Source organism: Vulpes vulpes, unplaced genomic scaffold, assembly GCF_048418805.1.
Source record: "Vulpes vulpes isolate BD-2025 unplaced genomic scaffold, VulVul3 Bu000000642, whole genome shotgun sequence".
Classification (NCBI taxonomy): Eukaryota; Metazoa; Chordata; class Mammalia; order Carnivora; family Canidae; genus Vulpes; species Vulpes vulpes.
Window position 1 is genome coordinate 948,610 of NW_027325668.1, and position 288,358 is coordinate 1,236,967.

Genomic DNA, 288,358 nt, shown 5'->3' on the forward strand with positions numbered 1-288,358 from the left:
AAATCATTAAAAATAGTCTAGTCCATGTAAAGCAGTTCTGAATCACTTTTCATCAATCTGAGTACTAATTCCTTAGTCAACCTTAATAAATCTTTCAAAGATGAATTTTTATTGACCAGAACTATATATAAAGAAAGCCCTAATAAACTACTCATGATTAATAAAAAAATTATAGCCCCCCCCATTAATTATCAAAATACATCTGGTACAGAAATTAATGAATGCGGAAGTAAACCATTTTTTCAGGCTTCAGAAAATTAAAAAAAACAAAAAACAAAAAACAAAAAACAAAACTAGCGTAGTATCTCAAAACCCTGGGAATGATTTTAACTTTAAAATAATATTTTATTTTAACCTAAGTTATTTGGCTAAGTACCTGTTTTCAGCTCCCCATAAGTTACAGAACTCATAAATGTCCAAAATAAGTTTTTTAAGCAATAACATACTGATTTTATCCTACTATTATTAAAGACCCATACAATTTCCTCAGGCAAGATATGCAAGAATATAGAGAGTTTAGGAGAATGGCTAGCACATATGCAATAAAAAATCATTTGACAGAGATAGAAATTTCAAGACAACTAGCTTTCAACCTTTGGAGTATTTTTTGTGCTCCAATTCACATATTCATTTATTGATTTATTGTATAAAAATGAACAAAACTGCAGAATGCTTTACTTTAAGGAGGGTTCATCTAAAACAATTTTTGACATTGACAAAAAAAATTTTTAAAGATTGAAACTGGGTGCCTGGTTAATCCTCCAACCCTTGATTTTGGTCAGGTCATGATCTCAGCGTTATGAAATTGAGACCCACATCAGTCTCTGCGCTGGATGTGGGGCCTGCTTGAGTCTCTTTCTCCTTCCCTCTCTGCCTCTACCTCTCTTCCCACACTCCCCCAACATCTCTAAAAAAATAATAAAAAAATATAAAAAAGATTGAAACTGAAGCAAACCAAGTATGACTAAGTTTCATAAACAAAAATCATCTAAACAGTGAGGTATAGCTAAATTAAATTATATGTAACTAATTGTTTTAGTCCCCTTGTTGAAGTATATGTCTCAAATTATCTTCTACTTTTTAGTGTCCTACTGGCATATAGATGAGATGGATAGATGTACAGAGTTTAAGTATCTTTTGATGCTTATAAATAATGTTATAGCATACCTGAAGGCACTGTTTACACTCTGTCAAGCATTCTACATAAAGAGGGTTTGTTCATTTTTGATAATGGCTATACTATTAGAAGTCAACGTGTGTTGCTGAGTGAAGATGACTGACTTCCCCCTAAAAGAGTGCATGTTTCATTTTTCCAATTGAGTTGATAAATTTGGAAATGTACGTCTATACTCTCTATCTTGTTTGTCCATATGACCAGTGACCTATGTGTCAGACTTCCTTATGGAAGTTAGAAAGGAGATACATGGCAATGGCAAAGAGCCAAACTAACCAGCCCATGAGGAGATCAAACCTGGGGTCTGGGCCTCATTAGCACCATGCTCAAAGCAAGCAAGTTAATCATTCACAGACTAATTGGGCCCAGATCATGTTAGTTCTCTTGTTTTTAAGTTTCTCCTAGCTTAGTATCATATACAAATAAGCAATTAATAAATGTTTTCCTATTACAAAGTGTTTAAATGCAATATTTAATATTAAATGTTTATAATTGTTGCTCTCAAACGTGTGTTTTTAACTTTGTACATGTTAGTAGACTAAAAATTATTTTAAATATTTAAATATAGACGTTTTTATTGTTTGCAAACTCCTGGACATGAAGGGTTTAAAGAAATTTACTATTAGTTTCATCAACAGATGTAGGGATAAATGACCATTACTATGAAGAATTGACAAAACATCATTCCCTACCCCATGGTATACCATTTCCCACTGGAAGTATTTTCAGGGCACACACAGGCCCCAAATCCTACACTAGCACTAGGAAGTTAGGAAACCTACACTATCACTAAGTATCTCACTTTATGATGGGAAAACTAACACGATTTAACAAAGAAGAAAGTTCATTTGGGGGAAGAAAAAGACTTTATGTGTTTAAATATATATGTAAGTATCTATTTTCAGGAAAATAATGAGAAAATCCATGAGGTGAGAAATGAAGAGTCTTAAAGGAAAGAATTAGAATAAGGCTCAAAATTTGTTATAAGTGTACAAGAGTTCTGGGTAAGGAAAGGTGATCTAGCAGGTTGGGAAGAGTATAGAGTAAGGATGGAAAAATTGTGTGAGGACTTTTTAACAGCAGGATAGTATAATATTAAATTTTAAACCAATGGTTTTCTGGTGTAATAATGCAAGTTCCAGTGAACCGAAGTTCAGAAAAAAAAAATAATAAAAAGCTTCAGCCCAGCACCTTGGAACCTCAGCAGGTAATACATAGACACAGGCACTGCTCAAAACTTCTTCATGGTTGCATGGCAGCAGGGCCATCCATTAACCAGCAGCTCTGATTTGTTACTTTACTTCTTTTCTTGGCTCTTGATACTTGGTTCTCAAGACTACCCATAGATCCAGATATTCTGTACACTAATAGCCACCTAACAAATTCATTTTCTCCTTTGGTTATTTGACTAATACAGATTTGTCAAAAATATATGAAAAGCCACAAAAGAGCATAGGAAGCAGTAATTGTGCAACATTAGAAATTTGGAGCTGACTATCAAAATGTGAGCCCTTGGGAACTCAAAGATACTTCAAGACGACCAATGCTGACACACCACCTGGTGTGGTATAACTCTGGTATGGTCCTGCCGGTCATTTGGGCCAGGACCATTGTGATTGGCTGTACCACACTGTGGTTTTTCAGTGCCTAGGCCATATCACTTGTTGGATACTTTACATATAACTGCTGAATAAGACATTAGATTTTTTTTTAGCATGTGGGACAGAACTATCCTAAATGACAGAGTGTCTTGAACTACTTTATAGATTACCTGCATAAGGTAAGAAATTGGACTTATTTCATTCCATTCATCTAAGAAGAACATTTAATAGCATTTATATTTAAAACGAAATGATGCAATAGTACAGATGAACATGGCCTCACGTCAGTGACTATTAATAATTACAATTCAAATCTTCATATCTTCAATTATATATGGGTTTGTTTACATCAACTTGATGACCTCTTAAGAGCATTATATACCTTCATTACTGTCTCTTGTATATTTGCTCTGAGTCAGACTGAAGAAACAGAAAGCTTTAGGAATAGTAGCTATCCTCAATCACTCTACCCAACTGTCCTTATATTACTAAAAACAGTCATATTTGATTATTGATAGCAACAAGGAGAATGCCAGGCTGGCAGTGTCTGGGAAGAGGCTTCACAAATGTGAAACTAAGAATTCCTCACATATGTGAAACTAAGAATTCCTCTATTTTTTCTCCCCAAAGGTGTGCTTCCAGGGCAGAAAACTGCATCTAAAACTGGAATCAGCTGTGCTTGTCTTCACTTAGTTACTGGTTCATGAGTTCCTTGAGGCACTCCTTCTCCTTGGTACAATTGTTTGACAACTACAGAAAATAGTATGCTTTTGCCATACGTTTGCCTGCAAACATCGCATTCTCATAATTTCAAAAAATTCTGTAAAGTGAAAACATTTTCTTTCATTCAGAGCAGTTTTGTTTGGAGAGATCTATTAATATCCCTTTCAAAACTTTTCTCCTCAGTTTGAGAACATTATTTGGTAGTGAAGACCTTTTTTGCTTCTTCACTTTGAACTGGAAGTTTTGTTCTCTGATGATACTTGTTGGCTCGCAAAACCTGAAGAAAATCACAGGGAATCAAATAAAGCCCTCTTCCTTTGATGTCTACCCAAGAGCATGGAAAAACTATCACTTCTTTCACCTAAAATTCCTTTAATTTAGTCGCTCAACTGCTGAGAGATGACAAAGCATTCAGGCTCTAGAATAGAACCAAAAGTATAATAAAAAACCAAAAGAAGCATTTAGAGAAATAGTTTTTAAGATTTCACCACATTTATGAAATTAAAATTAAGTTTGTGTCTCAAAAACATAGTGCAATAAAGAACAGATATATATAGATGATGATAGATGATAGATAGATAGATAGATGATAGATAGATAGATAGATAGATAGATAGATGATAGATAGATGATAGATGATAGATAGATAGATAGATAGATAGATAGATAGATAGATAATTCAGGCCAAAATACTTGGTATATTTTAACTTCTCCTGATAATTTCTGATTATAGTTTTACTTTTGTGTCATAAAATTAGAAATACAGTAATTTCCAACTTGTTTCAGTATATACATTCCATTTCTCCCGTAAGGACAAACATTCTTAATTCTTCCAAGTTTAAAGTATCTTAATTTAAATAATGATCAGGCCACTGGGTGGCTCAGTTGGTTGAGCATCCAACTCTTGGTTTTGGCTCAGGTTATGAGATCAAGTCCCAAATTGGGCTCCTTGCTCAGTGTGAAGTTGGCTTGCAATTCTCGCTCCCTCTCCTTCTGCCCCTCCCCTGCTTGAACTCTTTCTCTCTCTCTCTCTCCTTCTCTCTCTGTCTCTCTCTCAAATAAATATATAAATAATCAAAATGGTACTATAATAATTCATGTTTGTCTAGGTGGAGAGAGATTATATAATTTGTAATGCCAGAAATAAAGTGTACCAAATGATAACATCACCTCCTATGAATCCCATTTCTCATTTTCCTTTTGCAATAAGCCATTTTGCTTATGAATAAAAATAGTATTCACAAAATATTGTTTATGGTTATATGTGGCTCCCTTATTAATAATCAGGGCACTTAAATACAATGTTTTTTGAAACATCCTAGAGGAATCATGTTAAATTTGTAAAATATAGAGAAATATATTAATTTGTTGGGCTCTATGGTAGACACACCACTACTGTGTTCTACTATTATGCTTTTGCACCTGAGATTCTAGAATTTTTGAATAGGAAATCATTTTTTTCCTTCGAAATGGTTATTGAAAAGGACAAATAAACCAATGGTTGTAAAATTTTTGGCTAAGACATATTTCTTTATATAGTGTTATATTTAGTTAATTATTGTCCTTTCCATTACTAAAATGTAGATTTTATTGAAAGCAAATGAATTTTAAGGTTACATTAAATAACATATGTATGTTTGTGGACATTTTCCTTGCCATCATTGTAGAATGTTTTGGGTAGCACCATAACTAGCATGTACCTCAATGTTTCTCAAATTGTGATCCTTCCAACATGCCCATCTGACATACACAGACTTCCTTATACGTCAACAGTGTGGTATACATAGGATGTATATTTTTAGAAAGCGTTTTCAGACCTTGGAAAATGAAGAGTTTGTGAGCATTTGTCCTTAAATCCTCCTGCACTTAACAAATCTTTCTCAAAATACTGTTTACTTAATAACAACCAGAAATGGAATGGTAAAACTGTCTTTAAAGGCAATGTCTAATGTGGACCTTTTATATAGTCCAACAAAATTTTTATTTGGTTACACATACATATGTATGCACATTTTTGTTAATAACCAAATCAAAGCATTTATATGAACTAAAATTATTTTGATATTAAACATTGACTGATTATATGTTATAAAATATGTATTATAAGGAAAAAATATTCTTTCAGTATAATTACACTTAATGCATAAACATATTTATAATAATCTTGGTTATTTTGGGCTTTGAAAAATAAAAAATAAGGTTTTTGTTGTTGTTATGAGTCAATGATGAATAGATTGAGTCTGTTATATAATGTTCCTGCTTTGACTGAATAAAGCACATACTGTAGAGTTTCCAGGTTCACTTCAGACAGAGTGATCATATACCAGCATATCCTTCCTACTGATTTCAACTAAAAACACTGGACAACAGAATATATAAAGCAACTATCACCAGACACTGAAAAGTAATTACAACAGAACCTCTCATAGGAAAATCAAAACTCAGAGAATGAGAATGAGATCTTCTGTAAATCTGCTATTTAACATAAACAATCAAAAGGCCAGGGGATCCCTGGGTGGCTCAGTGGTTTAGTGCCTGCCTTTGGTCCAGGGCATGATCCTGGAGTCCCAGGATTGAGTCCCACATCAGGCTCCCTGCATGGAGCCTGCTTCTCCCTCTGCCTCTCTCTCTCTCTCTCTCATAAATAAATAAAATCTTAAAAAACAACAACAACAACAACAACAAAAAAACTCAAAATGCTGACCATATTTCAAAATTTACTTTTTCAAAACTCTGGGTATTGAATGAATTTGGGGGGAAAAAAAAGAACAACAGAGGATCATTTACTCAAGAAAAGCTGCTTAACTTCAGGGCAAACAGCAGATTGCAGCCTTTTTTAAAAAGGTTTATTTATTTTAAAAAGAGAGAGAGCACCTGTGTGTGAGTGAGAGTGGGGACAGGGGAGGGGCAGAGAGAGAAGGAGAGAATCCTCAAGTGGACTCCTCCTCACTGAGTATGGAGCCTGATGCAGAGCTTGACATGGGACTTGACTTGGAGCTCCATCTCAAGACCCTGAGATCATGACCTGAGCCGAAATCAAGAGTCAGCTACTTAAACAACTAGGCCACCCAGGTTCCCAGAATTTGGGGCTTTTTAACTTTGCTTGTTCTCATCCTTCTTTCCCCAGCTTCATAGACTCTTCAGAGCCAGCAGTCTCATCACCATGGTAGCTGTTAATACAGCCTGGCCACCACCAAAAGAGAGAGTAAGAGACTGGAGATCTTAAAAATTCCCATCCTCAGAACTGTGTCACTAGTCAATAGGTCTTGCAGATCTCTGGAAAGGTGATCTTGCTGAATAGGAAAAACCATATCCCAAGAATTTGCTCCCCCCCAAATCACTTGTTTAATGCAGCCTCTTCTTGAGGTTTAGACTAGTTGGGGTAAACAAGAGTCTGACCAAAACTGTAGAAAGAAGATCTCTGGAATGAGATATCCATAAAGTACTTTGAAAGCTCCTATGTACACCTGGAAGACAAGACAGTTACAGGCATATGCAGGACTGTGGATAAGCCCACAAAAGAAGAAGACTCTAGTCTCTCATCCCTGGGTGACCTTGTAGCCCTGCCCAAATAAGAAGTTAAGAGTATGACAGAGTTGTAAACTTCCTGAACCCTGAGCTTTATATTCAACACACACACACACACACACACACACACAAACACACACACACACACACACACACACACACACACACACCACAGACTCTCAGGAAAGTTTGGAAGACTTACAGTTTCAAGGAATTTAAGGAAATCTCTGTACATGTATTAACTGACCAGAGTAAACTATGTAGATACTTCAGTGGATGCTGAATCATTCTTTTTGTTTACCCTATGGGCAGTTGTCTCTACAATTGAGATCATCCAATGGGTGGGTAAGTAAAAAATTTTGCCTCACTTTCTCTGCACTGATCTGTGATACTATCTTGGCCCCCAAAGGCCTTAGATCTATATTAACTCACTGACTAGGGTTTCTTATGAGAAAAATGTCCTAGTCTTCCTCCTTATGGTTCCAGGCAGAAGCTGTATGTTCTTCTATACCTGAAATAATGTCTCAGACCAAGTGAAAGTCCATACAGAAACTTCTGAAAAAAGGCCTGACCCTTTGCTTAACTGGTTAGATCCAGGATGTTAGAGGGTATAGTTGAGGTTATTAGTGTGGATAAGCTCCATTGTGCTCTTTGGATTCCTGTTGATATAAAACTTAACTAAAAAAAAAAAAAAAAAAAAAAAAAAAACAAAAACAAAAAAACTTAACTAAATACTATACAAGGAAAATTGAACAAATTTGGTCCTGGACCCTGTGAGTAAAATTAATCAGAGTGGCTGACAGGGGTGCACTCATGGGAAAATGCTTCTGGAGCCAAGAAAATATGGGAACCATGGATGAATATTGTTGCTAGATGATTCATCATAGGTCTCTCTTGTTCTGTATATCACACAAGAAGAAACACTAATAATCTTTATTCCAGATTATCTTTTCAATGATGTTTCGTAACAAATGGTCTTACAAGGTGGAGCTAGTAACTTCTGCTGGAGCAAAGAGAAAGTTTATATGCTGCTCAGCATAATAAGGATAATTCATCCATCTGGGTTGAAGGAGAGTCAGGTTCACCCCATACCATAAAAGATTTGGGTTCTGTAGCTGAGATTCAGTGTGTCATCTGCCTAGGCCCTCTCCATCACGTGTTTAGGAGAAAGGGAACCAACACAATACAATTCTCATGGGCCTTGCTGGACCATAGTGATAAAATCCTTTGTTTCTGACTCAGAAATCTATCCTCTATCAGCATCCATGAAATATATGAAGTAATTTTTTAGCTTGTAAATAAAGTAAAATATGACTTTCAAAGGTTCTTGGCAAAGAGATGAAACCTAGGAAATTAGTAAATTATTTTGATAAAATATTTAGCACATTTTCAAGAAAGATATACATTCATAATAAATTCAAACTAAAATCATCTAATTGAAACACAACAGAAAACTAGAAAGATGGCAGGCACCACTTACCCACTTAATCAATATTAACACAACCAATAATAAGTTCTGTTGATATTTTATTCCTCTTGATATGATTCAATGAAAAACACTCACCTCTTGGGTATTATTCCCCCAAAACCATAATCCCCAGTCTAATCCTCAGAAAACAGTCAAGTTGAGGGCCTTTCTACAAAACACATATCCATTCCTCCTCAAAATTTCCCATCATGATTGGAAAGACCAAGAAACTTTCACAGATTGGAGGAGACTAATGCATGGCTGCTAAATGCAACATGACATTCTGGATTGAATCCTGGAACAGAAAAAGGATGTGAGAGCTAAAACTGGTGAACTCTGAGTAAAGTCTACAATTTATTTATTTATTTTTAAAGGTTTTATTTATTTATTTATGAGAGACACAGAGGAAGAAGCAGAGATATATGCAGAGGGAGAAGCAGGCTCCCTGCGGGGAGTTTGATGTGAGACTCTATCCCAGGAACCCACGATCGCGAACTCAGCCAAAAGCAGACGCTCAACCACTGAGCTACCCAGGCGTCCCATCACCATAGCTTTGTCATAAGATGTTCCCAGTAGGGAAAAAACCGAGCAATTTCTGGAGATACTTTGAGTTGTTATAACTGAGGGTTGCTACTGTTGGAGGCCAAAGACACTGCTAAAATCCTACAATGCACAGAAGCAGCCAACAAGAAAGAATTATCTGAACTGAATTGGTGATATTGCTAAGTTTGGTAAATTCTCATGCAATGATGTTTTATTTATTCTGTACCTCTTAATGAAGACCATTGGAAATGGCTCTCTTTATGCTGACAAGGCCAGTGATATACCTTCACTCTCTTACCCAGAATTTCCAAAATTCTACATTCCTTTGTCATTATCTATCAAGAATAGTTCCACTCTATCCCATAGGACAACACATTGGATTATTGCATTAGTGATAATTTGATCATTGAACTAGGTGATGAGAAAGTAGCAAATGCTTTTGACATGTTATTAAGACAGGTGCAAATCAAAGGGTTGGTAGGAAACAAATTCCACAAGACCTCAGGAAGCTGTTATTTTAGTGAACCATTAGGAGTTCAGTGATCTAGGGCAAGTTGAGATATCCTTTGAAAATGAAGGATTACATCTTTCCTACTATGAACAGAGAAAAACAATGGCTAGTAGGCTTGTTTGGATTTTGAAGGAGACATATACCTTATTTGAACATTCAGTCCAATCCTCTTACTAAGTAACCCCCAAACCTACTGGTTTTGAGTGGTGTCTTGAATAAGAGAAAGATATGCAGCATATCCAGGCTGCCATGTGGTTTGCTCAGATATCTGGGTCATGTGAATCACAGCTCTCATGATGCTTCAGGTATATATGGGAGGTGGTGGCGTGTGGAGTCATTAGCAGACCTCCATGGGAATCATAGCAAAGAAGCTGAGGATTTCTGAATAATGCTCTGCCATCTTTTATAAATAACTCTTCTAATTTTGAAAAGTAGCTCAGATGCTACTAGGCCTTATTAAAGACTGAACACTTAACCGTGAGCCACCAGGTTCCCATGTGATCTGAGTTTCTCATAAGGAACTGAGTGATACCTGATTATAGAGCTTAACCACTTCTACCTTGAAAGGGATTGCATTTTGTTCTCACTGGAATAAGTATTTATTCTGTGTATGGAATTGCCTTCTCTGCCCACAATGAGTGGGCAATTGACTTACAAATGCTTTATACGCCATCATGTTTTTCCACACAGCATTGCTCGTGAATAAAGAACTTACCAAATAACAAATGAAGTGAGGCTTTTTAAAAATTCTGTAAATAATTTTGTAGTTCTGTAATACATTTTGTAATATAAATTGCAATCAGCCCTATATTTATGCAATTACTAAAACTTTTAAAAATATAAGCTAAAATGTACCTATTGTAAGCCCTCAAATGAGCTTTAACTTGATAATATACAAGGCTATTTGGCTATATATTTCTAACTTATACCAGGACCCAGAAATATAGATAAATCATAACCCCTGCTGCAAAGAAACTAATAGAAAAATGTATAGAAATTCCAGGAATTAAAAAAAAATATATGCAAAGTACTGAAAATAATAGCTTTCACAAAACATTTTACAGTTAATACTCTTCTATTATATGATTATGCCTTAAATGTCAAATACTATTTTAGGCACTTTAATGTATATTAGCTAGAAGAAAGAGCCTTCTGTCAATAAAACAACTTCAGACTGTCACATGAAACTAACTGCTTGGTCTCCAGAGCTAATATTATTGATCTCTGGATCTAATTTTATTATGTGATTTATAAACACTTACATATGGCTTATTATTTGCCAAGCACTGACTTCAGCTCCTTACAAATATTTACATTGATTTAATATAATTGTTAATTTGAATTATATCAAATTATCCTGATGATTCAGCTCATTAAATAACATAGGGACAACAACACTGTAGGATGGTGGGAAAAATGTGTACTAATTTAGCCTTTGGGGAGGGTCTCTGGTACATCATCAAATCATCCATCTTAGAGGTTGCCTCATACCTGTGTCCTATTAACTTCATTCACATCTTCCATTCCTTCTCCATTTCTTTGAAACACAAACATCAGGGACATATATATGGTGGTCTTTCCATTTTGAAAATTGGCACCTGAGATTTCTGAAGACAATTTTATATATCAAACTCTACTTTATTGATTCCCACCAGCATGATTCAATATAGGAGAAATACATAATTTGGAAATTCCTATTAAATACACATTTCAAAGATTATTTATTTGAGAAAGACAGAGCAGAGTGAATGAGAGGACACAAGTGGAGGGGAGGTATAGAGGGATAGGGAGAGGCAGGCTCCCCACTGAGTAAGGGAGCCCGATGGGAGGCTGGATCCAGGACCTTGGGGTCATGACCTGAGCCAAAGGCAGATGCTTAACTGACTGAGCTACCCAGGAGCCCCAGTGTCCTGATTTTGAAATGGGAATAATGAATTTCCTGCATGTTCATGGGGTCTTTCAAACTCCTATCCCCAAAAGGAGTTTTGATGTAAAAGTAGAAAAGATTTTAAAAGGCTTAGCGAAAGCTTCCATACATTATACCAGAAAAGAATGCAGAGTACACAGGAAGTAAATTTGTACACAGGTGCACATGCACACATACTTCCAAATTGTATTTTGATGGATAAGCCACTAAGAAATTGAACAATTATAAATATAAGCATAATTCTTGATGTATTTTATCTTTGCAATGTTTTCTCACTGTACTGTGTATTCTTACCATCCAGGAAAATCTTATTAATCAAGTAAAACTGTGTATATTGAGGGGCTCAGATCATGATCCCGAGGTCCTGGGATCAAGTCTCCTGCTGGTCTCCTTGCTCAGCGGGCAGTCGGCTCCTCCCTCTCCCTCTGCCCCTCTCCTTCACTCATGTGTCCTCTCTCTTTCTCGAAATAAATAAAATCTTAAAAAATAAAAATAAATAAAAATCAAGACACTTAGTTGACTTCAAAAAGAAATTAAAACTCATGGTGGAGGAATGGTATCAATCTTGAATGAATTAGTGTGACTGAGGGGACCATGAGACAGACTGGAAATGTTTCTCTTCTCTGTTCACAGAGAATGTTCACAGAATCATTTGTTCTATGGCCAGCACTGAACTTGCAGAAACAAAACAAAACAAAACAAAAAGAAAGTAAAATTGCAAAGTTCAGAGAATCTCAAGAACACCAAATTAAAATTCAAATGAGCGGATCCTAAAAGTTTGCTTTTTTTCCTCTGTATTTTTAAGATGAAACAAAACCCATATTTCTATCTAGTTCCCTTCCCTAGGGTGGCTTCTCCCTTTTCTTCAGAGGGTATTCATATCTATTACTGCCAGGTGCTGATAAAGTTTTGATTTTTCAAAAATTGAGATCTTTCATTCAGCAAATGGCATTGAACCTTACGAAGACCCTAGCAATAACCACTGTTGCTGCATGTTTTTTTTTTTTTTAAGTTCTTAGGTTTTTATACCTTACTCATGAGCACAACACATGATATACTTCCTCCAGGTAAATCTGGATAAAAGAATAAATGTTTGATGTAAGAATTGAATTCAGTGTAAGCAGACACCAAGCAATTACATTACAGAAGAAGATAAGTATGGAAAAGTAAAAGCAGTATACACATAAAGCTAAAGTGATTTTACAAGGTAAATTAAATATATATTTGCATCACATTGACCTACATTACCCTTCCCTACAATCTGAAAGTCTAGTTTTTTAGTCAGGTGATATGGAAAAAATGACAAATGTTTTCCTGTTTTCAAAACCATCTAAATATTACACTAAAATTCCCTAATCACTATTCATTTTTCAAAAATACTAACAGTAAGAAGGTAAAAAAAAACTGTTCCATAAAAATGACAGGAAAATTGAGTTGATTTCATGTAATTGAGTAATTAGAAGATACAATTTTCTGAACAAGAAATTCACAATCATTATAGTAATCTGCTGATGGTTCTTCCTCTTTTCTCATTCTTAAGTTTTGGGTGATTAGAAAATCTAAAGTAAGACAAAGGAAAATGATATTTTGAATACTCCAAACCAGATTTAAAGTTTGCATTCCAGGTACTAAATTTCTTGGATTTTGTCCTGCATTGAATTGCTTATTTCTGTCAAATTCAACATTAGAAGACAGAAATCCTGAAATCAGGGATCCCTGGGTGGCCCAGCGGTTTGGCGCCTGCCTTTAGCCCAGGGCGCGATCCTGAAGACCCGGGATCAAGTCCCACGTCGGGCTCCCGGTGCATGGAGCCTGCTTCTCCCTCTGCCTGTGTCACTGCTTCTCTCTCTCTCTCTCTCTCTCTCTCTCTGTGACTATCATAAATTAAAAAAAAAAAAAAAAGAAAGAAATCCTGAAATCACCACTCCTACCAATTCTCTCCAACTGTTTCTAAGATTGCAAGAAAAAAATTTAGAATCCTTGGGGATGGAGAAAATGACAGGATTTGCTGATAGTAAAAGCACATAGCATGCAGCACACTTACACAAGAGTCTTGTTATAGTTTGAAATAGTCACAAATCTAAAATCTAAATATTAATTGAAGATAAAATGACATCATATACTTTAGGATATTTGTGCAGGGAAATATTGTAGATCAGTGAAGTTTTATAAATTTACCAGCTACATGAATTTATGACTAAACTCCAAAATGTGATGCTAGAAAAATAAGAGTTGGGGCACCTGGGTGACTCATTTGGTTAAGCATCTGCTTTGGGCTCAAATCACGATCCTGGAATCCAGGGATCAAGCCCAACATTGGGCTCCCTGCTCCTCTTTTCCCTCACCCTCTTGGTTGTACTCTATCTCTCTCTCTCACTCTTTCTCTTAAATAAATAAGTAAATAAAATCTTTATTTTACTTAATTTTTTTTTAAAAATATTTATTTATCTGAGAGAGAGAGCATGAGCAGGGAGGAGGGGCAGAGGGAACAGCAGACTCCTCACTGAGCAGGGATCCTGATGAGGGGCTCCATCCAGGACCCTGGATCATGACATGAGTCCAAGGCATACACTTAACTGACTGAGCCACTCAAGTGCCCATTAAATAAATAAACAAAAATATTTTTTAAAAGAGAAAGAAAACTAAAAGTTGCAGAAGTATACATACAGCATCAGAGTATTTTTATGAAATTCAAAGCCATGCAAATCAAAACTACATGCCTATTAATAATAATACATATAGAATAAAGTTAGCTTATGTAAATAGCCCAGATTCACAATAGTGATTACTAGAAAGATATGCAAAGGAATTGGGGAGAGGTATATGAAATGTTTCAGTTGCATTTGCGATTATTCTTTCTTTGGTTAGATTGGAGATATTATCATTTGTTATATATTTTTCATACAATAAAATAATGATTTTTTAAAAAATAGAAAATACAACAAAATTAGGTAAATTAAACATCTAAGAATGGGCAAACATATGCTAGGATGTGTCATGCCACTAACTTCTGGATCTTGACTAATGATGGACATGGACAAATGAAGGGTTCTTTTATATGGTAATTGAATATGAGAATCATGACAGCCAGCCAATATGACATTTTATACTTGTTACCATTCTTTAAACTACATTTTGTCTTTTATATTGTCTTACTTTAATTACCCACTGAATTGATTAGTCTCAGCCTCATTTATCAAAAAATATAAAGTAATATACAATATTCTTCCCTCATGGAAAATAAATTCACTAGCTTCTTGAAATCACAAAGTTTCACTATCCTTACAGCACTAAACTCTAATACCTTGAGGGGAGAGTCGTCCTCTTCATGGTCCAAGATGGTGGTTGTAATACAAATAATCACAACATATACTAGTACAAAGAGGGAAGAAGGGGAGTTGTTTTAAGGATATTTTCTAGAGTGTGCAAGCAGTGTTTCTACTTGTATAAGAAACTTGTCACTTGACGACTAGATCTTCAATGGAGCCTGGGAATTATTGTCCTTAAACCAGGCATATGGCACAGCACATTTGGGATCCATATATTAAAGGTAAGGTGAGAATGGGATATATAGTTGCATTCTCAGACATGAAAAAACATACATCCATATCTTCTGGTTATTTATTGCTCTATAATAATCTATTTCAAAATTACTGGATTAAAGCAACAATTCTTTATATTCAAGATCTATGAGGCAAGAGATTGAGTAGGGCTCATCTGAGTGATTTTTCTACTCCAGGAATCAACTGGAGTCACTCGGTGTACTCAGCTGGCCCCTAGGCTAGTCTGAAGAGTTCACAAAGGCTTTATTCATTTCTGAGCCTTGGGGAGCATGATCTGAAGATTGGGCTGAGTTGGTCCACTTCCCTTCTTCATGAAGCCTCATGATTTCTTTACATTATCTCTCCAGTGGGTAGGTGCTCTCTTACATGGTAGCTTAGACTACAAGAGTGAGTATTCTATGAGAAAGGAAGTAGAAGCTGCCAGACTCTTAATAATTAGGCCTTGAAGCTGGCACAACATCCCATCAGATGCAAGAGGGGAGATATGGGGTATTGATGCTATCTTAAATTAGAGGGATTATCAAAGAATGGGTGACCATCTAAAATCTGCAACTTCATCTAACAAAATTTTCAGTTTTCAGGGTTGTTTTATTTACCCGTAAAATCTGTATCATTTTTGGTTGAATTGGAAAAAAATCAGGTTTAAGAAATACCCTGGGAAGGCTTTTCTAGATACAGGTTACTGATAAAGAACCAAGTTATGGTTGTAACTACACTGTAGATTTTTCTTTTTTACAATTTAAATTGAAGTTCTGGAAGAAATTACCAACTTTTAATACTATATTTACAGTGTTAAAGTGGTTTTTTAAGTAATAATAATTTAGTCTCTTCCTTTGAGTTTGAGTGAAACATTCTAGCTTCATACCTTTCACAATATTTTCTGAACACTGCACAACTGCATGTTTGGGGTATATGTGTGTGTTTTCTATTTTAGGAAGAGATTAGGGTAAAGGAACAGGTAAGTGAGCCCACATTTGCTTGTTATTAATTAGAAAGAATTTGATATTTTCTTTTCTTCTAGAATGAAAATAAAATTTTAGACTTCTAATTTGGTGTCATACAAAAAAAAAATAGAGAAGACTTACCAGTGTCAACCAAAACCATTATAGCTCCATGGATACTTCATAAAGTATATATACTTATTACTTTATAAGTAATAAAATAAGAAAGAGGCCTTTTCTGGAAATTTTATTTGGATATCTTGAATTTATCTTTAAACTTTCAAATTTTTATTGGAGATCATATGTGCTTATAAAGGCTATTAGTCCCTTTTTCAAAAAACTTCATTTTGAAGTAATTTCAAACTTACCAAAAGGTTAAAAATATTACAAATAACTTCCATATCCTTTACCCAGTTTCTCCAAATACTAATGTCTTTATAAAACCATATTACAGTTATCAAGACCCAGGCAATTAACAATAATAAGATATTAACTAATCTATATGCCCTATTCAGATTTATTTTTTGTCCTATTTATGTCCTTTCTGTGGTCCAGGAGTCCATCAGGATCATATATTTTATTTAGTTGTCACCTCTCCTGAAAGTCCTCCAAATCTGTGGACAGTTTCTAGCCTTCTTGTCTTTCATGATTTCATGTCTTTCATGACTTTGATGCTTTGGAAGAATATTCACCAGTCATTTCGTGTATTGTCCCTCATTTGGGTTTGTCTGATATCTTCTCATGTTTATATTTAAGTTGCATTGTTTTGCGAAAGTGCCAAGTAGTTCTGTGCCTCTCCATTGCATGACATTAAGAGGTACATGGTATTTATAAGTCTCGTTATAAGGGGCACCTGGGTGGCTCAGTGATTTAGCATCTGCCTTTTGCTCAGATTGTGATCCCAGGGTCCTGGGATCAAGTCCCATATCCAGCTCCCTGCATGGAGCCTGCTTCTCCCTCTGCCTATGTCTCTGCCTCTCTGTGTTTCTCATGAATAAACAAAAATAGGATCTTTAAAAAAATGTATCTTGATATCATATACTAGTACAATAATTACTATTAGTTTATTATAATTATTTTCTCTTTATAATTAAAAAGCATTTTGTAGGGAAGCACTTCGATAGTGAAGCAGAAGAGTGAAGTTCTTGTCTCACTGAGGTAAAGACTGAATCTCGCAAAGGAGATGAGCAAAGAGACAGAGATTTACTAAGCGAGAATACAGAAAAAGCTCTCAGGAATGAGAGGGTTTCAACTAGGTTGCCGATGAGGGCTCTTCGCTCTTCATCTCTGGCCGTTTATTAGGACTTTACCAGGAAACTTGTTGGTGGAACTGGACATGGTGCTTATACATTGTGTGAGAGTTTTCATTTCTGTGACATCTATGATCTATAGATATGGGTTGCTAGGTCTGGTTAATCTTTATAGTGAAATTTCCTTTGAGGCTTGATTAGTTTTTGTGGTTATTTTTATTTTCTGTGGCTACAATGTAATTATCAGGAAAAACATTTTAACCCTACTAACTGGGATAGGTGGTCTAAATTTTCCTTATCTCTGTTTTTGTCCGATCTTCCTACCTGAAATTCCCTCAGAGTCTGGTTGAGGCCTCTATTCTTTCCCTGCCTAAAGTTTCATCCTTTCTCTATTCAATAGTATGCAGATACCCTGTTTCTCATTATACTTTTGCTCACAAATGTTGGCATTCATCAATAATTCTGCAAAAGTTATCCTATGGTAATGCCAAAATATGATTTTTATTTCCATTATTCTTTATATATGTATTAATTGGAAATACTACCAGTTAATCCTGGATTTTATTTTCCACTCTACTGTGGCTTTGTGAAAGCAGTTATTAACATTATTTAGAAAATAATCCTAAAGTTTCCATTTTTTCCCCACTCTGCTTTGGTTAGCTATTGTTAGCATTATTCTTATCTATGTGTTATTAAGGCCATTTTGTAGAGGAGTTTGTTTGTTTTTTTTTTTTGTTTGTTTGTTTTTGTTTTTTGTTTTGTTTTGTTTTACTTTCTTCTTTTTTTTTATAAGTTTGGTTTTTGTTGTTTTTTTTTTGTAGGGAAGTATTGAGAATATCCCCTCCCCCTTCTCCCTATCTGCCTATTCTTCTTCTCTAAAACTTTTTATTTTTCATAAACATCCTTTTTATTTTTCTACCTATTGCCCATTACTGTATCACCTCCGTTATGGTGAAGATATTAACTATAATATAAGGGCTTGGATATGAAACTATTTGAAGAAAAATAAACTAATTAACAGAACAGAAGAAAATAATATTTTACTTTGGTTTTATTTCCTGAGCTAGAAAATTGACACATTAAGGAAATGAGAGAAAGCTGCTTGAGCCAACAGAAACTATTAACAAACGCTGTTCTCTTTTGGTTCTATGGCCCCCAGAAAAACAGGTTGGAAGCAAAATTCAAACCAACGAGGAGACTAGTAGGAAAGGAATTAAGTAAACAAGTTCCACAGAGTAACTGTTCCCTAAAGGGTTTTTAAAACAGAAGAATTTTAACTGGATCTTGAAATAAATGTTCCTGACATTGTTTGAACAAAAGGAGAAGTGGCCCTCTGGCCACAGATCCAGTGATCTGAGGAGACTGGGATGTGTCACTTAGGAATTCCACAAACAAAAGCAAAGTGAGGCTGGGAAGGTTGTAAAGAGGAATGGCTGGGGTGATTGCTGAGGATCAAAGGATGGGGTAGTTGAAAAATGATTTCAATTCGAAAATTTAAAAAGACTTGTAAATTAAGTTTATTTTCATCTGAAGGATGGTCATGAAGTATATTACATGAGAGAATTGCCAGAGTCAAGCTCATCTCAAGAGAGAAAACAAATTTTTTTTTTTTGAAAACAAAATATTTTTAGAACTAATCCTTCTGGGTCTCCTGTTACCATAGATAGATGATAGGAACAATTTATTTTGTAATCTCTCTGATAAAGTTAAGTAGCTCAATAAACTGAGTCACAACTAAACCTTGGCCCTGTCCTTAACCTTTACATACCTCTAGTCCTTCATCTGCACAATCTAAATAACAAATGATTTGCACATTAACTAGTCCACGTCTGCAAAGTGCTCCAGACTCCAAAATAAAGCTGCCGTCTAATCCCAGAGATGGTGGCATGTGGGAAGTAACAACTGATGTCATCTATGGCTCAAGTGCCTTTGATCCTGTACAACTTGGTGGACCAGCTTGATCCCAACCTATGCAGGAGACCAAGGAGGAATAAAAGGAGGCTTTCTTGCTTTTAAACCATTGTGCACTCTAAATCAATTTTTCAGAACACTATATCCCACTCCTTAAGTATTTCATCATGCACTCCTTTAAAGTAATTCTCAAATTGTTCCTCCCTGAACATGTTGAGACGTCTTATCCAAAGAAAACAGTTTTGTGATTAAGAGTATTAGTAAGCCCTGAGCAAACTAATTTACATTTCTAAAAAGACTCAGATTTGTGACTTTGGTCATCAAACCTAACAAAAGCTATCTCACATACTCTTTTTTTTGTTTTTGTTTTTAATCTTGCATTTGGTAGGTATAATAGTGATTCCATTTTCATGGAAAATAAAAGTGAGGCACAGAAGCTAAGCAATTTGCCCCAGGTCATGCATGTAGAGAGTATAAAGGCCAGGATATGGATCCACAGGTATAATATAATCTAATTAATCCAATTAAGTTACAGCAGTTTTCTTTCGATATTTTTCATTTATACGTTAGATATTTTCTCTGCCATTTATGAAAGAAAAACACGTTTGTTTAACTCATTTCCCTTAAATATTTATCACTTGATCAAATGTGAATTCATAGTAAATTAACTTTGTAAAATCCAGGCTAAAATTGTTTCTCAATGGAAAAAGTAAAATGCTGCTTAATAAGTGGTTAAGCCTGAGCAATCTGGGAGGAGGGCCAGGACTGAGTGAGGAGAGAGGACAAAGGGGACAGGCATGCCATACCTGCTACCCAGAGAGAGCATAGCAGTAGTGTGAAAAGATATGGTTTGGGAGGGGATAGCTACAACGGCAATGAGCTGGAGTGATAAATGCCTGTACTTGCGATGTGATGTTTTCTTCACTTTTGACTCATGAATTATTCTATGCAGGATATTATTCTAAAATGCTTTTTCTGTAATTCTATTGAAACTGTATGTTCCATGGAAATCATGTGAAATCACACATTCACACACAAGCAAGGTATGTCAACCATCATCTCATCATGTAGAGGTAACCTCTATTAATGGTTTTGCCAACAAGCAATAAGAAAGGTTAATATACTGATTGGTGTCTACAACTTAGGAAATTCTCTAGGGCACGTGATAATATTCGCAAATATCATGGCAAATGTTAGTGGTAAAGTACAGAAAGACAAAGCAACAAGACCAATACTGACACAGGAACTTGAGAACTTAAAGTTTGGATCACCTAATAGTCTCTTATCAATGATACATTTACTAATTTTGATAATTGTGCCAAGAGAATGTCCTTGTTCATAGAAAGTGTCTGCTAAAATACTTAGTGGTAAAGGGGCATAAAGCCTCTAGCTTAATTCTTGAATAGTTCAGGAAAATGTATTATGTATATATACAAATATAGAGAGATGGTGAAAAAATAAGTGAGATAAAAATGTCAATAATTAGTGAACCTGGATAAAAGATATATGGGAGTTTTTGTACTATTCTTGTAACTTCTCTGTAAATTTGCATTATATCAAAATAAAAGATCAAAAAAAAAATTTTTGGACCACCTGACCAGGTAATGAGATTTAGATCACTTCACTAAATAAGACACTGACTGACCCTAAAGTATGCGCAAGATGGCTGATGGAAAACGGATGTTGTAAATACCAACAACAACTATGTGACCAGCTACAGAAATGAGAACAAAGGAAGATGCATGCCCCTCTTTTACTTTGACAAGTATTTATTTGTATCTCTTTACCAATTTGTTCTCTCTCCTTGCCATTCCTATACTCTCTAATATAAGATGTGTGATTAGTGTTAAATTCGGTAATTCAGTATTACAGTTACACAGTACCAAATGGGGATTGGAACTAAAAAATAAGTAAAGCACCATCACTCAGAGTAAGAAAAATAATACATGGAACTACCGACAAACTGAAAAACTTAATAAACCTATAATCAAGTCATACTTTGTAAAGAATTGTGAGGTTACTGACTGAAATCAAATAGATTAAGATCCAATTCAGGTTTTGAGATGGTACCACCATCAAAAGAACCACTTGGCTGAACCAAGAGACTAACCTTCCTCCATCCTGTCCAAGACTTAAGACAGCTTTTGAGATGCCCCTACTTCGAAACTTCTGTTAACAGGAGGCAGGTTAAAAGATCTCTGCATTCTTCCAAAATAGCATATTTTCCAATGTCTTCTCATCTATGATTAAAAGAAATAATATCTTTCAGATGATGGAGTCAAAAGCCATAGAGAACCATGGATTTGGGAGTTAGTCCCAGGGAGCAGAACTGGAGTTTAACCAAGGAACGTTGCCCATCCTTAGGGTAGGGCTCTCATATTTTCAAAATGGGACTCTACAGAATTACTGTGTACTAGGGATGGCCCTGTGCCTCTGCTGTTCTTTCTGTAAAGGAGTCTTTATTGTGGTTTTCTGTATTTGTTCAACCCTTGTTTTTATGAGTGTGTGTGAAGGGAAATAGAAAAATTGTCTTTATACTTAATGAGTCTACAGATAAAGAGGATCCACATAGAGAGAATGTTATGATTATCACTATATCCTAAAACTGGGACCTTTGAGTTGGGTTAACCTTTGGGAAGGGGTTGAGTATATTTTATGTGTGTGGGAAGTAAAGCAAATATGTTTAATTAAGAGGGCAGCTGTAATAGATCGTATTAGTGTCAAAGTATCACCTCTCCTACTGAGCCTATCCTTACAGGATGTCAGGCTTAGCCAAGTAGCAGTTTGGGGCCAAGAAATACTAGTAAAAATGATGTGTATTATTTCTGGGAAGTTTTATAAAATGTCAAGTGGATCTGTCATTGCTCTTTCCATTGTGCCAAGACTATCCTAGATAGTGGCTATTCATCTAGCCTGGGTCCTTAAGTGGAGAGAAGTAGAGTAGAATGACAGGCAGTTGTTAGCCAATATGTAACAGCCATGAGAAGCAAACCTATATTGGTGTCTGCCACTGAGATTCTCGTAGAGTTTATTACTACTATGTAACTTAGCAAAATCTAACCACCACACTGAAAAATTACTGAGAGATAATCAATTTCTATTATAACAGGGAGTAAAGCTAGTACTCATGGTGATAATCATTGAGCTTGAAAGCAGATATGCTATTTGTCCACTAATTTAACAAACATTTATTGGAAATACAACCATGTTCTGGAAACTGTGTTATTAGCACTGTTTTTGGTGCCCAGGAATGCATGTGATCAAGCTTTACTTATTGTGAAATGTTGAAAATTAAAGATCTGGGACAAAAAGAAAAATAGTTTTGGAGGAATTATATACAAAAAATTATTGCTTACTTTTGGTCACCATATGCCTGTGTGAACCAAGTATGAAAGTATGTAAAGTATTCAAGAACAGAATTAAAAATCTGTCATTAAATCTGGTAGTTATTGGGGAGAAACATTCAAGATAAGGAGTTTACAGAACATCTGACGGAGAATACAAGAGTTTTTTTCTTCTAGTCTTTGAAATTCCATGGATCACATGAATATACTTGAGTTTAGTAAGTCCCAAGGAAACAGAGCCATGAATTTCCATCATCTAGCAAGCATTTTGGCTGCAGGTAAACCCAATGGCATCTCTAATTCTTGCACTAACAACCCTTTGAAAGAGGCAATAAGCAGAGAGGGCCCAAATGTGATGTAAGACACCTCACATGTGTAGAAATAATGACGGCAAATGCCTTAAGGAATGTGAGATAAGTGGACATCACAGCACAGATACCAGTTATTTTATTAAATTTAGTGAATCCTGAAGAGGAATATGTATATGGCCCAAATTCCATGTACTTGTATTAGTTCATTTACCTAGGAAAGTGATTTAAATGGCTAAAATATAAACTTACATAAGGCAACAAACCAAAATCTTTTGATTTTGGAAAAAGAATTGTTAAGAAAATAGGATTTTATAATAGGGATGATACTAAGGAAATTGTAGACAAAGCTACTAGGTAAGTTGCTGGGACTTCAATATAAACTGCAGAGACAAATTTTCTGTGTGGATTGAGATAGAGAACTGAGGGATTCTAGAAGAGAGGAGCCAATCTAATTGACTTAGAAAAACACTCATGTTTTTCAGAACAAAGAACTCTCTGAGAGGAATTTTACAAATTCCATTACTGTAAACAAAGTAGCATCAAGAAAAGAAATTCTCAAATTTAAAAAAAAAAAATTGATAATTTATTCAATAATGTAGTTTGAGGAGTGTTTTTGAAGTTTTTTTCTATTTCAACTTTTCATTTTAAACTAATTTTAGACTTAAAGAAAAGTTACAGAAATTGGGAGTTGTCATATACCTCTTCCCCAGTTTCTCCTCAAGTGAACATCTTGCATTGTCATAGTCTAATTATGAAAACCAGGAAATTAGGGTCACCTGGATGGCTCAGTGGTTGAGCATCTGCCTTCAACTCAGGTCATGATTCCAAGTTCCCTGGATGGAGTCCTGCCTCGGGCTCCCTGAATGGAGCCTGCTTCTCCCTCTGTCTGTGTCCTGGCCTCTCTCTGTGTATCTCTCATGAATAAATAAGTAAAATCTTCAAAAAAAAAAAAAAAAAACAACCATGTAATTAATACTGATATATTACCATCAACTAAAGTATGGAGTTTATTTTATGTTTATTTATTGTGAACCTATTTCCCCACTGATGTACTTCTTCTGCTCTAGAATTATGCTCTAGAATCATCTGCAGGATCTGATATTTTGTTTTGCTGCTATTTGCCCTTCATGTCCCCCAGTCTGCAAAGTTACACACTTTTCCCTTTGTTTAAGGACCTTCACATTTTAAAGAATGAGGTGAATTATTTTGTAGAATTTCCCTCCGTTTGGGTTTTTCTGATGCTTCCTCATGACAGAAGTTAATGTATGTATTATTTGGTAAAACTAGAATAAACATGATACTATGTGCCTCTCAGGCCATCATGTAATAGAAGTCATAATGTTACTGTTTCTCAGTACTGGTGATATTAATTTTGCTGATTTGGCTAAAGTGTTGACTGCAGGGTTTCTCCTCTAAAAAGCTACTATTTCTTTTTCCATGTAAACACTTTCTGGTGGCACCAGGGTGGCTCAGTGGTTGAGCAGCTGCCTTCGGCCCAGGGCATGATTCCAGGGTCTTGGGATCAAGTCCCACGTCGGGCACCCCATGGGGAACCTGCTTTCCCTCTGCCTTTGTCTCTGCCTCTCTCTCTGTGTGTCTCTCAAGAAATAATAAATAAATAAATAAATAAATAAATAAATAAATAAATAAATAAATAAAATCTTAAAAAAAAAAAAACCTTCTGGAGAGATGTCCTTGGCACTATGTAAGGATACTGCTTCTCTTCAAATTTTTACCCTACACTTTTAGCATCAATAGACTGGTTTGCCACAGTCGTTGTGGTGTTTGTCTAATGGTGATTTTCTATTTTCTTCTCACCTCCTGCATTTATTAATTGAAATTCTTCTGTAAGGAAAAAATATTTCTTGTCCTCTATCTAATTATTCAATTAGTTGCTCATGTCAAAATAAACTCTTGGATATTTATTTTATTATGTGGGTTAAAAACCAATATAATTATCTTTTTTTTCTTCTCAAATTATTTCAGTTTTGGCCCTTCAAACTCCTTCCAGATGGCTCCTACATTTGTTTTAAACAAGCTCACATCTTTCATTAAGTACTTCCAAGATCTGGGTTGTAGGTGTGTTCACTGCTTGTGGGTGTCATTAATTATAGTGCTTTTGGCCACAACCAATAGAGGTAGGAATATATGTGTACACTGACATCTGTATTTCTAGATCTATCTATTTGTATAACTGTTAAAACAATGAGTTTATACTGATATCTGATTCCAGTCGAACATCTCAGTGTTTATTTAGCTTTTCCCCTTTCCTTATATTTAATATCTTTTTCCAAAGATGAGAATTCCAGCTCTCATTGCATGCAATCAATATATTTCCTTTTCATTTTTTTCTTTTAGTTCTAGTACACATGTTATATCATTACATAGTTTTGAAATTGTTAACCTATAACCTATAAAAAACACATTTACTAATTAGATAGGATCATTTGTGTAGTGCTCTTTTTTGCCTTTTTTGCCTTATGGTAAGCAATCAAAGTTACAATTATAAGTTATCAGGTTAGCTGTTTTTTCTGTACTATTTCAATATGATTATTTTATTCATTTGTAATTCAGTTTGGTTCACTTGTACATGTTTCCATGTGACATAAGTTTTCCTCACATAGTTTTTTGGGCTAAGTTTTGAGGAGATGAGATATCTATGAAGCATTACTGTACATCTAAGAATCAGAAATATACAAAAAGATATATTCAGGGTAGAGTTACTCTGTCCTTATCCCTGCTCACACTCCCTTCTCCTTTACAACCACTTCTCATCCACTTTCTAGAAATAAACCATGTCTTTACTTTTTGGTAAAAAAAGTATCATTTTTTATGTTTATTTCACACAAATGAGCAAGTATGTGTATATTTTCTCATATCCCCACATTTCTTATATGAAAGATAGTACACTATAGTTTCTTTTCTAATTTGGTTTTCTCATTTAAGAATATATCCTACAAATCACTCCATATTAATTCATACAAATCTTCCTTATTCTTTTGTGCATAGTCCTCCATTGTTTAGACCATATTTTATCTAATCTCTTTCCTGTATATGAGTATTAGTTATTTCCAATAGTTTGAAATTACAAATAATGCTGTAACGAATAACATTGTACACAAATGTATTCTTACTACTGGGGGTGTATCTTTAGTGTATGTTTTTAAATGTTTCTGGATTGAAGAGTAAGTGTGTAGGTAGTTTTGTTAAGTATTACCAGATTTTATCAAAAATGTATTTTACTAATTTTCTTTCCCATTAGCAAAATATGAGAGTTTGTTTCCCCACAGCCTCACTGAAAATTTCAATATTACGTAGTTAATTTTTGTACATTAGATACATGATAAGTAGGATCTCGGCATTTTTAAACTATTATTTCTCTAATTATGATAGAATATTTTAAGAACATTTTTTTCTATTTTTTTGTGATTCTTTTAGTTATTTCTTTTTTTTTTTCTCAGTTTCTATCAGGGTTTTGATCCTTTGTCTCTTTATTTTAAAAAGGACACTTTCCTTTGGTCGGTTTTAAATGTTGCAATTTTTCTCTACAAGTTAAGTCAGTTATATTTTTAAATACTGTTTTTTTTCAACCATTTTTATTTTATGTTGTCAAATGCAACAGTCTTTTCAATTAATGCCTTTGAATTTTATATCACACTCACTATGCCTTCCCTATGCAGAAACTAAAGAGAAATTCATGAATGTTTCTTTGTAGTAGATCCATGGCTTCATTCTTTACATTTAGATACCTAATCCATCCGTAGTAATCTCTTATATGATATGAGACAAATTTAATTTTAGCTTTTTCCATATGGCTACCTAGTTGTCTTATCACTATTTATTAACGAGTCAATCTTTACCCTGGTAAACTGATTTGCCAGTTTATCATATATTAAATTTCTATATGTATTTGCATCTAGTTTTGGACTTTCTATTTTATCTATTCTATCTATTCATCTCTATTTAGTTTTAAATTTTTTTCCTCATGCTGATCTTACACATTTCTTGTGAAATTTATGTCTTTATATTTAGTCTTCTTTGTTGCAATCTTAAATGTATATATGAAGACTGTTGACTTTATATGATAATTTTATATCCTGGTCAACTTACTCAATTCATTAATAGTTGAATTAGTTTTAGTATCGATTCTCTGGCGTTTCTATGTATTTTATCATATTAACTGAACATAGAGATCATTTTACTCCTTAAATTGCCCGTTTTTACAACTCTAACTGATTTCTCTTATTTAATTGTCCTGGCTAAGAATATTTCTACTACATTGCCAAATCATAGAGATATATATGAGATATTTAGTAGAGAAATATAATCATATTAAAAGAATATCTCTCCAGTCCCATTTTCTTTATCATTTTCATCATGAATGTATATTGAATCTGTCTAGAACTTTCTCAGTATTTAAGGAGATAATCATGTGATATTGAATTGAGCTAAGATGAAGGAAGCAATGAATGTAGATTAGTGAAAAGATAGGTTATAGAGGAAAATGGAGGGAAGATTGACAAATAGAAAGTCTGATAGAAACCAGTAAACCTGTGCATTATGTAAGTATGAAATGGTTTGTATCAGCACAAAGGACCCATTCTTAATACAGATAAATCTATAAGTTTTTTTTAAATGAGGATTATTTTTCTTCTGTGAATTTCTGTAAGCATAATGAAACAATATTTTATGATGAACTAAGAACCAGTGAAGCAGAGACATTTTTATTCCTCCTGTTGCCATAGAAACAATGAATACTTAGGAATACTTAGGAACAATTACACATGATAACCAACCTGTCATATAGTTTGTGTGACATTTTAGAAGACTCACAGATGCTATAGATTCTTTACTTTCTAAAATAATATCCTACATATTGTATTATTACAAAAAGAGATGATAAATATGTTGATGTTCAGGTAATTCAAGATCTATCTAGTTTTATCTACCAAAATCTATTAATCTAATTAAATGTTAGAATAAAATGGAATTTGGTTTTAAGTACTACCTTAGGTTTTAGGAAGTTTTTTTTTTTTTCATTTTTGTTTAACATGTTTGATAGTCTCATTTCTTATTAATCAAAAACTTCATAATCAAGGAGAAGCATTTTAGTCTACTTTTGAGCATGTTCCTTCTAGCTGCAGGATTTAATTTTAATTTCTGCTAAATTTGTCCAATAAACCCCTTTCAAAACAGAAATATATATACTTTCAAGAATTCTAATCTAGATATGACTTTTAATAATCCAAAATAAATTAAGATGTAAAATAGCTAAGAACTAGCTCTCATTAAACTAAAATGTCTATGTTTATCTAATATTTAGTCTTGGGAGTTAAATAGTATCTTATGATAAAATCATTATTCCAGTTTAATAGATTCTGTGAAATGTCATGTATGCCTTTGGATTATAAAAAATATAAGTTCTGAAAAGTTTCTAATAGAATGCCTCAATATAGGAAACTAGAATACAAATACGAAGTAAATTTTTCAAATGGGCTGGTTTAGACCTTCAGTAATAAATCAGTTAATAGTAGTGAAGTCATGAAATATTTAAAATACACACAGGTATTGGTTAATAAGCAGGTAGACTGTAAAATGTGGAATCAAAAATGTGAAATTAAAGTTCCCTTAAAAGGCTAGCCTTCAGATACTGTAATTTTGTTTCTCCAAGAATCATAAATATTAACAACCTTGGAAATAGTATTCAGGACTATTAAAAATAATACAATAACAACCAAAAGAATAAAATGTTACTTTCCTTACCAAATAAGAGTGGTATAAATTAGCTAAAAATTTTTAATCAGCTAAAATTTTGATTAAAATATAAAAAAAATTATAAGATCAATGACAAATCACAGACTTCAAATACTTTTCTCTTTTTTTCTTAAAGATTGTATTTATTTGAGAGAGAGAGAGAGAGAGACAGAGCACAAGCAGAGGGAGCAGGAGACAAAGGCAGAGAGAGAAGTAGGCTCCCCACAGAGCAGGAAGCACAATGTGGGGCTCAATTCTAGGACCCTGAAATCACAATCCGAACCTAAGGCAGACTTAGGTTCTGAGTGCCCCTTGAATAATTTTCTATTATCTCCAACATTTTCTACTTTTGAGAGCTGTAATTTCAAATTTTTAACTTCAACTCTTGGTATTATTATTATTATGTCACCAGGTCAAGATGCTGATAAATGACTAATGCCTTCTGCTGCACATGAAAAGTAATATAATGCAATGACATATCAAAGTAATTTTTTATTCCAAGCTAGAAATTTACAGTAAAAATTAAAGTTAACAATACATTAAAATGTCCAGTTCATTAGAATATATCACAGCCTCCGAATTATCTTTCTATAAAAATGTTTCAAAAAGGTACTATTACCAACCTTGTATCTTTATCTGAAATTTTAATAAAAACAACAAGAAGAAAGACAGGAGGGAAGAAAGGAAAGGAGAAGGAAGAGAAGAGACAGAGAGGAAGGAAAAGGAGAGACAGAAGGAAGGAAGGGAGGAAGGAAGGAAGGAAGGAAAGAAGGAAGGAAGGAATCTAAAGAAAGAAAGAAAAGAATGAAAGAAAGAAAGAATGAAAGAAAGAAAGAAAGAGAAAGAAAGAAAGGAAGAAAGAAGAAAGAAAGAAAGAAAGAAAGAAAGAAAGAAAGAAAGAAAGAAAGAAAGAAAAAGAAAAAGAGAAATTGTGTACTTTGACCACAAATAACTAGACCAGATGTCAGCCAGAAGTTGCTGTATCTTCAAATAAACCTAAACATTTGGATCACTTTCACAGCTGATGCAGGGTAAATTCCAGGAAACAGGCATACATCCAAAAGAGTGCTTCCCTCTACATCACACCTCATATAACATTTCAGATATCCCAAACATGGAACTATGGTAGTGGCTAACAATGCTAGAATACTTGGGTAGGAACATTTTTCACCATGATTACCATTTTTTTAGGTAGATGATTCTAAGGTAGATTATTTAGATTAGTATTTCTACTTTCTTTAACATATTCCCATGGGGAAATTAAAAAAACAATGATTCTGGTAATATGTTCACAAATACCTCTATCAGGATGTAGTTACTCTATAATTTTAAATTTTCCAAAATAAATTATGGGAGAGAAATTTCCCCGTGTCATTTCTGGCACAATAATGCATGGGAAATAATTCTGAACCTGTGACAACAGAATTTAAATCTGTGATTAATTTTGTTAATTTAAATAAGTAATAGGTAAACATAAAGTTAAGAATATTTCCATTCTTTTTTTTTCCCAGACTTTTCAATAAGTCTTCCTCTTTGGGTATCCTAAAAGAAGAAATTCAGATGTTTGCTCATTTTTTTTATTCAGAACAAACTTAGTTGGGAAATGTAAAATGTGTCTTAGCATTACAAACCAATTTGGTCACTGATTCCTCTTGAAGAGAGGGTAGGTAGTAGTGATTAAGAATGTGAGCACTGGAATGAGGATGTCTTAACTACTAGCTTGACTCTGCTTGACTCTTAATGAAGTTCATCAAACATCTATTTGAATAGTTCCCCTATTTCTATGATTGGATTATTGGTGTCCAAGGACTACAATGGGTGTAAGATCTGGAATCAGACTGTCCAGCTCTACACTGACCAGTTGTGTAACTTTGAGCAGTCTATGTGTTACATCCTTCATCAGTTAAAAAAAAAAAAAAAAAAAAAAAAAAAGGAAAGAGAAAGAGAAAGAAGGAGAAAAAAAGAAAAGAAAGAAAGAAAGAAAGAAAGAAAGAAAGAAAGAAAGAAAGAAAGAAAGAAAAAAAATGTGTTTTATGTATGTACCTATCTTATAGGACTATTATGAAGACTGAATGAGATAATGTATGTAAATTTAGCACAGTACCTGGCATACTACAGGTATTTGCAACAAATAATTAATTTTATTACTGTTTGTCAAACTGACAATGAAAGATAGCTTTAATAGAAAGCCAAGTTAAGCTGTTAAAGTACTTTATGTAAGGTTGAAATTTAAAACTGCTCACAGAGAAGCTCTAGAAACTTTGGAAAACTCACAAAATAAAGAACCATCTTTATGATCCAGCCTATTTTGATTGAATTATTATTCCCATTGGAAGCCACTAATATCCACCAATGTCTTTGCAAAGTAGAGTAGCAATGGACAATAGTATATGGGCATCTGGCATTGCTCACCCACAGTCTCTAAGGTGGAAAACATTATGAAAAACTGAACTACTACAATAGGTACCTGCTCTGTTATGTGCTTACATTCTTTCTCATCACCACACCTGTATGGCTCTAACTCTATGGAATGGAAAGTTGTTGCCACCAGCATGAACCTTGAGCAGGGTTTTATGTTGCCACCTGACAGCTCCTGGAAATTCATGGGTGAAACTTGCCTTGGGTGAGAGCTTGTATGGTCTTATTAGGATTGTTTCTTTCTTTCTTTCTTTTCTTTTCTTTTTTTTTTTTTTTTTTAGATTTTATTTATTTATGCATGAGAGACACAGAAAGAGAGGCAGAGACCCAGGCAGAGAGAGAAGCAGGCTCCGATGTAGGACTTGTGTAGGACTTGATCCCCAGTCTCCAGGATCAGGCCTGGAGCCTAACGCAGACGCTCAACTGCTGAGCCACCCAGGTGTCCCAAGGATTATGTTTCTTTACAGACAGTCAAAACAAATTCTGCCTTTGTAAGCTATTCATTGTGTCTGCTCCCCTTTGTCTACTGATTTGGTTGTTTTTCTATTATATATGTGAATGATGCATATATTTTAAGAAGGTATGTTTTTGTGTATTTGATACATGTTTTTTCAAATCTTTTCTTTGATGCCTTCTAATTATTTTTTTTGTTTTCAACCTCTCATTTTAATATATTCCTCATGATTATTATGATAATTAAAAGAAATAATATATATTATAAATGTAGGAATTATCACATAGAGAGAACTGTCATGTAGGTTGTAATTTTTACAAGAAAAATGAATATACTTGAATATATTAAAATTGCTAACTTATATGTAATTATCAAGTATTTTTATTTGACTAGTGATTATTTGATTATTAGGAATTCTTTGTATATTTAAAAATAGAGGCACATTTATATGCATACGTATTTATGTAGTTAAAGACATAAATTTGGTATATACAAATCTTTGTGTGTATATAAATATTCAAGTTCTCATGTACAGATATATTTTTCATTTTTATATTAGTAATTTTTCACATTCTTTAAAAAAAATTTAAGAGATTTACTTATTTATTTTAGAGAGGAGAGGAAGAGAGACCATGAGCAGGGGGAGGAGCTGAGGGAGAAAGAGAGAGAAAATCCACAAGCAGACTTCCCACTGAGTGTACAGTCCAACACAGGGCTTTATTCCAAGATCCTAAAGTCATGACCTATAGCTGAAATCAGGAGTGAACCACTTAACTGACTGAGCCACTTAACTGAGCCACTTAGGCACCCTGATTTTTCACATGCTTTCTACTGAAGAATAGAAATTTAGAAGTAAAATTTAATATCATGTGTATTTAATCAAGAACCAATATCATATCTATTTAATCAAATTATCCAAATTTGGATACTTTGTTCCTGCTAAATGTTCATATTTAAGTAAAAATGTCTATTAACAGATCATTTCTTCAAAGCAATTATTTCCAACAATAAGTTGTTTTTACCCAAACATGTTCAATATAAATGGAGAAATGTAAGAAAGTAATATATGAAGTTTTAGAAACAGAAGCCCATTGACGTTTAATACCATTGCAAAACATTTAAATCCATTATTTAAAGTACTCAAATGTTTTCAGGACTTTAGTGTATTTAGAGAATGAAGGTAAGAATTTTCCCATTGTAACAAGACAATATTATCCCTGTTAAATCATAATAATATATAATTCTGTAAACACCACTAATGAATCAAATATATCAGACAAATAATTTTAATTAATGCATATAAAAAAGCCAGCAACGTTATATACCAACAACCCTAATTCATGTATCTAATCACTTTCATATTGCATTATTAAACCACTACCTATCACATAATGTTTAAGAAGCCAAGTAATATCAATAATTGATTATAACTTTTAAATTACTCTGCTTTTAAAATTATCCATAGAATGGAGGTCAAGTTGAAATTGCTCTTATCCATCACTGGGTGTTGATGGATGCAAAATCTCCATTATATGTAAATTGAACCTAATGGGGCTAGAAGCAAACCTTTGGGTTCTGTTATATCTTGTGCAGGTAGAAATACAGTTGAACTACTTCAAAAAAATCTTAATTTCCTTTAGAGGATGAAATAGAAAACATTTCAAATTTTTTCTGGACAATTATTTCAAAGGGTTTTTAAGTATATATTCTCCCTTGAATATTTTTTCTTTATTTTTTAAAATAGTTTTAGGTTTAAAATAAAATTGGGAAGGAAGTACAGAGATTTCTGTACAGTCTCTGCCCCACATATTCAGAGCTTCCCTGATAGATCATCCCCACTCACAAGAATGGTCCATTTTAACCAACAATGAGCCTACACTAACACATCATAATCATCCAAAGTCCGTGGCTTACCTTAAAGTTCACTCTTAATATATATTCAATGGGTTTGGAAAGATATATAATGACATTTTTCCATCATTGCAATCACTGCCATAAAAATTCTCTCTGCCCTGCTTATTCATCTCTCCCCCAAACACACACCTTGGGCAACCACTAATCTTTTTGTTTCCATAATGTCACCTTTTCCAAAATGTCACATAGTTGGAATCATACAGCATGTAGCCATGACAGATTGGCTTTTCTCACTTAGTAATATACACTTAAGGTTCTCCATGTCTTTTATGCCTTGATAGCTCATTTCTTTTTAGCACTCAGTAATATCACACTGTTGGAATGCACCAGCTTATTTATTCAGTCATCTGCATTTTGGTTGCTTTCAAATTTTGAAAATTACAGATAAAAATGCTATAAACATCCATGTGCAGATATTTTTATGGACAAAATTTTCAACTTTTCTGGGTAAATACCAAGGAGCAAGATTACAGGGTCATATAGTAAGTTCAAACAAGAAATCATCACACTGTTTTCCAAGGTGGCTATATTATTAACATCCCCACCAGTAATTTATGAGAATTCTTGATTCTCCACATCCTCGCCAGTGTTGTCAGTGTTCTGGATTTTGGCCATTCAAATAGATGTGTAATAGTATCTCAGTGTTTTTTTTTTTCTTTAATTTGCAATTCCCTAATAACACACGATATGAAGCATTTTTCCAGATACTTACTTGCCATTACTACTTTTTGTTGTTGCTGTTGTTGCTAAAGTGTCTGTTAAAGTCTTAGGCCATTTTTTAATTGGAATACTTGCTTTCTTATTGTGAGTTTTAAGTGCTTTTCATATATTTTGGGCAATAATTCTTTATTGCATGTGTCTTTTGCAAATATTTTCTCCCAGTCTGTGGTTTGTCTTCTCATTCTCTTGACATTGTCTTTAGCAGATCAGAGGTTTTGATTTAAATAAGTCAAGCTTATCTATTATTTTTTTCATGAACTGTGCCCTTGTTATTATCCACAAAAAGTCATTACCATACCCAATGTCATTTAAGTTTTCTCCTGTGTTATATTTTGGTAGCCTTATAGTTTTACATTTCATATTTCAGTGTGTGATACGTTTTGATTTAACATTTGTGAAGGATGCATGGTATGCAGGTAGATTATTATTATTATTTTGCATCTGGATGTCCAGTTTTCCAGTACTACTATTAAGAAAACTGTCTTTGTTCTATTTTATGACCCTTGCTCCTTTGTCAAAGATTAGTTGACTACATGTACATGGATATACTTCTGGGCTCCCTGTTGTGTTCCATTCACCTTTTTATCTGTTTTTTTTTTTTTTTCTCACCAGTACAGTACTGTTTTGATTACTGTGGCTTTATAGTAAATTTTGAAGTCAACTAACATCAGTTCTCCAATTTTGTTCTTGTCTTTCAATATTGTATTGACTCTTCTGGGTCTGAATATTTTTCATAATAATTTCTCACTGTCACTATCTTCCCTGTAAAGTTCTTCACATTTTAAAGTCCTCCTTTTCCTTATTCACTTTCAGGTAAAAGAATAATTGATTTTTAAATATTCTACAGAATCTACCCATGATTCACATTCTAGTTATAAATTAAAATCAATTCTGACAAATAGCTCTGCAAGATCTCATTTCTCCTTGATTTATTTTGAAATGTCAGAGGTTTAATTGATCGACATATTCTACAACACTTTAAGGCTATAATTGTTAACTTTTCATAAGTTATTGTTCTTTTAAAAACTAAACTTTAAGACACCCCAAAAAAGTATACATGTTGACTAATGTCCTGAGAAGAAGCATAATAGAGTTTACAAAACTGAGACATAAGAATTGTTCCTTACTGTATAACAGTTTCTGGCTGGTATTAGTTTCACATACTAAGTAGCACATGACTGAAGTATGTAAGTACAAACATCATTTATAAGACTATATTAATTTCCAGGGCCCCTGTGTTTCAGTTGGTTAAAAGTCCAACCCTTGGTTTCAGCTTAGGTCTTGATCTTGGGTCCTGCGATTGAGCCCCTGTGATGGGCTCTGCACTCAGCATGGAGCCTGCTTGTCCCTCTCCCACTGTTCTCCCTATGTTTTCTCTCTCTCTCAACTAAATAAAGTAATTAAGTTTTTACACACAAAAAAAGGTCTATATTAGTTTCCTGTTGCTTCAGTAACAAATTACCACAAGCCTAGTGGCTTGAAACAACACAAGGAAGTCCAAAATGTGTCTCACTGAGCTAAAATCAAGGTATTGGCAGGATTGTGTTCCTTGTGAGACTTCAAAGAAACTTTACCTCATTGCCTTTTCCCAGCTTCTAAAGGCCCTCCATACTCCTTGGCTCAGGTCCCTTCCTTCATCTTCAAAGTACTCCACTCCAAGCTTTGCCTCTGTCATCCCATCATCTGTCTCTGATTTTGACACCTTTGCCTTCCTTATATCAGGAATCATGATTACAATGGGCACACCGGATAACCCAGAATGATCTCCCTTTCTCAAAATCCTTAACTTAGTCACAAATGTAAACTCTTTTTTTTTTTTTTTTGTCAAAATAAGGCAATATATTCATAAGTTTTGGGAATTCCTATCTTTTTTTTTTTTTTTTTTTTTGTCTTCACAGTGACCATGGGATATATGTACTTGGAGCTAAAAAAATAAAATCTAGGGTTGTTAACACTTTGAAGTTCTTAGTCTGTATGGTCAATCATTAAAGCTATCTTGATGGAGACATAGGGTGAGAAGTAGGGGGAATTTCAGCTTATAAGGTCTGGCAGAGGAGGAAGATCTGATGGAAGACCCAGTCAAAAGACTAGAATAGCATGATCTCAAAAGTCAACCAGATTTCTGGTTTTCCAACAGCCCCACGTGAGACACTGGGCAAGGTACTTAACCTTTCCAGTCATGAATTTCCTCATTCACGTCTTCTCCACAGAGTTGTTGTGAAGACTTCGATGGTATAATGCTGTAGAGCCTTTAGCTCAGTTCCTCAGTGCCTGCTGTCATGGTCATGGTCATTGTCACCACCTCCACGGTCATCCTTAGGGATAAAGTAGGATGCAGTCTTGGAAGTGTGGTTGCAGCACTCAGATCTCTGGCTTTCTTGTGAGGGGAAGAAATTCTCTTTTGCTGCCCAGGCCGTTTGCCCCCCCCCCCCCCCCCCCCGTGTCCTTCCTTAGATTACAGGAACTTCTTGTGGGGGAATGATCGGGTATCCTGATTCCAGCTCAGCACCGTATTTATCAGTGACAAAGAGTACGAGAAAACTTCTTGCAATATGTACAAACTCAAAGCTACTTAAATAGCCATGTGGCCAAGTCAAGACTACTGTGTACACAATAATATAAAGATAAGAGATCTGCTCGATATAATTTTTAAACTTTATCTTCCTGTACTTTCCATATGAGTTTCTACTCCAAAAATAATGAGATATAGGGAATGTCCAGTACCAAATAAAAAGATTATGAAGACCACAGAGATGTATTTACCTTCCCTTTTATATGTAACTAATCCATTCAATTGTATGCTTTGAAAGGAGTAAACTGCCTAAAACAATTTATGTCAAAACCAATTTGGATGAAACAACATAAAAACAGAGGCAAATTTTTTCTTTAAAGGTCAGAATGTTTCTGTATTCCTATTCATAAGTATCCTTGATTTGTTGCTAAAAAACCAAAAATTGATAAATGTAGTGATGTAAGATGGATGTATCTTTCTTATGCAAGAAAGATAATAGCAAAGAGGCCAACAAATCAAGCCCTTGACTGAACCAACAGAGGCAAGTTAGCATACATATACACACTTCAATTTTATGAAAAATTATGAAAAAAATGTGCTTTCTACTTTAATTAGATTTTTAAATTAACCGATGACTTTTCTAGCCTGATCTTGTCAAATAATTTGGTCTCTAGGACTCATTACTGGCAAAACTGTAGTGAGGCAGGCAGGCTCATATACTAGTGAGAGAGTATAAACTGAGGAAAGATTTGTAGAAAACAAATTAACCTTTAAAATGTCAGTACATTTTAAACACTTCTAGGAATCTCTTCTAAGGAAATAATTCATTAAAATTTTGGGGAAAAATCTTTATGTAATAATGTTTAAAACTAATATTTTATATATAAAATACTGGAATAAATGATTATGGTGGAGGTCACACACACACACACAATTATACAGCCACATGACAAAATTTTATGCACCTGTTGAATGTGTAATGGAATAGAAAAAAACTGTCTCAAACAATGTTAAAATGATAGAATAGATCACAACTCTGTATGTACAAAATTATTTCAATAGTGCTTGCTTCTCATGTGTCTGGGTGGCTCAGTCAGGTGTCAAACTCTTGGTTTCAGCTCAGGTCATGATCTCAGGGTCATAAGATTAAGCCCCACGTTGGGCTCTGTGCTCAGAGAGAGATTCTCTCTCCCTCTCCCTCCTTGTCAGCCCCTCCCCTCGTTCATGCTCTCTCTCTCTCTCTCTCAAATAAATAAATAAAATCTTTAATAGTGCTCACTTTAGCAACACATAGTAAAATTGGAACAATACAAAGGAGATTAGCATAAACTCTGTGCAAGAATGACGCCCAAATTCATGAAGCATTCCAATTAAAAAAAAAAAGAAAAGAAAATTATTTCAACAAACATAAGAATAAATAGGAAAAACTGCATCAAAATGTAGTATTGGATATCTGATTATTTTCTCCTACTTCTCTTCATAAGTTTTTTGTCTTTTGCAACTTTTATATGTATATATCTTTGAATTAGAAAAGAATTAAAATTTAACAATTGTTTCATAATAAAAAACTGAAAAACATTTATATCTTTATTGAAATGAATAATTAGATATTTTCCTTTTTTTTTCTTTTGAGACAGAGAGAGAACATAACACACAAGGAGAGAAGGGACAGAGTGTGGGAGAGAGAAAATCTTAAGCATACTCCACGCCTAGTGTGGAGCCCAAAGCAGGGCTCTATCTCAGGATCCTGAGGTCATAACCTGAGCTGAAATCATGAGTCAGAAAATTAACCAGCTGAGCCACCCAGCTGCCCCTAATCAGCTATTTCTCTAAATTATAATTTTACATTGAGAAGTTTGGGAGGGAGGCAGAGTTTCTGAAAAGTTATTCTGATTCTCTGTGGGACCTTGTCTTTATAAGCACAGTTAACATGTTCTAGAACAAAAAGAATGTATGTCAAAATATTGTGCCAAGGACAAGTAGTAAAAGTTAAGAACAGAAAAGTAGAATTAAGAGATATTCTAAGAGTTATACTTTCAATAATGAATACCTCAGTGTTCTCTTTTGTAAGATTAGAGATTTTGACTGATTAACCTCTGTGTTCTTTCAGTACCAACAGATTATGCTTTTATAATTTTCTCTCCAAAAATAATAATTTGCATCCAGATTTACCTTTGCACAAATATATCTCCCTTTATTGCTGGGGAGGATGTAAAATTTATATATATATGCATATATATTATATATATAAAGTATATATATATAAAATGATGATCTAATGAACTAATGGATGGATAATATATATATATATACAGGATATATATCCTAATGGATTATATATATATATATATATATATATATATATATATATTCTCAGGACCATAACCTATTGCCCTGCCATCCACAGTTTGCTTGCAGATTTCTTGTTCTCAGCTTTCACAGGTTCTCAGTTTTATGGAAAGTGGAATTATTCTTTACAAATCACTTGTTTAGGCTTTGAAAACTTATCCTCTTGACTTCAAACCACATAATCTTATTCTTGCTGTTTTATTTTGTTTTGTTTTCTCTTAGACACTGGAGCATGTTTCCCTCCTTGTTTAAATTGCTTTGCATTAGGGTCATTAATTGGTGAATGTTGAGGGCTCAACATATGCTTCCCATAAAGTTGCCAGCTTCCTCCGGTGTTATATGACAGCCTTCTTGAAAGTTGAAGGACAAGGTGCTTGCATTTCATCTAAAAAAAAGACATAATTTGAACTAATGTAAATTTATAGTAGCCGAGATTACATTATAATAGAGAAGTCTGCAATGGTGGATGTAGGAAGAGTCATAAAGGACAAGTTGCAAGGGTGAAATATATTAATGTCGGTAACAGGATGTGAGAGCACACCATGTATACATCTGGGAAGCTTCAGAAGCCAGGGAGGGAAACCATCAGGAAACAGAGGCTGGTTAAATATCACATTGGTCTCAATAGGCAAATCAGATTAAAAACAATCTTGAAGTTTTGAGTAAAGTAAATAAAATCACACTCTGTAAAGCAAGAAGTGATTTTGTAACTGAGAGAAGCTTCCTGTAACTGCAAGTTTTATGTGAGGTCCCTCAATACTCTTTAGACAATTTTTTTTTCTGGACTTTTTATCAAGGTCTTTTCGGTTTTTGTTTTGTTTTGTTGTGTTTGTTTTGTTTTTTGTTGTTGTTGCTGTTGTTTTAGTAAGCACATGAACCCCAAAGATAGGATTCACAGGGAAGGTTGCAAACAGAAGCGAGGTTTTTTTGTTTTGTTTTGTTTTTTGGGGGTTTATTTATTTATTTATTTATTCATGAGAGCCTCAGAGAGGGGGCAGAGATATACACAGAGAGAGAAGCAGGCTTCATGTAGGGATCTCAATGTGGGACTTGATTCTAGGACCCCAGGGTCACACCCTGGGGCTAAGGCAGACTTTCAACCGCTGAGCCATCCAGGCATCCCAGAAGAGAGGTTTAAAATAAAAGTTACATATACTTAAAAATGAAGTGCCTTTACCTCCTTTCCTTGTTTCTATTAAAACAAAATTTTTCAATGAAAGAATGAAAGCTTGGAAGAGAAAGAAAATAGAACTGCATATGGGCAGGAAGAGATAAATCAAAGATGAAAAGTTAAAGAAGACATCAGGATAAAGAGATGGATATTCCATAGTAAAAGAAATCTGAGGGCTCATCTGGGAAATAATAAAGGGTCCCTGACTACACATAATAATGTTGCTGATTTTTTTCTACTAAATCCAAGAGAGTAGTAGCATAAATATCTATAAAAATAATTTCCATTGCCTAGCTTGTTCAAAAACTTTCATTTCCAAAGAAAAAGAAACAATTTATAGAGTTTGAATATAAGACATAATGAGCTTTTGCAATATATATTTATGTTTTTGTGTTGATGAAGATGATGAAGATATAGTCTTGCAACCCTGTATTAACATACACTACACATATAGGAAGAGTTAAGAACTACACTTTCTGATGGCATCATACAGGATGTTTGTTCAATGTAACAGTTATACTTGAGTAAATTTCAAAGCAAATTAATGATATCACATTTTTAAGCATCATGCAGGAACAATGGTCATTAATAATAAACAATCAAGTGCAAATACAAAATTAACAAATATTCTCCAATGAGGTCAGAAGAACCCACTATTGCATTTGGAAATTAAAATATAATGGGCTTGCCAGTCATAAAGTTCTAGGTTTGGTGAGGAGAGAAAAGTTCTCTTACTAATGAGCTATATGATTTCACAATGGAATATCAGGCAGTAGCTTGGATATGTGGCTAGGTATAGATAAATAGAATTTCCACATTTTTCTTGAGTAACTTGTAAAACTTTCAAAATAGTTGATATTGGCTTTTAGGTGAAAGGCCATTTTATTGATAGATGGTCTGATAATACTGGCAATTAAAATATTTGGGAACTACATAAAAATCCTTTACAAACATCTTTTGGCAACACAAACTACCTTACATATAGCTCTCAAAAATGAAAATGTTCCAATCCAAGGAGAAGATAATTTAAAAAGTCTGGAATACTGAGAAAATGTAAGTTATTGTAACTTTCTTTGTTTTAAAAGATTTTATTTATTTATTCATGAGGACACAGAGAGAGAGGCAGAGACACAGGCAGAGGGAGAAGCAGGCTCCATGCAGGGAGCCCAATGTGGGACTCGATCCCAGGCCTCCAGGATCATGCCCTGAGCTGATGGCAGACTCTCAACCTCTGAGCCACCCAGGAGTCCCAATAAATTACTGTAATTTTCCATCTCAAGTTCCTACTAAGAGATTTATGTAATATAAAGCTTTTTTTGGTTCTTTCTTTAATTATAACAATTGCATATCAGTCACATCATTTTATTTGTGATTTGGCAATACGTGCTACTTTTATTTGCCATGTTATGGCTTTACAAATTTCTTGCAAAATTTTATCTCATTTACTAGAGAAAATGAATCATGGTGTGGAGTAAAGATACCCAATTCATTTGTTAATGAATGAATGAATGGTGAATACATTCATTTTAAAAAATCAAGGAAGAAAAGAAAAGAGGAAGAAAGAAACAGAGAAATGGAGGAAGAAAGAAAGGGATGGGGAAAGGAAGTAAGGAAGGGAGGAAGAGAAAAGAAGAGTTGGCAAACAGAAAGAACAATAAAGAGCAAAGACTGAAGATTCCTGAAGAAGAATTTCTCCTTAAGACTGCAACATTACCTAAATTTCCAGCTTGTTGGCCTGCCCAGATTTTGGATTGTCAGAACCCATATCACATAAGTCAGTTCCTTAAAACAAATCTTTGTCTCTGCATGTGTAAGTGATAATAGATGATAGATAGATATAAAGGTAAGAAAAAAGAAGAGATAACAAATAGATATATAGATATGAATAAATAGAAATAAAAAGAAAGAAGAAAGATGATAGATGATAGATCAATTGATTGATCTCCCATTGATTCTATTATTCTTGAGATCTTGACAATACATATTTTATATTTAAAATAATAATTTAATAGTTTCCATTGAACTGCATATTATAAACTCAAAACTCTTAGAGGAGTCTTAAACCAATCAAGGTTGTTCTGATAACATTGGCCTTTTAATCCTGTTTTAGTGGGTTATACAGACGAACTCCCACCACCAAAATGTTTATTTCTAGGGATCTTCAGGTACCATAAAACTATAAGGATTGTGTGGGTAGAAAGAATGATCAAGTTAATCAGCTATAAGTAAGAAAAAATCAGAAAAACATAGGAGAATATAGAAGAATATCTTTTTATTATAAGTAATCAAATTAGTTTCCTCATTTGTAGCTAACAATCTCAGAGATCTTTGTAAAGAAGGATCTGTTTTAAAATAAGAACTATGGACAAGGTTAGCACCCTTTCAAAATGATCTTGTCTAAGAAAGAAATTTCTTTTATTAGTGTAATTATACCTAGCGAAAAAAGTCTTCTTAATTCCTTAATATTACATCATTGTAATCCTACAAGAGCCTTATAAGTCCTAAAATCTCTCATGAATTTTCCACACCAGTAATTTTTAATATTGGCAATGGCATGTTCCTCATCATAAATTCCCCTGTAGATTAGCTAAAATATTAGAAAATTATTCTTGTTGTAAGGTAATGTTAAAATATGTTTATATCAGAAACAATATAATGGTAATTTGCACATTAAGTGAAAAGTTTGTGTATAGGCATTTAAGTTTCCTGGAAGTCTCATCCTGAAGATCACTGAACTCTTCTATAACCACTAAATGAGCAATGTTCAAATATTTATAGCTATAATCCTAACTTCAGTACCCCAAACAATAGAAAACTAGACTAATCTAAACTCACAGGACTGCCACTGTCTAGTATGGGAAGGATTTTGAATTGGAAGAATGAAAACTTTTGAATCAACTCTATGATTTTGAGTTACCGTCCCAAACTAGCTTTTTCAGCAATGAACATGAAGAGGGCATCTGTGGTTTGAATATTTCCCCCAGGTAATCTGTGATCCAATATATTTGTGAACCGCTAGACTTGAAGCAGAAAGAGTACTCAGAAATATTGCAATAGTCTAAATGAAAAGTGCGAGGCTGAAATAAGTCCTATGGCAACAGGAATATACAAAAATTAGACATGATGGACAATAAAGCTAAGAGAGTGAGGGATACAAGATAGTAAATAATTAAATTTGGAGACAGAGAAATGGGAGGCATCTGGATGATTGTAGAAAGATTAACAAAAATAGGGAAAACAGAAGGTGGAGAAAGTAAACATGGAAAGGTAGTATATTCAGCTTTTATTGCTCATCAAGGAATCTGTGAATGATTAGAGTAAGCTGTATATTAAAGCAGCCAGAAAGATAGGTTAGGAATGCAGAAGAGAGATCTAAACCTGAAATACAGATGAGGGTTACCATTCTAAAGGTAGTGGAAGGAGGAGGAGGAGGAGGAGGAAGAAGTAGCAATAAAGGGAACTTGTAGAAAATATGTAGTCTTGTTTTCAATGGGTATGTTTATTTTTATATAAATATTATTATAATAAATTTATTAGTATGCAATCTGGTCTTTTTCCACTCAGCAAAAGGTTTTGGAGATTGTTCCATGTTGGTACATATATACTGACTTCAACATGAGTAAATATTTAAATGATAATGAAATTTCCAGAAGGATATACAACAAACTGAAAATGATGATTACCTCTAGGTAAGGGAGGTGATTAAGATTACGCATTGCGGTCAAAGAGACATTTAAATATTCTTGTAAATTTTATTTATTTAATATGGAGACTGAATTTGTGTATTGCCAATAAAATCAAGAATTCAGTTTTTTTTTTAAGTGAGGTTAGACTATTTCATTCAGATTTGTCATTCTCTGCTTGCATAATTCGTTGAATTCTCATGATGCTTTGGAAAATTAAATTATGTGCTGAAGTCTCTTGGAAGTCCAAGAAAATGCCAATGTTTTGTCCTAAAATAGCAATTTAATAAGATACATTTATTTCTACTGAATTGGTACTGAAACTGCTAGTGCATATGTATCAAAACCTTAAGTAAGTAATGCAGCTGCAAATGTCTACATTTGTAGATCATCTATCATCTTTATCAGGATATTTCTATCAGTCATTCTGACAAAAACAGCGTGCATTTTTAAAATAGCAAATCATTTAAAATATGTGAAAGTGCTTTCTCGAAATTCACTATCAGAGTACTTGTGAATTCTCTCAACAAAGTGAAAAAAATGAAACGATTATGATACATTTTCCTCCTTTTATCTTGAAGATTGACTCGTTTGTTCTCTACATTTTCCTTTTGGTAATATCCAGACAAACTCCCTCCAACATGTCAGAAGCCCTTTTCTCTCCTTTGTCCATATAACACTTGCAGAGAATTAACTCATTCCCATGACATTAACTTCTTTCCATTAAATGAATGCCACTCAGGTGTGATATCTCAAGTACAAGTGCAGCTGTCATCTCTCTCTCATACTTGACACATTGTAACCTCCCATAAACACCCCAAACACATTTCTTTATCTTTCCTTCCTCCCCCATCTTGCAAATCAGGGTCACTTCCAAAAGGACTTTCTCTTTGGCATCCTTATTTATTGATAGTTCCCCAAGGTCATTAAAGGTAGGAATGTTGAAGCAGAAGCTCCAAATTCAAATATCTGCCATAGCTAGACAGGAAACAGGAAGAAGACTGGATTCAGGCAACATAGAGTGATATTGACCAGTTATTTAAGGGTACACAGCCCAGTAGAGGCAGGAGCCTCTTCTTAAACTAGCATAGCCTATTGCCAACTTAGGGTTACAAATACCTAGTCCTGCCAATTAAAAAAAAATGGGCTCCTGGATGGCTCAGCCTGACTTTTGATTTTTGCTCAAATCATGATCTCAGGGTCCTGAGATTGAGCCCTGCTTCTGGATCTGTAATGGGTGTGAAGCCTGCTTAAGATTCTGTCTCTCCAAAAAAAAAAAAAAAAAAAAAAAAAAAAAAGATTCTGTCTCTCCCTCTCTTTCTGTCCCTCCCCCATTCTCACAGGTGCGCACCCATGCTCTCTCTCTCTCAAATAAATATGTCTTTAAAAATCTTATATTAAATGCTGGTAACAAATTTTATACTAAAACGACGGCAAAATAACAACAACAGTAATAAATCCAGAACAGTTGACAGCCTTTTATTATAGAGGATTTTGTCTGATATCTAAGGAAGCAAAGCTGTGCTTCCATTCTTATTAATTGGCTTCTGAGAGCCAGGAATTAGAGCACACACACACACACACACACACACACGAACAAACAAAAGAACAAAAAACAGGTTCTATCTTGCTTTAGTCTCTGAAGCAAGTGAAATCTTGAAGATTACCTGTAAGTCACTGATTCCCTAAAAACAAACAACTCTATCACTGATTTTTACAGTACTGATATCTGAAAATATATCAAAGCCTTTTTGATACCTGAAAGGTCATCTGAGAAAATTGCTGTTTTCCCACCTAGAATAGAAAAACTGTAAGGTCAGTAATTCTGGTAATTGGGTATGCGAGAGTGTGTGTGTGTGTGTGTGTGTGTGTGTGTGTGTGTTGTATTTTTTATCTGATAACCCCGTGCTGCTAACACTTGGACTCCTTTATAAATGTTCTATCTGGGACACCCAGGTGGCTCAGTGGTTAAGCATCTGCCTTTAGCTCAGGTTGTAATCCAGGGGTCCTGGGATTAAGTCCTACATCAGGCTCCCAGCGTGGAGCCTGCTTCTCCCTCTGCCTGTGTCTCTGCTTCTCTCTCTCTGTGTTTCTCATGAATAAATAAATAAAGTTCTGAGTAAACTTTACTCTTTTCTAAGTGGCATTATTTCCAACCTAACCTTAACACTTAAGTCGCTATTCCTGCATCTACAATTTGATGTTTCTTCCCTCAAATTGTTTCTTGAACCAGTTTCAATCTTTAATTGTGGCAACTATTTTTACAACTCAGGCTTTAAGCCTCTTGCACTGCATGCACAGTTTCTAATGTTGGGCAAATCCTTTCAACACATCATACATGCAAAGTATAATCAAGTTATAATCAAGTTTATTTCCCTAATAAATTCCTTTCAATAAATCCCACACCAAAAAAAATCAGTTTCAAATTCCTTAGATGGATATTCAGAGATTTCTAAAAACAGGTATCTCTTTACTATCTCAAGTGGAGTAGTTTACAACACAGACTACCTTTTTAAGCCCAACCAGCTCTTCTTTCTCCTTCTCCACAGCAAAAAGTTCTCTCTCAGCTCCTTTGCTCATACTCCTTAGTTTCTTGAATAAGCTTTGCTCTGCACTCCCTTCCTCTGTGCCTTTGCATTTTTAATAAATTATAATTTTTGTTTTCAAATAGTATATATTGGCATGGGAAAAAGCACATGGCATATTGTCAAGTAAAAAATTATGAAGCATTATAAATAATTGGATATTATTTCTTAATGACAGAAGATGGCAAGAGAACAAGAGCACAGGGAGACTGTTTTTCAGATCCTCAAATATTTAGGCAAATTACATTTTATTTTCATTGTTCTTTTTTATTTATTGTAATTTTTGCTTTTTACATTAGTTATTTTATACCCAGAAAAAATAACCATATGCGCTTATATATGGTACCCAACCTTTAGGACCCAGCTCTAATAAATACTTTGCTTTGTCATCTCAGAATTCATCCATCCTCAGAGATTTCTCTTGGAATTCTTCATAGCATTTTCCATAAGAAACATTGATTCATCTTGTTGATAATGCATTAAAACTCAATTTTTTCAGTTCTTTGACCACTAAATTCCAATCCTCCTCCTCCAACTCACCTTTATTTGGACCCAGGATTAAGCGTTCCTTACCCAGAAAAGACTAGGGTATCTTACCCATATCTAATTTAAAATGAACATAATTAATAATAAAACAAAATTTCCAAGCAAATTAGGATTTTATTAGTCTTTTGAAATAAATATTTAAAATATAAAATTATTTCAAATTTAATTATTTGTTAGCTTGCACATTCTTGCCCATAAGTGAATAAGTGGTTGCATGTGGTGTACATATACACATGCTAAGCATGTTTTTAAACTATTGGATAATTCAGTACCAGCTTCCAGCACATATTCTCTTGGTCAGATCCATGACATTGTTATAGCCGTGATTCCTCAGCCACCATCCCAATTTCAAGCATATTTCTCATCCACCATTACTTTAGTTTTTCAATTTAAGTATTCTATCATCCCCACATCAACAATTCTTCAACCAAATTGAGCACTCCAAGCTATTATCCTTATAGTGTTTTCACTAGCCATCACCTACTTCACCACTTTTATTCCTTAACCAGTGCAAATTCCATGGTGTCTCAGGAAGTAGGAAGGCCCGAGGACAGGAACAGAGATGAAGGAACAGCCAGTCAGTGGAGGAGTCAGAACACACACCACATTTATTGATTCAGTTTGTTGTCTTATAAGGGCGTGTTTTATGGTGCGCTAAAACAGTTACAGTAGTGACAACAATGGTTACTGATCACACATTATGATAAGAAGCATTACAATAGTGAAAATACTTGAGATGCTGCAAGAATTACCTAAACTTGACATAAAGACACGAGGTCAGCAAATACTGTTGGAAAAATGGCACCAATAGACCTGCTCAACAGGAGTTGCCACAAATCTTCAATATATAAAAAATTGCAGTACGTGGGAAGCACAATAAAGCAAAGCACCATAACATGAGGTATACCCGTAATCCAGTGCCAGGAATGGATGAGAAAATAAATAGTAACCAAGTAAAATACTAATGTTTCCTATTACTTTGTTTTATTCTTTCAGTTACACGCATGTATAGCTTATCACTTTAGGGGATTTCTTCTTCTCATTAATTTATTCATTCATTCAACAAATATTTAGTAAGAACATATTTTTGTCTCAGAATGTCATTGGATTTTTGTAATACAAAGACAATTAAAACAATTTCTTTGCTCAGTGAACTAATGTAAACTACCCTAAATTTACTAGTGGATTTAATGAAGCCTTGTATACATGGCTGCATATCCAATAATATTTATATTAATTATTCAATTAAAAAGTGAAGAAAATCTTTCATAAGCCTCTAAGTAGATAATTGCGTATGGGGACGTCAGGCGCACGTCACGCACGCACGTCACGCACGCTGGCCGCACGCAGCGCCCCTCCTCGGCGGTGTCCTAGACGTGAGCCGCCGCCTGTCCTGGGTCTCGTCCACACACGAGACGCTCCTGGCGGTCCGGGGGAGAGCGCCCGGGTCTGGGCCGTGGGCCGAAGACGCCAGATCTGGCGGGTCCTCGCGGCGTGTGTGTTCTCCTCAGGGAGGCCGCGCTGCTTGCGTGGGGAGGCCTGGGCAGGCAGAGCACATGCACCTGCCGGCCGGCTCCATGGCACAGGATGACGGGGCGGGTCCTGGATGTGGGGAGCCTCCTCCAGGGCTTCCAGCCAGATCTCCAGGGGCACCTCCCTGCCGTGACAGGACCGGCTCCCTCCATTGTCCAGGGATGCGCTGCACTGTGGGGTGACTGGGCCCCTAGTCAGACCCTCGACCAGTTGGGGCTGCCTGCCCAGATGCTTGGCCTCCACGACACGTTGGACAACTGACGCCCCGTCGAGCTTCCTCAGCTGGGGATGGGAGTGCTCCAAGGCGGCCGTCTTCACCGGGAACTAGTCAGCTCCCTCCAGGCCTACTACGTTTCTGCAAGGTACGTTCTCAAAGGATCATCATAAGGATGATTCCCGGGCTTGCTTCAGGGGCAGGTTCTCTTCCTTGGCAGGAGTGTGGTCAGGAGTCTGCATCATGATCATTTCATGATATATACAAATATTGAATCATTATGTGTGCACCTGAAAGCAACATGACGTTACATGTCATGGATACCTAAACAAAAAGTGATTTTTTACAAACAAACAAAAAAACCCCCACAAAACAGAGAGAAGGATACAGTAAGGTTTATTACTCACATAATGAAGCCTTCTTAAAAAAAAAAAAACTGTTATCTCACGAGCAGGTCCAAAAGCAGAGCCTGGAGATAACAGATAAAAGAGACCAGTTAGGCTTTTCTTGAAATTAGGGGATCTGCTTGAGTGAATGTTCCCTTGAATGTTCCTGGGATTTGCATGGTTGGAGTTTCCTACTCCTGCCAAAGGAGGGAGCACCCAGCCTTTCTTATCAGCTTAGCCAGTTGTGGGGCAGAAGACACAGGGCTTGAAAACTTTCAGCAGTTAAATGTCAAAGATGAAGTCAGAGTTTGTTAAGATGCCAGAAGACAATGGCCCTTAAGGGCCTTTGCAACCACTGCTTTCTCTCCGATGAATCATCTTTGATCCAGTGTAACAAAATGTGGGTGGTTTCTTGTATTCTGGACTTATGGTGTAAGCTGACGGGACCTTGTTTTAAGTACTTAACATTCTAAATTCAGAGAACCACCGGAAATTGGAATTGTTGAGAGGTGCCGGTTAGAGAAAGGACACACGTTAACCCTGCTCATTCATCCCTACCAATTACTATAGAATGAACATTGGAAAATAATACTATGGTTGACATGTTGCAGAGATTGCTGTTCATGGAAAGCCTCCCCACTTTGGGGACATGGAAGGGGGCTCTATGAATTTTATTTTGAAAGTTTGGTAAAGGCTTCAAGAAGAGGAAACAGTTTTCATTCTTTGTTTATACATGTGCTTGGAACAAGGATTGCTGAAATTCTCCTGTGCTAAATGAACAGAAGGAAGGAGAATTGGAAAGAGAAATGAAGAGAGGGGGGAGAGAATGTGTGTATCTGTGCGTATGGGTAAGCTGCAGACACGAGAAGGAGCAGAAACACCTTCTCCAAGGATACAGGGGAAGCATTCTGCAGGGTCCCACGGGACCTCGAAGGGCAAATACAATTGGGGGATATAGCCTTGCCATGACACCTATAGATTTGAGGAGTGAAGGGGCAAAAGGGACATTAAACATTAAAGGAATTCATCAGCTAAGGGTCAGCTGAGAGATGGGGCCAAACCCACAAATGTAAAAATGCCTAGGGGAGCTACACACAAATACTTTGTCATGGTTTGTTGGAGCTCATAGACAAGGGATATAATAATTATATCAAGCAAAGAAAAGACTACAATCCCACGCTAGTGAGTAAGAAAATATTGGAGTTCCCTTTCTTAACTCATGCCTCAGTACACAAAAGGAGGGAAGGGAAGTTTGGGAAAGACAGACCATAATTTTCTCTGCTTAACTCCATCTTTCATTAGCTCAAGGTAAGACTAATCTGTGCTACACAGTTGGGAAGGTGAGAGAGGAAATGTTACTGTTGAGTTTGAGAGTAAACTTTTAAATTGTAGCAAGTCAGCCTTAAATGGGAAAGTGAGGTCCTTCCAGAAACCAAGGGAGATCAGAGAAGCTTTTGAATCTGGTTTCTCATTTTGTTTTGTTTTGTTTTAATGAACCTTTAGCAGGAAATTTTATCAACATAGTACCACATGAAGATAGTTACTAAAAAATAGAACTTCAAGAAATTATTCCAGATACAGTCACATAACTGAATCATTCTGGAGCTTTCGACCTCAGTATAGGTGTTCTATCCCTGTGGGGCTACCTCTGACCATCATTGGTATGTGTTTTGTACCCTTCACTGTGGATGGTTGAGAAAGTACAGTAAACAAGTGGAATTTGAAGGTCACTGTCCTCTGTTGTGTATGTGTGTGCATGTCATTCACATACAGAATTATCCAAATATGTTTATTATGGGAAATATGATCACCCTCCACCATGGGGTGGTTTATACTAAGAATAGTAGGCTATAGAATAAAAATTAAGAACATCAATATTTGTTAAAGAACTGTTCACACAGAAGTGAGAGGAAGCACATTTAAAAGTCGCAGGTGTGACCAGAATAACATGGAGACAAACTCAGAGGAGAAAGGGAAGAGTAAAGAGTGTAAAACCTACCAAAAAAGATTACCCTAAGATAAATACTAAGATGTTGCACTGATGGTAGCATTTCAGATATCCGAGTGTCTTAAGCTATTTCTGTGACATTTATGGAGAAGGAGTTTGAATAATAAATGGCTGTGGAGAAAAGCTGTTGAACACTAGCCATAGGAAAATGGAAATCCCTATATATATATATATATATATATATATATATATATATATATCCTTTGCAATTGTCTTATAAACATTAACAGAAAACTAAACAAGTGGAAAATATTTCATCTACCTAATTTTAAAAATTATCTCAGCCGAAAAAATGTAAAAAAAAAATGGCTATCTATATAAAAGATAGTTCCTACCTGTTTTGCAATTTATGACATCATTTCATTATGACAACTGTGAGAGCAATAATGCAATGCTGTCGGAGCCATTTTCCAGATTTGGGACCTGGGTGACTGACTGTACAACCTATGGAAGACATTTCTCTTTTCTAGATCTTAGTTTATGAATCTAGTCAATTTTGACTAAAGCTCTAGACTTTACACATTTTTATTTTACTCACATGTCCACAAATAATTTCTATTCACACGCAGTGTAGGAAAAATAAACCACCTGTGTTTCCAACACTCTTGTCCCACGTAAAAGCTGTGTAACTTTGGACAATTGACATATGCTCTCAGTGTCTCAGTTTCCTTGTTAAGTAAGTCAAAGGAATAATAATAGTCACTCTGTAATGTAATGAGGACAAATAAGATATTATATACAAAAACTTTCACAGAGTGTCTGGTAAAAGGTGATTTCTTAGTAAATGCTATCTATTATTATAATTGCTTGTAATTCTAAAATGGCCTATGTTACATTTGTGTAAATGTATGTCTATATGAGTTTATATGTGATAGGCATATAGTGTATAAAGAGAGATAAATATATCTATAGTCCTTTTTTAGAGTGTAGGAGCATATATTTCTTTTAATATATTTAACAACTTTGAACTTTATAAAATCATTTCCACAAAATCCATATGCGTAGGGATGAAACTTAAAACATAGAATTTCTAGCTCTCGAGGATTCCCACAAGAGGGGAAAAAGATTCTCTTCGTGACTGGAAAAATAGAAGCACTTTGAGACAAACATGTGCTTCAGACTATAATCCACTTTCCTTTCCTACCATGGCACAGACAGCATTATGAACCAGAAAATTGTTTGAGCAGCCACAGATAAGGAATTACAAATCTGGAGGTTCAAGAGTTGTATAAAGCAGATGTAAGGTTAATTTGCATGGTTTAGTTCCCTCCCAGATTTTTTTCAATATATTTCAATGGCTTAAAACTCTGAAAAACTGATAGGAAATAAAAAGGTTTCTATAGGCTCTCTGATTTCTTGCTGACTCAGCTGTCTGAAGGCAAAGCCAATTACTATGGCTTGCATTTTCTTGTGCAGAAACCAGAACATACTCATAGTTAAATAGAGTCATTAAATATTTAGGGGAGGGAGAAAAGTTTTATGAATTGAGATGATGACAACAAAAAACTATGTATGGGTATTTTCCTCTTAAACAACAAGAAAACACTTTTCTGAGAGTAACTTGAAAATCTCAAGCATGAAATATGATTTGATTTAATATCCATTTAATGATTTTTTTATATTTTATTTTTTTATTTTATTTTATTTTATTTTTAATTTTTTTAATTTTTATTTATTTATGATAGTCACAGAGAGAGAGAGAGAGAGAGAGAGGCAGAGACACAGGCAGAGGGAGAAGCAGGCTCCATGCACTGGGAGCCTGATGTGGGATTCGATCCCGGGTCTCCAGGATTGCGCCCTGGGCCAAAGGCAGGCACCAAACCACTGCGCCACGCAGGGATCCCCATTTAATGACTTTTTTAAATGTTGATTTTTTGGTTGGCATGTAAGAAGAAATATCCTCTGATATAAAGCTAAATTTTATCCTTGGCGTAATAAAAAAACCAATATGGTCTTCTGAACAAAGAACTAGCTGAACAATTGGGATTCTATTATTGGCCTCACCAGTGACTTACTTGCTCAGTGACCTCGGACATATCGCTTAAATGGCTTTGTGCCTCAAGGTTCCCAGCTGTAATATAGAGATTATAATGCCTGCACCTACTTCATGGGACTGTAGAACTATTTCAGTTGAGTTTGTTTAAAACCCCAAAGGTTTTTGAAACTATCAGAAATAACAGTTAAATTCAAACAAGGTTGTATTTCATTAATTTCTTTTTACTGTTTGATTTGGCTTTCTTGTAGTCTTATATAATCCTTTTTGTACTAAAATAAGTCACTAGGATGAAATTAATAGGTAAAGATTTTCATGGGATATTAAGGAACAATTTTAACAGTGAAGGGAAATTAAGAATACACTTCTGAGATCCACTGATATAACTTCTACTCCTTGGCATATTTAACTCATGATTCAAAAGAGAATTGTAATATGATCATGTAACTTGGAACTTCTCACTAAATCTATAATTGGCAATTTTCTTTTTTTTAATATTTTATTTATTTATTCATGAGAGACACAGAGAGAGAGAGAGAGAGGCAGAGACACAGGCAGAGGGAGAAGCAGGCTCCCTGCAGGGAGCCCAAGGTGGGACTCGATCCCGGGACTCCAGGATCACGCCCTGGGCCAAAGGCAGGTCCTAAACCAATGAGCCACCCAGGGATCCCCTCAATCGAGATTTTCTCATACTGTCTCTATAAATGCACTGATAATGCATCTTCATTTCTCCAAATCCAGAAGACCTATTAAAGCCCTGTTCAAATGCCATGTCCTTCTAGATTCCTTCCCTCTTTGTAACACTATGTGTCATCCAATAAGGAGTTCTGAATAGTAGGAGGACTTGAGTAAGAGAGATAGCTCATTTTTTATATTCCTGACGTTTCATGATTTCTTACAATTATAAATACATTTGCATACAAATATATATGTATACGTTTATTATTTATTCAAAATTATTCTTGAAAAGAACTTTGAAAAGTTCTTCTCGAACTCCAAACTAGAACTCACTACTCCAACCACAGAAATATCTTATTTGCTCTGTTCTCACAACACTTCTTAGAGTCTTAGACTTTTGCATTTTTACGAAAACTTAGAATCAAGGTACGGTCGACATTTCTCACCTGTAAGTGAAATAGTCTCAACTTAATAATCCTTCCTCCTGCCATATCCCTTAGTCTATTTGGTGTCATACTTTGGTTTTTATTCTTTGTTTTGTTTTTACATATTTAAGCTTTTTATCGTTGATTTAGCTTCTTTTGGTCTCCAATATCATGCTGAAGTGCTGTCTAGTGTTCCTATGTGCAAAAGTGTACAATGTGTCTTACAAAGAAAATACATGTGGTAAGCTGCATTCAGACAAGAGTTATAGTGCTATTTGCCATTAATTCAAAGTTAATCAATCAACAATATATATTAAAGAAAGTATTTTTAAAGAGAAACATAAAACAAAGTTATATATTGATCAGTTGATAAAGATGTTGTGATCAGTTCTCAGGAATATATCCCTGCATTATCCTTAGGAAAAGTGGTTCTGTATTTGCTATTTTGGCATGTGTGGTCACTTTATAGAATATAACTACCCACCAATAATAAGAAATGGCTGTGCCTATTTTGTTTGTGTACAAACACTGCCTTCAGCAATATTTTAAAATCTCCCTTCTAATTCCACAGTAGTGCCTGTCTTGTGCACATTTCCAATTTTATGGTCATTTCAATTATAAACAAAAATTTGGCCAACTTTAAAGCTTCAGTTTCATATTCGTTTTAATGCTTGCCTCCTTCTTTCCCACAAAACTAGCCAGATAGCTATCCCAAGAATGAAACTGAGGCATACATCTTTTACTTTTTGTTATCTTGATATTCTGAGCCGCCTTCCGTGCCAAAATGGAATAGGACATGTAGTTACTCATATGAATATTGCTGTAGTTTTCTTTTCTTCACCCTGCTGCTCTTGTTAAGACTAACTGGTCATTGATACTGTTTCTGTGCAGCATGCAAATGCTGGCTCTCTTTTCACATCCAATATTGCACTCTGCACTCTGCATGTGATTATATCATTGTACACCAAAACAAATAGCCACATGTCTTTCTTCCTCAAATCATGTCATTCTTTAGATCTGGTATATGTGATATTCTATTATTTCTTCTTTTAATAGCTACCGTAGTAATCATTAATGTTATTGTAGATTTTTGCTTTCCCTCTTTTTGGGAAAATGATAGTATTATTCTTTGCCACTCCACACATTATATGAAGTCATGTGCTTCTTAGAGTAGAAACCTCTAAGAAGTAGGACATAATTTGCAATGTCCCCTTTCACTACCACAGCAATCTACATCTCACTGCAGACAGTAGAATCGTCACCAAATTATATTCTTGATGGAGTATAATGTTGAGACAAACCTCCCAGTTGATAGTATCAAAAGTAAAGTGGTGCCTTAAAAAATAAAGTATGTGGCATTGGCTTATAAATTCTCCAGATTGTAAAAGACAACGTTAATCAGAAGTTAAAGACTGCATTGGTGAAATATTTGATAAAATTGTTTTTTGAAGTAATTTACAAGGAAGACTGGATAACTAAGAAATGTTTAGATCTAAAGATTGGCATTGGTAGTATGTTTCAGTTTGGGGTGATTTCTTTAAGAAACGTATTTTGAAAAAAAGAGGCAAACTGAAAAAAAGTGGCCAGTTTGCAAGTAGGAATAAAAAATAAAATAGAGATTTCAGAAACTCAGTGATTTCAAATGTTGAAAAAATTTACCGAATTAAGACCCCAATACAAAGAGATAACACTGAGAAAACATTTTGACTCAGAAAGGCAGATCAGTGTTCAGCCTTGGTAATTTTGGTCTAGCAACGACGATGTGATTTAGCTGAATGTGAAGTTCGTAAAAGATACACATGATTGGCTCCTCCAAGTCAATAAGAGCTGGCTCTAGCATCCCCCCTGTCTCTCATCTTCCAATAAGCTATCTTTGGCTTTCTCTCATAGTCATAGAAGGAGTTCCAGAAAATAGGCAGAAGTATTCAATAACACTTGAGGCCTAAATGCATAACTGATCCACTGTGATTTCCCTTATATTTTATTGCGCAGAGCGCATCACAAGGATGTGAAAAATCATGAATGTGGAAAATGATTCCAAATCATAAATGTGGAAAGTGATTCCAAACCATGATATGAGTTTCCATAAAGTCCTATTACAATGCATACACATTTGCTAAATCTAATAAATGTTACTTAAGGCTACTAATAGGAGAGAGAATTAAGAAAGAAATATTAAATGGTAATAGTTCTAGTTTTTATTTTTTGTGATATTTCAATTACAACAATATATATTCCATCTAAGCTGTGAAAGATGAAGAAATTTACAAAATTTCATTTTACCCATTAATCATCTGCCAACCATTAAACTTAGTCTTGTAAAAGTTGTTACATTTTTATTTTTAAAGACTGTTTTTAGATAGATTTGCTTTGGTAACAAATAGCTCCCAAACTTCAGTGGCATAAAACATTACTTTTAGTAATTTTAAGCACATTTACTTTTAGTCAGGAGCTATATGTTTGTATGCTTTATATGCCTTTCCATTACGGACTGTGATTAAAGGAACAATCTCTGCTTGGGACATCTCTGTTGGCAAAAAGACAAAGCAAGATAGCTGGTAGAAACTTAGAGTTACCTTTTCTACTCAAGTGTGTTAAGTCATATCTGCTCCCGATTAAATTGACAGCTTGTTCTTGAAAATAGTAACAGTGACAATAATAATACAATAAAAAATGAACTTATTTCCTTAAACTAAAATATTATGGTGAATTTATATCAGATAGTCATAATAAGTAAGTATTTTAGGGAAGAGTAAGAGTGATAAGCTTATAGCAGACAATGGCTCATAGAAATCCTGAAATATTTCTGGAAAACATAAGGGAGGGAATCAATATTGGGGTAGGCCATTTTTTCCTCCTTAGAAATAGCTCTCAGATCTTTTCTTCTTTATCCTTGTCTCCAGTCTCTCGAAAGTCCTTCTTTTTGTACAGTAACCCTTGACGTATCTTAAAAGGACAACAGAAAGCAAGGACCCCGAGTTTACATCCACATAAACCTAAAACTCTTCATACATTTTTCAAACACCATGACACTATATAATCTCACATTACCTAAACTTCATCACTAGGAAATAAGGATTCCATTAATTTGCTATTCTAATTTGTGAAAGAAACATATTCCAATAGGTCTACAACTGAAGTTCCAAATTCAGCTGCAACCTTATGCATCTAAAGACTAAGGGGAGTTTTATTAGTTTCTTAGGGCCACTGTAACAAACTACTAAAAATTGGGTAGCTTAAAACAACAAAAATTTATTTTCTCCTAATTCAGAAGATTGGAAGTTCAAATTAAAGTGTTGACAAGATTGGTGGTGACCGGAGGTTCTCTCCTTGTTCCTGGTGGTTGCTGGCCATTCTTGAAATTACTTGACTTGTAGATATATCACTCCACTCTCTGCCTTTGTCTTTACATGGTGCTCTCCTTTTGGATTTGTTTATGAATCTCTTTCTTCTTATGAGAACACCAGTCATATTGGATTTAAGCTCCACCTTAATCCACTATGTTTTCATCTTAACTTGATTGTATCTACAAAGACACCACTTTCAAATAAAGTCACCTGCATGGGTTCTGAGTGGATATATATTTTGGGAGATTACTATTCAAGCCAGTATAGGAGGCTCAACCAAATCTATTCAGGATAAACTCAAAGACCCACATCAAGACCCATTTTAATCAAACTGCCAAAAGCCAAAACCAGAGAATCTTGTAGGTAACAAAAGAAAAATGACTTATCATATATAAGGGATCTTCACTAAAATTATAAGCAGATTTCTCACCAGAAATTTTGGAGGCCATAAGAAAGTGAGCTGATATATTCCAAGTTCTAAAAGAAGAAAAAGTATAAACCAAGAATAATATATCCAGCAAAATTGTACTTCAAAAATATCATAAATTAAGATTTTTGTCTTATAAAAATCTGAGGGAATTTGTTACCACTACACATGCTCTGCAAGAAATACTAGAGTCTTGAATGTCAAAAGGAAAATATAATAGATGGTAACTGAAAGATGTATGAAGAAACAAGGATTTCAGGAAATATAAATATATAAGCAATTACAAAAGCTATTATTACTGTAACAATAGTTGGTAACTTTACTTTCTGTTTTTTGTAGGAATAAGAAATGAAAACTTTTTAAAATACTATTATTAGTCTAAAAGTATCATTGGAAGTTTGGTTTGTAATTCCACATTTTGTTTTCTACATAATTTAAAAAAACTGGTGAATTAAAAAAATATCAACTTACGGTTTTGGATATACAGCATATAAAGATGTAATTTTGTGACATCAGCACCTGAAAGGAATAGGGATAGAGCTATAAAGGAGCAGAGCTTTCATATAGTATTGACAAATTCAAATTAGCATATTATTATAGTTTCAGGTATAATTTTAAATATAATCCTCATAGTATTCACAAAGAAAATAGCTTTAGAATACACACAAGAGGGGGTTAGACAGGACTTTAAATGTTTCACTAAAAGAATCAACTAAACATGAAAGAATATGGTAATGCAAGAAATTAGGGACAAAAAAGCTATAAGACATATTTGATGTAAATCAAATAGCAAAATGACAGAAGTCTTTATCAGTAATTACATTAAATATAAATTGATTAAATTCTCCAATCCAAACATAGAGAATGGCTGAATGGGTTAAAACATGGTTAAACTATCTGCTGTCTATAAGAGACTCACTTTAGATCCAAGACACGAACGTGTGGAAAGTGAAAAGATGGAAAAAACCCTTGCAAATAGTAACCAAAAGAGGAGAGGGTGGCTATAGTAACACTAGAAAAAATAAACTTTAAATGAAAAAAAGGTAATAAAAGTTAAGGGACATTATATATTAATGTTCATACGGCATGATACAAAATTATAAACATTTATATACCTAATAACAATCAAAATATATAAAGCAAGGTTGTCTTCCCTTGGTAATCTAATCTTTCTTCTTGGAAGAAGCCTTAAAGAAATAGTTTTGCAATAATAGTTTGATGCTTTAATACTTCACTCTCAATAATGATTAGAAAAATCAGAAGAGATTTCTCTGGAGAGGGAAGAAGGAAATAGAGGACTTGAACCACACAACTAAACCAGTTACATCTAACAAACATATATATAGAGTTCTCTACCCAACAACAATCATTCTTTTCAACTGTACATGGGATATTTTCCAGGAAATTGGAACCCTTGTGCACTGTTGATCAGAATGCAAATTTGCACAGCCATTGTAGATAAACAGGGAGGTGTGTATGTGTGTGTGTTTTAAGATTTTATTTATTTATTCATGACAGACACACAGAGAGAGAGAGTGAGAGAGAGAGAGGCAGAGACACAGGCAGAGGGAGACGCAGGCTCCTTGCAGGGAGCCCGATGCAGGACTTGATCCCAGGACTCCGAGATCTTGCCCTGGACCGAAGGCAGGTACTAAACCACTGAGACACCCAGGGATCCCCTCAAGATGGTCAATTTTAATATATCATGTATATTTTACCACAATTTTAAACTGGAAAAAATGATTATTTACCGTTAAAGCAAAAATAATAACAATGTGGTGTGGAGTTTATAACATATGGGGAAATAAATGTGTGACAACAATAACAAATGGCCATGAGGATAGAAATGGAAGTATACTATTATAAGGTTCTCACACTTTACATGAAATGGTTTAATATTACTTGAAGTGTTGAAACGTTAAACATATATACCATCAACCTGCAATCACTAAAATAAGTATTTATAGTTAATTGGTGAACAAAAGTGATATGTGAATTCATAAAAATATCCAATTAGTATAAATTAAAGAGAAGAAAAAGGCAACAAAGAACACATGGAAAAATGGAAACAAAAATAGTAAGATTTAAACCTTGAATGGTTAAACATAACACTACTGTGTTATCTGAGACATATACCTGAGAGGAAAAAAAAAGCAATACCTATACAAAGATTTATATGCAAATTGTTTGTAGTTTTATTCATAATATTCATAATATTATTATTCATAATATCTTAAAACTGAGGGGCACTTGGGTAGCTCAGCGGTTGAGCATCTGTCTTTGGGTGAGGTCATGATCCTGGGTTCTTGGGATCAAGTCCCACATCAGGGTCCCCCCAGGGAATCTGCTTCTCCCTCTGCTCATGTCTCTGCCTCTCTCTCTCTGTGTGTGTCTCTCATGAATAAATAAAATCTTAAAAAAAATAAGACACACACAAAAAAGCATATACTATAGGATCTAACTAAAGAAAATTTTAGAAAATTCAAACCAATAAAAGATGTCAGAAATAAAATCAGTTATTGCCTAGGAAAGGTTGGAGGTAGCTTGGTTGGGAACTGTGATTACCAAGGGAAGACACAAATTTTTGTAGGTTATGGAGATGGGTTCAATATCCTGATTGTATTAATTGTTTCACAGGTTTATATATTGTCACAACTTACCAAATTCTAACTATAAATTAGACTTTATTGTAGTTAATTACATCTCAAAAAATAAAACTAGCATAAAGGCTGAAACAGAGACATTAGCAATCCCATTTTAAACAACAAATATAAAGATTAAAAAATTACCTTTTATTATAAGACATAGTTTACATATGTTTTCTCTAACTAGAATTCCTATATGCAACATTCCAGAGAAGCTGTGTTAAAAGACACTGTGTTAAGAAGTAATGTCTAAAAATTTGTCAGTCTATACCATCTGTACCCATTGTATAAACATCTTTCTGTTAGATAACTTGAAGATTTATTATGGAAGCAGCAAATATAGTGCATGTTCACCAAAAATGTATCACATACTGTAGGAGAAGACACAGGCCATTGTATATCAACTAATTGGTCATGGAAAAACTATATATATTAAAAACAAAAAACTTCAACACATTAAGTCAATCATACTTTTGGAACAAGACACATTATTGGTTTCATTTTAAAATTTAGGAGATCCGTGGGTGTAAAATTCATACAATAGTGTTTCTTGTGATTCCTTTTAAAAATGCAAATATCTCCTAGGCCTGCAAATTTCCTGAAATTCAACACCTTCTGCTCTGTTGAAATACACAGATATGTTCATCTTTAATTAATAGCTCACTACAGACTGAAATTTAGTACCCTTCAATTATTATGGTTTGATTTAGAGAAACAATACTTAATTTTTTTTTTTATAGTCAAACTTATGGGCACCTGGGTAGCTCAGTCAGTTAAGCGACCTACTTTTGATCTCAGTTTAGGTTTTGATCTCAGGGTTGTGAGTTCCAGCCCTGTGTTGGGCTCCATGCTGGGTGTGGAGCCTACTTAAAAAGAAATAAAATAAAACAAAAATCAATCAATCAATAAACAGTCAAATGTATTATATTAGTGGTATATGTTATTAAAACTACCTCTCAGAATGCATGGGTTGGAAAGATAATGAAAATGTTTCCCAGTTTGGGAATTACCTCCTTGTCATACGTCAAAAAGTTATTAGAATTAATTATTAATATTAATATTAATCAATTAATATTTACTTCCATCACTTTGTTCATATCTGCATAAGTCCCTATATTGCAGATACCTTATGTAGCCTTAATCTATATCTATACCTGTATGTAACCAAGTGTGCTGGAAATCTGAGACAAAAGAATAGCTTAAAATGGATGAGCATATTTTAGTCTATATGAAATTTACTATCAATTGAGACGATAGGTCTTAATTGATTTTAGTTATGTGTGTATGGGGGAGAGTGTAGGTAAAGGAAACATTAATTGTATCTTTGCCTCAAATTCTGACTCAATAGAAACTTGAATTTTTCATTTTAAATGTTATTTGTTTAACTATGTTAAGTTTATTTTTACCTGAGAAACTTAGGAATCACAGAGACACAAAGATAGTAGTGATCCCATTCTAAATAGTGTGGATATAAAATCTTTTCCTTATGGTGCTAGTTTGTACAGCTCATTTCCATGCCCTGTTACTCACTAATGCTATTATAGTTAAATTGGAATCTTTCTAGTGACAATCACACTACATGAAATGTTTCCTTGTAATTATATTAGAAGAAGATATGTTGTGAAAACTGTTAGCTTGACTAGTTAAAACTTGTAAAATGTATGTTATTCTTGCACTTAGCTACATATTTTTGGAAGAAAAAAAAGTATATACAGTGTTCCTTGGCACCTGTGCGTATGTGTGCTCTCTCTAAAACAAACAAACAAACAAATAAATAAATAAATTATTTTTAAAAAAGAATCTCTGATTTGTAGCCAATTCCAGCAAAAATGTGGGTAACCTGGGGACCCACTACTTGTGATTGGTGTTTGAGGTGGGACAGTCTGAAGCTTTAATCATTGGGGTCTGCATACTGATCCTGGGTAGTTAGTAACGGAATTAAAATAAATTGTAGGACATGTAATTGGTATCTGCAGAAAATTGGAGAATTTCTTGGTGTAGAAAATCTACATATTTGGTGTCTAAAGTGTTGCCAAGAGAGAAACAATTTTCTTTTAAAGTCAAAATATACTCCCATAAACCTGGAATTCCCCAGAAAATACATTGTCTCTATAAGGATGAAATAGGAATTATGCCTCCCCTGCCCCACTATGGAAATGAAAAATGTCTGGATTCTTTATCATTGAGTGAGGGCAGAAAATAATTCTAAAATAAGCAGAATGCACTGTATTTATAACCAAGTGCCATTTTACATATATGCAAGTTTGTTTTGGACATAGATATTATTCTTTTTTCATGATGCCATAATGAGGTCATACATTATGGTTGCATATTTGTTTAAAAAGGTTGTAAGCTTCCAGAAGGTGGGGATAGTAGCGTTGAATTTCTCTCATTATCTTCCTGCTGCTGGGTCCAGAGCAAATGTGCAATAAATGACTTGGGTGAAGAACATGGATTATTTGTGCCAGAAGGAGCAGTAGTGTTTGGGGGAAAGGTCATGGCCGAATGCCCTTATGGATTTTGCTTATCTTGGGCAAGGGATGTTAGAATAATTGTAAAATATGGAGAAATTCCTTTTCACTCTGGAAATTTGGGTTATTTTGTGTGCAGAGACCGATATCCAGATGGCTGAGTTATAACTAGAAGAAAAACACTGAATGTGGTTGGGGACAGCCATTTCTCTTTCTTTTATGGGAAGAAATTATGGTTATTACCTGAGATTTCATAGCCATGAATAGAGTACTGATAGAAAGATTCTGAAGTATCTCAGATTTTTCTAGGTATTGTTCTAATCCAAAGAATCAAGGGTTCATAGGTAGTATGAATTAGGAAGCATACAGTTATAATGTTAAGGATTAAACAAACACAAAGACAATGACTCTGAATCCAGACTGCCTAGATTCATATACCAACTCAGCATTTTTTAAAGACTTTATTTATTTATTTATTTAATTATTTGACAGAGAGAGAGAGAGAGAGAGAGCACAAGCAGGAGGAGTGGTAGGCAGAGGCAGAAGGAGAGAGAGAGGGAGAAGCAGACTCCCTGCTGGACAAGGAGACTAATGCAGGGTTCCATCCCAAGACCCTGAGATCATGACCTGGGCTGAAGGCAGACGCTTAACCAACTGAGCCACTCAGGCACCCCTAGACACTCAGTTGCCCCCCAACTCAGCTTTAACTAGCTGTATAACTTGGAGATACTATTTCTTTGTCTGTACAATGGGGACACCCACAAATTTCACCTCATACAATCATTGACAATATAAGTGAGTTAATTTAGATAAAGTGTGTTTAGGTCATATCTTGACACAATATTACCATATTAATATTATCTCTCTGCTTTCTTACCTGGACACCAGTAAGCTGAGGGGAAGGGAATATACTATTCAACTCTACCTGTTCCACAGCTCTAAAGGCTGCAACATAATAATAACAATAAAAATGATAATAAAATTTATTAACATCTTGTATATCAGTCGCTGTAATTTTATATTTATTTCTTTCCCTTATTACAATGAGGATAGTAACATCAATATGTCCATCTTACAAAGAAACTTATCATTAAAGAAACTTATTACCTTGCTTAAAAACAAACAAATAATAAGCAATGATGTTAAATTCCGGCTTAGTCTAACTTCTGAGTACTCTTTTAAAACCAGTTATGCCATCTTAAAAGGAGAAGAATTTGATAAAACATGCATTGGATAGATGAAAGAACAAATGAATTTCAAAAAAAAACCCCATCATCTCTTTTCACAATAAATTTACTTTATGGATATGTTTAGTAATGATAATGACTTCACATTCATTTCAGCACTGGTAAATGTGTTTTTTTTCAGTATCTTTTAAAGGTACTACAGCAAAGTGGTCTCCATAAGGCAAAATAAAATGTGGTGCCCTGGTATCTGTTTCTTTAATTGAGCTTTTAAAATATATATCATTTGAATGAAATTATAATGATTTCATTAACCTATTTTGCCCTTTCTCAAATATAATGACTATAAATGTGATAGGAAATTACAACTGCCCATTGCTGGAAGAAAGCAATCAAGCTAGATTGACCAATATGATTATTACATGCCTGTCTGACAACTTTTTCCCCCTAGATACTGAAGCTGAAGTTGGCAGACCATATAAATATCTATTTGTCTATTTATGAAAAAATTAAATCAGGAAAACTCAGGATCAAAATTTTAATTAATCAGTTTTACAGAAGGAAATCTCAAATTTTTAGTTCTTAGGGATTTCCATTTTAATAGTAATTATAAAACATTCTGGCTTAGTTTGTTATACAGAGGTGATGGATATACATTCAGTGATTTTCAACGGGAAGCTTAAAATGCATTCCCAAATACCAAAATGTTTTACTGTGAAATAATTTTAAAATTTAGGAGAAAAAGAGACTATTAAGCTCTTAAAGGTGTTTAGGTTCATTTGCTAGATACCATATAAGCCAGATGCTATATGAGATATAAGGACTTGCGGATTTAGTAATTTTCTCATCTTTCAAATGTGAAGAAGTGTTGTTAGATATGCCGACATATAGATACCCAGAGGAAAAAAAGAAACAAAAAGCGATGTGGTACTGGAGAGGAGGAAAATAAAATAGCAGTCAAATAAAGAACAAAGATGCACTGCATTGTATAGGGGAATGCAACAAAATATTTTCTCTTTCTCCTTCCACCCCTTCTCACCTCACTCTCTCTCTCTCTCTCTCTCTTTCTCTATCTCTGTTTCTGTCTCTGTCATCTCTCTCTCTCTCTCTCTCTCTCTCTCTCTCTCTCTCTCACACACACACACACACACACACACATTCACACTTACACTCTGGATTGTGACCTGTAGTTTAAAAAAAAAAAAAAAAAGAAATCTAAAGTGTTTGGCTGCTGGCACAGTAGCCCCATTTATAGGTGTAGTCTTTTAGGAATAGAGATTACAGAGAATCATACATCAGAAAATGAAAAATTTTCTTTCCAAAAAATCATTGATCATTTTATTATATATATATAACTATTTAATTCACCCTACAGGCCATTTTTTCAAATAATTGCTACTTTTGCCCTTGCTTTCCAACATTATTTACTCATTTTATCCATTTGAGAAAAATCCTCCCCTTAATGAAATATATCTCAAAACAGCTAGCATAAAAGACAAAAGAGTAGTTAGAATATTTAGATTGGCTTATTTTTGTGGGTTGAAAGGATTTTCAACCCACAAAAAAGGGCTTGTTTTCAAATAGGTAGTCTCTACATACATACCTGTGAACAGGATCTAAATACCTCCTATTTAAATAATTTATTATTTGGTTAATGACTGAAAAAGAAATTACTTGTCTTCGTCCAGTAAAAAGTTATGCTCTGAATTAGTATGATGTCTTCTTGTTCAAACCACACATAAATACACAGAGACCTTGATTTTTGCTGAAGATGTGTCCTGAGATTTGATGTATAAACCCATAGTTTGCCCCCCTTTTGGTCTTTCCTGGCACTTGGAGTCCCCATCATATTTTAATATGCTTTATGTTCCAATTAGCAGTCCGCTTAAAAATCAGGTTGAAAATTTCTTGTTTATGGGAAGGGACTTTTGTTTTCTCTGTAACACCATTAAGAATTAGAACTGCTGTTTGAAATAGCAGGAATAGACAAAAAAATCCATTGATATAATATTGGACGACGTCTTTCCATAGAATGCTTATTACAAATGATAGAGAAACAGGCCTTACCAGGAAGTCCAGGTCATTTAACTTTCTCAAATTATAATTATAATTACCTGTATTTTGAGTGACAGGACCAGGTATCTAGAACCTCAGAGAAGATGCTGTTTTCTCTCTCTCTCTCTTTTTTTTCCCCATACCAACAAATTTAGGGGCAGTTTTGAAATAAGACATGTTAATTCTGGAAACGACAATATCACTCTCCAATTTTCTTACAATGCTGGTGCTTTCCTTCCCAGTGTCCAGTAAATTTCCTCAGATCCCTACACTGGGAATAATTAGAATACATATCTCTGTAATCCACATTCCAAGAAGCAAACTCAGAGCAAATCACAATTTTTCTTTTTGCAGAGTAACTTAGTTTATGTTTGTGAGGGAAAAAAAACAATAAGCATAAACTTACCTGTATCAACACATGATTGATTAATAACCTCAAACCCTTTCTGTTTATTTGTATTGGAAAATTGGGTATACGCTAACCATAATAATTTTTTTCTTGGTGAAATTCCAAACACTACTTTGAGTTATAAATAATTTTATGCAAGCAGATGTAGAACTTTTTTTCTTTCTTTCTTTAGTTAACTCTGAGTCTGGGGAGTTCTGCTCAGGAGTGAATTAGCAATTTTGCTTCCATCAGAACCACTTCTCTGCAGAGGTTTATTCTCCAAATAAACCTTTTTTTCCACTTAAAGTCTCCCTAGCAGCCACAAACCCTGTGGCTTCCAAATTTTGCACCTTCTAAGATTTTTCCACCAGCCTTCCTTTCCACTCTCATCTTCATCCCACACCTTTCTTTCATGAAATACCTTCCACTTAATTCACCAGACAATTGTAGAAAATTTTGGTGACCCGGAGTCACTGAAAGCCCAGAAACCAATATGTGGAACACAGGAACCTATATATATGCCTAGGACTTCAGAGTAAGGAGCTTAGGTGGTTCATCAATGAGGAATAGTTATATAAGAATACATATTAAATATACAGAGACAAAGATAAAAATAGAGGGCAGCCTGGGTGGCTCAGCGGTTTAGTGCCTCCTTCAGCCCAGGGTGTGATCCTGGAGACCCAGGAGGGAGTCGATGTCAGGCTCCCTGCCTGGAGCCTGCTTCTCCCTCTGCCTGTGTCTCTGCCTCTCTCTCTCTGTGTGTGTGTCTCATAAATACATAAATAAAATATTTAAAAGAGAGAGAGAGAGAATAGAGATATACTATAGAGATTTATGTACTATATATAAAGAAAAAGATATATGTGCCAGTAGGAATTTGTTTGAAAAGTGTAAATGGAAAAAAAAAAAAAAAAGAAAAGTGTAAATGGGCAAACTCTCCCTTAGTTTTTAAATTTTGTTTTGTTGTTGTTTAAAACAGTTTTAATTGTGCCCATTGTTCACAAGAGCGTGAAGAAATTGACACTCATGTTTAACAGCTGGTTTGAAAAAAAGTTCAAATTTTTCTGTAGTGTGATTTAGGAATATAAATACCAATGTATATTATAAATCAGAAAACTGTGCAAAATATCATATGTAACAATTAGACTTCTAGGCACTCCTCACAAGAAGAATTTACAGATATGTTCATGTTCACCTCAAGTATGCTTAATACAACATTTTTATAGTAGTGAAATGTTGACAGTGATGTAAATACCCAACACAGAGAAATTATTAAATTAATAGTACACATGTACACATATACACACATGTACTGGAAAAATATATAGCTATTAAAATGGCATTATAGAAGACTACTAAATGATTAAGAAACTGTTCATGATCTATAAGATGACAAAGGGTCCTTAAATTATATATATATATAACAAGATATACACACGTGTGCATATGCATATATGTATATATACAAAATTAAACCTGGAATGAAGCCCACAAAAATGTTAATAATTTATCCCTGAGGTATGATAGTTTTGTTTTGTTTTGTTTTTGGTGAGAATATTTAAATTCTAATGTCTTAGCAATTTTCAATTATGTAACAGTGTTGTTGTCTATAGTTACCATGTTTCACATTAGATGCTCAGACTTCTTTTATCTTGTAGCTGAAAGTTTGTACCCTTTAACTAAGTTCTCCCTCTTTTCCCTCTTACCAGAGATGGATCCATCTCTGGCAACTGCTTTTCTACTATCTGTTTCTATGAGTTTTGTGTTTCTGTGTTTTGGATTTTTTGTTTGTTTTTCTTTTTAGATTTCACACATACATAATATCATGCAGTATTTGTTTTTTTCTGTCTGGCTTATTTCAGTTAGCATAAGCCCTCAAGATCCATATTGTCTTCAATGCCAGAATTTCCTTCTTTCCCATGGCAGAATAATATTTCATCATGTGTTTATATATATGTATCACATCTTTTTTTAATCCATTTGTCCATTAAGTGACACATATTATTTCCATATCTTGCCTGTTGTAAATAATGCTATTTTCATTTCCTTTGGATATGTACCCCAAAGTAGGATTGCAGGATCATATGATAGTTCTATTTTTAACTTATTATGGAAAGTCCATACTGGTTTCCTTAGTGGCTATAGATAATTATATAGATAAATATATAAATTCTTTGTTGAGTGAATGAATGAATACAAAACTAATGGAATAATTTAATGAAAAGTAAATGTTCAGGGTTAATTATAGTTATATTGCCTGATCTGTGCATACCACCCTCTCCCCTTTATTCACTCCTGAATACAAAATTCTTCTATCACTCCATGTCTCTCATAGTGTTTAACACAATGCCAGAATGGTGTAAGGTGGAAAATCGAAGCCTATTTATAAGGTGGGATTCCCTCTATGTTAAGAAGTTCTGTGTATATGATACCTATGTGTTTTACACCAACAAACATGTTAAAAAGTAACATCTATTATCATAAATTGAATTCACTCCAGTTTTTACCACTTTTCCCTTAATACTCTTCTAATTATTATTTTTTATTTTTATGTTATAATTTCTCTGGTTAGCCCTTCTAGTGAATGATTTTGTCTTCTAGCACAGTATTTTTCTACCTAGTGGTGGTAAAGAAAGTTTTATTTCCTGATTTATCTTCAAATGCAGACCAATAATTACATAAAATACAATAAGAATTTTTAGAAAGAAATGTTAAAAAAAGACATGCCAAATAAAAACCCAAGCTTTTATATTTCATTCTAAATATGGGAATCCACTTCCATAAATAAGGAGTCCATAGGCAAAAGTGATGATAAGGGAGATTAATAACTATTTTTTCATGGAAATCTTGATAGATCTCTTTGAAACTCAGTGTTTTCACCTGCAACATGGGAATTAAGATAACTAGACTGAAGGATTATTAAAAACATCAAACAACTCACGTAAAATATCATGTAAGCAGGTTATCATGTATGCATGTTTGTGTATGTGACATCATTACGATTATTTATTTTCATTACTTGAGCCGTCTGATTCTCAAGCACTTCATAGTGTGTGTTCCCTGGTCTCCTCCACTCCTGGTTCCCTCAGGCAGAACATTATATATATTTTAACCAGAAGTTTCTTTTCCTTCCAAAAAGACCACTTTATTTTGACTCTGTTCTACTACTTCCCTTAGATGTTTGAAAACTGTTTTTAATATCTTCATCCTCAAGCTCATCAATTTCTGTTTTATACAGAGAGATTTCCTTTGTTATTTCTAAGTAGGATACTTTCTTGGTTTTGCTTTTTTAAGTGGCTTTTTATACTCCTATGCTGTCATATACTGTACTTCACCATATCCTTTTCAAGATTTCCCTTTTTCTTCCTTCAAAAATTTATCTTCCGGAAAGCATTCCTATCTGCTCATGCTTTCACATGAGTTAGTGAAATGTGAAATTTGTTCCCCAAAGTAATGTTCCAGTTCACTTTGACACAGGAAAATACAACAATAAACTGTAATTGTTCTCCTGTAAACAGGTACGTAACCCTCCGTTAAGCTGCTCCTGTGTGTGCAATGGAACTTGAAGTAGCGTGAGTAACCTGCTTGTGAGGAGACCACATAGAACTAAGACACACACACAAAAATGATCCCTGGAAGCTCTTTGTTCAGCCTTGCTCTACTTTCTAATAGTGGATTTTGCCTTCATTTCATTTGCTTTTCTTCTCCACGTTTTGTTTTGTACCACAGTCCTCTCTAAAGAGTGCAAGCCAGTAGTTCTCCTTGAGTCAGTCTCTCTGCATGGTCACATTCCACAGTGCCACTTTTGCATCTGGTAGCACATTTATGGTTTTGCTACTTTGATCTGTTTAATTGTACTTCCTACTGTTCTCTAGAGAACTCTCTTCGTATCTGTCTACAACCTGTGCTCCTCCTGTAAAAAGCAATGTCAGCTGCATTAAATAAAATTCATTTTTGAGTGTATATTAGAGTCCCAGTTTCACTTGTGTATTTTACTTTCCTGGAAGTACCTGAGAATCTCCTTGTAAAAAAGTCTCCAGGCCATATATACAGACAGAAGCTATAAAAGCAGGCTTGTCTCATTTCTCTGGCACCTTGCACTATACACCCTTCACACACAATCCCCCACCACTGCGTATGGGCTGCTGATGGGGTTGCTGGGAAATGTCTTCACATATTTCATCAGTGTTCAGACAGATGGTCTTAAACAGAAACTGTTTGTGTTGTTGTTTTCCTAATCAAACATTTGCTTCATAGAAATAAAATTAATATTCTTCCCACTTTCCTCTTAAAGCATGGTATCTCTTCAAATTCCTCAACCCAATAGCTTTTCTCCTTGCTACCGTTGTGCCTATCATATGTTTTATGCTATGCTTAGAAAATTCTTGAAATCAAGGTCCAGTTTCATTGTCTACAACTTTTAGTCTTTCAATTTTCAAAAATTACCAAGGCGAGATTCTGTTTGCAATTACTATTTTTAAATAGTGTAGTAAATCATATGTAAGATGTGCTTAAATATGTAAAACATTTCTTTAGAGTACTTACTTCCTTGAACTTAGTTCTTGAGCTGATCATTTCCAATAAATAAGCAAGTGCTTATTATTTTGTTGCCACCTTGCATCAGCTCAGACTCCTTCTTTCCTATTTCTGAAGTTCCTTTATAAATATTGCTACCATCATTTAGGGAGCACAAGTATCACCATTGTTTTTCTTTAGTGCCAACTTAAACTGCAACTTTTTTTTTCCTTTTACTCTCCATACTCTATCTCTGCACAACCTCAGATGTCTGTAGGAAGTGTCTTTGTTCTTGTCTGTTTTTCTCTTCTCTCACCATCCTATCTTTACAGACCTGTTATTTCCATTTGGATTACTGCTTCCATGTCCTCACCCTGACTTTCTCAGTCTATGTACTCCTTTAAAGATTTCTGCAGCTATTTTACTCTTTAAAGCTGTTGGCTTGATTCCTTCCCTGGGGAATTTTCTTTATATCATTTTTAAAAATATGAGCCACCACTTTGTGACAGCTGGAAAGGTGAACAGGAATTCTCTATTCTTGATTATTCCTCTTATATTTTTAAAAATTTCTTCTTCTCATAGGGACATTCTCAGCCTCCAAATACCTCTGCCAAATTTCTCAGCTGTTGAGAGATTAATTTCAGCTATTACCATAGCAGGATCAGAAAAACTAACATCTTTCACATTGCATTATAGAACCTCTATTTTCCCTTGTGTGTGTGTATGTATATGTATATGTATATATGTGTGTGTGTATATATATATATATATACATATATATATATATATTTAAAAAAATCTATCAGCTCCTATCATTTTTCCAGGGATCTTTTTGGTAATACAACTATAAATGTGTGTATGTAAGTTAGCATCATTTGATCTCATATTGAAGATTGGCTTACACTTTGATTTTATTGCCAAGTATCTTGGAGTCAGAAAAACCTCAAACACTAGCCCCAGAGGGAAGGGTGGAAGTAAGCTCTGGTGGCAGTTTAATGAATGTTTACCCTTTTGAATCAAAGAGTAGTAATCCTTCCCCCCATTGATATTATCACTTACTATAGATAAGCATTTCCATTCTGTGTCTCTAATTTTCCTGCCCTCAGTCTTACCCACTGATTTATAGAATACATTATTTGCTACAATTATCATCCCATACAATGTTGCTTCTGACCAAGGCATTCACTTTACAACAAAAGAGTAAAGCAAAGGACTCATACCCAAGGGAATCACTCACCTTGTTGGGTGCCTCATTACCCAGAAGCAGTTGGTCCAGTTATATAGTGGAATGGCTTATAGAAAATACCTGGTAGAATTGAAGAAATGTTCTAAATTTTTTTTTATTTATGACCACAAATGTTTTTTTCTGTCTTAGAAAACAGATTGGAAACTCAATGGTTGAAAGTGAGAATGACTCCTTTCATTATAATCCCTCAGAACACCCTCAAAAATGATTTTGTCTCCCCTCCCTATAATTTACTGCTTTGATGGTTTACAGGTGTTCGTTTCCAAAGGCGGAATTGTTTTACAAGGGCACAGTGATGGTTTCAATGAACTCGAAATTAAAAACAAAACAAAACAAAAAAAACCTTACTCTTACTGAGTTTCTAATGCAACCAAATTAATAGGTAAAGGCCAACTGTTTGTAGTTACAATCTTAATAGTAAGGTGCAATATAATTTCTGCTACACAGTAGAAGCAGAGAGGATTATGTTTGTCCAACTCATGGGTTCTCAAGGCCACAGCAATCAAATATCAAACATAGCATGATATTTAAGGAGTCAAAGTTTGAATCACCTTACTAAGCAGAGTATCACAAACTTTTGAGGCACTGACTGAGTATAAATGGAACGTAGCGTGGAAAGTGAAAGAAACAAGTTTTAAATAGCAACTAAATACCAGTTGTTAAACAAAGACTAGACAAATAATCATATTGTCTTCATTGTTCTGTATCTTATCAGTTGCCTTTTTTAAAGCTTTTCTTTTCTCAGCACGCCATGACTACATTGGTCAGTAGAACTTGCGATTCTTGATCTCAGGATTGTGAGTTCAAGCTCCATACTGGGTATGGAGTATACAATAAATAAATAAACAAGTAAATAATATGAATTTAAAAAGTGAAGACTTTCTTTTTTTCTGCACAATTTTTATAAAGGGTTGAGGGAATGACTTATTAATCAGTCTTTACAGGTTATAGAAGGGGGTTTGTGATTACACTAGAAAAGAAATAAAGACTATCTAATGCTATATATAGTATAACATATGATGAGGATTTCAGGAAAAGAGCAAACACATTGTCACTTGCACATCATCTTTGTCAGTCACATGATCTTGTTGCCATTGTTTGGGAGATAAGCTTGAATAGAAGGCTGTGTACTGGCACTGAGGAAAAGGATTGTTGGTACTCAGAACCATTCTCACCACCTTCCGTGCTCTCTCCTATAGCTTAGAAGCATGTCTAGAAAACAAATTTCCCAGGGTGCTTTGTGGCAGGGCTTTGGTTTAGATTATAATAATATGAGTGACTGTTAGATCTGGAAGGCAGAAGTGAAACAGTTCTATTCTTCCTTTTGCATCAGAAAGCAAAAGCATGGATATGGTGAATGTGAGAATTTTTAGTGTCTGCTGGCCATTAAGAATCATTCTCTTCAGTGTTACAGCCTGCCCTGCAGCAACCAACAGCAGTGACTTCCCGTACCTTTTGAGCAGGGTTGGAAATAGGAACTTCATAATTCCCCCAAAGCTATCAACAAACCTGAGATCTATTGGTGGTATGCCCTGACCTTTTACTTCTCAGTCCTTTCAACAGATTTGTAAGCACTTAATTTGCTGTGCTAAACTCTAAATTGCTTGCAATATTTAAAGAGGTTTATGTTATCCTAATAGAACCATCAATGACAAAAGGTTATACATAAAGTGAATGAGGATTTATAAAGATTTATAAAATAATACTACATGGACTTCTATGCTCATTTAAATAACACTATGCATGTAACAAAATAATTTCTAGTAAATAAAGGGCTCTTAATATCAGTAATCAAATAATATCAATAAATAAAAGGCAAACATCTACAGAGAAATTAGACAAAAGTTGTTAAGAACCAGTACTTAAGAATGCGGTCATTGCTATCCCCTGCTAATTTCTTCTCTGAAAATCCAACTCAACAAAAATAGGCCAAAAAGCAAACCAAAAAAAAAAAAAAAAAAAACCTCACAGAAAGAAACAACAACAAAACCAACAAAGGGGAATAGATAAAGCATCCATATAATGTTACTTTAAGAAAAGGGGTAATAAAAAAAAAAAAGAAAAGGGGTAATAGGAAAACTTCCCAACAGAGAAAAAACATGGAAGAAAACCGAGACATTAAAGCAGATAAAATTTGAATCCAACACTCCCAACATTAACACAAAAATATTAAATATGTAATCACAACTTTTACAAAAAAAAAAAAAAAAAAAACACTAAGCACACAGGAAAGAATGGCCAGTAAAGAGGAAGATAAATAGGAAGAAAAGAAACAGAACAGTAGGATACATAGAAAAGTGAAATGAGAAAAATTAACAAAAGGAAACTAAATTCAAATAAGTAGTGAACAAGTAGTAAAGAAAAGACAGGAACCAAATATATAACATGTGCAAAACTGAATATGTGAAGGAGAAAATGAAATAAACAAATGTTCCGTTGAGTTTATTAGGAAAGATCCATTTGGCTTCTTGGTGAAAAAGAGTATGTCACTTATAAAGGAAAGGAAACAAGACAGATAAATTGAAAATGAAGGTCCAGGTAATCACTTTGGCTGCAATATTCATTGATAGAAGATCAACACTTGCAAAGAGACTCAAGGAAAGAAAATATGATACAAGGATCTTATATCCAGCAAAGTCATCTTCCAAGTATAAAGTATATAGACAAAACAGTTTTTACCGTAAAATAGCAGGATACATTTTTCATACAAGCCTTTCTGGAAGAAAGGCTATAGTTAGGTAAGAAGTGAATGGAAAGATCCTGGCAAAAGACTATTAGGGAGAATTTATTTATTTACTTATTTTTAGAGATTTTATTTATTTATTTATTCATGAGAGACACAGAGAGAGAGACAGAGGGAGAAGCAGGCTCCGTGCAGGGAGCCTGATAAGGAACTGCAGGATAGTGCCCTGGGCGGAAGGCAGGCGCTAAACCGCTGAGTCACCCAGGGATCCTCCAGTGGAATGAATTTAATATATTCAACTAAAAATTGAAACCATAAAAACCAAGGCAGGAATAGGAATAATAGGATAGAATATAAATATTGGATATTCTGATAATATCAAATGAATAAAGGAAAACAAAATAATTTGGATATTAAAATAATTCTCCTTATTACCTTATGCACAATAGCTTGCAGCCAAAGGACATCTTTTAAAACGACAAATTCGGGCAGCCCCGATGGCACAGCGGTTTAGTGCAGCCTGCAGCTCGGAGTGTGATCCTGGAGACCTGGAATCGAGTCCCACGTCTGGCTCCCTGCGTGGAGCCTGCTTCTTCCTCTGCCTGTGTCTGTGCCTCTCTCTCTCTCTCTGTGTCCCTATGAATAAATAAATTTAAAAAATAAAATGATAAATTCAGGGACAAAAGCATAGATTTCATACAAAGATAAACACAAAAGGAAGATAATATTAAGTGACGGAGCAGAGGAAGGTATGAGGGAGGAAGAGAATGCAAGATTTTTTTCTCATAATGAATACAAAGGGGAGCCTAAATATTTTATTCAAAAGTCTCATTATAAAAATAATCACTTAAAAACTTACTAAATATTAGAGTAGTCATAATATATATGTATAATGTAGCTATATATGTAGATTATATATGTATAATATATCAGAAGATATATATTTATACTCAAACATAAGCACAAATATATACAAAATCTGATATAGCACATCACTTTAGAGTCACGGGAAAGAAGGAGGGAAAGGAGGAGGAGGAAAAAAGGGGGAAGAAGGAGGAAAGGGAGAGGAGAAAAATGGGGAAGAAGAGGAGAAAGAAAACAGATTAATTCCATAAATATTTTTTTTTTTATAATTGAGCTTTAATGAATAGTAGGAAACAATTCAGCATTGCTTCCACTCTCCAAGGGTAGGTTTTCTTTGTTATAAATATTGTTAAATGTTTCCCCAGGCAAGTGAAATATTTTAATGTAGAACTATAGACAAAATATAAATGAATATTGGAGGATATGTATCAATGATGAGTTTGAGAACTTGAAAATCTTTTACCTTAATATTGTCTCTCCGAATTAATTATTTAATGAATATTTTATTATTATCATAAAGAAAAAGAACTGTGTTGGAAAGGGACAGGGAAGGCAATTAGCTGTATGTGATTATTTAAAAAAGAGCAAGTGGTAGGAACATGTGAAGGTATCTTTTTATTTTGATTATTTTCACATATCTGGTTACAGAAACTATCATCTTTTCAGTGCTTCAAAATGCACTAGAATATTAGTTACTGTATACAGGCAGGATTATTTTTTTACTTGTTTGTCTTGTTTTTACAGTTTGCTGCCTTATTCCTAGCACCTAACACCATACCTGATCTGATATATGGTAGATGCTCATTGATAGTTGTTGAATGAGAGATCATTTTTGGAGAAGTGTTCTTGTATTAATTCTTGTTCGCAAAGCTAATGGAAAAGAAACTATCAGGTTAAAAACTGTTTGCTCCTAATAATTATTTTCATCAAATGAAAACACTTCCAGTCATGAGATCAACACAAGAAAGCATTTCATAGAATAAAACATGCAGCCATAAATATATGGAAAAGTTATAGTCATTGTTTATACACATACTAAAAAAATAACTCTATATTGAGTAGTATGTAACCTAAAATTAGAGAAAATAGCTGACATTTTGCTCAACGAATTATTACTTGCAATAGCCCCAATTGGGGAAACATCTATATTTTCTCATATTCTTAGGGCTTTTGACGTGTGTTGCTAAGTTGCCTATTCACCTATTGATATGTCTACAAGCACCTTACCACATATATTCCCAGAACAACTGTAAATTATTGTGCATTAAAAAATCATTTTCAGTTATGACAGCCTAGTGAACGATATCTGGTTATCAGTTGATCACAATTAACATTGGACTACATAAATGCAATTATTGATTACTTGTATTTCCTCCTTTGAAAGTTTCTAGGCATAACAGCTTTTTTCAGTTTCTCTATTACTATTTTTTCAAATGACCATTTTATCTCTTTTTTGTTTAAGGATATCAGATTTTTATTTCACTATTTTTTGGAAAATTATATTCTCTCACATTTTTTTTGCCTAAGTCTTTTGTTTTGAAATTTTATGATTTTTGACATGCAGAAATCTTATATTTATTTAAGCTAATCTTTATATATGGATATATATACACATATATATTCACACCCTTCAAAAATAATTTGTGCATATTATAATTCTTCAAAATATATCTTTGAGTAATATCTTATTTTAAAATATATTTTGAGACACATACATTATCTACATTTTGCAGTAGGAATTTAATCTCTCCAGCATCATTATTGAAACAAATTGATCCTCTACCTACAGGTGTCAACAGCTGAATATTTGCTTCACTTGCATTTCTTCTGAGGCCTTCTTTGGTGTTCCATTGATTCATTTTTTTGAGAATGTATAGTGCATTGCTCTTACTCATTTTTATTTTTCTGATGTTAGAGATAAAAATATTCAATTGTCATTTGTTAAATAAATCATTACATTCAATGGTTCAAAAATGTTTCAAACTAATTGAGAAGCTGTACATTTAGAATTGTTACTTCCACCCAATCCTCACTCATCTTGAGACCACTACATTACTATGTTTTTGTTATTATATTACTTTTTCTTCACACAAATAAAGCAAACAGGAATATGTACTTATATTTCTTCCTCTTACAAAAAGTTGACAATCCATAGAGAGTGTTCTTCAGGTAACGTAGCATTATAGCCTGCAATTTTTCTGTATCTGTGTGTTTAAACCGCAGTTTATTTAACTTGTTTTTATTTGTGGAAGCTTTAATAGTTTCTAGTCTTCTGCTGTTACAAATGATGTAACAGAGAAACACTTTACAAATGGACTTTATTATTGTGCAGATGTATCTTTACTATAAAACATGCAAGGTAGTACTCATATGTCAAAATTTTCATTACTTAGTCTAACGTATTCATGGTTTTACGTCAGAAAATTTGGAGAGCTGGTATTGGGAGGGCAAGTCTTCTTTATCCTGAGAAAATCTGGCCTTAGCTGCGGCTAAGTTAGAGGAAAATAAAGCATGGAGAATTTACTACAGTTCTGAACTGCCTCTGCTTACAAATGATACATGGCACCTCTTATTATAATCTGTTGGCTGGAATCAAGAACATGCCCACCAACCCAACACTAAAGAAGTAGGTTGAGAAACATTTCAAAGTACATGGAAAATGCAAAATTACTTTCTGTACAATGGTTAAACCAAATAGAACCAAATAGTCCTTTGCTTATTTCTTCCCACACATTCTGCCAAACAGAAGCAAATCTCTATCCAGTAATTGTACCCAATGAGAATCTCATGTATTTTTCAAACTACTAGCATAAAACAGGCACACTCAAGAGGTAACTGGAAAAAGTCTAATGAGAGAGAGTTACACAAGGTGGTATTTATACAGGAGTTGGGATGATTAAGGGAAATGTAAAGAACGGTGAAGCGCCTGCCCTGAACATGAAGCAGCAGCAAGCAATCAATGCGTCTTTTACCCCTTAGACGTGAAGGGATAAAGAAGGGAACGGCTATCAGAACGCTCTTAGAAGTACAGTTGTGTAATGCATGACCAGAAGCTGTGGACAGTAGTAGAGAAATACACATGTTTAAAAACAAAACAATACAAAAACACCACCACCAACAATAAAAAACACACAAACCCTCAAACGAGCAGAGAGAAACACAGAGAAATAAGAAACCTGATATGTATCTCTCTTTCATCTTCCTCTAGCGTCCGATGTGTGCATTCCATGGGCTGATCACAACTAGCAGCAGAGGCAAGACAACCAGATTGATGAAGTCCATGGAGGTCAGCCTCTGCGACACAGCAGGATTGGGATGGGGGGAAGGTAAGTCTGGGATGAGCAAATAGGGAATATCCAGTTCATCACAAACCCTCAGGTAATGTCACATAGTTTCTTCATATGTTCAAATGTGGTTCCTTTGAGTCCGGAGCTCAATGGTCTAAAATGACAGGGCATCAGCTTTCATCTCTCCATAAATTCATGCAGAAAATGCATGGTAGATCAAAGGCAGGATTACTACATTCACTAACAGGCAAATATATCAAGCACTTGTCCACAGAAATTTTGGAATTCCTGCTGGGAAGACAGAGTGAAGCTGTTCTATCCTGGGGAGTTCTCCTTTGTCTCTAGCAAGAGTGCGAGGAGATACATAAAACAAGCAAATGTGATAATGTAGATTCTCTGTGTAATATAAGTGCCTGACATGAAGCTTTTTGTTGTTGATGGTGGTGTTGTATGAGCGGTTGACATTAGGTTTTTTTTATGGCCAGGAAATTTTTATTAAAAGACAGTCATCTTGAATAAATATATTATTAGTTCTGTGACCCAACTACTAGCAAAACAACCAGGCATGGAATTAGGCCACCCCCGCCATGAAGTTTCCTTTCGCAAAAAAGCCTTAGTTAACTGAGATACTTGACAGCTTGAGGGACCCTGCTTTTACATCCCCAACCCTAATTCCTGCTCTTATGCTTTAAATTAGCTGGTGAAAAGTGAACGCATGAAACTCTAAACACTCCACACTTGAACCCTAATAAAGGCAGAACCCCAAGTTCAGGGTTGTCTGTCTCTCTGTCCGTCCCTTTCTCTCTCCATCTTCTATGTCTCTCACCCCCTTCTCTCTACCTTGCCTTTACTCTGTGCCTTTGACATGCCATATTCCCTCCAGGACGTGTGAGTTATAAATCTTGTTCTTCGAAGTTCCTTGATGATTTCTTGCCGAAATGTGTCCTATAACCAAAATAAAAATCATATGAGCCAGTGCAGCCACAGTATTAGCAATCTTGAAGATTCACTACAAATCCAGAATAGGCAAAGGTATAGAAACATAAAATAAATGACTGATTGCTTATGGCTTGGAAGGTAGCTGGGATCATAAGGTGGTGAAAGCTAAAGGGTACTGGATTTTTTTTTAAGGTTTTACTATTTTAGAGTAGCTTAGGTTGCCAACAAGACTGAGAGGGAGGGAGAGATCCCATCTCTCCCCCTATATCCCACACACATTATCCCATTATCAACAATCAGCCTACTTTTTTTTTTTCTACCAAAACGGTAAGCTACTTTGACACATCATAATCACCTAAAGTCTATAGTTCACCTTAGGGTTCACTCTTGGTGTTATTCATCCTATGGGTTTGAATGAATATATAATGACATACATACATCATTATTATATCATACAGAGTATTTTCGCTGTTCTAAAAATCCTCTGTGCTCTACCTATTCATTTTTCCAACCACCCCGACCCCAGCTGACTACAGATACTTTTATTGTCTCCAGAGTTTTATCTTTTCCAGAATGTCACATATTTGGAATCATGTAGCCTTCTCTATTTGTTTCTATTTCTTACTAAAATGTTAATATATATGCTAATATACTAGTACTGAAAGTTCTTCATTGTCTTTTTGTGGCTTGATAGCTCATTTATTTTTAGTGCTAGATAAATATTTATTCATTCATTCATTCATCCATTCACTCATTCACTCTTCTACTCAAGGCCATGTTGGTTTTTTCCAACTTTTGGCAAATTAAACTGAAGCTGCTATAAACATACATGTGCCAGTTTTTGTGTGGGCACGATTTTCTATTTATTTGAGTAAATACCAAGGAGAATGTGGCTAGATTATATATTAAGAGTATGTTTAGTTTTGCGAGAAACTTTGAAATTGTCTTCCAAGTGCCTGTTCCACTTTTGATCCTCACCAATAGTGTGTGAAATTTCCTCTTGCTTCCTATCCTTACTAGGACCTGGTGTTGTCAGTGTTCTGGATTTTGGCCATTCTAGTAAGTGTGTGCAGGTATCTCCCTGTTATTTTCATTTTCACTTACCTGATAACATATATTGTGAAGCATTTTTTAATACGTGTATCTGCCATTTGTGTATTATCTTTGGTAAAGTATCAGTTAAGGTCTTTGGCTTATTTTTATTTATTATTATCATTATTTTTAAAGATTTATTTATTTTTATTTTACATAAAGAGAATGTGCAAGCAGGGGGAGGGACAAAGAAAGAGGGAGAGTGAGAATCCTTAAGCAGATTCCCCACTGTGCATGGAGCCAAATGGGAGGCTTGATTCCAGGACCCCAGATTATGACCCACGCCAAAATCAAGAGTCAGATGCTTAACCAACTGAGTCACCCAAGTGCCCCTAACCTATCTTTGGCTTATTTTAAAATCGAGCTGTTTGTTTTCCTATTATTGAGTTTTAAGACTTCTTGGCATATTTAAGGGGCCCCTGAATGCTCAGTCGATTAAGTGACCAATTCTTGGTTTGGCTCAAGTCATAATCACATAGGTAGTGAGGTAGAATGGGAGCCTGGCGTTCCTTCCCCACACTGAGCCCCACCTCAGGGTCTGAGCTCAGCAAGGAGTCTTCTTGAGGATTCTCTTCCTTTGCTCCTACCCCCACTCATGCTTCCCATGCATCTTCTTTCACTCTCTTTCTTTCTAAAATAAATAAATAAATCTTGTAAATAAAAAAGAGTTCTTTGTATATTTTGGATAATGGTTTTTTATCAGGTGCATTTTTTGGAAAAAAATATTACCCATTCTGTGGCTTATCTTCTAATTCTCTGGATATTGATTTTCATTGAGCAAAAGCTTTTAAATTTAATGAAATTCAGCTTATCTTTTTTTTTTTCATGGATCTTGCCTTTGGTGGTGTGGTAAAAAGACCTTATGATAGCCAAGGTAATCTAGGTTTTCTCATATACTCTCTTCATGGAGTTTTATACTGTTCTTTTTCACATGTAGGTGAGTTATTTTTTGTAAAGGGTACAAGATTTGTGTCTAGGCCCATGTTTTTGCAGATGATTGCCCAATTTTTCAGCATCATTTTTTGCAGAGACTATCTTTATTGTATTACCTTTTCTCCTTTGTCAAAGATCAGTTGACTGTATTTATGGAGATCTATTTCTGGGATCTCTGTTTTGGCCCATTACTCTATTTGTCTGTTCTTTTGTCAATGCCACACTGCCTTGATTACTATAGCTGAGTAGTAAGTCTTAAAACCAAGTAGCATCTGCCCTCCAACTCTGTTGTTCTCCCTCAATAGTGTGTTGGCTATTCTAGATATTTTGTCTCTCCATATAAATTTTAGAATTAATTTTTGATACATATAAAATAACCTGATGGGATTTTAATTGGTATTACATTGATAGCTCCCTCTATCCCCCCTTTATATATATATATATATATATATATATTTTACATTTTCATAATATTGAATCATCTTGTCCATAAAAATAGAATATATCTCCATTTATTTAGTTTTTGTTTGTTTTTTTGTTCATCTAAGTATTTCATTTTTTTACTTATTTGTTTATTTATTCAGAGAAAGAGAGAGAGAGAGAGAGAGAGAGGCAGAGACACAGGTAGAGGGAGAATCAGGCTCCATGCAGGGAGCCTGATGTGGCACTCGATGTCGGGTCTCCAGGATCAGGCCCTGGGCCGAAGGTGGTGCTAAACCACTGAGCCACCTGGGCTGCCCTAAGTATTTCAATTTTGAGACTGTTAATGTAAATGTTATTGTGGGTCTTTTTTTTCCAATTTTTTATGTAAATTACAGTTAACCATTCAATATTAGTTTCAGGTTCAGAACCTAGTGATTCATCACTTACATACAATACCCCATGCTCATCAAAAGTGGTCTCCTTAATACCCATCCCCCATGTAATGCATCCCCTGCTCACCTGGGAAGAGTGATCATCAGTTCCTTCTATGTAGCTAAGTGTCTTTTTCCTGGTTTGCCTCTCTTTTACCCCCTGTTCATCTGTTCTGCTTCTTAAGTTCCATATATGAGTGCAATCATAAGGCATTTATCTTACTTGACTGACTTACTTTGCTTAGCATAATACTCCATAGCTCCATCCACGTTGTTGCAAATGGAAAGATTTCATTCTTTTTATGGCTGAGTAATATCCCATTTATTTATATATACACATTTGCTTATCTATTCATCAGTCGATGGCATTTGGGCTCTTTCCATAATTTGGCTATTGTTGATAGTGTTGCTATAAACACTGGGGTGAATGTATCCCTTCGAATTAGTATTTTTATATCCTTTGGGTTAATACACAGTAGTGCAATTCCTTGATCATAAGGTAGTTCTATTTTTAACTTTTTCAGGAAATTCTGTACTATTTTTCAGAGTGGCTATACCGGTTTTCATTTCCACCAACAGTGTGAGAGGTTTCCCCTTAAAATACAACATCCATTCATAATAAAAACCCTCAGCAAAGTAGGGATAGAGGGAATCTATATCAATATCACAAAGGTCATATGTGAAAAACCCGCAGCTAATATCATTGTCTGTGGGGAAAACAGAGCTTTTCCTCTATGGTTAAAAACAAGACAGTGTGGTCCACTCTCACCCATTGTTATTTAACATAGCAGTGGAAGTCCTACCCTCAACAGTCAGACAGCAAAAAGAAATAAAACACATCCAAATTGGCAAGGGAGAAATCAAACTTTCACTATTTACAGATGACATCATACTCTATACGGAAAACCTAAAAGACTCTACCAAAAAGTTGCTAGAACTGGCACGCAAGTTCGGTACAGTCACAGGGTAGAAAATCAATATACAGATATCTGTTGCATTTCTATACATCAATAGTGAAACAGCAGAAAGAGGAATTAAAGAATTGATTCATTTACAGTTGCACTCAAATCCATAAGATATTTGGAGTAAACTCAACGAAAGAGGTGAAAGTCCTGTATTCTGAAAACTATAATATACTGATGAAAGAAACTAAAGAGGATGCAAAGAAATGGAAAAACATTCCATGCTCATGGATCAAAAGAACATATATTGTTAACATATCTATACTACTGAAAGCAATCTACATATTTAATACAATTCCTATCAAAATACCACCAGGATTTTTCACAGTGCTAGAACACACAATCCTAAAATTTGTATGGAACTAGAAGAGACCTTGAATAGCGAAAGCAATCTTGAAAAAGAAAAACAAAGCTGCAGGCATCACAATTCTGGACTTCAAGCTGTATTACAGAGCTGTAGTGATTAAGACAGTGTGGTACTGGCACAAAAACAGACCAAAATCAGTGGAACAGAGTAGAGAACCCGGAAATGGATTCTGACAACTATATGGTCAGCTGATCAACAAAGCAGGAAAGAATACCCACTGGAAAAAAAGTCACTTTAACAAAAAATAGTGCTGGGAAAACTGGACAGCAACATGCAGAAGAATGAAACTGGACCACTTTCTTACGTTCAAATGGATTAAAGATCTAAATGTGAGATCTGAAACCATCAAAATCCAAGAGGAGAACACAGGCAGCAACCTTTTTGACACCAATTGTAGCAACTTCTTATTACATATGTCTCCTGAAGGGAAAGAAAAACAAAAATAGACTATTGGGATTCATCAATGTAAAAAGCTTTTGCACAGTGAAGGAAACAATCAACAAAACTAAAAGGCAACCTTGTAGAATAGGAGAAGATATTTGTTAATGACATATCTGATAAAGGGTTAGTATCCAAAATCTATAAAGAACTTATCAAACTCAACACCCAAAAAATGAATCATCCAGTTAAGAAATGAGGAGAAGACATGAATGGACATTTTTCCAAAGAAGACATAGAGATGGCTAACAGACTCAACATCAATGAAAACATGCTCAACATCAATCATCAGGGAATTACAAATCAAAAGTACAAAAGATCTCATTTCACACCTGTCAGAATGGCTAAAATTAACAACATAGGAGACAAGTGTTGGCTAGGCATTGTGTTTTTAATTTCAAATTCCACTTGTTCATTGCTGGCATGTAGGAAATCAGTTGACCTTTGTATATTAACCTGTCATTCTGTAGCCTCGCTATACTCATTTAATAGTTCCAGAAATATTTTTGTTGAATTTTCAGACTTCTACATAGATAGGTGTGGAGTGAAGAGAAATTAAGAAAAATGGAGTGCTTTGGCATGTTTCAAAATGGTTTCTCTTCCCCTTCCCTGCTGTAAGCCCCAGGGAATTTTTTTAATAGTATTTATTGTGGGAATCTGATGGAGCTCCTAGAAGTGAGTCTAACAGTATTGTGGGAGTTTCTTCTATGACTAGATCCCCTTGGAGTTTTTAATCCCCAGAGTTGCTTGCTCTGAGACTCCAGAAATTCAAGTTTTCAAGTACAAGCACAGTTCAAATTTTCATCTCAGGCCTGGTTCCTACAGGTGTTTCCGCTTGTGAGTGTCTGCTCCAGGTAAGCTATGACTCCCTCCTGTTATTCATTCACCTTTCTATATATCCAATCTTGGGATCAGTGATTTTTCCTGTGTCTTCCCCCTCTTAAAGATCTGAGAAGAGTTGATTTTTAAGTCTATTCAGCTTGTTTACTTGTTGTTAGGACAGAGAGTTGACTTCTCAGCTTCCTATGTGCAGAACTGTAAATCACAGTTCCAGTAATGAAAATGTTCTAAAATCGTGGAGATGGTTGTACATATCTCTGAATAGGAAAAGACCAATGAATTGTACATTTTAAATGGGTGAATAGTGTGGTATGTGAGATATGGCTCAACAAAGTTGTTAAAAAATATTTGGATTCTAAACAATATAAATGTTTTGTATGCCTGTGTCCCTGAGGTGTTATACCAGTCTTTCTAGAGAATATGTGCAAACGTTGTGATTTATGGTGAACACCTGTTCTCCTGGGTTTCTGGAGCCTCAGAAACTGGTCTTGTAGGCAATGGCTATATACCTACGTGGTGGACCACCAATAAAAGCCTTGGTGTTGTAGGCTCAGGTGACCTCACTGGTAGACAATACTTCAAACAGGTTTCCTCATCTTGTTGCTAGGGAAATTAACCATGTCCTCTACTGAGGGAGAACTTTCGGGAGCTTACATCTGGATTCCTTCAGACTTTGCCCCATGTACTATTTTCCTTTAATCATTTTGCTTTATAAAAAATCACTTTGCTTTTTGTCCATTTGCTGTAATAAGCCATAATTATGTGTACAAGAACTTCTGAGCCCTGTGGGTTCTAGCAAATCACTGAATCTGGTGATAGTCTTGGAAACCTCTGACATAGCTGCTTCGGGAAAGTCTTATGTAGAGATCAGCAGCCCTCTTCCTTATCTGGAACACGTAGGAGCAAAGATTGTAAAGATGTGAAAAGGGAGTGTGTAGAAAACTCATGCCTATCTTTAATCCTCACTTGAAAGTGACACAGAGATTGGGAATTATAGGGTTCCTCACTGCTGGACAGGGCATCTTGGCAACGTAAGGTAAAATATGAACTCTGGTGAGTGATGCTGCAGGCAGGCAGGTGCGCCGCTCCCTACACTTAGCCTCCCCCCGCCCCCTGCCCTCTCTCCCTTTGCTGCTGAGAGCGTTGGAGAATGTGCTGCAGCTGGTGCGTGGGCAGGTGCAGCCACCATCTGCTCTCGGAGTCCGCATGCGCACAAGCACCTCGCACCCAGGATCTGGCCCAGGCCCCACGGATCCCAGAACCTGCCGGGGACGTGGCTAACCCCGCCCCCTCGCGGTGGCGATTGGCTGAACCGTTCCTGAGGGCGAGGCGCGGTCAAGGCGGGCGAGGGTCTCCCCTGTGAAGTCGGGGCGAGACGTGTCCAAGGAGGTGAGACCGTGGGAGGGGTGTGGGCGGGGGTCGGGTCCTCCCTGCCCCAAGGGTCCTTGAGAAGCCAGTTGGTTTCTCCCGGCGCTTGTCTCCTCCCACCGCCTCCTCTCATTGGCCAGGCCCGGGAGGCGGGTGCGCTCCCATTGGCCGGGGGCTGTGTCTGTCCCTGCCAGGGTGGGGGCGGGGTCTCCGCCGCGCTGAGCTTGCCCTTGGGTCTGGCGCTGGGTAGAGCTGCTGCCGCCGCCGCCGCCGCCGCCGCCGCCGGTGCCTCTGCTGCTGCTGCAGCTCGAGCATCCGGGAGCCGCCGCCGCCGGTGCCTCTGCTGCTGCTGCTGCTGCAGCTCGAGCATCCGGGAGCCGCCGCCGCCAGCGCTGCGTCCACCGCCGCCGCCTCCCCTGCCAGGACCCCGAGACACCCCGAGCGCGAGCGGCGGCTGCTGCTTGCCTGCGCCCCCTCTGCCCCCCCTCCCTTCCGTGACCTGCCCACCCCTGCAGCCCTCGCCTGCACCTTCTCCAACACCCCGGATTCCTGCACCACCTGCTCGGGCAGCCCCGGCGGGCTCTGGGACTTGCGGTGCGAGCCGAGGGGAAGGCGAGCTCCGACCCGGTGCCTGCCTGACGGGCTGTCGCGGCTGCACCACCACCAGCAGCAGCAGCAGCAGCAGGAGACACTCTTCCGCCCACCGCAACCCCATTCTGCGGGTGCGTCGCAGCTGCCGCTTCTGCTGCCTCCAGTCCGGGTCCGAGGGTTCGAGCACCGCAGCGGGGACCGAGGGTCCAGCCAGGAGGACGCCGGCGGCCCCTGCACTCTGGGGCCCCCGTCACCAGCATCTTCTCGCCCCCTCGTTCCTTCCCAGCCCCTTAGAGAAGGGACCGTGACCTGGAGACGCGGCGCCGTCCTCCGCTTCTACAGCGTCTGCGGGCTCCTCTACCAGGTCATCCCCGCCCCGCCGAGGGAGCATCAGCTTCACGCCCTTCCCCATCACGCCCACTGCACCCCGCATTTCCACTCTGCCCCTTCCAGTCCCCTAGTCCCCGGCGATGTGCACCCCCCCCCCCTACTCCCCGGTGCGGCAGGGGCGGCGGCAGTTGGCTCCAGCCCTCGGGTCTCCGGCCCTGGCTCAGCCTTGCGCTCCCAGCAGGCAGCCCCGTGCGCGGCCCCTTCCGCCTCTTCACCCACCTGAGCTGCCTCCATACCTCACTCAGTCCCCGCCAGCAGCACCCCCCACCCCTCCCGCCTTCCGGCGGGCACTTGGCGCCTTCTCTGAACATCACACCCTCCCACCCACCCCCACCGGCCACCTCCCACATCACGCTCCTGACCCGCCCTCTCCACCCTCCTCCTCGCTCTCACCTCCCCCTTTCCGGGTCGCCTTGCTCTTTTCTCTGCTTCCCACCATCACATCCGTGTGTCTTTGAAAAGTGAGTGAGAGCCTGGGAGCGAGCTACGGAGACGGCGAGAACAGCAGCAGCGGCAGCGCCATGTGCACTGCAGTGACATCCCCGGGGGCAGGTGTGTCGTGAGACGTGTCATGCACCTCCGAAAGGAGAGGAGACTGTCTGGGATGTAAAAGAGCGAGAGAAAGGAAGAAGGAAAAGAAAAAGAAAAAGGGGGTAAGGAGAGAGAGAATAAATCAAGAAATAAACAAGGGAAAGGGGAAGGGAAAAGTTAAAAGACTCAAAGCTACTTTATCAACAAGCCTGTTTTTTAAAATTAATCAGCCTGTCTGGTTTTCTTTTCCTCTCTGTTCTTTTTTTTTTTGTTTTCCTTTTTTCTTTAAGCAAAGAAATCTACGCACCTAAGCAGTTACTTTACTGCGAAGGGATTTCCCCTCGGATTCCCGACCTCTCTATGGCTCTGCTCCTGCCGCTTCTTTCCGTCATTAATATTGTCCTTTCACGTGCAATGTACGAACCCCTGCGACCGCGGTGGGGGGAACCGCACAAAACGCTGTTATGATGCAAATCACTGGGTTTGGATGCAGAGCGGCTGGGGAACCGGGGTGCACTTTTCCTCAGATCCTCCCTCTTGCAGGAGGAGGAGGGGGCCCTGTGGAAGGGGAGGAGGACGCGGGTGATGAAGTGAATGGCCATGTGCGGAGTAGGAGGGCGTGGGGAGAGCGCACTTGGGGGGTGGTGAGGCGGAGGCGGCAGGCCAGGGCTGGGGGGGCCGGGCCGGGGGGAGGAAAGTTGTTGCTTTGAAGAGAGGAGTCATACAGGGATGCGGGAGTGAGATACAGGAAGGATGGATGGGAAATGATGGACTATAGGATTTTCAAAGCTAGGTGACTCTTGATTTCTTGCTAAATCTTTGCCCACCTCTAACCCCTCTGTCGTCATTTCTGTAGTTGTGGGAAGGATAAGTTGATCAAATGTATTTGTCCCTTGGTAAAATGAATCTGGAAGTAAGACACAAGTAGACCGCAGGCGTGCAAAACCCAATTGGCCTTTGGAGGATTTAAATGAGGTCAATGAACCGTCTTTCAGCAAGTCCTTGGAATGCATCCTGCCTCCTATCTTGCAGGATATGGACTGGGATGGATTTTATTTATGCATATTTATGATGTGAAGGAAAACAGAGTGGACAGAGTTTTTCTGAATTAACTAACTGACCTTGCGGAGGTATTTCTTACCATCTTTTTTGTGTTTTATGTTAAATGTAAATTCCAGATATGAAATGTGCCAGCATCCCCGAGAAAGCCGGCAGCCTTCTCCCTGCTTACGCTGCCTCCTCCCATTTCCCACCATTCGCACTCCCACCTTCTCACAAGTACCCCGGGAGGCTGACACATCACTTGGGTCTCTAATCCATGCTGAAACGTGTTCCTAGATGCCCTATTTCACCTCTCAGTAACTTGCATTTCTCAACTCTGCGTGTGTGTGTGTGTGTGTGTGTGCGCGCGCGCGCGCGCGCGCGCGCTCTCTACGCAGGGTAGTGGGAGTGTGATGTGGGGAAATCAGTTAATTCGGTGATTGCGATGAAAACTCGACACCGCTGGATGTGTTTTCCCTGCCAATCTGTGCGTGCTGGCCCCGGCACGTCATTGCACACACTGCTGGGCTGGTGTGAGATTATTTATTATAGAGCATGTGGGCAAAGGACTGCACTTGGGGGTCGCCTCCTCTGCCTTCAACATTTCCCATGAATTGTGGATTCACTGCAGTGCAAAATAACTGTCTGCTGGTGTCTCATTCTCTCAGCCTGGAGGAGGATTTTCTCTCTCTCTACCCGGAGAGATTCCATCAGCTGCATTCTCTTTTATTAAAAACATGGGTCTCTTGTATTAAGTATGTAAGCCAATTATTTAAAAAGTGCTGCTTTTCACAGCAGATTAGAGGTGGTGGTGCAAGGGGTGTGGGCATGCCAGAGAAAATGCACCACTGCAACCCACAGCAGCACCAGCATCAGGTCCAAGTATATAAATAAATAAGCGTCCTCTACAGCAACCAGGGAGAAAGCACCAGCCCAACAGGGTCTGTGTACTTATGAGCATCTTAGATCAGGCCATGTTAAGACACCAAAGGACAGAAGAGGATTTAAAAGGAAAAAAAAAAAAAAAACTAGAGGGGGAGGGGGTGCAAAGCACCATTGGATTGTAGTCTCATGTTTATGGCTGCCTCACATTGATCAAACACTGCTCCACAGACACATCGCACTTTGTTGATATTGTCAGTTCCTGCTCAAACAAATTGCTCAGGCCTTCCTTGTTTTACTCTTGGCCAAAAACATTGCTTCAGGGTTGAGGTTGTTTCTCCCAGCATCCTACACTTTTATTAGGACTTGGTTAGGTTGTAAAATGAAAAGCTTTATTTCCTGGACACAGATTAAACACTTAGCAGGTCTTTCCTTTCCATGTGCAGAGAAAGAAGGGTGGCGGCGGAACTAGTGAGCAACTAACTGATTTTGGCTAGAGGGAGTCTGTTCTGCCTGCTGGTAGTTATGACTAGGCAAATGCTATAGGCAGCCTATAGCTTCTTATTTTTAGCTTTATCGGAACTATGGTGGTATCTGTGACTTAAGTAATACTGATCAATTAATTTAGCATTTCTATTATTATCCCCTTTCTTGCACTATGCCTTATTTTAGACAAGAAGACTCATTTGAACGTATCTTCTCTGTGTTTTATATTGTCACCAATATTTTACTCTTTCTGGGAAGCAAAATCAACCTTTTGGCTTGTTAATATGTAAAGTTAATGAGCCAGTGGTGAGAATCAAGTCAATGATAAAATAAGTTAAAAAAAATAGTACTATTCTAAAAATCTACCATTTTGTCTTCAGTGGATTCTTAGGAAATGAAAATGAATCATTAGAAGGAAATAAATATGTTTCTGACCAAAGCACAACTCGCAATGTATAGACTAGATAGACTAGACTAGATAACAAAAATTTGCTTCTGTGTTAGTTTATGGGGCATCCTTGTTTATTTTCCTCCATCACAGGTAGGGGAAAAATCTGGAATGAGGGTACAGAACAGTTTAGAGAAATGAATTTCTTTAGAAGGAGGCGTGCAAAAGCTTGCCACCTGGAACTAAAACCTCTCTTGGTTACAGAGCAGATCCAGTTCAATTGCTAACCCTGGCTGAAGCTGTGTCCCCTTTCCATGCCTGAGGGGGCACTGCAAAGATGGAGACTGTCTTGTTTAGCACAAGAAAACGGTCCTAGAAAGGGCAAAGAAGAAAGGACAAAATACAACCAGAAAATAGACATACATAGAGATTTTGTTGAGAACTTTGTTTCCTTTTTAGATTTAGTCTTACAGAAAAACACATCCAACACAAATACTGGGATTTTAGTGTTTGGTTTTGTCTTGTTTTATTTTCCATGAGATATTTTGATGAATGATCTGTTATTTTAGAAAGACTTTCAAATTGAAGGTCAATTGGACATGCATAGTACTTGCCTTAGTGAATACACTGAACATAAACTTCCCCTTACATTTTTAGAAAGTGTATTATAAAGTACAAACACACCTACATACACTTAATAAAATACTGATAACTTAATGCTTCTCAAAAGCCTCTCTCTCCCATTCATTTCCTTCTATTTGTAATAGCCTTAGTCTTGTTGAGCTCATTTCTTATGTTGAATGCAAGAACCCTATTCCTCCCTTTCTTGATTAACAACTGAAACTTTAAAGAGTAGAATCTGTACATAAGAGCCAAAGACTATGATTTAAATGGTCAAACCCCAAACACTTAGTAATTAGGAAAATCTCCCTGCAAATATGGGGAGTCTCTGGGCAGATTTTCTATCAAGATATGGAAACTTACTTCATTGTCTTCACCATTTCTACAACTATTAGAACTGTGGGAGCATAACATGACCAAAGTAAGCATTGATTGAGAGGCCTCTTTCTGCTTTCTCCCCTGAAAGATCAGATACTTGAGAACTATTTGCCCCACGTTGAAATAGTGAGATGCCATTTTTTTTTTAATGAAAAAAATTACTTGAATTACTTAAGGAGCAAATGGAAGTACAAAAATGCTGGAAGAAATGTGAGTCATGCATTTTAAAGTGACGTAAAATCAATATCAAATAATATTAATTTTCTTTTTAAAATGAGAAATCTATGGGGTATCAGATGGTTGAGACAAGTAAGGTTTATTTATTATGAAGGATTTGGGGTACATTCATAATATAAATAGACCTATCGTATTGATGTTTTATTTGATAACACTGATGTGCGTTCCACGAGATTTATTGAGAAGGCGTCCTCATTTTAATAGGCTCATTGAATAACCTTGGCAAAACCACCCAATGTGTAACAGCTGGCTTAGTAGGCTGAGGAAGTGGTGAGAAATCACAAACTGAGGAAGCCAAACTCAAAAGCTGAAGTTAGAGTTCTTTGTGGAATTGGCAGGTATTGGTTTTTTGGTCCTCCTAGAACAGCTCTAGTGCCCAATGACTACTAAACTTAAGCTTCCTGAGGGCAAGCCCTGAGCCTTTGTCATCTGTGCAATCTTCTTATTCTCAATTTAGTAGATACATAATAAATAGTGTTGGCATGAATAGGTATGTCCTAATGGACTTAAGTAGCTGCATCTCTTCATAATATGTCAGCACTTAAACTTTTTTAAGTTGTTGGACCCTGGCTCACGGGTGCCAACGTGTCCAGGTGACTCTGACCCCAGACAGGCAGATGCAATTAGCAAGAGGGTTTATTGAACGTTTGTGCAAATGGGCTCTCTGCCTCCCAGGAGGAAGAGAGCCCAATTAGCAATTACAGGCATCTTTTAAAGGTAAAAGAAAAAAAAAAAAAACCTCTTAAAGACAAAAGAACCTTGGCAGTAGCATAGCATTCAGGTTATCGATTTCTCAGGTCAACATGAACCTATTCAGGGACATTCCAATCAGGGAGTGGGGGGAAATGGTTTTCTTATCACAAACAGAATGCTTTTTGTTGCTAAAACTTCAGGAAGGCACCTGGATGGGCTGCCTCTGGATTAGGGCTGGTACTACTTAAAGGGGGGGGGGGGGGGGTTCTTCAGTATCTTTATAATTTGGGAGCTGTCAGGGATGGGATGTGATGTGAGGAAAAGGCAAGAGTTTGTTTTCTTTGCACTCAGTTATTTTCTCTTACCCTTTTTATGAGGGTTAAAAAGTATATTTTTGAATAAATTTTCTTAGGCTTTAACAATGATTAACGTTTCCCCTTAAAAACACACAAGCAAGATATACATTTCTGAATTTGTGATAGAGCTGAGCATCTATTCTGAATCTTCTTTTGTGCTTATGAAACTAAGTAATGAGACCCTTCCACTACACGAATAGACACAGGGCTGAAGTTGTAAAGGGATCTGCCTTAGAGAGGGCTGGCTACTAATTATTTACATTCTATTTTAGAGGTCTTTGAAGTAAATATTAAGACAGTCATTATTCAACATTTGATATAACTCTAAGTCAACAAATAGTTTTTACTTGAATCTTTAAATTATCTTTCAGCCACTTGAATGCTGAACAGGAAGCTCCAATTTAGCGATAAACAGTCATTCTGGGGGCTAGATGCAGAGGTCATTAGAGATTAGAAAATAAAAATATTTATTTTTAAATAAAATAAATATTTTATCCCATTGTTATTTTGTTTATTTTTAAATAAAATAAATATTTTATCCCACTGTTATTTTGTTTATTTTTAAATAAAATAAATATTTTATCCCACTGTTATTTTGTTTATTTTGTATTATTTTGTATTTTGCTTTGAGAAATAAAAAAATCTCAGAGCTAAGTATGATCAAGTAGTGCAAATCACTTCACATTAAGAAAGCAACAGTTCTTATTGGTCAAATTGATCCCCTAACAATTTTATGTTTTTGATGATGGCTTATTTACAGTAACGGCGCACTCATTGTTTATCTAAAGTCATCTTTGGGAATAGAGCAAGAAAGCACCTTTCCTGACAAGCATGTGCTGCCAACTGTTAAGTGTATAGCTGTTATATTGATTCAGTATGATTTATAAAAAACAATTAATTTGTTCTTATAGAGAAATATTTTTGGCTTCTTTGTTAAAAGTGTTTGCCTTTCAAAATGCAAGTGACTCCCTTAAGGTTTACTTAAACATCCAAACTCAAATTTATGGTGTGTAAAATACATTTTTACTCTCTTAATGAATTCATATTTGATGTTAGCTTGTCCTCTATCCCCTCTGGGGGAAAATGCCCATGACACCTACGTATCTTCCATTCATTCTCATACCTTATATGCCCCCTACTTTCCAATCTTAAGTAGTAGATTTAGGTTGAAATGAGAGATGGTTAGAATATTTGTGTTAAAAAGCAAACAAAAAATATACAATAAGCTTGTCTAATTGTCACTCCTTTGCTGCTCTCTATTTTCTCTTTTTTTTAATTTTTTATTTACTTATGATAGTCACAGAGAGAGAGAGAGAGAGAGAGAGAGAGAGAGAGGCAGAGACACAGGCAGAGGGAGAAGCAGGCTCCATGCACCGGGAGCCTGATGTGGGATTCGATCCCGGGTCTCCAGGATCGTGCCCTGGGCCAAAGGCAGGCGCCAAACCGCTGCGCCACCCAGGGATCCCTGCTCTCTATTTTCTATTTTGAAGTCTGAGTAACACAGTAACTCAGCTTCCTTTGCACTGTCCAGGAATATAATATCCCCCCAGTCCCGACCATACTCCTAACCTGAAAGACCTATTAAAAGTAATTAATGAGGAATGAAGAGTGGTTCAAGAAAGGGAGATTTGCTAAAGCCTATGTGCTGAATACGTACAGTTTGGGTGATTTTCCTTTTGACCTCCACAATGCATACCCCAATGTTTTAGCAAGGATAAAACTCCTATAATGTGCTTTTGCTTGTTTTTGTTATTGCTATTATTGCGTTTTGTGAGAGTTCAAACTCCTTACTTTCATAATGAAATGGCAAAAAGGAGAGGCAAGGAAGGTGAGTCAGCCAGCCAAACACACAGAAACACCTGGCAAAGCTGACTAAATTAGCATATGCTAGGGTGAGTATTTCCCTCTGTTGTTACATAATCCCTTTCTAATAGGAAATCTGTTCTCATACTTAACCCTTTCAGGAGGGTTGACATTCTCCCACTGTTATTTTGTTTATTTTGTATTATTTATTTTCTCATGAATTGTGTAAACCATCTATTGAGGGGCTTTTATGTCAAATTCTTCCCCCCCCCCCTTCAGTGTTTCTGTATACAAATGTTCCATTCTGTGCCCAACTTCAGGATTCAAGAATCAACTTTTCTATAGCTTTCACTGAGAGGATCTAATTAGCATTTTGGGCCCTCTTTACTCATGTGCAGCTTCCTTTAGAAAATGTATTAGTTCTATGAGGTTCCCCTAAGGATTCATAATACTCTAGCTTGTTACATGTACTGTGGTATTCAGTGTGCCTTAATTATGCACGTGGCCTCATTTCAAAGCCTTTTCAAGGATCATGTGGGATAGAACAGGAGTGTGGCTGTAAGTTCACCGTCATGTATTAATGTGTAGGTGGTATTCAGAGAAGGATGTTTCTGAAGGCAATTATATACCCATGACTCCAGTATAGCAAGCAGCTACATTCTACACTTACTAGTTACCCTGCCAAGGCAGAATGAAATTCACCATTGTGATACATAATACAGTATCTGTTATTTCTAAGTAGTTCTTTGGCCTGGGAATGAAATAAAATAATGAGTGAAAATGTGTATCCCTTATCTTGAATAGGGATTGTCCCTTTCACTCTCTCAAAACAAGAATCAAAAATTGTTCCTAAATCAATACTCTATTCCATAACTAGTCCGTTAACACATTTGCTGTGGTGGGATCTTCAAGTTACGCTGGTTATTATTTGAGGCTATAGATTTTTAGATAGTATTAATTGCCTTCAACTGCATGGGCTGCCAAATGTCAGTGCACTGTCAAATCTGAGACATGATTTTTTCGATTTTTGTTTTGGATGCAATTTGAACAACTGTGAAACTATATAGGGACATTGAACCCAACAGAGGAAGAGGAGAGAAAGAGAAAGAAAGACAGATGTTTTTTAAATAGGGACTTCATTTGTGGAGGGATGGTTATAAGAATTGGCTCATTTAGTACATGTCACCACTTATATGGAGGATATTTTCCTGCATTGCACGAGTTTGAAGGCATACTTATCTTAATTGTACCTTTTGACTTGCATTGGCCTATGTGTCATATCATCAGAAAACTTCAGTTTGACTTGTAAGTACACTTTTTTCTTTTATTTATGACTACTGCAATCAAAAGCATTTTGTATATACTAACTAACTTTGATATATACTAACAATTTTAACCAATTTTTGTTTTGAAGACGCGCAGAAATGGCACCTCGTAAGGGGAAGGAAAAGAAGGAAGAACAGGTCATCAGCCTTGGACCTCAAGTTGCTGAAGGAGAAAATGTGTTTGGTGTCTGCCACATATTTGCATCCTTCAATGACACTTTTGTCCATGTCACTGATCTTTCTGGCAAGGAAACCATCTGTCGTGTAACTGGTGGGATGAAGGTGAAGGCTGACCGAGATGAGTCTTCTCCCTACGCTGCCATGTTGGCTGCCCAGGATGTAGCCCAGAGGTGCAAGGAGCTGGGTATCACTGCTCTCCACATCAAACTCCGAGCCACAGGAGGAAATAGAACCAAGACCCCTGGACCTGGGGCCCAGTCAGCCCTCAGAGCCCTTGCCCGCTCAGGAATGAAGATTGGGCGGATTGAGGATGTCACCCCCATCCCCTCCGATAGCACCCGCAGGAAGGGGGGTCGCCGTGGTCGCCGTCTGTGAACAGGATTCTTCAAACTGAAAATAGTTTGAAAATAGTTTGAAAATAGTTTGAAAATAGTTTAACAGAAAATTGTTAATAAATTGCCTTTGTGTAAGCTAAAAAAAAAAAAAAAAAAACTTTGAAACTTTGTAAGCACATTATTTGAGCCACATTATTATTTGAAAGCCACATTATTATTAATGATAGTTTAAAAAAATACTGGTCTCCAGTAACTCACTGGAGTTTTTTATTAAGAAAAATTTTGGCCAACATCTGATGTGTTTAAGTAGACAAAAGAATGCCATCTGCCCTTGATATTTGAAACATTTTATTTTGTCTATGCTGTGATCTATATAACCCCTTTGTGTATTTTTATTATAGTATTTTGAATGTTTGGTATTTATCTGTCTGTTTGTTCTACTGGATTATAAACCCATAAAGTACAGGGTCTTATTCTTCATTTTATTTCAAGTGCTTAATCTAAGGTCTGGTCTGTGTCTTTTTTTTTTTTTTTTTTTTAATGTTTTCATTCTACTGATTGATTAGTTCTCTTCCAATCCATTTAATCCTGACACATCTCTTTACTTGGATCCAAATAATATTTAAGTATTTATGTTATAACTGCCAAAGTGCCAATACACTATTCTGAATAGAATAAATATTTGCAATGAATGTTTATTCGTATTTAAGGTACAGAGAGAGTACAAAAAAATGGCTACTAAGAAACACAAACAATTCTGAATAATGACATCCTTCACAAAACTATGAGACCATTGCTTTCAATTAGGGCAAGCAATTCGAATTTGCACTGAAAACATTCATCTCATAGCTTTGAATCTCCCTGATTTCTCCGGGCATCATAACCCCTTGTCTTTTTTTTTTTTTTTTTTCTTTACTTATTAAAGATTTCTATCTGTAGCCCTCCAAATATTCCTGATGATGGCTTTAGGTAAACATGAAACCAAATCATCTTACTGTTCTACTTAGAGTAACCAGTATTTCCGGATAAATGTATGAACAAAGAGGAATTACAAACTGACCTTGATCTGCCAGATTATCAGTGGGGACTGACCTGCTTTTGTTATTGCCAAAGCTGTGGAGTAGATGTTCTGGGAATCTTCTCTGAAGTATGGATTCAGGGTGCACTTCACTTAATTTGACTTGGGAAGATTACATCCATTTTATTTGAAAGGCCTTTTAAAGAAAATCCTAAATGTTTTGGGGTTTTTCTTGATACTTAGTCATACTTCTGCAATTGAAGACACATGTTTGCTGTGGTTGAATTTGATTTATTTCCCTTTTAGCATTTTGAAAGACCGTGGGTGGTAGGATGGGAATATTAACTGCTTTTTGAAGAGAATTTAAATATACTTACTGGGAGCTGAACACCAAGGGAAAAAAGACTTTCTACAATTCGTAGTGACTTTAATGCCACATAAAGTGTTTTAAGAATGCTTTTTCTTAAAAGTCCCAGGGAAATATAGCTTTTCTTTAAAGCCATAGAATTTTTCTTCAAATTTAGAAAATCAATTTCTTGATATCTTTTGGATTTTTAACTGTTTCATGACTTTGGGCATCTGAAAAGGTATTATTGACTAGGCTAACGTAAGATTTACCTGATGGGGGATCCCTGGGTGGCGCAGCAGTTTGGCGCCTGCCTTTGGCCCAGGGCGCGATCCTGGAGACCTGGGATCGAATCCCACATCGGGCTCCCGGGGCATGGAGCCTGCTTCTCCCTCTGCCTATGTCTCTGCCTCTCTCTCTCTCTCTCTGTGACTATCATAAATAAATAAAAAATTTAAAAAAAAAAGATTTACCTGATGGAAGGTGCTGAAATCACTCTATCGTCATTGTGTAGAAATGCACATTCAGTAAATAAAAATATCCCAAGCAGATTAAACTAGTTCAATTTATTAAATGTTGTTACCACTTTATGGAGTTGATATTAAGAATTATATTCACCCATAGCTGCTGTACTTAGAATCTTCTTTATGTTAAACTGTGACTGTCAATGTGATGCAACAGCTGCAGAATAACCTTCTAATGTGGCTTCGGTTCGGCCCTTACTGACTGACTTTACAGAGCCTAGGGAATAAACAGGAAGGTAGATTCAGAAGCAGTTTTTGTTGACTGTTTCCCTGTTATGGTGAAAAAAATATTATAATATGTTACTGAATTTTTATTATATAGAGAATATTCTTGTAAATCCATTTATAGAAGTGACATGATTTTTTAATGTGTAACCACTTAATATCAGAAACACTGGAAATGTGAGGAAGAGTTATACCTGTTTATTTCTCAAGAGTTTTAGTCATAATGACCCACTCAGAAAATGAATTTTTTTAATTTGATAGAAGGAAAGCATTTCAGGCCAAAGTTTTTGTCCAGAGTCACCAAATTAAAAACAATATCCGTTATATTCTTCAAAAGAATACTGAACAATGTCTTTATGGAAAGACCTGATGCTAACTAGCATGAAAATGAAGTGTGTTCAGTAAAAATTATATATTTTTAATATATAAAGTTATATATCTAGTTTTAATATAAAAAACATATCTTTAAAAGGCCAAGTAAAATTTACATATGATAGTTTCATGCCCATTGGCCTGCATTTTTTTCTTTAAACATAAAAATGCTATGGGTGAGGTAAGACTAATCGTATTCTGAAACTTCAATCCTCCCTATCCTTTCACTTCCGTGGAATAGCTAAGATGAAAGTATTTATACAGTGATAAGTTCATAGTTTTTTAGAGATCTAGTAGAGTTCAGTAAGGTCAGATTTATTTTAAACCTTCACTTCGCTTTACCGAATTTTATTGGCTCCACAAGTACAGACGACCAACAAAGCAGAACATCAAGTTATCCTTGAAGGACAGGACAGCCTGAAAGTGTATTTTGTAATACCACAACTTTGTTTGATGGATGGGTGTGGACAAGTTGGGAAGACAGTCTTCCTATCATTTAATGATGGTCTTATCACAAGCCAGTAGTAAACTTGATCAGGTGTTAGAGATAATTTCCTCTGAAAACTTTCATATCATCTTGGGGGACTGAACAGAGAATGGGAGTAACTTGTGACAGGGGAGGAGGCATGAATCACAGCCCTGATCCTTCAGGAGAACATACGCAGCAGCCATGCCAAACTACTGCTAGCGTGGAGGCACAGTAAAGACTCTGGCCTCGTGGTGGTAGGTTCCATATTCTGTACAGCGAGGAGATATCGCTGGACTAACTCAAACTCTGAATTTTGGAAGTGCCCTGCAGCAGCAAGACATAATGGTAGGAATGAAAAGGCCTCAGTTCTCATCTACACCATGCCACTATTTTAGAGACCTTGGGCGAGTTACTTTCTTTTGCTTTCTTCTTTTCTGTGTGAGGGGGAGGGAGAGGGAGAGAGGAAATCTTAAGTAGGCTCCATCTCCAGCGTTAGCCCAATGGGGGGCTTGATCTCACAACCCTGAAATCATGACCCCAGTCAAAATCGAGAGTCAGATGCTTAACTGACCGAGACACCCAGTAACCAAGCAAGTTACTTCTGCAGTTTCTTCTGTAGACTGAGAAACTGGAATCACACTCATTCTTTGGTCATGGGTTGTAGAAGAATATTATGGATGATTGAAGACTACAGAAATGGCATATCTCTTTTCACTTTCCACCTAAAAATAGTTTGTAACACAGTGTAACATTCACTGTGTAGTCTTAAAAAATACCTTTTACTAAAATTTAATTTTTGATATCTACCCGTGCATTATTCAGTTAAGATTTTACACTGTAAAGAGATTTTTATTCTGATACATATGTCTACATAAATTTCAGAGCTTTCTGTCTCTGTCAATGAGTTTTATGAATTAGTTTTGTAGTCATCAGCCTGAGCTTGGGTCATACATGCCTTTCTCATGAAATTACATCCGTAGATATCAACTTCAAAAATTAGTAAATTTTTGCTGTTAGTCCTTTATTTTATTTTTTTTCTCTTTAAATTTTTTACTTAAATTATAGGTAGTAATACAGCACAACATTGGTTTCAGAAGCAGAATTCAGTGATTCATCACTTTCATACAACACCAGCTCTCATTCCATTAGCCATTTTTATTATAAGAAAATAGACTGTTTCAATTTTAAATTGAATTTTGCTTTTGTGCATTATTCAATGTGTGCATGTGTAAATTTCTATAATCATTTTATTCTTCATAGGCTTTGGTTTTCTTAAGCATAACTTACTCATTCACTGTTTAATTTTTTTAAACCAATATCTACTTGCAGGCACTGTTTTAAATGTTAGATATACACAGTAACAAGGTGGAAAACGGTTTCCACCCTCATGGGGTTAATAGTCTAGTAGCTGAGACACTAGTTACACAAAAATATGTAACACCCTAGCTTATTTTCTAAAATAAAAAATCCATTTTTATAGTAATATGTTTTCAATAGTTACCTAATGTGGATGTATCAATGAAAATATGAAATCACTGATTTAAGAGCATTACTATAAGCCTCACTGAGCTTTTAACATTTTTTTTTTATTTAAGTTTGGCCTAAAGAGCTCTCATTTCCTCCAGTTGTTTATCCTGAAAACATTCTCAGTATGATTCCAGTTTCTTTCTTTTTTTTTTATTAATACAACTTGAAAGAAGCTGACAAGTGAACAAGAAATATTCAAGCATGGTCTATTCTAACTGATTTGTTCAAGAGGATGATTCATTTAATTTCATAAAGGCTCAGTGGGCCAGAACAGTAGATGACCAGGTCAGCAGAGGGAATGTAGGGGAGAAGAGGTCTGTGAGAAGAATCTATGTAACAAGCAACAATATTTAGTTTTTTTAGAGCTGAAGTTCTGCTTGAGCAATTCTGATGTTACCAGTGACAGTCATTTAAAGAGCTGCTGATGCCTCAGGGAAAACATTTTTAAGGTGTCCTATCCAGAAACAATGCTCCTTATACTGTGTCATATATATTAAAACTCTGTCCCTTGCTTATATTACAATACTACATTGTGCCTGATTAAAACCTGTGCTACTAGTATATGGCTTCTCGAGACTGCCGATGAAATGTTGTTCTTGAAATATTTCCTCCTGCTCAAGCTGCCCTGAATATGGCTGAAATAAGAATCACCTGATAAATAAAGCTGGAGAATAGATGAGAATACCACTTAAAAACTTTAAAAATAAAATGAATTGTATATACAGTTGTGTGAAATGTTGGAATATGTAAAATAATGAGTGGGATACAAATATTCTCGATATCTTTATATTATTTCTTTTAGTATTTAACTTTGATTGATGACCTCAACATGCACATGAGGTCATATTCCTAACAGGTCATATGGTGTTTTTATATTATTATTTATTGTCCATCGGTGTCCCCGGGGTAGATGATATATATATCTTGTAGTAGATAGAATAAAAAAAAAAAAGATATATACTTTTGGAAATCATAATGGTGGTGGTCAAGCATGTACAGTTAGTCTACTTAGAGATTTACTTATCTGGATTACAGAATGCAGTGCCTTGCACAACTAAAAAACCTCAGCTTAACTGTTATCTTTAATTTTGCTTTTTCTTTTAAATGAAACGTTAAAATCAAAGCAATTGAAGTAAATGCTCTGTTGCAGGTAATAATTTGCAAGCATATAGTTTTATATTAAATGACTTATTTTTGAGAGTATATTCAGTTCTCTGAAGTAAGTCAGAGATGCATACATATTTTAAACTTTTATATAGAGAACTAGGTGGTGCTGTTCTGTCATCTTTGTGTCTCAGTGACTTCTTAAAACACTTTCATTCAATAAGTGCATTAGGTAAGATACAGTATTCTAGTAGCATTACTTTTTATTAACCAGCTAAGTTTATAGTGATCTTACATGTTTGTTTTCAGCAGTATTTTCATACAGCAGAAAAAACTTTCTTCTAAGCAGTTAACTTTTATCATACTGTACAACTTCCCTTTTTTTAACATTTAAGATAATATGAAATCTTTATGTTACTATGTGCTTTAAAAGGCTCTGTACCTGGCTTTTTCATTTTCCAAAATTCTTACTATTATTGAGTCAGAATTTAAAGTGGTAAAATTTTGTACAATTTGAGTTGATGTCATATCAAAAAGTCATAAAATACAGAAGCTCAAGGAAAACATTTTAATTATTTGAAATGCTAAAAATTGGGATCCCTGGGTGGCGCAGCGGTTTGGCGCCTGCCTTTGGCCCAGGGCGCGATCCTGGAGACCCGGGATCGAATCCCACATCAGGCTCCCGGTGCATGGGGCCTGCTTCTCCTTCCGCCTGTGTCTCTGCCTCTCTCTCTCTCTCTGTGACTATCATAAATTAAAAAAAAAAAAAAAATTAAAAAAAAAAAAAAAGAAATGCTAAAAATTGAATTAAGCTTTAACACAAAAGAAATAAGATAGATTTCCTTGAAAAGAAATTGTTTGCTTAATACACTTCTCTGTAAGAAAACTGACATAGGTAGGCTGTCAGTTAGTGTTTTCATGTTTCAGGATATCATTAACGAAAATAATCGAATCGAATCAAAAACAATCGAGTTGAAACGAAAATAATTGAGTTGAAACAAAAATAATCCAATCGAAATGAAAATCGAATCAAAACGAAAATAATCGAATGGAATAAAAAGAATACAATCAAAAGAAAAATAATCAAATCGAAATGAAAAAAATGGAATGGAATCGAATCGAATTGAAGAAAATCAAATCGCATCAAATCGATAAATATCGAATGGAATGGAATTGAATCGAAACGAAAATAATCGAATCAAAACGAAGATAATCGAATCGAATAAAAACATAATCGAAACGAAAATAAGCGAATCGAAACGAAAAAAATCGCATCAAAACGAAAATAATCGAATCGAAACCAAAATAATCAATCAAAATGAAAATAATCGAATTGAATCGAAAATAATCACATCGAAACGAAAATAATCAGATAGAATCAAAAGTAATCAAATTGAAACCAAAATAATCGAATCAAATCAACAATAATCGAGTCGAATCGAAAATAATCGAATCGAAATGAAAATAATCGAATCGAATCGAAAATAATTGAATCGAAATGTAAATAATCAAATCGAAGTGAAAATAAACGAATCGATTTAAAAATTCGAATTGAAACGAAAATAATCGAATCGAATCAAAAACAATCGAGTTGAAACGAAAATAATTGAGTTGAAACAAAAATAATCCAATCGAAATGAAAATCGAATCAAAACGAAAATAATCGAATGGAATAAAAAGAATACAGTCAAAAGAAAAATAATCAAATCGAAATGAAAAAAATGGAATGGAATCGAATCGAATTGAAGAAAATCAAATCGCATCGAATTGATAAATATCGAATGGAATGGAACTGAATCGAAACGAAAATAATCGAATCAAAACGAAGATAATCGAATCGAATAAAAACATAATCGAAACGAAAATAATCAATCGAAATGAAAATCAAATCGAAGCCAAAATAATCAAATCCACATGAAAAAAATCAAATCGAATCGAAAATAATCAAATCGAAACTAAAATCATATCGACATGAAAAAAATCAAATCGAATTGAAAATAATCAAATCGAAACTAAAATCAAATTGACATGAAAAAAATCAAATCGAATCAAAAATAATCAAATCGAAACAAAAATAATCAAATTGAATCAAAAATAATCAAATCGAATCGAAAATAATCAATCGAAACGAAAATAATAGAAACGAAACCAAAATAATCAAATCGACATGAAAATAATGGAATCGAATCGAAAGTAATCAAATAGTAACTAAAATAATCGAATAGAATAGAAAATGATGAAATCGAAACGAAAATAATCAATCGAAATGAAAATCAAATCGAAAACAAAATAATCAAATCGACATGAAAAAAATCAAATCGAATAGAAAATAATCGAATCAAAACAAAAATAATGGGAGGGAGGGGCAAGATGGCGGCAGAGTAGGGTCCCCAAGTCACTTGTCCTCAACAAATTACCTAGAAAACATTCAAATCATCCTGAAAATCTACGAATTCGGCCTGAGATTTAAAGAGAGACCAGCTGGAACGCTACAGTGAGAAGAGTTCGCGCTTCTATCAAGGTAGGAAGACGGGAAAAAGAAATAAAGGAACAAAAGGCCTCCAAGGGGGAGGGGCCCGCGTGGAGCCGGGCTGGGGCCGGGGCGAGTGTCCCCAGGACAGGAGAGCCCCGTCCCGGAGGAGCAGGAGCTGCACCGACCTTCCCGGGGGAAAGGCCTCCCGGGAAGGTTGTCTTTTGCCTTTAGCAAAGTTTTAACATTGAAACAGTTGAGTCCCTGGAGGAATGTTGGTCTGCCTTTTTCATGGACTTGTCAGTGTGCTGTAGATGGTAAGGAAGTTTAATAATTTTTCTTCTGCCTTTGTTTCCCACATCATTCAAATTGGGATGAGTGTCTGTTTCAGTGAAGGTATTCCTGAAGAAGAGACATTAAATTAAAACTTGAAGAATGAACAGTTTTTAGGCAAATAAAAAGTAAAGAGTATGTGTGACAATCTGAAGGCGGGAATAATCAGAGCATGTTTAACAGAGTGAATGCCAGTGTAGCTAAATGACAATGAATGTAGTTGAGATGTCTTGAAAGGAGTTTAGAGAGGTAGGTAGCAACTAGATTATACAGGATGATGAAGGTTGTGTATTGAATTTCTTTAATGTAAGCCTTTACTCACACTCTATTAGCTGAAATGATTTTTTTCTTAGCTCCTCTGTGCTAATTCTTCTCATCCTCCCAAGTTCCACTACCTGGAACCTAATCATGATGGCTAAAATTTATGAAGTCTTTGTCATTTGTCAACTGCAATAGAAAATGCTTCAAGGACAGCACCTATTTATTTCCTAACTTTGTTATACATAGTGACTCTGTCATCCTCCTTTTCGAGATGTGATATGTGGAGAGATTGCATAAATTGTCCAGGATTATATGTGGCAGATCACATTACAAAGTCAGGCTGTCTGATCTAAAGATTGTTTAACCACTAAGCACTCTTGGCTCTTTTAAAAGAAATTTAATTCTATTCACTGTGTTCTAACTCTTGACAATGCAACTGATATTCTGGGGTTCTTAGTCTTTAAGGTACTTTATTGGTATATATGATCCTAGTGCCACCCACAACTTGGCATTAATTTCTGCCACTGAGACATTATGAAAATAACACGCAGGAGCGCCTGAGTGGCTCAGTTGGTTAAGCATCTGACTTTGGCTCATGTTTTGATCTCAAGGTCTGGGTATTGAGCCACACATCGGGATCCCTGCTCAGTGGGAGTCTGCTTGTCCCTCTCCCTTTGCCCCTCCCGCTGCTCCCACTCTCTCTAAAATAAATAAATTCTTAAAAAAGAAAAGATTCCCCAGTGACGCCTGGGTGGCTCAGCAGATGACCATTTGCCTTTGGCTCAGTGCATGATCCCCAGCCCTGGGATCGAATCCCACATTGGGCTCCTTGCGAGGTGTCTGCTTCTCCCTCTGCCTGTGTCTCTACCTCTCTCTCTCTCGTGAATAACTAAAATATATTTTTTAAAAAAAGGTAAAGAAAAGATTCTTTGGAAAAGAATACTCAAACCAACCAACTTTGCCTACGATGGAGCTAGATCCACAGAAGGCTTCCAATTAATATTTTGGAGTAGATGCCTCAGTGACCAAATTTCAGATTAATTTGTGGTTTGGCCTTGATATGACCATTCAGAGGCACAGTCTCCCTGAATCATTTTATTTTATTTTTTTTAATTTATTTTTTTTTATTTTTTATTTTTTATTTATGATAGTCACAGAGAGATAGAGAGAGAGGCAGAGACACAGGCAGAGGGAGAAGCAGGCTCCATGCACCGGGAGCCCGACGTGAGATTCGATCCCTGGTCTCCAGGATCGCGCCCTGGGCCAAAGGCAGGCGCCAAACCGCTGTGCCACCCAGGGATCCCTCCCTGAATCATTTTAAACCAGGCTGGGACACAAAGAAGATAGCCATTGTTTCTTCCAAAGGTTGTGAAATCCAGTTTTGCCCCAAGAACCCTTCAGCACCTCCTAGTGAAGGAAACAGAGGCCTGAGAATGAGGCTCTTCATTTCAAACAATATTCAATGAGCTCAATTTTCCACCTATAAAATGTAATACATTTAGGAATCAGTGGAACTCAGAATTCTAATAACCTGGATCTTTCTGGCATAACAAAATGCACAGTATTAATGACAATTAATTATATATCCATTTAAGAATTGGGATAATACTATTGAGTCCAAGCTTGCCTGTGTGGTGTGTGAGTGTGTATTATGTAGTATATATATAATACATTTTCATATTAGTATATATATATAGCACAGTGTTATGTTAGTTTCATTTTATATATGTATAATAAGGCAAAATTAAATAAATATAAATATATAAATGCAAAATTATCAGTGCCCTAGTTGGGGTACCAGTTTCAAAGGAGAATCTATTGTGTATGTTAACCATTTCTTAAAAGAGCTCTTGCAAATTAAAATCATATTTATTAAAGTAATAGAAATGATTTAACCATGAGTTAATATCTGGAGACTTTTGAATTGAGATTTCTCTCCAATTCTTGAAATGGCTTACAAGCAAGGGAGCTTAATTAACAGGGACACATGGCATAAATTTTCCTGTCTGCTATCATTGGTATTCTGTGAACATAAGGAGGAAAATCCATAGTTTGTTCAAAATCACAGTTTTCTGAACTAAAATGGTGGTAGTTTATATCAGGTGAGGAATAGTTAAGATGTTTTAACATTCTATGTCCCAAGAATAGTTCTTCCATTAAATATAAATGTTCTTAGAACTAGGTTTATCCATTGATACATCATTAAATTTAGTTGCTTTATTTTTTAAATGCATATTTGTGGTTGATATTCTGCGTCTATTGAATTTATTTCACCTTTTTTATTAGAATATTTACTTGCTCACTTTCCCTCTTAAAATTCCCATAATGAACATTCTTTAAATATCAGGGTAATAATATCATAATCTTCTTACATGAAGAAAAATAAAAAACACTTTGCTATAAGAACTTATTAAGAAAAGGTTGTAAGAATTTGTGATAGCATTTATTAGTAACACAATATATAAATATATATAGAGAGAATACACTATAGAAAGGTTCTTATTTTTTATTTGTATATATGTATATTTAGAAATGTTTACCACAATAAGTTTAGCTAACATCCGTCTTCTTACACAGTTGCAATCTTTTTTCTTATGCTGAGAATTTTTAACAGATATCTTTGCAATTTTCAATCATGTAATACCTTATTAACCAAAGTCATCATATTATGTGAATATACATTTCCTTATTTTATTTCAATTCCAGGATAGTTCACATAAAGTGTTATATTAGTTTCAAGTGTACAATACAGTGATTCAACAATTCTATGCATCACTCTTCATCACAAGTGTATTCCTTAATCCCCATCTGCTGTTTCCCCATTGCCCCAGCCACCTCCACTCTGGTAGCTATCAATTTGTCTATTTAGTTAAAAATCTGTTCCTTAGTTTCTGCCACTCTCTTTTTTTTTTTCCTTTGCTCATTTGTTTTGTTTCTTAAATTCCCCTGATGAGTGAAATCATGTGTTATCTATATGGTATTTGTCTTTGACTGACTTAATTCACTTACCATTTTTCTCTCTAGATCTATCCATATCGTTGCAAAAAACATGATTTCATTCTTTTTTATGGGTGAATAATATTCCATTACACACAGTGTGTGCCCGTGCAAGCATGCACACACACTACTTTTTTATCTATTCATTATTAGTGGGCACTGGGCTGCTTTCATAGTTTGGCTATTGTAAATAATGCTCCCACACACATTGGGGTGCCTGTATCCCTTTGAATTAGTGTTTTTGTATTTTGAGGGGTAAAAATCCAGTAGAGTGATTACTGGATCATAGGGCAGTTCTATTTTAAAGTTTTGAGGAAACTCCTTACTGTTTTCCACAGTGGCTGCACCAGTTTGCATTCCCATGAACAGTACATGAGTGTTGCTTTTTCTCCACATCCTAACCAACACCTGTTGTTTCTTGTGTTTTTTATTTTTGCCATTCTGATAGGTTATGGGGTGGAATCTCATTTTGGTTTTGATTTGCATTTCCCTGATGATCAGTGATGCTGAGCATCGTTTTATATGTCTGTTGACCATCTGGTTGTTTTCTTTGGAGAAATGTCCATTCAAGTGATTTGCCCATTTTTAATTGGATTATTCATTTTTGGGGTGTTGAGTTGTGAAAGTATATATTCTGAATACTAACCCTTTATTGGACATGTTATTTGCAAAATATCTTCTCACATTCAGTAGGTTACCTTTTAGTTTTGTTGATTCTTTCCTTTGCCATGCAGAAGCTTTTTATTTTGATGTAGTATCAATAGTTTATTTTTGATTTTGTTTCTCTTGCCTCAGGATACATATCTAGAAAAATGTTGTTACAGTCAGTGTCAGAAACATTATTGCCTGTGCTCTCCTCTAGGATTTTGATGGTTTCAGGACTCACAATTAGGTCTTTAATCTATTTGGAGTTTACTTTTATGTATGGTAAAAGAGAGTGATGCAGTTTCATAGTTTTGCATGCTGCTGTCCAGTTTTCCCAACACCATTCCTTGAAGAGATATTCTTTTTTACCATTTGATATTCTTTCCTACTCTGTCAAAGATTAATTGACCATATAATTGTGGTTTTATTTTTGGTCTTTCTATCCTATTAATCTATGTGTCTATTTTTGTGTGACTATCATATTGTTTTGATTATTATAGCTCTGCAATATAACCTGAAGCCTGGGATTGTGAGGCCTTCAGCTTTTTTTTCTTTTCTTTTTAAGATTTTATTTATTTATTCATGAGAGACACACAGAGAGAGGCAGAGACATAGGCAGAGGGAGAAGCAGGCGGTGAGCCTGATGTAGAACTCAATCCCAGGACCCAGGGATCAGGTCCTGGGTCAAAGTTAGATGTTCAACCACTGAGCCACCTAGGCATCCCAGCTTTGCTTTTCTTTTTTCAAAATTGCTCTGGCTATTAAGAGTCTTTTGTGATTCTATGTAAATTTTATGATGTTTTTGTTCTAGCTCTGTGAAAAATGCTGTTGGTGTTTTGATAGGCATTGCATTAACTATGTAGATTGTTTTGGGTAATATAGACATTTTTTTTTTATTTATTTTTTATTTTTTTTTATTATTATTATTTTTTTAAATTAATTTTTATTGGTGTTCAATTTACCAACATACAGAAAAACACCCAGTGCTCATCCTGTCAAGTGTCCACCTCAGTGCCCGTCACCCATTCCCCTCCAACACCCGCCCTCCTCCCCCCTTCCACCACCCCTAGTTCGTTTCCCCGAGTTAGGAGTCTTTATGTTCTGTCTCCCTTCCTGATATTTCCCAACATTTCTTCTCCCTTCCTTTATATTCCCTTTCACTATTATTTATATTCCCCAAATGAATGAGAACATACACTGTTTGTCCTTCTCCGATTGACTTATTTCACTCAGCATAATACCCTCCAGTTCCATCCACGTTGAAGCAAATGGTGGGTATTTGTCGTTTCTAATCGCTGAGTAATATTCCATTGTATACATAAACCACATCTTCTTTATCCATTCATCTTTCGATGGACACCGAGGCTCCTTCCACAGTTTGGCTATTGTGGCCATTGCTGATAGAAACATCGGGGTGCAGGTGTCCCGACGTTTCGTTGCATCTGAATCTTTGGGGTAAATCCCCAACAGTGCAATTGCTGGGTCGTAGGGCAGGTCTATTTTTAACTCTTTGAGGAACCTCCACACAGTTTTCCAGAGTGGCTGCACCAGTTCACAGTCCCACCAACAGTGTAAGAGGGTTCCCTTTTCTCCGCATCCTCTCCAACATTTGTTGTTTCCTGCCTTGTTAATTTTCCCCATTCTCACTGGTGTGAGGTGGTATCTCATTGTGGTTTTGATTTGTATTTCCCTGATGGCAAGTGAAGCAGAGCACTTTCTCATGTGCATGTTGGCCATGTCCATGTCTTCCTCTGTGAGATTTCTCTTCATGTCTTTTGCCCATTTCATGATTGGATTGTTTGTTTCTTTGGTGTTGAGTTTAATAAGTTCTTTATAGATTTTGGAAACTAGCCCTTTATCTGATATGTCGTTTGCAAATATCCTCTCCCATTCTGTAGGTTGTCTTTTAGTTTTTTTGACTGTATCCTTTGCTGTGCAAAAGCTTCTTATCTTGATGAAGTCCCAATAGTTCATTTTTGCTTTTGTTTCTTTTGCCTTTGTGGATGTATCTTGCAAGAAGTTACTGTGGCCGAGTTCAAAAAGGGTGTTGCCTGTGTTCTCCTCTAGGATTTTGATGGACTCTTGTCTCACATTTAGATCTCTCATCCATTTTGAGTTTATCTTTGTGTATGGTGAAAGAGAGTGGTCCAGTTTCATTCTTCTGCATGTGGATGTCCAATTTTCCCAACACCATTTATTGAAGAGACTGTCTTTCTTCCAATGGATAGTCTTTCCTCCTTTATCGAATATTAGATGACCATACATTTCAGGGTCCACTTCTGGGTTCTCTATTCTGTTCCATTGATCTATGTGTCTATTTTTGTGCCAGTACCACACTGTCTTGATGACCACAGCTTTGTAGTACAACCTGAAATCTGGCATTGTGATGCCCCCAGCTATGGTTTTCTTTTTTAAAATTCCCCTGGCTATTCGGGGTCTTTTCTGATTCCACACAAATCTTAAAATAATTTGTTCTAACTCTCTGAAGAAAGTCCATGGTATTTTGATAGGGATTGCATTAAACGTGTAAATTGCCCTGGGTAACATTGACATTTTCACAATATTAATTCTGCCAATCCATGAGCATGGAATATTTTTCCATCTCTTTGTGTCTTCCTCAATTTCTTTCAGAAGTGTTCTATAGTTTTTAGGGTATAGATCCTTCACCTCCTTGGTAAGGTTTATTCCTAGGTATCTTATGCTTTTGGGTGCAATTGTAAATGGGATTGACTCCTTAATTTCTCTTTCTTCAGTCTCATTGTTAGTGTATAGAAATGCCATTGATTTCTGGGCATTGATTTTGTATCCTGCCACGCTACCAAATTGCTGTATGAGTTCTAGCAATCTTGGGGTGGAGGCTTTTGGGTTTTCTATGTAGAGTATCATGTCATCGGCGAAGAGGGAGAGTTTGACTTCTTCTTTGCCAATTTGAATGCCTTTAATGTCTTTTTGTTGTCTGATTGCTGAGGCGAGGACTTCCAGAACTATGTTGAACAGCAGTGGTGAGAGTGGACATCCCTGTCTTGTTCCTGATCTTAGGGGAAAGGCTCCCAGTGCTTCCCCATTGAGAATGATATTTGCTGTGGGCTTTTCGTAAATGGCTTTTAAGATGTCGAGGAAAGTTCCCTCTATCCCAACACTCTGAAGTGTTTTGATCAGGAATGGATGCTGTATTTTGTCAAATGCTTTCTCTGCATCCAATGAGAGGATCATATGGTTCTTGGTTTTTCTCTTGCTGATATGATGAATCACATTGATGGTTTTACGAGTGTTGAACCAGCCTTGTGTCCCAGGGATAAATCCTACTTGGTCATGGTGAATAATTTTCTTAATGTGTTGTTGGATCCTATTGGCTAGTATCTTGTTGAGAATTTTTGCATCCATGTTCATCAGGGATATTGGTCTGTAATTCTCCTTTTTGGTGGGGTCTTTGTCTGGTTTCGGAATTAAGGTGATGCTGGCCTCATAGAACGAATTTGGCAGTACTCCATCTCTTTCTATCTTTCCAAACAGCTTTAGTAGAATAGGTATGATTTCTTCTTTAAACGTTTGATAGAATTCCCCTGGGAAGCCATCTGGCCCTGGAGTCTTGTGTCTCGGGAGGTTTTTGATGACTGCTTCAATTTCCTCCCTGGTTATTGGCCTGTTCAGGTTTTCTATTTCTTCCTGCTCCAGTTTTGGTAGTTTGTGGCTTTCCAGGAATGCATCCATTTCTTCTAGATTTCCTAATTTATTGGCATACAGCTGTTCATAATATGTTTTTAGAATCGTTTGTATTTCCTTGGTGTTGGTAGTGATCTCTCCTTTCTCATTCATGATTTTATTAATTTGAGTCTTCTCTCTCTTCTTTTTAATAAGGTTCGCTAATGGTTTATCTATCTTATTAATTCTTTCAAAGAACCAACTCCTGGTTCTGTTGATCTGTTCCACAGTTCTTTTGGTCTCGATATCATTTAGTTCTGCTCGAATTTTAATTAACTGTCTTCTTCTGCTGGGGGTGGGGTCCATTTGTTGCTTTTTCTCTAGTTCCTTTATGTGTAAGGTGAGCTTTTGAATTTGAGTTCTTTCCAGTTTTTGAATGGATGCTTGTATTGCGATGTATTTCCCCCTCAGGACTGCTTTTGCTGCGTCCCAAAGATTTTGAACGGTTGTATCTTCATTCTCATTAGTTTCCATGAATCTTCTCAATTCTTCCTTAATTTCCTGGTTGACCTTTTCATCTTTTAGCAGGATGGTCCTTAACCTCCATGTGTTTGTGGTCCTTCCAAACTTCTTGTTGTGATTAAGTTCTAATTTCAAGGCATTATGGTCTGAGAATATACAGGGGACTATCCCGATCTTTTGGTATCGGTTCAGACCCGATTTGTGACCCAGTATGTGGTCTATTCTGGAGAAAGTTCCATGTGCACTTGAGAAGAATGTGTATTCAGTTGAGTTTGGATGTAAAGTTCTGTAGATATCTGTGAAATCCATCTGGTCCAGTGTATCATTTAAAGCTCTCGTTTCTTTGGATATGTTGTGCTTAGAAGACCTATCTAGTATAGAAAGAGCTAGATTGAAATCACCAAGTATAAGTGTATTATTATCAAAGTATTTCTTCAGTTTGGTTATTAATTGGTTTAAATATTTGGCAGCTCCCACATTTGGGGCATATATATTGAGAATTGTTAAGTCTTCTTGTTGGATAGATCCTTTGAGTATGAGATAGTGTCCCTCTTCATCTCTCACTATAGTCTTCAGGGTAAATTTTAATTTATCTGATATAAGGATGGCTACCCCTGCTTTCTTTTGAGGACCATTTGAATGGTAAATGGTTCTCCAACCTTTTATTTTCAGGTTGTAGGTGTCCTTCTGTCTAAAATGAGTCTCTTGTAGACAGCAAATAGATGGGTCCTGCTTTTTAATCCAGTCTGAAACCCTGCGCCTTTTGATGGGGTCATTAAGCCCATTCACGTTCAGAGTTACTATTGATAGATATGAGTTTAGTGTCATCATATCTATTCAGTCCTTGTTTTTGTGGATTGTTCCACTGAACTTCTTCTTAAAGGGGAATTTTAAGAGTCCCCCTTAAAATTTCTTGCAGAGCTGGTTTGGAGGTTACATATTCTTTTAGTTCCTGCCTGTCTTGGAAGCTCTTTATCTCTCCTTCCATTTTGAATGACAGCCTTGCTGGATAGAGTATTCTTGGTTGCATGTTCTTTTCATTTAGGACCCTGAATATATCCTGCCAGCCCTTTCTGGCCTGCCAGGTCTCTGTGGAGAGGTCTGCTGTTACCCTAATATTCCTCCCCATAAAAGTCAGGGACTTTTTTTCTCTTGCTGCTTTAAGGATCTTCTCCTTATCTTTGGAATTTGCAAGCTTCACTATTAAATGTCGAGGTGTTGATCGGGTTTTGTTGATTTTAGGGGGGGATCTCTCTATTTCCTGGATCTGAATGCCTCTTTCCCTTCCCAGATTCGGAAAGTTTTCAGCTAGGATTTGTTCAAATACATATTCTGGCCCTCTGTCCCTTTCGGCGCCCTCGGGAACCCCAATTAAACGTAGGTTTTTCTTCCTAAGGCTGTCATTTATTTCCCTTAATCTATCCTCATGGTCTTTTAATTGCCTGTCTCTTTTTTCCTCAGTTTCTGTTTTGGGTAATATAGACATTTTAATAATATTTGTTCTTTCAATCCATGAGCATGGGATGTCTTTCCATTTCTTTGTGGTCTCTTCAGTTTCTTTCATCAATATTTTATAGTTTTCAAAGTACAGGTCTTTCACTTCTTTGGTTAGGGTTATTCCTGGGTAAGTTACCATTCTGGTGCAATCGTAAATGGCATTTTTTACTAATTTCTCTTCTGCTTCATCATTAGTGCATGGAAATGTAACATATTTCCACCCATTGATTTTGTAGACTCCAACTTTACTGAATTTGTGTATTAGTTCTAGTAGTTTTTGGTGGAGTTTTTCAGGTTTTCTATGTATAGTCTCGTGTCATTGGCAAATAGAGGGAGTTTTTCTTCTTCCTTACCAATTTTGATGCCTTGCTTTTCTTTTTGTTGTCTCATTGCTGTGCCTGGGACTTCCAGTACTATGTTAAATAACTGTGGTGAGAGTGGACATCTTTGTCTTTTTCCTGACCTCAGGGGGAAAGCTCTCAGTTTTTCCCAGTTGAGATGATTTATGCTGTAGGTTTTTCATATATGGCCTTTATTATGTTGAGGTGTGTTCCATCTAAACCGACTTGGTTAAGGGCTTTTATCATAACTAGTTGTTTCACTTTGTCAAATACTTCATGTCTCATGAAATGATCCTATGGTTTCTATCCTTTTTCATATTGATGTGACATATCATGTTGATTGATTTGTGAATATTTGAACCACCCTTTCAGCCTGGGAATAAATCCTACCTGATCATGTTGAATGATTTTTTAAATGTGTTTCTGGATTCTGTTAGTATTTTGTTGAAGACTTTTACATCTATATTCATCAGAGATATTGTCCTGTAGTTCTTTTTTTCTGTGTGTCTTTATCTGGTTTTAGTATCAGGATGATAGTGGCCTCATGGAATGAATTTGGAAGTTTTCTTTTTCTGTTTTTTTGGGGATAGTTTTAGAAGAATAGATAATTAACTCTTTAAAAGTTTGATAGAATTCGCCTGTGAAGCTGTTTGGTCCTGGACTTTTGTTCGTTGGGAGATTTTTGATTACAGATTCCATCTCCCTGCTGGTAATTGACCCATTCAAAATTTCTATTTCTTCCTGCTTTGGTAGGTTTTGTTTCTAGGCATTCATCTATGTCTTCTAGGTTGTCAAATTTGTTGGCATACAGTTTTTCATAATATTCTCTTACAGTTGTTTTCATTTTTGTGGTGTTGGTGGTTATTTCTCCTATTTGTGATTTTGTTTATTTGAGGCCTTCCCCCCTCAATGAGTCTGGCAAGACTCATTAATTTTGTTGATCTTTTTGGAGAACCAGCTCCTGGTTTCATCAATCTGTTCTATTGTTTCTTGGTTTCTATATCCTTTGTTTCTGCTCTAATGTCTATTATTTCCTTCCTCCTACTGGTTTTGGGGTTTCTCTTATTCTTTTTCTAGCTCATTTAGGTGTAAGGTTAGATTGTTTACTTGAGAATGTTCTTGCTTCTTGAGGTAGCTATCAGCTGTCACCTTGGGAATGCTTTTGCTGCATCCCAAATGTTTTGGACCATTGTGTTTCATTTTCATTTGTTTCCATGTCCTTTTGAATTATTTGTTTGGTTTCTTGGTTGACCCATTCATTGTTTGGTAGCATGTTCTTTAACATAGAGTATTTGTGGTTTTTCTAATTTTTTTCTTGTAGTTGACTTCTGGTTTCATAGTTTAAGGTCAGAAAAGATGCATGGTATGACTTTGATTTTTTTGAACTTGTTGAAGGTTTATTTATGGCCTACTCTCCGATCTGTTCTGGAGAATGTTCTGTGTGTACTTGAAAAGAATGTATACTCTGCTGTTTCAGTATGGAATGATCCAGTGTGTCATTCAAACTCACTATTTCCTTATGGATTTTCTGTTTGGATTATCTGTCCATTGATGTACGTACACTGTTAAAGTCTCCCACTATTTTGTATCACTATCAGTTAGTTCCTTTATGTTTGTTATTACTGTTTTATGTATGTGGGTGTTTCCATATTGGGTGCATTCATATTTATAATTATTATATCTTCTTATTGGAATGTCCCCTTTATTATTATATAGTGTTCTTCTTGATCCCTTTTTACACACTCTATTTTATTTATTTTTTTTTTAAAAGATTTTATTTATTTATTCATGATAGTCAGAGAGAGAGAGAGAGAGAGGCAGAGACACAGGCAGAGGGAGAAGCAGGCTCCATGCACCGGGAGCCTGACGTGGGATTCGATCCCGGGTCTCCAGGATCGCGCCCTGGGCCAAAGGCAGGCGCCAAACCGCTGCGCCACCCAGGGATCCCACACACTCTATTTTAAAGTCTATTTTGTCCAATATAAATATTGTTACTCTAGCTTTCTTTGGACATCTTTTCACATGGTAGATATTTCTCTATCCCCTCACTTTTAATCTGCAGGTGTCGTTAGATCTGAAATGAGTCTCTTTTAGGTATCATATGGATGAGTCTTATTTTTTATCCACTTTGTCACCCTATGTCTGTTTTTTCATTCTTTGTCTTTTGATTAGGGTGTTTCATCCATTTACTTTCCAAGTAATTATTGATAGACGTGTATTTATTTGCCATTTTGTTATTTGTCTGTGGTCGTTTCTGTTTGTAGTTTTTCTCTGATCCTTTCCTCTCTTTCTCTCTTTCATGGGTTGCTCTTTCTTTAGTGATATATTCAGATTTCTTACTCTTTTAATTTTTTTTTTGATTTGTTGTTGCCATTTGGTTTATATATGACATCCTGCATATAACAGTCTTTATTAAGCTGATTGTTGCTTAATTTTGAACTCATTTTTACTCCGATCCACATTTCAGATAGTTGGTATCATATTTTACATCCTTTTATCTTGTGCTTTTATTTGTATTTTTACATAACAGTTTTGCTTTCTTTTTCTTTCGAGCTTCTGTTTCTCTTAGTCTTACTTACAGTTTTGTTTTTCACTCACAGAGTCCCCCATAACATTTCGTGGAGGACTAGTTTAATGGTTATGAATTCTTTTAATTTTTATTTGTCTGGAAAACTCTTTATCTCTCCTTCTATTGTGAATGACAGTTTTGCCAGTAAGACTATTCCTGGCTGCAGATTTTTCCCTTTCAGCGCTTTGGCTATATCAGGCCACTTTCTTCTGGCCTACCAGGTTTCTGATGAAATATCAGCTGATGGCCTTATAGGGTTTCCTTTATATGCAACTGTCTTCTTTTCTCTTGCAACCTTTAACATTCTTTATCACTTTTATTTCCACTTTAGTTACTGTGTCTTGGTGTGGACATCCTTACATTGAATTTGTTGGGGATCTCTGTACCTCCTGAATCTGTATCTCTGTTTCCTTCCCCAGCTTTGGAAAGTTTCCAGCAGTTATTTCTTCAAACACATTTTCTGCCTCCCTTTCTCTCTCTTCTTCTGGAATCCCTATAAAATGGATGTTAATACACTTGATGGAGTCACTAAGTTCTCTACATCTATTCTCATTATGCAGTATTTGTTTGTTGCTCACGTGGTCAGCTTGATGCTTTGCATTACTTTATCATCCAGGTCACTGATACATTTCTCCATTTCCTGTATCCTACTATTTATTTCATCTAATGTATTTTTAGTTTCATTTATGGAGTTCTTCATCTTTGATATGTTATTTTTTATCTCTTTCTCAAGGGTCCCATGGATGCTGTCTATGGTTTTCTGAAGTCTAGTGAGTATCTTTATCATCATTGCTTTAAATTTTCTATATGGCATATTAATTCTGTTTTGCTTAGATCTCCTGCTGTGATTTTGTCCTGTTCTTTCATGTGGGTCATATTTCTTTGTATCCTCATTTTTCTACCTCTCTGTGTCTCTTTCTCTGTGTGAGGAAAGTCAGTTATATCTTCTGCTCTTGAAAGTAGTGGCTTTATGAAGAAGAGGTCCTGCAGTGCCCTGCAGTCCAGTGTCTTCTGTTCACCTGAAACTGGCACTTTAGCGGAGTCTTCTATGTTGTTTTCTTGCATCCTTGTGCTGTATCTTAGTCATTTTTCCTTTCAGTCCAGAGGTCTTTACTGATTCTCTGCCTGTTGTGAGCTATGCTTGCTCTCTGTGATGTTAGTGAGACACAGGTAGGCCAGTTCAGGGGGGGCATGACTGAAGAATTGCAGGGAGTGAGTTGGTAGTGTTAGCAAAATTGTAGTGAGCACTAGTCTTATGTGAGATCCCCCCACCCCCGTAGGCCAGTGGTCACTCAGGGCACAGCACACTGTGGTGGTAGTGGTGGCTGAGGATGCCCTGTCTGTATACAAGGTGAATGGGCAAGATGCCTGTGTGGGATTAGCAAAGTTTGCTCTGAGCCACTATTTCTGGGTTGGAGATCTGAAGTGTGGTGGCTGAAGTGTGGTACCAAGCACTGGGGTGGTGATTGGGCAGGGTGCACACAGTATTAACAAAATTTGCCCAGAGTCGAAGGTTGAAGCCAGAAGGCTTGGAGTGGGTGCATCTTCAGGAGAATTCGTGGGTGCGGTACACTGCTAGTAGGTTAGGTAGCAACTGTCTGTGCTGCAGCACCTCCTGCAGGTGGCTCTGTGTTTATGTTGGTTAGAGGAGGAGCAAAATGGCGCCTACCAATTCCTTTGTTCTTGGAGAAGTCCTCCAATACACTCTGAAATGAGTATAAACAGATCTCCCTCCCCTTTGCCCCTGGTTTGTGCAAACTGTTGCTTATATGTTGCCTGTCTGTGGCTTGTTCTCTCTTTAAGGGTAGGAACTCATTATTACTTGTCTTCCCAGCTTTCTCAGTCCTGAGTCAGCTAATTTTTAAAGAACCAGGCCCCCTGGTTATACAAACTCAAAGATTTGGCCCCTCTGGTTTTCAAAGCCAGACATTACGGGGATTCATTTTCCCCTGGTAGGCTCCCTGGCATTTTCCCTTTTCAGTGCCCACAGGTCCCTCCCTCCTGCAGGCAGCTCCTGATCACCATTTCTACCCTTCCTAACCTCTCCAATGTGGCTTCTCTACACTAGTTGAGAAGTTTGTTATGCCAGTCTTAGCATCACTCTCTGGTTCATTTACTCAGCTAGTTGTAAACATGGGATGAGGTGAGCTTAGAGTCCTACTACTCAACTGTCTTCCCAAGCCTTTTCCTCTCATGTATTCTTTCTTGGAAAGTTGCATTTATATATAAATTTTCTAAATCTAGCTTACTTTCTTATTTCTTCTGTCCTCCCTGTGTTGTACTTTTTCACCTCTATCTATAGAAACAATGTCAAGGCATGTTCTCAGGTGCCTGTTCATTAACAGCTCTGCAGGTGATGCTCCTAGAGAGGTCTTATGTGTTGTGATGTTCTCACACAAACTATGTTAAGTTTTGATCAGTGATTATGAGGTTTTTTTTAATTTTTATTTCTTTACGATAGTCACAGAGAGAGAGAGAGAGGCAGAGACACAGGCAGAGGGAGAAGCAGGCTCCACGCACTGGGATCCCGACGTGGGATTCGATCCCGGGTCTCCGGGATTGTGCCCTGGGCCAAAGGCAGGCTTCAAACTGTTGCTCCACCCAGGGATTCCAGTGATTATGAGTTTTAATTGCGTTTAGGTAACTGGAGGTTTGGTAAATAGGCCTCACTTTGAAATGCTAAATTGGAGCAGGGAATCTTAAAACCAAGGAATCCCCTAACTTCTTGTGCTTTATTTTTGCATGTTAATTCCTGAAGAAGAAAAACTGGTAGGTCGATAAGATGTTTATACAAGCCTGAAAATGTGAATATGACTATTACTTTAATTTTTTATGAGCATGATATTTACTGATGTGTGTGTGTGTGTGTGTGTTGCCTTGCAAACTTAATCTTTAACAAATAGTCCCAGGAGCATGGAGACAGAGGGGAAGGCGTATTTATATTTTGGTCAAGTTTGCTTAGCTAGTATGATTCAGAATTTGGATTCAAATACGGGCAGTCTGACTCCTATGCAGTCTCAAGTAGGACTGATTTGGAAATTCTGGGTCTTCTGTTATATATAAATATAGGCCCTTGCCATAGAAATAAACATAATTTGTTTCTTTTAACTTAAGTATTTTCATTTTTTTCAACATTTAGACTTCTTCACATCAAGGTTCTTAGTGACTGCTTGGCACTCATTTTATAGTATATTTTATAATTTCTTACTGTTTCCCTTGCTAGTAACTGTCTCTCTGCCTTTGCAGACAGATTACTCAGGACAAAGCACCTCTTTTTGCCTCGTCAAACTCTCTCACTGTAGTTTTCTTTTTCATGTATGTTGGAAGAAGAGAAAAGAACAGATATTGCTTTTCCTTGAGATAAAATTATGCCTCTTTCTTTCTTCATTTCTTCCGTACTCCTTCTTATTGACTTTCTTAGGAAGAATTGCTGAGTCCATTGATAAGTTATTTTTGTTTTAGCATTCAGTACCCTATTGCTATTTGAGATGGTTTGAGAATAGTGACTTAAGGTAGTCAAGAAAATTTATTTAATACAACTTTCTGTAATTTATTTTTAAATAAAGTATTATTTCTGTCTCTGAAGTTGGTTTTGACTACTTAAAAATGCTAATGCAGTTGCCCCTTGAATCATATTGAAGTTAGGGACACCAATCTCCTGCACAGTTAGAAGCTCACAACTTTTGACTATCCAAAAACTTAACTGTTGATTAGAAGCCTTACTGATAACATAAACAGTCAATTACATATATTTTATGTGTTACATGTATTCTGTACTGTATAATAAATAGCTAAATTAGTTTAAAGGAATGGGTCAGAAGGTCAGAACCTGACAAGATGTTAATTTGTCCAAATTTTACCAAGCAGGTTTCCAATATTCAAGTTCATTTGTCAGGACTGAGAAGGACTCTTTTGGGCTACAATGTAAAATACTTGCATATGTGAATTATGTAAAGATTCTAAAAAGTTTGGCTTCTGATCTTATATTTCCAGAATTTGAATAGATTTTAGGGAATGATATTGGTAAAAAAAAAAATTTAGTGTTTTTATTTTTTTTTAATTTATTTATTTATGATAGACAAAGAGAGAGAGAGAGAGGCAGAGACATTGGCAGAGGGAGAAGCAGGCTCCATGCACCGGGGGCCCGACATGGGATTCGATCCCAGGTCTCCAGGATTGGGCCCTGGACCAAAGGCAGGTGCTAAACCGCTGCACCACCCAGGGATCCCAATTAGTGTTTTTAGATTAGAAGTAGGGTGTAAGGGATTTTGCTGTTGCACTTAGAAAAGTTTAACTGGATGGTAAAAAACTGAAATATTCATAAACATCATATTTCAGGAGCTATCTTCCCCTTAAAAGGCATACTCTGTTAAGGTCAGTTAGTAGTTCTTACTACCTCTGTTGTTACCTAAATTTGATGTACCCTGATGGCCCCAGGCTTTCACTTGATGATCAGGTGTGGATTGACCTTTAGAAACCACAGCTTTATGCAATGATTTGGTTTCTTATAGATCAATATTAGTTTCTGTTTCTATATAACTTTGAGGTAGCTCTTTGAGGGATCCCAGGACTAGGTGAGGCTTCATGTATGATGACAAGGCAGTCTAATTAGGGTACTCTTATATTACCTAAAGTTACAAATTTAGGTTGTAATTGTAGGGACTGCTATGAAAAAAAAAAAAGAAAGAAAGAAAAGAAAAGAAAAGAAAACAAGCAAACAAAATCCTTGAGGAAACTGAGATTCTAGCTTTCTAGCTTGTAAAAATACTATTTCAATATTTCTGTGCATATCCGTTCTAAAAATAAACTCAAGTCAGCATAGTAAGGCCCTGTCATTCACAAGCATGGTAAATTGAAGAGATACAAAAGAGAAAAGGCATAGTTCTTTACCTCAAGTTTTCAAAAATTTGGGTTTTTCTTTGTTCTTGGTAGCTCCTTGATTGGATTTCGACACTAAGTTTCTGGCCTTGTTTAAAAACAAAGCAAAAAGACAAAAAAAAAAGTGGAGAAAAAAGGGAAAGAAAGAAAAGCGGAAGAAGAAAAGAAAAGGAGAGAGGGAGGAAGAAAGGGAAGGAAATAGAAGAAAGGAAAAGATTAAAAACAAGTAAGAGGTGTATTCACATATACCTGAAAGTTGGTTGTGCTTGCAGAAAAGACAGGTATAAAATATACTCCAATTACATCTGCTTAATTTTGAGCACAGCATAAAGAATAGACTTCTCTAGTTATTTAGTGATGAGCTTAATAAGAAAATGCATTGTTTACTTGCACAATAAAGTTTTAATAACTTAGGAGAGTGTACTGGTAATTTAGAGAAAAAGCAAATCTCATTAAAATCTGTTTTTAATAGAATTATCATGTACTTAAAATTAGATGATAGATTATCATCTTCACTAGTTTTGTTTTAAGTAAGAATTGTATACAACCAAAATATCAGTGAAATTTATTCTCGGAGACCATAGGAAAACCAAGTCAATATCTCCATAGCTACATCATATTGATCATTCATTTGATTTAGGGAGAAAGAAGACAAATATGTTAGTGAAAGAGAGACAAATGAGTAGTATGCCTGGCTAATTCCTGACTCATTTACAAGGGAAGCTAATGCAACTCTCTTACTTATTTATGGGAAATGTGATAGATCTGCTTGTATAATTTATGCCTTCTCTTAGACTTTATGTACCCCACTAATTGTCTCCCTTTCTTTTCTACACTTTTTGCTTAGGTATTTGGTACGATTGCACTTTTGGAAATTTGTTTGTTTTTGATTTGTTTTGTTTTAGGATGTTACTATCAATCTTTCACATATATCTAAACAGCATGCCTATGAATAAAACCTCATTTTTAGTCTTAATATTTGAAAATTACTTGAGAGGTAATATAAGGAAAAAGTTAAATATTCACCCATATATGTCACTATGGTTTCAACATTTTACTTAAAATTGCATAATCGAAGCCTATCACTATATTTTGCTCCAAAGTGTTAAAAATAGCAAATTGATTGCTTTAAATGGATTTTTCTTTATCTTGGAACTTTGGTGCAATAAATTATTTTATGTAATGTTAATTTGGACTGGAATTGTAAATCACAGTTTTCTGAGTTAAATACATTTTAAAACTTTAGTTTTAAATTTCAGGATGCATGAATAATATTCTAAAGTTTCTGGTATTAACATACACACACACAACTCTTGAAACTTTATAGACATCAAAAGTATGCTTTAAAAAATTTAAATGTAAATAAGTTCAAAATATATAGATTGAATTCCTTTGAAATACATTTGTGTTTAAAATTTAATATGAGTAATACGTAGTTTGAATGTGTCTTGGGTTTGCCTAGTACAAACATTTGAATTATCTTATTGAACTGAACTTAGCGCTTGTAACTAGGAAAGAATATGAAAATATAACTTCTAAATCCATTGAAATAAATGCACAGTTAGCACAAATTTCTAAGAAATTCACATGAAATATAATTTATATTTTTGGTGAAAGTTACCTACACCAGTGCTTCTCAAACTTTATTGTACATATATGATTTGCCTGGAGAATTTGATAAAAACAGAATCTAATTTAGAATGTGTGAGATAGGACCTGATAGTCTGCATTTCTAAGGTGCCTCCTAGGTCTTGATGCCACTGATGTTCCATAAACCATGCTTAGGGTGGCAAGAATATTGTTCAGAGACCACAGTAGAGAGGTATTTTTTATTCTTTGTCTTAAAACTTCAAGAAAAATGTTTCTTTTGCATGATCTGATATGTGGAGTATATATTCTGAATCCTTCCTTCTAGACTTCAATTCAGAAAGTTTTAGAGATGGCATCCTTTGAAAGTCTAGAAGCAATGTACATGCACGGAGAAAATGCCCATGTCTATACTTTTCAAGACCAAAAACAAGATAACAAAGTAGAGGCAAAAAGTGTAGAGTTAATCTGATGATAGATTTTGAATTTAGGAGGCAATTGACCAGCATAATTAAAATAGCTGTCAGACATGGGCACAGGTTTCAACTTCAAGTATATTTAAGCAAAGTGTAAACATTAAGAGAGTCATGGTAGTGGTTCCAGCCATATTAGAAATAAATTTTAACAGTACCTCAGCAGAACTAAACTTGACAGGGAGACAGAACAGGCTTTGAAATTTTATGTTTTTGGTTATTCACAATCATAATTATTCTTAGGTCACACAATCATTTTAATAGGTATGTTAAGTATGAAGTGATTGTCGGATATTGTTACATCTTATTAAGATATAAGATTTTTGCATTTTTTGCTTTGTCATTTGATTTAATGAAGATACTAAATATAGAAAGATCTTAATACAAAGATTCTTGTTAAGAATGATGAGAATTTTCCACTTATGATACCTAACCAAAAATAATGCGTTCAATAAATTTAACTGAATTATAGTTCTATATTTACATTTATTGATTGGTCAAGTTAACCAAGACATACTGGGCCCTTTTGCCTATGGTCAGTTGACTGTATCAGTTAATAGAGATTCACTGGCAGTAGAGCTTAAGTAGAGGATGATTTTTAAAAAAAGAAAAATAATTGATTTTGCACATAAGAAATCTGGCAGTAAGTGAACATCAGTAACCAAGGTAGCAAGATGGGTGACCTTGGAAGATGGCTAGCTGGCCAGTTCTTAGTGATAGCAAACAACAGAAACAACAACAAGAATAACAATAACATTGGCAGTACCATTTTTAGATCTATTAGATATAGCAATATACAAGCATTTTAATATTCTATTATATAATTCCCACCAGGAACATATGAGTTAAGTATTATTATTTACTGTGAAAAAGAAAAAGAAGAAGAAAGAAAGAAAGAAAGAAAGAAAGAAAGAAAGAAAGAAAGAAAGAAAGAGAAAGGAAAGAAAGGAAAGAAAGAAAGGAAAGAAGAGGGATCCCTGGGTGGCGCAGGGGCTTAGCGCCTACCTTTGGCCCAGGGTGCGATCCTGGAGACCCGGGATCAAATCCCACGTCGGGGGAAGCAGAGCCTGCTTCTCCCTCTGCCTGTGTCTCTGCCTTCTCTCTTTCTCTCTGTGTGTGACTATCATGAATAAATAAATAAAATATTTAAAAAAAGAAAGAAAGAAGAAAGAGAAAAGGGAAAGAAAAGAAAGAAAAAGAAGAAAAGAGAAAAAGGCATCAAGTAGAATTAGTGATCTTGCCAAGTCAAGGGAATCCTAGTCAGTTGGAATACATAGCAGATCTGGGATTTGAACTCAGCTGAGTAAGATTCCAAAGCCTTTTTCTATTTATTTGTTTTACATCGTGGACTCCAGTGTCTTAAAAGCCAGAGCATAGTAAGTCTTTTATCATTTTATTTTAGACATACATTTGAACCAAAGCTGATGTACTATTTTTTTTTTTACAAAACAAAACAAAACAAAACAAAACAACAAAGCCTAGGAATAGAAACTCTCAGACTAACAATTACATCTGAAACACTAATATGAAAAAATAAGACCATAAAAGGTAACAGAAAAATGCTATAGGATGTCAAAAAAAAAAAAAAAAAAACAACCTAAGAAATACAGTTTGAAAGAATACTTAATGAGGCATTTTCAATATTTTTAAGATTCCCTATCCTGTTCATTAGATTTCAAACTAAAATTAGATTGACACAATTAAACATTACTGAGTAATTATAATGAGGAAGTGTCTTTGGACTATTGATACTTCCACATCATCATATAAAAATATGGTTTCTGGGATCCCTGGGTGGCGCAGCGGTTTGGCGCCTGCCTTTGGCCCAGGGCGCGATCCTGGAGACCCGCGATCGAATCCCACGTCAGGCTCCCGGTGCATGGAGCCTGCTTCTGCCTCTGCCTGTGTCTCTGCCTCTCTCTCTCTCTCTCTCTGTATGACTATCATAAATAAATAATAAAAATAAAAAAATAAAAATATGGTTTCTTAGGATGGGTAGAGTATTGCAGCATTGAGGAACACAGGCTCTGGATTTTGTTTGCTCAGGTACAACTTAGGGCTTTGCAAACAAGCAAATGAATTTATCTATCCCTCAGTTTTTCCTCTTAATGAATAGAAGATTCACAGTACCCAGCTCAAAGGATGTTTTAAAAATTAAGTAGGGGCAACCCGGGTGGCTCAGTGGTTTAGCGCTGCCTTCAGCCCAGGGCGTGGTCCTGGAGACCCGGGCTTGAGTCCCATGTCAGGCTGCCTACATGGAGCCTGCTTCTCCTCTGCCTGTGTCTCTGCCTTTCTCTCTCTCTCTCTCCTCTCATGAATAAATAAATAAATAAATAAATAAATAAATAAATAAATAAATAAATACTTAAAAAAAATAGGACAGGTACTTGCTCATCCAGTTGGCCCATAGTAAATGCACAATGAAATTATTTAGTTGTTTTTGTAATTGCATTTTAACTTGCTTATACAATAAAGCTCAGACTGCTTACCATGACACACAACTCCTGTATTGATCTCTACTTACAACATAATCTTCAAGGCGCCTGGGTGGTGCAATGGGTTAAGCATGCAACTCTTGGTTTCCACTTAGATCTTGATTTCAGTGTCCTTTTCTCCGGGTTGTGAGATCTAGCCCCACCGCAGGCATGCTCAGCATGGAGTTTACATGAGATTGTCTGTCTCCCTCTCCCTCTGCCCCTCCTGCTAGTGTTCTCTCTCTCTCTCTCAAAATCAGTCTTTTTAAAAAACCGACATAATATTCTGCCCTTATGAGTTATTTTGCATTTTTATGTTCCTTTGCAACAATACCCTCTCACGTCTTTTCTTTCTATTTGGGATGGCCTTTCTTTCTTTTTTCACTCTACAGACATCTACTCATTCTTTACCAGACTTAGATGCAACTTCTTAGTAATACTTCTGCATATTGTCTATAACTGCTTGAATTTTAATTTCTTCTCCTCTGTACCCACAGTATTGTATTTATCTCAATTATGATAGCTATTTAGAAAACTAAAATTTTGTCATGTTGGAAAAATAACATGGCAAGGATTTCCTTTTTTTTTTTTTTTTTCAATTAATTTAAGGCCAATGATAAAGTCGCCAACCTATTTTTCATAGTCCTTTACAATAGATAAATTCAGGTCACCAAAAGAGTAGATACATTGAGGATATAGAGGATATAAAGGATTTTTTCTGAGCTTTATTTAGTTCTTGATTTATTCTTATACAAGGCCTACCATATCTAAATTGGAAAGATTTTTTTCCAAAAGTCTCTGTGAAATCTAAAGTATACCTACTAAATATGTCTTAATTGCATGTTGTCTGTATTCTGTAGAAAGAGTAGAAAACTAGCATAAAATAGGTCAAGTTGATGTCTTTTAGCAGAATTCTTTAAAGAAAAAACTACACTTACAGCCAAATTTTCCATAGTATATGAGTTCATTTACTATGTAGATGAAAACCCACAAAAAAGCTCTGTACCATGTTTTTGTTGTTGTTAAATCCTCTTTGTGGTATTATATTTTTATAAGAGGTTGTGCCACATAAAGAGTAATGTTCTCCTTCAAAATGCCATAAAATGTAATGTTTGTAAGGCACATAAATACTAAAATAGAGTCAAAACAAAAGGACACTTTAATTAGGGTGGTGGTGATAGAAATTACTGTATAGAATTAGAAGTTTCTTATCACACATAAATTGACATAATTTATTATTTATTATTGGCTTGAAGGGAAAAATGTGATTTTTTGTTTTCTTAGTGAATGAAGAGAGAGGAAAGTCTCAGTACTTCTTCTAATAGGTTTTCTAGACTCAAATTGCAAAATGCAGTCTTGAGATGAATGATAGATCACTGGAATAGGTGTCTTGTTATACTGCAAACTAACCGTTTGACATTAATAATGAAATGTTGAAGATGCTATTTAACCTGGTTTCTATACACCATAGTGTTAACTGATACACAAGAAGTTGTGCTAATTTGCAGAATTATTTTAATGATGTTTTTGTATTTTGGATGCCCAGTTCACCATCTAACTATCATTTTTACTTTTCATCTGGCTGGAAAATAAAGGAAAATTTCAGTGAAATTATGTAGCATTTATTGACGCATCTCTAATTTACATGTCAATATTGGGAATGTGGACTTGCTTACTGATGTATGTAAGTTTACCACATATGGTTTAAAATTGTTGAAACTAGATTAAATTCACAAAATTTTGAATTATAAGTTTTTTATTTTTAATACCACATGTCCTCTCGAATTTCTTATTTCCTTGAGATTTGCTATTTTTTCAAGATTTTATGCTTTTGTCCCTGAAGAAAACCAAGTTATTTATAATGTCAAAGTCTCTCCTGTTGGGGGAAAAATATGCAACAAATATGCATGTTCTTTAGGCTCATTGCTACTACTCTTTCACCCTCTCTTCCACTGGCCTATGTCATTGCAAAAGAGATTTTGGTCTCTTATGTCTCCATCTCCTATTTCCCTAACAGTAGTATTTCATCTCCAGGTAGAAAATATGACTATGACTCCATTGTAGTATATTTTCAAAAGTAGATAATATGTAAGTAGTTTTCTCTAACATTTTCTGTTTCTTCTATTTTTTTATTTCTTTATTTTTTTTGTTTTTTTTTGTTTCTTCTATTTTTTGCGCAATAATTTTTATTCCTATTTCCATCTCATTTTTTCACTAAAATTACGTTTGTTATTGATGTTTTTTTTTAATTAACTTTTATTGGTGTTCAATTTACCAACATACAGAAAAACACCCAGTGCTCATCCCGTCAAGTGTCCACCTCAGTGCCCGTCACCCATTCCCCTCCAACACCCGCCCTCCTCCCCTTCCACCACCCCTAGTTCGTTTCCCCGAGTTAGGAGTCTTTATGTTCTGTCTCCCTTCCCGATATTTCCCAACATTTCTTTTCCCTTCCTTTATATTCCCTTTCACTATTATTCATATTCCCCAAATGAATGAGAACATACACTGTTTGTCCTTCTCCGATTGACTTATTTCACTCAGCATAATACCCTCCAGTTCCATCCACGTTGAAGCAAATGGTGGGTATTTGTCGTTTCTAATTGCTGAGTAATATTCCATTGTATACATAAACCACATCTTCTTTATCCATTCATCTTTCGATGGACACCGAGGCTCCTTCCACAGTTTGGCTATTGTGGCCATTGCTGATAGAAACATCGGGGTGCAGGTGTCCTGACGTTTCATTGCATCTGAATCTTTGGGGTAAATCCCCAACAGTGCAATTGCTGGGTTGTAGGGCAGGTCTATTTTTAACTCTTTGAGGAACCTCCACACAGTTTTCCAGAGTGGCTGCACCAGTTCACATTCCCACCAACAGTGTAAGAGGGTTCCCTTTTCTCCGCATCCTCTCCAACATTTGTTGTTTCCTGCCTTGTTAATTTTCCCCATTCTCACTGGTGTGAGGTGGTATCTCATTGTGGTTTTGATTTGTATTTCCCTGATGGCAAGTGATGCAGAGCATTTTCTCATGTGCTTGTTGGCCATGTCCATGTCTTCCTCTGTGAGATTTCTCTTCATGTCTTTTGCCCATTTCATGATTGGATTGTTTGTTTCTTTGGTGTTGAGTTTAATAAGTTCTTTATAGATTTTGGAAACTAGCCCTTTATCTGATATGTCATTTGCAAATATCTTCTCCCATTCTGTAGGTTGTCTTTTAGTTTTGTTGACTGTATCCTTTGCTGTGCAAAAGCTTCTTATCTTGATGAAGTCCCAATAGTTCATTTTTGCTTTTGTTTCTTTTGCCTTTGTGGATGTATCTTGCAAGAAGTTACTGTGGCCAAGTTCAAAAAGGGTGTTGCCTGTGTTCTCCTCTAGGATTTTGATGGACTCTTGTCTCACATTTAGATCTCTCATCCATTTTGAGTTGATCTTTGTGTATGGTGAAAGAGAGTGGTCCAGTTTCATTCTTCTGCATGTGGATGTCCAATTTTCCCAGCACCATTTATTGAAGAGACTGTCTTTCTTCCAATGGATAGTCTTTCCTCCTTTATCGAATATTAGATGACCGTACATTTCAGGGTCCACTTCTGGGTTCTCTATTCTGTTCCATTGATCTATGTGTCTGTTTTTGTGCCAGTACCACACTGTCTTGATGACCACAGCTTTGTAGTACAACCTGAAATCTGGCATTGTGATGCCCCCAGCTATGGTTTTCTTTTTTAAAATTCCCCTGGCTATTCGGGGTCTTTTCTGATTCCACACAAATCTTAAAATAATTTGTTCTAACTCTCTGAAGAAAGTCCATGGTATTTTGATAGGGATTGCATTAAACGTATAAATTGCCCTGGGTAACATTGACATTTTTACAATATTAATTCTGCCAATCCATGAGCATGGAATATTTTTCCATCTCTTTGTGTCTTCCTCAATTTCTTTCAGAAGTGTTCTATAGTTTTTAGGGTATAGATCTTTTACCTCTTTGGTTAGGTTTATTCCTAGGTATCTTATGCTTTTGGGTGCAATTGTAAATGGGATTGACTCCTTAATTTCTCTTTCTTCAGTCTCATTGTTAGTGTATAGAAATGCCATTGATTTCTGGGCATTGATTTTGTATCCTGCCACGCTACCAAATTGCTGTATGAGTTCTAGCAATCTTGTGTTATTGATGTTGATATCAGATGATACATATTAGAAGATGATGAATGTTGGAGTTTTTTCAGTGGATATTTTATTAATGTACATATTAATTGAGTATTAAGTTATTCATAATTTTCTGTGTAAATTTTCTACATGCAGTATGACCCACATGAGGAAAAGGTAAGTTTAATTTTTTGACACTATCTATGGAAATTTTCAAAATGGCCAAGTCTTTAATACTAACTTGAGGAATTTATATTTTAATGATTGTCCTTCCTTTTATATTTTACTCTACCTCATATCTTTGCTTTGTGTTTTTATGTTTTACAAATAGAGTATGGTATTTATTAATCAGTCTTGTTTTGTTTAAGAGAGAGTGTATAATGGGGGAGAGGGACAAAGAGAGAGAGTGAGAGAGAGACAAGGAGAGAATTCTAAGCAGTCTCCACACCCATAATGGAGCCTGATATGGAGCTTGATTTCATGACTCTGAGATCATGACCTGAGCTGAAACCAAGAGTTGGAGGCTTAAATGACTGAGCCACCCAGATGCCCCGGTTTGTCAGTTTTTATTCATAAACTCTACCATCTCCTCCGGTGTTACTTCTATCTTTATCTCATAAGTTATGTACTCTTATAGTCAACCAATTACAAAGACCATGATTCTCATTTTAAAGTGCTAAATACCGTGCTTCCATAACTAAAATGTCAAAACCTTGTTGTTTTCCCATGTGCTCTAATTCATCTTTTTTAAGTTTTCCTGATTCTATTCAAATGCAATATAAAATGTGACTTTATTAGACTATCTCATATATTGAGTATATCTTTGCTAAAGTTTAGTTATGCTAACTTCTCTCTCCATTACTATGTATTCGTAAAGCAGGATATAATTTTAGTTTTCAATAAAATGTTTAGGGAAATAAACCAAAACTTAAGGAATTTGTGTGTACATTAAAATCTTGCATATTAAACTTTTTGATTAGATTATTTTAGCTAGTTTTGCAATAGTATTCTGGATGCCCCTTATAAAACTTTCCTTAAGTTGGTGTTTTTATATTATACAAATAAAACCATTATAGAAAAAAGTGTTTTTAATTTCCTATATATTAAGATGGAAGAGATATTATTAAATGCGGATGAGAAGATGGGAGATAAGGCAAAAAGAGTTATTCAAAAAGTAGAGGTCCAACTTTGCAATATTTACCATTTAAATGAGAAAGTTTGTAATACGAGTCACCAGACACAGTGTTGACTGGCATTGCTTATTACTAAGTAATAATTCCAGTCAACAATACATAGTTTCTATGGCCTTTTCCAGGTGCTATTCTCTTGAGTGTTACGCTGGGCCCTGCAGGCAGCCATACTGAGATGGTTGGCAGTTAGGACAGCTCCATTAATGATGTGAAAGAGGGACGCCTGGTGGCTCAGTGGTTGAGCATCTGCCTTCAGCTCAGGGAGTGATCCCAGGTCTGGGAATCAACTCCCACATCAAGCTTGCTGCATGGAACCTGCTTCTCCCTCTTCCTATGTCTCTGCCTCTCTCTCTCTGTCTCTCATGTATAAATAAATAAAATCGTTAAAAAATAAAAATAAGAAAAATAACAATGTGAGATAGAAAGGAAAGAATATTTTGAAAAATAAGAGAAATAACAATGTGAGAGAGAAAGGAAAGAATATTTTGGCACACTGCCCAAGTTTCTTAGGAATGACTATTTAAATATTAAATTATTGTTTACATCAATTTATTTTTGTCTTTCTGGTACCAAGGGGATATTTCTTAGCAAAGTGTCCCCAGTTACAAATACCAGTTCCCCCTCTCATGATATAGTTTCAATTTTTTTTCCATTTTCCACATCTGTAAGCAAAACCACTATTTTTCCCAATCCCTATGTTTACAGATGAGACCTGGCAAGTGATTTCTGCCCAGAGGAATGTTGGTGAAAATGCTTTGTGCCACATGCATGCTCCACCATATAATCCCTCACCCTCTCTCAGGTGTTCTCTTACCCACACTCCTAGACATGAAGGACTGAGAAAAAAGTTGTGTGAGGGAAAGAGCCTAGATTCTAAGGGCACTGTGTAGAATAAGCTTGCCTACCATACACCTGATCAAAAATATCTGCAATGGATTTGCTTGAAAGAAATAAAATTCATGTATTACACTAAGACATTTGGGATTGGTTTATTTTATTAAAACAATATCTAACACCATGTCTCAGGAGGTGGTAGCAGTGAAAACTAGGCCTTCTACTCTGTTTGACCTGTGTCGGAGAGTGGTGTCCCACCCCCACCCACCCCACCCCCCTGCCCATGTCACAAGCCCAGTACATCAAGGCATCTTACCTTGGCTCAGTATGTATTACGTTGAGAAGACTGAGGAAATAGACTTCAAGAAAGGCCACTCTGCTTAGGCTATTTGATGCTCACTCTGATATGAGCTGATAAAGATTAGGCCTTCAGTTTGGTTATAACACAAATCAGAGAAGGGCAGAAATCACAGTGAATGATAGAATCAAGATTCATAGAAGTCTTGTCATAGCTGGAGCAATGGAAAACTCTAACAAGAGGAATTTAATAGAGATAAACCAACTCTTCACACATGCCCTCTACATAGCAGGTGAAGGGTCTTGCCTTAGTAGCAGATTGTTTGAAAAGACTTAGGAGATTTAGTTCACAATATGCTGAAGCAATCTCACAGTGACTGTGACATAAACTTGTGAACTAGGGATGCCTGCTGGCTCAGCGGGTTTAGCACCTGCCTTCGGCCCGGGGCATGATCCTGGAGACCCAGGATCGAGTCCCACGTTGGGCTCCCTGTGTGGAGCCTGCTTCTCCCTCTGCCTGTGTCTCTGCCTCTCTCTCTCTCTCTCTTTCTCTCTCTCTCTCGTCTCTCATGAATAAACAAATAAAATCTTTAAAAAAATAAACTTGTGAACTGTAAAATATAAGATGAAGGACAGGGAGAAGGGGGTGGGAGGTTGATGGTATAGCATAATTCTGTGGTGGTCAGCCTACCTCTGAAGAATGGAGACAGAAGTTGGAACCATACTGGTCAGTCAAATTTGGAAGACTTGGAATATTTTTTTCTGAAATAAAAAGATACTATATCTTGAAATATTTGAATGGTTGTGATATGAAAGAGCTATCAGTAGACTTGCTTTGGGTGGAAGTTAAAGGAGAGTAGGCTTTTGCTGACCTGAAAGTAGAACTTTAAAGCTTTAAAAGTTTTATAAGTTTAAAACTCTGAGCCTACTGGTAATGAAATAAGCTAATTCCAGAAGGTATATGCTGCTCATCATTAAGTGTTCAAATAGAATGTAATGCGTAAATTCACGCATTAGAAGAGGTGTTGTACGAGATGACTTTTAGGCCTGCTTGTGGCCCTGCAAGTCCATGATTCTTTGATTCAGATATAATTTACTGGGACCTTCATTTAAACAAAATTTCCTTTGCTGCTCCATTATTAGGTGACAGAACTAATTTAATTCAATAAACATGAACTAAAACTTATAGTGTATAAACCCATAATACTTAGTAACATAATATTAGTGGAATTAAGCCACTCTCTAGTAGTATTTTGCACTTGGAGGATGTTGGATACAGTAAACAATTGAGTATTTTCACTGTGTTCAGCTCAGTATTTTAGGTGTAGTATGCTCTAAGAGATCTGTGGGGTTGTAGTACACCTCCGTGGGGTAAATGTAAACCCTTGTACATTTATGAAGAAACCATGATCCACATTAAGTAACTACTTCCTTTGTCGAAATAACCATTATCTTCCGTGTTTCTGTTCTCAGTCATTACTCCTGTGTTTCTAGGACTTTTTGCTCTAGCATACCCTCTAGTCCTTTTATTCCACTACACCTTCAAATATTCTTGCTGACTTAATCATAGCTCTTTTGTGCTACAATCAACTTTATCAAGAACTTTCTTCTCTAGGAAATTTACAAAAATAATATTTTTGCTCATAGTCTTGGGGCATATATTGCTTAATTAATAAGCTGTTTCCATATTTTAGTAACATGTTTGAATTTCACCAGGAATCCTTAAATCATCAACTTCAGGGAATTTTTATCAAGGGATATTCAGGCAACATATCCAGTATTTAAAAGATATTACTTTGGGCATGTGTTCTGTTTACAGCCCTAATATCCTTTAATCATGTTCTATTGTTGTCATGTGTGAAGTTGATTCTATTAAATGTTTTATTTTTCTTTTGACTTGTCATTGGATTATAATGTTAAATCATTTTCTATTTTCTTGTCCTTATACTTGTGAATAATATATGTTTACTTTTTGTGTTTGAAGCTGACTTTCATGTTTTCGCTTTTCCCTTTTTCGTAATTGAACTTCTTTACACTGCTCCAGAACCAGAATTTCAAACAAAATGTAACCACATAAACACACATACACAAAGACCCTTATCAAAAAGCAAAAAAAAAAAAAACAAAAAACAAAAAACAAATTTAACTTTGATCTTGATCTTGTGCAGCTATGGTTTCCTTAGATCTATACTAAGAAAAATTTCACAAATCTTGTTCTTAATTTTTGAAGAGCACCTAAACACTCACACACAGCCTGCAGAGTGCAACACATCGGTTAATTGAAAAGACTTATAGAGTCACCATAAAGCATATTAATGCAAATCTTTTAATAAGGGCAAAAGATACTATAGAGCAGAAAAAAAGAGTTCAGGCAAGATTTAGGGGCCCCAAAACTTCCAGAAGCACCTGCCTTAAGCATTACTATGAACACAAGGATGTATTTTGTTTCTAGATTGAATTACCAAAATTTGTAAAACAAATACTAATTTGGGGAGAGCAACTGGAAAGTTTCCAGTGAGGTCTTTCATGACCCTGTTTACATAATTAATTCAGGCTAACTGGTTACACAAGGTGTAAGCTATCAATAAACCAACTGGGCCTAAGAGCCACAAGGGAGTTTCAGGTATTAAATAGCACATGATAAATCATTAGTAAATGCCTAAAGGTAAATGCCTTTATCTTGGCTGAAAGACAGTGCCGGATTTCCAGGCATCCACACAATAAGCACAGAGCTGTGTGACTAGAGCTGAAAATAACTCTATACTAAATGATAATTGCATGTTCATTATTATAGGGCCTTTATAAAAATAATAAAAATATCAAAATTCAAACAAATTGCCTTTTTAGAAATATTAAGTATGCTTGTATAATAAGATAGCTTTGGCTATATGAAAAATCATCCCAAAGATTTAATGGTTTAAAACAACAATCTTTTATTTAGCTCCTGATTCTGCTATTTAGCAATTTGGGCTGGGCTCAGCTAGGCTCTTCTTCTAGTTTAAAATGCGTCTATGTGTGTACAGTGAGCTGCTGGGTTGATTGGTTTCTTGTTGCTTTGGAAGACCTCTGATATGGTTCATTGCTGTTTTATTGGCCTCTCATGACATGTTGATAGGATGCCTTGGTAGGATTCCCAGAGTGAAAGTCTACAAGATTTTTTGAAGTCTAGTCTCAGAGCTGGTACAGTGGCCACATTTTATTGGCTAGAACAAGCATCATAGAAGCAGATACTGTGATGGTAGTTGGGGTGTAAGTTATTTATTATGAACTAACATCTATAAAAGAAAAAGAGAGGAAATAGGATTGGGTGGAGGAAGAAGTTGATCTGCATGTAGATCCAACAGTCTCAGCCAATGTGGAAAGCTTCAGAGTAAGGCTTATCTGTCAGAGTATCCTGCATTACGCCACAAAGACTAGATTCTTATTCTCCTGTCTTGCTCAGGCACTGAAATTAGGAAAAAGAATGACTTTAGGTAATAATGGTTCTTTCTAACTGAGGCAGAATGATCACAGTAAGCTCTCTAATGACTATATCTCATAGCTAGTCAGTAAGTATTCCCTTGAAGGGGAATCTGGGCAACCCAGATTCAAGGAGAGAGAAAATAGATTTGGCAACCTAAGGCCAACTGACACAGGTGATGCCAACTGTGACCATGTTTACCTACTTTCATGACATTCAAGGGTACCTTGAACACAATTTGTACTTAATACAAATTTATCTAATTGAATGAACTGCTAAAAAGCAAATAAGTACATGGAAGGTTATCAAGTAGGTACATTGCATGGTAAGTAGGTATAGTAAGCACATCTACTTTCTTGTTTCTAGATGAAATTATATGATCTCTGCTCTTAGGGATGACTATTGTCAACTATACATTCAGCATCCTAAATAAAATTCTTGAGTTGCTAAGTGGTTTCACTTTATAATTAATGGTCTTATCCTTTTCCCATTCTAGACAGGCCAGGAACTTTGATATCATTTCACTATCTGAAATATGATTTGATTTTTCACTCATCTACTAAAATTTGATAGCCTGGTCTGCCAAAAAGAAAAACTTAGACAAGAGTCCAAGAGGACTGAGATGTAACCCAACATATTCACCTAAATTTTGTATTAATTCTGGGCAGAACATTCTCATTTGTGGCCTTATCAGTAGTAAAATAGAAATTCCTAAGTACTTTGCCCTCTTTATCTTTTACCATTTTTTTAAAGCACAGGTTTTGTGACTTATCTTTTCAAAGTATTTTTCATTTGGAACTCTTTCCATCTAGTAAATGCTTCCTGTTAAGTCCTTAATTACAGACTTCATTTATCCACTTTTATTTTATTTCACATTGATTTTTCTCAGGGTGTCTTTCATGAATCTGCATCTTGGTATCAGCTCCCTTCTCATTTTGCAGAGGTGAGCTATCAGATGGCAGCTGGTTCATAGATCGGTCGACTTGTCATATGCTTTTCAAGTTAGCAAAACTAATTGTGGATGAGTAAAGGAAAGCCTGGCATTCTTTTTGAAGCAACAACAAGACACTTGAAGGATTTGTTCTTTACATTGGGTAATTCTCGGTAAGTGGTGGCTTAATGTAGAACAACTGTAACTATGTAGCCTTCAGGGAGATGTTCTCTATTCCTAGCAATGGGTCTCAGCTGTCAGTGTGAGAGTCACTTTTCAGAAAATCCCCAAATTTTGCAGTCTGAATCTAAGCACTGTGTCACCAACATCAGTGACTCTGCCCTGGACATGACAAATAGTAATAAGAGAAAAATATTTTACAGCTATCCAGACAAATTCATTGCTGTAATACCAACATATAATGTAATAATAGTATAAGATTTCTGTATGTGTGATAACACTGTTGCCAACATGTTCTATAGGTAAAAATGTGTCTCACTGGATTGGAAAGAAAAACACAAAATTATGGGACACCTGGTGACTCAACAGTTGAGCGTCTGCCTTTGGCTTAAGGCATGATCCCCAAATCCTGGTATTGATTACCACATTGGGCTTCCTGCATCTCCATCTGCTTATGTCTCTGCCTCTCTCTCTCTCTCTGTCTCTCATGAATAAATAAATAATAAAAATTTAAAAAAACACACAAAATTCTGACTAAACACTTCATCAGTAAAGAATGTGCTAGCATAATTGAGAACTATTTGGATATGATATTTATTAATATTATTATATTGGAAAACAGCAAGCAAAAACTAACAGAGAAGTGTGAGGTGAGTAACAGAAACAACAAAACTCAGATGTAGTAAATGTGGGCCATTCTTTGAGTTGACACTCTATTCATGATTATAAATAAAACCTATTGTTAGTGTTATAAATGAGACTTATATTTAATATTTCCAGGTAGGTCCAAATGTTTTCTAAAACAGCAATTAAAAAACAGTGTCTGTCCTTGGCTGAATTTTAAGTAATTCATCTAAAGGGAAATGCTTTCAAGCTATATATATATATATATATATATATATATATATATATATAGCAATATATATACAAATATATACAAATATATACAAATATATATATATATTTGTCCGAAAGTGGTTTCTTTTTTGTTTCTTTGCTTCAGAAGGCAAGAAAGGTTGTTAAAAATAGGCCGGGTTAGAATATACCATATTGGCAAACAATTTACTCAGGAAATCTACTATGGGGAATTTACTGTGGGTATTTACTCCCCCAATTTACTATGGGAAATGTGAAAAGTTGTAAAAAAAATGACAAGAGATTATTACCTCGCTTTTTTCATTGAACAATTCAATTCTAGTTGAATTTCTATAACATTGATTAATTTAGAACACCAAGATGCAGAAACATCAACTCATGGTTGTGTAGGGATCCCCTGATTCAGTTGAAGTAAATGTATCACTCGATACATTTCCTTTTGTCAAAAGTTTTGTATTATATGACTTAAATTATTCTGTATATAACATTTTGAAATTTAGCATTTAGAGGAAACTTCATATATAAGTGCTAGGTAACTCAAGCTACCAAATTTCAAAGCTATTTTTGTCCCCAATTGAGTTAATTCTCTATTTTCCATAAACTCTTAAACACTTCACTTGGAAATAGAAGACATGTTTCACCAACTGCCTGTTTAAATTTAAAATTCCACAGCTATAGGATCAAGTAGGCAGTAACGTGGCAAGTGTATTTTTTCTAGGGTTTAAGGTAAAGAAGCTAAAATGAAACATGAAATAGTTAAGATCATTAATTGCATATATATAGAATCTTGAATTTTATCTGGGTTGTAAATCTTTCGTTCAGTTAAGTCAGCTGAATTCAAATTTCCTTTTTATTTATGGTCTTTTCTTAGATTCTTGAAATGGATAAAGCAAAATCAAGAGAAGATATTCATCAACACACATTTTTTTTTTTTTTTTTTTTTTAATTTTTTTTTTTATTTATTTATGATAGTCACAGAGAGAGAGAGAGAGAGAGAGGCAGAGACATAGGGAGAAGCAGGCTCCATGCACCGGGAGCCCGACGTGGGATTCGATCCTGGGTCTCCAGGATCGCGCCCTGGGCCAAAGGCAAGCGCCAAACCACTGCGCCACCCAGGGATCCCTCATCAACACACATTGTTGTGACTTATAAAGGTCATGTTACTCCTTATCAGAACTAAGCCACAGTTGACTACTCACTCCCCCTGACATTGAGTCACTGCCATATTCTCCATCAGCTCCAAAATAAAGTAGCAGATTTTTAAGGGTGGAATAAGAAAAGCACAGGTGGTACCACCTACTGTAAATGCTTTAGTTCTTCTTAGATCAGTAACAGCTGTTGGTCTTCTCAGTGTTAAAAAGCAAAACAAGGCGTAGAATGTGGGCTATTGACGTTGTGCAGCAATACAATTTGTTTGCTCAGATCATGATAACCAATAGCAACTTGAGAAGTGTTTCCTTTTTGGGCTTTTGATAAAAAATCTTCAGGCCTGACTGCCTACCTTGCAAATAGTGCTGTTGATCTATTGATTAATTCTGGACACATTATAAATTATATAACTACCATGTGTTTTAATCTCACTAATCTGAGAGTGTACATTATATAGTTTAAAGGGATTTTAAGAATTAATGAGCATCTGTTTCATCCTGTCTAGGCATATGGGGGAGAGAGGTGAAAAGAAAAGGGGACAAACTGTTTTGAGGTTTGTGATAAGGTTACCTTAAATGCCCCCTCTCATTGAGGATACGACTACCCTCTCTCATCTTTTACAAGAAGCCAGGCTTTCCACTCATTGAGGGTACAGCAAGAAGTAAAATTGCATATTTGTGATTAGGACTGGGCCACCGAAGAAGAGTCTTAGGTATAGGGCTGGTCATTTGTTGGAAGAAAAGGAGTCTTAATTAGAATAATTAAAGGGAGGTAGCACATGTGGGCATGATTTAGGCTATCTTCAAGATGCTGTGTGGTTCACCTTGATGGATAAAGTGTGTAATAGGATATTCTAGATCACAGCATCAGTCAGGCAAGAGTGTGTTTCCATTTGGTCTATTTTGAAACAGGATCCTAAGTAAGGCATAAATAGGAGAAAGCAGTCAGAAAATAGCTCCTAGGGAGCAAGGTTTATAACAAGATTAACATCAGCCTGCCCAGAACGATGACGTCTGAGGATATCCTGATATCCTGAAGATGTATTCAGAAATAAATCAGCAGCTCGGTACGGCTGAGGCTGGGTATTAGTAATGATTAGGCCAAGAGTTGACAGACGTTGGAAAACACAAAGGTAAATAAAAGAATTTATAGCAGTAGCTTAGTAACACTAAGCATTTAAAAGAATAAAGTTCAGTGTATCATACAGAAAATAATGGCAAGTCTTCCTGTAGTTCTAGAATCAATTCCAGGAATTTGCCTTTTAAAACCCCAAATGATTTCAATATGGAAGATCCTTCCCACCAAATTACAATTTATAAGCAGTGCTTACTGTCTATCAAGGAAATAAATGAATGTCTAAACAAACATAATAAATGGTAAAAAGTGGTACATTGCAATAAGAGAGGTATGGGCATCAGGGACAGCATTAGGATTGTTTTGAATTCACTTCGACTTTTAAGAGTATTCATCAGGGATAATGTAAAGAGGGGGATAATCTCGGGGAGTTGTAAACTGCTTAGCAGATGTATGCAGGTGGGTTGTCTCATGTTACACTCACTCTAAATATCCAGAGGAAGATAATATCGTGCAAGGTGCCTGGGTGGCTCAGATAGTTAAGCATCTGCCTTCCGCCAGGTCATGATCCTGGAGTCCTAGAATGGAGCCCCACAGCAGATTCACTCCTCAGAGGGGAGTTTGCTTCTCCCTCTCCTGTAGCTCTGCCTTGCTCATGTGGTCTCTCTCTCTATTAAATAAAGAAAATCGTTTTTAAAAAGATAACACTGCAATAGTAAAACTGAAAGGGATATTAGAAACCACCTCATCCAAATTAATGAGAAAACAAGCCTAGAAAGCTATCTCATTCTATCTCTAGACAACCTTAACTATTCTGTAATGTCAAAAAAGTGTAGCCCCTTAATTTTTAAACACTAATCTGAAAACTATAGTCATGAATCATGAATAATTGATCTATTTTCTCTTCTAATAAAGTATTTAAATATTGGAGGACACTTTAAAAAATGTTTTTATTCCTCTTTAAAAAATTTACTCCTAGTTCTTTCATTTCTAATTCAAATGGCTTCTTTCTTTTCTCCTTTCTTTCTTCTTTGTTCTTTTTTCTTTTCTTTTCTTTCTTTTCTTTCTTTCTTTCTTTTCTTTCTTTCTTTCTTTTCCTTCTTTCTTTTTTCATTCTGTTTTTAGAATTATGCCAAACTTTATCCCATAGGTACTTTTCAGTAATATTCCAGGTTCTGTTTATTTTGAACATAAAAAAAATAAATCTGCAAGATTATAAATGCCATGAGTAAGTTTCCTCAATGTCTTCTCTTTGAAGATGCCTTTCTTAGACTTTGTCCTTCCTAAAATGTGAAGGAAGTTAAACTATAGGGAGTTAAAAGGAAACATAGTAGTTACCCTGAAACTGTGTTCTGAATTTCCTCACTAGCTTGGAAATATCTGGAGAAGACAATATAAATCATGAAAAATTATAGAAGTAATGGAGTGGTGATATCAGTTAACCACACAACCTACTCTTAAGTACATCCTTACATGATTCTACTTAGCCACAGAATTCTTCCCTTGAAGCTCAGTTTTATACTGTTTTGACTTTAAAACTCTTTACTGAGTGAAAGAACAAAATAATAATTTCTATTTGCCATAAATTTGTACTATGGAAGTGTAAAACATTTTCAAAAAAATAATCTCAAGTAAGTTGAATAACAATAATAAATTATAGAGAAACAAATATAGAAGAAATGGATGCATGTTCATCTGACAAAATATTTTATTCCATGAGCTTTTCTCCTTATTTTTAAAATAAATCTGTACTATTTTTACAAGGATGTTGAGATGATTAAATAAGAAAAATATAAAGCAGTATAGAATCTGTTATTAATATTAAAACATTGAAGTATAAAGATAAAATGTATTTTAGTATAATAGTATTAAATTTGTGCTATTTTTCCTTGTGGCTACTGCTAGATATTCAGTATGAGATATTGAAATATATTTTAATATTTTTATAAGTCCAAAATGAGGTTAAAAAATAGATTTTAATATTGACATAGGGAATCATTAGTTTTAGTGAGAATGGTTTTCAGTGAGGACTCAAGTAACATTTAATTGTTTTATGGTATCTTTTACAGAAAGAGAGATTCTGTTGCAACCATTTTGGTCTCAAAGGTCCCTTTAGAGAGAGCTAAATACTGTTAGAATCTTTTAATAAGTGAAACTACCAAGAAGTTCATAAAGATAGAACAGATAAAGGTAGAACAGAGGTTACATATAGGATGTCACACAGATTCTCATTTAAATTAATTCCATTACCATATAATGAGGAAGAACTGTATTATATACTAAAATTTCTTTCTATTGTCCTTCTTTTATTATATTTAAAGGTAAAAAGATCTTCACAGTTGAGATGTACTTTATAGTACATATTTATATCATTTTAATAATTCAGATATTTGGCATTTTGGGGGTGTCCTCTTAACATAAGTTGACATCTTAATTTCTAAATATTTGATTGAGCTAACCCCAATAAAGTTCATCTTTATTAGACCTAATACTTTTAGCCTAATATTTACATTTATGCAATATTGATGGTATTAAGATCTTCAATATATTTATAGTACATTCACTTTGGGTTTGTATTCTGTGTTACTTTTTTTTTCTTCTTTTTACCTACTGCCTTTCTCTTGTTAAATTTTTTTTATTATTTTTTTATTTTTTAATTTTTATTTTTTATGATAGTCACACAGAGAAAGAGAGAGAGAGAGAGAGAGAGAGAGGCAGAGACATAGGCAGAGGGAGAAGCAGGCTCCATGCACCGGGAGCCCGACGTGGGATTTGATCCCGAGTCTCCAGGATCGCGCCCTGGGCCAAAGGCAGGTGCTAAACCACTGCGCCACCCAGGGATCCCCTTTCTCTTGTTAAATCACATTTTTTTCTCTTTAGCTCTCCTTCTATTTTAATATTTACACGTCAACATCTGTGTAATATTTATATGTTGAATACATAGAATCCTGCATGTCAAGGAGCCAAAAGGTCACTTGATTCATGTTTAATTAAAACTATGAGCACATCTAGAACACTTTCTTTCATTTTTTTTAAAGATTTTTTATTTATGTGAGGTGCCGGAAGAGGTTGTGTGAAAAGCATGTGGAAGCGACAGGACTCTACTTCGTGTATCTGAGTTCAATGCAGAGATCGCAAATGTCCTTCTTCAATGAGAGTGTAGCTCGGTCCTAGCTCCCATCAGTAAGTGTCCAGCACACGTCGGCCTGCACAGCTCACACACGTCTGAGAGTTGAGCTCATGGCCTGTCCCTCCCGCATCCTGACTGCCTGTACGGTTCGCTTCCACAGCATTTCGTTCGGTTATTTTCATGTCGATTTGATCATTTTGGTTTCGATTTGATTATTTTCGTTTGGATTGATTATTTTTGATTCGATTTGATTATTTTCGATTCGATTTGATTATTTTTGTTTCGATTTGATTATTTTCGATTCAATTTGATTATTTTCGATTCCATTCAATTTTAGTTTCGATTTGATATTTTCGATTCGATTTGATTTTTTTCACGTCAATTTGATTATTTTGGTTTCGATTTGATTTTCATTTCGATTGATTATTTTCGTTTCGTTTTGATCATTTTCTATTCGATTCGATTATTTTAGTTTCTATTTGATTACTTTCGATTCGATTCCATTATTTTCATGTCGATTTGATTATTTTGGTTTCGTTTCGATTATTTTCGTTTTGATTGATTATTTTCGATTCGATTTGATTATTTTCGATTCAATGTGATTATTTTCGATTCAATTCAATTATTTTCATTTTGTGTGATTATTTTGGTTTTGATTCGATTATTTACGTTTCTATTATGTTTTTATTCGATTCGAATATCTTCGTTTCGATTCGATTATCTTCGTTTTGATTCAATTCCATTCCATTCGATTTTTATCGATTCGATGCGATTTGATTTTCTTCGATTCGATTTGATTCGATTCCATTTTTTTCATTTCGATTTGATTATTTTTCTTTTGATTGTATTCTTTTTATTCCATTCGATAATTTCGTTTCGATTCGATTATTTTCATTTCGATTGGATTATTTTTGTTTCAACTCAATTATTTTCGATTCGACTCGATTATTTTCGATTCGATTCGATTATTTTCGTTTCAATTCGATTTTTTAAATCGATTCGTTTATTTTCATTTCGATTTGATTATTTACGTTTCGATTCGATTATTTTCGTTTTGATTCGATTTTTTTCATTTCGATTCAATTATTTTTGTTTCGATTCGGATATTTTCGTTTTGATTCGATTATTTTCGATTCGATTCAATATTTTTGATTCGATTCGATTATTTTTATTTTGATTCGATTATTTTCGATTCGATTTGATTATTTTCATGTCGATTTAATTATTTTGGTTTCGATTCGATTATTTTCGCTTGTACTTGATTTTTTTCATTTCGATTCAATTATTTTCTATTTGGTTTGATTATTTTCAATTCGATTCGATATTTTAGTTTCGATTTATTTTCAATTCGATTCGATTATTTTCATGTCGGTTTGATTATTTTGGTTTCGATTTGAATATTTTCGTTTCGATTCGATTATTTTCGTTTCTATATGATTATTTCCGATTCGATTTGAATATTTTAGTTTCGATTTGATTATTTTCAATTCGATTATTTTCATGTCCATTTGATTATTTTGGTTTGATTCGATTATTTTCGTTTCGATTGATTACTTTCGTTTCAATTTGATTATTTTCAATTCTATTTGATTTTTTTCGATTCAATTCATTTCTTTTCGATTCGAATTTTTTCGATTTGATTCGATTATTTTCAGTTAGATTTGTTTATTTTCGATTCGATTCAATTATTTTCGATTCGATTTGATTTTTCTCATTTCGATTTGATTATTTTCAATTCGGTTTGATTATTTCGATTCGATTTGATATTATTCGATTCAATTCAATTTGTTTCTTTTTGATTCGATTATTTTCGTTTCGATTCGATTATTTTCATTTCGATTTGACTTTTCTCATTTCGATTCGATTATTTTCGTTTCTATTTTTTTATTTTCGATTCGATTCGATTAATTTCGATTCAATTTGATTATTTTCGATTCGATTTGATTTTTTTCGCTTCAACATGATTTTCATTTCGATTCATTTATTTTCGTTTCGATTCGATTATTATTGTTTCGATTCGTTTATTTTCGTTTCGATTCTATTTTTTCAATTGGATTCGACTCGATTTTTTTCGATTTGATGCTATTTGATTCGATTTTTTTCTTTTCAATTCGATTATTTTCGTTTTGATTCGATTTTTTTCGTTTGGATTCGATTATTTTCATTTCGATTCAATTATCGTTTCGATTTGACTTTCTCGTTTCGATTCATTATTTTCATTTCTATTAGATTATTTTTGTTTCGATTCGAGTATTTTTGATTCTATTCGATTATTTTCATTTCGATTTGATTATTTTCGATTCGATTCGATTATTTTCGTTTCTATTTGATTATTTTCGATTCGATTTGATTATTTTTGATACGATTTGATTATTTTCGATTCGTTTCGATTTTTTTCACTTCTACTTGATTTTTTTTCATTTCGATTCATTTATTTTCATTTCGATTGATTATTTTCCTTTCTATTTGTTTATTTTCTATTCTATTTGATTTTTTCGAATCGATTCAATTCGTTTCTTTCGATTGGAATTTTTTCAATTCGATTCGATTATTTTCATTTCGATTTGTGTATTTTTGATTCGATTCGATTATTTTCGATTCGATTTGATTTCTCTCGTTTCAATTTGGTTAATTTCGATTCGATTTGATTTTTTTCGATTCAATTCAATTTGTTTCTTTTCGATTCGATTATTTTCGTTTTGATTCGATTATTTTCATTTCGATTTGACTTTTGTCATTTCGATTCGATTATTTTTGTTTCTATTTGATTATTTTCATTTCGATTTTTTTTCAATTCGATTTGATTATTTTCGATTCAATTTGATATTATTCGATTCAATTCAATTTGTTTCTTTTCAATTCGATTATTTTCGTTTCGATTCGATTATTTTCATTTCGATTTGACTCTTCTCGTTTCGATCAATTATTTTCATTTCCAAAAACAGAAACAGTCTTGCATTGAATTACTCATAAATTGCTTATTAAGGTGCTAACATTACACTCGTACTGCTTCTTGACATTCCACAGGCCTTAGGAGCTATCAACCATGGCATTTTATTATTATACTTGCTCTCCATTTTAGGTCGGCTGTGTAGAATAGCTTTCAGTGATACCTTTCTAATTGGTTTCGGCTTCTTAAGTATGGTTGGCTTCACATCCTCCCCATCTGCTGCTCTTTTTTTCATCTCTTCATGTTTAGTTCTTGGCCATTTAGTATTCGTAAAGTAAAAGTTTTCAATTTTAAAATGCAAAAATATTGCTTGCAACCACCTATAACTTTATCATTAAAATACATAATATTCATGGGAGACATAATAGAGAGATTGATGCAGAGACATAGGCAGAGGGAGCAGCAGGCTCCATGCGGGGAGCCCGACGTGGGACTTGATCCCGGGTCTCCAGGATCATGCCTTGGGCTGAAGGCGGCACTAAACCGCTGAGCCACCAGGGCTGCCCTCATAATAAAATTCTTAAGTGAAGTATTTAACATATATAGTTCTGAACGCCATGCTTCTTAAGCATATTACATACATGATTAGTAAAATAAAATTTTAACCATATTAAAGAGATTTTGGGTTTAACTGATGAACATCTTATTTTTTACATGTGACATCTTTAATTTTTATATATTAAGTTTCTCAATCAATAATATGTAGCTTCATATTTGAAATAATTCCTCATGACTGTAAGGAAAAAATGACAACATATTGCTGCCCTTATTAATATATTAATAAACTTGAATGTCAGTTTAGAATAGACATTTTTATTAGTTGCTTCAAATGTTAAAATAATATATTCTGCCTTCTCATAATACTTCTCAGAGTCCTGGAATTCTTAGTATATTTCAAGTTCTGACTGAACAACAATAAAAATGCATGTCTTAGACCATCAATACCGTTTTTCCAATTCATAGGAGGCAGTGAATAGCTGTCATGCTGTTAGTTCTTTCACTAGATAAAATTCTATTCAAATGCATGTAGTCATGTTACTTAGCAAAATGGACTACGTACATAATTATGTATCTTATATTCATTGGTGTAGAAGTTAAAATTTTGAAGTCTACAACTAAAGGACTTGCATGTTTATCTGACAAACTACTAAAATTCCTTGGGGCACCTGGGTATCTCAGTGGTTAGATGTCTGCCTCTGGCTTAGGCTGTGATCCCGGGGTTCTGGGATTGCATCCCACATCGGGCTCCTCATCGGGAGCATACTTCTCCTTCTGCCAATGTCTCTGCTTCTCTCTCTGTCTGTCATGAATAAATAAATAAAATTTAAAAAAATACTACTATAATTCCTTAAGTAGTAATAGATTATATATTTTAATATATCAATCTTATTGAGCTATATTATTAATCTTATAGTGCATTAAAATTTCATGGTCATCCTTTAGAAGTACAGTAGATATTTCATTTATTTTGCTCACTTTATAATGTTTCAGTAAAAACATTTTACTATACCTAATAATTTTCTGTATTCAACTATCACTACAATGAACTCTGAGAGATTTAAAGATGAATCATATTTCCTGGTTAAGGTAAGATTAACTTGATATAGCATTCTATTGCATTTGTCTATATGCCTGCCTCATCTCTTAAATTTTGGTGCTCTTTCTTTGTCACTGGAATCATTCTATGATATAAATTACTTCACACTAAGGATTTTTTTCCATACTTTGGGGAGATTTTTGGCAGGACTGGATGCCAACACCACTATTTTTTCTATATTGATAATGTCCCCGATTCCTCTATTCAATTTCTGGCAACCTTATGTCTCATTCATTACTGCCTTTTCCCCTTTAATTGTTAACTAGAAAAACATTTGAAGGCTTGTAGTATGATCAACATTCTATATAAAACTCTTTTTATAAAAAAAATGAAAATGAAAATAAAAAAAATAAAACTCTTTTTACATTTATTTTTCTACCGGGATCAGCCATTTCTAGTCTCTTTTTTCTTTCTCTTAATAAAGTAGCATCCATCATGTATTTTCCTAGAAATTGTCAGTCCTATCTAATGTCTCTATCACTCTAAGTAAATCTTGATGCTCTAATATGTGACTTAGAGTCACATATATACATGTATTTCATAACTTTTCCCATCAATAAATCTTGATAATTTTGTCCTTAATAAATCTGGATCCCTTATCAACTCATATTTCACTTTATAGAAATCAGCTATTTTATTTCTTTTATTTTAGTAATTTGATTTTTCGATTCACACCAGACCTTAACATAGCTATTAGGATTTTCTTTTCTTTTTTTTTTAAGATTTTATTTATTTATTCATGAGACACACACACACACACACAGAGAGAGAGAGAGAGAGAGAGAGAGAGAGAGAGAGGCAGAGACACAGGCAGAGGGAGAAGCAGGCTCCATGCAGGGAGCCTGATGTGGGACTCAATCCCAGGTCTCCAGAATCATGCCCTGGGCTTAAGGCAGGGCTAAACCGCTGGACCACCAGGGCTGCCCAAAGATTTTCTTTTTCAAATGCTATATACTCCCATACTCCTCTTTGAGGACTTAGATTGATTTCACTTCTGCCTATGAAATGCAAACTCTTTTTCCTCTAGGTAAGACTCAAAATAACTGTTGTCTTCCATATACTTCTGTGTATATCTGCATTTTATTTTAAATTATCTATGTTAACCAATGCACATTTAATTCACTCATATTATTTTCTTGCTTCTGACCTTAAATTTAACCAAACCATAAAGGGATAGTTTGTAGAAATTGGTTATTCTTCTACACATAAAATGATGGTAGGTTGTAATATAGATGATTTCGTTCCTTTTCTTGGTCTATTTTTCTTCAGTGTTCCTTTTCCAGTGACTGAACAGCACCCATAATTCCTTTGAAGAATAACTGGTTATTTCAATACTGTTGAATGAAAAAAAAATATTTAATCTGTTTGGTTAGGTTTTGCTATGATTTATTTATCAATTCTTTTTTGAGAACCCTAAGAAATTGACTATGTGAATGGGTCAGGGCATAGGGGCAGAGGGAGGAACTAGGAGACACTATAGGAAGGTCACCTAATGGGCACCTGGATGACTCAGTTGGGTAAGTGTCTGACTCTTACTTTTGGCTCAGGTCATGACCTCAGAGTCCTGGGAAAGTCAAGCCCTGCCTAGGCTCTGCACTCAGTACAGTCTGCCTGGAATTCTCTCCCTCTCCTTCTGCCCCTCTCCCTGCTCTCTCTCTCTCTCTCAAAAAATAAATAAAATCTTGTTTAAAAAAATGAAGGTCAACTGAGCAGGGGTGATAGATGAGAATGAGGCACGAGCATTAGGGAGTCAACATTAGGGACTAATTTTCAAGTGTAGCAACTCTGGCAGACCTTCTATCACCTGGAATGAACAAAGCATTTCATCTGTGCTGAGGAACAGATCTTTAAGTCACTGGTAGATAAGAGCCTCTGTTAACAGGGACTGAATCTTGTACAGCATCCAGAAAAAGGTCAAATTCTAGTTTTGGGCCTCTCTATCTGAATGATCCTGGGAAAACTGCCTTACTTTTCTACATCCTTAGTTTCAACTATAAAATAGAAGCATAATGATAAGAATATCTAATTTTAGAGTTATTGTGAACATTAATGTGACAATGTATGTAGAAAGCTTCGGAAATAGTAGCTGTGTATTTGTTACTGCTTATTTACCAACTCAAATCTCATAAGTTCCACCTTAGATTCCAGAATCCAGCAACTTTGGGTGTAATTTAACAATGCCTTGACACGAGCTCGTGCCATGTGAAATACTCCTTTCTTCTCTTACACACAATGAGGAGACCACAGTAATCTAGTCAACATTCTCACATGCACAACTCCAAAATTTCTAAGTGGCACAGGAAAGCAGGAAATAATTCTCAGATGGGGGAATAAAAATCAATGTTTCCCCTTTTCCTCCCTCAGATATGTATCTCTGAAAAAAATATTTCAGGAGCGTCCCCAGAGTGTGTACCATGGGATCCAGCAAAAATGAAGAGATGCCTACCTTACTGTTGGATTTCCTACTTCCCTATTTAACTACCTGCCCCTTCCCACCTCACCTCACTACTTTGTTCCTCCCTTCTGCTCTCTGGGCTCAAATTCCAAATAAACTCCACACATGCAAGCTAGCCTCAGGCATAAGAGAATCTGAGCTACAACAAATCCTCTGCCTAGGTAGCTAAAGTCATTTATCATGCAGATTTCACTATTAATTTGTACTTTACATTTGTTCACACATACTTTGTAAGGATGTGTTTTAACTATTTCAGATAACAGTGTCTTGCTCCCAGGCAGAAATTTGAAAGTCTTAAATTTGGGAATTTTATTTTCAATGAGCTCTTTTAGTGTTTCATAACAGTATGTGTGTGTGTGTGTGTGTGTGTATTTCATATAGTATAAAAATATAAATATATGTCATAATGTATAACATATTTCATAATAGTTTTTTCAAAACATTCTTAGAAATAGGAAGCTACCTCAAAATGGTTGCAACTCACAAGGTGGCCAGAGCACAGCTACATCACCTCGACAATATCCCCAGATGCGCCTCTGTTGCCTGCCAGTAGATGATTAAGAGAGGGAGCCAACAGTGGTGACACCAAGTACTTAGCAACAGGGCCGGATGCTTTGAATAGAACATACATTCAGATTTTGGCATCTGGTTCCTACTTTTGCCAAATGTGCCTTGTTTGTATCCACAGCTGTTAAATGTGTTTGTTGAAAACGGATAGATCATGGGGAAGGAAGAGACTGGCAAGAGATATACCCGCTTCTGTGGGAGGCAGTGTCAAGCCAAAGTGCAATTTACTCACAGGGAATTATTTGCTTTAGAAATCTGGTGTCAAAAAAATAAAAAATAAAAAAATAAAAAAAAAGAAATCTGGTGTCATTTATTCGAGTAACTGTGGTATGTGGTAAGCATGAAGCTCATGTTAGAACAGTAATCTTTACGCTTCATTGTAAATCAAGAATTTATAGTTTTGCTGAAATAATTAACACCTAAAGGGCAAGCATATCTTCATTTACTTCAAATAATATAAATCAGTTGTTTAGATTGAATTATTAAAAGCAAGGATTCATATAATTTTCTAATCATACTCATGACTTTTGGCTTTTCCAAACATATTAGCAAAATAAAAGTCTTTCTATTAACTATGTTAATATAGCTAATAGGTGTTTATTAACTATATGAAATTGCTAGCCATTGAAAAATGGCTGAATAATATATGTAATATTTAAATCTTTAGAAGTGTGCATGTTTATTTCTACTCTATGCTTCATTACTATAGCAAAAATTTATTTAAACTATTTTGAAAATGCAAGATCAATTCAACTGTGTATTTGAATAGTTGGCATGGTGAAAATGTATTGAATTCAGTTTTTCTATTACTAAAATGATTTAGAAAAATAGTATAATTTGTCATAAAAAGGAATATATAAGTTTGAGAATGTCCTCAAGCAGTCCTATTACTACTTACCATTTTTTGTTAACTACAAATAAAGTCATAATTGATGGGTAATATAAAATTAATCAGAAGTGGGATAGTTTGAACAGTGTGTACATAGTGTGATAAGAAATGTATAGTTTACCCACTAAAAAGTCAATTTCACTTGTCATTTCAATCTAATGACTGTTGACTAAATTACAAGAGTTCTTCTTACTCTAAAGTTTCACATTGTCTTACATTGCACATATTGCATACTTTAATTTTATATTGTCTTATCTCCAGTAACCAAGTGCCCATAGAATGTTCTGCAGCACTCAAGGAATCACAGGAATGAATAAACAAATTTATGAATCACTATATTTTTCTATTTTAATTTTTCTAATTCCTTGGCCATTAGGGTTTAATACATTAGGATGATTTTTATAGTTGAAAAAGCAATCTTAGAAGTTAAACAACTTTTTCAAATTAGAAAATAAGCCTAAAAATTCTAAATTGTCTCAGAATCAATTCTTCCTTCCTAAAATTTATGATCCTCTATTCCAAAAGGTGTTTCAAAAAGAGAAATGGGAAAAGAGATTCCCTTTTCTCAGGATAAAGGGAGACTCCTGCTGCTCTTGTGATAAAAGAAAAAGACTTCTCTTGTCATAACTTTCCTCTTCCTTTGTGATTAAACTATCTCTCATGATCATATGAAACTTTCTTCTACTTTTGTGACAATAAAAACTAATGACAAGGGCCCTGAAAGCAATAATAATAGTAAAAGAATATTTTTCTTCACCTCTGTCCTTTTTTTTCAGAAGTAACATGTAAGTGAGAAGTCTAAACTGACATTCTATTTCAGGATATTGTAAAGAATGGTCAATCCCGTGGATAATTTTATTTTGGGTAACTGTGCTGGTATTGACCATACTGTAATAACTGAAAAAGCGAGGGGGGGGTAGTTTAAATTAGATTTGATGTTTCTACTAGCTACTGTTGAGGTAGGTATGCTGCCAGGACCAGCCAGTAGACCATGTTCATAGGCTCCTTAGTCCATCTATCTCTTTTCCAGCATATATCTATGTGTGTGTGTGTGCGTGTGTGTGTTGCCTACCTTTAAACTGTTGCCATTGGAGTATCTTAATTATTCATAATTTTATCATGATCCTTAAAAATAGTTTATGACATAACTATGAATATCTAGACTCACACAGATGTGAAGCACATAAACATTATATAAACACAAAAATGATATATTTTAATTTAAAAATGAAATTTAGATTACCAGCTTGAATGCTTTCATTTGCAGTTAATGACACCTAAACTAAAAGAGTTTAAACAAATTTCTCTGGCCTGTAACTGAAAAATGGAAATTTCGATTGGTCTCCAGGGCTTCAGTTCCCACTTTGGGAGGGCTCTATTTCACATTTGCACATGTCTTAGATTATATTATAATTGGCAATTTGCTGACACCAGTTGAAGCCACGTATTTCCTCCTTCATATGTAAGGGAAGACAAATAATTGTTTTTCACAATTCAGAACAAACTTTGGAACATTGATCTAAATGGATCAACTAGAACCAATCACTGTGGTCAGCATAATGTCAAGCAATGATTGGTTTAACTATCTGGCTCTCCTGGATTACCACTCACTCTGGATCCGTCTTTGTCATGGAGATTTCATTACATTTGGCCTAAGTAAGATGTTAACTAGTGTCATTGCAACAGAATAATTGATCTTCTAAAATTTAGTTAATGTTATAAAAGGGAGACGTGTATTGTAAAAGTAATTATTTCCCCTTCCTAACATTTCAAAAAACAAAAAATAAAAGGGTGTTAGTTGCTATTTAGAAAAAAAGTTTTCAGATTTCTTTGTGTCTACAGAATAATAGCATTTCTTTTTGCTTTCAGTTAACTTGAAAATACTATGTATTTTACATGCATATTTCTAAATTTGTGTAAGTTGTGATTATGTTTTATATTTTGTAAATATTTAGTCAAATATGAAATAATTATTTGATCTTGGGTAAAAAATGTGTATATAAAAATACATGTATATATATATGTATATATGCAAGTGGTAGGGAATACACCGATTAATTCATTTATTTTTCAGTTATTTTTAGTAAGTACCCATCTCTATTTTACAAAGAAAAGATATATACTTGAGAGATTATGAATTTTCAAAGTATTAAATGTTCTCACTGGGACCCCTACCACTGTTTGCTATGCAGTGCTTGTTGTTAGGACCATAAATCTGGGCATATAATATTAAGGACAGAGTTGGAGCTGTCTGATTTGAAGCATATAAAGTCTTAACTGCCACAGATAATGTCAATCCAAATTATTATTTCCATTTTAATACAGATTATAGGACAAAAAGACATAAATGGAAATTAAAAAATAAATTCACCACATATTTCAGAAAGTACCTTTTCATGTGGAGAATAATTAATGCTTAGAAGAGCCTGTGGCAAAGTTGTTGAGGCAAAAACAGGGATGTCATTCAAGAAATTAGATGCCATCCTTGGGGAAATGGAGTACTAAAAAGGCTATGCCTTGATGGACCAAATGACCTTTATTCTCTCTCCAAAAATCTCTCATGTTCTTATAATTCTAATCAAGAGATATTTCAGCATTTTGGCCTCCAGCAATGTCAATTCTTACTTGAATTATTCACCTCACCAGTTCACGGCTGAGGAAGAACCTTTCTCGTAGTGCTACAAAGACTTCATATTGACCACACGTAATTCCCAACATTGTTGCTCATGCATGCTTTATTCATAAAGATGCCTTAGGTCTGATACTATAAAGTGCTTGATTATAGAAAGAGTCTTTTTTAAATCCATTGTGATTGCACACAGGCCCAAATTGGAGAAGAGTGGACATAACTAACTTCATTAATTACGGAGGGAATGTGGAGTTTTAAAAAAATTTTCTTGGCAAAAGTTATTTCAAAATATAGTTGATTCTTGAGGGATGTGGCATATATAAATCTGTTTGTTTCTCAATTATCTTGGATATGTTAATGCACTATCTCTAGTTATTGACTTTACTTCAATAGAAGATTATAAAATAAACATTTTAAAAAATGTTCGATTTAAAAAGAGGTTAATTACAGTTGATCTAAAATCACACTAAAAATACACACTTTTAAAAGCTAGCAATGTACACTGAATACATGAAATATACAAAGTTGACTCTGTGCATTTGAGTAAAGTTGGGGAAATCAGCTATCTACAGTCTTCTAATTTTCAATAGAGTTAGCTGAGTTTTTGAGGCTCTGAAGATATTGTGAAAGCTACATTCCCCCTATTAGGTTCTTAAAGTGATATTCAGTGAAAGAAAAAGGACATGTTTCTATCTGTCATATAAATGGACTCCTACTAGAGTTCCCTCTGTGTATCACAAATTGGAACTCAGTGGTGAACTAAGTGTTGAGAGCATATTTTCAAAAGCTAGCCAAAGGTCACATAAATTGGACAGTTCAAAGCTAAAGAAACTAGAGGCTTGAAAAATGCCAGTATATTTAAGTGTTTTTATTTATTTACTTATTTATTTAATTTATTTATTATTTTTATTTTTTATTTAAGTGTTTTTAAAACAAATATTTTATGAATAGTTGCCAAAGATAAAAGCTATATCAAATATACTAAAAATATATATGTATATATATAGCACAAGTTGTTTCACAATAGATTAAATCTGCTAGTAATTTGTAAATGATAGTTTTTTGAAGTACTCTAAGAAAATATTATACTAACAAATGACAAAATTTATAAAATAGTCTGTGCTAAAGAGAAAATGGGTAAAAACATTATTCTAAATAATATGTTCTGTGTACTAGCTCTTTTTTTCATTTCTTTTTTTTAATTTGTTTTAATTTATTTATGATAGTCACACACACAGAGAGAGAGAGGCAGAGACCCAGGCAGAGGGAGAAGCAGGCTCCATGCACCGGGAGCCCCACGTGGGATTCAATCCCGGGTCTCCAGGATCGCGCCCTGGGCCAAATGCAGGCGCTAAACCACCCTGTACTAGCTCTTATAACCTTTTAAATTATGCACAGCACAAGCTATCTGCCTCTATCTGCACCTCTCCGTGGATGATGGGATGGTGAAAGTCTGACATAACTGAGTCTTCATTTTAGGATTTTTAAAGAGGGATTTATCTAATATTAGGGTATAATCAGTTGTATTCAAGTAGCCATAAAACCCTGTGGTCATGTCATTCAGAAGACAAGCCAAGGGATACCTGGGTGGCTCAGTGGTTGAGTGTGCCTTCAGCTCAGGGCGTGATCCCGGAGTCCCGGGATCCAGTCCTGCTTGGGGTCTCTGTGGAGAGTCTGCTTCTCTCTCTGCCTATGTCTCTGCCCCGTCTCAGTGTCTCTAATGAATAGACAAATAAATTAATTTAAAAAAAGCCAAGCCAAATGGGTGATTTGAAGAGAGAAATGAGGCCTGATGGCTTATGAGATATAGGTACAAGTATATTTGTTGAGAGGGGAGAAGACTGTACAGGATGATGAGCCCTTGAGCGATCTAAGATATAGTTGTAAGACTACTGAATGGGTAGAGAAAGCCTAGCTGTGGTTCACAGAAGGGATGAGGGAGATATGAGAGGCTAAAAACCCAGAAATTAGTAATACTACCAGGCTTGCAATGCTTAATGCTTGGCTTCCTTGAGAACCTTTATACTTGCCCAACTCATTTGAAAAATCACCGCTTTAAACATTATATCTTATTACTTTCTGATATTGAAACATAGATATTCCCAGGACAGAGAATTTAGGGTACATAAAAGAAAATGTCAAAAAGGCTTATATTTCCAAAAATAAGAAAGAGTCAAGCAGAAAAGAAAAGCAGTATAAATATTTCTAGGTGATAATTGTGCGTTTTAACTTGCCTGATCTTTCACTCTTCTATGAGGCAACAGAGAATGATTTTTGTGACCCCATTTTCCCTTTAATACATTCCATGACAATCAGTTGTTTTCTGGATGTATCCCTTACTAGATTAAAAGTTTCATAAAAAGAATTACTTGGTCTTATTCCCAGGATGCAAACCCTAGGGCCTGAAACATAACAGTTAGTAAATATTAAAACAATACAAAAAAAAACACCCTGAAATCATACTTTGAGGTTTAGGTGTTTTTTTTTTCTTTTTTCCCAGCAATTCTATACATTTCTCAGTGCTCATCAAGCTAAGTTTACTCTCCATTCTTTTTATCTAATTCACTCATCACCTCCATTGACCTCCCCTCTGGCATCTACCAGTTTGTTCTCTAAGAATTTTGGTCTCTTCTTTGCTTTGTTTTTTCCTTTGTTTTATTTCCTAAATTCCACATGAGTGAAATCTGTTGTATTTGTCTCTGAGGGACTTATTTCACATAACATTATACTCTCGAGATTCATCCATGTTGTGGTAATGGCAAGATTTCATTCTTTTTTATGGCTGAGTAATATTTCACCATGTATATACACCACATCTTTTTTATCCATTCATCTATCAATGGACGTAGGTTGACTATTGCAAATAATACTGCAATAAACAAAGGGGTGCATATATTTTTTTTCAAATTAGTGTTTTCATTTTCTCTGACTGAATACCCAAAAGTGGAATTACTAGATTACGTGGTAATTCTATTTTTGATTTTTGTGGAAACTCCACACTGTTTTCCACAATGGCTGCACCAATTTGCATTCCTCCAGTGTAACAGGATTCCTTTGTCTCTACATCTTCACCAACATTTGTATTTTTGATTCTAGACATTTTGACAGGTGTGAGGTGATATCTCATTGCAGTTTAGATTTGCATTTCCCTGATGTTGAGTGATATGGAGCATCTTTTTATGCGTTTCTTGGTCATCTGTATATCTTCCTTGGGAAAATGTCTATTCAGATCCTCTGCCCATTTTTGATTGGATTATTGGGGGTGGGAGGGTTGATGTTGAGTTGCATGAGTTATTTATATATTTTGTTATTAACCCTTATTGAAGAAGTCATTTGCAAATATTTTTCCTGCAATAGGCTGCCTTTTTCTTTTGTTGATAGTTTCCTTTGCTGTGCAAAAGCTTTTTATTTTGATGTAGTCCCAATAGTTTAATTTTGCTTTTGTTCCCTTTGCCAGAGGAGACATATCTAGAAAAATGTTTCTATGGTTGACATCAAAGAACTTACTATGTTCTTACTATGTTTTCGTCTAGGAATTTTGTGGTTTCAGGTCTCACATGTAGGTCTTAATCCATTTTGAGATCATTTTTGTGTATGGTGTAAGAAACTGGTTCAGTTTTATTCTTTATTCTTTTGCACATAGCTATCCAGTTTTCCCACACCATTAATCGAAGAGACTCTCTTTTCCCCATGATATATTCTCAGATCCTTTGCCGTAGATTAATCAACCATAAATTACATGGATTCATTTCTGGATTCTCTATTCTGTTCTGTTGATCTATGTGTCTATTCTTGTGCCAGTACGATAATGCTTTGATTACCACAGCTTTGTAACATAACTTAAAATCCAGGATTCTGATACCTCTGGCTCTGTTCTTCCTTCTCAAGTCTGGTGCTCAACTAGTAGTACCTTAGCACCTTACTCTGGTGCAAGTCTACAATATATTTTTAGAAATACTTTGAGCCCAATAGTTTTTAAATACAGAATATTTTGGATGTTAGGGAGGTAAAATGATGGAACATATTCTGGATATTGCAAAATGTCCTCACTGGGGATGCCCAGGTGGTTCAGTGGTTGAGCATCTGCCTTTGGCTTGGAGTGTGATCCCTGGGTCTTGGGATTGAGTCCTGCTCAGGCTCCCCAGAGGGAGAGCCTGTGTCTCTGCCTCTGTGTGTGTGTGTCTCTCATGAATAAATAAATAAAATCTTTCAAAAAAATCCTCACTGGCCTCTGGGGAGCATGTTAAGATTTTAGGAGAATCAAGCATGTTAAGATTTTAGGAGCAAAATGTATAATTAAGTATAAATGCATACATACTAAAATAATATGTCAGTTCAGGTTATGTGTGTTTACCCATTAAGCTAAGTTCAAGTCAGGTTTTATGGTCAAATGAATTTAAAACGGCTTCTGGGCTTCAGACATTTTGGATTTAGGAACTGAAGATAATGGTTTATAGACTTAGACTAACTTCTTTTGCATAGCTCTTTCTTCTTTTTCAAATATTTCTTTCCCACAATTAATGTTTCTCAATTATAAGTAGATACAGTGCTTGTTTTTGAATATAAATAACTTACAACATTCTCTTTATACTCCTAAAATAAAGCACAGAGATAATACGATGTATCTAAAGGAATAAGTTTTAAAGGAATTAATATAAAATCCTAATATACAAAACAGAAATTTTAAAATGCATAATAATATATGTGACAATATGTATATGTTTATGCATATATTAGGTTTGTGGAAATGTGGATTAAGTGGACAAAGGTTCTAACTCGGGCAAACATAATGAAGTAGTCCAATAATTGTACCTGTGGTTAGAATCACTATGATTGTGCCGCTGCAAATGTAGGCAAAGTGTGATTTATCCGCTATGCGCATATCTAGAGTAGTGTTCCCAAGGGCATGACTTACAAAATGCTAAACAAGCCTTGGAAAATTATGTATATTTATATACAGACATATGTATATATATAATACATACATGCACATATATATGTGCATGTATATATGTGCATCCATATACATACATATACATGCACACATATATATGTATATATATTTGGTGATAGCTGTTTTCCCGAAAAATTTATTTCATAAATCAGTTAAAAAAAAACTTGGCAATTATCTACAAACTGTAAAATGCTCTAAGACCAGATAATTATAAGCTGGCTTTCCCTCTAAAATGAGGGGCAGGATATTGGAAAGTTTGCGGCATCTGAGCAGTTGTGGCGCCCTGCAGGACTGCTCTGTCCCTCACACCACCAGACAGCTCTCATCCCTGGCTCTCCTCACTAAATGTCAGCAGTGCTCCACTAATCATGTTGACAACAAAAGCTGCCCCCACACATTTGCCAAATGCCCTCCGCCTCCCATGAGAATCACTGACCCATCTCATCCTCGCGACCACCCAGTCAACTGATCTTCTTATTCTCACTGTGTTAGATGAAGCCACTGAGGGACAGAAAAACTTGGCAGACCGTTATTACTGACTTTCAAAGCAGGACTCTACCTGACAGACATCCTAACCTCTAGCTCAGCTATCTCTCCACCACACTGGCCAATCCTTACGGGGCTATAAGTATTGTTGCTTCTCATTTTCCACATGTTTGGGAGCTAACTCTGTTGCCTTGTGCTTTCTATTCTCTTCCTGCAAGTCCTTAAGTTCTAATGGTTTTGGGGTGGAGAAGGAATTGGTTCCTGACTGTCAGTTACACGGAGAGTGAGACTCAGTTGTATTTTTGAGGTGTCAGTCTAGTCTTGCACTTCTGCTACATTCTGTTTGAAAATAAATGATCTAGCACTTTTCATGTAAGAAAAGCCAGGTCTATCAACAGGAGACTGAGTGGTTGTATTAATTATCTATTCCAATGTGACGGGTCACCCTTAACACTTGGTATCTTAAAACAATTAGCATTTTTTTATTTCAATAGGTTTCTGGGGGGGGCAGGAATCCAGGGGAGGCTCCGTTGGGTAGCTTTGGTTTAGGGTCTCCTCATAAGATTTCAGCCAGGATATAGGCTCCAGCTGCATCATCTCAAGTAAGCAGGCCCAGAGGATTCACTTCCAAGCCCATTCTCACGGCTGTTGGCAGAAGCCCTCCGGTCCTCACCATGTGGGCCTCTCTTGATTATGACAGGATAGCTGGCTTCCTCACAACAGATCATCTGAGAGAGAAAAAGAGAGAGCAAGAGAGAGAGAGGATGCAGGAAGTCATTTTTGCCTTTTATGCCCTCATCTCCAATTCACAAACAATCACTTCTACTGTATTTGTTGGAAAAGAGCCACCAGTTCCAGCCTATGCTCAGGTGAGAGGAATTAAAATGTGTTTCTTGAAAGAAGGATTAGCAACAATTGTAGATATATCTTTTTTTTTTAACATATCTTTTTTTTTTTTTTTTTTTAACCACGGTAGAGGTCATTCCAGTTTTGAGACTCTTGTCTGGTACTTGGTTGCGGTTGGGAAACAGTTCTACTCATGACACCTCACCTAGAATCCCTCAGTCCTTTTCCCTAGTTTTGTGCACCCAAACTCCAGCTTCCTGTTTCACTGCCAAAGGCGAGCATTTGTCATGCTGGGAGGTTTGAGCTTGACCACTAAAGTGCCTCACACATTTGGAAAGGCAGAACAGTGAAGTCTCTCCATGTCCCAAGGACACACACACACACACACACACACACACACACTGTAACCGGTGGCTGACTGGGATAAACCTAACAAAGCCCAGCTGCTCTCCTCTGAGGCAGAGAATAACCTCTAAGACGGACTTTCCCTTCTACCACTCCCCCTGAGAGCGGGCTAAATCTGGGACTTCATCTACGGTTGCACTTGGCCTCACTCTTTCCTCTTCCCCAGTCTGCTTCCCTCTAGCCTGGACTATCTTCTCCTGAGACATTGTCTTTCATAAATTACTTGCAAGGGTTCAGGGTTTGCTTCTGATCCACAGAGAGAGCATGTAGTATTTTGTTTGCCTAGAGCTTTGCAAAAATTTTAAACTCTATGTTTATGTTATGGATGGTATTTTATTCAGAGCTATACTGTCAGCAAGAAAAAAAAAAAAGAAAAGAAAAGGAAAGAAAAGAAACAGATTCAGGTTAGCTCAAGGGAAGAGCAGAGTTCTTTAGCCATATGATCTCACAGATATTTGGGGAAGATATTTAATGTCAGCATGGAATCACGGGGACTTAACATGGAAAAGAGACTTTCCGTCTCTCAGGGGACATATGACCTCTCCCATCACTGCCCTCCTGGTGGATATTCCATCATTCTCTTTTCTCAAATGGCTTTTCAGCTTCTTTTCCTTAAACGTGGTTTGATGCAGCTATTCCATGCCTCTCTCCATTTTCATGAGCTCTGTTCCATTATCCATCATAAAGTTCCTATTTCTTGCTTTGTTTCATGTTTCAAATTAAGAAAAATAAAAAAAAAAATTAAAAAGTCCTAACTGAAGTTTCTCACCCCACCCCCCCCCGCCCCCGCCATAGCCCAACCTGAGTGTGCTGGTGGTGCTGCCCACCCAACAGTCAATTGCTTGTGCTTCACCAGCTCTGTAGAGGGGATGTGGACAGGACTGATCTCTTAGAAGATTGGTTCGAGGGAGATCTCTTTGAGTGGGGGAAAGAGTGAAACTATGGCCAATAATGCTAGTGATAGTTTGATAGAAACAGAGAAAATAGTTTATGAGATACAAATTATTTTTCTGTGGTGTTTTAGGAGTCATCACATGTGTACACCAGTTAGCTTTAAGTGAAGTTCTATAAATTTAGGAGCTGGTGGTAGTAATCACACAAGTTGCCCCACGTCAACTTATACACTCCTCATTCTGTAAGAACACCCTTGAGTACTTGAGTTAAAGCCACATAAGTCAGAGCAATGTTTTGCTGATCTAAGATGAAAAGGATCTCTAATGCGATAGTGTCTTTGGTGTTTGCTCCTTTAAAACATACTAATGCATATGTTTGCCCCCGTGAAAATGTAAAGCAAAAATGTTTGTTTAAAATACTCTGTAATTCCCTTTACCACCATTTTAAGATGGCACTTAAAGAAGTAAGTGCAACATTCCTTCTAGTACAAAAGCCATGAACAAGACTCACTATATAAATATTTTGCTCCATGGCACAAGCATTAACATATCATGGCTATAAAAACAACACTCAATCATAGTGCCAGACTTTGGGTACCGTCTTAAATGTGGTAGCTGAGGTTTAAATGCTTGTAAACACAAAAAGATTCCCTTGAATGATGTCTGGAAAGGTAGAGCTTCAATGGACTTGCCTTCTTCATTCTCCTTATTGGGGAGGAAAAAAAGAGAAGCAAGTATATGAAACGCTTCCACGTGCCTATCCAACGGGTCCCACTATGCTCTGAGTGGCCAGACCTACATATATTCTGGGATCTCACGGAGGGTGTGTGTCAGTCATGGTTGTCGCTTGCCAACCACAGAATCCTTTCTGACTAGTGTAAAAAAAAAAAAAAAAAAAAAGAAGAAGAATGGAATGAAAGAATATTAGGTTGTTTACAAACTCTCTGCGAGGGCCAGAGATTCATGTTCTATTCTCTGCTTGCTTTTCTTGCCATTTTTTCTCTCTACGGTTAGTCTGTGGTGAGGGTGGTGGTGGAACCAATCAGCAAGAAAAGTGTATTTGAGTTATTAAATGAGAGACTTATTTTATTTTTTTATTTTAATTTTTTTTTAATTTTTTTTTTTTATTTATTTATGATAGTCACAGAGAGAGAGAGAGAGAGGCAGAGACAGAAGCAGGCTCCATGCACCGGGAGCCCGACGTGGGATTCGATCCCGGGTCTCCAGGATCGCGCCCTGGGCCAAAGGCAGGCGCCAAACCGCTGCGCCACCCAGGGATCCCAAGATCTCCCTTTTAACAGTAAGCCTTGCACCTCCTTTCTATCATCTCTCTAACCCCTGACAACAACAATCTATTCTTGATCTCTATAATTTTGACATTTGGAGATTTGTAGTGTCTCAGACTGCATTTTTTTCTATAGCTTTTTTTAGTGGTTGCTATAGGGTTTTTTGGCTCAACTTATCAGTGTCTATTGGTGTCAACACTTTACCAGCTCAAGTGAAGTGTAGAAACTTACCTGTCTTTATATTTGATTTTCCCCTTTTGTAATAGTCTTAAGTATTCCTTCTACGTACCCTGAAAAACTACATTAGGTAGTGTGATAATTTTTGTTACAACCATCAAATACAACTTAGAAAACTCGAGAGAAGAGGAAGTTCTAGAAGGTACCCATATTTTTGCTTTTTCCATTTTTCTTTTTTTTCTTCCTGATGTTTCAAAGATTCTGCCTTCCATAATTTTATTTCTGGTTAGAGAATTTCCTTTAGGCATTCTTTTTGGGTAGGTGTGCTGGTAATGGTTTTAGTTTTAGTCCTTAGTTTTCCTTTATCTGGGGAAGGAGGATTCTTTCAGTTCTGAAGGATGTTTTTGAGAATATAGGATTCTTTTTTTAAAAAAGATTTTATTTATTCATGAGAGACACACAGAGATAGGCAGAGACATAGGCAGAGAGAGAAGCAGGCCCCTGTAGGGAGCCCAATGCACAACTCGATCCTAGGACCCAGGGATCACGACCTGGGCCAAAGGCAGACGCTCAACCACTAAGCCACCCAGGTGTCTGGAGAATATAGGATTCTGAATGAATAGTTCTTTTCTTTTGATGCTTGAAAAATGCTGGGCTACTTTTTTTCTGGTTTCCGTGCACTCACATGAGAAATCTGCTATCATTCAATTGTTTTGGGCCTATATGTAATGTATCGTTTCTCTCTACTTTAAGACTTTTTTCTTTGTTTTTAAGTTTCCAGAAGTTTGACTGTGATGTGTCTTGGTATGGATTTCTTTGAATTTATTTTGTTTAGTTTTTACTTAGCTTCTTGAATCTTTAAGCTTATGTCTTTTGCCAAATTTGGAAAATTTTCAGCCATTTTTTTAATTTGAGTAACTTTTAGCTCCATCTCCTTTGTCCTCTGCTTCTGGGAACTCACATGACATAAAAGTTAGATGTTCTGTTACATTCTCCTGGGTCCCTGTTTATTTATCTTCTCAATCCATTTGATCTCCTAGTTGCTCAGAATGGATATTTTCTGCTGCTTTATTAAGGGTTTTATTTCAGGTTTTGTAGTTTTCAATTCTAAAATTTCAATTTGCTTCTTCCTTCTACCTTATATTTCTTTGTTAAAACATACTATTTTCAAAATCTATTTTAAGTATGTTCATAATTGCTTGTGGAAGTATTTTTTATGAAGGCTCCTGGAAATCCTTATCAGATGATTCTAACATCTGTGCTGTTTGGATGTTAGTGTGCATTGATTGTCTTTTCTCAGTAGTTGACATCTTCCTGGTTCTTTGTAAGATGAGCGGCTTTTCATTTAAATTTGGACAGTTTTAGTATAATACTATGAGATCTTATTTAAATCATGTGTTTTAAAAGAAATCGTGTATTTTTGCAGGCTTCTCTTGATACGTCTTTGGCAAAGGAAGTGAGGAAGTGAATGCTACTTTGTTACTGTCCTGTGGGAGTAGAAGTCTAGGTTCACCACCTGGCCTCACTGACAGGGGAAGTAGGGGCTCTCTGTTACTAACGGGTGGAAGTGGAGTTCAGGCTTCCTGAAGGCCTCCATCTATAACACTCTGGCTAGGCTTTGGGTGGTGGCCGCGGCTGGGCTCCGGCTTTCCGTCCGCGGAGGGCGAGGCGGCGTGGACAGCGGCCCCGGCACCCCGCGCCCCCCTGCCGCCTGCAGCCGCGCGCCCGCCCGCGGCGCCCCGAGCCCGCCGCCCGCCGCTTCTCGCGTCAGCGCCCGCCCGCCCGCCGCCGCCGCGGCCCAGCGAGCGGCCCAGATGCAGGCCGTCAAGTGTGTGGTGGTGGGAGACAGAGCTGTAGGTAGAACTTCTCTACTGATCAGTTACACAACCAATGCATTTCCTGGAGAATACATCCCCACTGTCTTTGACTACTACTCTGCCAACGTTGTGGTAGATGGAAAACGAGTGAATCTGGCCTTATGGGATACAGCTGGACAAGGAGATTATGACACATTACGTCCCTTATCCTATCCGCAAACAGATGTATTCTTGATTTGCTTTTCTCTTGTGAGTCCTGCATCATTTGAAAATGTTCGAGCAAAGTGGTACCCCGAAGTGCGACACCACTGTCCCAACACCCCTATCATCTTGGTGGGGACTGAACTTGATCTCAGGGACGACAAAGACACGATTGAGAAACTGAAGGAGAAGAAGCTGACTCCCATCACCTACCCACAGGGTCTGGCCATGGCTAAGGAGATCGGTGCTGTGAAATACCTGGAGTGCTCTGCTCTCACGCAGCGAGGCCTCAAGACAGTGTTTGATGAAGCTATTCGAGCGGTTCTCTGCCCCCCTCCCGTCAAGAAGAGGAAGAGAAAATGCCTGCTGTTGTAAATGTTGGGTTCCCCTGCCCCATCCCCCTCAGAACCTTTGTACGCTTTGCTCAAAAATGGTGGAGCCTTCGCACTCAATGCCAAGTTTTTGTTACAGATTAGTTTTTCCATAAAACCATTTTGAACCAATCAGTAATTTTTAGGTTTTGTTTAAAGTGTAAGACTTCAAACTTTCACATTAAAATTTAGCCCCAAAATGGCCAGCTTTCTTAAAGCCTTATTTTTCAAAAGCCCCTATTCTTGCTCAGATTAAGAGTTGCCAAAATACCTTGTGAACTAAGTTGCATTGTTGTGCTGAGAACACTAAGCACTAAACCGTTCAAGATCCCTGTCCTTCAGAAGAGACGGCAGTGTCTCAGGTTTGGACCTGCAGACCTGTGCTTGCTAGTTTCCAGTAGGAAAGCCGCACAGCCTCCTCGAGCTGTAGCCACATGGCCATCTAAGCCCGGGGCCACGCCCTAACTGTACTGTATGTCCTCACGGAAGGAGCATAATGACTCAATTCTTTGGATCAGTCTTTTTGATTTTGTAGTGAAATTTTTTTGAAAAGTTAGTGTATTCCATTGTATACATAAACCACAAAGGAAGGGAGAAGAAATGTTGGGAAATATCAGGAGGGGAGACAGAACATAAAGACTCCTAACTCGGGGAAACGAACTAGGGGTGGTGGAAGGGGGGAGGAGGGCGGGTGTTGGAGGGGAATGGGTGACGGGCACTGAGGTGGACACTTGACGGGATGAGCACTGGGTGTTTTTCTGTATGTTGGTAAATTGAACACCAATAAAAATTAATTAAAAAAATAAAAAATAAAAAGTGAAAAAAAAAAAAAAAAAGTTAGTGTATTCGCTTTTGCTGACATTTTGAACAGACCTCTCACTCCCATGTTCCTCCAATGAGGGCGGGGGGCACAGCATGTGACGTGATCAAAGGATAAAGACAGTATTTTGACAAAATCCGGAGGTTAATTTACACTGCATTGTACACGTCATAATCAAACTGAGTAAAAGTGTCACGGGTAAAATTTTAAAAGGTTAATTTCTGTCAAATGCAGTAAATGAAGAAAGGTCGGTATTATCACGAAGTGTTTTAAGCTTTTCCTTTTTCTTAGACCTGCCATCCTTCCTGAAATTGGGCATTTAATTCATCTTTGAACTGGTTGTACCCATAGTTGCTAACTTAGTGCTTTTCTTATAGAACCCCTTCTTAACGAGCAATATGCCTCCTTGTATTATAAAATCTTTCTGATAATGCGTTAGAAATTTTTTTTTGTAGATTAGTAAAGTGCATTCCTGTTTCCTTGTTACTTTATTCAAAGCTAATAAGTACTCTCCTTAGTTTTCTAGTAACTAGGTGTAAAAATCATGTGTTGCAGCTTTACAGTTTTTGAAATATTTTAGATATTCCTAAACTTTGAACTTTCTTAACATCACTGTCTTGCCAGATCACCAATACTGTCCCCTAACGCTGGCCCTCCTCTGCCTCACCCCCCCGGACACACGCTTCCCGTTGCCCTGCCTGACCATGTTCCCTTGGGTCTGTGACATTCTGTAAGCCCGTGCTTGTGCTAACGAAGTTCTGTACGACTTACCCGCTGGCAACAATACAAGGTTGGACCTCTCAACCAATAAAATAGAACAACATTTTTTAAATTGACAGTTGCAGAATCGTGGAGTGTTTTTACATTGATCTTTTGCTAATGCAATTAGCAGTATGTTTTGCATGTATGACTTAATAAATCCTTGAATCATAAAAAAAAAAAAAAAAGTAACACTCTGGCTAAAAGGGAAAGAGTGCATCATTATTGCCCTTCATGTGGTCTCTCCTAACACTGTGGGGGGTGGTTCTATTATTGCTGAGTGATGGTATAAGGAACAACTTTCCTCCATTGGGCCTCCTGTACATTACTCCAGCAAGGATGAAGAAGTGGGTGCTTTCTTCATCACTACTGGATAGGATGGAAGTCCAGGCATAGACTTAAGAACAGGCATAAACTTCTTATTTTTCTTTGATTAAAATCAATTGTGCTTTATTTAGTACCCTAATTCTGTCTAAATTAGCCTCACAAATGGAGCATGCAAAAAGTAGGCTTTCAAAAACTAAGCCAAGAGTAAGTTGGCACTGTTATGATGAGCGTGATGTTAGCACTTGGACACCCAGGATCGTGAGAATTATAGAAGAAACGAACGGAAAGACTTGTAACAGTATTAACCTGTCTTTGGAGAAGCTGACTTCATGATTCATTTCAGACCATTGTTTCTAGTAATCATGTAAGCTTTTATGGAACAAATTTATACATTTGCATTTTATTTTTACTACCAAAGTAGTGTTGTCTTTGAGGTAAGTTAAAATTTTAATTTTCTAGCAAACTGAATCTGTTTCCTTTTAATAACGTTACAGTAAGCTGTTTAACAGAGACTAACTAAGCTCCCAGATCTTCTGATAAAATGCACACATGGAAAAAGAGAGAAATATACCATATTTGGTGGGGGTAATAAAAGTGGGAGAAAATACAATTATTTGATTTTCAAAAAGTATTTTAATAAGACAATTATTTCACTTGTTACAGATTTCCATTACAATATGGTTGCCAATTCTTTAGTAAAAAATCCTAAGTATTACCTACCTCTTATTCAACGAATGTGTAGTGATGCCCTATACAGGCAAAGCATTGTATTATATGCAGTATGGAGTAGCGACAGAGAAATACAGAAAATGATCCACACTTTGTACACTGTTCTCATAAAAAAAAAAAAACAAAACACGAAGTCTGATTCAAGAGGCAAGATATACATCCTTGAAAATGGTGATAAAAGAAAGTTTTTAAAATGTCAAATGAATTGTAATAACCAAATGCTGGAACATCTGTTGGATGAAATAGAAAATTCAGAGGAAACTGAATTGATTGGGAGGTCAGGGTAGCAGCATAAATGGAAAGCAATAGAATCAGTGTGAACAACGTTGAAGTGGTAAAGCATAAGTGCTATGGGTCCAGACACTGGGCCATGAAGTGTGTTGGGTAGATAATGGAAATCAAGAGGGAAGGAGCGCTTTAAAAAAGAGGTGTTCTGTAGAGCCATGGAAGAGATGGAAAAGTGACTTGGTGTCAGATTTCATACCTTGAAAGATTTGGAAATTTGGTAGAGAAGTTTCTACAACAGACTCAGATAAAAAGGCAAATAAATGATCCCAGTAGGAGGTTACATAGTGCAGGAGTGTTATTCTATCTATTGGAAAAGTGGAAGATGCACCAGTGAAAGATTAGGATGGCAAAATCAGTTTTGAACCCATCAAGCTTAGTGATTCCAGTAGAAATAAAAAAGAAATGTGAGTATGAAAGAACTCTCAAAGATCTTGGTTCCTGGACTGTTAGCAGGTGGGAAAGGTGGGAGGAAGAGAGGGATGGAAGGGCCAGGAATCAGGAAGAACCAACAAGGACTCTAAACATCTTTTGTTGTTATTGTTGGAAACCAATTTGTAGGTTGTTTCAAATGTTTGATAAAAAACATGGAGGTCACATTTTCAGAATACCTCTGTAAGATATTGTCAGAGGAAAGAAATAGAGAAATAAGATGATCATAAAAGTGAAGGTCGGTACATACGTTTGTTGGTCAAGTGGAGGGGGTCAAATAAAGCAGAGAAGAAGTTATTTAATGGGAATAATTGAACACAAGGGCTAGACACTATGGAATGAGAAGAAAATTGAGAGATATAGGATCAACATTTGACGTGGATGGATAGGATGGGGAGCAGAGATGGCCATTGGAAAGGAAACATATAAACTTTTTCTCCAAGGTGGGAAAGAATAAAGAGAAGATGGGTGTGGGGACATATTTTGAAAAACAGTTTATGTAACCCGGGGTCAGTGTCCCGGGGTTGGGACTTGAGTTCACTTTCCTTCCGACTAGTTCTGTAACCTTAAGAAAATACTTATCTTTCCAATTTTCAGGAGTTCCCAAAACTAGAGATACTAGTAATACCTCTCTGGTTGGGTTATTGTAAGGGATACGTGAGATAAATTATATAAAATATTAGCACAATATCTGGCACATTGCAATCTAAGAAATGATAATATTGTTGTTATTTCAGATCGATTATTTTGAGTTGGAGATGGGCTCATGAAACTTTGTGCTTGAAATAGCATATAGATAATTTAGCTATTTCAGCCAATTTTTCCTTTGCCTTCAGGGCTCTACTCAGAAAGTTAATCCACCCAGAGAATATTTGCATTTTAATAAGGGCCTTCAAGCCTAGGGGGAGAGGATGTAAGAGAAAAGGAGCTTTTCTGCTTCTCAAGTAACATCACATAAATGAACATTTTTATGCCTGTCTTTGTGTAAACTGATCCTGCTCTGCACCACATTTGTAATAGGATTTTTGAAAAATTTTCTAGTTAGTTTCACCTAGTTAAAGATGTATTTAATAATATGTTTAGCTTTAAATCATTTATAAATTCCCTTAAAGTCACATAGCGCTGGTCGGGTTGGATTTCATTACAGCATAGGATTAAACTCCTGTAATACTGGGCCTCTGAACAGAGCACCTGTCACTTCTTTTGTCATCCCTGCGTTGCTTTTCTGGAAGGGTGCGCTCTCAGAAGCCTGCACCTGTGGATGTACCTATGCCACGGTGATAGAATTCACCAGAAGATTGTATCTTTTAAAAAGGGAAGATAAATCAGAGAACGATTTATACATTTGATTGGTGCTTTCTTGGTTTTGAATTAGTATAAATCAACACCAAAGATTATTTGTGAGAAACAAATATTTACCAAAATTGGTAAATACATTTGGAGCTTAAGCTCCTTTTACAATATCCGTTCACTGGCATAAGCACATGTTTTATTTTATAGTCACTTACGTATATGTGTTAAGATGGCAAATACTGGAGAATATTCATGTAATATTTCAAAATGTTTTTGAAAAATAAAGGTTTTGGATTGGATTTAGAAAATAAATTGAGAGTTGTGCTCTCCTCGGAACCCAAATGACTTAGAGGAATTTATTAATGTCAGTACTTACAGCCTGGACGCTGAAGACAATTATTCAGAAATCTCAGTGAAAACAGTAAATATTCTGCTCGATGTTGAATCAGTGGTAAAAAATTGAATTACATATAGTTGGGGTTAATTTCTTTTGTGGGAGTTAAATTCAGGAAATGGGAAATTCTACAAATTAGGATATTGCATAAAAACATATTAATTTACTTCTCTGCATCTCAGGGCAATGTTGTGCAATTAAGACAAGTGAAAACACAGAGAATTTGGCACAGTCATTACCCAGAACCGGGTAGTGATGGTGTACTTGATGAATGAGCTCACACCTGGTTCATATCCATAGCTAGACTCAGCAGTCGTGACTGCTTCTCTGAGCCGGCAAATGCAACAGGTTTCAACTGAAACATGGAACACGTCCTATTCCTCAGTGATAACAGATCAATTACCATCAAAGACAAGATTGGCATTTTGATGGCAATATTTCATATCCTGCTTCTCCCCGAAGCACAGAAAAATCCAAGTGTAGATTAAAAAAAAAAACCTGATTTGACATCTTCTTTTTTAATCCCCCTGCAATCCAAATTTTAAGGAATTCATTAATATCAAAGCTTTGTTTCCAAAGATAAAAAATCAAGCTAGTTTATTCTTTCTCTAAATGGAATGTTAGCTCTAACAATGAAGATATTTCTGTATGCATTTTTCGTTTTGGCTCTCATAAACTAAATTATCTCTCTGATCAGCAGTTTCTTATACTTGCCAAACCTATGGCTCTCTGCTCATTACATAATTTAAATAAATAAGCGTAATTTTCTCATTAAGCTATTTCCATTTTTGTGAATGCTTTTGAAAATGACACTAATTTTCCAGCCAGGGTAATATTACCAGCAAATTTCTTCATTTATTAGATATTTTGGACTAGGAGAATCTTTAGGTCTGGTTCCCTGAAGTGCAGACTAAGAGGTATAGATTAACAGGTAGACAGTTTATTAGGGAAACGGGTTTGGGTTCAATACCTAAGTGGCAAGGACAGGAAGCATGACTGGGCTGAGGACGATCATGAGCTGTAAGATGGTCTTTTTGGTTTTAGTTTAGTTTAGTTTTCTTTTATCAAGATTCTATTTATTCATGAGAGACACTGAGAGGGAGGCAGAGACATAGGCAGAGGGAGAGGCAGGTGTGGGAGCTTGATGTAGGACTCAATCCCAGGACCCCTGGATCATGACCTGAGCCAAAGGCAGATCCTCACCCACTGAACCACCCAGGTGCCCCTGTAAGGCAGTCTTAAGTAATGCTTCCTTCCACTTTGTGGGAAGCGCTGGAGTTGGGACGGCCCTTCAGAGTGATAGAGTAGGTAGTTAGCTAGATTTGGGCAGGGAACAAGTCCTTTCCCACTGATAAGATGATGGAGGCCCAGTTCTAAACAGTTGGGACAGATCCCAGGGGATGCCACAGGAGCTCTTCCCTACTGCCCAACAGTAACCGATAGCTTCATTATGATACATGTACACTGTGGTCTCTCTTCCCACCCCCCAACAGACAATGGCTGCCATGACAGTTCCCACAAGGATCATATAGGGCCAAGCCTCCCTCTCCTAATTCCTTAGAAGACTGGCTGCAACCTTAGTCAGAAACCGCCCTAGCTATGACCCATGGCCTATCCAAAAATAAGAGGAAAAGACAACCCTGACCCCCCCCCCCCCCCCCCCAGTTCAGCTGTCACCTCTGGGCCTGCCTACGCTCCCATCTCGAGAGTGTACTTTCGTTTAAACTGCTATTAAACCTTTGCTTGCTTAAGAGTTTGGCTCTGAATTCTTTCTTGGCTGAATACAAGAACCAAGACCAGGGAACAGGACATGCTGTTGACAAGAGTAGTCCTAAATTGGGACACTGTAGGTGCTAGGCTGATATTCTCCTGCACTGAACAGTCATTGGACAGAGTCTACCCCCAGAAAGTAAGCATGGCCTACCCCATCATGGGGCAATTTCTGGAGAGGGCTGACATCTATGGACCAGAGCCCGGCTTTACCCCTTGAACTGCAGAATAGTCCTTCACACCTGGGGGAAAAGGGGCTGCGCTGGGTATCTTGGTATACCCTATAAAGAACTAGCACCATTAAAAAAATGTGTAGCCTAAAGGATTTCAGACTGTTATCATCTTAGAGAAATGAATTTAGTGAAGTGGTGTTAAAAAAGTACAAATTGTTAAAAAAAATGAAAATAAATTATAATCATTGTTGAGATGATCACAAATTCTATCTCTCACACAGATTTATTATATTAGTGTATTCTCTACCCACCCCCCTCTAGCTTTCTTTTTTTTTTTTTTTTTCAAAATAGTTTTCGGAAGCAAAGTTATAGACAAAAGCAACATGGACTTTGGAGTTAGACTTGACCGTGTGCACACTTAGGTTTTACTACTCACTAAGTGCCCAATCTTGGACAATAACATCTTGGAACCTCTGTTTTCTTGTTTTTACAAAATGACTACAATTGTGGGGGGGGAAATTAAGTGAGATGACATTTTTAATAGAGTCCACTTTAATGTTTTTGACTTAGAAGTAGCTTACAAAAATGTAGCTGAGAGTTTTGTTTTTCCCCTATTATAAGTCTAAAGCCATTGCATTAAATTTTTTAAAAGATTTATTTATTTATTCATGAGAGACACGGGGTGGGGGGGACAGAGACATAGGCAGAGAGAGAAGCAGGCTCCCTGCAGGAAGCTTGACGTGGGACTCAATCCTGGGTCCCCAGGATCATGCCCTGGGCCGAAGGCGATGTTAAACCACTGAGCCACCCGGGCTGCCCTGCTTTAAAAATTAATATCAATATTAGGAATTTTGTATTCCGTTGTTAACTTGGAAATCATTCTTCTGTTTCGGGTGATGACATTCTTCTTCTTTGGTGACATTAATGCATCCCCAAAGAAATTTCAGCCTGCAGGAAAGAAGTGTAAGTAAGGGTGCCAAAATATACTGGTGACTGTCACCACACTGAAGACTTAGTGTCTCTTTCAAAATAGTTGGTTAGAAAACAATACTTGCACAACAAAATATGGCCGGCTGTTTTGTCAATCTTTTTCATGGTCATTAACTTTTTATCTCTTCCAATTAACATCTCAATTTTCAAAGACTTCACAGAACTAAAGTGAATTTATTTCAAAATAATTTACCGAACTAAAAGTTCTCTCAGAAGACGATGGTTGACATTCTACTTTTAGCTACTCCCACCATCCATAAGAAGGGATGAGATAGCTAGAAATAGTGCCACTGTAAGGAAGAATGATGCCAGTGGTGGCTTGTCTGTACTTATTAGATCTCTGTATTTTCTTTTTCGGTTCTGATATTTAAATTCCCTCTGACTGTTTGGGTGGCTTGGCAATACGATCTATCTTTCCATTCCTCGTCTGCTAAAATGTACCTTTCCTCTCTCCCTCACTCCTTCAAGTTCTTTTATGCTCAGTATGTCTTGAGCTTGAGTCTAACCAAACCATTGATTTAGAGAGTGAAGCCTCTATAGCTAACTTAATGGGTAAATCCTTTGTAGAGAGGATATGTGCTTGCTAACTCAGCACCCCTTAAAGCGAATTTGTGGGAGAAGAGATCAGACCAGCGAGGGAGGCTGGATCATGGAAGGTCTCCTATGCAGTGCTGAAGAGTTTAGATTTCTTCCTACGTGTGATGGAGCCAGTTAAAAATTTAGGGGCAGGGAAATGGAATGATTAAATTATATGATGGATAATTAAAGATAGAATCAGATTAGGCTTGTTTTGTTCAAAGTTCTAGTATCTAAAAATTAATGACATGCAAAGGTTTTCTGATCCTCAATATTGTTAGTGGACTCCCTACTCTATAAATGAGCCTGATATGATCAGATTAAGCTCTCCTTGATACTAGGATACATCCTCGGAAGCTAAAAGTGTTTTATTTCATTTAATACCCACTGAAGATGGACTAGTCTTACTCAAATACTAACAATGTATTCTAAATTGAAGGTGACAGTGCTACTTCACTGAGAAAAAAAAAACCCTTCAATTCCTTCCCATGCATTACAGTTTCTATTTTTAACTAGACCCGCATTTTCAATATTTTGCTGGACATTTCTGTACATGTGTGCTGCTCTCTTCTTTCTATATGATGCAAACCAGCTTGTTTCTCTGACCCCTAGCTTCACCACTTACTAACTTCTGCTGCTGCATTTCACTTCCAATCAGTTAGAGAGCCCTTGATTGTTTACTTCAAAATTAGTCTCAAATATTTGCCCTTTCCCCCCATATCCATTGTTTTTACACTGGTACAGACCCTTATCATTTTCATTCTGAACTGTTAAAATAGTCCCTGGACTTTGACTCTGTCTCTAATTTCTCATCTCTCAATGCTCTCAGCGTGCTACTATCATAATTATGTCTCCAAAGCACAACTTGGATAATGTCACTTCCCTGGAGGGCCTTCTGTGTTCTCCCAGGATCAAGTCTAAGCTTTCTAGCATTCAAAGTCAGTCACAATCTACCCATATTCTTTCTTCCGTAAGAACTACGAAAAAGGAACTCTGATCCATTTGGAGTAAATTTGCTCATGAATGTAAAAATTAAAAGAAAAAAAATTTGAACAGAGGATGAAAGGTTAAAATTGCCCTGTGGTAGCACGTTTTTTGACCCTTGGGTAGAAAGAAGGGATTGGTTATCTAGGTGTGGGTGCAAACTGGTGCTGGATGAAAGGGTCTCTTGAGATCCACTAAGTTTAAGATTTAGGGAGCAGTCACTCTGACATCTGAAAAATCCAGTGGAACAGCGAGAAAAGCAGCTGCTTGAAATGGTTGATGGCAAAGCTCTGACAGCGATGTCCTTTGGGAGGTAACAGTGACAGCCAAAGAATTAGAAAAGAGAGACTGGGGTGACTTTTTAGTGGCCAGAATCCTAGGAGAAAAATAATTCTTTTGGAGACAAACCTATGAATTCCCTGCCCACCGAAAAATGGAGTGAATATTTTTTACAAGTTGAAAAGAACTGAATTAACGAGTTTTGCTGGAAACCAGAATTTCAGCTCGTCATGGTCAGATAGAAATATCTCTTAACGTTTTGCTGGCCTTGTCTTCCAGAACATGCTCTTCCCTTCTATCCACTATGCAGCCTCTCCTGAGTCACACTTGCTTGTCCATTGTTGACTTTGTGGGCCTCTGGCCTCTCGCATGATTGGTTTCCTGGTCAAGTTCCCTTTCTTTCCCTGCTGATCAAAATTCCAAAGATCTGTATTGAGAACCAGTTTAAGCCACTTTCTGTGTTCTTTTTGGTAGACATCAGTACCCACAGGAAACTTTGAGGTGATAGTCTAATACTCTCCCCACCCTCACATTTAGACTTTAATGAATATACATCTCAGACCAAATGCTGTCTCTCACATATACTTACACACACACACACACACACACACTTAATAAGCAAACTGTTAAAAAACAGTACGTATATCCTATTTTCCCAGTTCAGGGCTCCATAAATTCCTGGATGTAAGAAGTCCTTAGAAATCATATAGCTCTGGGTTAAACTTTAGCTCCATGACTTAGCTGTTGAATGACCTCAGACATGTTACTTAGCTTTTCTGATTCTCTCTTTCTTCATCTATGAATTAGGGTAATGATCCAGCCATGTAGATATCCTATAAACAAAATATCTACACGTGTGCAGGAGTTGTCGTGGAGGAGATTTCAAGAGTTTATGAGACAGTTGTTAACATAATCATCTAAAAAATCAAATTATATAAACTTACAGTAAATAAATGATAATTACAGTAAATAAGTTATATAATAAACAAAGGCAAGCAACATTAAAAATTATGACTTCCTAATTGACCACATTTTACTATTTTTCTATGTTTTTATGCTACTTATGTTTACAGTATAATGTGCCGCTGCAAATCTCTTCTCAAGGTTGTTTTCACTGACGTGATGTAGCTTGGGAGCTGGCAATCAGACATGCTGGGAGTATTACACCAAGGAAGTCAGCAAGCACTAAAAATCAGAGTTGGATCTGTCCTTTGGTTGATTGTCTCTAGACTCAAAAAATCATGAGGAAAGTGTCAATAATGTGAATTAAACTCGAAGGTATGTCATGCTTGTGGTTTTTAGATAGCAAATAGCCCCCCAAAATGAAGAAATATATTCTTAGTATTCAAAAACTATCATCAATTCTATAAACTTGACACACTATTAAAGTTCCAACATTGGACATTTGCAATTGTGTTCATTTTTTAATTGCAAACATAGACTGTCTATAGACACAAGAGGTTAGCAACAATCAATGAATACTGTGAGAATCTGTCTATATGGAAATTACAATAAAAATTATAGTATATCTTATTATTTGTAAATTGTGTGCTAAATATGTTTATATCATTAATTTTTATAATAAAATTAGGCATATAGGGATCCCTGGGTGGCGCAGCGGTTTGGCGCCTGCCTTTGGCCCAGGGCGCGATCCTGGAGACCCGGGATCGAATCCCACGTCGGGCTCCCGGTGCATGGAGCCTGCTTCTCCCTCTGCCTATGTCTCTGCCTCTCTCTCTCTCTCTCTGTGACTATAATAAATAAATAAAAATAAATAAATAAAAAATAAAATTAGGCATATATATATACCTATATACACGTATATATTTTTTCAGACAGTTGTTAAGATTTTGTCAGCACCCTTTTGCGTATATCCTTCTCTTGAGTTTCTGCTCAAATGTCATATTCCCCATGAAATCCTTTTGGATCTTGTCTAAACCGGTATTAAATGCACCTTCTGCCTTCCATAGCAACTTGGGACCTAATTAAAATGCTTTTTATCCTAAAGAGTACTTAGTTTTATGCATATATCTATTTATCTCTCTGTCTGGTAACCTCCTAGAAAATAAAAGAAAAAGTATTATAGATCTTAATCTTGGCATGCAGCTTGACATTTAGCATGAAACTATACTGTAAGACTCTCAGGAAATATTTGTCAAAAAATCAAATATTTCACAGGGTTTGATTTAGATGGCATTATAAAATAGTTTCCTTTTTCCAGTGGATTCTAGATATCTTCTCATTGCCTGCGAGCAGATCAGCTGACAATAGAGTGGATTTGAAGTAAAAGAAATTGAATTAATATTTTTCTTTCACCACATTAGTGAAATGTAACACATTAGTAAATCTCTTAGAATTAATTTATTGATTAATTTTAAGAAAAACCAATCTTCCTTCTTCACAAAATATTCTTACTAAATAAGAAGAATTGGGGTCAGGATAAAATTAATAGGTACTGAGCCAGCTTTTTCTTTCCTGCATTTTTCTAGGTCTAAGATTCTTTACCCAGCTTTTACCTGATAATAATATCAATAATAATAACAGTTAATGCTTTTATGTGCCTCCTGTGCTCCAAGTGCTTCACATATTTATCAAATACTCATCACATTTCTATAAGGTAAGTAGTATATGTATTATTTAACATGTATAATTTACTATATATGTATGTACAAACACACAGGGAAATTGAGTACCAGAGCATTTAAATAACCGTAAAACTAGTAAGTGACAGAGCTGGAATTTGAACCCTGGCAGTCTAGCCTCAGAGTTAAATTTGACAAAGCAGTTTTCATATCTTAGAGAGAGACTATCTTATAAAAAAAAAACAATGAAATTTTTGTGTTCTTAAAAAATAAGAGCCTGAAAGAATCGGAGCATATAATTTATCCATAAACCATAATTTTGGGAAGAATTCATGAAACTATAAGTGGCAGATTTCCTCCCAAAAAGAGATAACAGAGGCACCTGGGTGGCTCAGTCAATTAAGCGTCTGCCTTCCGCTTGGGTCATGACCCCTCATTGGGCTCTGTTCAGCAGGGAGTCTGCTTCTCCCTCTCCTTCTCCCCTCACCCCCCAACCACTCATGCTCTTGCTCTCTCTCTCAAATAAATAAATAAAATATTTAAAAACAAACAAGCCAAACCAAAGGAGATAACATTTCACTGTCTGAGAGAGGAAAGGTTAACAAGAGGAAAGCTAACCACTGCAGGGTTAGATACTAGTGTGGTCTCAGAAAAGATGGTGCTAAAGATGGTGCTAAAAGATGGTCATCTCTGCCAGGTTGGCAGGGAAAAGGAGCAATATCCCCAGATAGGTTTGGGGGGATCCAAGAACAGAGAGGATCCAGGTCTTCCCAGTAGACTACAGCTGGGAGAGAAACAGCCTTCCAGAGGAAGCCTAGACCAGAGCTGTGCCCAACTGGGCAGACAAATGGTGGCCAGGATGGTCTACTGGAGAGGAGACCTAGGAAAGCTCCAGGAGACTCTGGAGTCCCCGGGATGCTAGAAGAGCAATTCAACAATTTCCCATACCTATAGAGGTATGAGAGGATTGAAAAGGTCCTACAGTCACAATGAAGCCATGCCATCTGCAGATCTCCCTCAGGTACAGGGATATTCAAAGACCAGACAGAAAGAATGAAAGGCCACAGAAGCAATATGATAGGAAGAACTTTCCAGATTTAAATTCAGAGCTAACTGATTTTTAACCTGGAGTTATAGAGTAATTTCTAATTTCACTGACTTTACCTGAGGGATGATTAAATAAATGCGATGGAGAGAATAGGGATTTAGACAAAGTATTAGATTAAATTACAGAAACTAAATTTAGAATTCTCATAAACTAGAGTTAGAAACTATGAAATTTAAACTGGTTGTACACTCTCCTCATAGGTGTATAAGTCCATTTAAGAGATAATAACTGAAATTTAATAGAGAATTAATGTCCTAACAGACATGTATTCATTTAATATATATGTGTATGTATTTGTACATGTGCGTGTATAACAAACATATACACCTTTGACTGACTATGACTGATTTATAGATTATTTATCTGTCTGTTTATAGAACACCATCACTGGGATGTACAGTTAACTTTTTGAAGATGTCACAGTAGTTAAGAGTTCAGGTCTGGAGAGGTGCTTGGGTCAGTCAGTTAAGTGTCTGCCTTCCAGCCCACCTCAGGCTCTCTGCTCAGTGGGGAGTCTGCTTCTCCTTTTCTCTTTCCCTCAGCACCCTCTCTGCCCCCTCCCTCTTCTTGCACGTGCATGCCCTCTTTCTCAAATAAATAAATAAACAAAATCTTTAAAAAACAAAGAGTATAGGTCTAAGGGCCAGACTCCTAGAGTTTATACCCTGACTGCTTCATACTCCATGTGAAACCTTGAGTAAGTTATTTGACCTGTTGCAGATATAGTTTCCTCATCTGTAAGTCTTCACAGGGTTGTTGGGAAAATCCCATGTGTTAATAGTCCTAATGTATAGAAAGGTGGGGGTGCCTTTGTAAGTCCTCAGAAATGTTAGCCACAGGCATTTCATATGGTCTTCAGTCAGCATGACTGGGGGTCATGTTCAAACTTCTTTCCTTGTTTTCATATCGGTGAACTAGGCCATGCAGTCATTGGCAGTGGGCATGACCTCCACGCTCTTCAGTCTCCTATGGAATCTGGAGCATCACTTGGAGAAGCTTGGACTCTTCCCAGGTGCACTTCTTCTGAGTGTGCTGCAACCTACCATATGTGAGTCCAGCCCCTTCACTCTCTTACCTACCTTTGTACATTTCAGCCTTTTTATGGGAAAGGGAAGCCATCTTTGAAGACAGTAGAAGAGCAATTATCTCTTCTTTTATCTCTTCTGGAGGAAGATAATCATGGAAATCACCTTTTAAAAAATTACTATTAAAAATGTGAGTGTTGAATAAAGAGAATGCTTTTAGTTATAAAAACTCATGTTTCCTTTGTGTTCATTTAAATTGATATCATAGATGATATTGTGTTTTCTGTCTTTTCATCTTATTCTTCAGTGTCTAGGTCACAGATTAGTGCTTCTAGGGAATGATTTTGCTGCCAATGTGTTGAAGTCATGAATCCATTTTCTGATCTGCTGGCTTTAGAGTTTTGGTTTTTTTTGTTTTGTTTTGTTTTTAAAGAAAGAGGTTTGCCCCTTTTTTATTTAGATTCCTGCATGAATTTGTTAGCATTTAATGAGTATTTACTTTTCTGTTAAAAAACATGAGTTATGGGACACCTGGGTGGCTCAGTCGTTGAGCATCTGCTTTTGGCTCAGGGCATGATCCCTGGGTCCAGGATCGAGTCCCGCACCGGGCTCCCTGCGTGGAGCCTGCTTCTCCCTCTGCCTGTATCTCTGCGTCTCATGAATAAATAAATAAAGTCTTAAAAAAAAAGTTATCAGTACTTGGATGATTATTTCTGTTTATCGACATGTCACCACCAAAGCCTCCAGTTTCAAGAGTGACTTTAATAGAGAGGCCAGCAAAAACATGTAATGAACAATGATTTTAAGAAAACAGGCTTACCTGGTTGACTAATACTACCTCCAAGAAGAGGAGCAGCAAATAGCTTGTTTCTTGTGCTTAGATTCTATTGTTAGTAAGTTATCAAAATAATACTGATCAAAATTTGAATCTAAATTGAAGTTAAACTGTGAAACCAAGACGATCAATCTGATTTAAGTCCCTTGAAGGTGGCAAATGGAGATTTAGTTTCTGTTCTTTCATTTAATGGAAGTTTAGAATAGTTTTGAAAATATTATTGTGATTTTTTTGTCATGAGACTTACAGAATAATTCCAAATCTGAAGTGGCAAGTACATGAAATTACTTTAGTGTTTTTTTAATACTCGTGAGAACTTTTTAAAGCCAACTCAAAGACTATACATTCTGAAATATTCCAGAGAAGTAAATTTTGAGGTAAATTGACATAAAGTTGTCTTAAAAGAAAATTCTGGAGGCACATGGGTGGTTCAATGGTTGAGCATCTGCCTTTGGCTCAGAGTGTGATCCTGGAATCCCAGGATCGAGTCCCGTATCGGGCTCCTTGCATGGAGCCTGCTTCTCCCTCTGCCTATGTCTCTGCCTCTCTCTCTGTGTCTCACATGAATAAATAAATAAATTCTTCAGAACAAAAGAAAATTTCAGAACATAAGCTAATATTACACATTAATTTTTTTAAAGCCAAAAGAATTTCTTTGCTTTTTTTCCTTACAAATTTAAAGTTATTCATAGTTTTAAGGAAATAGAAGACTGAAATATAATTGAAGTTGTATATTTAGTAGTATAGATAGACTCTAATATTTTGTCTTTTAACATTTGATTTTGTGTTCTTGTCAGTGAACCATTAGGTAAAAAAAAAAAAAAAAAATGAGGAAATAAAGCACTATTTTCCTTACTCTTTACTAGGAGTAAGTGTTCCTGAGGCTGACATTGAGTAAAATTCTGAAAATCAAGAAAATGTGACATGGTTTCTTGGGAAGTCTGAGAAATCATTGAAAACGTTATATTGTATAATTAAGTCACTTACCTTCTGACTGGTCAAAATGTCAATCCTAGATCTTTTCAAGAAAGAAAACTTGAAATTTCATATCTCGCTGGGAACTATGAAACGTTTGCATGAGACACATCTGGTCTAAGACAGACCTTGGGGTCCCAGGTTTCTCATGTGTAAGGTGACGTTTCTTAGATTATCCACCTCGCTCTAATATTCTTCATTTTCTTAAAACTCTAAGTGAAAAATAAGCAAACGTGATTCCAAAAGAAAATGTTTATCAAAGACAGTTCTAATGATTTTTCTACCTGTATTTCCACCTGAGTAATTACAGAATTAACATAAAGTGAGTAGGTAATAGCAGCTACTTAGCTTGTTGCTACCAGATTAGTTTCAGGCCACTGCATTCCATGGTGAAACTTCAGAGTTCCGCAGCGTTTATCATACAATCCACCATAGTACTGGAGGTGTGACCTTGAAATTTGGGAAAACACTAGGGATTGAAGCCCACCTGGAATAATCTACTAGTAGTTTCCACGGTTAAAAAAAAAATAAAAACAAAACAAAACCTAAATGACCTCATTAGTTTCTAATTTCCAGGATGCCCAAATTGCCTTGCCCAAGAAAAATGCTACATTTTATTTCATCCACAATCTGTGGTACTTGATATCATTGTTGTTCTCTGCATATGTGTATTCATTTCAGGAATATCTCAGTTCTTGATATAAAGTCTCATTTCTTTCCTTAATGCAGATTCCGTCAGGTTTTACTAACTCTCAGTACCTCTGCAAACCTGAGAAAAGTTCAGTGGGAGGAAATGATTCTCCATAAAATTCTTGTAGCTGTTTCAGCAATGAAAAATACACAAACATTTCAAATAATTAAAATCGGAAGACAATGTGGTTGTGTGTTCTCAGTTGCTCAGTCCCTTAGTTTCCTGTGATATATGTATTTTTTCTCCAAAAAAAATGGTATTATTGTGCTTTAAGCTAGAAATATCAATGAAATTCGCACTCTTGGATAAACCTTTTTAACAAATAAATCTTCCATAGAGTGACATCAGCATCACTGAGAAGTTCAGTAACGTCTGTCCTTACCTAGGCCAGGGCTGATAGTAGGATGTGCTGTCGTAGAAATGGGCTCCTTTCCAGCAATGCTGACAATATGATTCCAAAGTAATAAAGGTCAGGTGGTGGTGCAAGGTGTGTGTGATTATTACAATCAGTGGCACCCCATTCGGGGTGGTGGCCAAGAAAGCTCACCCTTCAGAGAGGTACAGAGATGGTATTCCACAGACAAGAGCAGAGGGCGGTCCGTAAGGGTACTATTTAATTTATACAACCAAGAAAAATCAAGGATGGATAAGCAGGAGATGGAAGATGGCTACCCCAGTAAACAGTCGTGATTCCTTAGTTTCTGTACCTGAACCAATTCTCAGAGCTGGAACCCATTAACTGAAGGAGAAACCAAATTCCTATGAGGATAGACCCTGCGACAGTGCAGCAAGTGTATTCAGTTCCAATTCCCTAGTTTTGTTTCTAAAGTGAATTATAAACATTAACTCTTGTAAATGTGCATGGGGGAGAAGGAATTACCCAGATCTGTAGAAGATTACTGGACAATGCATCTAAATGAATGTCATTGCTCGAGGACTCAAAGTGCCAACTTGGCCTCCTATTAGCTTGGGGGTGTGTGGTGGCCAGGTAATAGGTGGCATCCTGGCCCAGGTCCCAGCCATGAACCTACCCTGTGGTCATTTCTCCAATGCAAAACTGGAATGTGCATACTTGGTAGTTGACGGAGAATCCTCAAGTAATTCTTGATGTTTGGGGTGTCAGTTATTATAGGGGAGAAGGCCAGCTAGAAGCCTCTGAATCGTTTTCTTTCCAGTATAGTAAATCAATACTGTGTCTTGGGACTGAATGACAGAGATTAGTATCATGCTAACAGAAGAGAGGATGGTCTCTATGATATTCCTGCTAAATGAACCAACCTGGGCTTTAGAGAAGTATGATTGATCATGAGGGATGACAGTGAAATTCCATAAAGTTAAACAATTAGTGGCTTCAATTGCAGCTGTTATACTGCATGCGGTATTTTCACTAGTATAGATAAACAAAAATTCTGATATACAATATACTGTCTTTGAGCTGATAAAAGCCTTCCATCCCATACATGTCAGGAAAGTGATTTGCACTTATGTAACACAGACAGTATTATACATTTCCTGTGTTGCCCCAAGTCCATGTTAAAACCCCATACTGTCTGCCATAATGTCATCAAAAAGGAGCCTGGACTGATACCCTGTGGTATATCACATTGGTCTAATAAAAACATCATGCGAATAGAACCAGATGAGCACAAAGTATGTGTGTTGTGTTAAGACCCATGCATTCCTAGGGTAGGAGACAAACTGTGAAGATTCAGGAGCCTACCTATATGAAATGCTTAGTGGGGTTAGGGCCTGGGGAATTTACAACATCCTTCTAAAGTAAAAGATAAATTCTATTGTATCTCACCTCACACCACAAAGAGAAAGAAACACAATTCTTGGGTGTTTTTGTTTTGTTTCATTTAGATCTGGGGACAGCATATTATACATTTGGAAATTCTCTTCTAACTCTTATATATACTGGTCGTGTGAAAGGCCGCCAGCTTTGAGTGGGGCCCTAAGCAAGAAAGAGGTCTGGAGCAGATCCAGGCAGTAGCAAACTATCTATCATTCAGAAAGTTGTGACTGTAATGTCATTGGTCCTTTGCAGAGACCTGACCATGGAACATCAAGTCACCAGTCTAATGTGGTCACAGATGGCCTTCTTTAGTAAGATTTTGCTGACCCCCCAAGTCATAATAAGCTCCGGCAAGCTGAGCAGTCATCCAGTATAAATGGAAGTGATTCCACAAGTTCCAAGCACAGACAGGACCAGATGGCACCAGTAAAAACCTTCTTATGATTTATTTTTAAATATTTTATTTATTTATTCATGATAGACCCAAAGAGAGAGACAGAAAGAGAGAGAGAGAGAGAGAGAGACAGGCAGAGGGAGAAACAGGCTCCCTGCAGGGAGCCCGATGTGGGACTCCATCCCAGGACCCCAGGATCACAACCTGAGCTGATGGCAGTTGCTCAACCACTGAGCCACCCAGGTGCCCCAACCCTCTTATCATCTTATCTAGCACTTCTCACCCCTGGCTTTATGTGGGTGTTGGGGTCCCTTATGACCATCTTATTGAGGAGGAAGAGGCCGGCTAGGTTGATTAAGAAGTTGGCTTAGTTTATTAGTGACAGCTGAAGATGAACTGCTGCTCTCTATTCCACTTACTCAGGACAGCCCTGAAAAAAAGTGGTGACTGGAACTCCTTCCACAGAGCAGAGTTCTGGGTGGTGCACTCAGTCATCTACTTTGTGTGAATAGGAAAATGAAACAAAATAAGAATAGACAGGGGCTCATGGGTGTTGGCACTGATCGAACAGGGACCAGAAAGGGAAAGACTGGAAGTTCTGGCTGAGGAGGTCTTGGGAAAAGGCATGGAAACGGATCTGCAGGGATTGCCATGCAGTAAGATGTTCTTGCCCTGGCATCCGATGTAAACACCCACTGAAAACATTCACCATTGAAACGATATTAAACAAACAAGTAGGGGCACCTGGGTGGCTCAGTGGTTGAGCGTCTGCCTTTGACTCAGATCGTGATCCTGGGGTCCTTGAATCGAGTTCCTCATCAGGCTCCCCTCAGGGAGCCTGCTTCTCCCTCTGCCTTGCCCACCACCTCTTGTGCTTCTGTGTTCTCTCTCCCTCTCTCAAACAAACAATCAAATAAATAAATAAATAAATAAATAAATAAATAAATAAAAAACAAGTGGACAGAATGACTTGGCCAGTTGATCTCAGTTAGGCTCTGTCATCAAGTACCTGAAAACCAGCATACTAGTTGACCTGATGGACAGTAGTCATGGAAGTGGAGATGGGCCTGATAGCATGGCCTCCGACTCATCAAGTCTGGGCTAGCTATCGCCACTGCTGAATGTTTACCTTGCCAGCAATAGGACCAAATACTGAGCCCCTATATACCTGAGAACAACAAATCACTTGGAAGAAACCAACTATATTGGACCCTTTCACCTCGAGAGAACAATAAACACATTGGTCAGGACCGGCACCCGTTCTGAGTATGCGTTTGCCTCTTTTGCACACAGGGCCTCAGCCAATGCCAGAATCGAAGAGTTTGTAGGTTCTTTGACCCACCAATAGAAGATTCCAGATAGAACCATGTTATACTAAGGAACCTACCTTAGAGCCCACAGTGGGCATATGAACCTATCACATACTGTGCCACCTATAAGCTCCTAGCCTGACTGAGAAATAGAATGGTCTCTTAAAGATGCACCTGTCACCAGGTCTGAGAGAACAGACCTCTGGGTCTGTCATGAATAAATAAATAAAATCTTAAAAAAAAAAAGATTGTAAGAAGGTTTTTACTGGTGCCATCTGGTCCTGTCTGTCCACCTGGAGAGGATGGGCATTTATATGATGCTGTGCCCCGAAAACTAGAATATATGGACCCAGGAAACAAAAGTGGAAGTATAGGGATGCCTTGGTGGCTCATTCAGTTAAGCATCTGCCTTCAGCTCAGGTCATGATCCCAGGGTCCTGGGGTTGAGCTCCGTGTTGGGCTCCCTACTCAGTGGGGAACCTGCCTCTTCCTCTCCCTCTGCAGCTCCCCTTGCTTGTACTCTCTCTATCAAATAAATAAATAAAATCTTTTTGTTAAAAGTGGAAGTATAAATGATAGCATTACTTCTAGTGACTCATTTTGTGTTTCCAATATTGCTGTGGATATAGAGGTCCTTGTTCTCAAAGGGGGAATACATTTACCAGGGGACACAGTAAGATTCTCATCGACTTTTTTTTTTTTTTCTCTCATCGACTTTTAAGCAAAATATGTTGACCAATCACTTCAGGCCTTTCATACTAAGAGACCAGCAGGTGAGGAGATGAATTATCTTATTGACATTGGCAATTGAACTTGATTATCTGGAGAAAAAAGGGTCATTGTAGTACAACAGGGAGACCGGAGTCAGGTAATCCATTGAAGCATTTTTTGTTTTTCATGTTCACTTCGATGGTAAATGGATAATAGAACAACTGTGGCCTGAGAAAGGGCTAAGATTCATTAGGAATGAGGATCTGGGTCACCCCTGCAGGCAAGAGAACCTGAAATGCCAATCTAGCAATGCAAGAAATTCAGAATGTGTGCTGGAATAGAGGGCTGATGAGTAATACCTATGACCTTGAATTCAACTGCAGTGTCAGGGCTACAGTCCTACTGGTCTGTCCTACTGGTCTTTTCCTCTAAGGGCTTCAGGAAGCTCTTCCCTAGTGGGACAAGCTTATTCCAAGAAGCAAGCAGATCTAAGTAGAACAAGAGTGGATTGTAGGGGATACAATGGTGCTCTATTCCGATCCTTATTATTATTATTATTATTATTATTATTATTATTATTAATCAGCTCTATTGAAGTATAACGGACTCAGGCCCATTCTTTAGGAGGGTTAATGTACTTACTGCTTTATCAGCTGCTGGTTTCTTACAACTGAGTCTCTCGCTTTAAACTGCCCTAGCTCCAAACAACTGCCTCACTTCCAGTTACATTTCTTCCAGAGGGTGGATGAGGAGTGCACTACTAATGACTGGCTGATGTGGGTGGACCTACAAAGCCTGACCTTCTATCTTGTATTTGGGACAATTCTGAAGAACCATTACAGCACCGCAGGTCCCAGCAGAATTGTCAGAGGTCTCAACTAAAACCACTGTGTACTCAGTTTTTCCCTCTGCTAACCTTGCCTCCCTCACTTTTTTCCTAGGTATTTCTCAGAGCTGTCTCTAGGAACATTTCTGCACGCCACTTGCCAGCTCACAGTCTGTTTCCACGGAACGCAGTCTAAGACAGATGGAGATAACATTCAGATCGTTCATAAACCCAAGTAACTCGGGGAATGTTTTCAGTATTAAATTAAGAGCCACAGATTTTGAATAGTGGAAACAGAAATACTCCCCCATCTATTCTTTAACATGTTTCTGGATAATTTGAGCAAGGTATAGTCTATGTTCTATGCTCCAGTGAATTATTGTGACTTAAAAATAGATGCTATATTGGCAATTTCAAAGATTACTTTCTCTACTTTCTAAATTTATTCTGCTCGTAGAGGTTAGCGTGCACATTATTTAGCATGTAAAATCCTATCCCATCATCACTTCAATTTATGTAAAATTAAAGCATGAATTTTCTTCTTATTAGATATATTTTCTCTTTTTTAACCCCAACATTAGAATTTTTTGACACAAATTCGTGTTAATTCAACTTCTCTAAAATGCATAGCATAATCCATATGTTCTTTTAACAGCCCCTCACACAAAAAGAAAATACTATTATCAAGTACATATCTGTGACTTAAACTTCTGATGCAGACATTTAGTAAATTCTTTCTGGTAATGCCATATGTGTCACAAAGTAATACAGTGCTGCAATGATAATTATGTGCTATAAACGTGCTTTTGCATGGGGATTCCGAACGAGTGTGTGAGGCCATATCCTCTTTGCTACTCACATAACATCGACGGTTCCTGTTTTGTCTGACTAAATCGACTCAATGTCTTACTGTTCTTTTTTTTTTTTTTTTTAATTTGGTGGTGAAAGTGAAGTCTTAGTTTTGAATTCTGTGTATGCCCTACTCAAATTGAAATAAAAGTCTTTTACATTGACCAACATGTCTATGTCTTAAAATACAAAAATGTTTGACATCCAATTTTCAAGACACTATTTATCAAAGTATTATTGAAAAAAAATTGAAAGGAAGTTTTGCTTGTTTCCAAAAAAACCCACAGAAACCCCTCCAAAAAAACCACCCCAAACTATAATGAACCCAAATTAAAACTAAAATGCACATTTCTTCACTATACCCTCTACATAGCTATACCCATACCCACACTCACCCACCCACCCTCACACACACACACATACACACACACGATACATCATCTTAGTCAACACTGCACAATTGCTGTAGTTCCTAAACCTTAGATAGCTTCAGAATTATTTGGAGAGCTTAGGAAAATTAGTCACGTTCTGGAAATTCTGATTCAATGGAGCTCACATAAGGCTTTGGCATATGAATTTTCTCCCAAATCTCTGGGTGATTCTAAGTTATGCCAAATTTGGGTCCAATTGAAATAAAAAGAAAGTCAAATGACATAAACTAGCTCTTAATAGTTTATACACAAATTGTATATGAGGAATTTAATGTCCACTTCTGGTAAGGTCAATACTGTTTATCTATCTATCTATCTATCATCTATCTATCAATCATCTATCATCTATCTATTAACTTAAAGACATTTGCTTTGGTGATAAAGCCAAGGCTCTAAGATAAACTGTATGAGAATATTTTTCACTTTGATCAGAATGAAATGTCCCTATGAATAATTTGGTATAATACTTGGGGTTTCTCAGACTATGTCTGTGTAAGAAGATTTTACAATAGCGAAAATGCCAGAAATAGCTGATTTTGTGACCCAGTGCATTCATATATAAGATTTTTTTCTAATTATGTAGGTCAACTTTGAATCAGGTAATCAAGAAATACATCCTCATACTCCCACTGGCATTTTGACTTCAAGAACTTCTTCCTTCCAGAGAATTTTAGAACAAATTTAAAGATTTAGTCGCCATTCTTCACTACTGAGCTGAGTAATCTAAACAAAATCACTCCACTTCCTTATTTATAATTTCCTCAGTGACAAATGAAGGATGATCCCGAGGGAGCCTTCTTTAACTCCATGTCTATGTTATATAGTTTGGAAAAGATGAAGGACAGGCTTTTCCCAGCAGCAACAAAAATAAAATTATAAAAATCAAGAGCTAATCGTGCTTGGGGGATAGGGGTTGGGGAAAGGGAAATAAACTATGGAGACTTTTTTTCCTTTGGAGGTTCAATTTTTCAGGTTGTTAATCATCTGCATTTCTCATATCTGTATACTCATTGCCTTCCTGGAGCAGAGAAAATTGAGGTAGTAAATGTATTTGGCTTCCTATTCCTTAAATCGTACACAATGGATTGGGAAACAATTAAAAATTCAACTAAAAACAAATGAAGGTTTAAATTTGTCATTTTTCTAATTTATTGCAGAAGGGAGGCCATTCTTTGGGCTAAAATGTTATTTCTACCTTTAAAATTAGTATTCTTTTCTTAGTATGTATGAAGAAAGTATCTTGCCTAAGAAGACTATGAACTAAAAATAAAATTCACCTTCAATTTTACTCCTACAAAAATCTGACATCTATAATAAAGTCCTACTCAGAAAGACTCTAATTTATTATAGATGAGATTACCTGGAACATTCCACTTTGATTTTCAGTATTGTATGTAAGAACTGCCTTTAGGACATTTTCTGTAGGCTATCTATAATGGGATTCTCATTTTTCCTTAGAAGATGAATAATAATTTTTACTGTCCCTTTGGCAAATTAAAGATTGATAATTTGAACAAGTCAATAAGGACATTTTTCTTTCTTAATATAGTGTCATTCAGAAAATTAAGGGCAGGTGAAAAATTTTGAAATAGAATGAATTAATTTAATAATATTAAAGGATAATTGGCATCAGCAGAAGTGTAAACTCTAAACAGATTTAGGGTTGAGGGAGAGAATAGGAAACAGGTATTTTCCCTCTTTCTTTGTGGTTCAACATTGTCTGTGGCCATACAAATGAAGAAATATTATTGCCTTATAATTCATTTTGTCTTTTTTACCCTATATAATTCTCCTAAAATGAGATGTATATCTTGCTTTTGTTTTATTTATTTCATAAAGGGATGTGAGGTCTTTCTGTGTGTCCTGAATTTTATGGTTTTTAAATATATGTGCACTTTTTTAGTGGTACTTGCAGAAACAAATAACACATTGAATGCCCCTTTTAAAGATTTTATTGATATAGTTGATTTCTGCTTTGTTTTGAAATGTTTTTTAATAGAAAACTTATGAGACACCTATATGCAATTCTTACCACAAAGGACACCTGGCAATTTACAATGTCTAAAATTGTCATAGGAAAATTAGCCCTGGTTGTGTTTTCACTAAATATGAAATGCACATTTGACATAACCGACTCCAGCAAAACTTGGCAATTTATGAAGCTGTAGTAGGAGTCAGTTTCTTTGGTGGGGAAAAGAAGAAGACTATGCTTCTCTCTTGGGTACACATTATCAGGGTTTTGGACCTACTTTCTGTCTGACCACTGAGGCTGAAAATTTTACTCTGGCCATACAAGATAGTTGGAACAGAATATAAAATTCTCTTGTAGATTTTGTTAAATTACCAAAATACAGAGCTCAAGTCTAATAGAATGTTGCTCATCTCACAAATTTAAGCTAGGTTTATGACCTTGAAGTTTGAAGCCAGAATTTTTATCAAAAGAAACTGTATGTATGTAATTTCTCTATAAGGAATACATAATACCTACAATAAATTTTCAGACATTTGATGAAAGGTATTCCTAGAACAGAGGGCAGCGCCTTTAAAAAATAATGCATTGGTTCAATTAGGAAAAAGAATACATCAAGGACTTAGAAAATGACAGAGTTCAGGCTGTTGGCATATAGTTAATAGTTTTTGAGCAATGATTGAAGTTAAGGCTCAGTACTATCTGTTCTGAGGGATTTAATATTCATGTAAGACATGGTATCTAAGCAAAAATTAAACAAACAAAACTTCACACACACACACAAACAAAAAACTGTGGTCTAGGAGTGGACTTGTCTCTAGTCAAGGCATAATGTGATAAACACCATAAATCATAAAGGAGCAGTATTCTTGAACTAAAATTAAAAGATTTTGCTCTAACTGTTGATTATAGAGTTCCTAACTTTGGGCCTTTAAACAATGTGAAGGATTTAAATAAAAAATTCAGAGAGGGAATTTCAGTCACAACTGAGGGGTCATGGGATTGAGAAACTGATGGTATTTGTGTCAGAGACTAGAGAGGATGGGTCCCGGTGTTATTTCCCTTAGAATGCCACAAGTAGGTTAGGCCTATATCAATTTAGGGAATACGGACACTCTATATTGACATGTTGCTCCAGGAAAGTCTTGGAACACAGGTGAATAAAGAAAAATTGAAATGAGCACTTTCTTTTAGACACTTCTGTCAAGGAAAAGAAGCAAAAGCATAAATAATGGTAATAGAGTAATCAAGGATTCCTGGCCAAGATTAATAATCTCAGTTGGCAATGACCCATCTAACTTTTTCTCTATCCCACTGAAGATCATTTGTTTGCCCAAACACTATCCACAATCCAAACAATATTCTTCTCACACTTCTCTCAGTCTTAAACAGATTTCATTTATTATTGTTGAAGAAAACACACGCATGTATTCTTATCAAGTGCCTCATATAAATACTTTTCACTCTTAACTACAGCATGCAAGATGTAAAGTTGGTGGTTTCTGGCCAGGTATCCAGATGAAAAGTGAATTTGGTGAGAGTCACTATGTGGATGATTGAAGAGGACTAGTAGATTTACAGGTTGTAGACCACAGGTCAGTTGACTACAAAACTGTAAAGAAGCCAGCAGAACAGTGGCCTAAGAATAGCAAGAAAGGTAGGGATCTTTCTCCTAACACAACTTTTCCTCTAAAGTTTGCTTCTCAAGCTTTCATGTGCATAGATGGATCTTATTAAAAATGGAGATCCTGACTGAGCTGTCTGGGGTGGAACCTAAGATTCTTCTTGTCTAGGAAGCTCCCAGGTAAGAGTGCTGCCACTGGTTCGTGAACCACACTTTGAGTAGCGAGATTGTCCAAAAGCTTATGGAATCTGACTAGAAGGAGGAGGAGGGAGAGAGTTGTAGTCTCCTTATAGGATCATTGAATATAAATACAAATCAGGACTTTAAAAAAATCTTTCCTTGCTTTCCCACAAAATAGTCATAAGGTCAGTTTAAAGATGCTTGATCTGCGCTTTGAGGGCAATAGTACTCATTAAATGAAAATGTTTTAACAGTGGAATGGCACAAGACTCCTTCTTTACCATATGGCATGTGGACTAGAGGAAAGAAAGAATGAAGGCAAGTGAACTGATTAGATGCTACCCATTAATCTAGTTTTGAGGCCCTATGAACCTGAACAGAAGGGATGTTATTCGTCTAGTTTGACTTTGATATGGAAAACAGTGAAGGAGGAATAGCAAGTAGAGTGTAAAGAGGAATTTACTAGAAAGTGCACTATTAGAACCAGAAGACACTAGTCTTATGGGACATTTCCTTATACTAGTCCATTGATACATTCATTCACTTTCTATTTTACTGTCCTGTCTTTTTATCTCTGTTCTATCACGTGGGGATGAACATAGAGTGCTTGGGGCATAGTTCACCTTCCGCTTCATGCATCATTAATTGTGAACAGTAAACAACTATGAACGATAGCTACTGAGACAAAGACAAAAAGACCTAGATGTGAAGGTCGAGATTTATTAGCAACAGTCAATTCTGTTTACCAAAGAGAAACAGGAAAAATCATTTTTGTTGTTGTTGTTCCAGTGGAACCTGATGGTCACAGTTTTTTATACAAGTACCTTTGGTAGGTTACCTTGAAGCTTAAGAAATTCAAAAGTATAATAAATGGGGAATGTAGTGCAGATAAACCCTGATTTCAGCTGGAAAATAAAGGGAAATTCAATACCCCGATAGTATTAGCATTGTATTTACAGCTGTTGCTGCTACCCACATGAATAAATGCTCCCCATGGGCCCAGATCAAAGGTAGTCACGGTGTGACAGAGCATGAGACCATACTATAATAATTTTACAGATTTAGCAGAGTGTTTCAAGTGAAAGTGCATATGATATAAGTTGCAGGTGTTCATAAACATGATGCAGGGTCCCAGTTGCTGTTGGCTTGGAGCTGGGCTGCTCTACTTACTGCTTTCTCCTGAAATTATGCCTCAGTGGGTCAATCACAAATATGAGTGACTCCCTTTTGGGAGTGATATTTCATCTCTGTGCATATATATGTGTATATATGTATGTTTGGTACATTTGCTACTGTATCCATTCTGTTATCAATTCTCCATTTCTGGCTGCAATTTTATCTATATAGACTTTCAAATCTCAAATTGTAGATCTTCTTGTCTTTGGATCTACATTGGATTTAAATGTGTAATGAATGTGTGTGTGTGTAAAAGCGTTGTCTGAAAAGCTAGAGGGGTACATGTCTGAAATTTTGCACACTTCCAGAACTTTTAAGGCTGAGATTTTGATGGATGTTAAGACATTAATGTTCCCCACCCCTGAGTGATTGATGGAACCTGTTTATGCTGTCCTTTCCTACTTTACAAACACTTAACCACTCTATTAATTCTCAATCTCCTTTAATATTGGAAAACTCTGTTATTTTCAATTAGATAAATAATAGTTAAACTCTAACAAATAACTCTGGCCACATAACCTCTGACTGCATCTCCATTTTAAAACTGTGAATCAGGAAAATAATCAGTAGCCTATAAAACAATTTGTTTCCTATTGTTGTCTGGTTCCAGGAAAGTCCCATTAGGACACTGGAGAGAGAATATTGTGGAAGACAGCTGTACAGTAACTTTGTTTAGAATTTTCTCTGGAAAGAAGGGGCAAATTTGAGCATGATTGATTTAAAGTTTGACAATGTATGTTAATTTCATATTTAACAATGTTATAAATGTATGTCAATAATATATAAGAAGTTTGGAGTAGCATATAAACAGAACTGTATGGCCATTATTAGTAGTATTTAAAGACCTGCCATAGTCAGATATCATTTCATTTGAATATATGTCTTTTTCAGAACAAACTGTGTACCAGAGTCATGTTTGATATGCTTCATTGATATATATTTTTCTGAAGTTAGAAACAACTAGCAATGGGAGTTTTTATCCCTATAGGTATCACTAATGCAGTTCTTATCATTCTTATTTTAAAAAAAAGATTAGAAGGAAATTACTGAAATTAATGTGTTATGTGTTTTACCGGGGAACCTATCTCTGAAAGACTCAAAAGAGATGTTTGAAAAAAAAATAAAATAAAATGGGGCACTTGGGTGCCTCAGTTGGTTAAGCATCCAACTCTTGGTTTTGGCTCACGTCATGATCTCAGGGTCCTGGGATCAAGCCCCACATAGGCTCTGAACTCAGGGAGGAGTCTGTTTGAGATTCTCTCACTCCTGGTGCCCCTTCTTCTGCTCATATGCTCTCTCTCTGTCACCCTCAAATAAATAAACAAATTTCAAAAAAATAATGAAAGGATATTCTATCAGGAGCATTTCTTTAGATCCAACTAACAGTGTATACATATGGGATTCTGTGAGATCCTACACAGGAGAAGTGGGGTTTGTCTCATTCTATCTGCTACATTTCTTTCTTTTTTAAAAAATATTTTATTTATTTATTCATGAGAGAGAGAGAGAGAGAGGCAGAGACACAGACAGAGGGAGAAGCAGGCTCCATGCAGGGAGCCCGACGTGGGGCTCGATCCTGGGTCTCTAGGATCACACCCTGGGCTGAAGGCAGCTCTAAACCCCTGAGCCACCCAGGGATCCCCAGCTGCTACATTTCCATCTGGATCTTGAACCATGAAGTGTTCTCAGGTTTGAGACTATCCCTGGACTATTATGCGATACTTTTTACCATGTGTAGGATGATGTCTAGTTTTAAATACAGTGAATCTATGGAATTTTTGGTTTATATTGTTCCCAGGTGAGAAATTCTTACTGGTTCTGTACGTCCTCTTTTTGGTGTGAGTTATCCCAAGGTGATCTCAGGAGTACATGTTTTTCTGTTAGTTTTTTGTTTTTGTTTTTTTTGGAAATCTCTATGAAATATCAATAGTTTCTTTTAAGCAAAATTCACATTTTTACTTTTATAATTTGATGCGGTTTCAAGTGAAACCTGTTTCCTGAGAGCAGCTAAGAATATTTAAATATTTAAAGTTGTATTAGCTAACTTAATATGATAAAATCTGACGTTTTATGTTGTGATTGGAGAATTCTGATCTACTTAAATGGCAAAAGAAGCAATAATTGCGTTTACTTGCTTCTATAATGAATGCAGTACAAATGACTGCATTCATCTGATATGATAAAGAGAAAACCAGTTCCTAATTCCAGAGTTGAGAGAGTACCTGGTTTTTTATATGGCCTAGGAAATCATTCCTACTCTGTGTTTTCTACTGCATTATTAGTTAATTTAAAATGACCTAAAATGTGGAGTTTTCACTGATTCTTGGAGAAAAAATTTCAAAAGAGAGAATTAAGAGGACGATATGTTTATTTTTCCCTAACTATATCTTTTTTGAAAAAAATGTACTTAATAAAGATTGAAAAATGATTTGTATCTACCATCTATCACTATGGTATGTAGCCCTTTTAAAAGTTGAAGACATGGTAAGTATTGTATCTATAAATTATGAAGTTATTTTAAAAAGTAAAACCAAAAAAATCATAATCTACATAAAACCTTAGTCTAGCTATTCACAATTTCTTTGAAATCACCAAAATTATTTTTGAATATATTTTCCTTTTAAAATATGTTTTCAAAGCCACCTTTTATTGACTTTCACAAAAATCTTGAAAGGCACTTAAAATTTCTACTTTCTGTGACTAAGCAGAATTTTACACAAATGGGATTATGAAGAAATGGCATTTTAAACTTTACCTTCTGACATAAATGTGTCTCCGGACTTTATAAAAATGTTAATCGGATAGACTACCATGCTTTCCTGTAAATATTAGCCTGAAAGCACTTTTAACAAATTCTCTGAAAATAATGGTTCTCTTTCACAAATATTTTACCTTCAGTATCTCCTTACTGCTCACTGACTAGATGTGAGCTTTGCCTTGGGCCATGCGAGGTCACTGATCCTCACACACACACACGCCTGGCCTGTTTTCACCTCTCCTGGTGGCCGCAGCCAGGGAAGCCACTTCTGTAACTCAAAACCCTTCAAAGCCTTCCAAATCTCTGAAGAAGCCCCAAAGCCCTTAGTTCCTTGCTTCCAACATAATATTTGACCAAATTGGCCATTAGAAAATAATTGTTTTTCTTATGTATCAAGAAAAAAAAAAGAACTACAAGAAGAGCTAAAGAGTTAGTTTTGGAAACAGTATAGGTCTGGTGTAGGGACAGACCAGCTCTGGGTGTCTGAAGCAAAGATATTTGAGGTTGCTACAATTTCTGGATGATGAGCAACTGCAACACTAGAAGAGGCAACCTTAATGTGCAAAGACACTATTTTTTTTTCCTTAATTGGTAAATATTTTTGACCCAGATTTGGGATTAGGTATTAGAGGCCTAATAAAGCCACACTCATATTTATCTTTTAGTGCTGTTCAGCAAAAATCTGTGTATTTTGAGTATTGTAATTACCTAAGATATTTAGGTATCTTATAAGCGGTTTTAAAATATGCACTTGAAAAACTAATTTCTATTTGTGATTTCAAGTTAAAAGTAAATTTGCAACTAATATTAAAAACGTTTAGGGGCTCTTGGGTGGCTCTTGAGTGTCTGCTTTTGGCTCAGGTTGTGATCCCGGAGTCTTGGGATCGAATCCTGCGTTGGGTTCCCCACATGGAGCCTGCTTCGCCCTCTGCCTGTGTCTCTGCCTCTCTTTGTGTGTCTCTCATGAATAAATAAATAACATCTTTTAAAAAAAAGCATTTAGGGGTGCCTGGCTGGCTCAGCCGGAAAAGCATGTGACTGTTGATCCCAGTGTCTTGAGATCAAGCCCTATGTTGGATCTAGAGATTACTTAAATAAATACAACTTAAAAAAAAAAAAAAAAAAAACTTAACAGAACTTAAGAATTACCTCATTTATAAATGACATATTGAAATACCTTAGAGTACTTAATTAATTAAGGGTTAAAAATCCTTGTAAAATGTAATAATATTTATAAACCAAATTTAAAATCTCCAGGGGAACTTCAGTCTTTGTAATTGTTATAAATATCAATTAAAAGTATAAAGATTGTTTCTGCCTATCATTTCTATGGAACAAAGTTAACCTCAGGACCACCAAAAATGCTCATATTGTCAGCTTAAGAGATGTTTTGAGCATTTCAGCTAAGGGCTAATTCGATGTGCTGCTAGCAGGGATGGCGAAATGGCACAGAGTTAAAGGGAGAATCATCAGTGCACTGAAATGAGAATAGTTTAATTCCTATTCAAACAATACTCTTAGTATTTACTCAATAGTTAGTGGGATTGGGAAGAAATCAATTTTCCATTCAAGGACATTGGACACACGAACAGATCCACATAACCCATTTCTGCTGCAGAACGCAGAATAGATGTTAGAATCTTTTTTTTCAAAACATTTTCTATTTTCCTGGGAGTGAATATCAGTTTGTTTATTAGTTGGTTAGTATTTCTGTGCATGTGTGTGCTGTTTAGCGGGGCCAACTTCTTGGGAAGCATTAAAAGGCTTAATGTTTAAAGATTTAAATCACCAGCTTTGCGTACAGGACAAAATACATTATTGGCTCCCAGAATTTCATGGGACTGCCAACTGAATTGCTTAGGAATACTGCAAAAACACTCAGTGAAGATTGGTTGGCATTTTAATTTTCTCTCCGGGTTGCTAGCTGCTCTAGAAAGTAGGATGAATTTACATTCAAGTCACATAAAGGATTATCTGTGTGAGCATTATTTAACTTCCCAACTCTTGGAAAGGGGCTCTGGAACAGATTTATCATTTGTTAGATACAGAAGTTACAAGATGGAAGCCAGAGCTTCCATAGCTTCCCATGATGTGGAAAGTGATGTGGGCAGTGATGGTATCCTTCGTGGAAGATAATTAGTTCGTTTGAGGTTGGGAATTCCAACTGGCTAGTGGTTGGAAATGTATGACTGAACCACAGGCCAAAAGCCAGGGTAAAAGAACATTTAAAAGTTAAATTTTGAGAGCTGATCTTGAGGCCTGAGATTGCCAAGAAAGACTGTGCAGAGAGAAGAGATCCCAGGAGTATCTCCATACAGCGCACTTGCAGCCTGAGGAGAACCTTGAGGTGAAAATGTGCACATGGGACCAGGAATTACAGAACTATGGACTGGAATCTGCCAACTTATATAGTGGTTCAGTGTGGTGAGTGTGTGTGTGTGTGTGTGTGTGTGTGTGTGGAGTAGGTGATTAGTATGAATCTATGTTTAGTATGGGTGATTACACATAAACATAAGAATTCCCAAAAAGTCTTGAAGAATTCTCTTTATGGCATCAATTGGTTAGCACTGGGAAGCAGCTCCCTCCGAGGGCGGGACACGCGTGTTCCTGCTTCACCGCCGGCCACATGTTTCATGTGTACAATACATGTCTACTCACTTGCACCCCTCAGCTCCGTGCCTATCATTATCCACCTGTATGTTTTTGAGTTTGCAATCTGTGGTTTGCTGAATTAAAGCAGAGAAAAAGTTCACGTCAGTTAAGCACCCGACTCTTGGTTTCTGCTCAGGCCTTGATCTCAGGGTTGTGAGATCCATCCCCTTCAGGCTCTGCCCTCAGCAGGGAGTCTGCTTGTCTCCTTCTGTCTCTGCCCAACCCCCACTGGCTTTCTCTCTTTCTCTCTTTCTCCCTCTCTCATAAATAAATAAATAAATAAATAAATAAACAAATAAATAGATAAATAAATAAATAGATAAATAAATCTTTTTTAAAAAACAGAGGGAAGTTTCATGATGAGTAGTGAGTAGTGCACTGTGAAATTTTAGGGGGAGCTGTTCCTATTCCATTTAATTTCTGTGAACACACTTTATTTTGGGTGGTGTTATGGATTGAAATGCATCCTCCCCAAATTCGTATCTTGAAGGACCAACCAGAATAGGACCATATTTGGAAATAGGGTCATTACGGTTGTGTTTAGTAAAGAAGAGGTCATACAAGAGTAGGATGGGCCCGTAATCCAGTATGGTTGTGTCCTTATCAAAGAGGAAATTTGGACACAGACTTGTGTACAGGGTGAATGCTTTGTGAAGAGGAAGACAGAGATCTAGAGATTAAGGAACACCTAAAATTGCCAGGGAACCACCAGAAGCTGGGAGAACGGCACAGAAGAGATTTTCCCTTATACTCCGCCTGAAAGGAATCAACCCCTCCAGCACTTCGATCTGGGACTTCTGGCTTCCAGAACAGTGAGATAGGAAGTTTCTGTTATTCAAGCCACCGAGTTTGTGGGACTTTGTTAAGGAATCCTTAGCAAACTAATGCAGAGGGAAAGAGCATTCTTTCTGAAGACACCTTTTTGCCACTTTTAAAGATCACAGGGAAACATCTTTTTTTTGTTTTCTAGAGACTATGAATTATAAAATTTGAAAAAGGAGACATGCCTAAGAAGAACACTTGGCACATTTAGAAAAAGATCCATTTAGTTAACTGTGACAAAATCACACAGCTAAGAGACAGTGAAGCCTTGGTCTGAATCCTACTCCTCTCAGGACTGATGTGTATTTGGGGGCATTATCTAATTTCTTCTTAGCGTAGGTGTCACCTCCAAATAGGAATCCCAGTTGTGCCTCTCGTATAGCAGTGTTTTAAGGCATAAGTGGAAAAAAACCCGTAAAAGGACTAGCATGGTGTCTACACTCAATAAATGGTAGCTTACATGATAGGCACTTACCACTCTATTTCCTTTTAAGAATCACACATCAAAGCATCCAAGTTGTGCCAAAACCCTTGGGACTGTAAGGACTTTGACTTCGTTTTTTGGAGGCATTATTGAGTCCTTACGATATTCTAAAAAAAAAAAAAAAAAAAAGGTGTGACTTTCTGGTATGCAAGTGTGGGAAATAAGGGAAAATGTCAACTCACCTTATTTAATTGTAGTAGAATAACTCAGAACAAGTGAGTGTGTTATCCAAAGGTGCTGGCCCTAGAGCTAGTAGGGAGTTCAAGTCCTCAGAGCCTAGGCACACGGTGGTGGTCAACTGCACCTAACAGGTGTCCTGCCACATTTGATGTCGTTAGTGGCTTTTGGAAGTTTTTTCAACACTGGAATGGGAACTCCTGGAAACAGAGACCTCGTTTCAATCTTTTCTTTTGCTCTAGCTTCAAGACTCAGTGGTGTAATTAATGCTCCCTGGATACGTAGATGGCAAGTTTCAGTAAGCAAACCAAAAGAACTAGCAAAACTACCTAAAAGGTGGTGTCATTGCTGCAGTTTCTTGGTCTAATGAAATTAAAATCATCTGCATGAAGTGCTGGTTGGAGTAACGTTATGGATAAGTTTCTTTTACCCTGATTTTGTTTCTCCCTTTAATGAAACCATCTATACTCTCTTAAGATTGAAAGGACATTTTGGGATGGCTAATGTTAAAGGGGTCCATTTGTCTGGGCTCTTTTCCAGACCTTTTCTACAGTTACTGCAGTTACAACTTTTGGAAATGCTTGGCTACAGTTAGGCTTGGTTAAATATATTATCCAGTCTCTAAAGCCTACAGTAGACATTTATGCATGTATTGAAGTTAAAAATTGCCACTTAACGTATAATTTTATTATTTCTGATGCACTTTATAAACCTCATCTTTCTAATTCTCTTAAGAGGCAAACTGTCCTTCAAGGAGATATTTGTAAAACCTTCCAAATGTGGGTAAATAGACTGAACCTAAGACCTCTTTTTTAACAGAATGTCGTTCCTTGCTTAGGCTTTCCTATTGTCGCTGCCATTCTCTTTTGCATGTGATGCTTTAAAGCACAAACCAGGAATCACACAGGCCCCGCTGGAATATAAGATCATGAGCCACACAGTATTTAGCCCAAATGTCACAGAAAAACATGTGCATTTTATCATCAGATAAGTGTGAACACTTTTACCTCTATAGACTGAGGTAAAGTAATATAGGACTTTATTTTTAATTTGTAAAAATATTGCCAGATTAGTCTGGACAGACTGTCCAGACAGACAGACAAGCAATATTTTGTTTAAAGTGCTAGCAGCTTTCACCATTTTATTTTTTATTTTTTACTTTTTATAAATTTATTTTTTATTGGTGTTCAATTTGCCAACATATAGCATAACACCCAGTGCTCATCCCATCAAGTGCCCCCCTCAGTGCCCGTCACCCAGTCACCCCCACCCCCTGCCCACCTCCCTTTCTACCACCCCTAGTTCTTTTCCCAGAGTTAGGAGGCTCTCATGCTCGGCCTCCCTTTCAGCTTTCACCATTTTAAATATGGTTTATCATCATAACGCTGGAGATTTGTAGCTTTTGTATTTTGGTGTCCCATGGAGAAGGAGGTGCCCTCAGTTCAGTCCAAAAGGACAGGGGGCAACGTTCCAAAATTGCTCAATCCATGTAGCATTCTGTTTCTGAGCAAAGAATTGAACACACACAAAATACCACCTTTGCTTCTGTCGCTGATGTCGTCTGATTGACTTGGAACAGGTAGGCTGTGTGGGGTTTATTCCTTAAGCTTTAGGTTTCAGCTGATTTTAAGTCAGTGTAAGAGGTACGTGCATGTGAGAGAGAGACAGACAGACAGAAAGAATAGGAATAGATTTTCTTCAATTGAATAGAAATCGATCTCAATCAGGATTTTTTGAATCAAACTTCACTCAAATATCAGTTGGTAGAGGCACCCCCAAGGGTGCCGAGCATCCTGTGGGTACCACCTGCTTGAGTTTGCCGAGGATGAGAGGCCCTGACCACTCTCCACGTGGCCCATTTCCTGGGGCGAGGCTCGTCCTTCAGGGACAAGGAGCAGGCTTGCTTTGTGCTCCATCTCCCAGGCCGTGTTGATCAGCTGGGATGCAAACCCACCGAGCCTAAGACCGGGCTCTCTGTGTGCACCGTGGGACCCGGTGGATGTGAGGAATCACTGCAAACCTAATGCCCAAGCTCCTTGCTCTGCTGCTCCCTTGTCTCTGACCCAGGAGACTTGGGTCATCGGTCAGTGTCCATGAAATGCGTCCATGAAACACGGACAGGCTGCTGTGCTAGCTTATAAGAAGGCCGAAATCCCAGCCCCAGCCCCATCTCAGAACTCAGATTGGAAATTGTATGCGGTAAAAACGAGCACCAATGAGAGGAGCATAGAAGATGATTTTGTATTAAGAATATCATTCAGGGGCACCTGGGTGGCTCAGCGGTTGAGCATCTGCCTTCAGCTCAGGTTGTGATCCTGGGGTCCTGAGATCGAGTCCCGCATCAGGCTCCCTACAGGGAACCTGCTTCTCCCTCTGCCTGTGGCTCTGTCTCTCTTTCTGTGTCTCTCATGAATAAATAAATAAAATCTTAAGAAAAAGAATATCATTCAGATATTTTAAATACAGCTAATATTTCTTTCAATTCACTATTTTTTGATATGCAAATCTCCAATGAATCCAAAATTAGTTATAAACCACATTCAACATAAGTAGATATAACACAACAAATTTTCTTAAATTAAGTCCTTAATTACAGGTCTCAGCTCGGAGAAAATATTTTAGAACCACTTAAACAGTTCAGAAAAACAATACACTTGGAAAGTCCTTAAAATAAGTTGAATAATAGCATATCTGAGTCACTGAATAGCAAAATAATGAAAATATATTTATGATTTGGTTACTCTGAGTGGAATTTATCTGAAATTTAGACGGTCTTCTTATTGGATGTGGTGTGGAATAATGAAACACCTGCAAGGTGATTTTAACCATCCAGTTTTTCTTTTATGAACAAATTTGGAAATGGCAAGCTTAACTTGAAAGCATTGGGTTGCAGGTACCCAGCATGGAAACCGAAGCATCTCCAAGAACTGCAATTAAAATATGTTTATATTTGGAGATAGGAGATTCTGATTCCTTTAGAGCCCTGTTAAATTAGGTGCAAAATGATATGTTCATGGTTGAATTAAAAAAAAGTCAGTGAGAGCTGCTTAACATCTGGCAAAATAATCTTAGTTTAGAACAGAGATCCCTGTACATTGATTGCTTTCCCTAAGATTAAAAGCCACCACAAGTACATGCTCCTTCATGAAGAGGGAAAGAAAATAAGCTGTATGAAAAAGAAAGTATAGACCGTCTATGTGTAAATGGTACTTCAGTAAAAATGGGAAGATTCCTTTGGTCCCGTCATCTTACATTTTGCAACACTTACTATTTATGAGGTTTGTTTTTGGGCTCAGAACTCCAAATTTGTTGTGAAAAAGTGTCTAGATGAGATCATTTCATCCAGTGATGAGGTAGCTTCTCTTTCCATGTGCATTTTCTGCATACTCCTGTCTCCTTTTGCCATGTGGTTTAATGCTCATTGTTTATTGTTAAATTTACTGATTTTCCTTTTTTTCATTTGGCTTTTCTGGGTATTGCTTAACAAAATATCCTGTGCATTTATAAGGAATAAGTTTGCAGGCTGGCCTGTTCTTTGCAGGTAGGGAGGGATGGAGGAGTGAGGAAAATAAATAAATGCTTCTTTGTTACAATACGCTGATGACCAACATCACGGGGTTGGAAGAGTTTGTGCATTTAGGAAGAAAGGATCTTTGGATTGTGTACTTTATTATGAAAAGTTGCTTGACATTCTGCTCATGAAATGGGTTCACACTGCCAAGAAGGGACTGTAGCACATTTATTCCTAGTAGTAGAAGTCAAATCTATCTCCATATTTGCAGATTTAATCAATTGAATATGTTTTCCTGTTTTTTACATTGGTTTTTGCAATTTCTGACAATGGTCTTTTTTATAGAGCAAAAATCACTCTGAGTATCGAAACCTACCAATTCCCCATCTGTTCTTCCTAAAAAACTATTGAGGTGTAAGAGAGAAGAACGACACGTGAGGTAATAGCTACCTCTGTTCCAGCTTTCCAGATGAGAGAACCGCTTTCAGAGACATAGCATTTCCTGCCACTAAAAATATAGCCACTTCACCAGCAAAAATCAAGTTTATTTTCCTCTACTTTTAAATAAAAAAAAATTTTTTACAGATTTCTTTATTGAGTTGAGAGAGGGAGGAAGAGAGAGAGAGTGCGCACAAGCAGGGGGAAGGGTGGGGAGAGGGAGAGTTAGAGTCTCAAGCAGACTCCCCACTAAGCATGGAGCCCCAAGTAGGGCTGGGTCCCAGGACCCTGGGATCATGACCTGAGCCAAAATCCAGTCCGTCACTTAACCGACTGAGCCACCCAGGTGCCCCTAAATAAAATTTAATGTCTCAGAAAATTAAAAGAATCTGAATCTTTCTGTCACCATTCGTTTCTACATTGGCTTCTATGATGGTCTTGGAATACACCAGCAGGTTCCCTCTTGACTCCCTAGATGCCTTCTCAGGGCTGCCTTCCTCCATCCACCCATGGAAAATTGCAACCTTCACACAACTCCCAGTACATCTCATCCTCCTTTACTGCTTTATCCTTTCTGCTAGCACTGCTCATAATCTAACATCATGCATAGCTGTTTATTGTTTGTCCTATCCCTAGAGAATAAGCCCCGTGAAGATAATTTGTTTTGTTCCATCCTATCTTCCAAGTGTCCTCCTGGTGCCTGGCATGCTGCTAAGGGAGTGCTCAAGAAATAGTGTTTGAATAAATGATTCAGTGATTCTGTATCTCTGCCAAACACTTGAGGCAAAGTGATAATCTGTACTTTCTTTTTAAAAAAAGTAAAAATTCTGGGGCACCTGGGTGGCTGGTTGAGTGTCTGACTCTTGATGTTAGCTCAGGTCTTGATCTCAGGGTTGCGAAATCAAGCCCCCCGTTGGGATCCGTGCTGGGTGTGGAGCCCACTAAAAAAAAGTAAAAATTCTGATTTAAAAAAACTGTGATAAAGGTTTTTGTTGTTGTAGGTTGTTAGTTTTTTGTTTGTTTGGTTGGTTTTTTTTTTTTTTTTTGAGCTTAAAGGTGTGGTATTGTGTGCCAGATTTTCTTTTCTTTTTCTTTTTTTTTTTTATTTAGATCTCAGGAAATCTCAAGTGCCCTCATTTTCTTTAAAGGATTATGTTGTTGAAGCCATTATTACACAGTTGTAGTGCGGCTGCCAGAAGACTGAGAAAGATATAAATGGGTAGGTCTTTTAGAGACGCGACCTGTGCTCTTGAGTCCTGTACAGAGGCTGTACCTCCAAAAGGGTCTCCTTCTTGGAATCAATCATCACCCCGGGAAAATCAATGGACATGCTGTTCCATCGGCTTACAATGTATGTTTCTTTGCAACATGGAAACTGTTTTTTTTTTTAATAAAGTAATTGATTTCTGTCTTTTCTCACCAAGTATTGCTAAAAAAACCCCACATATTTCTTCTTATCTTCCATTACATAAATCTTCCCATGCAAAAATTCCATTAACTTAAAAACAGATAGTGATCTTTTTCTTGCTAAGTTAAGGAAAAAATTATAAAAAGGCAAGGCATTGAACCAATCATATAATTTACACCATAAAGTGACACAAAGATTTATCATTTGGAATCCCTGTGAGAATAACTCTTCCATCAGGTCTCTGCTCAGGCGTGTGTACAAAGGGGAAAGAGATCACCTCTGCTCATTCTGCAAGGAGCTACCCTGGGGTCGACGAAGAAGCGTTTTAATAGGCTATATGATGATCTTTCTAATTTTTTTATATACATACATAAACCTGATAATGTGGGTACTAAAGCTTATCACCTCACAGTTTTATGTATAAGATTTAACAGATCAGAGCTATGACCACAGATTATAGCATTAAAAATCTTTTTTTTTTTAAAAAGGAGAAAAAAGAGACAAACTGAAAAACCAGACTCTTAACTATAGAGAACAAACTGGTGGATGCCAGAAGGGGGATGGGTGAAATAGGTGATAGGGATTGAGGAGAGCACTTGTGATGAGCACCGAGTGTTGTATAGAACGCTATATTGTATGGAATCACTATATTGTATACATGAGATTAATAGCATATTGTATGTTAATTATACCGGAATAAAAAAAAATACCTTTTTCTAAAATCTGTCATGACAGGTTTCCACATAGTTGTGGAATGATCTTAAGGAGAAACACTAAAATTAAAACGTACTTGTCAAAATTTCCAAGCCAATTTTAGAAAAGTGAATCATTTCTTCCCTACCCACTTTGTACTAAATTCAGCAGCATAGCAATCTATTTTATTTTACTTTATTTTATTTTATTTTACTTTACTATTTTATTTTATTTTATTTTATTTTATTTTATTTTATTTTATTTTATTTTATGTTAGAGAGGGAGAGAGAGAGTGTGTGCCAGAGTGTGAGGGGGTGCAGAAAGAGAAAGAGAGAGAGAGAGAGAGAATCTCAAGCAAACTCTCTGTCCAGTGCTCTGTCCAGAGCTCATGTTGGGGCTCAATCTCACAACCCTGAGATCATGAGCTGAGTGGAAATCAACAGTTGGACAATTAACTGACTGAACCACCCAGGTGTCCTAGATTCTCTTTTAAAAATTCAGAAAATTCTTTGTTCTACAGGATGTTATGTTGATGGGCTTATGCTTCCTGTAAGCATTAATATATAGTTTAATAATGATTGGAACTAAATTACTATCCATGCTGTATCCTATAGAGCTTGATGCGTCTGACATCTTGACGCATCTATCACCACCTTTGTGCCTATTGCACGTGTCTACAAGTACACAACATCCATATGGCTGGCTACAGTATATACACACAATTTTCATTCTAGGAGAAATAGTGTCATTAGGTGAGTTTTTATACTCTCTAATGGCAAAATGTGGAAACAATGCAACACAGTAGGTTTCCCATCCTTTGGTTTGCAGTCAAAAGCCTTACAGCCAAATTTATTGCCTTAGTATGGTAATCTACTCAACTCAGATGTCTTAGAGCAGTTATTCCAGTTTTCTTCAAAAAACTGTGTTATATTTATCTTTAAGTGATTTATCTCATACCGTGCTTTAGTTTGTGACCTGCTTCAAATTCTTTCAGAACGTCAAATACTCAAATACAATGAAAGTTAAGTTTGTATTTCTGTTGTGAATAAACATATATCTACCTTTAATTCCAACAGTGAATAAAATTAGAATTTCATAGGTTAGAGCAGTCGACAGAACACTCTGAATGCTTTCCTTCCAGGAATATATTCCCATTAAATTTACTTCTTTTGGTGGCTCCAACATTCAGAATGTTTTTTCACCTTTGAGTTCTTCATCAGGGGGTTACTGATCTGAAGGGCCAGTTATCTAATGTTTTATAGCATGTGGCTAATTTCCTGTGTTTTTATTAGATCTCTCTTCTTTTTGGTAAATTTACTTATTTAAAAAAATAACAATGACTTACACACGAAATAACCTACACAGCAATAGACCAGCAAACTCACATCTTTCGTGAGTTTAATAATATTCTTGTTTTGCCACATCGACCTGTAGCTCTGGTTCAACACATTAAGAAATCATCCACATGAAGCTTTTATTTTTGTTCCCAGCCAAAATGAATTTCTTTGTAAACTCTATGATTTCCCATGAATCCATGAATTTGAAACTAAGCAGTGCCCGACTCTAAGGATTAATGGGAAAATATTTGGGGTTTTCTAACTCTGACTGAAGGCTGGGTGAAATCAATTATTTAAGCACTATAAAGCAAGAGCTTGGGTCTCAGACAACGATTACAAAGCAGACACACTTTAACACCCAGAACAACCATGTGGATCTTGTTGATTCCTTTACCATGGCCAACGGGTGAATGAAATATCATTCCTGTCTGCTGATGCCATGGAGATTCCTTCAATCTAAGAGCAGCTGGAGGTCCCATTTACACACACACACACACACACACACACACACACACACTTTTTGGTTGTACAGATGTTAAATATAAAGAATCACTATAACTTTTATTAAAGCAATCAGAAAAGCGATTGACTTTTTTTTTCTACTGTATCTGCAGTGGTTTTCTGGGTTTCAGATACTCAATTTGTACAAAGTAATAAATGTCAGTGCTCTGAAAAGGAAAGTATTATACTTCTTACTGCGCTCCTGAAATAGTCAAATGCTATGGAAAAATTTATTGAACACTTGATGTGACTTTTATAGTCAGTCTGATTTTTAAGTGCTTAGAGGAGATACGCTTTACTATGCCTGGGTGCTCAGCAGTTGTACTACCCAATGCTTCACACTGTTAGATGAATTATTTGAAATACATGGCATTCAGATTGCTAAAACTTCTGATTCAAAGGAAGTCAATGGGTATTTTAGATGGCATTGGAGAACATGGGAGAGAGGAAAGATTAGAGGAAGAAGGAGGTGTTCACAAACAATCGTGTTTAGAGCTCTTGAAGATTAGCAACAGCTCCATGGCTTTGAAATCTAATAATCACATAAAGCCCCTCTCAAAGCAGTTGCAGCTTTTGGTGCCAGTTTTTCCCATATAGATCAACCTGCAGTAATTTATCAAGATCAAGGTAAATTTCAAAGAGAATTTTTCTAAAAACAAATTATGGTCACTGCTGATTATTCATTCAAAATCATAAATCTTTTGTGGTGAGGTGACAGAGACCAGACATTGTCACTGAACTGAAAAACAAAAAACAAAAAGCAAAAAACAAAATAAAAAAGCAACTATTTTCCTCCTTGTTTGTAGTGATCAATGTGAGGTTTTAGTATCAGTCTCGAATATCTTCTGGTATCTGTGATTTAGACTAGAGCGCTCTACTTCAAACTTTTATTCACGGACCTCTTAAGGGATTTTGTGAAACTATGGATAACTTCATATTTAACTGACCATTTTAAAGTTTTCATTATAAACATAAATATTGAAACTTAAAAAAAAAACTTCCATCATATGGTAAATGAGCATAACTAAATTGAAACTGCTACTTCATTTTTTGAATTGCATCTCCTGGAATTTAAATACCATAGCGATTTGCTATGAACCATTATGTATTTTAAAAATATAGAAAATATATTTATGTTTGAATGCCTTTTGCTGATCATCTTATACTTCCATGTAAAAAGAACACATGTACATTACGCATAATTAGAATATACAATTTTAGACTTTCCTGTGGTTGTAAATCTCTGATAAATGATTTTTTTTCTGAATTGGATCTTCACTATAGTTTTATTTTTATGACATTGATAACTTTTTATATATACTAAATTTTTGAAAGATAGTATTTAAATATACAATTCAGAAATTTGGTAGTGCATCTCTTTATAAGTCTTTTACTGGGTGGAACTTTTAAATGTTAATTTATGTATCTAAATATTCCTTGTTGCTGGATTTAGACAGTGTTCAAATAGAATTCTAATTATATCTTTTTTGTTAGCTTAGATGTACATGTTCAGAAACCTTATCACGTAGATAAGCAGGTAGAAACAGAAGAAGTTTTATTATTAGAATTTGGCATAATTCTTTGCAGTCCTTCCTAGTTATCATTCCAAATCACAGATTATTAGAAACCATCTTGATAATAGATCACTACCAGTTGGGTCTTGCCTTAATTTTGTTCAAAACAAAGAATTGTAAACTACCTGACTTATGAAAAGATTTATTACCAGTCATTAATCATTTCCTTTCTCAACACCAATAATAATATTTTTATACCTCTGTTTGGCTTCCCAGAAGTTTTTACACCCCAGAAAATGGACTGCAGTAACTCCGAGATGAGCAAGTACCATCTTGAGAGAGAGATTGGACAGAAGGTCTTGAAGCTCAATTAAAAGTGTATTCTCAGGAGGATCAATTTAAGACAGTGTACGTGCGTGTGGTAATTTAAGCACATGGAAGTTGAGAATTTGGAAGTTCATGTCTTGATACCCCACGGGAAGACTTAACGTATACCTGGGTGTATGCATTCCAAAGTTTGAAGACAGCTGGCTTAGAGCATTTCAACTTACCATGAAGAATTTCTCTTCTTCAATTCAGATTAGGTAATCATGTGGTCATCCTCACAGGTTAGGTGTTTTTATTTCTGTCATCTATGTGATAATCATTTTTGAGGGAGGGGAGAAGAACTAGGACAATATGAAATACCTCTGTCAAGATACTGTAGTACAATAGGGATTAAAATATTTATAAGTAGTCTCATAACATACCTCAAAGTTCTTTGAATTTCAGGACAGCATTATTTAAAAAAATTTTTTAATGACTTTATCTTGTAGAGAAATAAATCAGATTTATTCAAAGATTTATGTATTATTCCAAGTTAAAGTACAGGAGACATTGGAAATTATTTAATTTTTAATTCATCGATAGATTAGTATAAATTCGTCATGTGGAAAATCTAAGGAAATAAAATTCATCTATCTTACACTTTGTATCTTTTTCAGACTTAATTTTGTAGACTTTTAAATAAACTTTTAAATAATTTTTTCTTTGCCTGTACTTCTATTCAGAAATTTATCCATATTTCTGAATTTTGGTTGCTCAACATTTCCAAATTCTTTGAAGCCTTTGTTGCATGCTAATAAAACCCCTGAGCATATTTGTTATGAGAAACATAACAATTTTTTTTGCACTACCATTAGCACTTTCTCTTTCCATTTAAAATACACTTTTAACAATGTAACGTTTAATGATTTTTTTTATATATTTGTTTCTTGCTGCCATGGCACATGGAAATATATTTTCTTCTTGGAAATGACAATAATAGCTAGTTTTTAAAATCCTGTTGCTATCAAAATCAATGACCTTTATTGTTAAAATTAATAAACAACTAACATACTTTATTTGTACTATGCTTTTTATACACATAATATCCAATACTCCAAACTAAACTAATGCAAAGATATTATCTTCCATGTTAAAAATGAGTTTGAGAGAAATTGCTATCCCCTTTTTTTAATATTATATTTTTAGAAGATGGTCAAGCGAGGATTAAAATCCAGCCTTTTTTTTTTTTTTCTTTTCAACTCCGAAATTGTGCTTGGGTTTGAATTATTTTCTCCCAAATGCTTTTAAGAGTTACAGTTCTGAAGCTGTCCTTCCCTGTTACTGATTCTATTTATCCACATTATATCAAAGTCATTGCTACTTTATTTGCAGGCTCATATAGTAAGAGTGAAATTTCCGGTATGTTTAAATTCATCTCTTAACCAAAATAAAAATTATATATTTATTAATTATGTATCCTGATAGACTGGTAACTGGAATATTGTCTTGTTCCCCTATTCCTGAGTCTTTAAACTCATAACTCATTAATGGTCAAATGTGTCTAAGATTATGAACTCCACTTTCTATTTTATTTCACTCTCAGGACTCCAGTCCTACCCCCGAGTTCCTGTTCCTGCTGAGTTACAAGGTCTTTACGTAGACTATCTTTGAATGTTTGTTATCCTACGTATATGTGGCTAAGTATATCTGCTCCTGGATACTTGTTGCTGTATTTCATCTATCATTGGAATATTCATTTCTTCTTTACTATTTACTGTTGATCTCTGTGTATTCCTGAAATTACATGTTCCATCTGCCCAGCTTCCTGCTAGCAAGCACTCATAGTTAATTTTCTCTTGCTTCTTCGTATCTGGTTTACCTAATTATAGTTTGCAGTCGTGGGATAGGTAATATGTCAGAATTTGTGAAGAGACTAGGGAATAGAATAAATGCACACAAAGCTTCTAACTAAGAATTGGGAGGTTTTATAACTACGTATCCTGAAAGAGACACATAAAAAGAACTAGAAGATTCAATGACAAGTGGCATCTGGTTGGGCATTAAAATGTCTATAGTTTTACTTTAAATACTTCAGCATAGATGGTATTGTATTACCTGATTCTTATTATGATTAAGTTAAAACTCAGTTGCTGAATTCTGAATTCTAATAGGGAATTCAAACTCCAGGTGTCGTCAGCTGGAATTCTGCTGAGAAAGTCCATGTTCCAGTTACTTTGTATGCTCATGTCTCCCTCTTGGTCAGCACATGAGGCTTTTTTAATCACATAGTGAATGTCAGAAATGATTTTAATTTGCAAATTTGATATTTTCTAATTACAACAGTGATTGTTAAATTGGGTGCTCACTGGTAAAATTAAATATACTCAAGATACGTGGATTAGTGGGGACGCCTGGGTGGCTCAGCAGTTGAGCGTCTGCCTTTGGCTCAGGGCGTGATCCCAGGATACAGGATCAAGTCCCTCATTGGGCTTCCTACGAGGAGCCTGGTTCTCACTCTGCCTGTCTCCGCCTCTCTCTCTCTCTCTCTCTCTCTCTCTCTCTCTGTGTGTGTCTCTCATGAATAAATAAATAAATCTTACACACACACAAAAGATAGTGGATTAGTGTGTTTCCTATGCATATTCATCCTTTGGAGAATAGTGTATAAGAATCCAGCAAGGTGTAGTCTCTAAGGAAAGATGACAACCTGGCTCAGACCTTAGTCTCAGAATCCATGTGCCTCTTAAAATTTATTGAAAATCCTGTAAGAATGTATATTATGAATTTGAAAGTAAAAAAAATTAAAATATTTATTGATCAATTTTAAAGTGGTGATAAAATATTTCGTTATACATAACATTTGTGAAAAATAACTTCATTCTTAAAAAGACTGGGAAGCTTAACATTGTTTTACATTTTTGAAAAATCTCTTTAGTCAGATGTCTGGATTATTAGAAGAGGCCACGATTCTCACATGTGTCTGCTTTGGTCTATGAAATATATCGTTTTGGTGGAAGTATACAAAGAAATCCTGATTTCATAACTCATCTGACTTATGAAGCTGAAAAAATAAGTAGTTTAACATTTTTGCAGATAATTTGGTTGTATATTTTTGGTATTACATCACAGCATAAGAAACGGCAGTTTATTGAAGATTCATTGCAATGTGGAATCTGAAATGAAACCCATGAACATTTTGTATTCTGTTCCACTAAAATCTGTTGGCCTATCTTGCACTTCAAATGGATCTTTTATCCATGCATGATTTTGTAACATTGTGCATTGGTCACTATGAAACACTGGTGCACTGACTCATGCAGATCTTACAAATGTTAACTCACTTTATTTTACAATAAAAAGAAAAAGCACAGTCATTAACATAACACTAATATTATGAGAAAGCTTGTAAATATTGGGAAACTGCCAATATGGTAAAGAAATCAAAGTCTTAAAATTTTAAGTTTTGCTTGAAAATCCAATTTTATCACTGACAACAAATATTGTCAATTGCTTTCTTTGAAGGAGCAGGCTCACTTCATTCAGTTTGGGGAACATGCCTGCCAAATACTCAAGGTTGAATAACCATATTTTGTCTTTTAGTTCCTCTTTCAAGTAAAAATAGTGTTCCATTAAAACAAAACAAAACAAAACAAAACAAAACAAAACAAAACAAAAAAACTAGTTTGGTTGTAATTTGATCACCCAAGTGTTTTACCTTGAGTCAGCCATTGTACTTTGGTATGTAACTAATAGAAATTTTCCATTTTGCCCACAGAATGTTCAAAAGACATGTTCTCAGGGTCTAGGTTTAATAAAATCAATAAATGTTATGCTTTCTCAAGGACATTCTTAAATGGAACTTTATCCCCTGTGAATGCACTGGCGTCAAGAACACAGGCTCTGGGGCAACTGCTGGAAGAACACAAGATTCTGGTGTAGTTTCGTGCCACTGCTTTGATTTGTGCTAAGGCTCCAACAGTTTTACTCACCACTGCTTTGGTACCATCGGTGTAAATGTTGAAACACTGATAAAAGGCAGACTATTATTACAGAATAGTTTTGATCTTGCAGATTCTCCTAGGGAATCACGTTCTAGGAACTGCTATTCCAGCTAAATTAAAAAAAAAAAAAAGTCAATGTATCTAAACAGCAACACAGAAAAATTCAGGTGGTGTTAAGGAAAGCAATTTTACTTCTGGAATCTTGTTCTGGTTAAAGGGAAGCTTCCCTGCTTGGAGGGAGCTGGATCTCTAAGAGGACAGAGAACTAGACTTCATTGGGTTTCCAGGACAGAACTATGACTGGCTTCTTACCCATTGGCTAAAAATGATTGATGACTACAATTTCTACAAAACAACCTTCAAGTTCTGCCTGACGAATCTGGATGAAGTTGGTTTACAGCATTTGAGAAATCAAGAAATGCTCATGAGGGAGAAGTCATTTTCCTTCTGGGTTCTTCTTCATACAAGCTACGGGACCCTGGACAAGTTGCATATTACGGTATCTTAGTTTCTCCTTAACAGCAGGATCGACCACCTAGGCTTGCCAAGAGGAATGAATGAACTCTCACGCGTGAAAAGTGCTTAGTTCATACGACGTGCGTGGAGTGCTTCGTTCAATGCTTGGCACACAATGAGCCCTCACCAGTGCTGGTTGCTTCTCTTATCATCGTTGTTATCATCACTGTTACTGAATGTGATTTGAAGGAAATTTGACTTGATCAGTGGTAGTGTTTGGATGCCAGCAGAGTCACACTGAAAAAGGCATATGATATGGTCAAAGAAACAAAATAATTCAATTAGGCTGGAATATAGGGGTGTCCAAACAGGGGTTGTAAGGGCCCGAGATGGAGAAGTTGACTGAAGAGGACTGGCATGTTAGGATAAGATTTTAAAACTTAATTTTGTAGCCATTAAAGGATCTTGAGGGATATAATCAAAACTGTGTTTTGTTAGATTTATATGTTAGCAGAATGCATATTGGGTTTCAGAGAGGTAACAGAAATATATAGCTACAGCACTTGGACTCACGGAATTTACTTTGCCATTTTTATACAATTGTCTAGCAGATTTTAATTTTAACACCATAGTGTAAGTCCAAGTTTTGAAAGAGTAAACCTCAAATTAAGGAATGTTGCTATTGTAAAATGAATAATGTGATGGGAAGTTCTTTGGGTCGGAGTGAGCTGTGAGCCAAAAACATATGGAGGGCAAATATTGCCAAATATTAATTATATTTTGTGCCTGCACAAGATTTTTTTGAGTTTTATTTTATTATCCTAGAAGAGGCTTAATATTTGGTCCTAACTTTTTTTTTTTATGCCTGAACAATATAAAAGTTGGGAAGAAATTCCTTTTGTACCACGGTATGCATATAGTTTTCTGATCTCTAAAACAAAAGATTGGGTTACACGAAAGTAGAATGATAATTTTGTTTTTCTTTGCCTGTGTTTACTTATAGGAATTTTGTTACTTGCTCCTCATCCCTTAATGTCTGGAGCCTGAGAATATAGTAATAATAAAATTTCAGTGCACTGCTATGGAGATGCAGTAAAATCATGATATAAAAATAGCCAGGGAGGCTTGATCACTAGTACTAGGTGAAAAACAAAACAAAACAAAGCAAAAGAATAAATCCCAAACTCTTAGTTCATCACTGTGATCCACCCAGCATCTCTTTCTAAATAACTGTCTTTGGTCAGGAAGACAGTAGTTGGAAATGATCACGTGACACATTCTTTTAGCCACATACTTATGGCTACCTATTGATCTTTCCCTAAAATTCATGCTTAGATTAATTTGTGTTCCTCTTGTGTGGCTGAAAACGTTGCGATTTTCTAATTCAAATACAGCTAACATGAGTAAAGTATCCGCGGAGTGGAAAAAGTACTCCAAATGTGACTGAGCAATTAAGTTTGGTTTTCCAGTGTGGAAAAAAAAATGTACTCCCCAGGGGGCTCCATGTGTTGGCACCACCCAGCTGTTTGAAGAATTTGCTTGATGAAAGCAGAAATTGAAGGAGAACAAGGAAAAACAGGTGGTGTGTCAGGAGCACTGTTTCAGTGTGACATCTGCAGGTGGCTCTGCGGATCCGGGATCAGACCGACTCACTTCAAAAGGGTCCTCCTAGGGGTGCATCCAGAGTCTGCCAAAACTAAATGAGAGCTGAAAGTGTTAAAAGAATGCTAAAAATAGAGAAAGAGGGAAGGGAAGCATATGAAGTCATCCGAAGCCTCAGAAAAGATTTGATTCTCTTGAAATAAATGTATTATATATATTAATCTGTATGAAGATGTACATATTGTACATATTAATTAGTATGACATTAAAATTACAGAATATTATGCTTTGTTATGTTCACAGTTTTAAAAAAAGTCAAAAAAATCTTTGAGAGTTTCTATGGTCTGTTATCGTTGTCTCGTACCAAACCAGTAGGGTGTGCTCATGACTCAACATTCTGCTTGTGACAGCCCACCCTGACCCTGTGGTGTTTTCATTATAAGGTAAACAAAAATAGAATGCATTTAGCGGGGCAAAATGCCCTGTTCACACATTACTCTTGCAGTCACTTTCATGCCTCATTAAAATGACATGTTAAGATACACTTCACTTCACTTTGGTTCCTCTGCTGAAACGCTGATCAATCTCTTCTAGAATCCTCTTTTCACTTCTCCTGGGGAGTAATCCCTCAATACAGGTCCCGATGACCAAAGCTTTCTGCCTCTCTGAGCCTCTCTTTTAGGCAGCTGGCATGCTTTAGAATTGGATGCAGGAATCTTTCGGGTAAATAAACACTTTTGCAAAAAGGAGACAAACTAAATTATGTTGCTAACTCACGTCTACCCTTCATCCCACAGGATCTGGAAGGACAATGTAGAGTGTCTATTTCATTGCTTTCTTTCGACTTTTTTGGGAGACCTCACTTCTCTCGCTGCAAAGTAATAAAGCTCAGTTTGGCAAAATGGACTCAGAGCAGAACTGAGAGACAAACAGTTCTTTCCAGGATAAAAATAGACGTCAGAACATTGCATTAGCTTCCTTCTAGACTTTCTTTATAATCTGTGGAGGTAGATTGCACTCAGTGGCCCTCACTAGCTGTTCACGGGAAAACTTGGCACAAGGATCCTGACTAAATGGATAGCATGAGCTCCTCTGCCTCCCAAACCCAAGCCAGCCACTGTGTGGACTACTATTGTTGAGTTGTGGCTGGCGTGGCTGAAAATGACTAAACTCAAACATTCAAGGGATACCCAAATCTAGATTGACCATCAGTACATTTACCCTTACTGCTTGGTCAAATTTCCTTCTTCTACATTTAAGGCAAGGCATAGCTGGGAGTCCTAAGACATCCTAGGGGTCTCATCTATGTGTCTTTATTTGCAATATTAATATGACTTTTTAATACGGTAAAACCAAACCACATAAAACAGAGGTTACATCAAGTATGAGGTTTACAACTGCTAAGAACTCTATTGGTGTTTGCTTGTTTGTTTTGAGAGAGAGAGAGAGAGAGAGAGATAGAGAGAGAGAGAGCCCGAGCTAGCCGGGGGCCAGGGCAGAGGGGAAGAGAGAATCCCAAGCAGGCTCCATGCTCAGAGCAGAGCCAGAGGTGGGGTTTGGTCTCACGACCCTGAGATTTTGACACCTGGGCAGAAATCTCAAACTGGGCACTCAATCTATTGAGCCACCCAGGCACCCCATAAGACCTTTGTTTGAAAACTAATTTACTGAAGGAGGAAAGTGCAGGGATGACCTCCAGGTTTTCCACACATGCTCTTCCTTTTAAGACCTTTCCTGTAGTCAGTTGGGGACCATAGGACTGGTTGTGGCCAATGACTGTAGAGATGATGTGTGTTAGTTCTGGTCTTGGGCAGTTTAGAGCCAATGTATCTTTTCATACCTATCTCCCAATGCAGCCAACCTTGAAGGCCTCAAATTTCAGCTATTGTGGGTATTAGGTATACAGGGCCATCCAACATGTGTCAAACGTTAGGGAGTGAGAAATAAACCTCATGTGTGTGAAGCTTTATGATTTAGAATTTTTTTTTTGTATAGGAAAATAATCCTGATTCAAATATGAGGATACCAGTTATTTTTTATTTAGAAATTTAAAAATTTAATTCAATTTTTGCTTATTTATTTTGAATAATACATTCATAGAGTTTATAATTTAAAATTTCATTGGACTGGGGCACCTGTGTGGCTTAGTGGATGAGCATCTGCCTTTGACACAGGTCGTGATCCTGGGGTCCTGGGATAAAGTCCTGCATCCAGCTCCCTACAGGGAGCCTGCTTCTCCCTCTGCCTGTGTCTCTGGCTCTCCCTGTGTCTTTCATGAATAAATAAGTAAAATCTTTAAAAAAAAATAAAATTTCATTGGACTATAGAGTGAAAATCTTTCTCTTCTGAACCACGATCACTCATTTCCCCTTCCTGGGAACAACCAATAATTAGTAATTTTTCATATTTACAGAAATATTTCACTTACATATAACAAATTCATATATTAAAGTCTTTTTACATAAATGAAAGCGTACTATATGTTATTTTGCACTTCGCTTTTGATTTATAGGACATTTTATGTATTAGAGAAATTTATCTTTTGTCTAGAATATAAGTGCAAGTGCTTTTTCTCACTCTGTCATTTAACTTTTGAGAGATGCTTTCATAATTAAACAGTCATTTTGTTAAAGCAAAATTGAATTTAGATATAAAGTTTGGAAAGATGTCATTGAAATTATTTAATTTTTTTAAACAAATGTCTTCTCTAATTTTTATTATTTCATGTCTGTATATTTAAAACATTGATATACTTGAAGTAAGTTTTGAGGTATGGGTCCAACTTCAGTTTTTTCCAGATACCTTTCTGGTTGCCTCAATGTTATTAAACATTTTCCTCAATGATTTGAAGTGGGATCTTTATCATGTCTACTTTCCCAGATATTCTTGGGTCTATTTCTAGACTTGTTATTTTACCTCTTTGATCGCTCTCCCTAATTGTGTGCCAGTGTCATTTATTCTTCAGTTTCTCTTGTATGGATTCTCTATTCATTACTTCGGTAGCTTCCCCTTGTCCAGAGATGTTCATTCTCACTGATGCTTAACACAAGATGGAGGTCCTGGCCAAGTGTGGCAGGTGAAGAAAATAAGAGTAGGTCTGCAAAGGAAGGAGGCAGTAGCATAGAAAGGAAAGCCCTCTCAGAATCATTGAACTTTCTATGTACCATGGTCTGAATTAGTCATTTCTTTCTTCTTTTTTTATACGTTGGGCTGTGGATATGAGGTTATGAGTACAGGGCAGGTAGGCATATTGATGGGTGTCTACATCTTTTTACTTCTTTCCCTTCTTGGTATTCATCTTGAATAATCTGCTGAAAACTTCAGTTCTCTTCAGTTTGGAGTGGGAAGTGGCTGGTTACCCATTCTCTTCCTCCCTGGAATGACCCAATATAGTAATACAAAACAAAGCAACAAAATTTGATTGAGAAAGATTCCAGACAGACCATAGTGATTTTTTTTCTTTAACTTATCCAAAGCTTTTCTTGGAGACTGATCAGAGTAAAAATATAGGGTTTTTTTTTATTAATATGATTTACATCTTTCATTCATTCAATCTCTTTAGAAGGGCATGAAAAGGTCTTTGAGAGCAATGGATAATTCTGAATAAGGGAATGAATGAACAAAAAGTATTTCAAAATCTGGTCAAAATTTTAAAAAGGAAATTCTGGAGTACATCTTTGCTTTTTTATCATTTTCTGTTAGATTTAGAAGATTTTCGGAGAGGACAAACGTGTATGTTCTCATTCATTTGGGGAATATGAATAATAGTGAAAGGGAATATAAAGGAAGGGAAAAGAAATGTTGGGAAATATCAGGAAGGGAGACAGAACATAAAGACTCCTAACTCGGGGAAACGAACTAGGGGTGGTGGAAGGGGAGGAGGGCGGGTGTTGGAGGGGAATGGGTGACGGGCACTGAGGTGGACACTTGATGGGATGAGCACTGTGTGTTTTTCTGTATGTTGGTAAATTGAACACCAATAAAAATTAATTTAAAAAAAAGAAGATTTTTAGGAAATTGTAATGAAAAGTTTGACTATATTATTTGAAGTTTTTTAAAAATGGAGTAACTCTGAATCAGCTCTAAGTATTGATAGTAATCTTATTTTTCTTGTAAACAGGCTACTCATCTTCTGTTTTACTTTGGAATTAGTCCTTGTCTTTGTCTGTGTGTTTTAATTTCATTGAAATGCACCAGAGGATGCTACTAATGAATAAATTTTCACCCAATTTCTTCTTTCCTCAAACAATCAAAGTGAATAGTAGAATTGCCAACCCTATTTTGCTCCTGTTAAAGTGTATAATGATTACCTGCTGCCATGATAATGCTGTGTAACAAATCACCTCAAATCTCAGGAACTTAGTGTAATAATAGTTTATTTAACCCACCAATAAAGGATCAGAGATTTCATCTGGGCTTGGTGGGGCTATTTTTGATCTTGAGTGGGTTTATGTACAAGTCTGATGTAGACTGGCAACCAGTTAGGATAGCAGAAATCTCTTGACCAAGTATTTCTCACCCTCCAGCAGGCTAGCCCAGGCATAGTCCTATGGTGGTGTCAAAGAGAAAGAATGAGAGCAAATCCAGTTGGGCAAATGCTTTGGCAAGCCCTTGGGTCCCACTTTCCAAAATTTCAGTAGCCAAAACAAATCCCATGGCCACGACCTGTGTGCAGGTAGTGGGGGCTATAGAGTTTTGTGCCAAAGACCATAAATACAGAAAGGGTGAAGAACTGAGATCATTAGTGCAATCAATTGATCACAAGGGGAATAGTAATGTGTTAGAGGGAAAGAATCGAGTTGATAATTAATTATAATGAATGCCCAAATTATATAATTATAATTAATGACACAGTGGGAAGGAGGAGGAAAGAAACCTCAGGGACTGGGAATAGAGGAAGATTTCTTTTCCCTTTTGGATGGGGTGGGTGCAGGGTTAAGAAAGAAACCTATGAGAAAAGTGGACTGGGAACAAAAGGCACTTTAATGGGTGTTTCTAAAGAGTATTTATTTCAGTCACTTTCATGTCATCTAAGAGGTCAGAGAATGAAATTCCTCTTTGATCACTTTTGGCTCTTGAGCTGTGATTTGCTTGTGTCCCAGCCAGCTCTGTGACTGAACTGCATTGATCTCTACATTTTGTGTTTACTGCAGGCACTCTGGCTGGCTGGCTTTTTTTTTTTTTTTCTTTAAAGATTTTATTTATTTATTCATGTGAGACACACAGAGAGAGACGCAGAGATATAGGCAGAGGGAGAAGCTGGCTCCCTTCAGGACTCGATCCCAGGACCTGGAGATCATGACCTGAGCCAAAGGCAGAAGCTGAACCACTGAGCACCCAGGTACCCCTTCCCATTCACTTTTTCAATGCATATGTTAATTAGATCTCAAATGGCAGTGCCCTCTAGGAAATTAAGCACCTCCCTAAGAGTGCTGGTTGGTAAGCATTGTCTTGCAGCTCCAAACCCATCCCTGGATTCTATCTATTCTTTGCTCTGGGATTCCTGCGACTGGGATTCTGCTAAGCCTAGAGGTTAGAGTTTATCTTTCCTAGAGGACTCCGGGGGTAAGTTCTCCCAAGGGTGCACTAACCTGCAGTCTGGAGGAATCGAGGAGACTCCTTCCTGACTGCTCTCTCTCATAGTGGCCCTTCATCCCAGCATTTTTAAAAATAATTTTATTTATTTATTTATTCATGAAAGACCCACAGAGAGAGGCAGAGACATAGCAGAGGAGGAAATAAGCTCCCTGCGGGGAGCCTGATCTGGGACTCGATCCCAGGACCCCAGGATCACAACCTGAGCTGAAGGCAGATGCTCAACCACTGAGCCACTCCCGGGACCCTCAGCATTTGGTTTCAGTAATGGTTGCTACCAGTTTCCAGCCTTTTCTGCCCTCCAAGGATGAGTTCGATCCTGCTGGCTCAGGGGTGTCAGGGCCAGCTGACCGATGCTCCCTCCATAGAGGTTCGAGTCTCAGCTCTGCAGGATGTTATTCCTCCGAGGTCTTGAAATGCCAGGAGCAGTAGCAAACTTCTGGTCTCAGGGTTGCACTCATATCCAGCCTAAAGCGATTGAACCTCGAGGGGCCTTAGTCAAAGAGAGTCTAAGGTTATGGTCACTTGTAGTGTTGTTCTTATGTTTTCTTTTTCTGTGCAACACTCTCCCCTTCTGCACACACACACACACAACTTATTGAAAGAGGAGTTTCAAGTGTTTAACTTAAAAACCATTTCTTCAGTGCAAATTATTCTAAACACCTGATCTAATAGACTTCTAGATTCACCAAATTATCAGGTTGCTAATAAGAGAAACTCTTTGATAGAAGGTAAAGATTAGAAAGCAAGGTGACCAATCAAATTGGAATCAATTATTCCTTATTTGGAATAATAGAGCTCGCCTACTGAGACTGCACTGGAAATTTTAAGAAGACGCTTGTAAGGGAAGACACGTGTTGATGAACACGAAAGTAATTGGCTCCTTAACATTTCAAATGAGCCTTTTATTTTCTGATTCAGAAAGATTCTAAGAGTTTAATTGTAACTTTGTCAACTTTTTAGTGTAAACCCCTAGTTAACTGGGAATCTCCTCTGTCTTCTTTTTGTATGATCCTCTGACAGTATGTACTTGTAATCACAAGTATTTACAGTAATATATCCTGGTGATATATGACCCCGGTTTAAGTAGCTACTGTTGAATTTTAGTATTTAAATTAAAACAGAAATAGTGTTCCTAGTGCTTATTTTTACCCCCTTTCCCTAGTGATTAACATACACTTCTAGGGAATGAAAAAACATATGGAAATGGAATAGGCAAAATGCAGAATTGTTGGCCTTTCTAGAATGGCAGGGGATGGAAAAGGAATGTGACTTTGCTTTTCTTTTGACTTATTAATCATTATGTGCTTTCTATGTGCCTAGAGACTTTCATAGTAGACACATCTTTATAAATGAAATAGGATGCTTCATCCTGGCGATGCTATCATGCCTCCCATGAGTTCTCTGCTGTATTTTTATTAAAGACTTGCCATAGAAATTTCATTAAAAAACCAGGGATAGGATGGTACTAATTTTTGAACAACTGAAAAATATTTGAAATAAACACTATAGAATAACAATGTAAACAAAGTTTTGGGGACAAAAACCCCTTGTTTATTCTATTATTTCTATTTTCAGAAAAAAATGTTTTTTCAAAATTAGAGGTAGAGATTGAGGGAGGGGCAGGGAGAGAAATAATCTTAAGAGACTCCATGCTCAGCATGGAGCCCAAGGCAGGACTCAATCTTATAACCCTGGGATCATGACCTGAGTTGAAATAAAGAGTTGGAGGCTAAACTGGCTGAGCCACCTAGGCGCCCCTATTTTTCAAAATAAAAGATAAATTCTAAAGCACACCATTCCTTTATTCAGTGAGACTCAAAGATTAAAATGTGTTGGATTTTTAAACAATTCTATAAGGCAGAGCTCCTTCTCTATTCTTTCTGCTTGTGTTACCCACCCAACTTCCAAAAGAAGTAAAATTACATTTTTATTTATGAGAGAATTTTAAAATTGTATCATCTATCTATCTATCTATCTATCTATCTATCTATCTATCTATGTTAGAACACTTAACATGAGATCTAGCCTCTTAACAAATTTTGAGGTTGACAATACGGTATTGTTAACTATAGGTACTATGTTATGCAGAAGAATAAGTGTTTATTCGTCTGTGTAACTGAAACTTTGTCCTGGTTGAAAAATAACTTCCCATGTCCCATTCTTCATCCCCTGACAGCCACCACTGTCCTCTGCATCTATGAGTTTGACAATTTTAAATATCTTATGTAAGTGGAATCATGCCGTATTTGTCCTTTTGTGACTAGCTTATTTCATTTAGCATAATGTCTTCTAGCTTCATCTGTGTCACAAATGGCAGGATTTTTTTTTGAAGGCTCAATACTATTTCATTGTATGTATGTGCCACATTTTCTTTATCCATTCATCCATGAGTAAGCATTTAGATTGTTTCCAAATCTTGGCTATATGAATAATATCCCATACTTTGTGTTTACCAGCATTCATTAGAAGAAATATTAAAGATATTTTTCTGACAGAAGGATGACTGCAGATGGAAGCCCACCTGAATCATGAGAAGAAATGAAAACAAAAGAAAGGATAAATATAAGGGAATAACCATAAGTGGATACTGTCCATTAAAAAATAAATACTAATGTCACGTGGGGCTTAATACTAGAATATATGACAAAGTAGCATAAATTTGAGAGGAAGGGTAATTGCAGTTAAAATATTATAGAGTCTGTTATAGACTCAGTGGTATCCCTTCTGAATTCATATGTTGAAGCCCTATACAGAAATGTGGCAGGATTTGGAAATAAAGCCTTTAATGAGATAATTAAAGTTGAATAAAATTATAAGGGTGGGGACCTGATCCAACAGGACAGGTGTCCTTATGAGAAGAGGAGGGACACTAGTACGTTCTTTCTTACTATGCACTCACAGAGCAAAGGCCATGAGAGGACACACAAAAGGCAACTCTTTGCAACTCAAGGAGAGAAGCATAGTCAGAAACCAACACTGCTGGCATCTTGACCCTTGACTTCTAGATCTAAAACTGTGGGAAAATACTTTTCTGTTGTTGAAGCCATCTAGTCTGTGATAGTCCATTATGGCAGCCTGAGCAGACTAATATAGCTAACATAGTTTGTGTATTGTCTGAGACTGGATAGAAGTACTAAATTAAAATAGACTTTAAAAAAATAGACTTCAATAGATTCATAATGCAAATTATAATATCCAAGCTAACAACTAAAATAAACAAACCAATACATATATACATACATAAATACACAAACACATAAATATATAAATATAATGATGTTAATGGAAGGAGAAATATTAAATAATACTAAAACTTGGTTGCTCTCATAGAGGGCAAAAAAGTGGAAAAATGGATCAAAGAATAGATGGAATGATTTGAAAGATACCGAGATGATATATTTCAACTCAAATATATCAATATTTATATTAAAAGTAAATAATTTGAATTCATCAATTAAAGACGATGCATATCAGATTGGATTAAAAGTAAGATGCATACCTTAGGCATAAGGACACAGAAAAACTAAAACTAAAGTGATAGAACAAGATATATCATGCAAACACTATCTAAAGCGGTGGTTAGGAAGCTTTTTGTAATGGCCCATATTGTAAATATTTTTAACTTTGTGAAACACGTATGGTCTCTGTTGCATATTATTCTTTTGTTGTTGTTGCTGCAGCTCTTTGCAAATATAAAACCATTTTTTTAGTCACAGGCTATACAAAACCAGGCTGTGTGCCAGATTTGACCTTCGGCTCTGCTTTGCTGGTTGTTGGTCTATAGGAAAATTAGTGTAACTACATTAATATAAAAATAATAAAAAATCCAATGATGCAACTATTGTAAAATATAAAGGGCAACATTTTATAATAATAGAAGGTTAATTTAATAGGAAGATATAGTAATATTAAGAATGCATATAACTATTAATGTTGCCTCAAAATATAAAATGGAAAACCTGACTGAGCTAAAAGAAACATAAAAAAAATCTACATCACAGGCAAATCGTCTTAATAACTGTTAGAACAAAAGACAAATAAAAGGTCAGTAGAGATCTAGGAGACAGAACCATTAACATACTTGATCTAAAAAACATTTATAAATATCGAATCCCAAAACTGTGTAATACACGTTGTATAAAAGTATGTTGAACATTGTCAATAATTGTAAAGGGTCTGAGATTTTACTTGACATTTTTTTCTTTCGGGAGTTTTTGGTTGCAATAATTGTAGAGTCACATGTAATTGGAAGAAATAACACAGAGATTCCTTTTACATTCTTCCCAATTTAATGATAATATTTTATAAAATTATAGGATAATGTTACAGCCAAGGTATTTAAATTAATACAATTCATTGATATTATTTGGATTTTCCCAGTTTTATTTGCACTCATGTGTATGTGTTTATGTATTTTGGTCTATGCTACTTTATGACAAATGTGGATACTGGGCAGTCCATCAGCCCAGGACTGCCTTCTGTTGTACTCTTTTTTGTTGTTGTTTTTTTTAAGATTATATTTATTCATTCATGAAAGACACACAGAGAGACGCAGAGATATATGCAGAGGGAGAAGCAGGCTCCCTGTGGGGAGCTGGATTCAGGACTCGATCCCAGGACCCTGGGATCACTACCTGAGCCAAAGGCAGATGCTCAACCACTGAACCATCCAGGTGCCTCCTGTTGTACTCTTATAACCACGTCCACCTTCTCTTCCCTTTGTCTCTAACCTTGACAACCACTCCTTGACAATCTCTCCTTTATTTCTAAAATTTTGTCATTTGAAAAACAATATATAAAAACAGCTTTGTATGGATGCCTGGGTAGCTCAGTAGTTGAGCGTCTGCCTTTGGCTCAAGGTGTGATCCGAGGTCTGGGGATCGAGTCTCACGTCGGGCTCCCTACGGGGAGCTTGCTTCTCCCTCTGCCTGTGTCTCTGTCTCTCTCTCTCTGTGTCTCTCATGAATAAATAAATAAAATCTTAAAAAAAATAACAGCATTGTACAGTATGCACCTTTTGGAATAGGATTTTTTTATTCAGAATACATTCCTAGAGATTCATCTGAATTGTTGTCTGTATCAATAACTTCTCTCATGATTAATTAATTAATTGATCATTGTTATAAAATTCACACAACATGAAATCTACCCTCTTAGCATTTTTTTTTTTTGCAATTTTTTAAGTGTATAGTACGATATTAACTATAGGGACATTGTTGTACAGCAGATCTCTAGAACTTTTTCATCTTGTGTAACTGGAACTTTATATGCACTGATCAGTAGCTCCCAATTTTTCCATCTCCCCAACCTCTGGCAAGCACCATTCTACTTTCTGCATCCATGCATTTGTCTGCTTTAGACACCTCATATGAGTGGAATCATGCAAAATTTATTCTTCTGTGACTGACTTAGAGTATTATGTTGTTGAGGCTCATCCATATGGTTGTTCATGACAGTATTTCCTTCTTTTTAAAGACTGAATAATATTTCATTATGTGTATATACACATTTTCATTATTTTTTTGTCCACTGATTGATATTTGTTTCTGAATCTATGGGTTTGGTGCGGCAATGAACATGGGAATGCAAGCATCTCTTTGAGATCTTGTATTCAATTCTTTTCAACAAATACCAAAAAGTAGGATTGCTGGATCATGAAGAATCAGTTTATTTGTAGTTTTTTTGAGGAACATCCATACCATTTTCCATGGGGACTTCAAAATATTACATTGCCACCAACAGTACCATCAATTGCTCTGACTCCTCATAAACATTTGTTCTTTTCTGTTGTTTCCTTTTTAATAATGGACATCCTTACAGGTGTGTGGTGACATCTCATTATGGCTTTGATTTATAATTCACTAATGGTTAGTGGTGTTGAGCATCTTATCACATGCCCCTTGGTTGTTTGTATGTTTTTGAAGAAAAGTCAATATAAATCTCTTGCTCATTTTTAAATTGTGTTGTATTTTTTGCTCTTCAGTTGTAGGTGTTCCTTATATATTTTGGAGATTAACCTCTTATCAGATACATGATTTGCAAATATTTTCTCCCATTCCACTGGTCACCTTTCCCTATGTTGTTTCCTCTGCTATACAAAAGATTCCTAGTGTAATAGAGTCCCATTTGTAAATTTTTGCTTCAGTTGCCTGTGCTTTTGGCGTCATATCAAAGAAATCATTGCCAAGACTAACATAAAGCATTTTTCCTATGTTTTCTTCTAGGAGTTTTAGAATTTCAGGCCTTACATTTTAATTCTTTAGTTTGTTTTGAATTAGTTTTCATGCATGATGTAAGGATCAAGTTTTATTCTTTTTCATATCACTATCCAGTTTTCCCAAACCATTTGTTGAAGAGATTATCCTTTCTTTATTTCGTAGTTTGATACCCTGTTGAAGATTACTTGATTATGTATGCATGCATTTATTTGGGGGCTCTCTGTTCTGTTCTATTGTTTGATAAGTCTGTTTTTATGCAAGTACCATACCGTTTTAACTAATGTAGCTATGGGGTATGTTGCAAAATCAGGAAGTACTTGATGGGGCTTCCAGCTTTGCTCGTATTTCAGAAGATTGTTTGGTTTTGAAGTTCCATGTAGTTTTTCTATTTCTGCAAAAAATGCATTAGGATTTTGATACAGATTACATTAATTTGAAGATCACTTTGAATATATGTAGACATTTTAACAATAAGTCTTCCAATCAGCAAACACAAGATAGCTTTCATTTAAGTGTGTCTTCTTTCATTTCTTTCTGCAATATTTTGTAGTTTTCAGTGTATAGATCTTTCTCTTTAATTTTAATTTTAAATATTTTATTCTTTTTGATGCTCTTGTAAATGTTATTTTTTCTTGATATTCTTTTTTAGGTTGGTTGCTCTTGGTGTACAGACAATAAAATAATAAGAGAACAGTATTTCAATACTTCACTTTCAATAGCAGACAGAAAATCCAGACAGATGATCTTTTCAGGTCTGTCAATGTTTGCTTCATATATTGATACTCTTATGTTGGGTGAATATATATTTATAAATGATACAGCTTCATGATCAACTGATACTTTTATAATTATATAATGTCTATTATATAAATTTTCTCTTGTAATATTTTGGCTCAAAATCTACTTCATCTGACATAATTACAGCCATTTATGCTCTTTTTTGGTTGTTACCATGTAGCATTTGCATGGAACATCTTTTTCCATCCTTTCACTTTCAGGCTGTGTTTCTCCCTCGATCTAAAGTGGATCTTTTGTAGACAACACATAGTTCTTTCCATCTTGTTTTAAAATGTATTCAGTCACTTTATGTCTTCTGATTGGGGTTTAATCAATTTACACTTAAAATAGTTTTTGATAGTGAAGGACTTATGTTTGCCTGAGGGAGAGGCTCCCTAATGGCACTGGCCTCTATCTGCTATACTGCAGGTCCTCTGGACCAAGGGCATGCCACTCAACTCTCCTGGGTTCTTACTTTTCCAAGCGTCCAGAGCTCAACACTTTGAGACAGGGAAGACACAAACCAGTGTACTGCACAGCTCCTGCCCACCAGAAAGTTGGAATGTTAGATCTATGTTTCTATCTTTTTTTCCTCTCCCTAGGGAGAATCTGGAAGCTGGGATTTTTTTTTTTTGTTTGTTTCCTCCCACAATGCCACACTGAGCTGGCGGGCAGGACTATGGTGAATGAATACTATGAATTTTCTTACCAGCTTTGATGTGACTGGTTTTGCACTTACCTGGGGTCTAGGAGCCTCTTAACTGGTTTCTGGATCTCCTACAAGGGAAATTGGTTCATGTAATAATTTTGAGTCAGTGTCTTCAAGGCGGGGGGGGGCGGGGCGGAGAGGAATTTCTAGGGCTTCTTGATCTGCCACCTTGCTGACTTCATCCCAATTTCACCTTATTTTTAATCTAAAATGTCAGTGTGCTATGATTTCATGGAGGCTGGCAGAAGAAATGAGGGTCCTGAATCAGAGACACTAGTTTTTATTACCCACCTTATAGTAAGCTGCACAAGCAACGACATATTTGGTGTTAGTTCTCCAAGCTGCAGTTCATACAGGATGACTTGAAGAAGGTCATGTAATATCTGTACATGCACTGAGTTGTGTTGCAGAAGAAGACAAATGAGCTTAGAAACTTTATCTCTCACACTGAATAGAAAGCAGGCCTGCTGGCTGGTCCAGAGGGACACAGTCTTCAAAGTCTGTAAGAAAACTTGCCTTTTGTTCTGGGGGAGACACTATCTCTGTCTTCCAAAGATGATTGTTATACAAACATCCTTCAAAATATAATTCAGGATAAGGGGAGTCAGGGCCTCTGCTCTAAAGATGTACAGAAACACAAGAGACCCATAGAAAATCATCTCCCAACGATATTAGCTAACTTAGACCATATGCTGTGCTATCAAGTAAATCATAACAAAATTCAAAAGTTTGAAAATATTCATAGGCTATTGTCTGGTCACAAAGGAATTAATCTAGAAATCAATAACAAGAGTAAAAATAGATAATCTTCCAAATGTTTGAAAATTAAAGTGTGCTCTTCTAAATTGTATGTAAGTCAAAGATGAATCATAACAGCAGTTAGAAAATGTTATTTTCATTTAGCTAAAAATATTAAAACTTGTGGAATACAACTAAACAAGAGCTGAGAGGAAAACCACAGCATAAATTAACTACAAAGAAATTCTAAGAAAATAATTATTTAGGCATCCCTCTCAAGGTCCAACAGAAGCCGTAGCAAATTAAAGCTAAAAATCCTAAGAGAAAAAATAAGTAATTAGGAACATAAATCAATAAAATCCTGAAATCAAACAAATAGAAACAAACAGCAAATTAAAATGTCATTATTTGAAAAGATTTATAGAATTGATGAACACTTTAGAAATACAAATTATGAAAAGGAGAGCAGAAAACAAACATCCTTTACTACTATAAAGAATATATAGATGATATTACTATAGATTCACAGATATGAAAAGATAAGCAAATGCCATTTAAGTTAAAATGGACAAATCTTGAAATACAAACTTAAAAACATTGACATAAGATGAAACATAAAATCTCAAAGCTCCTGTTTATTAAAGAAATTGAGTTCATAATTGAAGCTACTCATATAATGCAATGCTATACAAGAATGAAAGAGTGAAATGCTGTATATAACATGGATACATTTCTTTTATATTTTAAATATTTTATTTATTTGAGACGGAGAGAGCATGATTGGGGCACGGGAGGGTGAGGAGCAGAGGGAGAGGGAGAAGCAGGCTCCCTGCTGAACAGGAAGCCTGATGATCTGGCTCAATCCCAGGACCCTGGGATCATGATCTGAGCTGAATGCTTAACCCACCGAGCCCCCCCAGGTATCCCAACATGGGTAAATTTCATAATTACATAATGACAAGGAAAAAAAGATAAATGCCTAGCCATACGAAATGTATGACACCCTATAAAGTTAAAAACCTGACAAAACTAATCTATGGTGATAGAAGTAAATGTGGTGGTTACTTTTGTGTATGGAGGAAGATTAGATGGGGGGGGGCCATAAGGAAGGTTTCCGGGAGGTGGTAATGTTCTTTACCTTTATCTAGGTGGTTAATGTGTGTGATAACCTTATAAAATTTCATCACAGTACACATTTAAGATTTGTATTCTTGGGGCACCTGGGTGGTTCAGTCAGTTAAGTATCTGACTCTTGTTCTTAGCTCAGGTCATGATCCCAGGGTCATGGGAGTGAGCCCCCTGCCCCACCACCATGCGACTCTGTACTCAGCGCAAAGTCTGCTTCAGATTCTCTCTCCCTCTGCCCCTCCCCCAGCTCATGCCTTCTTTCTCTTGTTCTCTCTCTCCCCAATAAATAAATAAGTAAATAAAATCTTAAAAAAATTTGCATTCTCTCCTGTATGTATTCTTATTTCAATAAGCATTAAAGGTAAACCAACAGCCACAAGAAATTGTGAAGAGAAAATGGCCTCATTTCTTGAAGGTAATGTCTGAGATTGCCAAAACATTGTCCTGCCCTTCTCTCTTTGTACTTTTTGCAGCAACATTGCATTAGTCTTTTGGGGAAGATTAAAAAATGGATAATCGTTATTAAACTCTACGTGCAGGATTGGATTATGTGGGTAAGGAATTAAAACACAAGTTTATTTTTAGTATTTAGGCCATCTAAATTCACTAGCTTACTTCAAGGAGGGAAAAAAAATTCTGGGTTTATGAGGAGTCTCAGTGGGGAGTGTTTATATTAGATACTTAGCACTGCAGGATGCTGTGAGTTGGAAAACATAGGCAGATCCAATTAGCAGATCCTGCACTGTGGAAACTAAACCATATTAGGCTTTTGGACAGCTTTATGTGTGAATGTGAGAACATACTCATAAGAAATGCTATGGTTTTATCCCATATAACTTCATGAGGATTTTTGTATAGGCTAGGGATTTGTGGTAAAAAATAGAGATATGTTGGCTTCTCATTGGAGGAATTCACTAATAAATTCCTTGGGAATCCTTATTTAAGGGAATAATACTGGTTTTGAAGGATGAATAACAGCATATCTGCCTGTATGAGACAAGGAAAGCGAACATATTCTTTCACTCCTACTCTCTACTCTAATGATTTGAACCCTCCGCACACTTGAAGGACTTGCATTTATATGTGTGTCAGATTAACAGAAATTGTTGCGCGTGATCAGCTGCTTTCCGATGAAACTTCTAGCCATCCATCTGACTTTTCTAAATAATGCATCGTTTTGAAAAGAGTCATTCATGATGGCAGACTATAGATTACTGCAGAAGTGTACATTTTCAAAAAGAAATATAATCTATTCATAAGCCCCAGGGCTAAAATTTAACCAATGATCTCTTTTGAGATTAGTGGAATTTGGATTGGGAACTTAGTTTCTAGAAACTTAAGCTGACGTTTCTGACCCTATTGACTACATGGAATGTTTAGGAACAATGATTCTTAAATTGGTATTTGTAGGTCTCTAGAGAATCTGAGCAAATTCCAAAAAGATTACAGAAACCAAAGCTATGGAAACTTCAAGAACTCTTTGGTGGCACTCAGATCCATTAGCAAAACCTCCTACCATTACATTTGCGCTTTTTTCCCCCCTTTTGGCTAACATGTAACCAACCTTATTGCTAATGCATATTTTCAGGCCAAAAACACATCATTTTCCAAAGGTTGTCAGTCAGGAAACCAAGCGGCTTGTGTGCATGTGTGTGCGTATGTGTGCGTGTACACATATGTGTTTATATTGCTTCTAAGTAGTGCTTTGTGTTTGGTTGAGGGCAAGAGGAGAATGCAAGCAGGAAATGGATTAGAGTAATTGGAAAAGTTGCTGATATAAATTTTGAAGAACCATTTTTCCAGAATAGTCATTCTTAGTAAATACAAGTTGTGAAAATTCCAAGTGTCAGAGCTTATGCAAATAAAACCTTTATTATTTCTGGATCAAACATCATATTCGGAGGGAAGCACTTCATTGGAAAATCATTGAGTGTTGAGGTAGCCATATTTTCATTTACTCTTCTGTAATTCCACAGAAAATATTTGTATTCATATTATAAATAAACAAAATAAAAATTATGAATGAGACATTTAATTAAAAACAGTTAAAAAGTGAAGTAATTTCTAGAAGGTATTCTTTGAAAGTAAATGTTAGGATTGGACTTCCAAAATATTTGCTTTGATAAGAGAAGCTAATGTTTCTAGTGGAAACTTGTCTGCGTTTTATTTCTCAGAATCATGAACCCTTTCAGTAGAAGGTATAGTAAGAAGTGAATGATTAAACAAAATAAAAAGAAGAAGAAGAAAAATACAGTAGATACATGCATTTTATTTTTCTAAAAAGATATTTTTACCAGCATTTCTCCACACTCAGCTGGAACAGATATCCATTTTCAAAATACCATCCTCTTAGACCCTTTGTGATTTTTTTGATTTCAGAATCCAAAGGAGTAAGTCCTATTACCTAAGGAATCCTCTTTCTCCCCACAGAAAACTTATTTTAAAAACTGTCAGTAAGTCTTCCTCAGGTTTGTTATTTATTCCAGAACTGGCCCATGAACCAATTAAAAGTTTAAAGAGCTATTGAATCTGCAATATCCAAAACACCTGAGATTCAACCTGCAGAAAGTAGTTTTCTTAGGGAGGAAATAATTGGAAAAATGTTCCATATGCTACCGCCTGGTTTTTATTGGTTTAACATGTAGATTTCCATAGACTTTTTGGAACACAGTGAGGGCACATTTTTTTTTTTTTTGAAAGCAGGAGGGTTTTGTTTGCCAGGTGAATATTTCAGAGCTCTCACAGCGCTGATAGAAAACAGCTTTAGATTTGGATGGGAGCAGTCCGTGTGAGAGGTTATGATGAAATCACAGAGAGGGGCTTTCTGTGACAGCGCTGATTTATACAGAACTTTAGAGATGATTATATAATCTGTTGTCAACAATTGATTCTGCAATTGTCAACCTAGCAATTTTTAAGGAGGAAGGATGATGACATAGGGTGAAACTTCTGATTTTGAAAAATGCATACTGCCAAATAACACTGACAAAGGAATTTTTATTTTATTGCGTGCTGTTTACAAAGGAAAAAATAATAAAATTTTAACAATTATTAAACTCTGAGGAACTCAGTAAACCAAATCTTACCTTACAGGTTCACCACAACCACCCTATTATCGCTCTTAGCACTCAACTCTGAGTCATCCTTGCTCTTTTTACTTTTTTTTTCTTCTTCATTGTTTATCCCCCTTCTAAAACTCTATAGTAGTTAATTTATAATGTTCATTGTTTATTTCCCATCTCCCCCTACTCGATGGGGTAGTGATCTTTCTTGTGTTCACTGATGTAGCTCGTGCTTAGATTGATGTTTAGTACATAGCGATGCTCAATTAATACTGTTGAAATCAAAGTGATTTTTATATTTGTGTTGAGAGAGATAAATAGTATTTATTGAGTCATTCCTATGTGCCAGGTACTATACTGAGTCCTTGCTCTAGGTCTATTCTCTCATTTAACTCTCACAGATAACCTCATGTAGACATTGAGAGACCGCGATTGCCCTCCTTTTAGAGATGAGAAGACTGAGGTTCAATGAGTTGAAGTGAGGATTGAATGGCCAGTGAGAAGCAGAATCAGAATTAGAAGTTTGTCTAATGCCAGAGTTTCTCTTTTTCACCATGAAGTACCCTCCTTTAGGTAATATTTCATTCTCTCCGGTGCTTGAATTTAAACAGATAAATGACAATTCTAACTGGTCTTAGAGGACTTCCAAATTCTAATGAGCAATTTTAGCAATTTAACAAATTTCTCAGTGGAAAATGGGCATTCCATGACAATAGATTTATACTTTTGGCTTTTGTTTGCTAGGTCTGAGTATGGAATGTTGGAAATTCTACTTGGGGAACACCCACAGAGCTGGGAGGTTGTCATCAATTGTCTTGGCTTGGCCAGGATCTACTCTTTCAAAGACCAAGATCAAGAGAAATACAGGCTGGTGACTGGTACTAGAGTCACTCCAGAGTCCTTTTCTCAGAGTTCTGCTTGTGTGGACTGACATCAAATTCTCTCCAGTAATAGGCTAAGAATGATTCTTTTTTTTTTTTTTTTTAACTTTCACAGTTATGTTGAATGGTTAGTAAAGAGAGCCAAAAATGAAAGGCTCAGATTTATATGTGATCTAGGGAAGCGCTGAGTGCTAATCTTTGGTCAGTTTATGTTATGGGTAGCATAGCTTTTAGGGCAAGCAAAATTAGAGAAAATAATTCTTAATTTCAATTTTGATTTGTCCATCAAATGCAGTTACTCCTAGACTTTATCAATCTTTACCTGGACAAGTGAGGAGCAAATTTGTTAATAACTCATTAATTTGGTCATTATCAAGGTTATAAACCAAGAAACTGAAGCAGTGAAATTAATTATAAAACAGCAAATCCAAGTAGGATTGTGAATTGCCTGGTTTTAGACCTTGATTGTAACTTAGAGATCTTTACTTTCATTTCTAATGTGTACTTAGATTTTTATTGCAGCAATCCAATTTACTTAATGGAAGACAAAATGTCTATTCCACTGTCATACTAAAAAAAAACTGACTAATGCGTGATGGCAAAACTATTGGGATGATTCAGTACCATAAACTGTGAAATCATATGTGAACGTAGCATATTCTGATCTTTTTTTTTGTTGTTGTTCTGATCTTTCTAGAAGAAAAGATATCCATACATTTGTAATGTCAATAACAACATAACAACTCTTCTTCACAGAACTATTCTCGGATATACTATGAAGTCACGATGAATGACCAATAACTCTTATATCAGACCAAAGGGGATTTTTTTTCTTTTTCTTTTTCTTTTTTTATTTACATATTTTTTTAAATGGAGTTCAATTTGCCAACATATAGCATAACACCCAGTGCTCATCCCATCAAGTGTCCCCCTCAGTGCCCGTCACCCAGTCACCCCCACTGCCCGCCCACCTCACTTTCCACCACCCCTTGTTCATTTCCCAAGGGGGATTTTTAAAAATCCTTAATAACATGGAGAGTAATTAAGACATAATTGGCTTCTGCCTATGGAAAAAATGCATAATATCTACCTTGAAGAAAGGCAATACTTAGCATTAGAATACATTTTAATTATTTTATTACATAGCATCTAGTAACTTTTAAGAGGGAAGAATATTTACAAAGACTTTATTTGCTGTAGTGTGATCTCCCAGGACGTAATACTATCAGCTGAGTCATATTTTACCTTTCGCTTCTGGTTTTTCCTTTCTGTCCTTTCTACGCATGTGTGTGTGCTCTGAAACATACAAGCCTCTGATTGATTTTTAAATCATTTAAAACTATTTTTCAATCCATTTGAATTTTTGCTTATAATTATTAATAGGTAAAGATTTTCCATAACAATATCAACCTCATCTGTGTTTAGATTGGCTTTTTTGTTTTGTTTTGTTTTCTTAGTCAAAAAGATAAAAGTTTTCTAGCTAGGGCATAGGGGATGGCCTACATTCCTTAGAATGTCCAGGGAATTTGTCACTACTCATGAATGTTAAATAACGATCAGAAGCCATTGTCTAAACTATGCAAAGCCTTTGTGACTCTCTTCTAGGATTTCTTAGACCCAAAAAGCTCTCTGGCTCAAACACATCTAAGATTGTTCCAGAAATTTTGGGACATGCTCTGAATATACAATGAGATACTTCTCAAGTACAATCTACCCCACCTTAACAGAAGCAAATGCAGACTTTTAGTATACCTGTGATCGATTTAGGGTAGTAACATGGCAAAGGCTCGGGACTCAGTCCAAACTGGGTTTACATTTTAATTCAGCTACTTACGAGCAATGTGACTGTGAGCAAGTAACCCTCCTCACCAAGCCTTAGTTTCTTTATGTGTAAGAAGGAGGATTACAGCACTTACCGTTTTGTGTTGTAAAGAGTAAATGAATGATGCCTTCATTTATTCACGCAATATTATTTATTGAGAGCCCACCTTGTGTTGGTGGATGCCCTTCCTGGCTCATGGGTGTAGTGTTGGACCCTCTCTTCTCTGAGCTTCAAGCAGAGTGCATGAAATTACCTATCAGAGAAAATAGTATATCGTAAGTGTCTAGTAAATATTACCCATGGTAAGTACCTTAGGCCTTCACACACATAGATAACTGCATGCACATCTAACAGCACAATGTTGTCATATAATTGCTTCTCTGAGAATACAAACAAATGTAAAAGATAAAGGAAAATTTAATCTCAAAAGATACAAAGGAGAGCCCTAGCAGCTCAGGATTGGTAATACGATTAACCATCAGAAACGGGGGGAAATGATGAGTGAGAACTGTGGAGTAGTTCCATGTAAGCTTTTGATATATTTGAGTTAACCCTCCTCTGTTCCCTCTCTTCCTTCCCCATCCTCCTCAGGCTCCAGAGACAAGGAAATCTATTTGTTCTGGTTCACTTCATGGCTATTCTAATAACCTGCAATTAGTTAGGAAGATAATTTTGAAATAAATCCGATGAACAGATTTACTTATAGGGCCTATTACACTCAAATCATAACCAGATGGAATTTCAAAATCTGATCAACTTGATGCATTGGCAGCGGGAGTGGAGTCAATATATCTGAATCCTGGAGCTATCACAAAAGATTTAGAGTGTCACCCTCACTAAAAAAGAGAGATGCCAAATGATATGAAACTCCAAAGAGAAATCACACAGAAAGGGTGAGATGTGGAGGTTTTGGAAGAATAGGAACGCAGATGCTCACTTTGGCTATTTTCCATGACACGATATAAAAAGAGGCCGCAAAACTGAAGTGTGATTTGGAGGGAGACTTAGGTGTTGGAAGCCACCCCCAGGAGTTCAAGGACAAAAGACCACATATGACTTCTTGATACTTGGAAGAAAAAAAATACATATTCCTAAGACACGGGAAGAAAAGAAAGAATTTCAGGGCAAGCCAATGAATGAATAGAATATCGAATAAACTTTTTTTGGCTACTATTTCCTTAGCTATGCCATTTGAATTAATATAAATGGATATGGGCAGATACACAAATGAGGGAAGAAGCAAGGAGAGTAGATCTAAAATATGATTATTCTTTGTGGTTTTACTTTCTCTTATGTTTTACTATCCTTCTCCTCACGCATGCCTGTGTGTAACTATTGTGTAGGAAAATAAAGGAATTTTGATGCTGAGACATTTGAGACTCCAATGATCACCCGTTTCAAAGTTCTTAGTGATAGAGAAGGGATGGTCAAGGAAGTGAGTTGATTTGTCTAAGGTCACCCAGCAGACAGTGGCAGAGCTGGAGTGCGGGTGTGTGGACTCTTGTGTTCTGTCTGCAAAATTTTTACCTATCATTGTTTATTCTGAGGCTCAACTTCTGGGAAACTCAACCATTAGATAATCTAGGTTTTCTTAGAGAAGCATCCATTTCATTAAGAATTTCAAGTTAATTAGCATAGAAATGCACATATTTTCATCTTTTAAATATAATGAGCTCATTGTTAATTATCTCATTTTAAATTTGGAATATACTACTCATCATGTCTTATGATTTGATTGGCCCTAGGTTTTAAGTCTGTTTTTTATAATCAGCTCTAAAAATCTAGTTTAACATCCTTGCCATATTTCTTCCCTCTTCTGTCTTCATCATTTTGTCTACTTTAGTTTTTTCCCCCTTCTTTGAATGTTTATTTCATTTATTCTTATTCTTCTGTTAATATTAAGAAGCATTTAAGGGTATACGTTTGCCCCTGGTTACAACTTTGGTTACATTGCATATGTTTAAACATGTGTCAGACACTTGTATTTATATTATTATTATATTTATTTAAATATATGATGTTTTAAAAATAAGTTAAGATTACTAAAAAATAAAAATGAAAAATAAATAAAAGTAAGCTAAAATTACTTACAAAATTTGTACCTTTATTAATTTATCCTTTTAAAAAAAAGATTTTATTTATTTATTCATGAGAGACAAAGAGAGAGAGAGAGAGGCAGAGTCACAGGCAGAGGGAGAAGCAGGCTCTCTGCAGGGAGCCGATGTGGGACTTGATCCCAGGACCCCGGGATCAGGACATGAGCTGAAGGCAGACCCTCAACCACTGAGCCACCCAGGTGCCCCTAATTTATTCTTTTTTTTTTAAATTTACTTTCTATTTTGTAACAGTACATTTTTCTGTATTTACGGTTCATTAAATCATATTTCAAAAGAGAGTAACCTACTTTGATTTATTTACTGCATTTTACCTGCAGTTTCAGTAGGTCTCATAATAAGTTTGTTCCCTCTGTTTCCTTTTTAGTATTTGTATAGTAAATCATTGAGCACCATTTTATTTTTGACACTTAAGGGTCCTTTGGTTTTGCAATGCACAGTCATTTGCACAGCAGGACATCACTATGCTGCAATGCTTTGTTTGCTTTATCTTCTTTGATCAAGTATAAAATATTGCTAGTATACTTTTTCCTAAACACTGATACCCTATGTATTTCTAATTTTCCAATCCAATCTTTCTTTTAAACTTCTTTTATCCCCAGAAAGGCAAGACATTTCTATCCCCCAAACTTCCCACATATGATCCCTGGTCTTTTATTTATCTTTGTATTTCTAAAACTTTCCAATTTTTTTTTTTCAGTGTCTAGGTTAAAACTTGGTTAGCGATGGCTCAAATCTCAAACACATGTTTCGTTTGGCACTCTTCAGTGCTTTTTTTGATAGTTGGATTCCGGGTGTATTAAAAGAAATTGCAACGTTATGTATAGATTTCTGGCTTCTCTTGAAATTTGTTGATCTGGCTCATATTGCCTGATAATGAAGAGGAGCTTCTGCTGTTTTGGGATAGCGTGGTCCACACCACACCTATTCGCGAAGGTTGGACCTCTGTTTATCGGCCTTGGTCCCCAAGCCCTGTGGTCACTTAAAATTATGATCACTAATCTAGAGATTTCCACCTGGATTATTATTAAAATATTTATTTTACATAAGGTGTTTTTAAAAAAAGTTTAAATATTTCAAATTTACACATATGCCAGTAAACCATATTTAATATTCACTATCAGCATTTTTATGACCTATTTTAAAGTTATGTTTGGTTAATCTGCAGCTGTTAAAATACTGTTTTTTTTCAAGCTACATGCATGTTAGCGTTATGTCTTCTGAGTTCTTGCTTACTTGTAAATATCTTGTGATATCTATATTGTAAATATCTGCTTTCTTGCGGCTTGCACTTATAAAAGACAACTTTAGTGAAGAATGCCATTTGGGGATAATTTTTTTATTGTCTTAAAGCTCTAGAAATTGATCTGTTATTTTTCTGCCACTCATCTTTTTAAAGAAGGACTAAACTGATTTTTATGAAATTAAGAAATATTCAGATGCTTTTGTTATTTTTTCTTTACCATCCAAACTCCATTTTTTCTGGATATACCACAACATGAGTCTATAGGATTTTTTCTGGGTTCAAAGGTTACTGAGACTTTCTGATCTTTATGTCGGTCATTTATTTAGCATAGGAAATTGTATTTCATTAAATCTTTCATTATTGCTTCTGCTTTAGACATTGTGCATTCATTCACAGTAACTTTATTAATTTCTGGTTGCATTGTCATTTTTCTGTCTTTCATAATTATGAATTTTTACTTATTGCTTACTTTCCTTGTGTTATTTTTCCTTTGGCTTATTGAGAAGTGTATCTAGCTTGCTCTACATGTTAGGGTTTTATTTATATTTTTTGTCAATTTTGTTTTTTTGTTACCTTCAATATGTACTTTATTACTACCTTTATAATCTTATTTTACTTTCTTTAATAGATTGCAGATCTTTTAAAATGTCAGATTTTTAAAATTTTTTAAAAAATATTTTATGTATTTATTTATGAGAGACAGAGAGAGAGAGAAGGAGGCAGAGACACAGGCAGAGGGAGAAGCAGGCTCACTGCGAGGAGGCCCATGTGGGAATTGATCCCGAGATCCCATGATCACAACCTGAGCCAAAGACAGACACTCTACCACTGAGCCACCCATGCACCCTAAAATGTCATATTTTTAAAAACAGCATTTTGAGGTTTTTTTGCCCCTGTTTTCCATGGGCCTCATCTTCATGTTTTTGTGTTTTTTGAGAATGCCTTATTTTCTGTTTCCCTGGTTGCTCAGCTAGTTACTCTTTAGAAAGAGGTACTTTTTTTCTTGTTCTTGCAATATTTTCCAAGACCCATATGGTTTTCTTTTTCTCACTGTTACCTGAATGAGTGGAGATCTCTCCAGAACTAGTGTTTTCCACAGACAGGCTGTATTGACTGCTCCTGTTCTTCACGTATGTCCTAGGCATTTATTCCAACACCATCATTGCGTTATTGTGCACAGTCCCCAGCCCTCTCTTCAGACTCTTAATATCTTATCTGGCTATAACCATTACATTGAAAAGCAATGGAGGGATCCCTGGGTGGCTCAGCGGTTTGGCGCCTGCCTTTGGCCCAGGGCGTCGGGCTCCCGGTGCATGGAGCCTGCTTCTCCCTCTGCTTGTGTCTCTGCGCCTCTCTCTGTGTGTGACTATCATAAATAAAAAATTTTAAAAAATCAATGGAATATATTATAATCACTATGTTTTTGGATTTATTAATGCTTTTCCTGCCCTCTACAATATTTTACTCAGGGGTTCCATTTTCCAAAATGGGATCAAGCACTCTCATCCCTACATGCCTCTCATTCCTTTAAGCTTTAATTTCTAAAAGGATGAAGAAAGTAGCGTGTGTGTGTGTGTGTGTGTGTGTGTGTTTGTGTGTGTGTGTGTACGCATGGGTTAGGTTATTGTGGTAAAAGGGTTGGATTGAGGCTGAGTGAGGATGGCACTCTAGAGTAATCAAAATGTGACATCTATTTAGTAGTGGGGCAAGTGCTGTTTCCTTGTCGATATGTATCTTGTGTAGCCTGATTCAGAGGGCAGAGTTACAAGGTAGCTAAATGTTCTTCCCACCTTCCTTGAAGTTTAATCCATCTGGTTCATGTTGTATAGAAACTATTCTGGATTGTGGATTGACTGTCCTAATTTTCATTTGGGGTTTTGCATTTTTCTAAGTCTTCATAGGCAGTGTTTTGGGAAGTTGGGAGAAGCTGCCTTCAGGGTGACCAGCCTGTATTTGTTTTTTATTTGAAACTCTTCTCAAATGACACTTTAAAACAGCTTGATGAGCTTGTTTATCATCCCATACAGGTAGAAGGGCTAAGTAGAAGCAAGTGGGGACTGTTGCCAGAAACAGACACGTGAAAGTTTTGACACTATGGCAAGATAATTATGAATAACAGTGGGAACACAAAAGTACATTGAAAAATATTTTTAGACTTCAATAAGGATTTTAAAATCAATCTGCCATTAAGAATATATTAAATTACATTAAAAATTGTTTCAAATTTGGTTATGTGATGTACATAATATTTTGGTTATAAAAAGGAAAACTTATTTAAAAAATTATTGATACTTGAAGAGACTCAATTTTATTGTCTATTCACTCGAGTAGAATAACCAGTTCCTCAATATTTTTCATTACATTAGATATTATCATGCATTTTCTGTGCATATACATGCATGTATACGTACTTGCCTTTGACTATTTGTTGTCACATTTTAGTTTTGGAGGAACTATGACTGGTAATTAAGATCTTATACATAGAGATAAAAACATAACACCACTGCCCAATAATGAAATGAGAGCACATATAATATGCTCTTTACTTAGTATTTTCCCCTATCACCTGAAGTTTTACTTTTTTTCTTTTTAGGATTTCCAGACAGCCTGAAGTCTGCTCAGCCCCCCACCTCCCACCCCCCCAAACTAGTTCTTTTAAAGCTATGTGAAGATCTGGCAGTTGCTGTGGTTTCCAACCACCCACTTTTATGCCTCATTGTTTGAGGCTATCTAGCAGTGACTCTTTAAAAGTTATGATCTGCCTCATTTCAACTTGCTTTACAATAGCTGCCAGGGCTTCTTGCTTTCATCTATGTTATGCATATGGTCAAATATTTTATGGACAATCCAAGGCCAAGCACTGCCACAGCATTCTTTTACCTGGGCTCTTTGACAACTATGTGGAGAATGGATTATTAAAGAGCAACAATACTTTGGGAAGCTTCACACTGAGTTTTAGACCCATGCGACATCAAGGCCCAGGTCTCATTCAGTTGTGCAAGGGATTGTCTCAAGTCCCTTTGTGATGAAGACAATTTCCATTAAATACAATGGAAATCCATCTGTGTATGTGTGTGTACACATACATGGAGATTGAGAGACAAAAAAAAAAAAAAAGAGAGAGTGAGAAATGAATGAGAGTCTCTAGATGAATTGGGCATATTTCAACACTACCCGGGCATTTTAAAAAGATTAGTTTTTGAAATAACTAATGGACAATTTGTGATTTCATAGAATCTGCAGAGTACTGAGTTTTAGCATTCCATATTAATTCAAGTTATAAATATCATAATCTATTTATTGAAATGTTTTAACTCTATTATCTTACAATAAATTCTTACTACTTTTTATCGTGTAATGGCAGCGCATCATTTCCAGCCTTTCTCTGTAATGCTGCAGCTGTAAGCTGTAAACATAGCACCTCCATAGGTGTTCCATGCCAGATTTCATAGTCTTTTAGGAAAAAAAAAATTGGACAGGATTTTACCTAATGATCTATGCCTGCGAGCTATGATTCTTTGTCAAGAATTCATTATCTTTAATGACGGGATAGGTATCCAAATAAATAAATACAATCTAAATTATATCAGGTTCAAAGAGGCCTCGAGGATAGTTTTGTTAAGAGGTAATTCCAAGATTCTGTCTAATTTATAACAAAGTAAGTAAAGATGATCTTTCATCAGAGGTATCAAGGTTGAAGTTGAAGAATTATATTTTGAGAAGAAAAATCTATCCTCCACAGTTCCTTTCCTTTTTACTTGATTGCTTCAACAATAATATGATTCTCCATTTACTGAGGATGATTTTGTTTATAACAATGCTTCAGAATGGAACTGGAGACAAAGTCCTCAGTAAATTTGTTTGTGTGGATTACAGAGTAGATTAGAAGTACGTGTGTATCTTTGTACCTTGACCCCTGATTCACTCCTCAAATGTCTTTTAGAAAGGGATAAATGCCCATATATTTTCAAGGACCAGTACACCTGGGGAATTAGGTCATCCTGATCGCGAAATAAAAAGCAAATTAAGATAGGACATCCTCAAGGGGACCCTGGAAGGCTTCTTTAGTAAAATAATGCTTCCAACATCCTGATCACCCTACCAGCAATCCCACCAATTAGAAAATAGTTTTAGTATTAAGAATCTTTTAAGAATAAAAACACCTCTAGCGATGAATTCAATCCTCAGTGGCATGAAAAAGAATGGCCTTTCTTTTCCTTTTGTGAACCTCGCTCACTCGGAGGGTGGGCTATCAATCGGGACACCTCTTCCATGCCACAGAGTGGGGACTTGGTCTTTACCGATTCATCATAGGCCCATTCTACTGAACCTGGGGACTGTTTAGTCTGGTGAGATAATCCAAGCCGACTCAATCAAGGCCCCCTTTGAGGGGAAAGATATGCATGCTTTAAGAAAAAGGGTCCTTATCTTCCTGTGATTGTAGGTATGAAGTATATACAGTTATAGCTTTCCGGATCCATTTTTGCTCTTCATGGACAAAACCCACCTAAAAATAAATGATACATATGAAAAATAGGTGTGAGATTCCTAATGACGTCATTTGAAATCCTACATCCAGTTGTGTCTAAAGACTAGTTTATAACCACTTAGTTTTCTAAGTGAAAGCAGCCAATAAATTATCTTTTTGCTTAAACTAGTTGATCAGGGAATTCACTATTTGAAAAGAAAAGAGTTCTTACTACTATAGGTATTTAATCCCCAAAAGTTAGCTAAATGCTGGCTCAGATCCAAAGAGTTTCCATGATTGGAAAGACTGGAAGAGTTGGAGGGAGAGGTTAATTGGAGCATACATTATTGTCAGGGAGGGCGTTTCTGGAGAGGCCATTGCATTGGGAACCCTGAAGACATTAGGCTAGGATATGGAGACACTCCTTGGATTTGGGGTGCCAGGAGGAAGAGAAGACATGCAGCAACGAGGGGTGAGAGGTGTGAAAATCTAACTTTGCTATAACCAACATGTTGCTAGAAAGAGCTCCAGGGAAATTTTATGTTTTGCTATCACTGCATTTTAGATACTTTCAAGCCATAAATGAGCCTTCATAGCTTGTGCATTTAGAGTTCAATATTTCTCTGACTTGAAAATAGTAAAATCAGGAATGAAAAGAATGTCCACTGTGACGCTGTGCTCCAGAATTTTTTTTGTTGTTTTAACTTCCTCGAAACTTAAGCAATTTTGGCAAAGCAAGTGCATAAATTCTGTTGGCTTTCCCACTCAATAAAACGAAACCTTTGGTATTGCAATCAATACTGACAGATTTCTTACATCTGAAGACATATTTAGATGAGAAAGTCCTTCGGTGGAAGGTCTTGTGTCTCCACAGTTCTGAGATAACTTAATTTCAGTAATGAGATTTAGGTGTTTCTCTCATGTAAGTTGTTACCTTTATCTTATCAATATTCTGAAGCCAAACTCACATTGGTTTCTTTCCCCGTATATAAGCTGGTGAAAACCAGAAAGGTAATTTTTTTTCTTTAATTATAAGAAATTCCAAAAAGTATGTGTAGCCATTCAATATCTAGTTTTTGTTACTCTACACTACGTGTGGTGCCTCTAATTGGCTGGACAATAAGCACAGTACATCACTTCTTAGGGTGTCGATAAATGGGCAGATTGAAGCAGGGGCTGAGATTTCAAAGGGAGTATTAGCATTTGTGGGAAAACTGTGAGGGAGTGGAAGATAATTAAACCAGAGCTAATAGCAACAGACTTGAATTTCAGAGGGCCACCTGGATAGCTTGTTCTCAGTCACTTCTTCTCATGTTTCATTTTCCTCATTTGAACAAGTCAACCGTCATTAAAATTTTTCACAACATCTGAGGCAAATCATTGCATTAATTCATTTGTAAGGTGTTCAGAAACCACATATTTTGCTTTTAGCATTGAAAACATTTGGCTTCCACCATCCTTTTCTTTTCTTCTGTTTTCTTTTTCTTCCTTTTCTCCTTTTCTTTCTTTCTTCCTTTCTTTCTTCTTTTCTCTTTCTTTCTTTCTTTCTTTCTTTCTTTCTTTCTTTCTTTCTTTCTTTTTCTTTCTCTTTCTCCTTTTTTTTTTTTTTTAAGTTGAAATAGTCTGGGAATCATTAAATGCCAAATGCTTTCATCAGGCCCATAAACAATACAAGATTCCATAGTAAATGCAGTTATTTCTTGGGAAGTTTCAACAAAACACATTTTCACTCATTCAAAGCTAGGGTGAATAAATCTTGAGGTCTTTTAAGAAAGGCGCACTTGAGACCCTAGGAGGCTGACACAGTACTGGATTTCACACAAAAAGATCACAAAAGCTATCCTGCAGACTCGGTAAATTCTGGAGGTTCTTGGAAGATTTGCCGTTGTGTGTGTCTCAGTATTGGGGCCCTTCCTCTCTAACTCACTGTGTATCTCTTGACCTAGTAACTTGGATATAATATGAAAGCAGAAAATAGGCTTTTGAGAAGCCACTTACTTTTAGTGAAACAGAGTAAGACTGAGATCAGGTTAACATCTAAGGGAAAAGCCAAATTGTTATATCATTTTTCCTCAATGTCTTATGATTTTAGTCATATTTTTTTCCTACCAAATATTATTTCTCTTCTGTATTTGTGGCTTATCCTATATTGTGATTACGTTGGACTTTACTATGCAAATTAGTGCTCTTGAAAAAATTTACCTGCTGGGATATGACTTAATTATGGGCATGATTAGATATCATAAAATCACAATAGCTATAGAATTTAGAAAGTAAATACCAGTAAACAAGTTATTGCCAGTATATATGCTGATGTGGCTCACAGCAGAGAAAGGTACCCTCAGAAATGAATTCTCCACAGTGTTCTTTTCTAGCGAGTGGAGACCAAAAGCTTTACTGAGTCTCTGCTGGTGGAGTCTCTGTTCATCTCCTTAATTCACAGAAATAATAAACTTGAGATAATAGAAACATGATGGCATGCAACACAGATGGAAGGCCAGTAGTTTTCACCACATTATAACCCAAAGACCACCTGTCTCAATAAAATATGGGGTACTTGTTAAAAATTTAGATTTCTTGTCATCATTTTGAACCATTTGATTTGATGCCTCTAGTGGTTGGTGCCAGGAATCTGTATTTAATAGGGTTTCCCCATGTGATTCTGATTGCTCTTAAGGTTTAAGAGCTACCGGTGTGTTTGGCGAATAAAGTTATCAAGTTTGGTTGGAATTACCACGTCTTTTTTTTAAAGTTTTTATTTAAATTCCAGTTAGTTAAAATACAGTGTACTATTAGTTTCAGGTGTACATTATAGTGATTCAACAGTTCCGTAAGCTTAGATTCACTTGCTTATGTACACTCACATACACTTACTCGGTGCTCATCACAAGTGCTCTCCTTCATCCCCATCACCTATTTCCCCCCACCTCTTCTAGAATTTCCACCTCTTTGAGATGAGGAAGGAGTCATTTAGAGTGCAGCTGGCCTAAAAGAGCCATGGTTCAGTCACTTGTTCAGACATGTTCTTGAATGGTATAGCTCTGGCTTTCTTCTGGGGTAGCAGGGCGAACCTATGAGGCACTAGCCCAAAAAGGACACCAGTGACTATGCCCATAGTCATTTCTCAGAAGTGCTTTAGAGCTTTTTTTCTCTCAGGGATAAATTGGTGGCAAGTATAGCACAGGCTGATCTACATAATTAGGAAGCCCCAGACAACATAGAAACAGAGTTTAAGATGATAGATGTTCAGGATTGTTCCCTAAATAGTCTACCAGAAGACACAAAAGTGCTATATCCAACTAAAGAATATATGATTGAGATTAACAGCCGGGGTTGCAGCCAAAAAGCAATCTCAGAGGTTAGCTGAGGACATAAAGAAATTCATTATTCAATGCTGTACCTCCAGACCAGACATATAAAACAAGAAGTCCTCATGGAAGTGTTAGTGCATTGAACTAATTTAATGCTTAAATTTAATTCAACTTATAACCATTTGTAGGGAATGTCTAGCCTGTTTCAGGCAAAGACTTGGTGTTAAGGAAAATATAACTGCAAGTTTATTAATTAAAAAACACATGTGAAGGAATTTTACCAAATATGTGTGGACATGTGGGAAGGGAAGGGGCATAAGAAAGATATCAAGAGAGCTTTGCGCTTGTGGCAGGAGTAGATGTTGAAAGAAAGTGTCCATAAATTGTAAGATACATTCTATTACAAGAATTTGCCAGAACTTGAAGCTATTTATTTATTTATTTATTTATTTATTTATTTATAAAGATTTTTATTTATTTATTCATGAGAGACACACAGTGAGGCAGGGACACAGGCAGAGGGAGAAGGAGGCTCCCCGTGGGGAGCTGAAGGCAGACACTCAACCACTGAGCCACCCAAGCATCCCTCGAAGCTCTGCATTTTAAAAAAATCATGTTTGAAAATCCATTGCAGTTTATCTGCTTATTGCTTTACTTTATTATTATTATTTTTTAATAATATGTACATACTTTACTGGTTCTCGATTTCATTCTTGGCTATAAAATGTTTCCGTTCTGCTTTTTTAAGGTGTCAGCCTCAGGTAGGGTGCTGGCAAAGTATCTGATAATGAGTTATCGAGTCATTTATATTGAAGATTATTTCTGTCACACTCTAGGAAATAGACATTCAGTGGAATACAAATGACCATACTGTCCCAATGCCACCGGACTTGAATGGGAGAATTTACGGATGGAGCAGAAATCATATTAAAAAGTATTACTAAATGAAGATAATGTCCACCCAGGAGCTATATACGTTGCAGTATCCGTAAGAAGGTGCTTCTCTGCTAAATGGGAAATGTAACCGAACCTGCATCTCGAGTTTGTTGTAAGTTTTAAGAAAACAAATGCTCCCTCACTTTCTTCTTTCCTGTGTCTGAATTCTCTTGTTCATGACTCTGTTTTATGATTCTCAACGTGGTGATTGATATCAGGCACTAGACCAGGAATCAAGGGACCTGATAAAAATGACCTGCATGCCCTCTTCCTAGGCATCAGTGGGCCTTCCTTTTTATTGTTTAAAAGGTGTAGATTTGTGTAAGAGTAAAGTTTTATTACGGAAAAACAAAATGACCTGCATGATTGTGGTCCAGTCATTCAGGTGCTTTAGCTTTGAGTTGACTCCCCCCACAAAAGAAGGAAGATTCAAATGAATCTTTCCTACTAAGCTAAATAAGACCTTGCTGAGTAGCAGATCATCAAAATGGATAGGGGGAGCCCTTCCTTCAGGGAAACTGGAGGCTCTAAAAGAGGTAAGCATAAGAAATAAATGTAGCACGAGTGCCTCTTGAGGAATAGTGTATCTTTTGGAACTGAAATTTGGTAGAGTCAGTGCTTTCACTATATAACTCAAGGGAAATTGATTGCCTCTCATATTTCTGGAAATTTCTGGGAGATATATCAACATGGCCAGTTTTGGCTTCAGCTTTGGGGTCCGAGTTCCTATTCCTATTGAACACTTGATTTTTTTTTTTTTTGAACACTTGATTTACCTTAATTTTAATCTACTGTGTCTGGGGTGGACATGGAACTCAAGCCTTTTCCTTGTAGAGACAGCAGAGCACAGAGGTTGTTCGGTAACAATCTTGAAGTCTGGCTATAATAGTTATTGCCTATGGAGATCAGCCAAGCACCTCAGACTCAGTTTTCCCATTTGTAAGATGAAGTAATGATTGTTTTAATTCATAGTGTTTTGTGAAAAGCACATGTGATCATTTAGGCAGATAATGATCATAGAGTGTGACGTCATAAATGCTCAATATATTGTTTGCTGTCGTCTTTAACAGTCACTTACACTAGCATTTGTGTGCATAGCACTTACTCTGGAAGCCAGAGTACATTAGGAGAGTTTATTACATTGCAGAAATAGAAATCCTTGTCCATTAGACAGCCTAGTTTGCTAAGAGCATATCTACTGAAAAATTTTTTTCACCACACTGCCAAAGTAAATTGTGATCCATGGCAATAAGTGCGATCTTATAAGATACAAAACCAGAGAGGAGGAAGTGATTAATTCTGTTTTGGGAAAGGAGAAGTGGAAGGATTCAGGTGATATGTGAATTGGGTTTTGATGGGCGAATGGGAGTTTCTTGGTCACCAAGTTTCAAGAAATCATTAAAAGTGGTGGTAAAGGAATGTACAAATGCTATAATTTTTCATTCCCTGAATAATTTCATAGGGTATTTATTTGGCATCTAGTACATGAAAGCAGCTGGGATTACAGGGAAAAAACAACAACCAGTATAAAGATAAACACTGAGAGGGCGCACTGTGTTCACAAGGACAGATATCAAGTTGCCTAAAAGTGCATAGCAGGACGTCCTAACCTGGCCTGACATCAGGTTTCCTTGAGGACGTCACATTTAACATGAGGCTCACATCCGGTTCCTCAGTCAATCTTGTCAGGCTGTACTTTCAAAATATCCCGAATCTTGCGATGTCTCACTACCAGCACTATCACCACCTGCTGCAGGTGTCCATCATCTCTTGCATGGATCATTGCAAGTCTCCTGACTGTCCTTGTTTGTCCCCTTCCACCCACTACCTGTTCCCAACACAGCTCCACAACTCCAATGTGGACTCAGTTTATGCCATTGCTTAGCTCAAAATCCTCTGATGACTCCTATCTCCTTGACCCCTTGCTCCAGCCATTCTGGTGTCTGTGCTACTCCTCAAACATACCCAACATCGTGTGTATATTTCTTTCTTTCTTTCTTTCTTTCTTTCTTTCTTTCTTTCTTTCTTTCTTTCTTTCTTCTTCTTCTTCTTCTTCTTCTTCTTCTTCTTTCTTTCTTTCTTTCTTTCTTTCTTTCTTTCTTTCTTCTCTTTCTTTCTTCTTTCTTTCTTTCTTTCTTTCTTCTTTCTTTCTTTCTTTCTTTCTTCTCTTTCTTTCTTTCCTTCTTTCTTTTTCTTTTTCTTTCTTTCTTTCTTTTTCTTTCTTTCTTTCTTTCTTTTTTCTTTCTTCTTTCTTTCTTTCCTTCTCTTTTTCTTTCTTAGATTTACTTATTTATTTGAGAGGTGGGCAGAAGGACAGAGAGAGAAAGAGTCTTAAGCAGACTCCCCACTGAGTACAGAGTTGACCTGGGACTTGCTCTCACAACCCTGAGATCATGACCTGAGCCAAAATCAAGTCAGCTGCTTAACCAACAGAGCCACACAGGTGCCCCTCAGAATCTTTCTGATCATTCTGTCTGGAATAGTCTTGCCCCAGATACACATCGGATTCATTCTTCATCTTCTTCAGATGTTTTCTTAAATGTCATTGAAGAGCTATACTTTGGCCACACTCCATGAGCCACCACCACTATTTCAGAACCCCATTTCTTCTCATCCTGATTTATTGCTGCCGGTGTAGCACTGATTGCCATCTGAGATGCTTCATATTATTTGTTTATTTATTGCCTCTGTCCCCTTCCTGGAATGTGGAGCCCAGGAGCTCACTGATGTAATACCTGTGTCTCCAATAGTGCTGGGTATTTAGTCGGCCTGCCCTAAATATTTGCAGAGTGAACGGATAATACATAAGATGTACTTGGTAAGTTGGCTTTAGATAAGTGAGGATGGTTGCTTGTTCCAGGAAGAGGGACCAGCAAGTTCATTGGCTCAGAGATAGAAGAGGTAGGGTGAACTGAAAGGAATAAAAGATTTGATGTGGATGGAGTACAGAAAGCAGAGGAAAGCAGAACTAGGTGATGTTTTGTTTTCCTTTCTGGTTCTACCACAATCATCAAAGACAGGATTCATGGCTATTTCAGACTCTTTGATGAGAACAGAAGGTGCATCAGGATTATCAAATGACTGACAGCTACAAAAAAGAATATTGTGCTTGTAAAGAAATTCTGTGTTGAAGTTGCAGATTTGACAAACTTTCCTGGAATAATTTGATATTCTTATTTGATGGAGAATACCCTTAGGGACACATATTTTAGGCTGCTAAAATGGAAATGTGGCTTTCTTCATCTTTTTTCTTCTGTCCAAATTTAGAGACTGTCCTTTCTCCATAAGACATTTTTGAAATATTTCAAAATATTATATTCTCTTTCCTTGGCTGTGAGGTTCTTTCTCTGGCTGTTTCTCTCATGCAGCCTGAGGACTTTCCACCTGGCGGATGGCTGCCTAGACTGAGTGATGAGTACATCTCATCTGATTTGGGGACCAGACCCTTGCTAGGGAATCGTGGAACTTGGGCTGGCCACTGTCATCCATAACATGAAATGGAAAGTTCACTTTTGAAAAACACACACGGTGAAAGAAAACATTCTTTTTATTTAAACATGAGAATAAAGCATGCAAGAAAAGATATTCCCTCAAATGAGAACTCTGCTGAATTAGGGGGAAAAAAAAACAAATGTATACATTTACTTACGAAAGTAGGGAGTGGTGCTAAAATGAGGTATGTTGCAGGTTTTTGAGTCCATCATATTGTTAGTTGTCAAAATTCTTCTTGACTCCTTCAGCTTAAATCATTTCTTCATGAAGAAAAAAAAATTCTTGTCTTGCAGCTACTTACAATCTTGCCAAGAAGAGCTGGAGGGAACAGAGAAATTGAACATCAAGTCCTTATCTGTGTGAGTTTGTCCCTGTGTAAGTCTGTGCTTTACCTATGTGGCTGCTGCTGCTGGTAGGAGGGAATTCTTTGGAAGAGGGTATGGTTGGCAGGGACAAGGCTAGGGTGCAAGAAACAATTCTGGCCGTATGGAGGGCTTTTGTTCACTGTGCCTTAGCTAGAGGATGCGACACACCTGATCTTCCTCTGGACAGATTTGCTATGATGAATAATCAAGAATTGTATAGGGGGCACAGCATCATGACATGCTGGATGTGTGTGGCCTGTTGGTGAATAAAGCCCGCCCTCAGTGTGAGGGCATAGTTCTGGGCAAGTTGCACAGTTTGGGGACAAACTGTTAAGACAAGTAGGGAATAACATTGTAAAGCAGAAAAACAGATTAGGTCCTGAGGTCTGGGGGTTACACGGGAGAGGTACACTTGAATTTCAACAGGATGAGTTATAGAAAGGCTAATCTTTTTGAGAAAATCAACAGTCATTGAAAGTGAATGTCATGATCGAACATCCGTTTTATTTATTTTTATTTCGCAAGCAATTCAAGGACATGTAACTAGACTGGGAGGTACAGAATAAAGAGCAAAAGCCTTATAAGCTGTTCCACTCTCCAGAAGTAATAATTTCACATCTCTCTTCTTCTGGAATAACTGTTTAAGAAATACTCTGTAAAGCTCCTGTATATAAGTACTGTATATGAAGTTAAAAAGTAAGAAAAAATAATAACATGAATAATAAAGAAGAGTGGGGGGAGAAAAGTGTCTGATTTTTACCTTTATTTTTTCTTTTTTAAAGATTTTATCCATTTACTCATGAGAGACACAGAGGCAGAGACACAGGCAGAGGGAGAAGCAGGCTCCCTGTGGGGAGTCTGCTGCGGCACTTGATCCCAGGACCCCGGGATCATGACCTGAGCCAAAGGCAGACACTCAACCACTGAGCCACCCAGGTGCTCCTTGATTTTTACCTTCCATAGCAGTAAGTCAGATAAACTTCGCAGTTTACAGACTAAGCTCGAGTGGTGAAATCTGATTATGTGGTTATTTGGAAGTCATGCCCTGAGAAACCATGCATTAAAGTGCTTGTAGATAGTTAAAGTTGCATCTAGAAATCAAGATGGTGAATGAATTGAAGAAAGGCAGAGGAATCCCGAGCCCAGAAGTTAGTTTGGGGGCCATGGCAATACTATAGGTTGCAAATGAAGAGAGCTTGGTCTGTGGTAGTGTCATGGGAATCAAAAGGCCGAGGCCAACATTTTACTAAAGTATGGGAGCTGGAAAACCAGGACATGGAGACGGTCATCCATAGAAATGATGATGCAGTTCTGATGTGAGGGAAATAGAGGGGGGAAGGGATGGGGAAAGTCTGTAAGAGACTTTCAGTCTCATTGCAAACATGTTACTAATATAAAGGAGTGATCTACAGTCCAAAGAATGCAAAGGATGGAGGAGGATGGTGAGGAGTCAAAGCCAGTGCCTTGAGCTAGAAAGAGGAAATGGAGACTAAGTGTTGACCCTTTCACTTATGTCTCAGAGAGAAGACAGTGAGAGAAGATGGGGTTTCCATGTAAAAAATCTGGGAAAACTGGTCTTTCTTGAACCATGTAAAGAAATAAAGTAGAAGATGCTTATAAACTGTAGTACACAGGGTTTCTTGAAACCATAGGATTGGAGCGGCCGGAGAGGCCACCTAAAAGCATCTGGAAATGGAAACAGGGCTGAGGGAGAGGGTGGAGCAGGGCTGGATTAATCTGGAATGAGAGCAGGGCACAGGATTGCATGTGATACCTATGAATTAAGAAGTGAAAAACTCGAAGTGCAATCCCAACATAATCCTAGTGTTTTGTTAATAATGTTTTACACATATATACAACCCTCACTTATGTCTACCATTATTCACGAATAATTCATTTAGTCATTTCCTGGCTTGAAGTTCTTAATATTTTTACCTCTAATTTTGCAATATGTTTTTTTTTCACTTAATTTCTCTCAGCTTTAGAAGGTAGAGAGAGAGACAGAGATAGAGACAGAGAAGCAGAGAGTGAGAGAGAGAAAGAGAGAGAGAGAGAGTTCACAAGCTCATGCATGCAGATATGCACCATGACTACCCTAAGAAATGATTCTGTGACTTTTTAGATAGACATGTTTTACTTGGTTTACTCAAACCAGCTTTCTTTTAAATTCCATAAATAAAGAATAAAAATACTTAGAAGATTTTCACTGAATTCAGATGTTTCCTTTCCTTAATAGGATTCAAATCTTTCCAAGTTGAAGTTTGTACCTCTGGCTCCAATTGACTTACATGAGCAAAAAGAAAAATCTTAATATTTTTTTTTATAACTGGAGAAACATATTTCTTCTATTTTTCACATAACTCACAAATAACTAGGTGGATTTTGCTTAAGCCTTCAAAAGAAATTCCATTTTAGCCTAGACACTAATGTGGAAAATTTGAGGCCAAATGATTCAACTTTTAAAGTCTTCTAACTAGGAGAAAGAGTGACAGAAAGAGAGAGAGACAGAGAGAGACAGAGAGAGACAGAGACACGGAGCAGAGAGATTGAGTTAGAGGGTAAGAGAGAAGGAAGGAGGAGGAGTGAGACAGAGAGAGCGAAAGCTAATTTATAAATTAATTGGAATACTTTTCTGGATCATTCATATATATACATATATACACATATATAAATGTTTTTATACATACATTTTTTACTCATTTTAAAATGAAAATTTTAAAATTTTACTTTCCCATTCTATGTAGTACTTATAGTACATATTTAAGCACTATTTGCTTAATGCATAGTACGTATTTGTAATTTTAGTTGAATTATTTCTGCTTATGAAAGTCATACAGGTTAATATTTTCTCTGGATTATATAATTTAAATACAACTTTCATATATTATGAAGAAAAGCAGAAGATGCTACATGGATATATATTAGTTCAGCACTAAACATTTATTAAATGTGTGTCGGGGTGGGGAGCAAAAACACAAAGGCCAGATTCACCAGACACAACCTCTGCATGTAGAACTCCCATGGACTTCAAAGGGTTTATGGCTCAAAAACCAGGCTCAGTACGGGGGAGGGAATGAATATCTGCCGCCAATTGCCAGTTGCCGAGTCCCAGCCAATTTCTACAAACTTGGAAGTTGTCCTTTTTGATTTTTTATCAGTGAAAAATGTCTGGAATGACTGGAGACACTTCTAAAGTTTTTCACTTTTTTACATTAGTATAGACTAAAATCTATTGGAAAAACTGGATTTTCGTTAAATACCTCCCAACTCTAATGTGCAGACTTAAAATGTTAATTTCTGTATTTTCTCCCGGACCAGTAATCTTTGTTTATTATTATTTGTATACATTTATTGGAATCATACTGTCCTGGGCTTGGAAAGCTTTTGTCACTTAGAGTGTAGCGTTGATTTCTGCTATAGGAAGATGCTTTGCGGGGGTTTTCGCTTAGTTCCTTCTTCCCAAGTATGATGTGCTTCCTGACTGCCTTCTGCCTTTCCCTGGTGAAATAGGAGTCACCAAATAGTCTCAATTGCTTTCCTTGCATTTTTTGGCCACTTCCTTAACCACATTAAGACAAGAAAGATGAATTTGGAGTCCATAGAGAATAATGTTTACCTTGATGGAATCCATCACCAAACCCATCACTAGAACAACCACGCATGCATTCCATTTTGTTCTTTTGAACAGAGATACCCATAAAAGGATTAAAAAAAAAACCCTAAATGGTAAACCCAAGCAATCCTAAATGGACAGCAAGAACCGACACCGTAATTGCTAAGGGGTTGACTTATCATTTACAGTCAGATCTGCTGGCTGCAATGTGCTCCAGGGAAAGCTTTCTGGGGGATTTATCAATAATACGGTTAAATGTGTCTTGCTGTCTTTTGCTGTAAAGTGCTATTGCGTGTATGCTTACAGGTGTGTGCTTGTGTGTAAGGTTCAGGACAAGTGAATGGTGGATCCGTGGTGATGGTCTTTGCAAAAGCAAATGATCTGTCGTGCTGTGAACCCCGGAACCTAGTATCCCGCAAAAGCAACGGATAGACATATGAAGCAGATATATGTCTCTTTTTCATGATGCCAAAACAATCTTGAGGAGCACATGAACTATTTATTAGTTTAGTCCACATGTTGCAAAACAGCCATCTTACCTCATTTCTGTCCCTTGTGTTTGGGATTTCTTTTTTCTAATCTGCATATAATGTGAAATATTTTTGTTTGTTTGTGGGCACAGTTTGGTAGGTTTTTGCTGCTCCTTCTTTTGTAGCCTGACAGCTGCAGCGAGTACACACATCTGCCATATTGATGTCAAGTGGTACACAGTCATTTTTTCGTAACAGCTGTTGTTGGCAGATCATTTCAACTATCTTGGGGATGAATGGAATATAAATGTTCATTGCACAAAGTATATAAAGCAGGGTTTATTGGATTTGACACTGTTTCTTATCAACATACTCTGTTTTCTTTCTAGTATTGTGATGCTAAGAATTTGGATACCATATGAACAACAAATTATTTCTCATCTAATTATCCAAGTGTTTAAGAATGCTGAAATGTTGCTGGTGTGACAAATCAGTGCCAGGAAAAAAAAAGTTTTGTTGGAAGAAGAGCTTTTGTGTATAGTGCCTACTTGAAATATATCACAATCTAAACTTAATATATATATACACATACAACTATTATATATATATATTTATTATATATAATGTAATACATTAAAATATACAAGATAATGAACTGAGTACATTGGTTAAATTTTAGTATTATGTAATAGGTTTAACATTGCTTTAATATTATCTGTCTCTCTATTAAAGATCTCTCTCTTCCTCTCTCCCACCTTCTCTCTGTCTCTCTCTGTGTTAGACCAAATGCCACTTCTCCTAAAGTACCACCATAGCATGTTAAATCTCCTGTGGTTCTGTGTGTTTCATCAAAGTTTTGTTTCTACAAAATCAATGCTTTGAACAAACTAAAAAGAATGTTGGAGGATTTCACATTAAAATGGAAATGTATTAAACACACACACACACCCACAGGGTTTGTCAGTATATGTATGTGTTCACTATGGTTAGAAACAAAGAAGGCATCTTAAGTAAAAGGAAATGATTAGTTATGGGGAAGAAAATTGCAAAGATGTAAAAATATTTGGGGGTAATTATCAAACAGGGAAAGATTGTTGGCGGTAGTTATGTGATTTGGCACTGTATGATTCTTCTTTTCGCCGTTTATCACTCTTTGGCATCAAAATCAATCAGTAATTTGTGAGCAAATCATTATTAGTAGAGATCCCTAGAACTTAGAGTATTTTGCAACCTGCACATTAGTCTCACACAAGAAAGTGAGAAACCTTGATGACTGGGTACTGCCAGTTTTAATTTGTTTTGTATCAATTCTACAAGAATAGAGTCTTGGAGCCCACATGAAAGTCATACTGTTGACTTTCGGTTGGGAACACACACATCAATAAAGACCATGCAGTTCAAAGTTACCTCTTGTTGTCTCTGTGTCGCCACTGTCCTTTTAGTGATCTCCAATTTCATGGCTTTAAACGCTGTCTATATACACTGATGACTCAGCCCAGATTTTCCTATCTCCAGCCCAGATTTTCCTTTCAACTCCAGACTCGCTGGTCCAATAGCTTAGGAGATGTCCTCACCCCCTTGGGTATCTAATCTAACTGTTCATTTCTTCATTTATCCTACCATTCCTGTGGTCTTTCTTACCCAAAAAAGAAAAAAAATAACTTTATTCTACTGGTTGCTTAGGCAAAATGATGTGAGTTACTCTTTATTTCTTTTTTAATTGCATACCTCCCATTCAGTCCACCAGCGAACATTGTTAGCTTTTCCATCAAACTGTATATTCAGCATCAACTAATTTCCCAGCTCATGCATCCTACCACTATTCTCTCTCCCCAGAATGATTTCAGTAGCTTCCCACATGAGCTTTCTCTTTTTATCCCCCTAAGGTAGAGTCTCAACGCAGCAGTCAGATGTTAGAAAAGTTTGAAAAAACTTGAGTCAGCTTGTGTCACTCCTCAGCTTTAAACCTTATAATAACTTCCTATTTCATCTTGAGTAAAAGTGATGTCCTTACTGAGAACTCCTAGTTCCTACATGACCTCATCCTTTATTCTTCTCAAAACTCATCTTTTAAAGCTTCTCTTGCCACACTGACTTCTTCCTATTCCTCAAACATGCTGGGCATATTTCTGCCTTACAGTCTTTTCATTTGCTCTCCTGCCTGGAATAGTCTTTACTCCAGTCATGAATAGATGTATGCATGACTGACTTACTCATTCCTTTGGGCTTCCACAAGGCAAGGTTTGCTCTGGCCATTCTACCTAAATTATCCTCATCTCCGCTATCACACACTATCCTCTTACCTGAATTTAATCTTTTTATGACATCTTTTTTTTTTTTTTTATCACCATCTGGTATTATATAGTCTGTACTTTTTCACCAAAGTAAAAGTTCCACGAGTCTGGTTTTGTTTTGTTCTCTAATATAACTTCAGACGCTAGGAGAGTGCATGGCATGTGATAGGCACTCAATAAAGATTTTTGACTTGATTGAATATATTGATTTGGCGTCATTTGTAAAGTCTCATTGAAAACTAAATGTATTAAAAAGATTGCTAGAATTAAAAAGATTGATATTAGAATAAGAAGAAATAAATAGCTTTTTCAACTTCTCTTTTGGAGTGGAATGCAAGCGGACTTTCCCCCCCCATAAAGACAATAGTGTTCTTATTCTGATCAACCTTTCTTGTTTGCAAAGAAGAACTTTCTGTATAGAAGGAAAAGGCATCATGACTCTAAAAAAATTCCTCCATCTTCCCCTGAATACTACATATATGCATATATGAATACCAATATATAGGTACATGTAGATGTATATATATATCACATTTTAGAATAATGCAATTGAATTAAAATCTTCAGTGGAAAATTGACATAAAATGTTTTAAAATAGTGAGAAGATTCAATAAATTCCTACATGTTCATGGGTTGGTTTCTAATTAATATAAGGTAGTTTATGATTATTTTATCAAATACATTATCTTACTTTAAGATTGTAAAGAAACACCCATAGAATGAATGAGAAAGAGGAATAAACATATCAAATAATATTATAAGGGCCGAGATAACTGTATTTTAATTTTTTACCAAAATATATGGATTTTTTTTCTCATTTCTCTGCCATTGGCAATTTCTGAGAAAAATCCAGAAATGAAATAACTCTGAAGTGTGAGGTCACAGTAACCTGATTTAATGCAGAGGATGTGCAATCCAATACAAGACTTTTATTTGAAGATCCAAATTCTGTTTTCAGATCAGAAAGATTCTTTCCTTTTCAGACACCTTCACATGCACGCCATGGGATATTTTGGATTTTGTTGCAGACTGATGTAACCATTGTTGGGCAAGTTACCCATGACTTCATCCCGCATACAAATGACAGCTGGGAAATTTAGTATGCGTATGTAATGATTTGACACATATGCATAGAATTAAATGTCTCAGGCTGCTCTGATGTTCCATGTTGTTTTACTTGGTACTTGATGATAGAGAGTGGCAGAGTTAAGAGATTTTAAGAACATGTAAGAACAATCCTAGTGACTTCCAGTAGGCGAAACATAGTTTCAAGAAGTGACTGATAAATATGTGAATGAGCACTGGTTTAGGAATCTGAAAACCTGAATTCTGGGGCTCAGCTCCATTATCTCTAAGGACGTGGCCGAGTGGCCTCTGCTTTGAGCCAAATATTTCTCATTTTCAAGATGGAGAGGATAATCATGGTCTTGCTTAAATACAAGTTATTGGGAATATTAGAAAGTGTAATAACAGTTGGAAAATGCTAAGAGTTTCTACACTTTTACATGGATAAAATGAGCATCCGTTGCAGACAGTATGGGAGCAGGATCAAGATAACACCAAAATTCCAAGTTGGATTATAAAGCTAACACATAACTGATAAAATTAGGCATGTGCAAAAGGTGACATAAACATGCAATATTTCTAGTGCCAGAAACAAGAAGAGCAAGACAAGCCTGGCCAAGTTAGTGTGTTTAAAGCTGGTCAAGAGTAGTTAACTTTACAATGTTGAAAAAGAGAACATACTCTGTAGATGGTGTTTTAGGGCGGGTTTCCCAAAGCATACCCTGAGATGAGGATTCATAGGCATGTTACTTATTAGGAAAAAATCCTTGAAAATATTAAGGGAGTAGAGAAGTGAGGAGATCATGTAAAGGTGTGCTGTCGACTCATGTCCCACAAAAGATAATTTTGGCTGAATCCCACACCAGAGATCCCTTTTTTTTTTTTTTTCATTAATTTATTTGAGAGAGAGAAAGCATGAGCTGGGGGGAAGGGTGGAGAGAAAGAATCTCAAGCAGACTCTCTGCTAATCAGGGAGCCGGTCTTGGGGCTCCATCTCATGACCCTGAGATCATGACCTGAGCTGAAGTCAAGAGTTGGCGGCTTAACCAATTGAGCCACTAACGTGCCTCCCACACCAGAGATCTTGATATCTCGTTGGTTACACCTAGATCTCAGGAAAATAGAGTGAGAGTCTTGAGGAAACACACCGATATACAAGCCTGATAAACTGAATTCAGACAGTTTGCAGCATGATTGTAGAGATGAATGGACATTTTAAAATATTTGTTCACTTAGTCATCTGTATGTTCTATGGCATATGCGTAGACACTACGTGACATATTCTGAGTGAGACATTAGGGAGTCAAAGAGATTGGAATCAAAGAAATTACAATATGTTGGGAGAGACAGAATTAGAGAATTTATAATAAATAAGGATGAGTGTTATGGGATCTCCCAGGCTTTACCTGCTTCTTGGCACCTATGATTGAAGAGACAGCAAAGCAGAGAATAACCTCTAAGTGTTGTCTTGGTTTCCGATTCTGCTCCATCATTCATCACCCTGTGACCCTGGGCAAATTACCCAATCTCTGTGCGTCAGTGTTCTCATCTGGGCCACGGAGATCATAACTCTGTGTAACGGCTCATTTGTTTTTTTCGAAGGCTAAGTGAGGCAATACATTAAAAAATACATCGAAGACTGTTAGGAAGTTTATATTTATTTCTACTGGATATTCGATTCATACAAATAATCTCCGTTTTTCTGAATGCACGAAGAATCCTAAATATAATTTGACTTTTCATTTAGATCTGCACAGAGGAAGAAAAAGCATTAGTGAAAGCATACTAGTGGCTTAGTCTCTTGGCAGTTATATTTCACATTGTAAATCCAACTTCAGTTTTATAGTCCTTAAGCAAAATAACAACAAAATGTCGTTTAACATCTTTACTGCAGTGTAAGGCAGGGTGGAGTCAGGTGACTGGAGGATCTTTCTCTTGTGCTCAAGAAGTCTGCCTCCCGACTGGCCTACCCTGTTCTTCAAGTGGTACACGGTGCAATGAACATTTGAAGGTTAGAGGGAACAGAGCTCTTTCTAAAGATTTACATCCTTAAGAAAGACTGGAAGGACACCTGGGTGGCACAGTGGTTGAGTGTCTGCCTTTGGGTTGGGTGGTAACCCTGGGGTCCTGGGATGGAGCCTTGCATCTGGCACTACTTCTCCCTTTGCCTCTCACTCTGCTCATCTCTCTCTCTCTCTCTCTCTCCCTCTCTCAAATAAATAAATAAAATCTTTTTAAGAATTTAAAAAATAAAATAAAGGATAAAATGTAAAAATGAGAGGAGGGGGATGCCGAGACTAAACTATAGTGTGGAGGTATGCACATTTAGGTGATAAGACCACAAAGAAGGAGCACCTGGGTGGCTCAGTGTTTGAGTGTCTGCCTTCAGCTCAGGTCATGATCCCGGGATCTTGGGATTGAGTCTCGCATCAGGCTCCCTGCATGGAGCCTGCTTCTCCCTGGGCCTGTGTCTCTGCCTCTCTCTCTTTCTGTCTCTCATGAATAAATAAATAAAATCTGAAAGAAAGAAGAAAGAAAGAAAGAAAGAAAGAAAGAAAGAAAGAAAGAAAGAAAGAAAGAAGAAAGAAAGAAAGAAAAGAAAGAAAGAAAGAAAGAAAGAAAGAAAGAAAGAAAGAAAGAAAGGAAGGAGACTGGAAGTGCCAATTCTTGAGGCTGATGTGGTGAAGGCACAGGGCTTTATTTACCTCCTCTTTACCCCATTGGTGGTGGAGGGATTCCTGCCCCCAGATTATGGGGATTACTGGACAAATCACAAGAGCAGTTTATCAGTCACATAGGCTCACAGCTCAGGGAAGAGGCCACCGCACGTCATGTAGGCTACTCCGGGTTGCATTCAGAACAGCCCAGGGGCTGTGGAAGGCAGGCTTCAGAGTACCTACAGAATGGGTGCCCCTTGGGTCTGGTGGGAGGGTGTCATTAGGTCATTTGAATTCTTCTGCTGGTTGGCAGGGAACTGCAACCTGCTATTCAGGGACGAGCAGAGACCACACCTGGTCTCTTTGACACGGAGGGCTGTTTGGCTCAGGGATCCAGGCTGCCACAGCAGAGGAAGGCCAGTCCATGCGCTCTGGATTTCAATAGTTGTCAAGGCAACATACAATCTTGAGCCTGAATTTTAGGCCTTATACCAGGGAGGAGTGAGAGGGGAGGGAAGGCTCCTCGGCTAGTTGTGCTAAAGAGAAATTGGAGAGGAATTGTATGTTTGCTGGAGAGGTTTTGCACACATTATTGTAGGTGTGCAAAGTAAAGCCTCCTCTTCCCTCTCTCCTCCAAAACCTTCCCTAACACCTACTTCTGTAACGCAGGATTCCATACAAGGAGATCCTTAAAGCGAAATCGAAGTCATGCTGAGGGGTGTGGCAAGGTTGGCATGGGCTTAGGTTACGGGCTGCCTGTGGCGATAGTGCTCCTGAGCCACAGTCATCAGTATTTTGTGAGCTCCATTTTCTGAGTTCACATCTGCTTTCCAATTTTGTCAGCCCCCCTGAAGCTCCGACCCTGGGTTCTTAGTTATTTGCCAAATAAATGCCAATCAGCGGGTCTTCTCGGCTGATACCCCCTAGCAGGTCATGTGCTTTCTGATGTTTGAAAAGTATCTGACGTATGAACGATCTAAGTTCAGTTTGCTTCTCCTGAAATATATTTGCTACCTTTCCTCTCTGGTAATTTTCTGCTGGTTCACATTTTTTTCCCTTTTTCTTTCTTTCTTTCTTCTTTCTTTCTCTTTCTTCCTTCCTTTCTTTCTTTCTTTCTTTCTTTCTTCTTTCTTTCTTTCTTTTTTTGTAACTTCTTCATAGATTATACAGCAGGAAACAAATCTTTTAGAGAATAAATTACTTGACTTTTCCATTAAGTATTTTCACAGAACTTACTTGGAGTATAATTTTATCCTGAAGCAGTTTTTTATCTTTTAAATATCTATCTTTGACCTTGTGTTGGAAAATTCCCTTAAGAGAATATTATTAATATTTCTAGGAACTGTGTCTGTGATTGCATCGAAGAAAAAAAAAAGAGGGAAAATGAAAGGCAGACCATAACTGATTCTTACACTCTTTAAAAATATTCAGAAATAGGTGAGAGAAAGTGCACAGATCTAAGATCTGACAGATGTTTTTATGCACATTCATATAATTATTTTAAAGATTTTCTTGAAAAGCCTATGGGTCATTTCTTGGTTGTGGATAGGGTCTTCAGACATAGTGAGGAGTAGATGGAGGAGTAGAAAGAGATAGAAAAAGGAAGTAGAAGTAGTATTTTGGAAGCATGTTAAAGGAAGTTTGAGGTATAGCCTCAGAATTATGCGGTTTCCAGGTTGTTTCTTTTTATTCCTTTTACCTTTCATTCCAAATTGCCCAAGAGACTTTTTCAAGGTTTTTTGTTTGTTTGTTTGTTTTTGTTTTTTTGACTCATCAGCATTTTTTTTCTCTTCTCAGAAACTCAGTAAGTGGTAGGCTCTGCGGTGGATAGACAACCCACAGTATAATTTAAAAACCTGTTAGTCTTAACCTTGACCTACTTTGACCTTCCAATTCTTTTCTGAGGATGTGGTGAGCATCTACTGTCTTGAGATCTCAACCCCTCTTTCCATCTCTTTGTTGCCATAGTGCCCCATTTCATCTTGGATGATGGCCTCTCACCATTTTTACCCAAGGTGATGTACTCTCCCTTATATTTATGCCATTATTTACATTTGCATAACCCCATGAATCTCTGTTTTACTTGTACCACTCTGGTTTATAAATTATATCCTAGAGGTAAATGAACTCTCTTTTTGTCCCATTTGTGCATTTTAACATTAAGTGACTGTGAGAAGGAGTTAAAGCAGATGCTCAGAGATCCTCTCACCCCCTTTTATGGATGGTGGGAATGTTTCTGGCAGAAAGAAAAGAAAGTAAGTGACCCAATCTCATCTCCTTGTCAACTTGACCTTTGGCTAATGTTCTTTGTTATGAAAAAAAGCCCTTAACTTTGAACATGCCTTTAGCAGGATGCCTCTAGCTAAGGATTTCCTGGAAAAATAGAACCAAGGATCCAAAAGACATGGATTCCTGGATAATGCAGGCAATACCACTCCTTGGAGTTGTTTCATATTTAAATGTTCCAGCTGTATGAGGTACCCCATAAAACTCACTTAGAGGATTAATTTATTCTGAGCCAGAATCTGCGGAGCTGCCATGGATGTCTCAGATGGCTGTTTTGACTGAGCCTTGTGCTTGTTGCATCCTTATAATCGTTTAGTAAAATTGGATACCAGATAAAATCTCTGATTTCTCTGACTCTGATTTGACAAGCAAGCTCTGTAAGTTACTTCAGTCACCTAAATTTGTCAAGTGAGGTTTGACTGTATCACTAAAGATACCAGCTGAACATGACCTACGAGAGATTTAAGTCAGGGTCTTTTTAGAGTCTTGTATAAGTGCTAGAACATGTATAATTCGTGTCTCGTAAAAGCCTGGATGATTGATATGTATGGTTTCCTTATCTATTTTTTAAATACCAAATGTTATAGATCAGTTTGTTAAAATGGGACTCTTATGGCCTCATTGTGGAATGATGGTTGAAGATTACTAACAGAATCATCACGGTGCAAGGTCATATTCTCATCCCCGAGAGGTCTATGTCCAGTATTGATTTACATGGGCTCTAAAAATCTAGGTCCCTTGTGTCAATCAGGAGAGCTCTGAAGGGTCATCTCAGCTTTAGAATTCAGTGTTAGGCTGACTGAGGCCTTTGTTGAGACTGTAGGGCAACCATCACCTCCCTCTGTCCACTCTTCCTTCCTTCTCTTGCCTTTCTCAGGTGTTGACTCTTAGGACACTCACTGATAAACTTTCTGCATGCTAACCTCTGACCTCCACCTCAGAGTGGGTCTCCAGGAAGCCAGGCTATTATAGTAACCTTCATGGTTTTTGCATTATGCTCAAGAAGTTCACAAATAAGCAAGAAGTATGTACTGTTATTTGACTCTTTGATGTGTCAGATAAAAATTTGGGATGGCTAATTTTTAAGGATGAGATTTATTTTAATTTTTTAAAGATTGATTTATTTATTTTGGAGAGAGAGAGAGCGAGCACATGCAGGAGGAGGAGCAGAGGCAGAGGGAGACAAGCAGACTCCCAACTGAGCATGGAGCCTGATGCAGACCTTGATCCTAGGAACCTGAGATCATGACCTGATCTGAAACCAAGGATTGAGCACTTAACCAACTGCACTACCCAGGTACCTCACATTTATTTTCTTAAGTGTGTTCAAATACAATTCCTTTAGGTTCATGGAAGAAATACATCTTATTGCATTAGCCTAAATTATTTATGTGGAAGTATTTCAGAGAAAATTTAATAGTGGGTCATGTGAAATAAAATCATTTTTACTTTCACTGCCTGAGATACTAATACATAAATCTAATGAAAACACTTAATTGCTTATAGTTTATTAGTTCATCAGCAATGAATTTGTGCTAATTTAAATTTCTGAAATACAGTTTTTCATTTTGGAGGATACATTTTCTTGTGGTGATAATGCTTCGCTATCTTCTCAGAAGGATACAAAACTAAAATACATCCTCTCTTGCTTTCAAAATAAAATAATGTATTTCTCTCTATATCTTGTAGATTTATTTATTTATTTATTTATTTATTTATTTATTGTTAAATATATTTCTAGTATTCTAAACTATTGATTTAAGTTCTCATTAAGATGACAGAAAATTTCAAACTGATTGCCTTTTTAATAAATGTTTGCCATTTTCAGGACATTTCCTGAGGGTCTGCAAATGGAAGGCTGAGTAATTTTTCTCTTGCATTGTCCAGGCTTGTGGCAGAAAGGTGAAGGGATGGTGGGAAAGAAGAAGGAAAATAAACACCCAACTAATCCTGAAAACAAAAGGCATTTAATAATTCTTCCATTTGTGTCCAGAGTTTACAATATAGAAAAACAAAGTTTTTAAAAAATAAGTTCTGGGATCCCTGGATGGCTCAGCAGTTTAGTGCCTGCCTTTGGTCCAAGGGCATGATCCTGGAGTCTCGGTGTCGAGTCCCACATCGGGCTCCCTCCATGGAGCCTGCTTGTCCCTTTGCCTGTGTCTCTGCCTCTCTCTCTCTTTCTCTCTCTGTGTCTCTCATGAATAAATAAATAAAATCTTAAAAAACAAATAAGTTCTGATGCTTATGAAAGGAAACATTTAATTTTATAACCAATTACATTAATTATGTCTTCTCTGTAGCAGGTAAGAATCACAGAATTAAAGTAAAATGTAGGTTCTTTGAATAAAACAACAGCTACCCCTCCCACAAAAAAAAAAAAAAAAAAAAAAAAAAGAGTAGCTAAGAGTTTCCCTAGTAAATGCAGAAAGTATAGTCTTCACGTTGGGTTTTATTGATCTCTGGAACAGTAGCTCCCCCTGAACTGAGGGCCATACCAGAATTAAGGAAAGATCTTTCCATCCCAGAGACCAGACATTTGGAAGGCAGCCATTGTGAGTATAAAACGTGAAGCTGGCCAAGTACTTTATTTCTTATTGGATTCTTGACTCTTTCTGACTCTCATCATTTAGTGAGTCATGACTGACAGTGTGTACGCACATCTGCAGTCATTGATCCTTAGAGAAATGTCTCCAGGGATCTCCACGGCTTTCTTTTGACCATATCAAACAGGAACTTTCTTTCAGTCCCAGAAATTGCAGAAGCCAGGGCAGAGAACCCCAGACAGTAGGGCTCTGATTTCACCCTGCACATGTAAGAGTGCAGATTGGTTCCAGGTCAGGGTCAAATAAAGAAAAGTCTGAAATGGGTGCCTCTGATCACTCCAGAATTGCCCTGGAATGCACACTTTGTGATCTTGAAAGCTTCATGGGAATCAGGGGTGGAATTATACAAAGGACACAGGACTTGAAATCCTCAGACATGGTTTCAGCCGAGCCTCAACCCCTCCTAGCTGGGATATTGGGCAAGTTATTTAAATTCTCCAAACTGTTTCTCTTTTGGCAGATGAGAGGCAGTAATATAAATCTGTGTAGTCAGATTAGTGGACATTTCAAGGACAGCTGGATTTTTATGTGAAATCATCCAATTTTAAATGCTCTATTAAATTTTATTTTTTTAATTGTATAGATTAAAAACAAATTGGATGAGTTCTTCTTTAGGACAGGCCCAGCGAAGTCCATCTTTTTCCCTCTGGCCCTCCCTGCTCAGCTTCTCGAAATAAATTGTCTGCTTCCAATCCTTCTTTTTTCTCTGTACTCATCCTCACACCATACACTCCAATTCTGACTTCTACTCTATCACCCCATGAAAAGAATGTCTGTAAGAACCCTCAGGATCCATGTCACTAAACACAATGAACATTTTTCAGTGTATCTTACTTGACCTCTAAGTAGCATTTGAAAATCTCAAACATCTCTTCCTCTTTGAAATCCTCTTTCCTTGTTGTCATGGACACATAATTCTGCAATTCTGCTTTCTCTTATCTCCCTGGGTGACCTCTTTCAGTTTCTTTCAGAAAGGTGTCTTCCTTCGTCCTCTGACTTTAGATATGATGTTTTTAAGACTTCCTCCTAGCTATTTCCTTTTTGTCACTCTGTAGATATTCTCTCCATTCTCTTCACAGATTTAAATCACATCCGTGCTCATGGCTTCATGTATAGTTTGCACAACTAATGAGTCCCAAATGTGTACCTCCAGTCAATCTTCCTGTGGGCTACTGAAGTCAATTGCTTTCTAAGTATCTCATTTTTCACTCAAACTCAATATACCTAAAATTCATTATTTTTTTCACCTAAAAGCTGGTTGTCCTTTAAGATTTCATGTCTCAGTGCTGTTATTAACATTTATCCACTTGTGCAAGCTAGAAATAGGGGAAAAACTACCATTGTAATTTCCTCCCTCTTTCCCTGGAATTTCTAATCCATGTGCTTACACATCCTTTAAAGCATCCACTTCTCTCCACTACAATATTGTCATTTTGGTTAAAGCAACAAAATCGACTCTTGAAACCACCTCTACTCTTTTCCTTTTCTATGCATTCAATAGATACTGGTTCATTAATAAAAAAAAATCTGATTATGTTTCTTTGCTGTTGAGTTTAACCAGTTCTTTATATATCTTGGATACTAGCTCTTTATCTGATATGTCATTTGCAATCCAATCATGAAATGGGCAAAAGACATGAACAGAAATTTCGCCAAAGAAGACATACACATGGCGAACAAGCACATGAGGAAATGCTCCACATCACTTGCCGTCAGGGAAATACAAATCAAAATCACAATGAGATGCCACCTCACACCACTGAGAATGGGGAACATTGACAAGACAGGAAACCACAAATATTGGAGAGGATGTGGAGAAAGGGGAACCCTCCTGCACTGTTGGTGAGAATGTGAACTGGTGCAGCCACTCTGGAAAACTGTGTGGAGGTTCCTCAAAGAGTTAAAAATAGACCTGCCCTATGACCCAGCAATAGCACTGCTGGGGATTTACCCCAAAGATACAGATGCAGTGAAACGCAGGACACCTGCACCCTGATGTTTAGATCAGCAATGTCCACAATAGCCTAACTGGGGAAGGAGCCTTGGTGTCCATCGACAGATGATGGATAAAGAAGATGTGGTCTATGTATACAGTGGAATATATTACTCAGTCATCAGAAAGAATGAATACCCACCATTTGCTTTGACGTGGATGGAACTGGAGGGTAGTATGCTGAGTGAAGTAAGTCAATCGGAGAAGGACAATCATCATATGGTTTCATGCATACGGGGAATATAAGAAATAGTGAAAGGGATTATAGAGGAAAGGAGGGAAAATGAGTGGGAAAAATTAGAGAGAGAGACAAACCGTGAGAGACTCCTAACTCTGGGAAATGAACAAGGGGTAGTGGAAGGGGAGGTGGGCGGGGTGATGGGGTGAATGGGTGATGGGCACTGAGGGGGGCACTTGACAGGATGAGCACTGGGTATTATACTATATGTTAATAAATCGAATTCCAATAAAAATATACAAAAAATCTGATTATGTCTCTTTCCTTCTCAAAACTATTCATGGATAGCTAGCTTTTGAGGGAGATTTAATTAAATTTATTTATTTATTTATTTATTTATTTATTTATTTATTTATTCATTTTTACGATTTTGTGGCCATAATATCTATTTACTAACTATGTGATCTGGGCTTCCTTCCTCTGACTAGTTTATCACGGACTGCTTTTCATTTAATAATTTACCCTCTAGCCATCTTTCAGTTCCTAGAATTCACCAGAGTCCTTTCTGTCTCAGATTTTCTTTATTTATTTTTAATTTTTATTTGTTCATGAGAGACACACACAGAAAGAAGCAGAGACATAGGCAGAGGAACAAGTAGGCTTCTTGCGGGGAGCCCAACACAGGGTTCGATCCCAGGACCCCAGGATCATGACCTGAGCCAAAGGCAGATGCTCAACCCCTGAGCCACCCAGGTGCCCACTCAGATTTTCAACCTGGACCACACCTTCTTTTCCTGACACCTCTAAATTTTCATTCCCTTGCACTCATAAAGCATTACTGCCACTATAGACTTAGCTGACCCTCCAGACTACTTTAGAGTCTCCTTTAGCATGCGCTCCTATAGCATTTTCTATTTGCACATCGTGATGCTTACTAAACTCTATAATCATATTTATGCCATTGTTAAGTCACTAAGGTCTCCCTACTAGTCTGTAAGCTCCACAGGAATGGCAAAAGATTTTTTGTTCATAATTGTATTCCAAATGCCTAGCATAGTTCCTGGTATTTAGGAAAAATAATAAATACTAATTGAGTGACCGAATGAAAGAGTTTGAATGTTTTACTTTCATAGTTTAATATTTTACATATCTTTAGAGATAATAAAAGATGTTTTGTGATACATGATAATAACATGGTCCCTCTTCTATGTGGGTGTTAGGATGTGGCATCATCAAATCGATTTTGCTCTCTACAAGAGTCATAGTACCTGGGTAGATGTTTCTCTGAACTCTGTCTTCAAAAAATAAAAAAAATAAATAAAAAATTAGCTCTGTTTTCTGAGAAGTTAGAAAATATTTCTTTCTTCTTTATCAAGTCATTGATCTTGAAGAAAGTGTTTGCGTAATTTTAGAGTCTGGAATAAATGTCATTGCTTAGGGAAAGGATCATGGGGCTATTTGCTTCCAGCATCTGTTTCAAATAAGCTCGTTTCAAATCTCAGCTTCAGTCTGATTGGCTCCTTTTTCCATCTTCTCTACCCCCTCATTTTCTTCTTTTCCCCACATGCTTTTCACTCTGTCTTCTTCAGTTGCTATTTTGATGAAAAACTTTCATTTACACACAAACCATTTTTGCATAGAAACTTCCAGGCTCTTGAAACCCCCATATTATTTAGCAACTCTCTCAGATCACTTTCTAACAAATCCAGCATAGGTTCTTGATCTGTTACTTAGAAGACCCCTCTAACGTTCTTCGCTTCCTTTTTTTTATGCTACATTCTATTGTAACCCCAACTGCCTTATTGTTATGGCCATTGCCTTTGGGTTTATAGAAGGACTTCTGAAAGCATCTTCAGACTCATGGATGTAAGCCTTAGCTGGAATCTGAAAGCAGAAAAAGCCTGGGCATGGCTCTCTCTAATGCCCTTTTGGTTTTTCCTAGAGTGTCTGTGGCCGATGTTCCAGTCATTTCTCAACATCCCCAGCCACTCCATCCCTGCCACTTCATCTTCTTCTTCAAAAAGAAAATTCGACATCCTTGACACCCATACTGTCCTATTTTTTTTTAACTCCCTGACCCTTCTCAGTCCCCTTCAGATGAGTCTCTTCTTCCACATGTGATAATATGGAGTTGCTAATGATTCATTGTCAGTCGTCTTCTTGTCTTACTTTCACACAATGTCTTAGTAATTTTATGTATACCCTTATATGTGATTACCATTTATACAGAGTGGCCGTTGTGTGGCGGTGAGGAGCTGGAGCTCAGGGAATAGACAGCTTCTTTTCTTAGCTAAATGCTCATGAGCAAGTCACCTTACATCTTTGAAACTTCGTTATTTTATTTACCTTCCCAGGAACTAAGCAGCTTAGGTCTGTACCTCCTCATGGTAGAAGCCAGGAATATAGCTTTTCTAATATTCATATATTTTTTATAACTGAGGGTACAAGATATACCCCAGAGTTTGCCAATCTGACTACTGATTTGGGCCTATGATTTGGAAGCTAGTGACAGAAAGAAGCAGGAGCATCTGGTTCTGGTGCAGTTGGGAGCATCCAGGTTCCAGATGTTGTGGCAGAGGTTCTAGCAATAGCATCCATAGTTTGACTTGGATAAGAGCTTGGGCGTTTGTGATATGTGTGCCCCATGGCAATAGGGTTGTCTCAAGAGAAGCAGTGTTGCCAGTGACTTTTGAGCCTTGAGTCTTATGGTTTGCTGTATAGATTTCAAGCATTCCTGGAACAGTGATAAGCAAACTAACAGCCCTAAATAGGTTTATTTCCCTAAAATAGCTAATTTTCTTGTGGTTTTGCAAGAAGCTGAGATTTCTTTCTTGTCTAATGAGACTATTTCTGCCTTGCTTGATGAATCTAGAATGATTTTGCCTAAAGCAATAAACTTGAAAGGGGAGAGGCAATTCTCCCAATAACATCATTTTCCCTAAAAGCACCCTAGCATCTCCAGATCTATAACTAGAATCAGTGTCCTTGGGTGAGGGTAGAGGTAGTTGTAAAATAAAACCTAAAAGGATAAGGTTTACAGTTAAGGATGGCACAATTTTGCTACTTTATATAAGAAGAACTGGGAGTCGACGTGCAAGAATAGATTCTGTGGGTAGTAGATCAAGAAAAGCGGTGGATAATCTTATACTAGATTGAATTCCCTGATATAGGTTCACACACCAGTAGCTGGGAGTGGTCCTGATTGCTTACATTGTTCATTGATTGGAATCTGGACTTGGTTACTAAAGCCAAAATAAATTGACATGCCCAAAACACCTGTATAATCTAGACTAAAGGTCAGCAAATTATAGCCCGGGGCGGGGGGGGTGGTGAAATCTAGTCCATGGCCTGTTTTTGTGTTTTATTTTTATTTTTTAATGGCTGGCAAGTTAGATTGGTTTTTATATTTTTAAATAGTATCAATTTAAATTAGTATACAAGTACCCACATTATGCTCTTGATTGTGTCGACTCGTCTAAAATATTTACCATCTTGCCCTTTAAGGGAAAGGTTGCTGGTCCTTCATCTAGGCTCTAAAGGAAGGAATTCCAAATTCATGGAGATAGGAATAGTGGACTGGCTTTGTCCTATATTACCAATTACTTTCTGCTAAATTTGTCTCGCAAAAGGACCTTTTTTTCACCTGCTGTTAGTGTGGCTCGTATACAGTGGGGACAGGGTGTACCATGGGATTGTTAGGACCAGTGTAAAAAATTAATTAAAGATTAGAACCAAAAGATAGGACCTCTGAACTCAGATCTCTTAGGAATAGGGGTTTGGGTTATCTCATTAGGTAGAGAACCCTCACCTACTGAGTACCTGGTTGAGGGCAAAGGGAATATGGTCTAGATAAAGGGGGAGCAGTGCTTTATCTAATGAAGTTTCCTGACCATTTCGAATATCTTTTTTTTCTGTCATGTCTCATGTATACATTTGAATATTCTAATAAAAATATCCCCTCTTGTTCTTTTCCTCTTTTATGTATACATTACATTACATTCTGGCCAAAATATTGAGCACCAAGAGAGGATCATGATAGCCCTAGGAGAATAATGATGTCATTTGGAGATCCTAGATTTGGCAATACTTGCTGTATTGATGAAACTTTGGGACATCTCCCTTTGGGGAGTAGGAGGAAATTTTTATTTGTGGAGTGATGGTTGACTTATATTAGGAGGAATATATCTGTTCCTATTGTTTTTGTATGTTTAAGTAATAGAGGTGTATAGATGAAGAAGTAGACTCTAATGACATTTAGAAGTTATCTTTGGCTGCTTAGCACCTTTGAACACTGTATTTTAGGGCATTTATTTCTTTTTTTTTTAAGATTTTATTTATTTATTCATGACAGACACACACACACAGAGGCAGAGACACAGGCAGAGGGAGAAGCCGGCTCCATGCAGGGAGCCCGACATGGGACTCGATCCCGGGTCTCCAGGATCATGCCCTGGGCTAAAGGCAGGGCTAAACCACTGAGCCACCTGGGCTGCCCTTTAGGGCATTTCTTAATTTATAAACCAATTTTTCCACAAAGTCAACACCACAGATCCACTCTCCCAGTACTCTGCTCTATTACTGGAGGTGGGCATATTTCCTGACTGTGCGAATCATGGCGACCTACTGAAGACTCTACTTTGGAAGGGAACAATGCAAATAAAAAGGTGGCATATGAAATTTATCATGATGAGGTGGGCGACAGTTATCATGGAGTCTCCAAAAGTTGGAGGGATGCTACCAAGAGCACCAAGTGCTCAGCATCCAAAGCGAGAGATGCAATTTTGTGTGGCTGGAGCCTGTATTGGAGGCAGTGGTGCATCCAGGAGAAAGTTGCTGCAGGGTAATTTGGACTTTGCTTTTGGCTCCACAGTCTAATCATCTGGTTCTTCTGGAGCGTCTATGAACTGTTTAATTCTTTATTTAATGAGATTTTTCTTTGGTAAACTAGATTGAATCAGCTATGCACTTTTTACATTTTCACTTTTAAGAGCCCTAATAATACTCTTCTATAACATTTCTACCATCAGTTAGCTTTAGCAATGTGACCCACCAGACCAAAAACTTGTGTCTTAAGAGAGTAATAATTTCTTAGCTCAGTCCTCTCAGAGTCAGAAATTTTTTTCTAATTTTACCTGGACTCATTTATGGGGGTGGGGTTACTTGGCTGATCACCTGCGGCCTTGCTGGTTTCTGAGGGCCTTAGTCACATGATCAGTGGTTGGCAGCGCTGTGGGCAAGTGATGGGTGTGGTGCAGGCATGTGCTTATAGTAGGCCTTTTGGTTCGTTCCCCTGTAAAAAGTGTAAGTGCTTTTCAAACTTCTGTCTGTGTCATCTTTGATGAGGTCTGGTGGCCAAAACAAGTCACACGGCTAAATCCGGATGCAATGAGTGAAGAATGAGAATCTACCTCTTGCCAAGTCCCATTGCAGTTGGGTGCACAGACAATGATGGAAGAAGTTGCAGCCTGTTCTGTAATCTCCCTTCCCAGCCTATAACATTTTTGGTTTATTTCATTTGACTCCCAGAATTTTGAATAAACTCCCTTTGACGCTTCTATGCCTTTGAGCCTGCTATTTTCACTTCTTTTTTTTTTTTTTAATTAACTTTGATTGGTGTTCAATTTACCAACATACAGAAAAACACCCAGTGCTCATCCCGTCAAGTGTCCACCTTAGTGCCCATCACCCATTCCCCTCCAACACCCGCCCTCCTCCCCTTCCACCACCCCTAGGTCGTTTCCCCGAGTTAGGAGTCTTTATGTTCTGTCTCCCTTCCTGATATTTCCCAGCATTTCTTTTCCCTTCCTTTATATTCCCTTTCACTATTATTCATATTCCCCAAATGAATGAGAACATACACTGTTTGTCCTTCTCCAATTGACTTATTTCACTCAGCATAATACCCTCCAGTTCCATCCACGTTGAAGCAAATGGTGGGTATTTGTTGTTTCTAATTGCTGAGTAATATTCCATTGTATACATAAACCACATCTTCTTTATCCATTCATCTTTCGATGGACACCGAGGCTCCTTCCACAGTTTGGCTATTGTGGCCATTGCTGATAGAAACATCGGGGTGCAGGTGTCCCGACGTTTCATTGCATTGGTTGTAGGGCAGGTCTATTTTTAACTCTTTGAGGAACCTCCACACAGTTTTCCAGAGTGGCTGCACCAGTTCACATTCCCACCAACAGTGTAAGAGGGTTCCCTTTTCTCCGCATCATCTCCAACATTTGTTGTTTCCTGCCTTGTTAATTTTCCCCATTCTCACTGGTGTGAGTATTTTCACTTCTAAATTACTATCTCTCCTTAGTCTTTCCGGGTAAATCTCCATGTAATCTTGTTTTCATAATTCAAGACTTGACTTCTTCAGGCTGAATGAATTGGTTTTCATTTCAATTCCCCCAAAATGTTGTGGATCTGTCACTTATAGTGCTTATTACATGACACTCCATCGTTAAAGATCCAATTTGGCAACAATTACCCAGAAGATGGAGATTATCTAGGGCCTACCACACTGTTTAGCAAATGGTAGCTCCTCGTTGCTAAACAGCTACTAAGTAAGGTTCATGTCTCTACTGTGGAATTTCTCTTTCCTCTGGGACTTATTGGCAATGACCTGTGTCCTGGCAAAAATCTCTCTGCAGAGCTGAAGGATTTTTGGATTTCCGCGAAGTCCTTCTGTACAGAGGCTATTATAGTTTTGTGAGGCCCAGACCTTTAGAACTGCTCAGTGTTAATCCAGCCACCCATGAGCTAGAGATTTTGACTAGAATATTTCTGAAAATGTTCTAACCACCATAATCCCTGCCTTTCCTTTATTCAACAAATCAAAAGAGAATAAAAAGGGGAATCCCACTGGCACACACCAGTCTGGATTATTTGGGTAGTCACGGCTTAAATGTAATCTGTTTGTTTGCCTAGATGGATTTCAATGTTTCATATTTTCCCTTTCCTTTTAGAAAAGTGGGAAATAAATCATCCGTTTCATCCAATTCATTTCATCTAATAAGCAGAACAGCATGCTCATGAGCTGTACATTTATTCTTTATCCTTTCACTGAACTTGTTGAAGTTGGTGAAATACAACTATTTCCAAAGAATTAGACTAAAAATAAGATTGCACATATTCTGGTATTTCTGTTATCCCCAACAAAGATGCAAAGTCGCTTAGAGCTCATAGGCTATTTTGGGACTTTCTCATTATCCTAGCAGAGCCAACTATTTTCACCTTTTCCCTTTCCCCTTCCCCCAACTTTTGCCCCAATCTGTGCCAGATCAGATAGTCATGGCCAGGGAAGATCTCCTTTCCTCACCCTCTTAGTGGTAGGAGAATGGAAAATGCTCTGCTGGTCAGGTTTGAGCTGCTGGCAGCTGCCGTGTTGGCAACAATTAGGGGAGATTTTGAACTAAATGTCTGGCTGCAGAAAGTTTTTGAATTTGGGGGCTGATGTTATCAGAAATATTCATTTGGTCAGATGCAGAAACATATTGTTCAATCAAGAAGGAATGCGAGCAGGTTGTCCTTCACAGTGCATTTCGGTGTGCTCTGTTTTTGTGGTGAAGGCTACAGCAGTTGCTCTGTAACTCGAGAAGGGGATGTCTGGGGACAGAGACCTCTGCCACATTCAGCAGAGTCTGTTTCAACCCTGTAGGCAGATTGTGAAGAGATCTCTCAAATGAATGAAACCCTGGTTAAGTTTCTTGGTTTCTTCTCCACAGTTTGAATTGCTATACCGATCTCAAGCTAAATCTCTCTCCTAGTGAAGAGATTTCAAATAGTTAGCTCAGGGCTCATATTCACATACGCACACACACACACACACACACACACACACACACACAACCTTAATATAGGGATTTATTGAGTTGACACAGGCAAAGCACTCTTATTTATTGAAAAAATATTATTTCTGATGAACTATTTTTGACGCAAATTAACCAATCTCTTTATGTCTGTTCTGTTATTTATCATTTTAATCGTTGATAAATACATAATGCAGAACCCACCAATTTAAAACAAATTGTCTTTAAATTTTTGAATATAAAGATTATAATAGGTGAGCTGGATATAAATATCATTGAAAATACTGAAACATCTTAATTTTAGGGTCTCTGTTAAGGAAAGAAACATTGCTAACCTTATTTATGGGTGAGACATTTTGTCTAGATGAAGACGTCTTTCAACATGAGATATGATTGGCAGGGGTCACCGACAAGTGACTATAGTGTGCGGGAATATCTAGGTAAGGGGGATGTTTATTTCTTGATCTTCTGAACACTGACTGCTTATCCACGTTCTTTATTACATCAGGTCATATCACCGGGATATTGCTACTTTACGATTTCTATGAGCAAGTTATTCTGTTGAACAGCATCAGTCTTCATGTGTTGAGAAACGGTTTCCTTTTTGGGGTGGGATATAGAGTAGATAATAGTTTCAAACATTTTGGGGGCCATTTAACTATGGCTTAATAATTGAATGAACCTACTTTAAAAATGTGCAGGACATTTTTTTCCCACTTATATTAACTCTATCACTCTTTCTGATCATTTTTCTAATAAAATGGGATTTGATAGTTTTATTTGGTTTATTAATTAAGCAACCTTAATCGGTCAGCCCTTTATACGACTGTATGCTTCATATCCCCAAACAGGAAGATGAAAGTCATCTGACAATTTTTCTTGAAGTAAGTAACTTTTATATACATAAAAATGTTTTTAGATTCATTATTGCTGGGCCTTCATACCAATGGATAAGTAGGACATCATGGACAGATGTGAGGATCCATTTCATTTGTGACTACATTTTCTGGTTCCTACATAATCAGAGTTAAAGCATAGAAAAATTAAACCAACAGTTTTTTCCATTCTCTCTACTTCTGCTATAGTAGTATGTCATGAGACTAAAAACATAAGCTAATGGTTACTCAACATATTTAGAGGTATCAAATGTCTGGAGAGTTTCCAGAAGCTGAAAATCTGAAATAGAAAGCTCCATGTGTCTTCTTATATAGTACAGTCTTGAAAAAGAAAGTGTATGAGTGAGCGTAAATAACTTTAGGAATGCTTGATTGAGGTTAATTGTGACTGCATTATACAACTCGACATGCCCACATTTAAATTTATCTCTCCCCATTTTCAAACTAACTTTTCCTTATAGTAAATTCCTCACTGCGGTCAATGGACTGCAAATTTCCCCAGCTTAAAAATCTTAGATTCGACCTGATTCTGTGAATTCTATTCATTGTATTCATCATAATGCTAATTTCTATTAATTCTTCTTTGGCAATATATTCTAGCTCCTCGTTTCTCTTCCTATTGCCACTTACTTATTCAGAATTTTTATCAAGTCATGCATTCATTAGCATCTCTCTATTGATTCATTTTGCTATCTTCCTTGCTAGGCTCTTATGGTCATTTTGTTTTGACCCTTCCTCCCATTTAATCTTCCTAAAACAGAAGATCTTTTACTAGACTACTGGAATGTTGAAATATCTTTTGACTTTTATTTTCTCCTCTCCTTTATCTGATAAATCCAGTTAGGTGTTATGCTCCATCAATTTTACTTTATTCATGAACACCTTCTATCAAGTCATCATGTTTCTATTTCACACCACACAGCACTGTCAGATTAGTCTTTTCAATCACAGTTATGATAATATGATTTTCCAGCTAACAAACATGGAGTGCATCCCGTTATCTGATGCATAAAGGGCGTTTGCAAAGGAGAGAGAGCCCAGAGCTTTTTAAGTGTCTTCACTACTGCCCTTATAGATTGCGTACTCTTTATTTTTGCCAATGCTTTCCCACCTCAACCCTTCTGCTGAGCTGTGTCTTCCACCTGGAATTAACTTTCTTCTAGCTCCAGGTCTTTTCTTTTTTCTTCTAATGTCTATAAAACATTACTTTTCATAAAGTGTCTCTCTATCATCTTTAAAAATTTCTTTTTTTCCCCCAAATTAACTATTGGGACTACATACAAATAAAAAACTTCTGTACAGTGAAAGGAATAACAAACAAAACTAAAAAGCAACCTAAGGAATTGGAGAAGATATTTGCAAATGACATATCTGATAAAGGATTAGTATCCAAAATATATAAAGAACTTAGATAACACCAAAAAAACAAATAATCTGATTAAAAATGGGCAGAAGACACAAACAGACATTTCTCCAATGAACACATATAGATGGCTGATAGATACATGGGACCATGCTCAAAGTCGCTCATCATCAGGGAAATGCAAACCAAAAATACAATGAGATATTACGATACTACCTCGCACTAGGACAGCCTGGGTGGCTCAGTGGCTTAGCGCCACCTTCAGCCCAGGGTGTGATCCTGGAGACCTGGGATCGAGTCCCACATCAGGCTCCCTGCATGGAGCCTGCTTCTCCCTCTGCCTGTGTCTCTGCCTCTCTCTCTTGCTGTGTCTCTCATGAATAAATAAATAACATCTTAAAAAACAAAGATATTATCTTGCACTGTCAGAATGGCTAAAGTCAACAACACAAGAAACAACAGGTGTTGGTAAGATGTGGAGAAAGGGCCAAATCCCCATTCTGCCACTTGCTAGGTTGTCTGACCTTGGGCAAATCATTTGCCTTTCTCTATCTCAATTTCCCTATCTGTAGAATGGAGATAAGAAAAATATCTAGTATAATGAATTAATTAATGAATTTGAATGAACGAATGAATAAATAAATAAATTTGTTTTTACATTAATCATATTCTATCTTGTATTACAGATACTTCTGATTCAGATATATCTTCCCTACAGAGTCCTAGTTCTTAAGGTTTTATGTATTTCAATCAGCTCTCTTTCCATAATTTTTATCATAATCCTGGAATATTCCAGATATGAAATATGTTTGATTGAGTTTTTGAATTTATATTTCCCTGTGGTACTCCACTGCCAATGAAATGTATTTCATTCTTCATAGCCATTTGAAATCACCTCTTTCATTTAACTTTTTTCTCCTCTTCAACAGAGATGATTTGCTACAATTAGTAAAATCTGCTGGTTTCATTGTTCCTGTGTTCTCCCCTCCTACTCCTGCTTGAAGCTTTTCATATCATACATGTGAAGTGCTAGCATCCTATGCTTTCTTGGGAAGCATTCAATAAATGCTGATAAGGCCCCTGCCACCGAGGTACCTGAGATCAATCCCAGCCCTGCTGCTTGGGAGCTGGATAATGATTATAGAACACCCCCAAATCGTATGGTCTCCTTTGTTAATAGGAGAAGTTAATTGTATCCACATGTTATAAAGGAAAACCATTTAAATCAGTAGCTAATTCATATTAATATTAAATCAAATTTAACTGTCTTCCTGGTTGTTTTTCTCCTCTTTTCTTCCTTCTCTAAATGAAAAAAAAAAAAAAGATTTTAGAAGTCTTTATTAATAGTATGTCCCAAGCACTGTTTTACACTCATGTACAATTATGAATAAGTCATAGTCATTGCCCTTATTATCACCCCATTACTAAGGGTTTATAGCCTCAGAAAAGACAGACACCTACACCATTTGTAAAGGATGAGCTTAAATGTTGCAATATTTATAGAAGGAGGGTTGAAATACAGGAAATCGAAAGAGTTTCTCTTTTCTTTGTGTTGTAGAAGAAGGAAAAAGTTTATGCATACACTGAAAGTAATAGAACTCAGTTTGGACAGAAGCACCGAAGAAAGTAAGAATGAGTTGGAATAACCTCTTGCAGAGAGGAGCACATGACTAATAGCTAGGAATGATCATTGGCTAATGTCGGGACCATAGCAGAAATTGAGATTTCTATACCAAACTGCGTGTGGAGTATCATTGAGGGAACAGAAAGAGAGTGGGTGATGCGCCTTACAATAAGAGAGAGAAGTAAGGACAGATTGCTAGGAGAGAGCTTTAGGTCTGATGAGAAATTTTGGAGGTTGAGTACATGTAATGAAAACACTGGAGTGTTAGAGAAAAATGGGTTTAGTTTAATAAATATTTCTCAAGTCATCTCTAGGTTCTAGATCCTGCATAACTATCAGGTGACACAGGTTATATTAATGTGTGGCTATAGTTGATGTGGGATCTCAGAGGAGGGAAGTCAGTGCAGTCTAAGGGTTGAGGGAGGCCATCCAGGAAGAGGTGATTTTTGAGCTGAATGTTCCATGTGGCTGTTCTGAGATAGAAAGATTTAAACCTTTGGTGCCAGAGTACCCCTGATAATGGTAATGCCCGAGGCACAGCTTCCAGAGAGTGTTCTCAAGTAGGAGTAGAGGTTGTTGCAGTCAGGAGAGCTGCATGGCTCAGTGAGTGATGGATGGATGCTGAAGTTTTTTCATTGGGGTAAAATTTAATTTGAGGCAGGGACAAAGTCCCTTGTGAAAGAGAAACTTAGAATATGAGAGGAAAGAATAGCCAACAGAATGGCCAACTAGCATGGGCCTCAGCAGGGGAGCTGTTTTTGTTAGAGGCAGTGGAAAAGATTCATTGACTTTTGGTCTTCAGATTGATTGTTTCTTTCTCATGATGGAGTATGGTATCTCAGTGTTACTCTGGGGAATGTCCTCCCCCCCTCCACCATCAGGTTTTATGCTTCTTGATGGAATTTGTTGCAGGCCACATGCTGGGGAGGGGGCATATGTGTACATGTATGTATAAGTATATATAAGTAATCTTGATGGACTCTATCATCACTGACCATTCCCCTTCCCCAAACTGTTACATAGTTAGACGTTTCGGCATTTGATTGCATTGGATCTTTTACTGCTTATATAAGTCTTGTACTTCATTCCCTTCTGTAATTCATAACAGTTTCAAGGGTCCTTGCAACAAAGTGAGCAGTCAGTAAGTAGTTGATGGGAAAATGAAGGCAACTGACGAGTCCAGAAAATGGGATTAGCTAGAGATTAATAGGAGCAGGGTTAGAATGAAAGGAAATGTTTAAGTTCTAGAAGGATTAACAGAATTACTAAGTAGGAGAAGGGCTTAGAAAGGTTTCTCTGGCAAGTTAACAGTTCTAGGATCAGTTTTGAGCCTGGGATGGTAAGGTGTCCAATAACTGACGTGAAATGTGATAAAAAATACTTACGACGTTTGTCAGATATACTTGCCTCTGAAATGGGCTAATAAAAATATTGTCGAATTACCTTTCATGGAGATATGTGAGGTTTTAATAGATAACTATCAAGGTTAATTGGATGTTCTCATCCAAGACAGTGAGAAATAAACTAGATGTTCTCTTGAGTCCATTAGCATCTTATTGTGAGTAAATATATGAACACAGGGTTTATAATTCATATATTATGCTGTGTTTTCCAAAGAGTATTTGCTATCCTCTTTTTTACTTTTCTCAGATAATCCCAGATTTATTACCTCTTTAGAACATTGATCTCCTAGCATGAAAATTGAGACTGCCTCATTGCCAGGTGAAGTAATTGCCAACCATGAAAATAAATGGATGAGTTATATGAATTATATGATGACCTACCCTTTTAAACTGGTAGCAGGCTGTCCTCCAAAGTATTCCTGTCCTTCCTCATAATTCCTTCTGAAAGCACAAACTAATGTATCTCATTCATTTGGCCACTAAAATGCTCTTGATTACATTGTAATGACCGACATATACATATATTTTATTTTTCAAAGAATGATCTTAATTATTCTTTCCCATTTTCACTTCTTAGACATTGAGTTTATGGAAATATCACTCCCTAATGAAAGGGAGGCTCTCAGTTTATTTTAGCCTGAGTTTCCAAGTCTGAGAAACTCCTAAAGAGGTCTTATTATCTCACTTTCTCCTAAAGTTTAACTTGAAATGCTTTAAAGAATAATGTAGAGTTTACTGAACATTTCATGGGGAGGAAAGGAGGTTTACCTTTCATGCTGCCTATAAAACCATCCTCTCCCAAATCACCTTTAAACATTTCCACTCAAAGTTTCTCTCCCAGTGAGAGGACCCCACCCACCCCAGGGACTCCTCTTCCTCGCAAGCCTCTTGCACCATTTCAGCCATAATGTATCATGCTGTTGTTCAAGTCTCTGACCTCAACTGTACTACTCAGTTAAAGAAAAGTCAAACAAGGCTTCTCATTTTTAAGAATGTTATTGAAGGCCTTAATTCCCCAAATTTATATTTTTAAGAGATATAGCTTTCATTTTTGTTTAGTTATCTGTTTTCACACAACAAATTATACCAAAAGCTAGTGCCTCAAAATAACATTTAGCAGCCCAGACTTTCTGGGGGTCAGGAATCTGGACATAGCTTAGCTGGTCCCTGTGACCAGGGTGTCCACAGGGCCAAAGTAAAGGTGTAGGTAGAAGTGCTATTGTCTTAAGGTTTGACTGGGAAAGGATCCACCTCCATTCCTGCTTAGGTGGTTACTGGCACCTGAGGGCAGTTGGAGTCAGCATCTCCAGTTCCTATTGGGTTTTGGCCTTAGGCATCCCTTAGCCCCTTGTTAAGTGGTTTTCTCCTTGGGACAGTTGACAGAGCAGTGTACTTCCAGCTTACTTCCTCAGAGCAAAGACAGGAGAACAGATAAAGTGCAACCAAGACAGAAGTCATAGACTTTTATAATCTAATCTCAGGAGTGACAGTTCATCACATTTGTTGTATTCTATTCCTTAGATGTCACCCCACACACAAATGGAGGGAAGTCTAGAAGGATGTGACTACTAAGAGATGAGAGTCATTGGGAGCCATTTGAGAAGATCCCTCCATCCTGAGACCTATTCCCATAAATGTCCCTGTCTATAAATTAATTTACAGCCGCCACATACCCAGTGGTGCTTATATAATTGCCATCATTCTTTTGTCATTATGTCTCTTGGTGTAATCTTCAATAGAGAAATAATTGGGTCTGTTGGCTCACTTTGCACAGCTCTTACCACAACTTTATTGATTCTATTAAAGGAGGAAGTTTGCGATTTCTTCTATTATCACCATAAATATGAAGCATTGAAAGGCATAACTGGGGTGGGGCAGACAGGGCAAGCTTATATACTGAACCAAAATCAAATAATAATCAGCTAAAGGGGAATGGAAAAATCCTGGGTGATGTGTCACTTGATGTCCTTATTACAAACACCAGAATTCATCCTGAATAATCTAAGCAGAAAAAAAAAGTCTATTAGAGGTTATTGGCAGGATGACCAGAGAGCCTGGTTGAGTATAATTCAAAAATTACATCCAACTGGGATGTAGAGGCTTCTCAAATGAAAACACTACTGCTACATTCATGATAGTTGGGTCCAGATACGAGAAGCCGTGCCCTCAAAGACCCTGAAGAACTGGATATCTCCAAAGATGCTTGTTGGAAGATCAATATCTCTGTGTACTGTCTCACTCAGGAATCCAAGCATCACTTAGGTAAGTCTGACTGGAAGGCTTAGTTTCTGTGCAGCAAAGAAGCCCAAAGATGTGAGGGTGGTTTCTTTTTTTTTTCTCTCTTTTTTTCCTTGGGATGGAGGGACTCATAACGTGGACTCATAATATCCAACATATAAGGATATTATATTTCAAAGATGTTGGGCAGCTTCCAGTGATGAATGTAATGCTTATCAAGTGAAACAGGAAATGGTAAAATTGCTTCACGCCTACCTCTCACCATGTTAACACATGTGCATGTGTAAATGTCATCACTCCTGGTGTTCTGTGATCTTGGGGGCTATCTTCCCTGATTGCCAGTGCTTTCTTGGGCTAGTGTAATCTCATACCACAGGGACTCTTTCCTGGTTCCCCTTTTCGCTAATGTGAGAATATTTGTCCACTATTTGTATTTTTTGTTTGTTTGTTTGAAACCTGATGATTTTTTGTTGTTGTTGTTGGGCAGCAGTCCTGCTAAAACTACAAGAAAGAAGAGTGCAGCATGTTTGGGAGGAGTGAAAGTGTTCTTGCCCTCAGAGCAAACGCAAAACATAAATAATATTCTAAGGTGAGCCAAAGTGCTCCCTAAAATCACATAAATAAAGGAGCATGTGTGTAAAGTGCAATGGAACATTTCTACTCTAGCCAAGAGAAGAGATCAGTACAATTCAGAATATACTGGATTCCTTAA

General features: G+C 36.5%; 1 protein-coding gene, 4 long non-coding RNA genes, 1 other non-coding gene and 1 pseudogene across 14 annotated transcripts; 5 read left to right on the forward strand and 2 right to left on the reverse strand.

Moving 5' to 3' along the window:
• Positions 1–37,838: 37,838 nt before the first annotated feature.
• LOC140596438 (U6 spliceosomal RNA) lies at positions 37,839–37,943 on the forward strand. Its single transcript, XR_011998411.1, has one exon. It is a non-coding gene; the product is annotated as a U6 spliceosomal RNA (small nuclear RNA).
• A 10,932-nt stretch (positions 37,944–48,875) lies between these two features.
• Positions 48,876–88,556, reverse strand: LOC140596410 (uncharacterized). 2 transcript variants are annotated; one of them, XR_011998398.1, is made up of 7 exons: positions 88,418–88,556; positions 79,140–80,195; positions 75,535–75,735; positions 58,384–58,431; positions 57,916–57,962; positions 49,056–49,117; positions 48,876–48,938 (listed from the first exon to the last, which is right to left on the reverse strand). It is a non-coding gene; the product is annotated as an uncharacterized lncRNA (long non-coding RNA). The 2 variants fall into 2 exon arrangements; XR_011998397.1 differs by lacking the exons at positions 48,876–48,938; positions 49,056–49,117 and adding an exon at positions 56,314–57,084.
• On the forward strand, positions 86,923–97,784 carry LOC140596406 (small ribosomal subunit protein uS11). Of its 3 annotated transcripts, XM_072745068.1 has the most exons (3): positions 88,247–88,677; positions 88,846–88,971; positions 96,855–97,784. In XM_072745068.1, the coding sequence occupies exons 2-3, from the start codon at positions 88,916–88,918 to the stop codon at positions 97,318–97,320; spliced, it is 522 nt and encodes a 173-aa protein (XP_072601169.1). In that variant the 5' UTR covers positions 88,247–88,677; positions 88,846–88,915; the 3' UTR covers positions 97,321–97,784. The 3 variants fall into 3 exon arrangements, with proteins under 3 accessions (XP_072601171.1, XP_072601169.1, XP_072601170.1); XM_072745070.1 differs by lacking the exons at positions 88,247–88,677; positions 88,846–88,971 and adding an exon at positions 86,923–87,064; XM_072745069.1 differs by lacking the exon at positions 88,846–88,971.
• Positions 97,785–105,184: 7,400 nt separating this feature from the next.
• LOC140596409 (uncharacterized) lies at positions 105,185–182,096 on the forward strand. 4 transcript variants are annotated; one of them, XR_011998395.1, is made up of 5 exons: positions 105,185–105,386; positions 118,876–118,912; positions 178,226–178,430; positions 179,642–179,769; positions 181,761–182,096. It is a non-coding gene; the product is annotated as an uncharacterized lncRNA (long non-coding RNA). The 4 variants fall into 4 exon arrangements; XR_011998393.1 differs by lacking the exon at positions 178,226–178,430 and adding an exon at positions 164,631–164,789 and having other exon boundaries at positions 105,191–105,386; XR_011998396.1 differs by lacking the exon at positions 178,226–178,430 and having other exon boundaries at positions 105,193–105,386.
• On the forward strand, positions 166,517–168,997 carry LOC140596408 (ras-related C3 botulinum toxin substrate 1 pseudogene; annotated as a pseudogene).
• Positions 182,097–201,036: 18,940 nt separating the features above from the next.
• On the reverse strand, positions 201,037–219,109 carry LOC140596412 (uncharacterized). The gene is made up of 4 exons (XR_011998402.1): positions 218,849–219,109; positions 216,224–216,345; positions 202,341–202,456; positions 201,037–201,117 (listed from the first exon to the last, which is right to left on the reverse strand). It is a non-coding gene; the product is annotated as an uncharacterized lncRNA (long non-coding RNA).
• A 4,417-nt stretch (positions 219,110–223,526) lies between these two features.
• On the forward strand, positions 223,527–272,560 carry LOC140596411 (uncharacterized). Of its 3 annotated transcripts, XR_011998401.1 has the most exons (6): positions 223,533–223,634; positions 230,759–230,861; positions 251,202–251,413; positions 255,087–256,123; positions 268,679–268,840; positions 269,372–272,560. It is a non-coding gene; the product is annotated as an uncharacterized lncRNA (long non-coding RNA). The 3 variants fall into 3 exon arrangements; XR_011998399.1 differs by lacking the exon at positions 255,087–256,123 and having other exon boundaries at positions 269,372–272,558; XR_011998400.1 differs by lacking the exons at positions 230,759–230,861; positions 255,087–256,123 and having other exon boundaries at positions 223,527–223,634; positions 269,372–272,558.
• The last annotated feature ends 15,798 nt before the right edge of the window (positions 272,561–288,358 follow it).

Bases quoted from the DNA above. Each gene is read 5' to 3' on its own strand.
- LOC140596406 (XM_072745068.1), top strand. From the start codon at position 88,916: ATGGCTCTGCTCCTGCCGCTTCTTTCCGTCATTAATATTGTCCTTTCA. The intron at 88,972-96,854 runs GTACGAACCCCT...TTTGTTTTGAAG, and splicing joins ATTGTCCTTTCACGTGCAAT to ACGCGCAGAAATGGCACCTC.